Below are 278,289 nucleotides of genomic sequence, written 5' to 3'. Positions count from 1 at the left end.
ACTCCTGGCTGCCCTGATCCTCCAAATAACAACTTGTTCTGGAGCAGGGGGAAACAAGGCAATCACAGAGGTCTCAGGTGCCCTGATACAGCAGCAGAACCCTGTCACCATCACAGGAGGGATGGAGGGACATCAGTGACACACAGTGCTCTGAGGCAGAGGAAGGCTTGGAATTGGAGCAGGCTTCCACCTCTGCTCCTCAGTGGCCTTAAAGCCAAGGTAACAAACTGCTGTAGAACTGTTTTCTGGAACTGACACAAGGGGACTAGAGAAGAATGGAGCTGCTGCTCATTCAGGACTCCTAGGTTTATGGAGAATGAGATTAATTTACTGCTGACATAAGAGAACTGCAATTGAAAGTGTCTTCTGAATGCCTTTGGTAATTCCAAACATGTGTAAGACCTGGCATTTCTTCAAAAGCCCTGAAAGTGATGCCTTTTAGGACAGATGGAAAGGGACTCTTGACAAGGACACTTGATGATAGTGGGGGATGGCTTTAAACTGAAGGAGGGTAGATTTAGATGAGATATTGGGGAGAAATTCCTCCCTGTGAGGGTGCTGAGGCCCTGGCACAGAGCAGCTGTGGCTGCCCCATCCCTGGAAGTGTCCACGGCCAGGTTGGATGGGGCTTGGAGCAACCATGGACAGTGGAAGGTGCCCCTGCCCATGGTAGGGGTTGGAAGAAAATGATCCTAAAGGTTCCTTCCAGCCCAAACCACTCTGGGATTCCATGATAATTAAAGCAATATTGGGGGCTGCCAGCCCTAATTAGAGATTACACCAAGAGGCTACACAGTAGAGCAGAGGGGGAAATCTGTTCATGTCACTTTAGGGAGAGAAGAAAACAAGTGCAGGATTTAACTCAGAACTTGCTGAGTTCTGAGTGAGATCTCAGGTGATCAAACCTAACCCACAACTGCAGGAGGAGGGGTGAGGGACAGAAGGGCCAGGTGACACCACAGCTCAACTCACACTGCTGAAACAAAAGCTGCCAAAGCACCCAAATCAGCCTCATCTGCTTTGTTTCTGCTGTATCCAAGAGCTGACAGGACCATCAGACTCAGATAATTTACTTTCACTTGTAAAAGCTGCATTAGAATCTGCATGATGAGTCAAGACTGTAGCTCAGCGTGGAGAATGGAGCTGATGTCCTGCTCAGCTTTTTGTGTAAGGTGACAATAACTGAAAAACCTGTGTGGAAGGATCTCTACAGACCAACTTTGTTCAACACTAACTGCTCGCTCAGCTCTCTGCATTTCCCAGGAGTTCCTCTGGTGTCCTCAGCTTTTGGAACAAGTGCTACTCACTGAGTGCTGAATTCTCTTCCCACTGTTTAAGAAAAGAAGTCTACCAGTTTTAATTATATAGATTATATATATATATATATATATATATATATATATGCACGATAACCAACGGCTTCCCTAAAGATGAAGCATCTTCATTTCTTCTTAAAGCCCTACTTCTAAATATAATGATGGAAAACATTTATGGCTAAGAAAAAATAAAGCTACTTCATCTAAAAGGAGATCAACTAGAGGGACTGCTATGAAGCAGTTTGATTGGGAGAATTACATCATTGCTAATTCAAGAATCTGAAATTCACTTTAGAATCTGAGGACAGAAAAGCAAGATCCTTATATTTAAAAAAGCAAATCAGATCAATCTGGTTTCACCTTTAGCCAAATGCCACATGGCTGACACCCACAATTTCACTCCTGCTCAGTGGGTCTGACTAAGGAGTGAAGGTTAAATTTTGCCTGGAGGAAAACAGATCAATCTCTAGAGAGATGGATCATAATCAGTTTCCATCAGCCAGCATGGGACTCATCCTCTAATCACTGCTGTAATTAGTTTGGTGGGGCTTTTTTTGGGGGGGTGTGGGAGGTGGCAACAACACATCTGAAACCCCACAGGTTACTCAGTCACTCCTGCTGCCGAGGGGATGCCAAGAAATGCCAGAAAGCCTGGAATGCCAAAAAGCCCATTCCAACTCCTACACCTGCAACCAGGCTGCACTTCATCGGGCCTGGGTGATTATTTTCCCTTCAGCTGCAATACAGACAGGAAATGTTGACACTGACAGAGAAGAGATGGTTTACATAACAGTCCTGCTTTCTCCCGGTTTCCTTTCACCCCTTCCATGACACTGCTGCTCCCCTCTCTAATCCCTTGTTCAAACATGTAATTAAGCAGCAGCCACACCCTTGCCAGCTCTTCCTTAGCAAGCTACACCTCCGGAGAGCAATTACAACCACTGGGGAATTTACTTGCAGGGTTTGGAACTGCTGTGTGTGTGTTTTCACTTTCCTCAGTCTGTTTTCCTGAGGAATTCTGTGCTCTGGAGAAGTCAGTGTCTCTGTGCCTACAAATGTTCTGATGTGGCATCTCCAGCCTGATATAAATCATTGGGCCTGACATTCAATCCTGAATCCCTTGGTCAGTAAAACCATCAAGGACTGCTTCAGTACCACCCTGCTTTGGGAAGTGAAAAGGAATCAGCAAAACCTAAGGAACACTGAATGTAGCCCAAAGCAGAACAAAATATGGAATTGCCACTGAACAGCAGTTTAATACATAGAGAAAACACTCCAGCAGAACACCTGGCACAGGGCTGAAACTAAGAAAATCGAGAATTTTCCAGCTTCTGATCTGGCCAGGAAACATCATCCATTGATTTTAGACAGCAGAAGGGAATCCTGGCAGGACAATATCTTACTAGAAAAATGGATGTTCTTTGGTGTTAAAGAAGATCAGATGATCAAGGCTTTCCTGTATGCCCAATTTTACAGCAGAACCCAGGCATTGGCCTCAAATTACCAGATAAAATATTTAGTCCTTATCCTCACAGTGATAACTCTTCTGCAATAATTGTCTTTACTTCAACAATCCATTCTGCACTTCCTCAGTGCTCTTTGAGTTTTCCTTCTTGTCCTTGCAGATTTCAAACACCAAATATACTTCCCAGGGAATCAGAAATTCATAGGTTTTGGAGGGTTTCCCTAAACTCTTTGAGACATGAAGAAGAACGGTGAAGCTGCCAAGTTTTGCTGTGCACCATTGGTGTCTGAATGATGGGGACACTCCAATCTGACAATTAAAGTGGGTGGGATGGAGTAGGAAGTTATTCTGTTGTGTTTCTGACAAACTGTTCTGGAGGAAAAAAATGTCTTGCTTTACACCAAAAGAAAAATAAAACCAATCCAAACCTGCTCATGTCTAAGTCAGTGAAATGGATTTCTGAATGAAATGAAAGTCTGAAATGGATTTCTGCTTCAAGTACGAAGAAGAATGTACTTGGCTTTTTCTTTTGAAGCATGGCTTAGGCACACATTGCTTTTAAATAGAATATTGCCAGCAGTTCCTGCACAAACCCCACCAGACCCACTGTGCAAAGTGGTGCCTGTGTGAAGGCTCCTTCTGCCTGGAAAAGGCAAGCCTGTACTGAGCACACTGACTCACGGATTGCCTCTTTTTTTATCATCTCTATTTCCATAATCCAGCACACACAGGGGGCCCTGTCAGGCATTTAGCAAGATCTTGCCCCCAGGGCTGTGATCCAAGCTGATGGGTGCAGGAGTGACTCACGGGGCTGGAAAGCTCTGGGTAACCTCAGCCCAGGTGATGCCTTCAGCCTGGGATGAACACAGATGCTCGTGGCACCTCTGTGCAAAACACATCTGCTGTTGTTACTGATCAGATGTGTCCTCTGGGGATTTTGTTCCGTTTCCCTTTTTCCTCTTGAATCATTGGATTTGGGCACATTCCAGTTCTACTGCACGGAGTCCAAGTCTGAGAACAAGTTAAGCTGTGGCAGGAAGGAAGGAGTGTGCACAACCCCAATTCCCTGGTGACAGGTCTATTAAGCAATAAATAATGAGCCTTTTATTACAGGTTCTAATTAGAACAGGGCTTGTCTGATTTAGGAGCTCAACTGAGCACTCATTCCAAAATTCAGTTTGATCTGTTGCAGTGACATTCAAGCTCTATTTGTTTTCTTTTTGGATTGATGATGCACAGGAAGAAAAGGGAAAGGAAAAGTATTCGTGTCACCAGCTGCAAAGGATTGCTTTGGTTCTAGGCTCCTTACAGAGACTGGAACCCAAATTTCTAAAAACATGTGCATTCCAAGCCTTTAGACACCGTGAGTTGACATTTTAGTGGGGTGGAACATGCTGGACACAGGCAGGAGCTGCTCAACAAGGAAATAACAAGAGAGCGTGCTCAATTTGCTAGATAATGTGCACTATATCAAACCTATAAATGTAAAACCCAAGTTTTTATTTTGTTTTCTCACACAAGGTCCAGAATTCTTTTCAGAAAGTCATGGAAAACATTTTCTTATTAAGGTAGTAGAAAGCCAAGCAGACAGATTTTGCACAAATTTTTTAAAAGCCTTTACGTCACTGACAACAATTATAAGAAATTTTTAGCCACAAATATTGTTTAGCAAACAGTAAAACTGGAGGCTTTGTTAAAAATATTCTGAATCAGAACAGCTGTAATGAGCTAAAATGAAGAAGTGAAGGTGACCAGAATGCAAAATATTGTGGAAAGTCCCTTGTCCTCCACTAACGTCTCAAGACTATAAATCAGAATAGACAAGGAGAGCAAAAAAGAGGTTTTGGAATCATATCCATAAATTTAGATGATTAGTAGCACAGGAAAATCAGTATCTAATGGGAAAGTGCTGTTCTAAACTGGGACTGTTTACTGGGGAATGATGGAAGCCCAATCCCCTCGTTCTAGGAAGTCAAGAGTTCTTGAAGTTCCCTTTCAAAGTGCGCTCCCAAAGCAGATCCCTGAAGCCAAAGACAACAAACTTGGCCAGGGTTATGGTCAGGCTGAAGCAAACAACTCCTCAGCTGTGTGCCTGCAGGAGCTGTGAGCCCAGCCAGAGCAGTCAGGCACCAGCACCATGCCCAGAGCCCAGCAGCAGCTCCTGCAGCGTTATCTGCCTGCTGCAGGGCAGGGTTGCCACACACAGCTCTGCCACAGAACTGCAGAAACCCTTCTTGCCACCAGGCCTGGAGCTGATGCAGAAAAGCCATGTCTAACTCCCAGCATCTTCGTGCTCCACCCTGGCCACATCAGCACAGTGACCTGCACAGAATGCAGCTCATTATGCATTGAAGGGACTGATACAATTAGTGACTAATTGCTGACGTGGGAAAGAGAAAAAAACCAAACATTTGGGTTACTTGCTCTTGACATCTTTCTGTTGGAGTTTTCATGCTTCATCCATGCTGCTGCAGTAGAGAGAGCTCAGAGCCAGGAGAGTGGTGGCAGTAAAGCTTCTGGGAGAAGTTAAAGGTTTTCTGCTGTGCCCTGAGTGCACTCAGTTACTCTGATTGCAATTTGTACAGCCAGCACAGGGAGGAGAGTGGAACTGAAAATTCAGGCTACACATTCCAGGAGTAGCAGATTCTGTAGAAGCTCAGCGCTGCTGACAAATCCCCATTTTCACACAATCATGGAATGGTTTGAGTTGAAGGGACCTTAAGGCCCATCCCACCCCACCCCACCCCTGCCCTGGGCAGGGACACCTTCCACTAGCCCAGGCTGATCCAAGCCCTGTCCAACCTGGCCTTGGACACTCCCAGGAATCCAGGGACAGCCAGAGCTTCTCTGGGAATTCCATTCCAGCCCCTCACCACCCTCACAGGGAAGAGTAGCTTCCTAACATCTGATCTAACCTACTCTCTGCCACTTTAGGATCATCCAATTCCGTTACATCAAGAGATTTTTCTTTCTGAAAATGCAAGATGGAGTCCCCAGCACCTCAAATATAACCAACCCAAAAATTTTCTTGAAAATTGCACTTGAAATACAAATTTCTTCTATTCCACCAATGTAATTAAGACATTACAGGTCCTGATTGTCTGATTTGCTTAAAAATAGCAAGACATTTATTTGGAGAATTTAAGATACAGATTGTCTTATCTAGAAAGGATTTGGGATAAATTGAAAAAAAATATTATTTATCTAATCTTCCCTAAACTCAGATCACCTTCAGCTTTATCAAACTGCTTAGACATTGTCTGATGTGAGTGAACAGATGATTCATTTGGTGATTAATAACTTCTAATACAGCTGTCATCAACAAGGCTTAAACACCAACTTCGGAACATCAAAGCCAGGTGAGGGCAAACAGGGAGAATCAAATTAATAAATGGGATTTTTGTAAACTGGATCTGCTCTGGCTCCTTCAGCACTGGGCTGAATGATGGTGTTGATTGTAATAGTTTATTCTTAATGCTCTTAACAACCCAGCATTCATCAGACAAGTATACAGCACTTATCTTCCCATCCATCAACCAGCCCCGCGTTTGTGTTAACCAGTTGTAACAGGATCTTGTGTTTGAGCATCAAAGGTGATTCAACAAACATTTCACACTGTCACTTTCTCAGCATTGCCCAGTTTCTGTTTTGGTTTTGCCAATTTTCTCCATCCCATTCTTATTTCTCTTTTATTTTCACAGACTATTTATTTTTTGTGCTCAGGATCCTGTTTATTAATATTATTTCTAAAATGCTCTTCAACAGCAGCAGCTCTCATTCTATTTTTCCTATTTTTTGCAATATCTTTCAGTTACCTGCTTTGCACCTCGTGCCAAAAGCTTCATTTGTTTCTTAAACTGTCACCCAGGAGATGCTGTGACTCTCCCCAGGAGGTGACCATGCACAGGGTTTGTGTTCCATCAATCTGAGCCTTCAAACCAGGTTTTATTCCTTCCCAAAGGATCTTCCCTGTCAATACCCTAAAGTGAAATGGCAGCTGGAGGCAGGAGCACCCCTGCCAGTTTTAGTGTTTCTGATGAAGTGGTGGCTGGGGGAACAAAGACATTTTACCCTGCAGAGCTCCTGCAGAACAGGCTGCAACAGCACCAGTGCTCCTGCCAGGCTGCTTCCCTCTCCCCTGACACAGCCTCTGTCACTCAGAGCTTCCCCTCAGGTGTGCATTAAATGCTCTGTTTTTCAGCCAAGCATCAGTTAGAGCTGGAGGTAAGCCCACCCCTCCAGAGGATTCAGAGCAACCCATGGAAACAATCAATTTCTTGGCCATTTGCCCTGGATGTGTGAGAGCTCTGCAGTCCCCTCCACTGGAGAACTGCTAAAGAGAGCTCTCTGCAAGGCTGGACCTTTGCAGACACCTGGGAAATGTGAAGGAGTTCCTAGACAGGAACTGAACAATGTTTTATCTACTCAATTATTTATTTGAGGCAGAACTGAAAAATGAGCAAAACCACATGCACTTATGGCATTTATTTTGTGTTTCACATTTCCCTGGCAGTCTCTGTGTAGGTACCACATCTCAAGCATCATTGTAAAGCCCTAAAACACCCTTTCAAAAAAAAAAGTACATTTTTGAAAAGGCTTTTTTGTTGGTTTATTGAGGGGTTTTGTTTGTTTGTTTGTTTATTGATTAAATAAATCAGCCACATAAAAAATGTTTCTGGACTGACTCCAGTTGCTTTCCTGGCTTTTTTCCAGTGATGTTCAAATCAGAGGTTGTTCAAACTAGGAAACAGTAGTTTTGCCATTTACTCATACAAAAACTTGGGAGCTCTGGTATTTTTTTTTAGTACACATTGCTAACAGGGTTCAAGAGTACCCTCTCCTCTGTCATGTGCCTCTGGCTGTGCATAAACATTGCTTTGACCAATAGGGGCAAAATTAGATACTTCCCAGAATGATTTGTTGCATTCTCACGACAGTTGCGATCCCAGACTGGATTAGATCCAGTGGGAAAATGTTTAGACAAAGTCCTGCAGCAAAGAACACTCCTGAGAGATGTGCCTGTGGTCTGCCTAGGACAGAAGGCAAGGTTACAGCCAGGCCTGGAGAAATGGGCCACAGGAAGGTGTCTTGGAATGCTCTGTCTGGTTTTAGGGAGCAAAAAAATGGGAGCATCCAGCAAATGTGCAGCCACGTTCATGTTCTTCCCTGGGGTAGGCTCGGGCACAGGCTGCCCAGAGAGGCTGTGGCTGTCCCTGTGTAGTGGTTTTGGTTTGTTAATTTGAGATTTTGTTAATTTTGAGATTTTTTTGGCTAATGTTTTAACGAGTGTGCCAGGTTTGGTGTTGGTTAATTATTAATGTATTTATTTTTTGTTGTGAGATAGGATTAGGAGAAAGGTAAAGTAGGTTTAAAACTTTAAAAGGGTATAAAGAAAATTTTATTAATAGTAATTAAAAGAAAGAGTAAGAAGAATTGGAATAAAAAAGAAGATCTCACCTCCAGAGATCCCTGGGAATGTCCAAGGCCAGGTTGGAGCAACCTGGGATAGTGGAAGGTGTTGGGGTTGGAACTGGATGAGCTTTAAGGTCCCTCCCAACCCAAACCACTTTGGAATTCTAAGATATGCAATACCAACCATTTGGTTCAGCTCACATTACTCAAACATCACAAAATGGAAACCAGAAAGAAGAAGGAGAAACATGGGAAGATCAGAAAAGGAAGGTACCATCAACCCTCTCTTCAAACACTCTCTCCTGACCCACCAGATTTTAGGTTTCAAGAGCTTTAGGAAATATTTAGCTAAAGACTACTCCTAATTTAGTGATCCAGCAGGACAGATAAGCACATCAGGACTGAGAGCTGGAAAGTGCAAATGCAGCACGAAATTGGAAGCAGGAATGAGATCTTAGCACCTCCACTGTGCTGCACCAGCCAGAGATTAACCAGCCTCTGAGGCCTTAAAAACTTAAGCCCCTACTCATTTCTCCTCATCAAGCACTTTAGAGCAACATTTCCTAACAGTTGCTTGGGGGTTTTGTCTCCTTCCTACTGGTTTCCCCTTTCTTCTTCTGTGAGAGCTGTTTGGACTCGTTCAGTTTGCAGATTCCACTCAAGGCTGGGCTTCTCATTCAAAACATTTCTACTCTCAAAGGCATTTTTGCCTTTCCTTCACTTTGAATGAAGACTCTGCAACCTGCACAGCCTTGCCTTTTTAGCCCCTTCAAATGAGTTTTATTAAGTGTTGTTCCTCACTGCTCCAGCAGATTGCTTTGAGTGCTTTCTGCACACATCCACACAACACTGAAATAGTGAATTCTGCCTGGAAATCTGACACACATATTGTTAGAAGTTCATTAAACCTGCATTCCTGCAGTGATATTGTGACAGCATGCTTAGGAATACATTTCCTGACTCAGGTGACACCATTACTCAGCTTTTCCTGCCCTCTTTGATTGCTGGAATATTACCTAAAGCTGTTTAGAAGATAGAAGATGTGTGAAATTGAAATCATCTGGAGACAGCTTCTTGTCTGCCACTGCTGACAGGTAACATTACAAGAACTAATTCACTGTTGTTGTTAAATTCCTGTTACTTTGATTCACATCTTTGCTGTGAAGGCACCGAAAATTCTCTGTCTAGCAGAGTTTAATCAACAGCAAAAATTAAACAGAATATGTAGGAATGACTTGGTAGTGCTTCAATTGTCCTCCATTTTCTGTTTATTCTTCGTGTTTCAGTTGCCTTCCTCTCTAAGCCAGAGGTCAAAGTGAAATTTCTTTGATTGATTTTCCCAGTGTGATGGAAGCAGCAGAAGGTGGTGGTGCTCCTCCATGACAGCTCTGACACTGCAGACAGGGGCTCAGGCTCCAGCTGAGGGGTGGTTTGGAGCAGTAACAGAGGAAAGCTGAGCCCACTGCTCTCACCCTGGGAATTGTGGTGCCTGTGGGACAGTCTGGTCTCCAAAAGAGAGGGAAAACTTCAAGGCTGTTGGTTCATTTTATCAGCATAGGAAAAGAAAATAAAAAGAAAATAGGAGAAAAACAGAGATAAGAAATACAGGACCCATGAGCCAACAGCAGCAAACCCAAAACCTTCTTAACTTTGTCAAAGCCAGCTGCTTTTAGCACCTAAGCAGGATTTTGGTATTACTGTAAAAGTACCTGTGCTTCTGTTTAGCCTCTTCCTTTATAAATGTAAGACACTGAGGGAGCTGGGAATGAGCAAGGAACCAAATAAACATTTCAGCCTCCTGTATTGACACCCAAACTGTCAGCCCTGCAAGGAGCCTGAGGACACACCAGTGTTACCAGGACTCTGGGAAAGACAAAAGCACTTCAGTACTGGTGGAGGGTTCAGCAGCTCACTCCCATCCTCATTCTGCAGAAGGACACAGCAATGGACAATTCACACAGAGCTGCTGTGGCAGGAGGCAAAGAGCTACAGAAAGGAATCAACTCAGAGCCATGGACAGGCCTCCCCTCTCCATCCTCCCTGCCATGGCTGGAATCAACAGAATTTATTGTTGTAACCATCCCTCATCATGGCCTGCACACATCCTGTACCATCACCAGCATATTCCATAGGCTTTGCACTCCTCTCTCCCTTGCCCAAACTTTTAACCATCTTTTAATTTATAAATAACATTTAAGTTCATATTTCAAATGCATGCAGGCTTTTGGCCTCTATAAAATCTCCAAGAAATCACCTTTACTTCCCACAATGTGGATCCAGAGCATCTAAAGTCTGTTTGCTTGTTATATTAATAGAATTCAGAAAATTGCTCTACAACATTCCTATAAAAGAGAATCAGCCAAACTTAGACTTGGCATCTGCACAAGTCTCAGTTATTTTTTGGAATACTTTGACAACACTCTTATGTTATTGTCTCTGGGTTCATTTTTCTGTTCATGTATTCCCCAAAGAAGGAAAGAATGGTATTCCTGTTCTCTGAATAAGGACACATCTTGCTTGTCAGAGAGATTTAATTATTTATTTTCCCTTCTCCTTCTTGACTTGTTGGATCTTCAGGATCTGGAGGTTTCAGGTCCTTCAAAATCTTGCTCTTCAGAGAAAGTCATCCTAACTGCCTCAAATAAAGAAACAAGAACAGTGTTTCACCTGCAGAGCTGGCACCTCAATTATTGTCCTTTCAGCTGCTTACTGCAGGGAGAGCCTTTGGAGAGCACAGAAAACCTGTTAGGTTCCTAAATCTGATTTAGTATCACAGAAAACCTCAGCTACTCAGTGCTGGCAGGAGCACTGTGGCAAAGCCCCAGCTCCACAGGTTCCACTTGGCCTCACCTGGGTGCACTTAGGGACAAATTAAAGGTGTAGGAGGAACGAGGTGACTCCTCCAAAGCTGCTTCTGAGGGAACCCTGCAGTCAGTTGAGAACATTTTCATTTTCTTTCTTCCATTTGATCTCCTCAGAAACATATTTTTCATATTATTCCTCACATTTTACTTCCATCTGGTTTCAGCTTTTGATTAGAAACTTGGAAGCTCAGCCTTAACAGCTCAGTGCAGAGACCTGAGCTGCTTCCAGCCATATTCCTCCTTGGAGGATCTTAACTCAGCCTTATGGTTCCTTTTACTGAGGCTGTAGCCTCAGTAAATAGTTTGCAACTCTTGGAAAGAGCAAAAACTCTTGCAAACAGAGGAGGGGTTTGTTATCCTGGAAGAAACAAAACCTGCAAGACAGATGAGACTGATTGAAAAATATTTGCTATGCAAAGTGGTGTTTATGGGGAAGCTGCAAATTGCCAGGTTTATCAGGCAGGACTCAATACACATTTAAATGTTGGTCAACATCTCACCAGGAATACAGAACCAAGAGTACTCTGATTCTGAGCTCAGCCCAGAATTCACTGCAGCCACCAAAAACGGATGCTGAAGTTACTGCTCAGAAAAAGAAAAAAAAAATTAAATGTTCAATAATAAGAATTGTATTGATGGGGTCATAAAATTGTAGAACCACAGAATGGTTTGGGTTGGGAACTTAAAGCTCATCCAGTTTCATCCCTGCCATGGCAGGGACACCTTTCACTGTCCCAGGCTGCTCCAAGCCCTGTCCAGCCTGGCCTTGGACACTTCCAGGGATGCAGGGACAGCCCCAGCTGCTCTGGGCACCCTGTGCCAGGGCCTGCCCACCCTCCCAGGGAACAATTCCTGCCCAACATCTGATCTAAACCCACTCTGGCTGTGTCCTTCCCTCTGCAGGATCAGGAGAAGCTGGCAGTCATCAGGGCAGGAAAAGTTGGTGGATGGTCACATTTTACACTAAAAAAATATTTTTTTTACCTTAAAAGCATTAAAACATCCTGAGCCAGAACAAATCTGTGTCTCCCCAAGTGTGTGCAACAGAGCACGACTGTGACACACAACTGGCAGGCACAGAAACACCCAAAAGATGTGGGTGGGAAGAAAAAAGATTTGGGAATGGTGACCCTCCCACACCACCTCAATTCCAGCAGAAGTGCTTAATTCTCAAGGACCTGTGAAAGTCACAGAAGAAAGCCAGATATAAGCCAAGATCAGAGTCACCAGAAATCCTGATTTCCAGCAGCTTTTGAACAGCACCAGCAATTTTGCAAGGCAGCCTCAATCACCACAAGCGTCCATGGGAAGTTACCTACCTGGCCTGCAAGTGCAGGGGAGGGCTGGAAAAAAGACATTCAGCTACTGACTGTAAGAACCAAGGAAATGGGTTTAGACTTCCCCCCTTTCTGAGCAATCAAACAGCACAGCCAAAGACAGAAAGCAGGATTCCAATCACAAGGCTATGAAGGAGCAAGTTTCCAGATTCATGCAGCTTTTGTCACTTGGATTTTTTTTCCCTACATTCTGATACCATCTCATCTGGGCTGTGCTTTTATATTATTCTTTGTATTTTTGTTTATTTCTTTATTTATTTATTGACTTATGCTACATTATTCTTTGTGCTTTTATACTATTCCTTTAGATTATTCTTTCAGCTACTGACTGTAAGAATCAAGGAAATGGGTTTAGACTTCTCCCATTTCTGAGCAATCAAAGAGCACAGCCACAGAAAGACAGAAAGCAGGATTCCAATCACAAGGCTATGAAGGAGCAAGTTTCCAGATTCATCCAGCTTTTGTCACTTGGATTTTTTCCCCTACATTCTAAGCTTTTTTCCTACATTCTGATACCATCTCATCTGGGCTGTGCTTTCATATTATTCTTTGCAGTATTTGCAGAGTTCACAGTGAAGACTTGAGACATATGTAGGACATATGCAGGAGACCTCGTGGAATGATCTCATGTTTACAGCTCCAAGAGGGATCAGAGAGCTGAAAGTTGGTCTGGGTTGTCCCCTAGTGGTCCCCACCTTTCCTGGGGAGCAGAACCCCACAGGGGCTGTGAGTGCTGATTGTCGTGGTCACCCCCAAACTGGGACCTGTCCACATTAACCAGGGGCTGCCCCCTTCCCTGCAGCATTTTCTGCTCAGTTCACAGCAAATCCCAGATTCCTCACTGCAGACCTTACCTGGCCATTTGCTCCCAGTGCTGCCCCTGTGCTGATGTTTATTTCTACACTAATCTCTGATCTTCTATGCTGTGATTAAGTTATAGCTGCTCCTCCAGAGGTTTTCCCCAATCTGTCATTTGTAATTTGAGTTCTGTCCTCCCCCATTCTGGCAGCATTTTACAGCTTTGTTGTCATTCATAAATTCCTGACAGAGCTCCCCTTACATTATCCAGGTTATGTAAAAGAAAATATTGGCCAACACAACATCAGCCAACTTCACCTGATAGGCACTAAGAAGCACAGGGAACTGGTGCAGGTTATATTACCAAAAATATCCAAGGAAAAGGACTGACTTCCAGAAAATTCTCAGAGATCTTGACTCCCATCCATCTTGTTTTCTTCAGCCACACAGCTCAGAGAAACAATTCCATATCTAAAATCTGAAGTGCTGCTTTTTCAGTAACAGGTCAAAATTCTGAGTCCAGATCTGCTGCCAAATCTGCCCATGCACTATTTTTAAAATTTACCTCTTGTCCAAATCAAGTCATATGGCATCACAATATTTCTTCCTGCATGTTTCTCCATGTTCAGAGCACTGTTTTGTAATTTAATTGCAAAGCTGACAGTTCCAGACATCCTAAATCTCTACACAGTCATCTCTCCATGTTTGACCTCAGCAACTGGAAAGTCTCTCCCATGCTTTTACCAAGAGCTTTGAACCCAGGGGAGAAGGTTTTGCTCTCATTCCTTCCTTTGTGCCTAAATCATCTCCAGCTCCATGTGCATCCCAGCAGTTTGGGTCAGACTCACAACTCACACTTATTGTCCATTGTTCTCTTATTCTTGCTCTCTTCTCTTTTCCTTTCCTCATTCTGAGTCCTCCCTGATGCAATTTCAGCTGTTTTGCTAAGAAAGCTCCTGTCAGGCCACACATGCATCAGCACAGGAAGCCCAGAAGAAATTGGGGTGTTAAGTGGCTTAAGTGCAATTAACTGAAGGATTGTCATGGAAACAATTTAATTTAAGCTAAAGAACAATGTCATTAACCTCAGAATTTCAATAAACTTTAATTTCTGTCCTCTATTCCACCCAAAAACATTTGGGAAGGTGGGAGTTCACCAAAAACTTCAAGTCATGGTATTTGTGCAAAAAAAAACCCAAAACCAACATAAAATTAATTTTAAAACCCAACAACAACAAAATATATTTCCAAAACCTCCACTCAGCAGAAGGAAGGTAATTTCTTCTTATTCCAGGCATAGAAAGCTCCTCTTAAGGAGGTAAAATTTATTTGATTTTAAAGGATATGCTCCTTTTAGACAGAAAAGTTCCCTGTACACAGCACTGTTACCATTCAGGAGGTTACTGCAGAATCACTCCTTTTATTACCCATGTGCTCTAAATTCTGATTATAGCTAAACTGCAAAAAATCCCCTTCAAGATACTTCAAAGAGGAGCTTTACAAAAGTGATAAAAATTGGAGGATTTGGGTGCTCAGTGTTTCTAGTGGTGTGTTCTAATGCCATAAATATCCAGGATATCCATGGAAAGCCTGGAAAGATTAGATCAATATGTCAGTAGTAAAAACCAGATCTGTGTCTCCATCCACTCCATCCCACTCAGCTTTTGCATTAATCTCATTAACAGGTTCCAAGCATAACCCAGTAGTGCTCCAAAAAAGCAAAGGCAGCATCTGCCAGGAGACATCCTCCCCCTCTCCTCATGGAAACAGGGATGGAGGTGCTCCTGCCTCACTCCGTGCCTCCTTGCTCCTGGAGCCACATCAGAAGAGCACACCTGGCATTTGAATGGAATGCAGAGAGGTCTGAGGTGGCTCCTGGATCCTGTGAGGGCTTGTCCAGCTCTCCCAAGGCTTTTCCCTCTGCACACAGCTTGTCCTTGCTGCAAGGACGTGCTGCACGTGTCAGCCTGTCAACAAACATGTCCTACCTCACTGCTGGGAGCAGGAAAACCCCCACTGTGCCTGGATACTCTGAGGAAACACGTACTGAAAGGCAGAAGGGGTAGGATAGCAGTTTAACTGGAGTTTTTTGAAGAGTTGCTGCAGGTGGGGTCTCACAAGGGCACAGGAAGGGGAAAGACAAAAGGCAAACACAGACAAAAAGGTCACAAAAGTGGCCAGCAATTCCCTGTGGCTGGGGGAGAGTGATCCACAAACAAATGGGTGTTCCACAGTACATACAAAGAGTCCATGTCCTTCATTAGAAACCTGACTTACCAGAAAGTCTGTAAATTGCCCAGAAATTTAATTGCTTTGTTTCAGTGATGACAGAGTGAAGCTGCTGAGAGCTGGAGTTTGGTTGTACCTGTCAGGGCAAAAGGAGAATTATTTGAAACTCAGCCACTCCAGTGCCTCCTGCTTCAGAGGCAGCCAGTTCTCGAGCTGAGTTTGCTTTACAGACACATCGTGGTCATCTGCAGGAAATGAATTGTCACTGGGGCTGTGCAGCAGCACCTGAGCCCACTGGGCTCTGCACAGGCAGGGAAGGGGCCCAGGAGCTGCTCTGGGCTCCAGGACCTTGAAACGTGGGCCCAGCACAAAAGGTAGGGAGGCCTCAATCCCTGAGAGATCAGAGAATCATGGAATCATTCAGCTGGAAAAGCCTTTTAGGATTATCAAGCCCAGCCATTCCTCCAGCACTGCTGTGTCCAGCAGTAACCCCTGTCCCCAGGTGCCACATCCACGTGACTTTGGAACCCTTCCAGGGATGGTGATCCCACCACAGCCCTGGGCAGCTGTGCCAGTGTCTGATCACTCTTTCAGTGAAAACAATTTCCCCAATATCCAATTTAAACCTCCCCAGCCCAGCCTGAGGCCGTTCCCTCTCCTCCTGTCCCTGTTCCCTGGGAGCAGAGCCTGACCCCCCCAGCTGCCCCCTCCTGCCTGGGACTTGTGCAGAGCCAGAAATTCCCCCTGAGCCTCCTTTGCTCCAGCTAAACACACTCAGACTTCTGTGGGTGTTGTCCACATTGGGAACCAGATCAACATACTAATTTTTTTTAACCAAACTTCTGAAGGTGGGTTATAAGAAGTGGGGTCTTCACTACCTTCCTAGCCTTCCGTGTTTATTAGGGATACTTTACAGAAAGGCTGTCAAGTGCTGTTGGTTCCATTCCCACAAAATCATTTTAGGGCATCACCCTCCAAATGGGGACAGGACAGGAGCAAGATTATTACAGTGGGAGCAAAGAGCAGCTCAGCTCTCCAGACATCTGCTCTGTTTGAGAGTACATTTTCTGTAAAACTCCCAAAGTATCCCACATTTCTGTGGCTGATCCATGTACAAAGACAATACACTATTGCAATCAACCAGCAATTTTTACATTATTTCCTCCTAATTGCTTACAGTACCTACAAGCAAAATTTAGACCTGGAAATTCACACCTATTCCCCCCATTAGGCTGTTGGGGGAAATCACTGATTGTTCTACCAACCTAACATTGATAAATCCTGATAATTCCCATGTTCAATTCAGTCCACTGTTGCTCCTGCATAAGCATCCTACTACTCTGACCTTTATCTACTCAAGAAGAAGCAGCTCAAGTGCCCTCTAGTGTGGTTTCAGAACATCCAGTCCATGCTTTTGGTATTTAATGAGAGGGTTTGTCTTTGGTTTGAAGCACTTCTGCAGATAGAAGATAGAATTAATAGAATTTAATAATAGAATTTCATTACTTAAGCCACTGTGAAAACAGGTTGACTGCAAAATTGATGGTGATTATGATATTTTAAAATAAAATTCCTGAATTGTAGTTAATGGCTACTTTCACTTTATCCCCAAAATAGCAAAATTACTCAACATGTCTGATATTTTCATGACCATGATATCTGCTTGTGGAGTGTTGCTGTTATTGGATGGTTTTTCTCGATATAGAAGAGTTTAGAGCATCACTGTTCTACAGAAAAAAAAAAAAAAAAATAAAATGGTACTTCTGTTTACTTTTCCAGTTTCTTATAAGCCCAGACTTTTAATACATATTTATCAAAGTCGATTTTATTTTTCTACCTCCTGCATTTTTAGTGGCTCCAACAAACATTTCCTGAACTGCTCAAGCTGATCCTTACTGCTCCATTTGAATTACTTTCCTAGCTGATTCAACCCGAAGAAATTTGGCCCTTTTAAAGCTATTCACAGTCTGAATAATGAACGTGCTGAGATCATCTCAGAGCACATGTTTCTGGAAGCTTTCCTGGCTGGGCTGCACAGGCTTTGAAATAAGCTTCCTGTTTTAGCTGATTCTGATTTAGCTCCAGTCGTGTGCGCGCCATGTGAGCGAACAGACTCAGGCACCAAATGGGTTTGTTTTTTCCAGACTGAAGGTGGAAATGGGAAGAGTACAGGCTGGGGACTGATATTGTCTCAGACATCTTGTATAGTAGTGAAATTCTCAGAGCTGACTTGAAAGAAATGCCGGAGAAATAAATGTATGTTCTGGTAGCACCAAAGGCCTGTCCACTTTATGGGCAGCTAAAGGAAACAGCTTGGGAATGCAAGGGTAGGAACAGGAGGAGCACTTTCCCAGTTTGGCCTGCTGGCATTCAGTGATGTTTGTTTTAAGAAGACCAGAAGAAGAAAATTTAGAGTGAGAATAATGGAAATAAGGGCAGACTGAGCTGTGGGATGATTTCAAGGGAAGAGTCCTGTCCCTTGGCTGGTGGTTACACAGATTGGAGCACTGGAAATGGGTTTCTCCAGTTCTCCTCGGCACTTCACAGCCAGGCACAAAAACTCCAATACCTTTCCCCTAATTTTCCCTAAACACTTAATCCTACTCCACTCTTAGCAGCCTTTTCTATTACTTCTTAGACCTGGGAAAATGTAGAAGTCTATTTAAAACACTGGCAAGTTTCCAAGCAGCAGCAGCAGCTGTGCTCAGATCAGCTCTCCCTGATGGAAATTTTCTCTTCTTGTACCCAAACAGCATCACACCACGATCACATCAATATATTTCCTTCAAGTGTTCCAGCCAGAAGCAGAAAAGCAGCACTCATGTGAATGGGACAGAAAATGAGATTCTATCATGATTGAAATAGGGATCCATGTGAAATAGGAGTTGTGTCCTGGTACTGCCATGATTTTCCTTTCCACACCTGCAAATATTTTTCCACACTGCAAATATTTTAACAGTCCTGATGAGTGTTTCTTACAGGGGTTAATAGGAATTGAGGAAGGGGAGGAGGTTTATAAAACTCAGTGAAGTTTTCTGTATTTAACATGTAATATATAGTGATTTTAGACATGGGTTCATTTGACTTAGCATAAAAATAGACATTTTGGTCTTAGTGGCAAGTTCTTGAGATAAACATCAGTCACTATTAGCATCTGATTTCAGTCTAAAGTCAAAAGTCCTTGACTTTTCTACCCAGATCCACGAACAGTTAAACACCTTTATGAGTTGCCAAATATGTCTGAATTAGTCCGAGTACATTTGCTCTGGAAGGACATTTTGTACCTCTCTAACATGCAGTTACAGATGCAAAGGCTTTGTATAAATAGCACAAGAATAGCTTTGGATACATCATTTTTAAAAGAACTCTCCTCAGTTCCCCTGCTTTCTAGCAAATTTCCATGGAAAATGGAAAACTCAGCAGCATTTCTGTTTATTTGAGAAGAAACCATTTTGGATCTTTCCCTTCTGGTTTGTCCTTGCAAAGGAGTAACTTGGGATAGAATTCAGAAAAGCTCTTTGGACTCCTCAGTCATTGACTGGGATTCTGTCCTCAGCAGCTCATCCTGCAGGGATAATTTTACATTTAATCAGTGCTGAGGTTTGGACCCCAAAGTTCCCCCAACACTGATGTGCGTGTGAAGGAGCTGAATTAAAACCATTGAATTCAAGGTGCAGCTCAGCAAAGGAATTGACTCCTGGAGTGAGGAGGAAGAGCAGGAGAAAGGCACTGCTGCTGCCAGTTTAACTCGAGTGGAGTGCTTGCCTGCAGGACAGACTAAATAAGCAGAGAAATCTTCCCAAAAAATTAACAAAATCATTTCTTGTAAACACGTTGGACTGATGATTTCTTTGAACAGAAACCAAAACTTCCCTCAGATAATTGAATGCTGTGTCCAAATATTCTTCTGATACAACACAGGCAGAGTTTTTCTGTGCCAAGAGAAAATCACATTTCATAGTAAGGCTAGAGCAGGCTGCATGGTGGTGCCCCAGATATAACAATAACCAAATGTTAATAATGACCAAGCTCTTAGACTCCATAGTGTTAGTTGTCTGTTTGTTTTAAAAGCTGCCTTTCTTGATGGAAATCCATCAATTTTCAGAGAAATAGGAAAATAAATGGGCTTTCTAGGCTTTTTCAGTTCTCTTATTTTCTTTTGTTTAACCAACAAACAAATTTACCTCCTTAAAGGCCATAAACGTGTTCAGATTTCCCTTTGCCTTGGGTTTCAGGGAGTGAAACCGAGCACCTGCTACAGCTCATACATCATCTGCTGTCCTTATACTGAAACTTGAAAAAATGCCTAAACCTCCACCAATTCCCAGCTCAAAGCAGTTTTGTGGAAGCAGACACTTCTCTTTAAGGATTGCTGCTGTCTGCCGGGCAGCCCCTCCACCACCACAAGGAGATGCAAACCCGGCAAGTGCCACTCAGCCCCGGCTGCCAGTGAAATCTTCATCTCCTGCCAGCTGGAGGCAGCTCTGAACTGCAGCCAGGCTCTGCTGGAGGGAGCACACCCAGCAATGCCTCCCTCCCTCCCCGGAGCTGACCCGGCTCCCAGACCTCACTGGTGGAACTGGTATTTCTCATGGTGCTGCAAATCAGGCCAGTCCCCGATGGCAGTCGGGTGAAAGCAGAGAGGACGTGGCACGTTTCACCACTCGCTTCTCTGATTTCACATTCCAGCCGTGATGCATTTTTGAAGTACCACAGAAATGTGCAGTTTAAAACCTGTCTAGTAAACTTCCTTGATCCTGAGGCATAAGCTTTGAATTTGAGTAACTTTCTTTCTTTCCATTGCCCTTTGGAGCAGTTTCCTTTTCCTATTTGGCTCAAACAATTTTCAACTCAAGACAGCAGCAACAGCTTGTCCCCTCCTGTGATGCAGATTGTGAGTCAGGGCCTTTGGGACCTCCTGCTGACTGCATGAAATTCCACGTGCCCCCAGGGGATTGCCCCAGGGGTATTCCTGGAATGGCTGGCAATGTTTGGAGCTCTGTACAGCACCCTGGGTTCTGCTGTTGCTACTTTCCAGGCTAAGGGCAGAGCTGCACACCCTCCTCTAGCTCCTAGAATCATTAAGGTTGGAAAAGATGATGGAATGCAGCTCAGAGATTAGCAGAGGTTTTTAATAGGCTTTCTGTAATAAACAGTCCCAGAGCACTATGAAATAAGTCACTCTTAGACCCTTTTATATGTATTAGATTTTAATTCCCTAAAGAGAACAACAGATTATATGGGAGCAAACCACAGGGCTGAGCTAGGACCAGACTCAAGAACTTATAGTTCTGGGATCACTCCAGTGGCCCAATCTTTGCAGAAAATCTCCACTCCACACTGGCTGTGCTGCATGTCCCCTGGTCCTGTGGAAACCTCCTGGGTCTAGAGACAATGAACACACCAAAGTTCTGGGAAAACAGCCTTTTCTCTGTCACTGGGCATTGAGAGCAGGCAGTGTCTCAGGTATTTGGTCTGTAAGAATGAGGATAAAAGTGTCTGTCCTTCTCCCAGGGAAGGCTGTAAATACAGGAGAAATATCCACATGCAGGCAGGGACCTCCTTCTCCTGGGAACTGCTCCCACTGTAATCCACAGCAGAGACTCTCTGGCCCAGGCAAAATGAATGAATCCCTGTCCAGCTGTCCCAGACCCCCTGTGACTCACCATGGAATCAGTTCCATACCTCATTTTCCATGCTGACCCAAACAGGCAGATTAACTCAAAAAAACCTCAGCCATCACACGTAACAGAATTCCTTCTAATTAAACTTGAGCAACACTCCTGATAACCTGTTTTTCCTTAGTGTTTTTCACAGTTTAACAGATCATGTTATTATCTTCCAGGCCAGGTTTCCTGGGAAACAAAGCATCTTCTTACTTTTCTAATCCTTCCAGGGAAATGATGCCAAATTAAAACATTTCATGAGCATTCATTACATTTTGTCAGAGATGGTTCATGGATAAATCAACAACAACTGCCCAGAATGTGCTACTGATTAATGGGGAGCAGAAACAACTAAGCTTGCTTTTTTAAAGTCTACTTCATGTTCAGAGGCAACATTAACCAGGGACAAAAGTTCCTCTCTGGCAGTTCTGTGTTTTCAAGGAAACTCCACTGCTGAGAATGGGATATTATTGCTATGGCAAAAATGTGTGAAAGGGGCTCTTCCCATGCCCACCAACTCCAGCTCTTACCACATCACAGAATCCCAGAATGGTTTGGGCAGGAAAGGACCTTAATGCCCCTCTTGTTCAACCCCATGCCACAGGCAGGGACACCTTCCACTGTCCCAGGCTGCTCCAAGCCCTGTCCTACTTGGCCTTGGACACTTTCAGGGATGGAGCAGCCACAGCTTCTCTGAGCAACCTGAGCCACGGCCTCCCCACCCTCACAAGGAACAGTTCCTTCCCTATATCCCATCTAACCCTGCCCTCTGGCCGTGGGAAGCCATTCCCCCTTGTCCTGTCCCTCCAGGAGCTTGTCTCTGTCCATCCTTCTTGTCCAGCCCTTCACCTCCTGGAAGGCCACAAAATGGTCACCCCAAAGCTTCTCTTCCCCAGGCTGAACAATCCCAAATCTCAGCCTTTCCTCCCAGCAGAGCTGTTCCAGCCCTCTGATCATCCTGGAGCCTCCTCTGGATGGCCTCCAGCAGCTTCAGGTCCTTCCTGTGCTGGGCCCCAGGGCTGGAGGCAGCTCTGCAGGTGGGGTCTCACCTGAGCAGGGTAGAGATGCTGAACTGTGATATGGAAGCTCCTCTCCCTTGGCAAGGGAAGATTTAGTGGGAATGTTCCTTTGGAACACCCACACCTAGAGGCTGTGCAGGCTGTGTCTGTTGCAAGAGCCTCCACACCAGGTCATCCTGTGTTCCTGCCCACCAAATCACACACACAGTGATCATCTGGGTAAGTGTCAGGCACCACTCACCTGCACCTTGCAGAGGGATCAGCAGGAAGAGTTGCTGAATCCAAGTAGGATTGTGCAGCTCACATCTACCTGAGTAGAGAGAAACCAGGCCCAAGAGCAGAAGAAATCTGCAGAGATTGAGTAATTGGATGAACCTCTCTCATTTTTTTAGTGAAGAGCTGGGAGGGGACTCAAAACACCAAGCTGGGACTGGGAAAGGCTTGTTGGAGCACAACTGAAAAGGAAATTTGGTGTTCTTCTGTCTTCCTTCCCACTTTGGCCTTTAAGGGGTGATGCTAGAAATAATATCCAGATCATGCTTGCTGTAGAAATGACAGGATTCTGGGATTGTACACCTTTGCAATGCATTTTCTGAGAAGCAGCTTTCAGAGGCAGGCCGGGATTTGAAGCACAGCATATTCTGAACACTCCTGAAAAAAGAAACCAAGGCCAGTGCATTTGCCAGGGCATCCAAGCAGTTCTCAGCAGCCCCTTGTGAACTTTGCAGGCTGACCCAGCATGCAAGTGTTTGATGAAATGCAAGTAAATATATCAAAAAAAATTTAAAATCATGGATGGAAACAAAGGCACAGACAATTTGCCCAGACACTTGGAGAAATACACTCCCTTCTGACCTCCTTTGTATTCCAGGGAGCAATTCCTGAGCTGCATTCAGAGACAGAGACAGAGTTGCCAGGCCCAGAATTCCGGCAGTTACTCGGTGGAAATGGAAACAGCACCACAGATGCCAAAGGTATGATGCAAGTTTCATTGTCCCTGGGAGAATGGGAGTCCAGTATGGGTTTGGGGCTGTTTGCTTGGAATTTACAATCAGTTGTAGTTCCACGTAAATGAAATATTTAAGTCAGGGAATAAGATTATTTTTAGTAAGGAAGCTCCTTCTCACTCCCTGGCTGATGTTTCTCTGAAGGGCTATTTTGGACCCTGAACAGGGAATTTGAGCTTATCATGCATAGAAGCAGCTGAGAAACAGGAAGCACATAGGACAAGGGGGAATGGCTTCCCACTGCCAGAGGGCAGGGTTAGGTGGCATATTGGGAATAAATCCTTCCCTATGAGGGTGGTGGGGCTGTGGCACAGGTGCCCAGAGCAGCTGTGGCTGTCCCTGGATCCCTGGAAGTGTCCAAGGCCAAGCTGGACAGGGCTTGGAGCAACCTGAGATAGTGGAAGGTGTCCCTGCCCATGGCAGAGGGTGACACTGAATGAGCTTTACGGTCGCTTCCAACCCAAACCATTCTATCATTTTGTTCTTTAATTCTGTGAAATCTGAACAATCCTCTGCAGAGCTACGAAACACTCATAGGAGTTTTGTTGTTCATAAAGCATAAAACTGGAATTGTAAACCACTTAGGAAACAGTCAAGCGCTGGAAAGGAAAAAGAATATTGTGCTCTCCTGATATCTGAAAGGTTGATAGGTTACCAGAGAACCATTTGGAAGACTTGAAAACAGAGGAAGGGTAGGTCAGATCTGGAAGGGAAATGGTAACATTCAACCCCTCCCTTTACCCAAATACATTTTAAAATATTTTCATTCTCAAGTCAGGATGATATTTATGGGAATAATAACTCAGGCTTTCTTTTAGTAATTGAAATTGAACGGCACTTGCTCTAGCAAGGACAGTTTCTTATCCATCTGTCACTACAAGTACAAGTAATTCCATGTTCTTAGCAGCATCTGAACACCTAGTGCTACAGTTGGATAACACTTGGCTGAAAAGTTTCCTAGCATGGTCTGCAATCAGAAAATAACCAAAACCAAATAGTCTTTGCTCCAGGATCTGCATAATTTAAATCTAACTGCAAAGAAATTGCCAGACTTGAAGCCTGTTACAAATATCCACAAGCTTGTTTCATCTAAGAACCTTAGGGGGAAAGGACACTTTGATAACAGAAGGGTCTTTAATATAAAAAGCAATAAAATCCATGGATTTTGAAGCTGGATATGTTCCAGATGGAAATGTTAGTCCTGTCCAGCAACAGGACTAACTACAGCAGCTCATGGAATAACACTGAATTGTCTAACAAGCAAATGCCACCTTCACAACCTGTTAATCCTACTGATAAAAATTCAATGCCTCTCTTCTTCTCTTGACGATATTGATTTGTTCCAAATAGGCTGCCAAATGAGAACACTGACCACCTTGGTGCTTCTCCCCAGGGATCCCCCATGAGCCGGGAGCCTCGCAGTCAGAGCTGCTGCTGTACCGAGCGGCGGAGCGCGGTGTGAGGGACGCGCCGGGCACGGCCGGACCGCCAGGGGGCGCTGCCGCCCGCGGCCCGGCCCGGCCGGGAGGGCCCGAGCGGGGCCCGCGGAGCCGTCATGGAGCCGAGGAACGGCCTGGGACCCGCGGGGATCATCAACGCCTGCCCGGCACAGACAGCCCCAATCCCACCCTGTGCATACCTGGGAGCGTTGTCCGAACGCTCCTGGAGCTCTGGCAGCCTCAGGGCCGTGCCCATTCCCTGGGGTGCTTGGGCAGTGCCAGCACCCTCTGGGGGAAGAACCTTTCCCTGATCTCCAGCCTGACCTGCCCTCACACAGCCCCAGCCCTTCCTTGGGTCCTGTCCTTGTCACAGAAGTCGGAGCTGTCCCTCTGCTGTCCCTCGGGAGGAGCTGCAGCCCCCGATGAGCCCTGATCTCAGGCTCGTTCATGCTGAACAAACCAAGTGCCCTCAGCCGCTCCTCGTGTGGCCCCACAAGAACCTTTGCCACCCTCGTGTCCCTCCTTTGGACAGCTCCAGCAACTTCATGTCCTTCTCATGTTGGGACACCCAAAACTGACCCCAGCACTGGAGGCGAGGCTGCCCCATCCCAGAGCAGAGCAGGGCAATCCTTCCCTTACCCAGGCTGGATGCGTGCCGGGTGCCCCCAGGACACCCGGGATGTCCCTCCTGGCTCAGGACACACTGACTCAGATCCAGCCTGCCATCGCCAGGACCCCTGGTGCCCTCAGGACAGGGATGTCCCTCCTGGCTCAGGGCACACTGACTCAGATCCAGCCTGCCATCGCCAGGACCCCACCTTTCCATGCCACTGCTTCCCACAGCCTCACTCCCCTGTCTGCCCATACATCCAGGGTTACCAGATCCTGCAAGTCTTCAGGTGCAGCATTCAGCAGTTGCCCTTGTTAAACTGCACATGGTTGGTGATTGCCCAGCCCTCTGCCTCCGAGGGATTCAACAACTCTTCCCAGTTTTGTGTTAGCAAAATTTCTCAGGATCCCTTTGAGTCCTGATCCAAGTCATTTATGAAAACTCTGCAGCTCACTGGCCCTAAAACCAAGCCCAGCAGAGCCCCACCGGTGACTTTTTGCCAACCCTCTGCCCCTGGGCACCCAAACCTACCTGAACATCCCCGGGCACCCAAACCTGTGTGACCCCTGGGCACCCAAACCTGTGTGACCCCCGGGCAGTGCCAGAGGAAGCTGTGAGATGCCTCCAGGAGATGCCAAGAACCACGTGCTGAAAAGCAGCACCTTGGGATTAGTTCACTGCAAGAATTATGTGGGAAGGAGACCTACTACTTACGAAGGCTGAATGCTCCATTCCTACACTTTTAGAGAAAATCAGCATGAAAATTACTAGAGAAATAGAGAAGCCTAATAAAAGACTTCTAAAAAAACTATTTATTTTTGTTGCCATCACAGTCGAAGGCAAAACCACTCTCTTGTTTTTCCTCTGCTTCAAATGTATCAGAGGATAATGAAAACTTTTTCTACTGTTTGATGCATCTCATTGTCTTGAAGTTATTTTGATTATTCAAATGCATTCATGCTTTTGTTATTTTAGAAAGAATACATTGGACCTGGTAGGTCAACACCATCTAGCAGTGCATCACAGAAGCAAAAAAAAAGGGAAGTTGTGGGGTTTTACTCTGAGTTATAAGGTAAAGTCAATGTTTCTTTAAAAAAAACCCAAACAACTAAACCAATAAACTGTATTGCATTGCAATTCATTGCAAATGGAATAAGATATTCTTAATTAAACTGTGTCATTGCAATTCAAATAAACTGTTTGGGATTATTTTTCCAAAATATGGCCAGGCTTTAACGCAACTGAAAGCGAAGAGGAAAATGAGTGAAAAAGGAAACCACCTCCAACATCCTTTGGTATTATTGCGTCATTAGAGGAGTGTAATTTGAAATAAGAACACCAAACATCTTTTCCCACACATTTTTGCATGGTTTCCATACACACCTCAAGGAAAATTTATTCAAAACCTGAAAATAATCTGAATAGATAGAACTCTACAGTTATGACTAGAGCACAAACTAAAAAAAAAAAAAAAAAAAAAAAAAAGGAAATAAGTGGTTTATTCTTTAAATAAGGAGAGGAAATGTTTATTGTAGAAACCCCTTTTACAGAGACACAACCTTACCTCGTGCTCCCCTGTCTCAAAGCCCCACAGGCAACTTTGGACTCAGAGCTCCTGGAGACCTCGAAGGGGCAGCTGAAAAAAATCATAAGATGAGAAAGCTTTAAGATCTTGACAGCAGAGTCAGCATTTTGGGTCAAATTAGAGAACAAATAAATGATTGGAAAATGAACTTGAGGGACTCTTAGCTATGGCTGTGAACCAAGACAAGTTTAACGACATCACATTCTTGATCCTGCCTGTAATTTTGCGGGCAGCATCTGCAAGATCTGAGCGTCTTTTGGAGACACACGGGACGCCCAGAGGAATTTCACCGAGCGCACGGGGCCAGGGGGTGCCCGGCCCCGCCTGTGCCCCGCCCGGGCAGCTGCGGCCGCGGGAACCCCCGGGCACGGCGCCGGGCACAAAGTCCGCCCCGGGGCGGGCCCAGGTCGGCGGATCCGCCCGGGCAGCGCCGGCCCCGCCCGGCCCCGCACCTGCCCCCGGGGCCGCCCCGCCGGAGTCGGGCCGAGCCGCCGCGGGAGCTGCTGCCGGAGCGCCCGCCATGGGCGTGGGCTATGGGGGGATGCGCTGCGTCAAGATCCTGCTCTTCATCTTCAACCTGACCTTCTGGGTGAGCGCCGCGCCGGGCGGAGCGGGGCCGGGCGGGGCCGGGCACCTGCTGCGGGTGCGGGGGTGCCGGAGGGTGGCACGGGCGCGGCTCCCTCCGGGCAGCCCTGCGGGATCGGCTGCCCGAGCTGAGGCTGCGGGAGCGCCCGGGCAGCGCTCCCGGCTTCTGCTCGCTCCTAGGGAGATGCAGCTCTGCCTGGGAAAGCACCGGCTCGGTGTAAGATGGCATTACTGAGCAGAGACAGCATCTGTCTAAACTGATCATTTAAAGTAGCGATCATTTCCCCGGCAACCACGCGGCTGCAGGAGGAGACTGGGAGAGGTTCCCCCAGTACAGTGCAGTGAGCAGAACATTTCGCAGCATCACGGTGCTTTTTACTAATGTCATTTCAAATAGGGAGAAAACAGCTGCTACGAGATCATCCTAAGACAAAGTCCTCGCATCACCCCAAGAGATTTAGGGAATGCTGTGTCCATTCTCCCCTCATTGCACCTTTTCAATAGTCTCACAGTTCCACGCAGCTGAATTCACGCTTTCTCTTCCCTCTCTTTCCCTCATGCACTGTTCTCCCTTCAGCTTTCCAGAAAACAATCAGCAATGTTATCTTCTTAAATGTCTTTTTCTTTCCTTCTGATTCACTGGGGTCTTTTTAAAAGAAGCCACAAAGTCATCCTGTTCAGCCTCTCTGGAGCAAGCAGTTTTGGGCTTTTGTCTCCATTATGCTTGAAGCACAGTTGAACCAAAGGCTGTTCCCTCGTGGTGACAGCGCAGCGTGCTCCGGGGACACAGTGCTGCTGTGCTCGAGCTGGAGCGGCAGTGTGATGCTGCCCAGCTGCAGCTGCAAGGCAGCAGAAGGACAAAGCTTTGTGTTATTTGTTTCTCGAAAGTGACAAGTACTGTGTTTTGTTATCTGCCTTTTCGCTGAGATGGAAGGAACCATCTCCTCAGCTGGCTGGGACATTCATCCCGAACTGCCAGGGGCACTCCACAGCCTGGAGGCTGCCAGCAGGGAGGTCCCCATGCTGTGACAGGGTGGCAGGGGACCCTCATCCTCTGCTAGGACACATCTGTGAGGAAAGCTGTGATCCTGAGCTCTCCAGCTGTACAATTGCCTGCTCTCTTGGCTTGTGGAGCTGTGCCAATGGATCAAGTGCCAGGGAATGCAGGACAGGTTAGGGGAGCACTGTGCCAGGCTGGCGCCCACATGGGAAGCAGCAGGTGTTTGTGAGCCTTGTCCAGGTTGTGCAGGTGCCACAGGCTGAGGCTCTGGGCCTGGACAGCAGCAGGACACTGTGCCTGCTCCTGAGGGGTGCTGGAGCTGCCTGCAGGACACACAGCTCTGCTCCTGAGGGCTGCTGGAGCTCTCTGCCAGGTCACACAGCACTGCCTGGCAGGCTGATGATCTGTCTGGCATGTGGTGAGGCTGAAACTTCTGACTGTAGATCTTTCCCCTCAAACAACATGCTGTGACACTCCTTTGTGACCTGGTATTGTTCACATTAAAGGGAATTTTTCCTTGCACTTGACAGCCTCTATCACTGGTTTGTAATTTCTGTGATCCAAGATATCTACCCGGTAACAATCCTTGTACCTCCTAGTTTTGGTGGGAGTCCCCTGCCCCATTCCATTTCTCATGACAATTCAGGCCCAGTTTTGATAATTAAATAACTGACAAGGTTTGAGAGTCTCTAGCAAGTTCAGAAGCACCACTACACTGAGGAGCTGAAAGAAAGAACTACATTGCACTGTAACAGGAATTTGTTGTTATCAGACCCTGGCAAGTGTTGCATGAATTTTCTGACAGTGCAATTCTGAGCTGTGGGATTTCAAGAAAGCACAAGGTGCCAAGACACTGCTGTGATGCTCTGCAGCCGTTTGTCACTGCAGCCCTGACTGCTCTGTTTGTGTTGCAGCTGGCAGGACTGGCTGTCATTGCCTTTGGGCTGTGGCTGCGGTTTGGTGGGCCCATGGCAGAGTTTGCTACAGACAAAAAGTCCCCGGAACTTTTCTTCATGGGTAAGTGACAGTGCTGGGAGGGCAGCAGCCTCCAGCCTTGGTTGCATCCTGGGGCAGGTGACACACCTTGGTCAACAATTTCTGGGCTGACCTACACAAAACTGGACATTCTGGTGCTGTGTGCCATGTGTGTGATGGCTTTTGACCTTTCTCTGCTTGACAGCCACTTCCTTAGACCTAACTAATCTCTTCTTCTGGATTTGATCCAGTCCCCTCATATCCTAAGTGAATTGTGCTAATACTCTCAGAATAGAAGGTGAGACAGGTCAGAGACTTGTGGGGCTCACCAATATATCCCTCCAGAGTTTTGTGTGCAGCTGCCAGCCAATAAAATAAGTGTCCTTTCAGAATGTTCCCAGAACCAGGACAGCAGCAAAATTCTGCTCAGCAGTTCTCCCTGTGGAGGCCTCAGTGGGACCAAAGTGCCAAAGCAAATCCTTCCCCAGCTGAAAAGTGATACTACCTGGTGTTCAGTCATCTCAGGAGCTGTTTGTCCAACCTGGGCAGGAATCAGCTAGTTCCTGTGCCCACAGAACTGGGATTAGTCACATCTAATTTTAGCATTTAAAATAACTTTTTTTCTCCCTGGGATTTCCAGGTGGGTTTTTGGGACCTGTGCTTCATATTTAGAGATACCCTTCAATAGCAGCTGTCTGGGACTGCCAGCAACTGCAGCTCTCTGTCCCTGGCAACTGTAACATACCTTTACATCAGAAAAATTGGATTTTTTTTCTCTTTAATACTTAATCACCCCTAGAGACAGACCCAATAAAATCCCATTGGTGCAAACATTTTTGCCATCTACAAGTGCCAAGTGTGGGTGAATACCCAGTCCTGCCCTGGCCATCAAGCCACTCTGGCAATGTGGAAAAACTGGGAGGTGACCAGAGGTGTCCTCCAGCAGTTACCTGTCACTCCAGGATTGTGCAGTTTCCTTAAATACCCCAATGCTCTCAGTGGAGGCTTTGACTCAGACCCACCACAGCCCCAGGCCCAGGTTTCTTTAACATCTGCAGCCAGGCTAGAGGCACAGAACTGCAGCCATGGGAATAGATGGGGAGAATGTTATGTCCAGCAATGCTTCCCTGGGATTTTGTGAGGCTCAATAAAACCATTCAGATGAAAACATTGTTTGAGACCTGAGGGTTACTGTAAAACACGCTGCAGCACCTCCATTGACACAGAGAGCCAGGAAGTATATTTACCTTTTCTCTTACATCTGAGCTGCTGTGACAGCAGCATGTTAGATCACCAGCTTCATTTCCAGCTCCACTTTATACCTGCTGAATTCCCTGTGCTGTAGATTGGAATGCTTCCCTCCCTGATCCACTTGTGTTTGTCCCAGGAGAGAAAACAAGACAAAAGGATGTTCTGGCCTTCAAAATCAAGTGCTGCTGGAAGGCAGAAAGTGCTACATCCTGTGCTGTGAATAAGCACCACAACTCCTGTACAGCCTGGAACACACGGTGTAAACAAGATATTCTTTGGTGCCTGTGTATTTAAATCTCCAAAAGATGTAGTCTGCTTCTGCCCTGAATAGAAATTACAAAAGTTGTTCAAAGTTGTTAATTTTGGGAAGTCCTGAGGAATGTTCTTGTAAAAGTTTCATCAGACACCATGACATTCAGCTTTTGGGCTGCCACACGTATTTATAGAGCTGTCTGTTGAAATATGTAACTGTGAGAGGAAGTGCTGAGGAACAGGGCACAGAGATTTCAGAATTCTTTTAAATTTGCACTTTTGACTTAATTATAAAGCAAAGTTTTGCCCTTTTTTTGTAATAGGCACTGAACAGAGCATTCCTGTGAAAGAAAACCAAAGAGTTTTCTGCTGCCCTTCCTCCCTCATTACAAACCCTGCTAAATGCTGTGACTCCTGAGCATCTGATGGCAGAGCTCAGGCTGTGCTGAGGCTGTCAGCAGTCTGGGGCCAAGGCCGTGATAACAGGACAGGGAGAAGTTCAGTTACAGTGGGTTTGCAGCAGACAAAGCTGCATTTGAAGGTCATGCTGAAGAGCTTTCCCTCTCGAGGAGATTTCAGCTCGAAGTCCCCACTGGCAGTTGTGTATTGGGCCTTTCTCAGAGTCTCTGGGACTGTTGTTTATTTGGCTCTGTGTGTTTGCTCTCTAACATGCTTTCTGGGTGGCAGCCAGGGTTTTGCATAGGAATTCTTAATATGGAACACTGTGCAGCACACCAGGAGCAGCTGCCCTGAGGGCTGAAAGAGAAAGCAGATCAGCAGTATGACTTAAAATACCAGCATATAGCTATACATCAAAAAACAATTTCTTTATCTTGGTTCCACTGATGGCTTTTGTGGCTCCCAAGGCCCTGGGATCACATCAGCTTTGTGTCAGTGCTTGGAACAACAGTGCAGGTGCATTTGGAGTTTGCTTTGTAGGCTGAAACACTCCAGAATCGCCATCTCCCAAAAAACAGTTAATTTTCTTTCTTCTAAAGGGCAGCACATTCTGCTCTTTCTGTACCTGGATTGAGCTGCCAGCCGAATTTAACCAGCTTCTCTCTTCTGCTTCCTTGTGATTGTTTTTTTCCTGGATCTGAAATGTTGGGTTAGTGTAAAATAATTGATAATTCTATCCTTGCATTTTCCATTAGGCCAGAGTGAGTCTCCTTAAATAGCCCTGTTCTTTACCAGCAGCCCAGCTGTCTTTTCTGCCCCTGGAATAGTTCGGGCCATGACTTGGCAACCAGGCCTGTTCATCTTTTCCAGCCACTGAGATGTTTTTGTTGGTTGGAGAACAGCTTACAGTGCTGTGGGCAAGCACATATGTGTTCCTAGCTTTCTGTTGCTTGTGGTTTTGTGTTTGGTGATCCATATTCCCCACTGCAGTTTGCAGTGAAAAACCTACAACAGAAAAGGTTGGAATTGGAACACTTTGACCCACGCAGCCTCCAACCATTTTACCAGACACATCTTACACTGGAGCAGGCTCCTAAAATTGGACATCCTCTCCCTGCAGCTCCCCAGCTTCTGGAGTTCCTCTACAATGGGATATATTTTTATGTTACTCCATCTCACAGTACAGTTTTTGTGCCTGTGCTTCAAGTGATGAAGCAAAACTGTGGCTTCCCTGTTCAGCTGCAGTTCAGCTCTGGTAGAGTTCATAGATCCCTCTCTTAGCTGCTCTTGAGAGAGAAAAAATGAAAGAAAAAAGGATAATTTCATCAAAGGACAATAGCTGGCAGATACCTTTTTATCTTTTTGTCTGTGACCCTGCACAGATCAAATGGAGAAAAGATCTGTGGAATTAAGGGAATTCCCTTGGATTGCTCATCCTTATGGAGACTCCTGTACCAAGACTGGGAAAGTTTTTACTGGGCAGGAAGGTCTGCAAGAGTCAGAAGCAAATAAGATGCTTGTGGGAACCCAGGGTGTCAGCACTGCTGTCTCACAATTAGTTGGTCCTTTCTAATTCCTTGTAGTACTGCTGGTCTTAATTTTGAGAATAACTGAAGCGCAGTAGTACAGACCAAGTGCTGCTGAGTGCAAGTAGAGCACTTGTGAAGCAAAAACTGACGTGGGGAATTTTTAAGGATCAGTTCCAGATCCCCATTCTTCCATCTCTGCTTTTGGTGGACAAAGGGCAACAAACAGGACAAACTCTGTATTCCTCAGAAATGAAGTGCAGAGGGTCTCATCCCTGCCAACACCAATAAAAGTCAAGTGTGTGTACTCAACAAACCCCCTCAGGAATGGTAACAAAACCTGATGAATGCAAACAAATCAGTCTGGGTGGCTCTTTCTCAGCCTTGAAATGTTGCTTCTCCTGCACAGCCAGAGCTCACAACCCTCCTTTGCTCTGATCTGTTCTCTTGTTTCCGTCCCATGATCCAGTCTGTGGTCCAGGCATCCTTCAGGGCCAAAACAGCTGTGGACAAAAGTTTTAGGGTGATAGTGGCTTTTTCTTGGGGTCAGTGAGAGCAGGAGTGATGCTGCTGGCTTTGAGAGGTACGTGGATGGAGCGTGCCTTAGGATATGAAGTCATGTCTGGAGCTGAAGGATATTAGTAGCTTTTCTCCATAGCAGTGGATGCCCATACAAACAGGAGTTGGCTGGAGTTCCATCCATGTGAACTGCAGTTCTCTGCTCCTGTGCCTCACTTTGTTCAAGATCTATTCATGTATTTTGGAGTCAAGCACTATACCCTTAGTCAACAGGATTTTCTCTGCTAAATCCACCACCTCTCAAACTCTACCAGCCTTTAAAATGAGAGCTGTTGGCAAAGCAGCCCTGTAGAGCAATCACAATGATCCTGCCATCATGTATTGGGGAGGCTTTTAGTCTGTACTTAAGACTTAAGCAATGAAATTGTCTTTCTTCCTATCATCTGTGTGCAGCTCTCTTTTTCTGTTGCTCAGGAAGAAAAGGTTTAGAAAAGGCTGATAGTGGCCTTGAGTGGAAAACGGAAGCTGCTCACTGGAAATTCACTTTAAAAATATGACACCACCACTACCACCCCCTGAGAAAACCTTACTAAAAATGAAATTTGTTCCAAAGTCTTCGGAATCTGTTGTGGATCACAAAAGCTTGCAGGAGTTCCTAAGAGTTAGCATTCCCCCTGACAGAATAAAGGCAATTCTGACCAAACAAGCTAATTTAGCCTAATGTGACAATCTGTCCATCTGCCTCAGGGTGACTGCTGTATATTTGCAAGCTGCTGAGGTTCAGGAGGCTTTTATTTTTTTAATCACTTAAGCATGATAATGCACTTTATGCCCATTAAATTGTCCTCCTGAGTGGCTTCTCCCAGCCAGTCCCACCCCACAGCAGCAGCAGAGCCCACAGTTACCCCATTTCCTTCTCCTCCCTCGAGGCAGCTGGAAGCCACCCTGGTTCCTGCTCACTGGTGGCACTGCTGTGACTGCTGAGCCTTGCCAGCACCGAGTGCCCGGGGTGCCCTGAGCCCCCTGGGGCAGCACCCAGGCCCCAGGAGTCCCTCTTCTGGTCAGGCTGCCCAGCCCAGAGCTCACACAGCAACACTGGGAGCTCTCTGGAAAGAGCCACCTGCAGGAGGTGACTGGGGATAAACCTGCCACTGGTGCTGTGGGAAGGAAAAGGGCATCAAGGTGCTTCCCATCCCTGGATGTCCCCAGGACGTGGCTGGTTACATTAATGTATAACCTCAGAGGGTGCTGAGGCCCTGGCACAGGATGCCCAGAGCAGCTGGGGCTGCCCCTGGATCCCTGGAAGTGCCCAAGGCCAGGCTGGACAGGGCTTGGAGCAGCCTGGGACAGTGGAAGGTGTTCATGGCAGGGGGCTCCCTCATCTTTAGGGACCCTTCCAACCCAAACCATTCCATGACTCCATGATTGCTCTCATTGGAGCAGCACCCCACACTCCAGGGTTGCTCAGGCTCCTTTTTCACTCAGTCTCTTTAAGAGAGCTCTGCATGCTCTGAAGCAGTTCCTACATAACAAGCAAACCAGTACAACCCATTACAACTCCTGTAAGGGAAATGTCCTGTGCTGTGTTTCTTTCTGACAGAGCTATAAATACATTTGGATTGTCCACTTTGAAGCCATTAAGAGGAAAGTCTGCTGAAAAAAAAAAAACAAACAAAAAAAACCAGCAACCAAAAAGCCCTCAGGCTCCTTTTTGGGGCTTGTCAGTTCAAAAACATCTTCAGGAGGGTTTGGATTGAGCTGGCTCATGCACACACAGGATTATCCAGAGTGTCCTAATCTAGAGAGGATTGCAGAGAATCACGAGAGGATTTCAGAATACCAAATGAGTATTACAAAGGCAGAAGAAATACAGTATCAACAAAGTGATGCAAGTGGTAACAGATAATGTGAGCAGTACAAACACTGACAGACTTTAAATTAGCTGCAACCACTCATGAACATGATCTTAGACTCACTGTCAGTTGCTCTTGACAACAAAGTGCTTTGCTTACTGCAGCCAAACAGGCATGTAAATGTCAGGAAATATGAAGAAAAGAAATGAGAATCCAGCTGAAAAATCTTAATGTCATTGTGTACATTTGCAGTGCACTCCTGAATGCTCTGTGGCTCTAGTCAAAAAGGATGCAGTGAAAGTAGAAAAAGTACCGAGACATTCGACCATGTGCTTCTGACCACAGAGTGCACTCTGACAGCTCCCATGTGAGGAAGTTTTCCCACACTATTCACATCATTAGATTGTAGAATCCATTGCCACGGGGCTCTGTGAAGTGCAGCCAGGTCAGGACAGCTCCAGCTGGCACAGGTGTGCTGGTGACACCTGAGTTCAGAGCAGTCTGTGGCGGTGGCAGACCCTGACAGAGCCTTTGGGAACAGCTTTGGGAACACACTGCCTCCAGTGAATCTGGCCATAATTATTTAGGGTTCATATGAGCAAGATATGTAACAAAGGCTGGTGTTCTGTGGGAAAGGGAGGAACTGGACTGGGATGTTACATTACACTGAGGCTGATTTTAAACTGAAATTCAGGATTTGTGCATCGGCAGTAGCCTCCAAACTGGCTGGTGCCTCTAATGGTCCAGGCTGATTAACCACAAAATCTCTGCTAAATTCACACCAGACACTTAATCAGATAAATCCATTATGCTTAAATTAAGGGTATGTTCCACTTCTCTAGAAATTCCTGTCACTTTAGAGGCCTCTGCAGCTTTTCTCCAGTTCTGTAAATGTATTTTATAAATAAATATACAATGGAAATTTCTAGTAACAAGCCTGTTTCAGGAGCTGAGTTTGGTGCCACACACACAACTGTCCCTGTCTGGCCTTTTTTTTTTTTCCAACTCCTACGTGTGTCTCTCATATTTTCCAGGAGTGTGTCTGTGCTAGAAGTTCCTTGGTGCTCTCCTAAGGGCTGGAGAGCCTCAGTCCTTCCGTGGAGGAGGACTTCTGCCTCTGGGGCTGCAAGGAACACACAACCCCAGGAAAATCCTTCAAGCCCTGTCTGGGTCCTGGGCTCTGCTGTTGCTGCTGCTGGGTCCCTCACCCCCAGAACAGAGCTGCTTGTTCTCTCTGTGGAGTAGGAACAGTTGGGGATTTGTTCAGTGTTATTTACTCAGCCCAAAAGAGAGGAAAAAAAAGGAGAATTATTTCAAATGGAAAGTGCCCATAGCAGCCAGGTAAACAAGAAACCCATGTGAAATAAAGCCAGACAGACACAGGGTGTGTTTGTCTGCTCCTGCTCCTTGGCAGGGATTTGTGCCTCAAACCTTCAGTAAGACAGGGAAAAACAAACAAACAAACAAACAGACAAAAGTAGCTGTGGAAGAGTCTGAAATTACATCTCTTCCAGCCCAGGCTGATCCTTCCCTCACTCTTGATATACTTAAAGATATGTTGCAGCCAGTAGCTATAAAATTCTATCATTCTCTTCTCTCTGGTCTAAAGAGTGGAATTCTGTGCCATTGCTAATCACAGAGGGTTTGTACACTCAGAAAGAACACACAGAATCCCTTGATCCTTTTGAAGGTGCTTTTTCAGACTTGGGGATCTCCTGTCTCCAAGTGCAGCCCCAGAAGGGATGTGTCCTTGTCTCCAGAGGAGACACTGTCTTGGGGAAGAGCTGTGTGCCACGAGCACTGAGGCTGATCCAGAGATCTGCTGAGTTGTGGATTTGCCATTCTTCACTGCTGGGAGCCACAGGATGCTCTGAGACTGCCAGACAACATTTTAATTCCCCTTGTAATTGCAAAGCAGAGTCTGCTAGAAAATGGGAATCCCTCCTGTTGGAATTTTCACAGGGAATACCCCCATGTGACAATTTCCTTTCAGGAAAGAATGATTTTCCCCATGGGATGAATCAAAAAAATCAAATATACAGAAAAGCTGCTGCTTTATGGCTTTCCAAATTTGTCTTTGCAGAATAAAACAATGGCAGAAGAAGGGGGTTCCCCTCTTACACTCACTACATTACAGCCAGAAGGGAAATCAATTTGTTATCAGGTGTTCTCTCACTTGACTCACTGCTAAAAGAAGAAGTCTTCATTTCTCTTCACATCTATAAAAAAACTGGGGGGGGGGGGGGGGGTCGGGGAGGGAGAGGGTCAGTACAGCAAAACAAACCACACCTCAAAACCTCAATATTTCCTCACCAAAAAATATATATTAAAAAAAGAGAATAGGCTCTGTTCAAAAATCCCCAGTCCTGTGACACATTGTTTTTCATCCTCTTGTGGTTATAAAGAAGCCCCTATTTCCTCCAGAACCCCCTCAGCAATCAGTGCACTCCCTGTGTCTGCCGAAACCAAGCAGTTTTCTGTCAGATTTGCACATGGATTTTTAATCTTTGGAATGTGCCTCTTCATCCCTTTGCATTCAGGGGCTAAGAGTGACCTGTTTGTGGGCCCCAAATGCAGGTGGAATAAATATTCCAAGTGTGGGCAATCACAGATGGCAGAGCTCTGTCTCTGGGGCCAGCTTGGTCCTCCTGGATGCCACAGCAGCATTCCTGCTCTCTGCATTCCCTGCTCTCAGTTTAGGTGCCAGCCCTCTCTCCTCTCCATGAGCACACCCAGACCAAAGAGCAGAATTGCAGGAAATGAACAGAGGCAACAAGAGGTGAGAGGAAAGAATTCAAAAGGCCACAAACCTTTGCTGCTTTTCCACTTTGTACATTTTTCCTTCTGCTGCACAACAAGCTGCAGCTGGACAGTCTTCTCATCATTTTCCACTCACCTAAACAAGCTCTCTACCCTGACCTGATTCACACACTTCTTTTCGCCATGTTGAGCTTTGTGGTGAATTTTTTGTGTCAGTTTGTAGCTCTCAAACCTGTTCCATTCTCTGGCTATAAACTGACTTTTTTTTGTTTCCCTGCTGTGCTGTAGATGCCAAGTTAGAGGCTGTGCCAAGGCTTTGTACTTTACAATGGAAGTGCTGATGAATAGAAGCTGATTAAGGCTTTCCATCCTGCTTTTTAGGAAGGAATGGGTTTTAGTGAAGCTGAGGTACTGACACTGGATGCTATTGCAAGGAAAGGTGATATTAACCACCAAAGGTCTGGATTTGCACTGCTGGCCCTGACAGCTTTCAGTGCTTGATGGCTTTAGGTAAGGCTGGGATTCCAAGGGCTGTGTGCCAGACATTGCCACCTATTGCTTTTTTTTCTCTCTGGAGAGTCTCACTTTAAATTTATGTCTGTTCTTATCAAGAATTTGAGGTGAACATGCCTACATTGCTGTGTACAGCCCTCTAGGAAAAGAAATACCAGATCCTTCTTACATACTTACACCATCCAGGATATTTCTGCATCTGCAGCTTTGATATTGTTACAAACCAGTTTAAACACAGAAGAGCAAAGAAAATTTGGTCAGTGAATTAAACTGATCAAACCAAGAAATGTTCAAAATCTACCCAAAAATAATGTTAAAACCAAATGAGGTTAGACGTTGGTGCCAAAAAATGGATATATTTTATTTAATAGTAAAAGAGGCAAAGAGAAAGAAAGAGAAAAAAAAGAAATAGAAAAAGAAAAGGGGGGGGGGTGGCATGGACAGGGAGAGAGTGACAGGGGTCAGGTGGGGCCTCAGTCAGGATGTGGTGGTCTTCTCTGCAGCTTTTGTAATACAATTTTGCTACAAGAGGCAAAAGTCCTTCCTGAAGATGTTTAAGCCATAAATTATAACATTTCAGTCTCTGGCAGACATCCTTCCTGGAAGTCATCTTCCACTGAGCATCCCTGGATGTAGGTGCTGGGAAACCTCTCAGTGCAAGCTGAGAAGTAACTTGGCCCCTTTAACTTTTTTCAAGCTACTCTTCATGTGTCTCATGGAATATTCAGAATTGGAAGGGATCCACAGAGATCAACCAAGGCCAACTCCTGGCCTCAGGACAACCCCAAAATCACAAGTTTCATTCCTGTGTGAAAGATTACATGTGTGTGTATATATAGTAGAAAAGTAAAAATATCATTATTTTTGTGGAATTTTTAAGTGTCAACATTATTTTCCACCTAGAAATAGCTGGGTATCACCAAGTGGCAGTCCCAGGCTGAGAAAGGACAAAGTGGGATGAACTCTCCTGAGCAGAAGATGGAAGAAGGTGGATTTGAACTCCTGGCTGGCTCAGCTTGGGGCTCAGCTTTGTTTAGTGAGTGGTGTGAGTTCTTCCTGTAACACGCCTTAAAAGGGAAGTTCTCACTGAGGTAGTGGTTTAGCTCTGAGTCATTCGAGTGAAATGCTCAGGCTGTTTCTCTGACAAATGCAAATCCAAATTCCTGACAGTGGTCTCACCCCTAGACTCACTAAGCTTTGTCTTTCCTAGCTGCAAATAAGAAAAAGAAATGGGAAGACTCCTTTCCTGTGTCCTTACTCAAATTTATCTTTGCTAAGTGGCCCGATAAGTACAGGGAGGGAGTAGGGAGTGACACACTGAATACGTCCAGGAAACATCTTTGTAATTACACTGTGTTTGTTACCATGGAGATCCCAGGAAATGGCAGTGGTGGTGTATGGCTGGTGAGCACCAGGTTCTGCACCTGAGCGAGGGTTTTTTGTCTTTTCCAATTCATCTTCCACCAGGGCTGGCTGACCTTTCTCCCCTGAGCCATAAATATCTTTGTACAGCAGTAAAAAACAGTGCTGTGCATCTGTGTACAAGTACCAGCCTGAAGAATGCTCAGTTCCAGGAAGTCACAGGTGGCTGAGTATTAAAAATCCAGAAAACATGGAATAAGAACTGCCAACACAGGCAGCAAGCAGCATCCCCCAGCACCGTGTATGTTACAATTAGTAGGGCAAAGCCAAATTACTTGTTTTATTGCTATTTATCAGAATGTATCTCTCAGCAGGAACTGGGGCAGAAGGAGGCAGGGAGGGGAGGACAAGGATCACAATAACTGGGATAGACACAGAGACTGAAGGCTGATGTGGCAGTGAATGGGCAGCAGGCAGGAGTTGGCCTTCCCCGAGCAGGCTGCACCAGTGAGGCAGAGCAGCTGGATGGAAGCTCTGCACTCAAACATTGACTGGTTTTACTCTTTCCTAGCAATTGCAAACTGTCATCTGTAGGATTTCCTAGATTTCCTAGTTTTACTCTTTCCTAGCAATTGCAAACTGTCATCTGTAGGATTTCCTAGTCCAGGTTACACAAGGCCTGCTAACAGCAAATGCCAGCAGCTGTGCTAACCCTGGGTCGGATTTTATAATAATGTTTACACTGGTAACTGAGCACACTAAATGCTCTCAGTGGAAGCTTGGGTAGTCCCGGCTGGGAGCAAGGCTCACTGTGCCCTCTAGTGCACTCTGCCTGCAGCTCCACTGTCCCTCACCAGAAGGACACGAGGAGAAGGAAGATGAAGCTCTTTTCCCCAGCAGTGGCTCAGCACGGCAGATTTCTGTACGTCCTGCACAGGCCAAGGACTAGAATTACACCAACGGTACCAGAGCCAAGGCACAGCCCTGTGGTTGTGGTCTGGTGGGAGCTGACCCCCACAGGAACCAGCGTTGCCTAAGCACAGACCAAAAAATGTACATTCAAAAGTGAGGAAAGAAAAACTCTGTACCTCGATTTCCTTTTGTCCTAGATAAAGCCCATACAAAAAAATAAAACTAAAACCAAAACACCTGTTGAATAAGAGTATTTCTAGTGTTAGGTAACAGCTGGGGTCTGTATGGGGCTATGCTGCCATCTCCCATGTTCCTTTCAGTTCCCCCCCTGCAGAGCACACCGCACATTTCCAGCCCCAGGTTTCCCAAGAATAAACCCTCTAGCACAGCTGGGCTTTTTTTGCCTTACATTGCTTATTGCAGAGGTGTAAGGGGATTCTAGATGGTATAGGGTTTGTTCTTTCTGCACTTAACTGTCCCTGGGACAGCAGACTAGGAAGGTGAAAGTCACAGATTCTTATCACAGAATATTCTCAGTTGGAAGGGATGGACCAACAAGGATCATCAGGTCCAACTCCTAAGTGAATGGCCCATCTAGGAATCAAACCTGCAAAGTTGGTGTTTTTAGCACCATGCTCTAACCAACTGAGCTAATCTCAGATTGTCTTATTTAATTCTCCAAGAGTTCTGAAGAAAGTATTGCTCTCCTCCTGTGGTCAGAGAACCTTTTCTGTGTAACCAGTTTTGTGAGAGCCAGAGACCTTGTTATACCTGTAAATGGCTGGGGCTGGTGAAACAGGTAGCAGGCTTTGGGGACAGACACCCTCTGAAGTTGTTGCCTGGCTCTGACTTCCACAGGACTCTATGTACTGGTGGGAGCAGGGGCCATCATGTCAGCAGTTGGATTTTTCGGGTGCTGTGGAGCAGCGCGGGAGTCCCAGTGCTTAATTGGAACAGTGAGTAAAAGCTTTCCAGGGCCTGGGCTCTGCAGGGAAACCATCCAAAGCATTCAGTGCTTGGTGTCATTAATGGAAAGATCTTTACAGTCCAACACCTGGAAGATCTTATGTCCTTTTAACTGGCTAATCCAGTTTCTCTGGACTCAGCAGCCACCATGCTATTGCAGAGCCGCCCTTGCTTGTCCCTTGTGATGTATTCCCTGGAGATATTCTGATTTTCCTGAAGCTGCCTCTGAGCCACCTCTTTGCCATTTCCCCTTGGTTTGAATGTGACAAGGAATCTGCCTTGGCAGCCCTGTGCAGAGCCCCCTCAGGAGCTTTGGTTCAGGGTGGGCTGTTGAGGCCTGGGGAGGATGAGGGACTGACTGGCAGCCCCCATGAACAAGCTACACTCATGTGAGATTCTCTCCTTCCTCTGCAGTTCTTTGCTTGCCTGTTGGTGATATTTGCAGGTGAGGTCACTGCTGGAGTATTTGCCTTCATAGGCAAGAAAGTGGTAAGTAGCAAACAGCCTCTGATGTAATGATGGGGTAGTTATGGATTCCAGTGCCCACTGGCCTGGCTCTTCCATAGGAAAACTTTCCAGGAGACTTTTCCCTGCAAGACTCTGACATTCTTATCTGGAGGCAATGACAGCTTGTGTTATCACAAGTTTGGAACAGGATGAAGTTTTGCCTCCTCTGTTCAAGAGAAGGTGGAGGTGTGGTTCAGCCTTGAAGGAACATCAAGGGGAGCTGTATGAAAAGAGGGTATTGCCTGTGAGAAGGGCAAATAAATTTAGGCACTGAACTTGCCCAATTCAGAGTGTTTAAACAGAGCCATGAACACTCTGACCCTCTGAATGCCACCAGGCCACAAACCCTCCTGGCTTTTGAGTCACCATACCTGTTTACCAGGCACAACTTTTTGCCCTGGAGGTTGAGGACACAAGGTGAAAGTCTTGGATGGGGGTAAGACTGATTTGAAACTCACTTAGAAAATCTGATTGCTGCAGGCAATACAGGAGGCCCAGAAAATCTATGAAGATGCTTATGAGGACTACCTGAAAAACCCAGTGGGGAAGGTCAACAGTACCATCTATCGCTACCACGTGGCTGTGAGTACTCCTCCACCTCAGCACCTCCCTCCACTGTCACACTGCCCATTAGAATCCAGAATTCCTCCCTCTGAGGTATGGCAAAATAGAACTAAATGTACTTCAAATCCAGTCAGAGGCTCACAACCCTGAGAGTTTCCTGAGGGCTCTGTCAGAATTCTGATTTTTGGATCTCTACATTTGATAGTGCACTTAGCCAGGCTTTGAAATTTCTGGTGTCTCTGGTCTTTGTGTGGAGAAGAAATTACAGTTATGGCCCTTCTGGATATTGAAATCCACAGATAAGCACTTGCAAATGCAGAGAGAGAGAGAAATGTCTGCATCCCTCTCCATCTGTCAGAGAAAACATGACCTGTGTCCCAGGACCTACAGCGTGGCTGAACCTAGTCAGTCAAAGACCAAAAGCACGTGTGTGGCACAGTTCAGGCCACCCAAAAAGTGAATGTCTGAATCAGAGTTACAACCTGTGACTTCTTTAATCCTGTTTGTGTCCATCCTGGATCTACACTGCCTCCCATGGAGAGCGAGCCCAAGCTTTGCTGCTCCTTACAGCAATTCCCACGTTCTTTAGAACAAACATTTCACAACCTCAGACCCTTTTGTCCTTCTCCCATAGCTCTTATTTCTGACCCAAAGAGGAATTCCAAGCATTTTGTGGGAGATAGGCAAACAGGAAAAACAAACCCTCTGAAACTCTGATTTATTACTGTCTCCAAACCCAGCACGATGTTGTGTCAAAAAAAAAAATTCCAGCATTCTCTGCTGTACTTTTTGTGCATTGCCCATAATTCTGTATGTGATGTTTGAACTTTCTGCATTCTCCCTTTAACTCCTGTTTTCTTGTAAGCCAGGGATCTGCTTTTCCCAAATCCACTTGTTTGCTTTCTTATGAAATACTGTAATAAAAATCCCTTCTGGTCATTGTTGTTAATACAAATGTGACTGTTTGCTGTGGCCTCAGACAATTGAAACTAATTTTTGAGAATTTTGTCCCACGCAGTTGGAACTCTACCAGAAGCAGCAGTTTAAATATAGAGGATAAGGTATTATTTGATCTGTACAGATTCTTTTTTTAAATTATTTATTGTCTCACTTTCAGTATGAAAGTATGTCCCTAAACCATGACAAAATAACAACTGATTTTCATTATGGAACAGCCTGTGGTTTCCCCTCTTTGATCCTCCATCTCTCTCTCATTCAGCTCCAGTGCTGTGGTAAAGGTAATGTGGAACAACAAACAGGATTACCCTGTCCAGAGAACATCCAGCTGCCAAAGGCAAGTGTCCTCTGTCCTGCTTGTTCTAATCACTTCTTCATGGCAGTTCTTTAGTAAAATTGGAGAAATTGGAGACATCCTGTAAGTAAAAGAAAGAAAGTTCTTTTAACCTTGAAATTCCAGCATGAAATTCCTTATAGAATGGAGAAGAGTGGAGGTAGAATTAAGCTGGAGGTCATATTGCCCTCAGTCATGACACCTGTTTGTGGCATCCCATGGTAGCTGAGACAATATTGCACCATCTGAAAGGAAAAGGGAGAAGGAGGGTACAGAACCGGACCCCAAATTCCCCATGGAGGCTCGATTTTGGCAAGTGCCCACCTTAGTCATACATGGAGCCTCCTGACTAGAAACTTCAATGTGTTAAGATATTTCTGTAATTTCTGTCTTTTCTGGAATCTGCTTGTGAGTTCAATGGCAAAATGAAGCACCAAACGTCCTGATTTAGCATGGCCTGTTATATAAAGGAGTTTAAATTTAGGGAGAAAACTGACTGTAAGAAAATTACTTGCATGTGTCAGCCTCTCCAGGCAAGAGGTACAGATGCCTCACCAGGAAAGGGAAGATTCTGGGAAAATTATCCAGCAAAACCCAAGGTTTAGATGCAGGAATTAGGACAGTGACTGCACTAATATTTTTGTATTTATCTGTCGCTCAGTGAGAACAGCTGATAGAATTGATTGAAATATAGATTTCTAGGCATAAAAAAATATTTTAATTTTGTTTTTAACAGAACTGCCTGGCTGAAATTCAGAATGTAATTGATACTCAGCTGCGCTTAGTTGGAATTGTTGGAATTGCAATTGCTAGCATCACAGTGAGTAAATCCATTTCTCCAATCTCTCCTTGAGCCCAGTACCCTGTCCCTTACTCAAAGCTTTGTGGAAGGTGTTTTGCAGCAACTGGTGAGATTCCTCAATTCTTCTTGCTTCCAGTGTGTCTTCTCCCTGGGAATTGCCCCCATCAGTGCAAGCAGAGCTGTGTGACTGTGCTTTTCAAGTTCATTTTGTGTCCTTAGACAGGGTCCAAAGTAACGGAAATCTTCTTTAGTTGTAAGAGTGGGAGAGCAGAGCGCACGTGAACCAAACTAAAAAGCAAAAGGCTGTAGCAGCATTTACTGTATTCCAAAACAACTGCAGTCTGATGCTTTCAATCCTTTAGGATACCTTCCCTAATTTTCATGAGGAATAGAGAATACCCACTAGAGCTGTGACCAATAGATGTCATCCTGTCCCAAGGACACAGCAGGACTGGTAGGATGGGGCTCACCAGGCTTTAGCACAAAGCTTTTCCAGCCCATCTGTGCCATGACTTCCTTCAGACTCAGGCACCAGCAGCATGAGGAGCCACAGTATTAGTAAAGGAACACTCCCTTAGCTGCTGGGAAGAGCAGGACGTTCACAGATTTATGTGGACACTGAAAAGCAGCTGAAGGGTTTCTGCAGGTAACAGAAACCATGGTGTGCATATTGAACGATGCTGGAGTTTGTATGAAACAGGAAGGGACTCAAAAATACAGTGGGGGTGGGACAGAGATCAGTAACATCAAGGACACACCAGAGCTGGGATCATCTCCCCTTGGATCCCCACCTCAGACACAGCGAAGATCCTGAAGTGACCACAACCTCTTCAGCAGCAGAAATGCACCTGCACCTTTTTCTGTGCTTGTTTCTGCCACTCGTTGGGCTGTGAGAGCTCAGCTGTGCCCATCCTTAGGGACATGTGTGGGCAGGGGACATGAACCCAGTGCTTTAATTGCCCATCTCACACCCTTAGCAGTGCTCAGGAGGCAGCTGCTTGGGAGAACTGACCTGTGGCAAGAAAGCAGAGCCTCTGGCAACACCCACTGTTCTCTGCTTTCATCACTCCCTCTGCTGACCAAGTTCCCTGACACGAGTGGGGGTTTAGATTTAATGCATAGTCTTGCTCTTGAGCACAGGAACTATTCAGAGCTCAGCACCAGCTCCAGGGGCTCTGCAATCACCTTCTGCTCTTACTCTAACGTGTGTCCTATTCCATGTAGGAGCATTCTGAAACTCAGAACACTCCAGTGCAACACCAGGATACCACCAATAGTCACAGTTATTATGTGACTTAAATTGATGTTAGTAACATTAATATTTGGGGCAGTTGTGCTTGGCTGGACATTAGAACAAAGAACAGTGAAACCAGTGTGAGCTGATAAAATCAGTGAAACCTCCTCCGTGTTTATTGTCTGATGTTTTGAGGTTTGTAGAGGGAAGCAGTCACTACTCTGCCACAGGGACCTTCAGATTGTCTGATATGCAAGTTGTTTTATAACTCTTTTGTAAGTGGATCCCTAAATCACATCCCTTCTCTTCTAGATCTTTGGCATGATATTCAGCATGGTTCTGTGCTGTACGATCCGTAACATGAGAGAAATGATCTAAAACTGTCACTGCACAACTATGTCCCAGGAGTTCCAGACTAAGCTTACAAGAAGTGCTCTTCTACCCAATTTAATAATTGTAATGCATTTTAATCAGTGTTTTAACATACTGAGAGGGAAATATCTCATTAGGTGATCAGGTGAATTGTATTAGTTACAGTAAAACTGAAGTGAACAAAAAAAGGGGTTTAAAATGTCCTTTTTAATGAAAAAAGAGGAAAGGTGCATCTAAGACTAATTTGATTTTCAATGTTTGTATCTGTGCAATTAAGAATTTACACATGTATAGACTTTGTGTAAGCATATGCATGTGTCTCCTTCCAAACACCTCTGGACGTGAGCAGGTCTCTGGATGTGCAGTACCTGTCCAGGTAAATATCTGCAGATGGAACACGTTGTGTGTGCACATCCCCCAGGGACACAGTGCTCAGAGCCCTCTCACACCAAGCCCCTGTTTGCCAAGAATTAGCAGAGGGACCAATGCCATTGTAAAAAGTAAGACCTATGATCCGTTTTGTGACTTTATTTTTCAAAGCCCAAACAGAGCAGAACTAATAAAATTGTACTTTATTTAAAAAAAAACAATTAATGCCTAAGGGTCTGCTGCAGCAAACTTGAAGAGTAGACCCACTGACTTCACTGTCATGCAGAGACTGGGTATTTATTTTTTGTAGGACTGGACCCTTCATGCATACACAAAAAGCTCTGGGGGAGAAAACATCCAAGGAGATCCAGGCTAAAGGAAGAGGGGGAAAGAGGTGGGAAGCTGGCAAGACCAGGCAGTCATTTGGGACCAACTGCAGTGCAAAGTGTGCTTAAGCTTCCCAAGCTAGGCTGAGATACACCAAAAAACCCAACTGTGAGTTCAAGGGGCCACAGAAATCCACATTCAGCAGCCTCTTCATCCCAAAAGCCTCACTGTGGCTACAAACTGGTGCAGGAGTGGAGCCTAGGTCCAGAAAAGCTGCCCCTTTGTCAGATCTGTGGAGAATCTAACTGGCCTGTGGAAGCCAAACAAAGAGCAAAAGTGATCAGAAAAAGACACACAGCACTTTAATATCCTCAGTTTCTGCTTCTGTGACTATCACAGCTTCCACGGGGCTCTTACCTCAACCTCTCGCCCCTTCCTGGGGGCAGAAGGCAGGAAAGAAAGATGGGACATTTCTACAGAGCCATGAAGTAAGTTTTCTTACTGGCACCTTTAGATTGCTTGTCAGGTATAAAAATTACACTGTGTGCTTGAAATACCTCAGGGCTTGCGTTTACATTGGTTTTTTTCTATATTTTAATTTTTCTATTTGTCATATTTATTCATAAGAGAATGTTCCTTTTGAACCAGCCTAGAAGGGAGAAAGATTGTCCCCAGAAAAAGAAGTTACATCAAAGGCTCAGGATCTCTTAATTTTTGGCTTACTCAAGATAATTCACAGTTTCAGAGAACAACTTTTTGCTAACTCTACCCCCATAGCAGATCTGGTGATCACCAGTTCAGATTCCTGATGCACTTGTTCCATTCATGCTGGGGAGAAGTTCAATTAAACTACACATTCCAATAGACCATTGTCTACGAGGCCTTGGAATTTACAAGTCATGGGCTCCTTGTTCCACTGAAACACAGTGGAACAAAATGAGATTTCAGGAAATATGTGTGGGATATACCACCCTTTATCTGTTATTTATTTTTTATCTCTTATTCCCCAAAGAAACTCAAACTCCCATCAGTTTTCTGTCACTTCAGGACTTGGGGAAGTGCTGCTGCTCCAAGTCTCTGGTTTAGTTGACACATCTTGCTGTCTCTTACGTGGATTTCTCTTTTCCAATCATCCAACCACGAGCTGTGGCACTGCACTAAGAGCTGGGCACGGCAGGCACTGCTGACTGAACCATGTCTAGGCTGAGCTTTAGGCTGGCAGGGATACATGAAATCACACACCAGGAAAGAGTGAGGCTTGTGTCACTCTGTCACAGCTGATTAGCAATGGATGTTAATTAAAAACAGGGCCTGGGACCTCATTCTGCAAGAACCAGCACAGGAAACAGGGCCCTGATCTGCTGCTTGTTCCCAAGACAGGCTCAGCTGGGAGAACAGCAGTGGCAGCAAATCCATGAGGGTCTCAAACTGAACCTTAGAAATCAGATTAACACAGCAGCCAGCAAAGCAATTTCCTGGCTCCCAGGTGTAGCTGAGACTGTCCCTACAATGGCTGTGCTCTGAAGAGACGATGGGGTAGTGCCCAGCTGGGGTGTGTTGTCCCAAGGTAGTACTGGCAGAAAGAAGAAACTCTTGTCGAGTGTCATTTTTGCCACTCAGGATAAGCCAGCTTTCCAGGAAAATCAGAAAAATAGCACCAGAGCCAGTGGTTCAGGTTCCAAGACTGTTGTCCTACAGGGATAGAAACTGACTGCAAATAAAGCCATTTCCTGGTGTTACATTCCCCCTCATAATGACAGTGTTCTATTCATTTTAAACACATCTACACATTCTTCCAATTGGTAGCACCAGAATGTAATGACAAGACCAGAGTTTGTCTTTTTATTTATCATCTCTTGAGTAAGTTGGAAGATGCCCACTCCTGCTGGGAGATGCACTGAATGCCAAGGCAGCTTGCAGAACCTGCTGTTGCTTCCCCAGCCCTCCACTCCCCCAGAAGTACAAAACCACCCCAGTGCCTTAGGAAAACAGGAAAAAGTGGCAGAAAAAAAACCCTTCTATAAATTCAGACTCGAGCCACCAAACTTTCTGCTGAAGTGTTTTGGGTTTGTGATTTGTTTCTTCCTCTAAAGAAAGCATTAATTTTCTGAGCATTCCTGCATAAGCTCTAGGGTTGCAGTTATTTAGGTTTAGGGGATACTTGCACTGCATACCAGGCACAGGACAATACCTGTTACTGGTTTGATTCTCTAAGTTATTGGTATAAATTAAGCTGGAAATCAACATGTTATTCATATACTAGTGCCTTTAACAGAATCCAGGGATAAAGGTCTTTTGTAGTTTCCTGCTGTTGTGAGGTGCTTAATATAACTGCAGTTTTCTCTGCATCTTAGTAACTGAAGGTATTTTTTCAGAGTTACTGCCACATAAGGCAGCAAAAATACCCATTTATCCTGTCCCAGAGGAAAGTGACAAAGGATCAGATCCCTCCAGGTGTCAAAATTTTGAAATCACATCACACACATTTTCTTGTTGTCCTGTCAGTTTGTTCTACAGCATAAAGATGTAAGTTGTCCTTACTGTATCTCTAAACATCCTAATTCACATTTCCCTTGTCTAATTTTTCTAAGTTACTGATTTTGGTGGGAGCTTCCTTTGTCACAGGGAAACCTCAGCCAGTTTTGGTACCTCTCAGAAATCACACAGCAGCTGATGAAGCTCAGCCCTGTGACATCCCTACAATGAAGAGTAGTATTTTACTTGTCTTGATACTGATAGTTTTATAACAAAACACGTTTCATGTGTCTTGAAAAAGAAACTGAGTTGTCTTAAGCCCTCAAATGCTGTACTGTACAGCCTTTGCAGGCTATGGATTAACAGCATCGGATGCTGTTCATAGAAAATGTACATAAATAAAGCCTTTCAATCTTTTTCATCTCTATTGGTGCTCCAGCCACAAGGTTCTCCAAAACACTAACCACTTCCAGGATAATGTGTATGGCACAGCATAAATTCTGATTTTGGAAGGAACTGGCATTTTAGTTCATGCTGCCAGGTCTGTGGCAGAATTACCTCTTGCTTTGAAAGAAAACAAATGTAACTCTGTGGCTGAAATTAGCTTTCACTTCCCTATGATGTGTTCCGAAGTGGTGTTTTATCGGCTATGTGTCTTGAATTTGAAACAACTTCCTAATAAAAATAACCTGGAATAAACGACTCCCGGAGAGAACTCGATCCGCGCAGCCAGAGCCCCCTCAGGCCCTGAGGGCACCCCGGGGCTGCCTCCGCCTCACCTGCAGCATCCAGGACACCGGCTGGGCTCCAGGTGACGGAGCAGCCCTCGGCCAGCGAGGCAGGCAGGGCCCCGGACTGGGGACCGGGATTGGGATTGGGATCGGGATCAGGATCAGGATCAGGACCGGGATCAGGATCGGGATCAGGATCAGGATCGGGACCGGGACCGGCCGGGCTCCAAACCCGGCGGGATTCCCCTCAGGGACCCGCGTGCCGGACAGGCCCCGCCCACTGTGGGCGGGAGAGCGGGCGGTGCTCGCTCCCCATTGGCTGCTCGCGCCGCGGGCGGGGCGGTGCCACAATCCCAGAATGGTTTGGGCGGGAAGGGACCTTAAAGCTCTTCCCACTGGGCCAGGTTGCTCCAAGCCCTGTCCAGCCTGGCCCTGGACACTTCCAGGGATCTAGGGGCAGCCACACCATCACAGGGAACAATTTCTTCCTAATATTCAATCTAACCCTTCTGTCTGTGTGAAGCTATCCCCTTTGTAGTCTCCCTTCTGGTACTGGAAGACCACAATAAGGTCACCCCGAAATTTCTCTCCTCCAGGCTGGACAATTCCAATTTCCCAGCATTTCCTCCCAGCAGAGCTGCTCCATCCCTCTGATCATCCTTGTACGTCTTCTGGACTGGCTCCTGCTCCTTCCTGTGCTGAGCGCCCTGGTCTGGAGGCGGCTCTGCAGGTGGGGTCTCACCTGAGCGGGGCAGAGGGGCAGAATCCCCCCCTCCAACGCTGCCCACGCCGCTTTACAGGCGGGGGAGCAGCGGCGGCTCGGGCGGGCGCGGGCCGGTACAGGCGGGGCCGCCCCTCAGAGCCCTCTCACAGCGCCCCCTGGGGGCCGGGGCTGTCGCCGCGGCCCCCGGGCGGGCGGAGAGCGGCCCGCTCCTTGCGCCGGGGGAACCGGGGGTAGCGCGGGCTCCTTCTCCTGCTTCTCCTGCTTCTCCTGCTTCTCCTGCTTCTCCTGCTTCTCCTGCTTCTCCTGCTCCGTGCTCCACATGTGAATGCGCCCGGGTTTGTGCCTCTCCGAGCAGCTGCCGCGGGCGCGGAGCGCCGGGAGCAGCCGCGGCTCCAGCCCCGGCCCCCCCAGCCGGTTCTGTGCTCTCCCCACCCGGGCTGAGGGACGGACACGAGGCAAGGATGTTTGGATTGCCTTCAAATCCATCCCTGAGTTATGTGGAAACCGTCTTGGGATAAACGGAAGGTAACAAACACGTGTCTGGAAGGATTCATCAGCTGAGCAGGGATTTATCTCTAGGCCTGAGGGTCTTGAACGTGCCTAACACAGTCCTCGGAGGGCATGGAAGCGTAGGGTTAAAGAGATGTGTTAGCACAACGCAAACATCTCCGTTTGAGTTTTTCTAAAGTGTAAAAGAAGGCACGATAGTTATTTTCTCTCAATGATTTTCCATAGGCATTAACCATAAGAGTAGACTTGGCTTTTGTTTGTACTGAAGACAAATCTGCCAGGCCATAAAGGACATTACAATAACTTAGCCAGTGCTGCTGATGCTGTAAATAGGCCAAGCACCCTCTTTTTGTTTTGCTAAGTACAAGTGCTGCTCAATAGTAAACGGGATTATACTTTCCTGTGCTAAATAACATTTTTAACAGTCCAGACACCTTGAGGAAGCTCTGGCTTATCTTAAAGCTTAACACTTTGTTTCTTTGGCATTTACCAGATACCATAAGGGCTGCTTTATTCAACTAATACCTATTTCCCAAGTCTTTTCTACCACTCCTGTGCTCTTCACCAACTAGAGAGCAGCAGTTCATGTTACAGCTCTTCCTTGGAGAGCTTGGGAGACCACAGCTTGTCTGTGTGATACACAGAAGGGGCTGGGAATACCTCATTCTCACCACAGAAAGTGTTTGTAATTTAATTGTAACTAATGTCTCCTGCTCTGAAGAGTTTTAGAAATAGTCTTGTACAAAATTAGCTATAACTGGGTTGTTTAAACCATAGGTGTAAGGGATCTGTTTTACAGAAGTAGGACTGCTCCTGCAGATGCTCTGGATTTTCTGTAAATTTCAAACTTGTTTTTGGAGTATCTAAATTTTCAAACCTTGCCTGTGAAGGTATTTTTTTATCACCAAATAATGCACATATAATTGGAGTTCATACCTTGTGTAGAATCTGTGACACATATTCAAATTGCCGTGGGTTGGTTGAGGTTGGAAGGGACCTCTGGAGCTCATCCAGTCCAAACCCCTGCTCCAGGGGGGCACCAGCAGTTTCCCTTGGGCTTTCTCACAGATTTTGCTGCAGATTTAATAAAATAAAGGTGTCTGGAACAGAGAATCAGATTCTAGAAGCAGTCATGAAAACTGCAATCCTGAAAGCAGGGTTTTTCTGAGAATGTTAAATTTCATATTTGTATCCTGTGAATTCTGGTTCCTTTATTTACTGTTTCAAGCAATATGTGAATGGAATGTCTGTGATTTCTTGGGAGCTACAATCTCAGTGGAACCAGTTGTTAGTTTACATTAATTACATGCATTACTTTTCTTTATTCCTGGCTCTGCACTCTCACCTGTGCATGTGCAGCAAACAGCTCAGCTCTCCTTCCACTCCCAGGGGGGTTGCTCACCTGTGGGGAAAAATGGGATTTTTTGAGTTTTGCTTTCCATTTGACTGCAGCACACTCCCCTTGTGGAGAGCAGAGCAGCCAGCTTTGGAGCTGCAGTGATTCCTCAGTGCTCACAGAGACAGGGGTAGTTCCAACTGTGTTTCTGCAGGGAAGGGGGGGTTATACCATTCATGTAGAGACATTAATGTAGAGAAGCATTCCCAATAAACACAAATCTGGACAGCAGCAGGGAGGACACAGATCTACAGTGTCTAAACTAATAATACATAGATTGAAAAATACTGCTGCTAATTTGAGGGCTGTAAGTATGTGTCAAAGTCTATTTTAAAAGTTTAATACCAAGAGTGTGTATGGCCTCTTTTTTAACTCTGAAATATATCAAGTGAAATAGGTGAACTCTGAAATAAATCAATATCAAATTCTGAAATATGTCAATAAACAAATCTCTGAGTGTCTCTTCAGAAAATACCTGGGATTTGTGAGCAAAGGCTGATACATCCACGCAGTCCTGTCTCCTCCTTCTCCAAAGTAAATTCATGTGTGTTCTCAATACAAACACACAGCCTTTATCATTCTTTTCTGCCTGTCTCAGAACACCCAATTAATTGAAGCAACTAACGATACACCTTCAGAATAAATCTTTGTGCACAGCAGTTTGCAAACCGAATGTGAAACAGTTTTATTTCTGTCGAGGTGTGAGCAGAGCAGTACATTTCACCCCCATCCCACTGAAAGCTTTACAGGTTACAGAGCTTCTGTGGCTTAGTGCAGTAGTTTGTCCTGACCCTCTCACGGACACAGTCACTGTAGTCAGTGTTGCACTTGCCACACTTGCAGCTCACAGCCACGGGGTAGGAGTAGTAGGGGATGGTGTGGTGAGGGCAGCCCGGGATCAGCGCTGTCCGGTACAGCATCTCTTTGTACGTGCACACGTTCTGGGACAGAGCGCTCTTGAGGAGCAGCTTCTTGCCATTGCTGTCCTACAAAGAGAAGAGAAATGTGTTGTTTCACTGAGGCACACGTGTCAGAAACGTCCTGTGAGGTGCAGAGACCAAAACTCATCCCTGAGCCCAGCTCTGGTACTACTGGGTTCAGAGCTCTAATTGTGACTGGGGGTCCCTCCCCACGCAGGCACATTCCCCTTGTTTTTATGGTTTAATTAATCCACATGGCTCAGAGTGTTTCCTGTGCTTTGTGATCTCCTCTGGCTCCCTGCTGCCCAAGCTGGAACTCAGAATGCTGTGTTGAACAGTGAAGTTGTGTGGAGTGGTGTGGCTGCTGCAGAGCTGTCCCCACAGCCAGCTGGGATAGCAGCAGTGGGAGCAGAAGTTACCTAAGTTATTTACATTAATGAAGAGTGACCCAATATAATCTGCCCCTCACCTGTTCCATCCTGCCCTCACAAACTGCCCACAGAGGCTCTGCAGTGGCAACAGCAGCCAGGTCTCTGTTGTGCCACTGGTGTTATCAACTCCACAGTCCCAGGGCATTTCTCATCCCCACCTTTGCAAACAGCCAACTCGAAAACGTGGTGACAGTGCAGTTTTTCTGCCTGTGATAAACTCTTTTACCATTTGCTCATTTGCACACTATTTTGTGGGAGAACAGAGCCTTGGTTTGCAGTGGTGGCTGCTCCAGAAACATCTCGTACCCGAGTCATGCAGAATCCAGCACAGATGGTGGTGTTGATGGCCAGGCAATAGGCACATTCCCGCTTCTCCACGTGGATTGTGTACTCAGAAGGAGCACAGAGTGATGCTGCTTGTCCAAAAATCAGGCCAAGGAGGAGAGACATCACAAAGAAGGGACTCATGCTGAATGGGGAAGAACAAACAAACAGAGCAAAGCACAGGTAAAATGGGATGTGCCTTCCAGCCATGTCCTTGCATGCAACAGGAGCAGCCAGGACAGACACAGACCTGGAGTAATCTTAACATTTCTAGCTACAGCCTGACAATTTCTTTCCAATCTCAGTCCTTATTGAAATAATACTGACCACTAAACAGAGAACAAGGGCAAAGAGGCCATTAACAAAGTAGAATAAATTCACTTTCCCCCCACTAAAAAGTATTACATGGAATTTCTCACTAGTAAGTGATAAAATCCTGACGCAGAACAAATAAGAGGAGCTGAAAGACTTGAAAGTGTGACATGTAAGAGAACATGAGCTCTAGAATTAAGCAGAGATAATAAAATAATCTCACTGCTTTAAAACAATTTTCTAAAGAAAGCATCTTATAAAATGTTAAAGAGACAAAAAGACAAGGCTGTGCATATCAGGCATAAAACTGGATTTTTCAATTTCCAGTGACTTAGAGGCGTGATGAGATGGGAATACAGCCAAGAACTAAATAATAGATTCAAGCAAATTACAATAAAGAACATCAGCAAAGAGTTCAACTCAATGAATTCTGCTTTATCTGTCTGTTATGCTGACCTCATTTCTCAGACCTGCGGGGTGGATCCTGAGAACAAAGCCTTGATTAGCTCCCAAGACAATTTCAGGGACTACTCTAGAGCCTCTAAATGATAAACTTTAAATGACAGTGTCTACCAACATCTGGACATCACCCTCTAGTTTCTTCCAGCTGCCAATTTCCCATAGCAAAGCCATCCATTACACAGGCTGGTTTACCCTGTAGCTGCAACACCAGTCTGGAAAGACCAACCTCTTGTCAGCAGAATTCTTCCCTATTACAGGAACCTGATTCTGCCTTGAGCTGGGAGAGGCAGTGACCCAGCACAAGCTCGGAGTGTGCTTTATACTCTCCAGGCTAATTCCAGGCTGATCTTACTGTTTATATAATTGCATGTGAACTGCTGCTTTCTTATCACCAAGTCATCTATTGAAAATTCATACTGAACCACAAAGCAAATGTGATAGGAACAAACGTGTCCATAATATCCTAACCTGGAAACTGGAGCTGGAAATCTAATTATATTAACAGTCATTCTCTCCCCAGGCTTTTAAACTAACTGGTGCTTTTTAAAAGTTGTTATTATTGATTAATTTAATTGCCCCATAGGACAGCAACACCATGGCAGGAGGGCTGGCATGGATATGGAGCCCTCCAGAATCACAGCTGATGAGTTTGACACCTGTGTTTTGCTAAGGTTTAACAAGGTCTGGTTCACTCTGCTTGCTCCTTAGCAGGCACAGCTGGGACATGCTGGCTCAGGGTGCCCAGGGGACCTGTGGCTGTCCCAGCCTTGGAAATGCTCCAGAATGGAGCAGCCTGGGATAGTGAAGGTGTCCCTGCCCATGGCAGGGGGTGGGATGGGATGAGCTTTAAGGTTCCTTCCACCCCAAACCATTCTGGGGTTCTCTAAGTCTGTGCAGTGCCCAGGAAGCAACAAATCTGAAACCAAACTCACTGCTCTGCAGGCTGCTCAGGCACAGCCTTACTTACCTGCTCAAGCAAAACACAGAAACTGGCTGGCCTGGGACCTGCTCAGCAAATACTGAAGCAACAAGCAATTCACTAAATACTGATTGACAGGGAAAAAACTTATAAAACCACTCCTCACAGCACAGTAAGAAACAAAATATTGCATCAATACCAATGAAACAATGTTCCCAGATGGGGGAAAATACATTTGGGGGAGCAGGAGGGAGAAGAGGCCGACAAAGCCACGATTCTGTGTCAGCCCCTCCCTGAGCTCCCTGCCTGCAGCTCTGGAACACGTGCCCTTCCAGACCATCACCTACCTCCCATTTGGAATCTGATCTGATGGATGTCTTATGCAGGTCAACCACATTCCTGATTTACATAACCATAAAAAGCATGGAAAACATGAGTGTGAGGTGGTAAAGATGGTTACTTTGAGCTGTTGGAGGAGTCATCCAGCTCATCCCAATTGGTGTTCAGCTAATTCCTGCACAACAGTCTGCTTTTCCTGTGGTTTCAGACTGCTGCACACAGGTCTGTGTCCTGGGCTAATTTTTCAAGCATTTTTTGGATAACATAATAGAGGTTTTGTTCAATTAAGACTAGCCAAATGCTTTCTGTTTTCATGGGGTCTTTAATTCTGGGTTAATTTCTACCATATAATTTTTCTGGAATAAATATAATTTAATTCTGTTTAAACCTCTTTCTGGCTTAGGGACATCAGCAGAGTATTAATTGTACTCTTTGTAACATCTGTCCACCTCTCTTAGCAACAGGAGAGTAACACTCACTTTGCTACTACTCCAGTTTGTTATTAACTCTTTATTTTTCTGATATATTTGGAATACAGACACTCAGGTTCTCTCAGTATACACCACCCAGCCCCACACAGATAATGTAGATGTGTATAGACACACTGTACACACACACACTCTACATACACATGGGTGGGCTTGGTCATTTGAAGCTTTAACCACAGAAAAGAATGTTTGTTCTTGGGAAATACAGAGATTATTTCAAAGGACACAACCTGAAAAAAAATCATAAAACTAAAACCTGGAGAGGACAAATGAATGCTCAAAGTAAGAATTAAAAACCAGTATTCTTAAAGCAAAAATATCACATGTGGCCCTTGCATGCACAGCTGATTCTTTCCTCTAAAGATTCACAGCTTTAGGCAGTTGGAGCTGCATTTGTGCACCCTGGAGACCAGCACAGCCAGGTTTAAAGTGTCTCAACATTCCCTATAAGAACATAGGCAGAGAACAGGTCAGAGTGTGAGGACATGTACTCTTTGCTGCCTCAAAGTGCCAATTTCTCTGAGCTGAGAAAACTGGGTGTAAGGGGGCGGGCAGAGAGAAATTAGGGTGAAAAAAAAAAAAGGTTTAAGAATTTGCCTTAACAAGATTTAGGGACATCAGTAGCAAATTGTAACAAGCCTTGAAAGTCATAATAAAGATGAAAAAGAGAGTGCAACATTAAAAACTATAGCAACAAAATTAGAGGAAAACCAACAACAATATCTGTTAGAGGTGAGAAAATGCAGAAAACTTGCCCAGGAAGCTGAAGAGTAGGAAATAAACTTTTGGAGGCCAGAGGCCAATAATAAAGCCAGGGAACATTATAAGATGAAGACAAGCTGTTGATGCAGAGTAAGTGCAAAGTACTTGTGCTTTTGAAAACATAGTGACTGAACAATCACACACATATCTGCAACAAAAAGTATTAAATAAATCATATAAGGAATAAATACTTTAAAATCGACATGATTAGCTAGCTAATGCTCATTACAGGAAGTCTAGAATACTGAGGAAATTTCAAAACATTAAAAGAAAGTGCTAATATAATGGCAATATTTAAGGAAAAAGTGTTGACCCAGGTAACTCTCCACCAGGCAGGTAAAATAACAGAAAATTGATACAGGATTTGAGCAATAAAGAATTAACAGATGAAAACATAATTACTGATGTTACATAAAATAGGTCATGCCACACAAACCCAATTTCACTGTTTGCAGTGATTACACCTTTGGTTGTTAAGGCAATTGCACAGATGCAATGTCTCTGGTTCCATGTGTGCAGAGCCCCCCTGTCAGGAAGGTTCAGAGCTGTCATCCCAGTGTGGGGACACTGAATGCTGACACTTACCAGCCACTGGAGCAGTTGGTTTTATTTCAGTGGTGCCTTTATTCACTGCAGTGTTTTACCCAGCCTCTGAACACTCTGCAGTGCACTGACCAGGTAGTAAGAATGAAAATTCATTTATCTGGAAGGGCAATAAATGACTGTGAGTGGGGCTTGGGACCAGTGTGAGTGCTGCTTATCAGCCCAGCCCCACGCTGATATGGTCACAGAAGCTCCTGGCTGCTGCCTTTCCCTTGCTGGCACCGTTATCCTGCCCATCAAAAAGGTGGTATTCACATATCTTCAGTCATTTACACAAACTGTCAAGCTGGTAAAAAACCTCCTGGATTGTCCTTATGGCTGTGACCATGGAGCTCATTCACTACTGACCTCTCTGATGGGAGTGAGATCCCACAAGCTACAGGGAGCAGCAAGACAAAAGACTGGCAGGACAACAAAGTCCAGTGTCACAATTTGTGAGTGCCTGAGGCTTCTTCCATACAGTTTCCTAAAATCCATCATCCCCAGTCTGGTGCTCATGGATCTGTTCCTTTGGTTGCCCTCCTGCTGACCTGCAGAGACTCAGTGACAGAAATTTTTAATGTGCTCTTATAGCCCAGCTTTGCAGCCCTGTTCTGGAACAGCCAGTTACACTGTTAATTATTTATCTTTAACCTTTCTGTTAACCAAACCAATCCATTCCCTGACATCAGTGATTTTACTCTTTCATTAAGTGAATGATGGTGTGCTGATGTTCTATAGGAAGTGCTTCAAGTGATATCTCTAAATATAATTTAGTAATTATAAAAGCCTTGGGTTCATTCCCCAGGAGTCTCTGTAATGGGCTACAGAAATTCAGTGCATACCAGAAGCTCATATGTAACTGTAATTTAATAGGATTCTCTGTCACTGACCAGTGCCAAAAACAAAAGGAGGAACAATGAGAAGTTATCAGACATTATTCCTACTCACTCTGCCCCTGGTAGTGGTACAACACAAAGAAAACTTTGTGATCTCATGAGCAGGTTACTTACAGAGCAGGGCCACTCTTATTTCCATGAAATATGCAGCTGCAAATAGTAAAGTAAAAACATGTCCACACTTGCAAACAACCAATAATTGGAAGCTCTGGTGCTGAAAAACAGACAAAACCAATCAGATTCTGAAAGATGAGTCTGCTGGTAGAGGAATTACTTCCAACTCCATTCAGTTGCAGCCCTCCACTGATAAAAGGAAATAAGATCCTGATATGCTGCCATAGAAACAAGTGGTTTTGCCAGGTTTTGAATTTAAACAGCCTGTGGCTGCTGAATTTTCAAAGCTAATCTGCCTATTGCCAGTCTCTGTAACAGCCCAAAACACAGCTCTCATCTCTCAAATTTATAGATTCACAGCCTGCTCTTCTCTTCTCTTCCTTTCCTAGGATTAGCTGCAGCATTTCCTATCAAGCCCAGAGTAAAACAGCAAATCTCTTTGTTGCATCTCATCTGTCAGCAATCTCCATTTATGGTCTGAAAATACTTCATAATCCTGTTTGCTGTTTGGCTCAGACCATAGAGCCCTTTGGATTTGGTTTCATTTCTTTGGAAAGTGCTAGATATTTCTGTTAGTCTGAGATACACAATCACTGTGCTGAGGGCAAAGCTAAACAAAAAAAGCAAACAACAAATTAGCACCAAAGACAATCCAGAGCCTCCTGCAGTATTGTCAAGGATGAACAGTACCAACCCAGCATCACAATAATGCTAAAGGTAAAACCCTGCCCCAGGTGTGACAGAATAGAAGAGGTAAATGCTCCGTATTTTGTCTTTTCTGAACTGGATATTCAATTCAAATTTATATTTAAGAAAAATAGGATGTTTACAAAAAATGCTACTAAAATGCAATATTACATATATTTATAGATTTTAACAAAGATCAAATGTACTTGCATTATATTATATAAATATTTTTAATAAAAATTGCTTAAATTATTGAAAATCAGGTTCTGAAAAGTAAATTTCCTCAGTGGAACCTGACTGTAAGTGTGCAAAACTCAAGTAATGTTTTTTCCTCTTGTAATCTTCAGAAGTTCTCCTTTAAGTGATTCAGCTGCAAACAGGAAACAGAGAATTATTATTCCCCTTTGCTTTCTTATTTAGCCTTGAAATATCCACTGAATAATACTTGAGGAACAGTTTGTGAACAAATTGAGAGGCCCTAAGAATTTTGATAAGCAGAGTTGATGCATAGCTGCCTTCTTCATCTGCTTCAGAGCAAAGTTTTACTTCCTGTGAAATCATATCTGAACTATGAAGTGATTTTGGTCAACATTTTTTTAAAAAAAACTAACAGTGAAACTGTATTTGACATCTACAGCTACTAAACTGTTAGATTGCTCATGAATATTAAAACTCGACAATATTAAAAATGTTAAAGAATGTGCAAGGTAAAATTTTAGTTTTACCTGAATCAGTGATTTTGCCACAGTACAGGGACTGAATGGCAAATTAAAATCATCACCTGGGCATTTGTTAAAACTCTGCACAAACTTAAGAGTTAGTTTCCTATGGGTAGATTTGCAAAGGATTATAAAATCTAGAAGAAAAAAAAAATACAGCTGATGTGAAAATACGATTTTTAATTAATAAATCAACTGCCTGCAATTTTTGAAATTACCAATATTGGTAATGGCTTTGGAACTCACTTGCTTCATACTTCACAGTGGCTTTTCAAACCACTGGTGTTTTGTAGTTTGCTTTATAGGCTGTGGCCAGAGTGGAATGTTTTGATGAGGAGAATTCATCAGCTGCTGCCTATCTGTGCACAGGTGCATGATAAAGGATTCACAAAGCAAAATTATTTCTTTAAAAGTCCAGTAGTTGATATTTATTTTTTTCTTTATTCCCATGGGTCGTTTTAAACACCACATCTGATTATGTTTTAGTATGAAAATGCCATTTTACAAGGTTTTCAAGTCACAAAAAATAGGATAAATAGTGTAACTCATCTCCTGTCAGAGTATCACATTTGAATCTAAACATATTCTGTAAGGAGCCTCAACAGGAAACAATAATTTGTTTAATTCACATAACTCAGTGTGGTGACAGAATGTTTTCACTGCACATTTGGTCTGGTGTAAGCAGGACTTCAAAGCCAGTGCAAGTATCCAAGTGGGGCACTGCTCACTGCTGGATCACCCACATCAAATGTGGATTTATCATCAGTGATGTGCAGTTACAACACAGAGCAGATGATTGGGAAGACGATTTCCTTCAGTCTTGATAGAGAATAATGGCAGAAATCTTTGAAATTAAGTCAAAGATGTTCCTTCCAGCACCAGTCTTGGAAGTCTGCAGAGAAATGACTTCAACAAATATCACACACACAGAACCATGGAATGGGTTGGGCTGGAAGGGACCTCGAAGCTCATCCAGTGCCACCCCTGTCATGGACAGGGACCCCTTCCATCATCCCAGCTTGCTCCAAGTCCAGTCCAACCTGGCCTTGAACGCTTCCTGGGATGGAGCAGGATGTGTGTGCTCGGGTCAGGACTCTGCCCGGCGGCTCCCAGCAGTGTCCCCGTGTCCCTGTCGGTGTCCCCCACCTGCTGTAGCCAGGCAGGGCTGGCCGGTGGCACCACTGACCTGACACAGCCCCACGGCCTGAGGGCTTCTGGGCTTTGGGCACGGGCCCTGCCCGGTGCTCAGGGACAGCCACACGAGCCGTGTGAACGGGCTTTTCTTGGTGGGCCCGGAGAAAAGCGGTGACACCAACACTTGATACTGGCACCGACATTGCCACCGGTACCAATATCAACACCAGCACCAACACTGACGCTGACACCAGCAGCGACAAACAGCACCAGCCCTGGCACCAACATCAACACCAGCACTGACACCAGCACTCAGCATGGCACCCAAACCCATACTGACACCAGCACTGACACCAGCACTCAGCATGGCACCCAAACCCATACTGACACCAGCACTGACACCAGCACTCAGCATGGCACCCAAACCCATACTGGCACCAGCACTGACACCAGCACTCAGCATGGCACCCAAACCGATAGTGACACCAGCACTGACACCAGCACTCAGCCTGGCACCCAAACCCATACTGACACCAGCACTGACACCAGCACTCAGCATGGCACCCAAACCGATACCGGCACCAGCACCGACACTGGTACCTATACCCACACTTGTACCGACACTGGCACCGACATCAGCACCAGCATTGACACTGGCACTGAGCACCGCACCCAAGCTGATACCGGCACCATCACCGGCACTGGTACCAACACTTCTACCGACAGCGACATCGCCACCATCACCGACACCGGCAGCGACACCGACACCGGCAGCGGCACCGGCACAGACACCGGCGCCTCAGGCGGCCGCTGAGGGAGGGCGAAAAGGGCGGGAAACGACGGCGCGCACCCGAGGCGGGAAGGGGCGCGCGGGCCGGCGGCGTTGGCGCCGCCTAGTGGAGGTCCCAGAGGTCGCGCAGCGGCGCGGCCAGGCGCGGGTCCCGCGCGCGCAGCGCCCCCGCGTGGGCGTGGCGGAGCGAGCGCAGCTCCGTGAGGCGCCCCAGCAGCCGCGCGAAGCGCTGCGGGTCCCGCGGGTGCTGCAGCTTCGAGTGCTTGTACAGGATCCCCAGCAGCGGCTCCTGCAGCTCCTCCACATGGCGTTTGTCCCTCAGCAGCGGGCGGTCTGCGGGAGAGCGGCGGCACGGAGAGAGCGGTGAGCGGGATGCTCCGGGCGCCGCCGCCCCTCAGGGTCCGGTCGGCGCCGCCGCCCCTGAGGGGACGAATGGGAACCCCCCCGGAGCAAGTGACAGCTCGTTGTTGTCACCTTCCCAGCTTACCCGAAAAGAACACTGTTGTTGCTACGAGCAGAGCGTATTCGGTCTCGGTCACTTTGAGTTGCCCCATGGTTCTGTAGAAGTAGAATAGGGCGGTGATGAACTCCTCAGTTATGCCTTGAAAATGGAAAAAACCCAACATTTTTTGGTTAAAAAAACCAAGCCAAACCAAAACCAAAACAAAACAAAAAACCCAACAAAGGTGCAGAATGATGAGGTTGCTATTTCAGTGCAGAAACAGTTGCAGATCATTCATTGCCTGAAGGGTGCAAGGTGTCCCTCCCTGGATCCATCTGGATCGCTGTGTCCGGCTCTGGGCTCCTCAGGACAAGGACCATGGAGCTCCTGGAGCAGATCCAGCCGACGCTGTGGAGCTCGTGAGGGGACTGGGACATCTCTCTTACGAGGAAATGGTGAATGGTTGGACTCCGTGATCTTAGAGGTCTTTTCCAAGCTAAGTGGTTCCATGATTCTGTGAAAGGCTGAGGCAGCTGGGGCTGTTCAGCCTCGAGAGGAGCCCCAGCTGAGAGGGGCCCTCAGCCCTGGGTGTCCCTGTCTGCAGGGAGAGCAGGGACCAGCAATGGCACCAGAGGAACAGGCAGGAACTGATGCTCAGGAAGTTCCACCTGAACATGAAGAAAAACTTCTTTCCTGGGAGGGAGCAGATTGCCCAGAAAGGGTGTGGAGTCTCCCTAACTGGAGATATTCCAGACCCATCTGGAGATGAGCTGGTGCCATGTGCTCTGGGATGACCCTGCTGGAGCAGGAAGGTGGCACCAGGTGACCCACTGTGATCCAACCTCACCCATTCCGTGATTCTCTGATTCTGTAAATCTTTTAAGGCTTGGGGCTGTTCTATTGCATGAAATAGTTAACTAACTTTGTGAAAATGATGTTAATTGCTAAAATAATAACAAAGGTTGTATGGCAGTGTATAATTTTTTTGAATGTGTATATTACTCAAGGGATATAAGCAAGCCTCCCCCTCTTCCTGCCATGAGGATGTAATGCCAGTGTGCAATACCAGAGGAGGTAATGCCAGAGCAGCTGAAGGAAGAGGGAGAGGAGAAGGAAAGGGAGAGGAAGAAGAGAGGCATGGAGATGGAACAGTGGCCCTAAGGACAGTGTAGCTCAGTGCAAGAAAAGTAGGGCCAGTAAAGCAAAAAATTCACAATGTTTAGATTCTGAGACCTCCATTACCTGTGGTAGTAGTAGAAGTTGGCCTCTCTTTATTATGACACATTTCCATGGAATAAATATTGTTTTTATCAAGGTTCTGAACATGACAACATGTCCCATGATCAGAAAGTCTTACATGACCTGGAACAAGGCAGATGACAATTCCCAGTCAAGCTTAAAGCGATCTTAAATATTTGTCTGTATCATTGCTGCAAATGTGTGAATTTTTCCCAGACCCATGAAGGTATAAAATCCTTTTTGGCATCTTGATCCAAGTTCTTTGGTTGCTTTTTTATTGGTCAGGGTCTCTTGTGTTAAATTTGACACAATGTATAATATGTAATTAATACAGTGGTATCATCCCCTCACCCCACAAGGATGCAAGTCAAGTATTTCAGACCTACTTTCACTGGTTGATGGCTGGCACTCACTCATTCTTTGGTTGTAAATTTGGGCTGATCTCAAGAACATTGCCTCCACTGTGGACCCTTTCAGCAGAGCAATCTGGTCCTCACTGGCTAAACTCTCAAACCCTGCAGAGAAAGGTGCATGTTCAGGAGCAGGGAAGGCTGGGGCTGCCTTTAAGCCCTCAACATGATGTGAAAAAAAATCATTTTTTAAAAACAAATATCTTTACTGGAAAGGAGGAACCATAGTTAAATGATGCATGTGCCAAAGACTTGGGATCTTTCTTGCTAATCTGCAGGTTAGATTATTAAAAAGGGGGAAAAAAATAGGAGGGGGAAGTTTTCAGTGTTAAAAGATTCACAGGAATATACAAGTAAAAAATTTGGGAGTAAGCAAGGGGTTATCAAAACATTCTTCCTAATACATGATAAATATAGGCCTAACACCTGATAAATTTGCTGCATTGTTTAGTGACTGTGGATGCTCCATTAATTGTTACATTATTTTCTTTTTAGAAATTGTGTTCATCTTTTGACAAGCTCATTGTCTGCACTTGTAATTCAAGATCAAAGGAACTTTGGTGATTTTTTTTCTTAAACCTGATCAAAGCAGGATATGGAACACAAGCAAACAGACAGCTCACCCCTTCCCTCAGCTCTGCCCCACAGAGATGCTAAATTACATCAAATACCTGCTTTAGATATGGTGAGTGACCTTTGTCAGTGGGTTTTACAAAGAGAAGTTATCACCCTCCCTGTCAAACGGTACTTGGTCAACTTTACACTGAAATGGAGTGAATTTAATTGCATGTTCCCTTGTTCTTTAGAAAGGAAAACATGAATAAGAACACCTGGTTAGTCCCTTCTGTTCTGCCTTTTCCTTTGAAAGAACATCTGTTTTTTCCTTTGGTGATTATGATAAATTGTAAACTCAACTGGATTTCAAAGAATGTGGTGAGATAGTAATTCCCTCAAGGTGATATTTTGAGGTCCATGTGCTTCCAGAAAGTGTCTCTACTGTCTCCATGTCAGAAATAGAGAAGAAATCTAATCATAGCAAAGTTTTGAAGTGAAAGTTTCTAGGTTGTCCTCATGACACATTAGAAGTACAAATAATCAGTTTAAAGCCTTTTCTTAAAGCCTGCATTTTTCTCTGGTTCATGTCATCAGCTGGATTTGGTTCCTCTAATGTTCCCCAAAGGAAGGAACTCACCTGGGAGTCTTTTTGTGAAATCCACCAACACCTGGACATGGACAACAGCTGTCTCAGACAGGTGGAGGAAACTTTCTTCAGGACTTGCAGTTTCCTGTAGCTGCAAAAAGAGCGTTTGCACATTGGATGTAGCCAAGAGACATGACAGCAGTGACTCAGCAATGCAGGCTGGGGCTGCTGGATACCTACAAACTTCTTGGCTTCCTCAAGAGGAATTGTGTATTTTTGGTGTGCTGCTACAATGTGGTCAAGAAGCTGATGTTCTCCTGGAGTAAGTTCCATCTTCTCTGGGATCTGCTAAAAAAATAAGCCAATTGAGTCACAACACCTTGAAGTAAGAATAAGTGATAAAAAGAGATATTTTAAATAGAAAAATATCCCACTTTTCCAGATCTTGTTGTAGATGATACTTGCTTACTATTCAGTCCCTCATCTTCCAGCTTTATGTTGCAAAGGAAACTGCTCTTCTGCTTGAAATTCTTCCTGAGTCGCTTTGACTTGCACTGGACTTCAGTCAGCAAACCTGTGAGGTGTGAAGTGGCCATCAGCACTTGCATTTGCAATTAATTACAGTCTGAGGTCATCACTTTTATTAGAGATAACTCCAGTCTTGCATCCCAGAAGCTGTCACCTATAATGAACCATGTTTCCTAGAGAATGTGGCTGTGAGTTACTTATCAGGTGAGCTGATGTTCAGTAGCCACCAAAGGCCTGAGGGTCTGCAGGCATCTTTGTCCTTGTGGCTCTGTGACACACAGGCATCAGAATTTTTTATCAAAGCGCATCATGCCATTTTTATTTAATTTTTTTCTCTCAAACCCCAAAGGTCATCTGATCTGCTCACTGCTGTCCTGATAAGACTGGGGATATTTAGCTTATATTGCTAGTACTTCCTTTTTTTTTCCTTGTGCTGTCTTTGAACAACAGTTCTGTTAAGGTGAGGGGTTACTTCCCAAGCATTGTTGGCTTCTGCATACCAAGATGTTAAAGGTGCCACCATCCCCAAAGTTAATTTTCACAGAATCACAAGGTTGGAAGAGACCTTCAAGATCATTGAGTCCAACCCATTCCCCAACACCTCAGCTAAACCCTGGCACTCAGTGCCACATCCAGTCTGTTTTAAACACCCCCAGGGATGGTGACCCCACCACCTCCCCGGGCAGAACATTCCAGAACTTTATCACCCTTTGCATGAAAAACTTTTTCCTACTATCCAACCTGTATTTCCCTTGGTTCAGCTTGAGGCTGTGCTCTGGTTCTGTCAGTGCTGCCTGGAGAAAGAGCCCAACTCCACCTGAGCACAGCCACCTTTCAGGAAGTTGTAAAGAGTGATGAGGTCACCCCTGAGTCTCCTTTTCTCCAGGCTAAACAACCCCAGCTTATTCTACATTTTCCTACACAAAGCTTAGACCAGTATCATGGGGAAGAGATTGACTTTGGAGAAGGTTTTATCTGCAGTGATAAGCCAAGAATCCAGCAGGAAGGAGCACTCACACTCTGCCAGCATTCCCACAGCTCTGCACTTCTTGAGGCGGCACTCCTGGCACTTCCTCCTCATGTACATGTCCATCTCGCAGTGCCCCCCGCTCTTGCAGCGGTACACCGCCTTCTTGGTGATGCTGCGCCGGAAGAAGCCTGGCAACGAGCAGCAGCTTGTGAAAAACACCTTTACTTTCTTGGGAAAACGTAAAAAGTTTAATAAAGGACAATAGGAGACAAGGACCATAGGCCCAGTGCATCTTGGCACTCAGTTAAGACGACACTGTTACTTTTGGGGATACCTCTTAAATACCTTTTCCATTACATCAGCCTGTGGCATATTTATAGACTCTTATGTATATCTATAAACTAGTTTCCATTTTTCAGGGACTATTTTACATGGCTTCTCTTTGGGCCTTTTTGGTTTTTGGCTGTGGTTTTGGCTGTGGTTTTGGCTCCTTCTCTTTATCACAAGTTTGGGCCTTGGTCCACACTCTCTTCAGATGGTGAGTGCTGATATCTGTAGCAGATGCCTTTATCTTATGTTGGCTGGATGTTATCTTATTCAAGTAGGCATTTTAACACAAGTATACTTATATTAGCTATTTCACTACTATGTCAAAGTTAAATTAACAACAGAAATAAAAACTATATCTTTATAGCAAAGTTACTTTAACATCACACATATAAAATCCATTTAATGGATTTAATTTTAATAAAATCCATTTAATAAAATCCATTTAATATTTGTGAAAAGCCAATATTGTAATATGCATCTATAACAAGGGGATGGCTAGACCAATCGAAGGAGCTTTATCTCACAAGGATTTAAAAGTGTCCTCCAGATTTGAATGGTTGGGTTTTTTAAATGGAAACGTTACCTTGATTTTAAATCTGCTTTTTAAAAATATAGTTGTGTGGTTCTTTCTGACTAATATTAATTGACATTTTCCATACAAAGAATCATAGAATATGCTGATTTGGAAAGGACTCACGAAGATCACAAAGTCCATCCCCTGACCCTGCACAGACACCCCAAATCCCAGCCTGTGCATCACTGACAGCAGTGTTCAAATGCTCCTGGAGCTCTGGCAGCCTCGGGGCTGTGCCCATTCCCTGGGCAGCCTGGGCAGTGCTCAGCACCCTTGGGGGAAGAACTTTTCCCTTATATCCACCCCTGACACAGCTCCAGCCCTTCCCTCAAGTCCTGTGCCTGCTCACAGGGAGCAGAGATCAGAGCTGCCCCTCATGACTCAGCTCCCATACCAACAAGTTAAAATGTGATTAGCAAGTAATTACTACTTGCTTTTATTCACTTATAATAATAAGTGAAATTAATAACACTGAAACAAATCTCTAAGAAATGTTCATGAGAAAACCAGCACCTCCTTACACTGACACTATTCCAGTCATCAATGCAAACATGAGATGCTTAAAGTGCTCGTATTAAATACAGACTGAGAAAATATTTCTTCAAAGAGTGCTATAAAACTGTGCATTTGGAGTGAGGTTGTTGGATGGGGGGTTCATTAGATAAATTAACAGCCACTGTGGTAACACCAGCTCCAATCTGTGCGGGAGGTTGCACCGAGGCGCCGCGCCCCCGCTCACCTTTGCAGCCCTCGCAGGTCAGCGCGTTGTAGTGGTACCCCGAGGCCTTGTCCCCGCACACCACGCACAGCTCCTCCTGCCCCTTCAGCCTCACCGAGTGGTTTAACCGGGGCCTCCTGAGCCCCTGGTACCCGCCGTCCTCCCCGTGGGGAGCCAGGAAGGGGCCCTTGCTGAGCTCGCAGCTGCTGCCCACGCAGGGCCCGTCGGCGTACGGCGGCTCCAGGCTGTAGGAGCCGTACGGGGCCGGGGCGGGCTGCGGCGGCAGCGCTGGCACGGGCACGGCCGAGTACTGGCAGTACGGGGCAGCCTGGAAATCCGCGTCCTGCAGCTGGTAGTTGATGTGCTCCGGTAAAACATCTGTTCCAGGGGAAATGGAAAGTGCGCTGAAAACCTGGAGAATGTCTCAACATCAGCTGCTCCAAAGTTTAAAAATGTTTTGTAGATTTAGTAGCATGAATATTAGAGGAACATGTTTTCAGAGGGGCAATCTGACACATTCTATTTAAATTTAAACCTGTAATGTTCTTAAGTGAAATCTGAAATGTAGCAAAAATGGCTCAGTAACAGTTTGGGCAATATCATGTGGATTAGTGTTAGTAGATAATTGAATATCACTTGCCAAATGATGGCACAGTTACCTTCAGATCTTACACTTAAAGGTTGTTTTTATTAGTTGTCCACATTACAGTCAAATATGTTCAACAAGTGAATTTCTTAATGAATAAAGTGTTTGTTACTGATACATATCTCAGGCATCATTTTGAAAATGTTGCACAAGGGTCTGATAAAAATTGTGTAGAAATCAGAGAGTACTAAAAATTACTGTGACGGGATCTTAAAGTTGAACTTCAGAGGAGTAAAAGGCAGAGACTTGTTTTATTTAGTATTTTCCCACACATGTGTCTTTACAGTTATGAGATTTTAGTTTAGTAAAATGTAGGTACAGAATTACAAAGAGAGTTTCTTCCTGCCTTTCTGTCTGTTGAGTTTCAATTTTATCCAGCCTCCCTTCCATACCCACAGCTATACCAAAGAAAGCCTGTGCAACATGCATCATGTTTCATTCTTCCTTTGGGATTATTAAAATCTCTATAAAAACAAATTGGAAAGATTTTTTAAAACAGATTTTTTTTCCTTTTAGTGGGTTTTGGGTCCTGCCTTTAGTCTTGCAGAATCAAATTAGTTATTGCAATGATAGTTACATAAGATATAGAACAGGCATTATCTATTGGTAATGTATCTGGAATACTGTAATGAAACCTGTGTCTTCTCCATGCAGGTCAAAGGGAGACAGCATTGGGGATGTTTATATGGAATGTTGAGTCAGAATAATCCCATTGTGCTCCGAAATCTGTATGAGCACACAGTAATAGATTTCCATACACTTTCAGTACAAGCTTGGTGAGAGCTTTCAAGTGCATTAAAGATAGATAAATTAAAATGAAGGATAAAAAAAAAAAAGAAATTCTCCCAGGAGTTCATTTTGCTTTCCATCTCATTTTTGTGTTTCCAGAGTACAAAAGTTGCTTTACTCACCGTAGTACTGGATGGGCTCGGGAAGGCCGAACCCGTCAGGGACGGTGACAAACGTGTTGGCCATGCTCTGCTCCCAGCTGCACTGCTTCATCCACTCTGCTCTGAGACCAGCCTTTCAACAGCAACCTGGGAAAGGGGAAAGGAAGAGAAACATCCCATGGGAAAGAATTGCTAGGTAGGTTAGACACAGAGCCAGAAAATTACAGAATATGGCAGAGTTTTCAGATCATAAGAAAATCAGATGTCTGTGTGAAGTCACATAACACCCTCAACGAGACTACAAAATGTTTGAGTGTCCTGATATTACAAACTTGTAAAATTCTTTCCTAAGTTCCAAGTTATAGTTAGAAACGTTTTGCTCTGAGTTTTACACAAAACCATGTGGGGGAATTGGACTGGTAAATTGTCTAATTCAGAGAAAGTTAAAAGGAGCTTCACTGGATAGAATAAACTTGCTTTGGGCATGAATTGGAGCATTTGCTCTGGTGTATGTGTGGGGCTGTCCTGTTTGTGCACAAAGATGGGCTTCTAATGAGTTTATTTAATTCATGTTTTATCAGAGGTGAAGTAAGGGAAATAGTATGGAAAGGCCAGCATGGAATATCTGTTCTTCATCATGTAAGTACTCATTTATGCAGTAAAACTAAATTTTGCCTTGCTTAAGCACTGCCTTAACTACACTTTCTGTGTTCCTTTAACAGTGTAAAGTTTTCAGAGAAGACCAAAATATTGATTTCCTATGGGATGTGCTGCCTCTAAAGACCTTTCCACTGCCCCTTGGTCATTGAAGGAGCCTGGGCTCCTGGCTGGATTCACTGACATTCCTAAAAGTGCACTGAGAGCTCACAGTGACATGGTGAGAAGAGCTGCTGTGCTTGGAGTTCAAAACTTACCTCATTTTTCAGTAATTTGACTTATAAATTCAAATTGAGAGAAGTTCTGAAAATGTGTGCTCTAAAAACTATTAAAAGAGTTTTAAGGGGAAAAGAAAAAAGTCTGTAAGGACAGTGGCATGAGCTGGGTTTGAGTTTACACACCTACAGCAAACCTCTGGTGTTGCTTAGAATTGAGAGCTAACAGAGCAGCCATTAGAGGAGGAAGGAGGAATATTTTCCTTGCCCCCTTGTCCCTCTGCATGGGTGGGATGTGGCCACAGGTTAAACTTTTGCTGAGCCTCATGCCCACTGAGCAAGGGTTGTAAGAGACAACTTGCCCATGAACCACTCACAAGCTTTCCCTGAGCAGACAGGAAGGATAGAAAAGATGAAAAAGGCATGGGAGGATTTGGAAAATACAGCAAATCCAACTCCTTTAACAGGACTCTCTGCAGAATTTACAGCAAGTTGGGTTTAAAGGCCTTCCCTGAAGGAAGGGGTTTGTGCTACACCTGCACCTTGCTGGGGCTGAGACAATGAATGAATCAGCCCAGGGAATCTGAAGTCCTGACTGGTGAAACACCCATCCCTTCCCCCAGCCTGCACAGAGCCTGGCTGACCACTTTCGCTTCGTGTTGTCAGCAGAAGGTGAAAGGATGCAGTGAGGCTGGAATGCTGGGGGTTTGTTATCTCTGCTAGTAAATATTTGTTTGAGAGCAAAATAAGTCACTGAATCATGAGGTCTTATCAGTTAGATCAATTTGGCCTGGGCAAAGTCTACATTTTTCCCCAAAAATGCATGTTTGCTGAAGAAATGTTTTTCTGAATTCCAGTGGTTTCTTTAAATAAAAGTCCTAATTGAATAGTAGATTAAAAAAATTACACGGAGCCAGTCTAATAAAAGCAGTATATTGGGGGTATGAAGTACCAAATCTAAGGTGGTCGATGGCTTAAACATTCTAAAACTTGGAAGCAGATTTTCCTTAGGCAGAGTTTCCTCAGCTTAGGTACTGTATGAGAAAGGATTTGGCCCTTCTTACTGATTTTTATGGCTAATAACAGTAACCAGTTGCACCTAAAAGATTTCCAGCTTAGACTGAGAATTTGTAAACTGAAATCTTAAATTAAGAGAATTAAGAGGATGTTAGAACAGTGGGAATAGTAAATGCAATGGTTGTCTGAGGAATGCTCTACTGACTTAGAATGAGACATGGGTAAACATTAAGTGTTTCATTTTCTGACATTTCAGAATTTAGGGTTTACAAGCTTGTTCTTCTGATCAAACAAAGCATTGGGATTTTAAAGCAAAAAAAGAAAAAAAAAAAGAGAAAAAAAAACCAACAAGAAGAAGAGAATAAGATATGGAAGGAAGGAACTTCATTTCCTAGGCAAGTTTTGATTATTTATGAGTGACTGTGAGAGTTGTCTTTTCCAACCTTTGTCTCGCCCCTGGTGAGTGAGGCAGCAGCAGGGAGGCCTCCTCCAAACTGCAGCAGTCCCTGGGATTCCATGATCCATGTGCTGCTCTCCCCAAGGCTCTGTGGCCTTCCCAGACCCTCACACCTCATGGGACACTTCCCCAGCCCACACAGACACATTGATCTTATCCAGGCAAGGGAATTCTGCACGTGCCCAGCATGGTGAAGCTCCTGACACAAGGTACCAGACATGCCCAGGTGAGATGTCCAAAACAGTAACTGGAACACAGCTGAAGTAAGGATGGAGCAACAGGTTTGGATGCTTGGGGCAGTTGAAGCCATGCCATTCCCAAAACAAAATGTTTTGTGCCCCTTTTTCTCTCTTCTGTGTATCCCAATATAACCACATGTTTGTGCATGAGCGCTTTAAAAGGAAGCAGAAATCTTAATATGTTCCCAGAGAGGATGCATAAAGGTCTTTAGGCTAAAAAGTGGGAACAAAAGATGAATTTTTTAATCATTTCTTTTGTAGCATCCCAAACAGCAACACACTGGGAGCCTTGAGCCCTGAGTCACACAGACTGAGCTGACAGGAAATGTCACCTGTGTAAAGCACACGCTGCTCCTGCTTCTCCTTCTGCTGCTGGGCATTTTCACTTGTGAAGTGCTGAGCAGGTGAGGGGAATGGTGCTTTCTGGAAGAGGTGACCTACACTCAAGGTGTCTTAAGCATGTTTGAAAATGCTGTGCTTTTACAGGCTTGGTTTTGTCAGTGCTCATTTTCTGAACTATAAACCTTCAGTATAAACCACAGCGTGTTGATTCAAGGGCTTGGTTCCCCATCTCATGCAGAAATTTAGTTCTTAGCTCCAACTGAAAGACTTGACAATTTAACAAAAATGGGATCCACTAAAGAAAAAAAAAAAAAAAGCCATTGATTGATAAAAGTAAAGTAGAACCATAAATAGAATGTACATGTCCAGACTAGAATCTGAACTGTACATCTATTTATTTCTATTTATGGTGAAAGATGTGGGGTTTATCATTTTAATTGCTATAAAACCCCATATCATAAAGCAACATATCATCAACTTATCAAATTTATTGGGATACAAAATATCCTTCACGGAGCAGGGCTACAGGGAGCCCTTTCAGAGGTTGGTACTGACAGTGCTTTAGCTGCTATCGTAAATATTTTGACAGTTGAGTCATGGGGAAATTTCTTGTTTACAGGGAATTTTAGGAACTCAAGCTGAAGGTCTTCACCAGCTATTTAGCACACCTTGGGGCACGTTAGTGGTCACGTAGTGGAACTCAGAGCACGTTTCAGGCTCAGGTTTAATCACTGTACTTTGCTTGCAGCTGGAAGGCAAAGCTTATATTTTTTTAATTTGTGAAAATTAAACCAAAAACTGAAAAAAAAAGCAACTTAGCATAATCAGTGCCAAAGAGGTGTGATGCCAGCTAATTTATTCAATTTCACTCAAGCAATTCAGTAATCACTGCTTAATTACAGCATGATTTTGCAGGGGAAATTGTGGGATCACTTGATTGATCCTGTATGCAGCTTACACACATTATTAAAGATTTTTCTGTTCCTCCTGGTTTTAATGTGCCAAGAAGCTCCCCAAAGCTGCTCTTTGAAGAAATTCCACTTTTCTTCTTATTAAATGTGTTCCTTCCTGGTTATTATATTCTATATAACCATAATAGGAACTTATTATTAAACTCTTTCATTCATTCATATATATATATATATATAGATATAGATATAGATATAGATATACACATATACACACTTATTATATTCCATATAATAACCATAATAGGAACTGGCTTACTTCACCAATGGACTGCATTGCAATTATCTTGAAATTTTCCTTTGGAATTGTTATTCCATGAATAATTATTTCAAAAGCACAATTTTTATACAGTCTAAAATAAGAGGTTAGAGGTTGTTTGAAACTCACGTTTTTCTGGGTACTTTTGGGAATGGAAACAGATAATTGAATTTAAAAGTTGTTTTTCTTCACTCTGCGTGTCAAATGAAGTATTGTTGGAACAAACCCTTGGCAGTAGAATACCAGATTTAAAAGTGCATGCTTGCTGTTTTCATTTAGTCAGATGCTTAAAAAGAAAGAAAAAAAGAGGCAAAAAAGAAAAAAAGCACAGTGCCTGGACTGTTTTCACATGGCAAACTGATGTATGGCTTGAGCAGCAATTTCTACCTCAGAGCATGCAGAGAAGGGAGTGAAATACTCACGGTGCTTGCAGGGAGCTCCTCTCCCGGCGGGGCTGCAGCGCCGGTCCCAGCTCTGCTGCAGCTGGAGCCCAGCAGGCCTTTCCCTTTCCCTATTTATCAGTTTGTGTGCACAGCCCGGGCTCCAGACACTCGGCAGAGCCACGCCACGGCTCCGAGACACCAACTTCCCACACAGCTCCTCTGGGGTCGGAGCAAGGGCAGCTGCGAGCCCACATAAATCACATCACAGCTGGGTCATCAGGGACAGAGGCCATGGGGACCCTCACGTCACTGCTTCCCAGAGTCCTGCCTGACCAGCACTCACATTCTGCTTTCCTGCTAGAATTCGAAATTCTCCCATTTTGGTTGCTCCTAAGTGCCTGCCCAGCACTCAGATTCTGCTTTCTTGCTAGAATTCAAAATTCTCCCTTTTTGGTTGCTTCACGTTGACATCTCAGAGTGGTGATGGAAAATGTTCAATTCCCAAGCAGGGAAAATATTGCAGTAGTATTATTTGGAGATTTTTACATGACATAATGATTTAATTTGGAAAGGCTGGATCAGGCCAGGACCTCCAGACACCAAACACCTTGTCCTCTGTGTTCTGATCCAGATACTCCTCTGGCTCACTCTCAGTTCATTGGCAACCTCAGTGAACTTAAGGTCACATTGCCATTAACTCAGCAAAATTTCATTCTTAACCCCCTCAGTATTTCCTTTATTAGTAATTCCTAACAAATTAATATTGCAATTTGGTGTTTTCATTGTTTCCTAGGCAGATGTGACCTTTTGGATAGGGAATTTTCTTGTTAGGTATCATGCTGTTCCAGTGCTCCCAGCAGGTTGCTCCTCACTCCAGGAGGAGCTCACCTGCCTTCTGTGTAAGATCAGTTCTCCATTCACCTCAGGAAAAGCTGCTTCTGTTGAATACTGCATGGAATTAGATGGGAAAAGGAAAATACAATTTCCTGTGGGGTAACTTCCAGCAAAGTCACTTAAAATACTCTTTTGGGACAGCAGCTTTTCATGGATAAACCATCACCCTTCAAGGGAGGAACATATTTCTGTTCCAGGGGCTCCAGAGAAGATCTACCTTAGGCTGCTTATTTCCATGTACCATTTACGACTCTGTCTGTGGAGAGGAATGGCTTTCAAGAACAAACAGCATTGACTAATAAATGTTATTTGAGCATATTATGGGGCTTTTTAAGTTTTCAGATGTCCTGCATTGATCACGTGTGGTGATGGGAAGCTGCAACACAGTGATAATGCAGCAGAGATTAAGATAATGATGTTCTAAGCTTAATTATGCTCAGCACTTGTCTTTCTGGTAAAAGCAGCCTCATACAGAAACTTGTCAAGTTGTCAAAAAAGCTTCAATAGTAAAACTGAAGGCTTTACAATTGATATAACAAATATTTTTTCACAGAAGTATCTCTTTCACAATATCCCATTGACTTTTTCATCCAGCCTTTCTCATGAAAGTTGGAAAAGCAAGCAGAGGTTTGTGAAATATTGTGGTTAGCTTTTAAATGCTACTGACTTTTATTTTTAGCATTTCTTTCTGATAGAAGGCACCTTACTGATAAGCTGTTCAAATTAGCTGTAGGATGGATATTTAGAGCCTGTTGACTCCAGGGGACTTAAGCCTGAAGCCCAGCTTTTTAAAAGACATCAAATCCCCATTCCACTCAGTTTATAAACCCTGCTGGATCCAGGGTAAATTCAGTTTCTAAAATCAGTACATAAATAAGTTTATAAAATATCTATATAAAAGTTGTAGTAGAAGTGAATTGCTGTAACTAAGTATTAGCCCAAGGTTTATTAACTCCCACACTGTAGTAATGAAGCTATTTTGCATAATCATTAAGTGATTCAGACCAGGTGACTGGCTAAATACATATATTTATGTAAATACAGATATTTACATTATTTTAATAAACCACTGCTCCTATTCAAAGCTTAGCATGACAAAAATGGGAGACTTGAGGGCACACTTGAGTCACCTAAAATACTGCTGCAAAGAAGAAGAAAATAAACTCCTTTCCATGCTTGTAAATAATCAAACCCCAGAAAGGTTATTTAGGAGTAAGGGAGATTTAAATTACAAACTAGAGAAAGCAATTACTGTGGTAAAAATAGCACTGGAGCAAGTTCCTTGTACAATCTTCTCCACTGGCTGTTTTGAAGATCAGTTTGGGCAACCAGATTGAACTCAAGAAATGTTTTCTCTGAGTTGCTTTGGTTTGTAAAGAGGACTTTTTGGAAAGGGCCTTGGAAAGCTCTCTTCCAGCTCTGTTTTCTGTTATTTTTCTGTACATACATCAATTCTGTAAAACACTGCTGAAGTCTCTGGTCAGTAACATGCCCAGAGCCACTTCAGTGGCAAAGCAAATAATACCAGACTCCAAGCTTGCTTTACTAGCAGTAAGTAAACAAAATGTCACTCATAGACACAGCCTGAAAATGGGAGCTGAAGGACTTCCTGCCATGAGCCAGCATCCAGGAGTGGCACTGAAGTGGGGAATAAGGGACACACATGTTTTCCATAGAAAACGAGCAGATCTGGTGCCAGCAGCCTGACCTGGACACTGCTGCAGCACTTGTGCAGCCTCACTGCCAGCACTGCAAACTGGGAGCTCTGGGCAGCCAAAGCACTGTGGATTGGGCAGCTGGGTCTGATGGGTGAGGGAGCTGAGGGTGAAGGAAGAGCTTCCCTGGGTCCATACCTGCTGAGAGAGTCTGTTTTCAAGGTCAGCACAATTCTTTGTTCATCTGGACTGGAGGTTCTGGATGCCTGTGACTCATTTGGTAACTGAACAGTTAAAGGAAATCACATCCACTCCAGCTGGATCTTCTCTGCATAAATGACCCGTTTGGCTTGATCTGCTATTGGATTGTTTACGTAACTTCAGTAATTAACCACTATCAGCCTCATTAATGAAACATAAACCACCTCTCCTGCTCATTTATAAAGCATTTGTCAAACAAAACTCAAACAAAGGGCAGAATCTCAGCAAAGTAACAGCCCTCCAAGAGCTACTGAGCCCTGCCTGCAAGGCACAGCAGCCACTTTGTTGTTGTTTTTCAGTAGAACTGAAGCAGAAGTGATGGCATTGTCTATTGCTCTTGGCTAACTTCTCCCCAAGCCATCTGAGATCTGTCACATGAGGGCAAGGATGCCTGGACAACTATTTTGGCCATTTCAGTACAAAATACTGATGTTCCAGCTCATTACTGTAAATCATTAAATGATGAAAGCAAGAGTCAAATACTAAATGATTAAAGCCCTCAGAAAACAAATTGCTAATTACAGTAATTGTTGTTCTATGTGAGTTAAAGGTTATATTAAAACAATAATTATTTTATTACAGGATTAGATCTTTCCTGTTTGTAAACTGTTCTGAGCAATATTACAGAAAGTTGAATATTAACAATGCAGATCATGTATCAAAATGATCCAACCTAATCTTTACCTATTTTTGTGTCAGAGAAATAAAATGGTTCAGAGCCATAAAATACACTGGGGGACACATCCATGCCAAAAGTTTTGTCATCTGAGACCTTGGATTTCCTTTCCAATTTCTTGAGGAACTAATGAAAAAAACACAAGTTTTCTGTTCCCCCTCTCCTATTATTTATAGATCTTCCAAAGGTTCAGGAATGCTGACACTGTTGGGATTGCTCTTCATGGGTGTGGATGAACCTCTCAGTCCTGGGTGAGAAGCAGCACAAAGCCTTGTGAGTACTGATTTTGCCTGTTGGTGTTACCTTGCACAGTGAACAGCTCCCATTTAGCACTGCAGAGAAGAGTTCTTTGGTGTGAGATAATAGAAATACTCTTTGTTTTGCATCAAATGCATCAGACAAATCCTCACAATCAAATTGGATGAGAAGATGGAAGTTCTTGTTAAATTCTGAAATGCTTTCGTGGGATTAAATGATGAAATAGCAGACCAGAGAGGAAGAACAATTTTGGTCTTTTTGAGACTGATTTTTTCTTAATCATGAAGTCGTTGGATAGTTTCACCTTCCATTTTCTTACAGGCTTGTAAGGCCAATCTTGAAGAACTAAACATTGTGTCAAATTTTAGTCCAAGAGCCAGACTGCCTTAAACTCACCTGAAAATCTCAGGACGGCCCACAAAATGTTACTGTTTCTCCTGTTTATTCTCTTAAACTTAATCTGCAGTGCCTGAAGGCAGAGTAAGTACAATAAGCCCATCCATTAAATCTCCACAAAGTTCCTGGGTACCCTGACACCTCCCCCTTTCAGTACCCTCTGCCAAATCTCCTCTCCCTTGGCTGGTAGACCAAATTTGTTAATAAAATGCTCCAGCAAGGCCCAAGGTGGAAGAAAGCAAAGCCATCAATTAAGTTTGAGTACAATCCCAAGAGTTGGTAGTTCATAGAGAATACTCATAACTACAGGCACTGCAGGACTTTGTAGGTACAGCAAAGGGAAGCCAAAACCTCATTTCCATAAAGCAGATCTTGACACTGTGTTAAGCATTACAAAATAATTATTGTGGAATGCCTTGCTCAGCATTTTATCAGCAGAGGTCTTGCTGCTGAGACTGAATGAACTGGATGTGTCCATTTATCAATGATAATGTTTTTCCTTTTTTCCAGCCTGGATTCCATCTTGAGGACATTTGTTTTAACAGTAGAAAGAATATTAGACCCATAAGTGTGAGTGCTGTGGTGCAGTGGGTGACTCCTCAAGATTTATCAAAGCAAGATAATTAGGATGAACAATAAGACTGAGTTCCTTGGTAATAACTTTTGTCACAGAACAACTCTGCATTATGCCACGTTAATTCACCTTGAAGTATGGGCTGGGAAGTGCAAGAGGAGGATTCCTTTGGGCTCCTGGCCTGTGAGTCTCTGTGCTAAACTTTTGTTGAGGCAATACCAGTGAAATTGTGACAGTAGCTGAGAGCTGTCTTAACACTACCACTTCATTTGAAAAGCAAGTATTCAGAAACCGTTGGAGTGTGTGGTGTGAGATGGGGCTGGTTTGCTTTTCAAACAGCTGTAGCTGCTGAAGTAGTTGGGGTTTGGAGGAAGGACTTGTACTGGAAATGAGAATTGTCACATTAATTTTTAAAAATCTTGTGCCCAGCTGCATCACCATGGGAGACTTGTGCTTTCAGACACTTAGCCACAATGTTTCTACCTGTGTTGACTGCACTTACCATTAATATAATTTTACTGAAAATCCAAAAGGTAACCTAGAAATTTACCCTTTCTTCTTTTCTCTGCTTCCCATATCTAGATGTCACTCCATCTATCACAGACGTTGCCATTTGATACCAGTCTGTTCACAGATTCCCAGAATGGTTTGGGTGTGAAGGGACCTTAAATCCCATCTTGTTCCAGCCCCTGCCATAGCCAGGGACCTTCCACTATCCCAGGTTGCTCCAAGCCCCATCCAACCTGGCCTTGGACTCTTCCAGGGATCCAGGGGCAGCCACAGCTGCTCTGGGCACCCTGTGCCAGGGCCTGTCCACCCTCCCAGGGAAGAATTCCTTCCCAATATCCCATCTATCCCTGCCCTCTGGCAGTGGGCAGCCACTGACCCTTGTCCTGTCCCTGCAGTTCCTGATGAGGGGTCCCTCTCCAGCTTCCCTGTAGCCCCTTCAAACCCTGGGAGGGGCTGTGAGGTCTCCACACAACCTTCTCTTCTCTAGACTGAACAGCCCCACCATTCTCAGGCTGTATCCATAGGGGAGGTGCTCCTGTGCCCTGAGCAATTTTGTTCATTTTTGTCCATTTAGATTCCTTTTCTTTGTGATTTTCTTACTGTTAGCAAGAGCCTGCTCAGATGTTCACAGAACTCTTATGTATTTATCCCACCACAGAAATACTATTTCTGATTTTCCAAAGATGGCCTGGAAGCAGTTTGGGCTCTACAGCAGCATTGTTGTTCTGAGTGTCCCAGTACTCTGCTATCCAGCCTTCACTTCTGCTACAACAACCCCATGTTCTGTTTGACAAAATACAGCCATGTGGTTAAGAGTTATTAAAAGCATTAAAACATTAACCTCTTGTAACCCCATTTTTCACTTTGTACACACACATAAGTGTTTAATCGAATTGAAGTTAAACACTAAAAAGTTTGAGAGGCCAAATTTATACATTCTATTTAGTTTACACAGAATTGCTGTGATAAGCCAAAGGAATTACAAGGCACCCCTACTCAGAAATGCTCATCTGTTGATTTGTTTAAGCTCTGTTGCTACACACTCAAAGTTTTGGTGACAAGCATTCCCAGCATTTAAACCAAGGAGCTTTGTCCTGCTGGGATCCTCTCTGTATCCTGGCGCCACAGGAACTCACTCTGCTGTCCCTTGGAGCTGGACAAATGATTCTGTGTCCAGATCTGCTGGAGAGGGGCTGAACATGGGCTCAGGGCAGTGTGGCAGTGGTGTCAGAGACTCTCATCTCCCTCATCCTGGAATTTTATTCCTAGAAGCCAGAATGCCCCAAGGAAATGAACAGATCCTGAAATGACAGTCTGGTACAGCAGTGCTGCTCTCACCTACCCCTGCTTGTCCCTGTGGGCAGGGAAGGCCAGGATGACACCTCTGACACCAGGGGGAAGTGAGTGTTAAATCAGAATTATAAATACAAGAGCAGAACAGGCAGCTCAGACACATCCTGGTGCAGCTCCTGTGGGGATGAAATGATCCTACACACTGCCCAGACCATGGGTTCCTTCAGCTGATTTCCTATGGATGTGAACTGGAATTGCCAGTGCCCCATCTCTAAATGGCTCACTGAGTGCCTGAATTCAGTGGAACCTCTGGGACTGCAAGTTTGGTTTCACAGAAGTCCCTGTGTTGGATAAAGTGAAAAAGGGAAAGATGGCTCTGGCACACAGAGCTCGTTCCATGGAGCTGTGTCAGGCCTGCTCTGTGGAAATGAGTGCTCTGGGAGAGGCTTTGGAGGCAGGCACAGAGCTGGGAATGGGAGCAGAGGGAGGCAGCAGCAGGTGCTGAGCTGCACACAAGGGTCATGTGAGGATGTGGGAGTGGGACAGGGGAAACCAGCGCTGGCCATGGCTTAGGGATGATGTGCCCATTTTGGGACTGCACCCAACTGTCCCAACCTTTATCCAACTTGTTCCATAGCCAGGATGGTCCACAGAGCAACATTTGTCAGTTTCCCAAGTGTTCATGACTTGCCTATTAGGAAAGAGAAACTCTGATAAACTGTCCTTTCCAGTATTCTCTAATAAGATGAAAAACAGGGAAGGACCAGAAGGTGAAATATGCTATAACCATGGTCTGGGCTTTTATTTCCACACTAGCGGAAGGATTACATTTCCCAAATTTGCAGAATAGCTCTCATACTTTACTAATTAATCTGATTCTGATGAAATATTCCAACTGCAGCTGCTTGCCCTGTTCTCTTTTGCATTGTGTGCATGTTTTGAGATTGTTGCTTTTATAAAATTATCTCATTCAGCACTTCTGTACCAGGCTTAATTATCTCTGGGATCATACAGAACCTTCATCTGATAAAGCATCCTGGAGTTTTCTCATGTGTCTGTGTGAATAAGGATTTAAATTCAAAAGATGATTCAAATCAAAGGCAGACCTGCTATTATTGTTGAAAACATTGTTAATGAAGTCGGTGCCATTGAACAAAACTTTGTGACACGAAGCCTCAAGGACAGCCCGGATCACCAACAGTAGCTTCAGTTAGCAAATAAGAATCAAAGCAGCGAGTCAGCATTGCACAGCTTGTTATTTTGAGTGGCGGATGTTTACTGTTGGAAGGGACAAACAGCGGGATCAGATAAGATGGGAGCCCCGCAGATCCCAGCCGGGATTGATCGCGCTGGGAGGGAGCAGCCGCGGAGATAAGCGGGACCCGGGGTCAGGGCTGCCGGCCCTCCGCAAACAGCCCGTGCCGAGCAGCGGCCTCCCGGAGCCGGCCTTGTCCCGGGCTCCCCCGACCGCGCCGGGGACGGGCCGGGGCCCTCGGGGCACGGGGGCTCGGACACGCGGGACGGCGGCGTGGGAGGGGGGCACATCCAACTGGGGCAGGCGGCTTTGGGACGCCGTGTGCCGGGGGAGCGCGGTGTTCCCTCGCCTCAAAACGCCCCCAAACACCCCAAAATCAGCCAAAGCTCCAGGGCTGCGAGCACGCCCCGGGAACGGCGGCGTCAGTCCCGGCCCCGCCCCCGGCGCTTGGCCCCGCCCCAGACCCACGAACTGGCTTGGTGGCCCTGCCCCCCTCGCTCTGGCCCCGCCCCCCGGCCCGGCCGTGGCGCTCTGGCGCCGCCAGGCGAGCCCGTGGCAGATCGGCGGGCTCGCGCCGGCTCGCGCCTGCGCACTGGCAGCGCCGTTGCCGCGGGCGGAAGCGGCGTCCCGGCCCCGCGGGTTCGCGTCCGCCCGCGCCCGGCGGCGGGGCCGGTGCGGGACGAGAACGGCTGAGGGGCGAGAGCGGCGGCGGGGCCGCGAGGGACATGGGCCCGCCGCGGGGGTGAGCAGCGCCGCCCGCCATGAGCTGCACCATCGATAAGATCCTGACGGACGCGCGGACGCTGCTGGAGCGGCTGAAGGAGCACGACACGGCGGCCGAGTCGCTCATCGACCAGTCGGCCGTGCTGCACCGGCGCGTGGCCGCCATGCGGGAGGCGGGCGCGGGCTGCGCCGACCAGGTGAGCGCGGCCGGGGCGACCCCCGCGTCTCGGCAGGGCCCGGGCGGGGCGGCCGGACCGACCCCCGCATCTCGGTAGGCCCGAGGCGGCCGGACCGACCCCCGTGTCTCCTCGGCAGGGCCCGGGCCCCGCGGCGGAGCGACCCGACCCGTCCCGGCTGGGGCCGCACGTGGTGCTGGCACAGGAGAACACGCAGATCCGCGACCTGCAGCAGGAGAACCGGGGTGAGCGGGGCCGGGGGCGGATCCTGGCGGGTGATGTGCAGAGGGGCCCCGGGGGATGTTGGGCGGTAAGCGGGGCTGTCCCGGCGGGAGGGTCTTGTGGAGGAGAGCAGAGTCGCTGGATGCCCCGGTGGGTGGCACGTCAGGGAGTCTCCTCGGCCGAGGGGATCCGGGCAGCCCCACCGCAGTTCCAGGGAGCGGCGGGGCAGCGCCGGTCCCGCCCGTAGCCGGTACCCGGTGAGCGCCTCGGGGCTCCTGCTGTGGCTGCCGGTCGTGGCCCTGATGTGCTGTGCTCTGCAGAGCTGTGGGTCTCACTGGAGGAGCACCAGGACGCGCTGGAGCTCATCATGAGCAAGTACAGGAAGCAGATGTTACAGCTGCTGGAAGGGAGAAAACGTGAAGAGGCAGAACCAGTCTTGAAAGTCCATCAGGCTAATTCTGGGGTAAGGTGGGATGGGACAGGAGAGTGCTCAAGACCCCTGTCCCCTGCTTGCTGTCACGCAATCTTTGTTTCCATTCCTACAATGCCTGTGCTCCAAAATACATTTTCTCTTAATCTTGACTCTCTTTGCTGTTATTTTCCTCTCTGTTCCTTTCAGAGCACACAGGTTGTAGCCGCTGTCCCAGAGGACACTGAAAGGCACAACCCCTTCACAGCCCAGGTGGAGGCTTTTTCCTTCAACCAGGTGGTGAATTCCCTGGCTTAAGCTTAATGTGCCTGATCCTCTGTAGTAAAATCAATATGTCCAAGTTGTTATAATTCCTGTTCAGTAGCTGTAACAAAGGGGAAAAAACCTCCTAAACTCTGTGAGCTGTATATGTTTAGTTCTTAAGAGATTTCACTCCCTAGTGTTTTTGAATCCAGGTACTCTGTGTAGTGGCCTGAAGTGTCCCTTTGTACACACTGGGCTCAGTGACTTCAGAACTCTGAGATGTGGCTGCTGCTAACTGCTGCCTGTTTCATTTTTAGGTATTCAGTAACAATAGAATAACATTAAATTTCCTTTTAAAACTTAGGCATTTTTTTAAATGCATTTTTATCTGATTAGAGAACAGGAGGTTGGTTTAACCCAGTGACATCTCATATCTTGTAGTTTTTTCATTGCAGCTGGAGCTAGCCCAACTCTTCTCATGCGTTTCTGTGCACTGATATGTGGCAATTCACTGGTTCTCTTTTCTGAGTTGCTTAACTCCTCTGAAGGTGTTTGGTTTCCAGTGCCTCCTCCCTGAGCACACAAATTGCAGTTTATCAAGGTTTTACATTTGTACAAAACTTGACAATGCAAAGCTGAAAGGGCAGGAACCCTTGAAGGGATGTCCCTTGACTGTCTCAATGTCTAGGCAAAGTCTTCTGTACTTTAGGTGAAGTCCTTGAATTTTTCCTCCTCACCATTTGGAGAACAGTAACAAATTGCTAATGTCTTTACAAGAACTATGTTCTTAGTAGAACTGTCTTCCCGTTTAGAAAAATAATCACTTAGAAAAGTAACAATTTTCTTCCCAGAATTCTCTTGTGTTCTCCAGCTGTCTCTGTTAGAGCTTCTTCTGGAAGCTCTGATTTGTTTACATACTTTCTGAATAATGGAGTTCAAAACTGAATTCTCTGCTCTGTGATAAATTTATCTTCCAGAGGCAGTAGAAAAACTATGGGCACTTAAAGAAACTCCACCCTGTCACCTGTCATGTTAAGTGATGTATTGCTCTTCAAGCAGGAACTGTTGCTTCATACTGGAATTTGTCAGTGTTTATTCCATGTGTATTTCTAAGCTTCAGAAAAATGCATTTTCCAGAGGATTATGGCTGTATCTAGGCAGATTCTGTAAAATCTGCCTCAGGAGGCTCTGGTCTTACTTGCTTTAGTTTTGTTGCTGGATGTCCTTCTGAGCTAATGTTGTTTACTCCACACTTGAAATCATCTTCGCTTTTATTTTTGGTGTCTTAATAAAGTCAGTCAGAAAGCTAAATAAAATTTGCTGCTTACTAATCATGTTCACATGAACCTGAATCTGCTGTCTTAGACCTTGGCACACTTGAAATTATTTCCCTTTATATCAGTGTGCCTTATCTTGCTGGCTGCTGTGTCTGTCTTCACTGTTTTCACTGATAAAAGACTGCTGATAAAGGACAGTAAAGTACAAGTTCTTATCCTTAAGGATACAAGGCAGAAAGGCTTGCAGGTGCTTGGGAGGAAATTATTAAAATTCGAAACAGAAAGAGAATCCAAAATCAGGAGAATGGAAGTAAGTGATTTAGAAGGGATAAATGATGACTGTTGCTTTTGCCTGAACTTATTGAATGTATTAATTTTATGTCTTTCAGGAAATTGAAAGTCAAATAGACAGAATATGTGAGATGGGAGAGGTGATGAGAAAAGCTGTTCAAGTGGATGATGAGCAGTTCTTTAAAGTTCAGGAGAAACTGGCTCAGTTGGAGGTAAGAACAGAGCCAGTTGCTGAAGATAAATTGAGCTTTGGGAGTCTCCAGACTTTCTGTGTATTTTCTATGTTTGTGTCAAGGACTTAAAACACTAAAAATTTGGGGGTGGGGTCAGGAAATGCAGAACATTATTGTTTATTTTCAAGTTCTTAATGCTCATATTTTTTTATGTATCTATATATAAATAAACAAAGCCAGAAGAAGAGAAGCTTTAAATTATGTGGTTCCAGTGTGCCAGCACTGAACTAATGCTGGCATTACAAACTGTAATGTACAAACTTTATGTATCTCTAAAGGAGTGGGACTGTTTAAATATTAGCATCTTTTAACTACAAATTAGCACCTTTCTGTGATAGTCCTTTAGCTGTGAATTAGCTAATTTCTGTTTCAGCATAAATGTTGATTTTGCAGCTTGAAAACAAAGAGCTGCGTGAGCTGCTGTTGATCAGCAAGGAGTCCTTCGAGGTGGGGAGAGAAGATCTGCCAGACTGTGAAGCCTAGGTCACACCAACCTCATCTCCAAGCCTTCAGGGACTGTTATGAAACTACCTGACAAGGATTTGTTGTTTCAGGTGTTTCCTTGTATATTTGTTTTATCTATAAAGTGTGTGGGCTGTTTTCTCTGCATTTTTCTGAAGTGTTGATGGCAAAAACTTGCACCCTGCTCTGTCTTAGTGCCTGCAGCACTCAGATGCTTAACACTGAAGTATTCGATGTGTCCTCCCTTGTGATGGCTCATTTCCTCTCCCTTTGTTATTTTTTATGAGCTTTAGTTGATAATTCCAGCTGTGCAGATGGCTCTTAAATCCACCTTGTCTGTAGCTAGAGAATGGAATGCAGGTTGTGATTATTGTGCTTGATAGAAGGAACAGGAGATGATTGAGAAACCACAGTGTGAGAGGCAGGGATGTGATGCTCTGGCTTCACAGGGCAGCTGGGCTCTGCAGGGTGAGTGGCCCTCAGTGTCTGGCTGGCCTGACTTTGTCACCTGGCCACTGCTGAGAGCAGCTGAGAGAACAGCAGATGCCAGCAGAGCACTTGAAGGAGTCACTCCTATTCAGAGCAGACTTTCCCTTGTTTTAGGGGTGAAGATTGGAGTTAATGACCCTTCCTGACACACTTTTTTGAAGGATTACTCTTTTTTGATTGATAGACCTGTCCCAGCCTTCCCAGTGCTCCCAGTTATCAGCCAGCCCTGCTCTGTTGGTGTGCTCAGAGCCTGCCAGATCAAAGCCTGCAGATCAAAGCTCTTTGGCCTCCCACAAATTTGGGTTCAGGCAGAGGGAGCTCAGGTCTGCCTCAAAACCAAACCAAACCACCCCACACCACACCACCCCACCGTCATACACAGAATTTTAATGTCACATCCCAGGTGAGTCTGGTGTTCCATAGTTACTGCAGGTCCTATATTGAGGGGAATTAGAGGTGCAGTGTTGGGGGAGTTTCTCAGTACTGTGGTATTTTTAATGACATTTTTATATAAAAGATTTCTGTCCTGCCTGTGATTGAAGAATAATCTTCCAAGAATGCTAAACATCATCATGTTCACTATTAGCTGAAATTTTTAATGGCCCTTTTTCCCAAGTGAGACTTTTGATAGACGCAGAAGGTGACTCGTTTCTGTGCTTACTGAGAGACAGTGAACACTGTGACATTGTGAACATTTGGAATACCCAGCAAGACTGGTAGATAGAAGGGATTTCTGTACAGGAGTGCTCTTGTATACAGTCCTTTTCTATTAGAAATTGTTCAGGAGGGAATAAAAATCCCAATGGGAAATACTTTCTCAAGTGTTTTGTTAGTCCTGGGGGAATTCCATGTATTCTGCGTATTCCCAAGCCTTTTGCACCTGAGTGAAATACTACAATGACCAAAATGTTTTTAAATTAACATCATCTGGAATGCCTGTGATGCATTTTTATCTTCCCTCTCTCAGTGTCCAGTAACATCCCTCCAATTGGGTCCTAGCTGTGCAGCCAGAAAAAAACAAACTAAATAGCAGTTGTTTTGATTGAGTTTATTGTTACTACTGTTATAGTAGCAGGCAAAAATAGGCAAGGAAAGTTCAAATATGTTCACAGAACAAAGGGACCCACAAGGATGGACTCCAACCCCTGCCCTGCACAGACACCCCAAAATCCCACCCTGGGCATCCCTGGGATAGCATCCAAACTCTCCTGGAGCTCTGGCAGCCTCTGGGCTGTGCCCATTCCCTGGGGAGCCTGGGCAGTGCCAGCACCCTCTGAGGGAATAACCTTTCCCTGATCCCCAACCTAAACACCCCTGCTATAGCTCCATGTTCCATTTGCTCCTGTCCCATTCGGGATCTGTAGCTGGAATCTGTGACTGTAAATGGCTGCTTGTACACGGTTCCTGAGGGCTGATGGGCATTTTCAGAACTTGCTCCACTTGTGTTGGAAACTGGACTGGAGCTTCAGGACTGGAAATGCTCTGCCTTGTCCTCAAAGCATCTCCCCCTGATCCTCTGGTCCTTCAGGGAGTGCAAGGCTCGTGTCCCTCCCTGGAGCTCTGCCTGCCCAGCACGGAGGTGTCCCCCTAAAGGGGCTCCTGAGGGCCTGGGGTGTGCCCGCTGCCCTGGCCCACGCCAAGCTCTCCCTCCCTCACTCGGGGTTCTCTGTGTACTCCTCAGCCGGGGCTCTGTCCCCCCTCAGCTGGGGTTTTCTCTCTTCCCTCAGCCAGGGCTCTGCCTCTTGATCTCTCCCCTCAGCCGGGATTTTCTTTCTGTGTCTCCCCCCTCAGCCGGGGTTTCGTGTCTCCCCTCAGACGGGACTCTGTGCCATAGCCGAGGCTCTCGTTCACCCCATGGGGTTCCTCTCCCCTCCCTGAGGTTTCCCTCTCCCTCTGCCGGGGTTTTCCGTCTCCCCTCAGCCGTTTCTCCCTCCCCGGGCCGCAAGGGGGCGCTGCCACCCTCACCGCCCCCCCATCCCCTCTGGCGCGTGCCCGCGAGCGCCACCCGCCGGGCTCCGGGTACGCACGCGCGGCCCCGCCCCTTCCCCCCCCGTCCGCGGGCGGCTCTCGCGAGAGCGCCGTGATTTCTCTCCTACGTGCCGTGCCGTGCTGCTCATGGCGGCGCTGGAGCGGGGGCGCTGAGCTGTTGGGGTGAGTGCGGGCCGGGCGCCGCCGTCACCCCCGTCCGCCCCGGCGGGCTCCGGGCGCCACGGGACCTGCGCCCGCAGATCTCCGCCCGTACCGGGGCAGCGCGTCGGGAGCCCCGCCGGGGTTGCGCGCGGGGTGGGGGGGGGTGGTTGGGGGGTGCGGCCTACTAGGCCGGCTGTGCGGGGATGGAGCGGCGGCAGCGGGGCGCGGGGTGCTCGCTGCGCTCTGCGGGGCTCCGGGAACGGCGGCGCCGAGGCCGCGCTGGGACCGGCCGGGCCGAGATCCGCCGGGGCTCGCGGGCCGCGCCGGGAGGGGGCGGCGCCGCGGGGGCTCCGGGCCCCGGCGGGCGGCGGGGCCGTGCGGGCGGAGGGGCGGCGGCGGCTCCCGGCGTGCCGCGCGCGGCCCCGCCCGGCGCAGCGCGGCCGCGGCCCTTTGTGTGCGGGGAGCGGCCGCCATCGCCCCCCTTTGTGTGCGGGGCGAGCGTTCCCCCCGGCCCGTCCTGCCCGAACGGCCCTGGCGCTGTCACCGGCCGGAGCCGCCCGCCCCCGCGCACGGCGGCCCCGCTGGCGGCGGCCCCGGCGCCGCCCCTCGGCGCGGCCGCCCCTCGCTCCGCCGCCTCCATCTTGGTGCAGCGCAGCGAGCGGGGCCGCGGCAGGGACCGGGCCTGGGCGGCTCCGTCGGTCCGGGGCCGGTTCTCTGCTGTCCGCACCGATACCCAGCGCGGGGCTTGTCTCCGCACCGCAGAACCCTTAAAAAATCCGGATTTTTTTTTTTAACGACTTTTTGGGGATTTTCTCCAAACATTCTTTACAAATGTCCTTGGTAGTTCTTTAATTATTTTCCTTTCTATATATGTACTTTTTCCTGACATGAAAAGGACTTCATTGCTGTGGTGGTGGCTCGTCTCAAAGCTGTCACGTACTGGCTGGGGTGCCCGAGAGCTCAGTGCTGCTTTCCAGTATCCATCTGAAAAGAGATGGAGGAGCCTGATCTCCACGGATCTGTGTTTTATGTGCACACTGAGAAGACGAAGTCTTATCTTTATCAAATTGTAGCTCGCTCACGTCATAGAGGGCTGTTTCTGGAAGCACGTGCTCTGATCCACAGAATGCACGTCCTTGCAGTTGCCTCTTTTTGTGAAGAAAATGGGAAGCAGAACAATGCTGTCATCGGGCAGGTTCCATGTGGGGCTCCATGTAGGTGATTTCTGGCATGTGACCCGCTGTCATTCAGCAGGATCTGCACAGGAGAGGCCTCAAGAGCAGGGCCCAGCTCTTCCCTGTCTTTGCATTAAACCTTTCAGCTGTAAATACACAAATGCAGAAGGCACTGAGGCTTGGGGGCTGGGCAGCTGCTCAGGGTGTTTACCATTTGGAGGAGTATTTATAGTAGCTGAATTGAAAACTAAAGAATTTGAGGCAGATGAGCACAGTCAGATTTCTTTTTGCTTGAGTTATGCTTGCCTGATGAGCTTTTTTTTGAAGAACTTAATGTCGTAAACCCGTAAAGCCTTTACTCCACAACTGATAAAATCAGCTTTAGTCTTATTTGATCAGATGAGGTGTTTTGATTATTACATGAAAAAGTGATATATTTTATGGCCATAAAATGATAAATGCAATATGAAAAGAATTACATCTCTAGGAGAACTCTAATAATATCAGTCTAATTAAATGAGAGAGAAGTATGTGAGAAGATTCCAAATGTGTCTGAGCAGTTCTGGGATGCATTGTGCTCATTTGAGAGCTGAAATGCTGCCCCAAAATAACTTCCTCCACTGTCCTGGAAGATTGTGGTAACAGTTGCCCTAGTGTAATGCTGAGGTGAGGGAAAAGCAGTGATACTGTTATCTTTGCAATAGCTTTGTGTCTTCTAATTATAATATTTTATAATGGACTCTTTCAGTGCAAGCCTTTCACACCAGATTTGATCAGCCCTCACCCAGTTTATTTAATCTATTTTGTGTGTGTTTGATGGTCTGACAGGAAAACTCACTTCAGCTGGAAATTCTCAGTGGTGATTGAAGGACCTGCTTCAGCTGGGGAAAATCACTGAAATACAAACTTCAGTAAAACTGGAGATGAGTTTGTACCTTTGGGGTTCTTGCAATAGCTGCCTTCACTCAGCATTTTCACTGGGCTGAGGGTGGGACTTTGAAGTGTCTTTGCATTCAGGTTTCAGTCACTTAAAATTATTCTTTCAAATCACCAGAGGGAATTCAAAGCTCAGTATAAGTTGTGGAATTCACTTTCCTGCTACACTGGAGAAATAGGCTTTGTCCATATTTTTTCTCCTTTGGTGTGGGACTTGTGGAATGATTTGGGAAGAGTTGTGCTCTGGTGCTTCATGCCTTTAGATGACTGCAGAACTGCCAGTGTATCTCTGAGGTCAGAGCTCTGTTGCTTCTCACCCACTTTTGTCCACAAAAATATCCTCCCTTTTTTCTTTATCCCTCCCTATCTGCTGAGTAAGCAACAAATCCAAAACTTGATTTTTTCTCAAGGAAGGCTTCTATTTCTGTAAGGTTATGTTTTGTGTGGTCGGTGGCAGTTTGCTGAACCTGCTTATCTCATGAAAAGACAAAGTGACACTGGCAGACTTTAGGAGGGGATTTATTGCTAACTAGTAACTGGTGCAGAAAGGCCTCTCCTGGTGTTAGCTACACAAATACACCACATGGAATCAACATTTTACAAAAACTGTTTTAGAAGTCCAGAGAATGGCTCTGTGTTATTGTACGTGCAGTGTCTGTACACGTAATTGAGAAGTTTGTTAATTTTTATACAATTCTAAATGTGCTTCAGGTATCACTAGTCCATAACTTAACTCTGGAACAGAAGTAATCAGGAAATTTTAATTCCCATGTATATGTATACATCCTATTGCTCCTCTGAGGATCTGTGTGAGCACTTATATAAATTATGCTATAATTTAATAGGCACTCACATAAAGTTATTGATGGGAGGACTAAGGTTTGCTGATGGATCAAATACTAATGATCAAAATGAGGTTGACATTTAATGGTACACACTGGGACCTTCCCTGAGATGCCCAAGTGTGTCTGAAAAGTTCAAAATTAGAAGTACCACCTCACTGGCTTGGAGTCAACCAATCTTTTGGAAAACAAAACTGGAAGTGGGAATGCCAAATGTGTCTGTAAAGCAGCTTTTATTAATGTGGATTAAACCTTCTGTATTAAGGTAAAGGAAATGCCCCTGTCATTATTAAGACCTAGAACTGATGTGCAAGGGGGTTTTTTAGTAGATGGTCTTTAAGGCCCCATGCAAGCCAATCCATTCTGTGATTTGATGAGAATTTCCTTCCAAGTGATACTTAGTGTGTGTGTCTTTCTCCTTTTTCCAGTATGAAGTGGAACAGAACAGAATTTACCACCTGAAACTGCTGCTTCAAGTTCAGATCAGGAAAAGAATCTAAGTATACCACATTGTAACAACTCAAGACCAAAGAAGAGGCAACTTACACTGAAGAAGATACAAGGCTTGATCTGAAACAAGAAGTTTGTGCCTACTCAACAGCTTCAAAAGAGCACGTCCCGACGCTGCTATAGTAGTCTTTGTTTTCTCCAGTGCTGTAGTGAAACTGCCCAGGGCAGCAGCACTTGTATTCTCTAGAGCTTGATAGATTATCTTCTTTTGCTATCTTTTTCTTTCTCTTTTTGTCTCTCTTCCTTTTGTTCCCTTTTTTAAGATAATAGCAGTCTTCATCCTTAGAAACTTGTGCTGAAACAGAAGAATCGACAAATACTACTGAAAGTGCAATATTTGAATATCACTGCGAGGTTGGTGCACGTGGTGGAGAAAGAGTTATATCTGTGTTTTTGAGCTTGGTTCTTGCTAAGTTTTTAACAGAAGAGGGTGGGGTTGGTTAGGGTTTTTTTAGTAGTTCTTGATAATAAATTCATTTAATAGTGAAGCCTTGGCACAGGGTGCCCAGAGAAGCTGTGGCTGCCCCATCCTGGGAGCTGCCCAAGGCCAGGCTGGACAGGGCTTGGGGCAGCGTGGGATGGTGGAAGGTGTCCCTGCCCATGCCAGGGAGTGGAACAGCATGATATTTAAGGCACCTTCCCACCCAAACCATTCAGTGGTTCCATGACTCTTTGCTGTTATGTTCATTTATTTTGGTGAATTCATAGTAGCTGCATGTGGTTCTATTTAGCAATACTTGTAACCCTTGAGAGCTGATTACTCCTGTTTCTCTCTTCTAGTTACAGTAGGTTTGTGGTTCCAATCCCTTTTCTCAAATAACTTCTCTTTAGTATTTTAATCTTACAGCACAGGTGGTTTTTTTCTTTCTCTAAATATTTCTTTTGATGGGGTTAATAGTTCATATTTCTGTTATAAGATGTAAGAATTTTGACAGTTATCTGGAAAAGCTGATACTTTGTAGTATCTTTGTACAGGAAGTTTCAGTGCCACCTGAGGAATGTCTGTTTGAACTGAAGTTGTCAGGCTTTAGAGGACTGATGAGGAGTTCTTTGTGCTGTGCTGCTACTGCTCCTTTAAACTCAGACAGTTGAAATGATGTCATGCAGTGGTAGTCTGAGCAGGAGGTGAAGCACTGTGGCTTTCTAACCCTAAAGGAGCTATTCTGAGCTAAATTTTAAGCTAGATTTTTGTCATTTTCTCTCTCTGATGTAACTTTAGTTCATATTTGAGGCAGGGTGTCTGCTTGTTGCTTCCCTTGTATCAGAGGTGAGGTGGCCATTTGGTGACTCACAGAAGCCTTTGGCAGGCTCATTCCAGCTTCCAGAACGGGTTAATGCTCTGGCCTGTAATTCTGCTGGGAGAAGGTATAATAACATATCATTTTCTCTTCTCCCAGTCACCCTACTTGCAGGACCAGTTTATTTTTGAAAAGTATTTCAGGCTCTAGGATAGCCTAAAACACTTAAGCTGTTGTGTTCACACAAGGACATTTTCTGATGTGGAGTGTCCTGGGGTTGCCTTCCTCAAAAGATGAGGATTGTTATCTTGGCATGATGCTGACAGGAACTAGTCAGTAACTCTTAGCAGCTTTATCAAGTGCATTTTGTTAGATACTCTGAGAAAACGTGTCCTTTAAACATAATCCAGTGTGTAAAAAAGTTGTGACTGCTGTGACTTTTGTCATTTGAGCAGCTTAGGCTGAACAGGAGGGGAAAGAGATCTTTGCTGAGGCAACAGTTACCCCAGGAAGGTGTGGAACCTCTGTCCTTGGAGGTCCCCAGGACTCAGCTGGACAAAGCCATGGCTGCCTTTGTTGGCAAGAGGCCTTTGAGGAGGGATGGGCTGGAGCTCTCTGTGTGTCTCTAACAGGGTCGTGTTTCTGATTCATTATTTTCTGGCATGGCAGTATTTCATGACTTGAACATGTTAAGAATATTGATTTATGCCACTTACTGCAGGTTGGTCAGGTAAGAACAAGAGGGCAGCATTGATTGGCATTAAGAGATTGCTACTAGTTTTTAAGGGAAAGAAAAGTGAAATGCAGAGCAAGGAAATAAGCAGTGCATGTTACAGAAATGATATCACAGCAGATTTAGCAGTTCAGTGAATTCTTAGAGAGCCTTGGGTGGTAACAGTGTACCATGGAAGTGCTGACCAGTGCTGTGGGATGGAGACCATTACACAGTGTGCTGGGATCTTTTGCCCCCTCAAATCACTCCCCCACCTTCTGTTACTTCTGTTTTTCTTCATCTACATCTACCCCACGTGGGTCTGAAGCAGAAGGGGGAAGAAGACCTCCTCCTCATGGAGGTCAAAATACTGTCAATCTTTACTTTGTGTGCTTGTTTCCAATTTATTTTTTAATGTTAGTCTCCAAGACCAAAGATTTCTGCCCAAGAACTTCACAGCAGGTGTTTTTTGGTGCTCTTTGATCACCTTTAAACTGATTTCCAAACAGCAGAATGAGAATGCTGTGCCTTCTAGTACATTGAGTAACTCACTGGCTGTGTGAGTGAGAAACATGACCCTTTTGCAAGTTGCTCAGGTGTCTTTTATCTCCACTAAACACATTGCTGAGTAATTTTTAATCTCTCTGCTTGTTGCAGCAAGAAAGCAGACAACTGATATGATCTCCCTCTGTTTCCAAATTAAAACCTCTAGAAACTAACAAATAGTCCTCTATATTTTAAGATGTTTGGAGGGAAGAGGGTTGCTTCAGTTGTCTCTTGAGTTGCTGTGTTCAGTAAGGTGTAATACATTTCATCTGATTTAAGTGCTAACCTGTAAGTCCAAGTGCTCTTCTTTAAAAAGGAGACATCAAAAAAGCCAATGAGTTGGTAAAAGGATTGGGAAAGTTTCAAGGGTGAATCTGTGACTTGAAAAGAAAAAAATGCCCCATAGAATAAAATGTTTTAATAGATGTCAGTTAATTTAGGAGTTCATTACACCTTTAGTGCTATTTTCACATTTTCTGTGTCTTTCTAGCACTTGAGCTTCTATGCCACAGGAATGTTAAATTCTGGTTATTAATTCCATAACTGTGCAAAACTGTTTAATTACTTAATAGCATTTTTTAGTATGAAAGACTGAACACATGAACTAGGGAGAAACTATGCAGGGATTTGAACCTAATTGTGTTGATTCAGAACTGTTGCATTTTCCTAATCACCTGTTTTAATTTGGAAGAGCAGATACTTCAGATATTTTCTGGCTCTGGCACGAAACAGTGAATGTGGGAGTACTTTGAGGTGTAATACTTGAAAAATGCCAGAAGTCTGTTTTGTTCTAAGCAAGCTTTGTTTTGGTGTTACAGTTCTGGCTTGTTTTATAAATATGTTGCCTGTATAAATTTTAAGGATTAGTGTGTTTAAAAAGCTCAACTCTCTTGGTGGTTTTAAAACACATTTTAGGAACATTCTTAAAACAGATTTTAGGAAGGTGTCAGTAACTACACAAGCTCTTACTGGGTTGTGGGGATGTGTCTGGGTTTGGAAAGACAGGTGTTTGCTAAGGAAGGCAGGAGCCTCCCCTAAAATGGAACATGTGAACCCCCTCCCTCTCAACTGTTATAAATTTTAGATTAAGGGGCTCTCAGGCAAAAAAATATGGGAGCAGGAATAACAGTTCTTTAGCAGGGAAGAAAATAAAAAGATAAAAAACAATGCAGTGAACCAAACCAACCCTGCCAGAGCCAGAACACACCTGACACCCTGTGGGTCAGGGTGCTGGCAGCAGTCCCACTGGAATTGTGGCTCAGCCCTCCTGCAGTGCCAGGGGTGGTTCTGCTGGAGCAGGGATCCTGGAGAAAGGTGCAGTCTGCCTCTGGAGATCCAGGGGCAGAGGCAGCTGCTGCTCCTCTGGGAAATCCAGTGCAGAAGCCGTGCTGGTGTTCCAGAATCTCCAGATTCTATCCGGGTGGGAATGCTTAGCTCCTCCCCCTGGGCTCACATCTCCCAGTGGGATGCTGTAGCTCTTATCAGCCATGCAGTGACATTCAATGGCCTACTATGAGCAGATAATTATTATTATAATATTAGCAGATAATTATTATTATTATTATCTAATACTATTATCCCTCCCAGAGGGAGGAGTGGGTGTGGAAGAGATAAGGAAAGCTGCCCACTGAACAGAAGACAGCTGCCATACAGATGGCAAATAGATACAATTTGCTTGACAATCCAGGGCAGGATGTGAAGGAAGGAAGCTGATGCTCAGTATTGTTGTTTGCTTTGTGTGGCCCAGATGAGCTTTGATCCAAACCTGCTCCACAACAATGGACACAACGGGTACCCCAACGGTACTTCGGCAGCGCTGCGCGAGACCGGCGTCATCGAGAAGCTGCTGACCTCGTACGGCTTCATCCAGTGCTCGGAGCGGCAGGCCCGGCTCTTCTTCCACTGCTCCCAGTACAACGGCAACCTGCAGGAGCTCAAAGTAGGAGGTACCTGAGCTTTGGCAGAAAATACCCTCTGCTGCTTCTGGGGTCTGGTGGTTTGGGTTTCATTACAGTTTTTCCTAATTTTGAGATTTCCTCATTAATGCGCTGGTGAGTGTGGTGAGCTTGTGTTGGTTAATTATTTCTTGCTGAGAGATAGGATTAGGTGAAAGGTGAAGTAGGTTTATAATTTTAAAAGAGTATAAAGATTTTATTAAAAGTAACTAAAAGAAAAAAAGTCATAAGAATCAAAACAAACTCTTTAGAACACTTCTCCTCCCCCTACAACCTTTTCTTTTTCACTGATAATGTAAAGAAAACACCTGTGAATAATCCACTGCTCCTGGTGGGAGCCCTTTCCAGCACTGTGCAGCTTGTGGTACAAACTTGTGCAGTGTTAGGTCAAACTTGTCTAGCTGAGATGGAGGCAAGTACTCAGGCTGTGGGAGAATTTACCTCTTGTGCTCCCTATTTCTTTGGTTAGAGTTAGTTTGAGGATGGCCAGGTGTTTTTTGGTTTGGTGATTTCAGTTTTTCCTATTTTTGAGATTTCTTCATTAATGCGATGATGAGTGTGGTGAGCTTGTGTTGATCAATTATTAAGATAATTATTTTTTGCTAAGAGATAAGATTAGGTGAAAGGTAAGGTAGGTTTAAAATATTAAAAGGGTATAAAGAATAATTAAAAGAAAGAAATGTAGTAAGAATCAAAACAAACTCTTTAGAACACTTCTCCTCCCCCCACAACCTTTTCTTTTTCACTGATAATGTAAAGAAAACACCTGTGAATAGTCCACTGCTCCTGGTGGGAGCCCTTTCCAGCACTGTGCAGCTTGTGGTACAAACTTGTGCAGTGTTAGGTCAAACTTGTCTAGCTGAGATGGAGGCAAGTACTCAGGCTGTGGGAGAATTTACCTCTTGTGCTCCCTATTTCTTTGGTTAGAGTTAGTTTGAGGATGGCCAGGTGTTTTTTTGGTTTGTTGATTTCAGTTTTTCCTAATTTTGAGATTTCTTCATTAATGCGATGATGAGTGTGGTGAGCTTGTGTTGATTAATTAAGATAATTATTTTTTGCTAAGAGATAAGATTAGGTGAAAGGTAAAGTAGGTTTAAAGTATTAAAAGGGTATAAAGAATAATTAAAAGAAAAAAATGTAGTAAGAATCAAAACAAACTCTTTAGAACACTTCTCCTCCCCCCACAACCTTTTCTTTTTCACTGATAATGTAAGGAAACTGCCTGTAATAATTCACTGCTCCTGGTGGGAGCCCTTCCCAGCGCTTTGTGCAGCTTGTGGTACAAACTTGTGGAGAAGGAAAAGGTGCAGTGGTAGGTCAAACTTGTCTAGCTGAGGTGGAGGCAAGTACTCAGACTGTAGGAGGGTTTACCTCTTGTGCTCCCTATTTGTTTGGTTAGTTTGAGGATGGCCTGGTGGTTTTCAGCATGAGGAGGCTGCAACTTCATGCTGATAATCACCATGAGAGTGATGTTTCTAAACTGTTTTGTGGCCCTTTTTGTGTTGTCTGAACTTCAGTGTGGAGTCTGCTGTACAGTGAGCAAGTCAGGGGGAGGGAATTGCTGTGGAGTTACACTGGAATTGTTCATTGGCAACAGGAGATAATAAGCAGAATAACCAGAAATGTTTTGCAAATTGTGTGTAACAAAAGGACCTGAGTTCTACTTGACTGTGTTTGGCTGCAGCAGTGAATTAAACTCAGCCATTTAATGATTTTTGTAGAAAACCCCAATCCCAGCCAGAGCTCTGACAGATTGCAATGTTTGCTTGCCTTGCAGACGATGTTGAGTTTGAAGTGTCTTCTGACCGCCGAACTGGAAAACCCATTGCTATTAAATTGGTGAAGATAAAGCCAGAAATATTACCTGAAGAACGAATAAATGGACAAGTTAGTGCCCGTTTTCTATCCCTGCATCCTTGCCATCCTTTTCTCCAGTACAGAAATCGGGGTTAATTGAGCATGGATATTAATTTCCTTCAGTATAGTTACACTGAAATATATTTCAGTGTGCTGTAGTAAAAATTCAGAGCTTCAGTTTGAGCTCTTTCTTGACTCCAAACACTTCTTAGAGCCAAGAGGGGTTCTGTGAGATTGAAAACTTGCAGTGTGGCATTCCCTGCTGAGTGTGTAGTAGAGATTCATTTTGTGTACAATGCCACTCCTGAAATGACTAGCAATGGATTTTTTTTTTTTTTTTGACTGGTAGGTTGTGTGTGCTGTTCCTCACAATTTAGAGAGTAAATCTCCAGCTGCCCCGGGTCAAAGTCCAACAGGGAGTGTTTGCTACGAACGTAATGGGGTAAAGCTTGCGTATTTTACTTGAACTCTTCACTGGTCCATCACTGTGGTCTATGACAAAAAAAAGCAATTTAATGTAGATAATTGACACTGCACTGAACTGTGCAGTTTTTGGCCAAAAAAAAAAAAAAGCATGCTTTGGTAATTACTACAAAAAATAATGGTTTTTAGACAGTTTGCTTGCTTGTATTTGTGGAGAACTTCCTAGAGTCAAGTAGCTGTTCTCTTTTAAACTTGATGAAGTTCATGTATCCTTCTCTTGAACTTCTAGCATTTAGAAATTGGCCTTTAAAGATGGTCATGTACAAAACCTTTCAGCTTAAGCTGCTTGTTACATACTCACCAAAACAGCACGTCAGAAAAAGAATGTTTTGCATGCCATGTTTATTATTGTTGATTTTCTCACTAAATTAAGCAGATATTGTTATTACAATTGTGTTCGTCTTTCTTTGAAACAACTGTTCTGCAAACAGAGTAACTTTAGTTAATGTTAATTTACAGGAAGTATTTTACCTGACTTACACCCCAGAGGATGTTGAAGGAAATGTACAGCTGGAAACAGGAGACAAAATAAACTTTATAATTGATACAAATAAACAGTAAGTTGGTGTTGCTTTTCTGGCTTCATATTTTGCTTTAGCAGTCAGGCAGAATTTATACCTATTCCAAGAGCTATTACATGAAATGCAATCTTAGTTATTGTTTCAGTTTTGAGTTTACAGATTATTTTTTATTTTTTTCTCTAGTACTGGTGCTGTAAGTGCTCGTAACATTATGCTATTAAAAAAGAAACAAGCCCGCTGTCAAGGAGTAGTCTGTGCCATGAAAGTAAGTGATTTTAAGTTTCATTTGAAAATGAAATGCCATTTTGAAGAGTGCTGTTCAAAGTAATTTTTAAGTTGTTTAGAGCTGTTAACAGCTTGTGCTGCGGGTGTAAATTGTGTGAAATGGTTTAAACAGCTCATCTTTGCTACTGATACTCCTCTTAACAAAGAAAGTTCCATTTATTTCTGTTTATATATTTCTTGTGGCAGTCAGCTGTGCACACCTGTAAGTGCTGTGCTGGGATTCAGAGATTGTTTTGTGTTTACCAGAACCTGTCAGATGATGTATTGGTATGTTCCAATAATGGACAATTAAACACTCTTTTTTCTGTTGACAGGAAGCCTTTGGATTTATTGAGAGAGGTGATGTCGTGAAGGAGATATTCTTTCATTATAGTGAATTTAAAGGTGACCTAGAAACCTTACAGCCTGGTGATGATGTGGAGTTTACAATCAAAGACAGAAATGTAAGACGAAATCCAGTAAAACGGAAGCAAAGGTCCTAGGGAATAACTGCACAGCTCTCTGCTTTCCCCAGCTCTAAAAAGGGGGGAGGAGGTTCATTGAGGTTCATTGGGAAATGTCTGTTACTTTCTCTCTTTTCTTTGGGTGTTTGACTGATTTTGTGCTCTTAGGGTAAAGAAGTTGCAACAGATGTTAGACTGCTGCCTCAAGGAACTGTCATTTTTGAAGATATCAGCATTGAACATTTTGAAGGAACTGTAACCAAAGTAATTCCAAAAGTACCCAGCAAAAACCAGGTAAATTTGAGTAACTAAATAAATCTGTGTAATGCTGGTTTAATTGTATTGAATTCCAGTCAATAACTGGAAGCAGTTGTTCCCATTTCCCAGTACTTCTTTGCTGAATAAGCATCATGTCAGAATTAAGATTTTTTCTTAATTTCAAATCCAAAGAAGAAGAGTTAGGGTAGTGGTACATCATGGAGTGTGTGTTTATTGTTTCAAATACTTGCTATAAATTTTTGTGGAGTTAGACATATCCTTGAAGCAAAAGGCTAGGGAAAAAGGAAAAAATATTTGCTGGGATAAGCCAGATCTGTGGATTCTTGTGAGCATTAACAGTTAATGAGGCTTTTGGGCTGCAATGTTTGACTTGGAGGAGTGTTCATGAGCAATTCACTAAGGTTTTAGGTGAGTCTCTGTTAGTGTGGGAAGGTTTGGGATGTTTTGAAGACTTAATAAGAAGGAGCCTGCTTTTTAGAAGTGTTATGGTTATAAACTTCATTCTTGAAATAGAGAAAATTCCTTCAGCAGGACATGGCTGAGCCTTAAAAAACCTTCAAGCCAACCAAGAGCTCCAAAAGCCACCTTGCACTGGGCAAGTTCCAGATGAGGAGTGGTGGAGATGGAGCAGAGCCTGGGTCCAGCAGGACTTGGCAGGACCCCCTGTGCTGTTGGCAGCTGTGCTGAGCCCTGCAGGTGAACTCAGCTTTCCCTTGGCTTTCTGTCCCCAGAGTGACCCGTTACCTGGCCGCATCAAAGTGGACTTTGTGATTCCTAAGGAGCTTCCCTTTGGGGACAAGGACACAAAATCCAAGGTGACCTTGCTGGAGAGCGACCACGTTCGGTTCAACATTTCCACGGACAGGCGCGACAAACTGGAGCGAGCCACCAACATCGAGGTTCTCCCCAACACTTTCCAGTTTACTAATGAAACCAGAGAAATGGCAAGTATTCATCTCTGAACATCTCCCATTCTTGAGGGGAAGTGAAAGTAAAACATGAGTTGGGGGCTGTGTTCCACAATAGATACAAAAGTCACTCTTGTCTTCCATTGCCTGCTCTGAAATCCAGCTCTAGGAGCAGCAGTGCAAGCTAATTCCTAATTCAGAATTAATGCTCTGCATCTTTGTCTTAAAAGAACAGAGTCTTAACTACTTTTTAACATTTAAGTGAAATTATATTGGGAAATTAGACCTTAACTGGCCCTCTTGGATGGGATTGCTGACTGGTTGTAGCAGACAGAAGTGATGTAGTCTTGAACTGACAGTTTAAAATTCACATACTTGAGTGTTAAGAGGAACCTACTCATCTTCCTTTGGGAAACTGGAGACCCTGGGACTGCCCTGGGTCAGGTAGTGAAAAGTGTAAATAGTTGGAGGAGGGATTCTGAGCAGCTTTTGTATTTCAAGTTTTTTGGCCAGTCTCTGTCTGAGGGTCAGGGGATGAGGGATGGTAAAGAGCAGAGTTCTCTCAGTACAAGAAACTCTTTGTGGTTTACAGGGACTATGATGGATGTGCTAATGAGCATTACAGAATATCTTTCATTCCTGTAACTTGGAATGTTGGTTCTGTTCCAGCTAGACTGTAACTTTGCTTTCCTTTGCAGTTTGGAGTTCAGTTACAGTGTTGTCGCATCAGTGTGTTGTGAATTATTGTCCCTTAGCTTTAAGAAAACCCTGAGTTTTGATTTCATCCTTTGAGATTTTGGGTGTCTATCCTATAGACTTCTTGTATTTCTGCTCTGGCTACATACACCTGCTTGAGTTGAGCTGTCTTGTGGGTGATGGGTGCTGGCAGCTTCTAGGAAGGTTGCTTGGTTTGCTGGAGTTTGTGAAAGCTGCTTAAGAGAAGAATGTTTCTGAAGGTGAAAGGTACCTTTGCATTGTCCTTCAGAGCCTCTGAGCTTGTCCTGACTCTTGCTAAACTCTGTATTAAATGGGTGAAGGCAATATGTTAATGAATTCTACCTTAATTCTGGCAGCATCTGGTACTAGGGTTTGGGTTTTTGTTAGTATATTCTGTTTATCACCCAGCATTCCATTCCTAGTGGTTATCAGGAAGGCCACTAAACTCCTGTGTCACATGGGAGTGTGTTCCCAAAACACACCCACGGGAATGGGAGACCAGACATTAAACAATGTCTTGTTTAACAGCTTCTTTATAATTTCTTCATTTGGGACTAGAAATCTGATGGTTTTTCTCTTAAACGTTCCTCTGAACACTGATTTTATTTCCTGTTTTTATAGATGGTTGTACTTTTAGTGTCTGTTTCTATGTTTAATATTCTCCTGTAGATGACAGAGTGTTTGCAGAGCTGCCCCATTGTGTTCCTTGTACTGGCAGGTTCTTTAGCTTCAGTCCTTGAATTAGTATTCTCCACTTCACTCTTATCTCAAGCTGACTTTCAGGAATGAGGTGGGAAGAACTTTCAGGTTGACCAGGGCTGTGAGCACCTGGATTTACAAGGAAGGACATTGCTTCAACCCAGTGTTTTCCCAGGATTCAGACCTTTCTGCCAAATCCTGACACATGGAGCAGCTGGACAGGTGTCACATAGCAGGGATTAAACTGCAGTTGTTGGTTTGGCTGTTGCAGGGTGTGATTGCAGCAATGAGGGATGGCTTTGGCTTCATTAAGTGTGTGGACAGGGATGCTCGGATGTTCTTCCACTTCAGTGAGATCATGGATGGAAATCAGCTCCATATTTCCGATGAAGTAGAGTTCACCGTCGTTCCTGTAAGTGGGATTTAAACTCCCATAAAATCTCAGCAGTTAAGGAAATTATGCACAGTCTGTCTATAACCTGGTGGATTTCTTTTCCAGGATATGCTGTCTGCCCAAAGGAACCATGCCATAAGGATTAAAAAGCTCCCCAAGGGCACAGTTTCCTTCCACACCCAGTCAGAGCATCGCTTTGTGGGCACTATAGACAAAGAAGCCACTCCAGCCAAAGCCACTAGCCCAAATAAAGGCAAAGAGAAGGTAATGCTGCTCTTTTTCATTCCTGCCCTTGCAGGGTGAGGCTGCTTCTTTAAAATCTCTAGTTCAGCTGGGATTGAAGCACTGTTCATTCTGTATAGATGTGAATTACAGCTGATGAGAGCTCAGTGAAAATTAACTGCTCTGAACAAGATAATAAAAGTATTGTTAATAATCATCAACAATCATATTGTTGTTGAGGATAATTTCCAGGAAATTGATTGGGAGTTTCTTTCTGCCGCTCAGTACACAAGATTCTAGATAGAATTATTTAAGTTTCCTGGGAAGCATCTCTTACTGTTTTGTTCTGCTGTTCTAAACAAGGCCAGGATACTTAAAAGTTCCAATAAATGCTTCCTGGAACTGGTGGCAATACTTCATTGCCCTTTAAAATACTGTCTGGCATCATTTAAAGCACCTTGTGGTTTTGAGCAGTTATTGTAAAACCACTGAGACTCCAATGATCAGTGCTTGAACTGTGTGTAGGTAACTGTTCCTAAAGAGACATTGCTGAATTCTGACCTCTTGTTTTCAGGAAGCTGAGGATGGAATAATTGTGTATGATGACTGTGGAGTAAAACTGACCATTCCTTACCAGGCCAAGGATGTGGAAGGATCTACTAATCCCCAGATTGGAGATAAGGTGAGAGAATTAAGGGTACTATTGGGAAATTCTGTTCTGGGCATTGTGGGTGTGAGCTTCTCTTTGCCTTTACTTGGAACAAAGGCAGGACAAGGCATCTGTGTGGTATCACCTGGAATGTTGTGTTTAAATGACTTAATCTTCTGTAAGTAAAAAATACCCTCCACCTGGTGATATATAAATGGGGAAATAGTGTCTTACTGTGTAAATGATGCTTTTTAAACAAAGAATTTTTATCACTGAGTGGACACTGCTTGTCAAGAAGAAATTAATTAGCATAGAGAATAAGATTGATATTGAAGAGGGAGAATATTCCCTCATGAGCATATTAGCCTGAGGGACAATGGAAAGGGAAAAAGCTTGGAGATCAGGAAGAGCAACAAAACCCTCAGGAGCCATTCTAGTTACTGGTTATTGTCTCTAAAAACTGAAACAAGGAGGGAAGTGAGGCACATCCCACTGTGGTTCACTGGTGAGCAGTGAAGGGGAGAGGAGGTGATCCCTATGGACAGAAAGGTTCTCATGTGTAAGGGGTGAAAAGCTGAGTGCTGGGGGCTGGCTTGTCTTGCAGGGATCCCATGTGTGATGCTGCTCCCTGGGATGTAGGAAATGTCAATGACAGATGGGGGTAGGGGAAAGCAGTGACTAGGAAATGACTTTCCTGTAGAGACTGGTGCTGCTGCAGAGCTGCACAGCTTCAAAATTTGGGGTTTTTTTTTGTCATCATGGTTTTCTTTGTATTTTTCTGTCTGATATTGAATGTTTGGTTTTCTTTGCCTCTTTCTGTCTGGTGTTGATGGCCATGTCTCCACCAGGTTGAGTTCTGTGTGTGTGAGGTGAAGAGAACCGGGCTGCAGACGGCTGTTTCTGTCAGGATGCTGGGACGCAACTACAGCTCCAAGAGGCTCTTGGGATACGTGGCAGCCCTGAAAGATAACTTTGGGTTTATTGAAACAGCCAATCATGATAAGGAGATCTTCTTCCACTACAGGTGAAGGACAGTTTTATTATTTGATTATGTGTCTGTTTGGGGGGAGTGGGAGGGTCTGGGGTTTTGTTGGATTGAGTGATGAACCCATTTGCACTTTACACACACACAGAATATATCTATATTTATATATAAGCTGAGATATCTACAATTTGATTATCATCTCTGCTGGACTGGTTCAGGCTTTACTGTTAGTCAGCAGTCCTGGTGGTCTGTGCCTCTAATTCCCAGGCCAAGAAGTCCAGTTGTGTTATGTATTGGAAATGCTTCACTTTCCTGAATGGAGGTTCCTTGTGAACTGATGAGGGATTTAAATAATTTCTGATAACTGATGTGGATGTTGGGTGAGCATCACTCCTGTCATGTAAATAAAGGAAAATTGTTTATCATTCTGTTCCTGTAGTGAATATTGTGGTGATATCGATAGCCTGGAACTTGGAGACACTGTGGAATACAGCTTGTCAAAAGGCAAAGGAAACAAAGTTAGTGCAGAGAAAGTAAACAAAACACATGCAGGTAAGGCTGTACCTGGTGTTTTCTGTCTGCAGGGCTCTTGGCACATGCTGGGGGGTAACGTTTGTTAATGATCCATTTACAATTGGAGCTGAGAGCAAGAAGATGTTCAGTGTGGGGTGGTCTTTGGTTCCCTGAAAGCTGCTGCCTGTGTTTGCAGAGAACAGACAAGCACAGGCCAACAGTTATTCTGTGGATCTTTAGTGTCCTCAGTCCTCCTCACTTGAGGGTTATAAGGAGAGGCTGAATGGCAGAACTGGCCATTTCTGCACCTGCACTAATTGTGCTGTACCTTACAGGGGGAAAGATGGCAGGAGCAGGGCACATGGGGGAGGGTATTGTGGACTTGGGGGTGGGGGGGAATGCATACTTTAAGATTATTGGATGATTAACATGAGTAGGGAATGTGGAAGAGAAAGGAAGGAAAAACTTTGATTTGCTTTTCAAGCTTCCTGACCTTAAGTTTCTTGAGAAAAATTTTTCTACTTCCATGTATGGTATGTCAGTGTGATTTTGATTCGTTGTCATCTAGTGCAAAATGTTGACTCCTGGTCAATCTGAATCACTTATTTAAATCAATTTTAAAATAAACTATGATTAAAACATCCCCTTCCTCTATTCCCTGTCTCTTTTCAGTGAATGGTATCACTGAAGAAGCTGATCCAACTGTTTACTCTGGTAAAGTAATTCGTCCCTTGAGGAGTGTAGATCCCACACAGACAGAGTACCAGGGCATGATTGAAGTCATGGAGGATGGTAAGATTGGTTCCTTTTAATTAAGTGTTCTTTACACGAGGGCACAAGTTGAATGCACTGTAAAAAGAGTTGTTGAGGATTTTATTCACACTACAAACTGTATCCACACAGCTAAGCTGATTTGTAATATTGGAAATCTGACATCAGGTGGCAAAGGCCTTGAGTTTTGTCTCCTGCTTCTCCCCCTAGGTGAGATGAAAGGAGAGGTCTATCCCTTTGGAATTGTTGGCATGGCAAACAAAGGTGACTGTCTGCAGAAGGGGGAGACAGTAAAGTTCCAGCTGTGTGTGCTGGGTCAGAACGGGCAGACGATGGCTGTGAACATCACCCCCTTCCGCAGGGCCACCGTGGAGTGCGTCAAGGACCAGGTGAGTGACTCTGGCACCAGGGCATGGGGATGGGAAATCACTGCTCCAGCTGGCACAGAGCAGCTCAGAACCACTTCAGCACTGGAACTCAGGCAGCTGTGCCCAAACAGATTGCTCAGAACTCCAGCTCTAGGGAACTGGTGTGGTAACCCAGGTCATGGCAGACCCTGGTGTGACTTGAGTAAAGGTGGGCTCGGAGCCTGGTTCAGTGCTGAAACATCAGAACTGCTGGGCAGCAGATAATTCTGAAGATTTGGCTTTGAGATGTCCTAGAGATTGCTCTAACTGGCTTCTGCTGCACAGAGCATTTAAAAAGTGTTCAGAAAAACAAACAAAACATGCACGTACTTTGCTTCTGGAAGAAGCTTCTTGACAGCATTAAGCTGTCAGTGATTACAGCTCATCCGAAATGCAAAGGCTGATCTTTGCCCTCGTTGCATCTTGACATGATTAAAAAGTTAAATGCTGCAAATGCTGTCTTTACAGATACCGTGCAGCACTAATCTCCAGTCATTTATGGAGAGGCTGGATGAGTATTCCTGGCTTATACATGAGTAGAATGGAAAACAGAAGCAAATGGCTTCTTATCCCAGTGACAGGCCAAAAATTGAGTGATTGCTGCTGTGTAACTTCAGGGTGGAGTCTCAGAGCTTGAGGCACTGCTCTTCTCTGTTTAATACAGAGGACTACCAGGTTAATAGTGCCAGGACTTGGGGGCAGTTTTCAGAACTTGTTCTATAGACTTCAGGATTTAAATGTGACTTTACAGTGCCAGGAAGAGTGCCTGGATTTCCAGAAGTGTTGTTTCCAGACAGAATGTTCTGATCACTGCAGAAATTGCATTTCCACTTCTATTAGGCAGCACAGTTTTGAAGTTTTATTTAAAAGTAGTTAAACTACAGTGATAAATAAGTTACTGCATTTGTCTGGATGCAGAGCAAATCAATAACCTTGTGATGTATTGCTTTTCAGTTTGGTTTCATTAACTATGAAGTTGGTGACAGCAAAAAGCTCTTCTTCCATGTTAAAGAAGTCCAGGATGGTGTGGAGCTCCAGGCTGGGGATGAAGTGGAGTTCTCCGTAATCCTGAACCAGCGCACAGGAAAATGCAGTGCCTGCAACGTGTGGCGTGTCTGGTGAGGCTCTGGGATGGAAGGGAGTGACCCTGGCACAGTGTCTGCATCCCAGCAGAGCCCTGCAGCCTGGGTCTGCCTGAGCTGGATGTTCCTGCAGCAGGAGCTCTGGGTTCCAGCTGCCTCCGGGGAGAGCTGCACCTGAGAGCTCCCAGTTCTTCCAGGGGATCCAGTGCAGGCAGCAGCAGCACTCCCAGCTCTTTCTAATTACAGATGGCTTGTTCCCTTTTTAACCTATTCTTAAACTCCCCCTGTAGCAGGAATTTGGATACCAGCTTGCAAGTGTAAGTTAATGATAAGGAAACTGATGGCTTTCCTGTGTGGATGCTGGCCTCTGGCCAGCACACTCCACAGTGCTGCCATCTCTTTCTTGAAGAGCAGCTTTAATTTTTAAATAGCTCATTTTTTAGAGAACCTTCTTTTTGGCATGGCATTTTTTACAAGTGATGGGTTTGGGGTTTTTTTAACTACATACACACTTGAAGAAGACTGCATGATTTGTATTTTGTTTAAGCTTGAGATAACTCTTCAGTAGTAACAAAAAGCTAATGTTTTTGTCTCAAAATTAGGTGTTCTCATCATCTTCAGAGATGTTAATGATCAGCCATGACATGCTGGCAACTTGCAAGCCTTTATTATTGCAGTTTAATCACAGAATGGATTGAGTTGGGTTGGAAGGGAACCTAAAAAACCATCTCATTCCACCCCTGCAATGGGCAGGGACACCTGCCCCTATCCCAGGTTGCTCCAAGCTCCATCCAGCCTGGCCTTGGAGATTTCCAGGGATGAGGCAGCCACAGCTTTTCTGGGCAATAGAAATGTAGTAAACACTGGTTAGGTGTGCATGAGAGTAAATACAAGACCTCTGCTCCCTAGAGAGCACCCTCTAGAGATCACTGAGTCCTGCTAGTGCAGAGTCCTGTGTGGACAGCAAGGTTTGGGGCAGGGCCAGGCCATCAGCTGAGTCTGCTGTCACACAGCATCGATCCTGTACAATAAACGACTGTGCTCAAGGCCTGGCAAACCTGGGGTGCCTTGCCCAGCCCGGGGTGACCCTGCCCTGTGTGTGCTCTCTTGCAGCGAAGGCGCCAAGGCCGTGGCAGCTCCGCGTCCCGACAGACTCGTGAACCGCCTAAAGAGCATCAACCTGGACGATGCCAACGCCCCGCGGCTCACGGTGCTGCGCCAGCCCCGGGGCCCCGACAACTCAAAGGTACTCACACAGGGCAGGGCCCTGCAGGGCCTCCTGCCCAGGGGAGCACACCCTGCTGCCTCTGTCGGGGGCCTGAGCTCTGTCTGCTGCTGTTCTGTACAGAGCTGTGCTGTGGGAGGGTGCCCTGCGCCCTGTGTCACTGCTGTGCCCTGTGTCAGTGCTGTGTGCTGTGCCCTGTGTCACTGCTGTGCCCTGTGCCCTGTGTCAGTGCCCTGTGTCAGTGAGCTGTGAGCTGTGTCAGTGCTGTGAGCTGTGTCTGTGCCCTGTGTCAGTGCTGTGCCCTGTGTCAGTGCTGTGCCCTGTGCCCTGTGTCAGTGCTGTGCCCTGTGTTGTGCCCTGTGCCAGTGCTGTGCCCTGTGCTTTCAGAAGAGCACATGGGAGAGAAGCAACCCACTGCTGCCTGAGTTGGAGCCTTTCTGTCATGGTTTGTCTTGGCTGTTATAGTTTGCTCTTCATTTATAAACCTCAGCAGTAGCAAGTGAAGTCCATTTACCTTTACATGGCTTTCACACAACGTTCTGCCGCTTCTTGATGAGCAGGAGGAAAGTGTTTGGAATCACTGTTGTGTTTGGACTACAAAGAACCCCCCAGAGAACCTGTTTTGTTACTGTCTCTGTTTCTGAAGACAAACATGACTAATTAGAAGGGAGCTGCTTGGGTGGAACAGACCAGGCTCTGCCTCAAAGCCCAGTGGCAGTGCCAGGTTCATGGCTGGATTTGATGATTTTTAAAGACCTTTTCCTAAAGGAATGTGCTTCCTGTTGATGGAGTGACAAAACTATCCTTTGTCTCCTTAAAAAGGGTAAAAGCCCAGAAGGTTCTTTCTACAATTAGCAAAAAAGACACCTCATAGGGCCTGGGGAACTTCACCTCAAACTTAAGGATAGCCAATTGGACAGGAGCCAAATTGCCTAAGCAAAAAAAGAAGAGCACAAAGAAATTAATCGCTTTTGTGAGGTATTTTACCAGGAGCAAGAACTTCTTGTACCAGGCTTGGTTTTTCTCTGTAAAGAGTTTTGTTATTTTGCCTTTTAATAAAACTTTTCTGTTTCCAACACTGCCACAGAAGCCATCCTGCTGACTTTATGCCTTCTAAGGTAGCTGAGCTATCTCAGGTGTGAAGTAGATCTCCAAGAGATCTTAAGACCTGGCTTGAGGAGACCCTTCTATCATTTTCCAGCCTAAATGACTTCATGATTACGTGATGCTGGAGCTAAAAGTGTGTTTTGTTTTCCTTGCAGGGATTTGGTGCAGAGAGAAAGATCCGCCAGGCTGGTGTTATAGACTGATCCCAACCCCACGGCGACGTTGGGCCGTGCGGTGGGGCTGCCGAAGGGTACTGAATATCTCCCTGTTCACCCCTTCCTCCAAATTCTCAGAAGCTATTCCACCAGTTTTAACACCTTCTCATGTTATGTTTAAAATTAAATTTACGAAACCATTTTAAATTTCTGCACAGTTGCATTCTGGAGAACTTTAAGGTGGCGCCTTATAGTATCACATTTTAGAAGCTTGTTTTGAATGGTGCATTTAACGCAACTGGTAACTGCAATCTCCATTGCCTCTGTGAGTAAACATAGACAGCTCTGCTCGGGCAGACCTTGTGGAATTCTGCACTACAGTTATTATGCTTTCTCCTTGTTTTTGGCCAAGGTTTATTATGCCTTAGTGCTCAGTTGCATTATCTTCCTTCCCAAGTGGAAGGGAAGACTCACTTCAGCTCACTCTGCTCAAATTCTGAGGAACATGTGAGGGTGGAATAAGTTCTGTTTCTGTCAGATCTCCACAAACATTCAGATACCTTGAGTTGATGGCCAAATGTTACAGTGTTTTCCTAGTTCATTTAACTTGACTTCTTCAGCCAGTCCTTAGAGCTCAGTGCAAGTCTCTCCCAGGGTCGGTGGATTTTGTAGTGTTCTGGAACAGACAGTGCAGAATTTCATAAGGCTGAGGTGTGCCATCAGTGTGGTAATTTAAATATATTTAAAACAATGCACAAATCTGCTGCTGCTTAGAACACTGCAGCTTCTAAACCCAGTTTCTTATACTGATTTAAATTTAAAAAGAAAGAAGTTGTGCCTGAAGTGGATACATTTTTTTGTTCTTTTTGCAGCCGGCACCCAGTGTACTGTAAGAGAATAAATACTTAGGCTTTCCATAGCTGTATTGAGACTTTCATCAAGGTGACTAGTTGATGTCTGTGTGCTTTTTTTTTTTGTTTGTTTTTGTTTGTTTTATTTTGGTTTTGGTTTTTTTGTTTTGGTTTTTTTTTTTTTTTTGGGTTTTTTTTCCCTTCCCCTGCCCCCCTCCCTCCATTTCCCCAGTCACACTTTACCAAGCAAGAAAACTGAATGATTGGTCTAAGTATTACTTTAACCAAAAAGATCAGGAGTTACTTTTTGGAATAGAGGGCAGTACTGTTGTTTGGTTTGGGTTTGTTTTGTTTTTGTTTTTTTTTTAATTTTATTTTTATTTTGGTTAATTTTTTTTTTTTCATGTTACCTCTATTCTCAATTTAGGGTTTTCTTCTCTGGGAGATGCATTATCTTTGTAAAACAAAACATTGCTTTCTCCAATTTTTTTTCTGTTAATGGCAAAGAATGGAAATAGAATAAAGTTTTACTGATTTTGAAAAAAGCCTTGCTTTGCTCAGCCTCTTCTTTCCTCAGCGGGGGCTGTGTTAGACCTGTGTTGTCCCCATCACAGGCTCCTTCCTGGGGTGTCCAGTTCTCACGCCACCCTGAGGGATTTCTGTGTTCTATTCCAGTTTGCACAAAGCAGGGAGTTCCCCTGAAAGGCCCCATCACCAACCCTACACTGTTTATACAATAATAACAACAGCAGCATTCATTGGCTACAAATTACATCACTTCTAATTGGTGTCCAACCCCATTTTTGTGCTCTCCCTGTGCTCATCCGTGCCCAGCTCGGGTCGGTTCCCTGGCGGGGGCTGTTGGCAGCAGGGTCGGTGCTGTGATCCCCCTGCTGCAATTCCCTTCCCAGGGGCTGAGCCAGACCCTTCCTCGGCATCAAAAATCGCCCCGAGTGCAGGGTGCTCCCGCTGCAGACCCTCACCCAGAACCGCCCAGCCCCAGCTGTTCATCAGCTTCCTAAAACGCACAAAGCTTGACTTCGATCCCTTCTCAAATCCCGAGAGCTCCATGTCATTCCCAGTTTAAGAACCACAGGGGCTGGGTTCGGTGGCGTTCCCCCTCGAAAGCCCCGGGATCCGGGCCCGGTGCTCTTTCCCGTTCGGGGCCGCGGGCCCGGGGCTGTTCCCCCTTGAAAGCTCCGCGATGCGGGGCCGGTGCCGTTCCCCGTTTAAAGCCCCGCGCTTCGGGCTCCGTGCCGCTGCCGGTTCGGAGCCGCGGTGCCGGTGCCGCCGTGTCCCTCCCGTGTCCCTCCCGTGTCCCTCCCGTGTCCCGCCCGTGTCCCGCCGTGTCCCGCCCGTGTCGCGCCCGTGTCGCGTGTGCGGAAGCGGCGCGGGCGGTGACGCGCGGGCGGGAGGCGGAAGCGGCGCGGGGCGATCGCGGGGCGGCGGCGGCGGCGGGGCCGGGCCGGGCCCGGCGAAGCCGCGGGGCCATGACCGAGTACAAGCTGGTGGTGGTGGGCGCCGGCGGCGTGGGCAAGAGCGCGCTGACCATCCAGCTCATCCAGAACCACTTCGTGGACGAGTACGACCCCACCATCGAGGTGCGCGGGGCCGCGGGAGCCGGTGCGGGCTCGGGGCCGCGGGACGGGAGCGCGGGGGAGGCTCCGCCGGGCCGGGAGCGGATCCGCCGCCAGCTCCGCGCAGCCCGGCCCGGCCCGGAGCTCTGGGAGCGGTTCCTCCCCCGTTCCCCTCGGGCTTCCTAAAGCAGCCACAGGCAACCAAAAAGGCCGGCACGGGGCTGGGCAGGGCGGAGGTTCTGCTCGCAGGGAGGGTGTTCGTGATCGTCTTTTATTTTCGTCTCCTGTGGAGGAATTTCTTTAAAGCGACAGGAGTTCTGGGTTTTGTAACAAAGGACGAGAGGGCTTAGAGCCTCGTTTAAAATGGGGTCGTTTGGGCATGGTTTACAATGTGATTGTTTCGGTAATTTTTAAAATACTGTGGGTTTAGGTGTGATGGTTTTTCATCAGGGATGGATGAGAATCACATGGGTTGGAAGGGACCTTAAAGCTCATCCAGTTTCAACCCTGACACCTTCCCCTGTCCCAGGCTGCTCCGAGCCCTGTCCAACCTTGGGCACTTCCAGGGCTCCAGGGGCAGCCACAGCTTCTGCAGAAGAGCTGGCAAAGCTCCTCCTGCGTTTTGATGATGATATTTACGTCTCCCCCGTGTCCCGGGGGTGGCGGGAGCAGCGCAGGGCTCACGGTGCCCGTGTGTTGCAGGACTCGTACCGCAAGCAGGTGGTGATCGATGGCGAGACGTGCCTGCTGGACATCCTGGACACGGCGGGGCAGGAGGAGTACAGCGCCATGAGGGACCAGTACATGAGGACAGGGGAGGGCTTCCTCTGCGTCTTCGCCATCAACAACAGCAAATCCTTCGCCGACATCAACCTCTACAGGTACAGCTGGGCTGCCCCAGGGGCAGGGAGCGCGGGGACAGGGGGACAGGGCAGGGACCCTGGCTGAGTGAAGCACTGGAGTGCCTCAGGGAAGGCTCAGGAATGGACAAATGTTGAATCTCCCACTTCTTTCAGGAAGGTTTGTCACTGTTCAGTGCCAGTGCATGGAATCACAAACAGGGGTGGGTTGGAATAGACTTCAGATCTCATCCAGTTCCACCCCTGCCATGGCAGGGACACCTTCCACTAGTCCAGGGTGCTCCAAGCCCCATCCAGCCTGGCCCTGGACACCTCCAGGGATCCAGGGGCAGCCCCAGCTGCTCTGGGCACCCTGGGCCAGGCCTCAGCACCACCTTTAGTCAGTTAAGATTGGGGTGATTTTTATTCAGTTTTATTTATTTTTTATTAATCAATGCATATAAATATCTCCAAGGGGTGCCAAGAGAACAGTCTGAGACTCTTTTCCATGATGCCCAGGGACAGGACAAGGAGCAGTGGCCATAAAGTAAACCACAAGAAGTTCCACCTCAACATGAGGGAAAGCTTCTTTCTATGAGGGTGGCAGAGCCCTGGAGCGGCTGCCAGGGAGTTGTGGAGTCTCCCTGTCTGGACAAATCCAAACCCTCCAGGATTTGATCACCTGTTCCAGGTGATCTTGCCTTGGCAGAGGGGTCGGGCTGGGTGATCTCCAGAGGGCCCTTCCAAGCCCAGCTGTTCTGGGATTCTGGGAATCAGATGCCATTTGCAGCTAGAGAATATCATCTGTAAGGAAACGGGTGAGAAATCCAGAGTGAGTTATCCTTGGACAGAAAATGAAGTGTACAAAGTGCTTGGCCATCCTGCTGACCCCTGAGGCACCTTTAATGTGTTTTTGTTCCACAAGGTTGTTTGAATACTGAACTAAACCAGTTTTTCTATTTGGAAAATACTTCCTAATGTTGTTTTTTGAATAATTTGTCTTCCTAAAGAGAACAGATCAAGAGAGTGAAGGACTCAGATGACGTGCCCATGGTGCTGGTGGGGAACAAGTGTGATCTGCCCACGAGGACAGTGGACACAAAACAGGCCCAAGAATTGGCCAAAAGCTACGGAATCCCCTTCATAGAGACCTCTGCAAAAACGAGACAGGTGAGGGCTCCCCCAGGGCCTGACTTCTTCCTGGGAAATGCACCAAGGACATTTTCCCATCTGCTTTTGCCTTATTTACAGGAGAAGCATTTTTTCAATCCCTTTACAGTTTTTTGCTTTTATTTCCCCGCTCACTCTCAGTTTGAAAGAGTTCTGGGCTGGGTCAGTACAGGAATCACTTCAGACTCGCCCTGACTTCCTTTCAAGTGGGTCATGTTGATAAATAACAGAGAATAAAAAAATTTCTACTCCCCCGAAGTTACTAAATAAAACTTAAAGACTAACTAGGAAAAAAAATACTCAAAATAACAAACATAACTGATACCAGTAAATATAAAGAGACCTGCAGTGGTTTTATGGAAAATTATGTAACTAGAAAAAATAATACATGCCCCAAAAAATGTTAAAATTCACCTTTACTATCAAAACATTCAAATGCAACCACCAAAAACCCTTTTTAATAAACCTCCAAAACCATAAAAAGGCCTCCCAATAAGAAACAAATACCTGCAAAATAATTCCTAAAAAATAATACTTATGTCTTTAATAAAAACCACATTTTAACCATAATAAATAAAAAACCTTTTTATTATAAAGTCTCACAAAGCACACAGAAGAAAAAGAAACCCAGCTACTTTCTACTGCTTCAAATGATGTTAAAATTTTGATTCCAGCCAATTTCAGCACGGTGCAGTGCTGGCAGGAGGAGCAGCAGAGTTTCAGCTGCTCTCCCTGGGGAGTGTCAGAGGCTCAGCTCACTCACCCCAGACCTGCTGGGTTCTCTTGGCTCGTTAATGAAAGCCAATTAGCAGATTATGATGGCAGACAGAATTCCCCAGACTGGACTTATGGGCTTCTCCAAAGCCTCCAGCCAGCCCTGGAGCAGGGGAACAGAGCAGGGAAGGTGCAATTATTGAGCAGCAGCCAGAAAATTCTGAAGAGCTGAATTCTAAGAATTCTAAAATTAGGAGTGTCTGGCTTCCTGCATGGAACCTCCCTGAGATCCAGTTTTCCATGTTTATTTTAGTGGCTGTTACCCCAGGAGGGGTCAGGCTGGGACACCCAAATGGGATTCCTCCTCTCGGGAACCATGGGATCAGTTGGGGGCTGCTCTTCCTGCAGAATTGTGTCTTTCAAATCCATTCAGGGGTTCTGGCATGGTCAGATCAGTGATTTCAAAAGCTTGAGGGAAGAAAATCCCTGACCTTGTGTTTGCATTCAGGGTGTGGAAGATGCTTTTTACACCCTGGTGAGGGAGATCCGGCAGTACCGGATGAAGAAGCTCAACAGCAGCGAGGATGGGAACCAGGGCTGCATGGGACTGTCCTGCCTTGTCATGTGAGAAGGTGAGCTGGAGCCCCACTGTGCCCTGCCTCCTCTGCCTCCCAGCAGCTGCTAAATGTCCCATAAAAGGGTTTTCCCCTTTTAGAGAACGTATTTGTGGGAATGCTCCTCACTCGGGGTCACCAAGTGGGGTGCTGTACACAGGGGTCCCAGGACGAGGGAAGAGATGAGGATCCTGACTCCATGGTTCAGAAGGCTGATTTATTATTTTATGATATTTATTATATTCAAAGAAAATGATATATTAAAACTATACTAAAAGAATAGAAGAAAGGATTTCATCAGAGGGCTAGGAAGGAATAGAAAGGGATGGAATGATAATAAAATCCTGTGACTGACCAGAGAGTCCCAGACAGCTGGGCTGGGATTGGCCATTAATTAAAAACAACCACATGAGATTAATCCCAGATGCACCTGCTGCATTCCACAGCAGCAGAGAATCATTGTTTCCATTTTGTTTCTGAGGCCTCTCAGCTTCTCAGGAGAAAAAATTCTGGCAAAAGGATTTTCCATAAAATATATCCGTGACACATACTGATTCCCAGAGAATTGGATTCTGCAATGGATCCTACAATGGATCCTGCAATTGGATCCTACAATGTTTTAATGCTCAAAAAAGAAAAATTCCCCTCTAAGTTGGTGGCAGAGCTTAAACAAAGGAATTTTCATTCACATCACCCTTTTGGCTGATGGGTGGATGGAACAAGATGATCTTTAAGGTTGCTTCCAACCCAAAACATTCCATGATTTCCACCAACTCCAATGTGTGATTTGCTGTGTCATTCCTTTCTGGCTCCTTCTTTTGGGAAACCATTAGGACTGTTTGGAGCAGGTGCAATTTCTGAAGAAACCCCTTGAAGAGGGGTGTGCCCAGCTGAGTGTTTGACTCCTGCACAGCTCCCTGTGAGCTGTGTTCCTCTGGAACATGCTGATTCCAGGATTACCCAAATAAAATGGTGCAAGTTATGGAATCTGAGTCCCCAGCTAAAGGAAATTCCTTTCAACCATTCCCTGAGAGATGTGAAAACAGCCAGACCAGCTCAGCACTGGCACTGCTGCACTGCACATCCACCCCAGAGCTAATTAGTGCTAATTGGAGGTGCCTTTCTGTTCCAGATGCCAAGAAAACGTGGTTCAGGTGCAGCTGCTGGACAAGCCTCGATCTGTGCTGCCTCTCCTGCTGATCCCTGCAGTGTTTGGGTGCCAGTGACAGACTCTGGGCACCAGAGTTCATTAATTAGCACAAGGTCCTTCTCTGTGCTCCATCTGAAGAGAACATCTGTGGCATCTACCTCCCTGCTCAGCTCACGGGGCAGCAGCACCTCAGCATGTGCTGGGATTCTTCTCTCACTGTGTCACCTGGCTTGGTTCCAGAAGAAATCCAGTCACAACAGTGAACTATAGAGACTAAATGCTGTGAAAAAGATGACACTTTACCTCTAGAGTAAAAGCTAGAAGTGCTGTGTGTCCCCTGGGTGCTGGAATCCGTGCAGTGCTGTCAGAGGAGTGGCACGGTTGGTGTCACACGGGGTTGTGCCACCAGGACTGCCCCTGTCCCCTCTCAGCTGGGTGTCTGCTCTCTGTGCACCTGTACAGCAAAAGTGCAACATCTCCAGTGCCAGGAGTGCCACCTCCCTGATCCTCCATTTCTGTAATAAAAAGGAAAACCTTTCCTAACCAAGTGCCTGTTTGCTACGAAGATTGGAAGTTGTCCCTTGGGTTGAGGAAAAGCCCAAGGACTGGAATTTCTTGGGAGCTCATTGTGTCAAGCAGGCAAGTGTGCTGTGGGTGATCTGGGCCTGACAGGATCCTCCAGCAGGAATTTGGAAGGTCCAGCAGGCACTTGAGAGACTCTTGGACAAGGGAGGGGACACACTGCATCTGTGTTTTACTTTCTTTGTGGGTGGAACAGTTTATATTCTGTATTGTTTTCCTGCAGCATTCAGATCTCTTCTAAGTTGGACCAAACCTGTCAACTGTTCATTTTTAACATGAACTGCCAACATTTCTGGACAGCTTCTCACTCATTAATCTGGTAACTGGAGGTTGCTTTGGACAGCTGCTATTCAGCTCTCTCTGTAACTTGCAAATTGTTTTATTCTGAATTATTTTCTTACCACAGACTGTAAAAAGTCTCTTCAAAATGTCTCTAGACTGTAAAATTGGAGTTTCCTTGCCAGGGAAGGAGTGTGGGGGGTGAGGCTGACTCTGTCAGGGGTGCAGGAAGTGGCTGCTCCATCCCTGGAAGTGCCCAAGGCCAGCCTGGAGCACCTGGGCCACTGAAGGTGTCCCTGCCATGGCAGGGGTGGATGGGATGAGCTTTAAGGTCCTTCCCAACCCAAACCATCCTGGGGTTCTGTGATGGAGGGGAGGGGGCTGAGAGCTGCCACAGGACCTGAGCCAGCTTCTGCTTGCAGCATCCTTGCACAATGAGGAAGGGAATGAGTTCAGGGATGGCTCCACGGGAGCTCTGGGGCAGACTGGTGGAGTCCAGGGCTGCTCTGAGCGAGGGAGTTGTGAGCTGAGAGCCCTCCTGTGAGCTGAGCCAGCCCTTCCCCTGGTTCCCTGGTGCCCAGGAGTGCTCACTGCTCTGTCCTGGTGCTGCTGGGCTGGCTTCTGCCCTGCTCAGCTCAGCTGAGTTCAGCTCTGAGGAGGAGGAGGAGGAGGAAGGAGCCCTCAGCCAACAGAGGGAGCATTTGGTCAGTGCCAGGCCAGCAGAGCAGGGCAGTGGCAGGAGGCTCAGTTTCAGGTTCTTGGTGTCAGTCACACATCTTAATTTGGAGTGTTCAATTTCAAATGGGCAGTGGAAAGCAGCAGACAGAGAGGGAAGAATTTTTTCCTTTTACTGTTGCTTCCCTCACTACTTACAGTCTTCATTCTCTTCTTGGAATGAAGAGGATCAATCTGCATCACATTTGCTTTATCTGTGATAATCTTTAGAAATACTTTTTTCAATTTATTTTAACTTTGACTGATGTGACTGATAGGAACTAAATCCACAAAAAATTTAACATAAAATATTATTTTCCAGCAACGTACACACAATGGTGGGCAGAATTGTGGGGGCCATTGGCTCGAGTTCAGTTTGTTTGATGTTGCCCAGAGAAGCTGGGGCTGCCCCATCCCTGGAAGGGTCCAAGGCCAGGATGGAGCAGCCTGGGACAGTGGAAGGTGTCCCTGCCCGTGGGATGAGCTTTAAGGCCCCTTCCAGCCCAGAGCATTCCATGAGTGCAGGTCAAACCTGGCAGAGCTGCCACCCTGCAGAGCCAGGGCTGAGAAAGCTTTGTCAGGAGGATTTTCTGTCTAAGCCTTCCCTGAGGGTCTGCTCCTGAAGAGCCGTGGGGCACAAGGGCAGCCAGTTCAAAACAGCCCTGGGAGATGGGGAAAAGCTTTTGGGATACACACAGGACCAGCAGAAGGGGCAGTGTGGAGTCTGTGAGGACACTGAACGGTGACATTCTGCAACCCAGGTCCATGGGTGGGGTTTGATTTCTTGGGAAATGCAGGAATTGTTTCCCTGGCCAGAGCTCAGCTGCCTGTGGCCGTGGGAAGCCTCTGGCATTTGATGTTTGAAGGGTCTGTGGTCAGCCTGGGGAGTTATTTGGATGGAGGTTCATCACAGCAGTGCTCCACAGTAAAATGTACCAGCTGGAGCTCCAAAGCTGGGAATTCTCAGCAGTGTGTGGGAACTGACTGGAAAATGTATCTGCTGCTCTTTGCTGTTCCCTTTCTCTTGGGTTCTGGAAAACCTGAAAAGGGAAAAAGCCCTGGTGAGGACAGGTCTGTATTTGTGTCACCTTTGGAACCTTTGGAATGGTTTTTAGGATTTTTTTCAGTTTTTAGGGTGCTGCAGAGCTGACCTGCACAGGTGATACTTCCAAGTCCATAAATGTAGTTCCAAATCCAGCAAAAAATACAAAAGCAGGGTGTTGTACTGGTCAGGAGTGAACTGAGTGGTTGTGATTTGTTTCCAGCTGCCTCACAGAGAACCCTGGGCTTGGTGGCAGCCAAGAACTGGAAGGACAAAACCCTGTGAACTTTGGGGAGAGTTATTTAGAAGATAAGCACAGAAGGTTTTGCACAAGACAGGTCCCTGGAAAAATTGGTTTAGTAGGTTTGGTCCAAATATTGTTATTTAGAACAGCACAGCTCTGCACTAGTGCCAAGCTGATTTCACTGCCCTGACTGGGCAGAACAGACATGAAGAACTTTTGATGTAAAATATTGAAAATATTGAAATATTAAAAAAGGGTAAAGCTCTTGTTCAGAACCTCCAAGTGCCAATGACTGGAACAAATGTTTCTGTTGCTGTGGCTGAGCTCAGCTCAGTGGAGCCAGGGGAATCCTGGGGGTGTTTCTCTGTGTCCTCACTCCGTGTTCTTGCTCAAACCACTGCTCAGCTTCTGTCCCTGCCTTGCTGGGACTTTGGATTTTAACCAGGATCTTTAAGCTGCCATCATTTTTAGTACAGCTCAGCCTTAGAATTGGATTTCAAGTGGCCTCAGGCCTGTGGGGGATCACATTCTGACCTGCCTGTGCTCCTCACAAACTCCAAACCCTGAGTGTGTGCCTGTGGCAACCCTCAGGATGGTCAGGAAATGTTGGGATCTGGACTTTTAACCCAAGGGCTAATTTGTTGTTACTTTGTTTAATTCTTTGCTTTCAATAATGCATCTCTTTTGGTTTGGATTGAAGTAAATTATTTTGCTTCTTAAATAACTTTTTTAAAGAATAAACTTTGAATTCTTTGGTTGTTTTCTTTGGGTTCTGGGTGCAGGATCCATGAGTTACAGGAGGTTTTTCACAGATCCCTCTGTCTGTGGGTGGGATTTGCTCCATTCTGTGCTGGGGCAGGGGCAGCTCTGTCACAGATGTGCCCTGGAGCATCAATGAGCAGTGAGAGTGACCTTGAGACTGCCACAGCCTTGGTCCAGTCCTGTTTTAATCTTGCTGCTGCTGAATCTCTGTTTGCAGTGGGGTCTCTCATGCTGATTTACATTAAAAAGTGTGAGTCAGTTCTTTACTTGATACTCCAATGGCAAAACCAGCTGTTAAATTACTGCTGTGCCCAAACCATGCTCTGTTAGCCTTTACATTGCTTGATTCAGTCTTCTAAAATATTTCCCTGTTGCCTTCCCTCCTGCAAGAAGGCAAATTTTGTCAGAGCACACAGTGAATGTGCTTCAAGGGTATTTCTCCTCAGACCTCGTGTCAGGCAACTGAAACCTGGTGTCCAACCTGGGGTTTATGCCAGGAATTTAAAAACAGATCCCCAGGAGCAGGGACACACAGTTCCTGCCACTGCAGGTCCAGCCTGTGGCCAGAACATTCCCACCCTGAGCTGGGGTGCCTGCTGAAAACCCCAGGGTTCCTTGGCTTCTGCAGAGGTTTCCCTGCAGGGGGTTTGTTCCCTGGCCCAAAACCAGAGGAGCTGGTTTTGGTTGTGCCCTGGAACAGACTGCAGCAGCCCAGGGTCTGTGCAGGGGATGACTGAGAGCAAGGTGGGGTCACCTGTGGCATTCACATTCTCTGGAAAATCCCTTCACCCAGGATTTTGCTGCTGGGAAGCTGAGAAGCCTCAGAGAAAAGGAAAACAATTCTTATCTCATTTGCTTCTCCTGTGTTTTGCTGCTTTGGAATGAGTTTGGGGATTGTTTCCCCACAGGTGATTGTGTCATTGCATTCTGCTGGGAGTTGTTTTCACCCTTTGGCCAAGCAGGACCAAGCTGTGTCAGGGCTCTGGAAAGAGTCAGGAGTTTTCATTATTCTCTTTTTAGCTTTCTGTCTGTATCCTTTCTGTATTGTTTAGTACAGTTTAGTTTAGTATTCTTTAATATGATATAGTATCAAAAGTAATAAATCAGCCTGCTGAGAGCATGGAGTCAGATCCATCATTCCTGCCATGGGGCACCCCACAAATGCAACAGCCACCAAAGGGGTGTTGGGGACAGCCCAAGGTGACACAGAGACTCATCAGAAGGCATGAAAAGCACTTTATTATTAGAAATCCACAGTTCTCACAGAAACTATGTTGGACCTAGGACCTGATTGGCCTTTAGGAATCTTCTCTCACCTGTTGGTCAAGAAGGGACAACTCCTTCTTGTAAACATCTTTGACAAACAGAGATTGCCTGCCAGGTGCAGAGATTGAGATAATAATTGGTTTAATTCTTTCTCTGAGCTTTCTCACAGCTTCCCAGGAGAATCCTGGGAGAGCTCTGTCTCTCTCTGTTCAGGGGATGTGTGATTACCCCAGGCTGAGGAGAGGAGAATCTGCTGAGGGTTTCCCCAGTGCCTGATCCAAGCCCCAGCATGGCCAGGATGCCCTGGTGAGATCCCCCTTATCCCTTCCTCTTCAGGCTCCTCCTCTTCAGGAATTTAAACATTTCCTAGCAAAGCTTGCCCCTGGCCTCTGTGGGTGCAAGCTGGAGGAAGATCCTGCTCAGTAACCCAAATTTCTGGTCCAAGCATTCTCCCTTGGCTGGACCTGGGTGGAACCAGGGCAGCTCAGAGGTAAAAGTGGGGGCGTTTAGAGGCACTCCAAAGCCTCTGGGTGGGAATCCCTCACTTTCCAACTGAAAAGAGTGGGAAGAGAGGCTGTTTGTGTCAGCCCTTGAGCTTGCACAGGCCCTGGATCTAACTTTAGCACAGCATGCTCAGGCTTTACTCAGATTTCCACCATGAGCCCACCCAAGCTCACCCTGTGATTAAAAAAGCTGAGGGATCAAAAGACCAAGATTCTCTTGAGGAAGATGACCTCTGTGTCCTAAAGGTCATTTTTGGTTTCAGATGTGAATCCTGAGAACCCAAGGAGGGTTAAGGGCTGATTTAGTCCTTGTGGGAGAGCAAACAAGAGGAGACAGATTTTATGGGCCTTGAATGACCCAGTTAAACAATAATGTGGTGTGGGGACTCTCATACTTGGGGATGGGTCAGAGCAAGAAGAATTCAGAACCTGAACATTTTATCAGCATGAGGGGGAGACCAAAGCTGACCCACCATCCCAGCTTTACCCTGGTGCTGCCCCCCTGCAGCTGGAGGGAGGGAAATTTATATTTTCAGGGAATAACAGGGAAGGGGGAGTAAAATTCCCTAAATTCTGGAGAATTTCTCAATTGTCACCCAGCTTGTTTTGAAGTTGTGCCCATCAAATAATGGGAACATCTCTTCCAGAGAGTTTCTCGATGTTGTGGAAATGATCTCAGCTGGAGAAGCTGCTCCAGGTCTCACCTCACTGGATTCCTGTGCTCCTAAGGACAAAATCCACGGCTTCTCATTTCCAGCTCTGTATTTTATTTTATTTTATTTTATTTTATTTTATTTTATTTTATTTGTGCAGGTGACTCTCTCACCTATTCCAGCTTTCTTCTTGGACAAGAGCTTTCCATGGCTGCTCCTGCAAAACGTGGCACAGGAATCCCTTGGATGCACATAGAATTCCAAACAATTCCAGGTTCTGCTCCCTTCAATGCTCTGACCAAAGCCACCCTCTAAACCAGAGCCCAAATGCTTTGTCCTATTCCAGGGCAGCTTTTCAATGCCATCAAGAATAGAAGCACAAACAGGGAAAGATTCTTCTTCACCTCAAAACTCTTTTATCCTCCTGCCCTGTTCAGTTTCACCACTTCCCACCAGGAATCTCAGTAAGGAGCTCAGAGTTGTCCTGGCAGCAGGCAGGACACAGCAAATTCTGGCCTCTCTTCACACAGGAGGTGATTTCCAGTTGCAGGTGAGATCTGAAGAAGGTCTGAGGACACCCTGAAGGAGGTACAGCCCTCAAAGCCAACCTGCTGGAAACAACCTGCTTCAGAGGGAGGCAGGAGGTGCCTCCCAAGCCGAGAGCTGCTGTGCCAGACCCAGGCTGAGGCAGGAGCTCCCTGACCCACCCTGGGCTGACTGAGAGCTGCTCTCTGTCAGCTACACCTCAGCTGTGGCTCACCACATCCAGAACTGATTATCAAATCAACATTATGGCACAAAGCTTGGAAAAGGCAGTTCCTGACAAGCTCAGGAGCAAACTGTGGCTCCTTGCACCTTCCTTTTATTTGTTGGCTTCAGCTGTGAAGAAGTGAGGACATCTGGGCAGCCCTGGGGGTAAAATCCAGGCTTTCAAACACATCCCTCCCTCAGGAAAAACCTCAACAGCTCAGGTGAGAGCACATGGTTTGTACCTATCCACAGCCCCTGTTCTGATTGGAATTTCCTTTAAACCTTTGGTTCAGCACAGAAGGTATCAGCTTTTAGTCTCTCTTAAAAGACTGAATTCCACAGATCACATTAGAAAGGTGCAGCTGCCCTGGAAATCAGAAATCTGGCCAGACACCAGGTGACACTTCACAAAATGAAAAATACAAACCTGACTTAAAGAAAATGATTAATTAAATTTGATCAATTAAATGGAATAAAATTTAATTAAATTTGAGCCCTGCTTTCAGCTGTTTCAGTGCAAGTGCTTGTGGCTGCACTTTAAATAGTCCCACAGTTGATCTCCACTCTCCTTTTAGAGTGGGAGAGTCTGATTACAGGGAAGGGAAAGCAGTAAAATTAGTGTTGAGCTGCCAGGCAGTCACTTGGCCCCTTGTGCTCGGGGACTCTGGGGTGTTACTGAGGCTCTGCAAACGCTGCTGAGATGTCTCGGGTGAGAATTCCAGGTAGGTCTGAAAGCCAAGTGTGAGCCAAGGGGCCACAGGGCAGGTTCCAGGCCCACAGCCTCAGAGATTTGGATGTGTGGTGTCCAGGGGACCTCCCTGGGGCCTTTGGGCCTTTTTCTTCCCGCTTGGAGATGTTTTTGGATAGCGCAGTAAAGAAGCTGTGTAATTGTTGAAACCTTCCTCTGCTTGTACTGAAGGAAAATATTGTCTCTCCTGGGTGTGATGTGTCCTGTAGTGACATCAGTGAATCCCTGTGGAAGGGCTCAGAGGGATTTCAGGAATCTCTGGTCCCCCTGGTGAAGCTCAGCTGTGGGGAGCTGCAGCCCCAAGGGGATGGCAGCAGGAGCAGGGCCAGCCAGGCTCTGCAGGGTGTGCAGAGGGACATGTGGCAGGTGACTGCAGAGCCCTGGGTGATAACAGCCCCAAAGAGCCCTGACAGGAGCATGTTTGGAATTGCAGGGCTGTGGTGTCAGAGACACTGTCCCAGCACATGAAGCTGGTGTTAAAACCTGGCCCTGCACAATCAAGGGGAGGTTGTGAACCTTCCTGAGTGTAATTTCCATCCACCAAAGAGATGAAAGGTCAAACTAAACATTTCTGGGATGCTTTGTAGGCAGATGAATGCGTGCAGTCAGGACTCTGGAGTGTGTGTTCCACAGGCTGGGCTTTGGGCAGTCAGCAGCTGTGATGCCAGAGCTGCAGCCTGAGCTGCTGGGTCAGAGGGAAGGGCAGGGGCTGGGCCTCAGAGTGCTGCTGCCCCCATGTCTGAGCAGCAGAGAGGCTCTGTGGGACTGCAGTGTCCCAGCTGTCTGACCCTGCTGGGGAACAAGGGGAGCTGTGAGCACAGGGGGATGGAACTCGGCATCCCTGAAATGACCACCCATGCTGAGGGCCACAGAGAGGGCACTCACGGGCAAAAAATAGCAAAGCCTGGTGCTCTGAGTCCCTGGAATATCTGCTTGACTGGTCAGCAGAAGGCTGTGCTGCCCTCCCTGTGTCCCTCTGCAGCCCTGCAGGTGCAGGGAGAGCCCTTCCAGGCCAGCTCGGCCTCAGCACAGGACTGCTGCCTGCCAGCAGTGGAGTGAGAGCATCTGGGTTCCAGAGGATGCTCCACCTGGGCACTGCAGGGAAAGCAGGGACTGTGCCAGGCAGAAGCTGTGCCAGAGCCACGCTGGGCTGGATGGGAGGGAGGGACCTGCAGGGGGTTTGGTTCCAGGCTGAGGCACCACCGAGGCTCTGCCGTGGGACAGGCAGTGCACAACGTCCCTCTGTGCTCCTCAAAGTGACAACTTCTGCTCTGCCTTTTCCTTCCAGTGCCTGAAGAGGCTACAAGAAGGCTGGAGGGACTTCTCGCAAGGGCAGGGAATGACAGGACAAGGGAGAATGGTTTTAATCTAAAGAAGGGTGGGCTTAGGTGGGATATTGGGAAGGAATTCCTCCCTGGCAGGGTGGGCAGGCCCTGGCACAGGGTGCCCAGAGCAGCTGTGGCTGCCCCTGGATCCCTGGAAATGTCCAAGGCCAGGTTGAACAGGGCTTGGAGCAACCTGGGATAGTGAAGATGTCCCTGCACATCAGGTGAGCTTTGAGGTCTCTTCCAACCCAAACCATTCTAGGATTTAATGATTCTTTTCCAAGTGTAAGGATTTGGCTAAACTTGTACTTTGCTAATCCCTTTTTAAAGACTGATGAGGTGACAAGGCTAAAAAGGCTCAGATTTTGAGGGGTTGATCACAACAGCTTTTATTTTGTCTCTGTTTTATCTCAAACAGCAGAACAAAAACGTGAGTATTGCTGGGTTTCTCTATGCTCTGCTGTGTTACTGCCTAGACATGATCACTGGAACCATGCAGCAGATCATGAAGATCATGAAGGTCATGCAGATCATGAAGATCATGATCATGGTGATCCTTCAGCAGCTGGGAAATGCTATTTCCTGGCAGTGCCAGCTCTGCCCATCGGTGTTACACAGAATGGTCCCACTTTTGGTCCTTTGATACAGCACCAAAAGATGCAATTTGTTAAATATCATTCTGGCACCCTGAGTGCTGTTGAGAACCCTCTGTCTGTTCTGCTTTGGTCCTCACCTGTGACCATGTCCTGTGTGACACTCGATGGTGAGGTCCATCCTTGGGCACTGATCTTTACCTTGCTTCATGTCCAGCTGCCAAAACCCGCTGTCAGAGCCCCTGTGCTGCCATGCAAACATCTGCTTCTGGGAGCTGCTGCCAGCAGAACCCTGGGGTTCTTGTTTTATGGTGTTCTGTTGGCAGAGGAAGGCCTTTTAACCTTCCTTCTCCTCCTCCATAAAGCTCCAGCCAGCCCTGTGGCAATGCTGGCCCTGGCACCTTTGCAGCACAATGCTCATGGTGGGCTGGGAGTGCCCAGCTGGGAATGCCCTGGGATGGTGGAGCTGAGTGCTTGGGCTGCCAGCTCTGCCCCCATCCATGCCTCTGTCTCCCCCTGACTGCTGCACCAAGTGGATTTTGGGCTCCCTGGAGCTCTAAGGGCTCTGCCAACTTTCCCCTCTTCCTCCCAGTGCATGCTCCCAAAACTGCCCTTCCCAAGGACCTGCTTCTCTCTGGGCCTTTTGGCAGCATTCTTGGACTGTGTTTACTTTTCCTGCTGTGCTGGGGGTATCAAGGATGCCTCCAGCCCACCAGGTGTGGCCCAGCCTTGCTGCAAATTTGGGAGGTGGCTCAGAGTCTTCTCTAGAGTGTGGGGGCCACGAGGGAAGGGCAGCTGAGCACGGAGCTGCCTGCAGTGGGCACCTGCCTGTCCCAGTGGCTGGGAATCCCCTCCCTGTGGGACTCTGAACTCCTCTTTGCAGAGCTGGACGAGTCCCTGCGCTCCTTCGCCGAGAAGGTCTTTGCCTCCGAGGTGAGGGATGAGGAGGTCAGGGGGGAAATCTCTCACTTTGATGTGGAAGATATCTGCCCCATCTCCCGGAAGGAAATGACAGTGCACATGATGCTCCAGGAGGCCAGCTCCACCGTGGAAATGCGGTGAGTTCCCAGGAGAGAGCAAGGAGAGGAGCACAGCCTGCACCTCCTGCCCACTGCAAACAGGGGGATGTAAATCAGGCCCTTGGGCACAGCTCACCACACCTGTGTAATAAATCCTTGATAATCCCAGGGCATGTGTCAGGTACTCCAGGATTTCCTCTCCAACTGCTTCCAGTGCTGGACAGAAAGACACCCTTGGCCCTTTCCCTGGGTGCCAGCACAGCCATGGCCACGGAGCTGTCGGGGAGGGAGACTTGGGAACTCTGGAAAGCTGCAACTTCCAAAGCCTGAGGCTACTTTGTGTGCTGTGGCCTGTGCTTCAGGCAGCCCCTGTTTGAGGTGCTCAGAAATCACCAGTGAGCTGCATCATGGTGTGCACAGCTGAAACACAGCTGGGGGAAGTGCCCCTGGCCCTGCAGCTGTGTGTGACCATGGAACGGGGCTGTTTGCCTGAGCCTTTCCTCGCAGCAGGAAGAAGCTGATCCGCATGAAGACGACAGTGCTGCCACCACCCGTGGCCCCGGGGGCTGTCCCCAGCCTGCCTGTCACCGAGGAGGCCAGCTCCACCTGCCCCCAGTACCAGACTGTGCCCGACTTCCAGCGGGTGCAGATCACTGGGGATTACGCCTCTGGGGTAGGTACTGCCATGGCTGCTCCCTTTGCACACTGGCCACCCCTCTGCTCCCTGCCTGTCCCTCAGCTGTGCCCAGTGCCCACTTTCAGGGTCAATTACAGGAGTCTGTACCTGCTGCAGTGGGGAGGGTGTCTCCCACTGTGCCTCACAAGCATCTGGGAGTGCCCTGCTGCATCCCTGGGGATCCAGAGCAGAGCTGAATTCCTTAGCAGGAGCTGTGGGGTGCTGCATATTCCCAGGGAGGGCCCAGAAGAACAGGCTGTGCTCACTCTGTCACATCCTCTCTGCTTGCACACAGCTCTGTCTGAGGTCTGTGCACATCCAGGGATCCCAGAACAGCTGAGGGAAGTCACCAAGCCCCTGGTACAGGCAGGGTCACCCAGAACCATTTGACCAGGACTGTTATCACATCCCGTGCTAATCCTGCCTCCCTCTCCTCCTCACCCTCCTATTACATTTGTGCTGCTTCTAAGAACCTGCTGGAAGGTTGCTCAGCCTGGAGCTGCCCAGCAGAGGGGATCTGGAAATCCCTCCCTGTACTGAGCACATTCCCCCTGCCATGACTGTCCTAGCTGGGAGTGCTGGTTTCCTGATCTACTCCACTCCAGTCTCTTCTGACTGCCCAAACCACTTGTTTGTGCAGTAAATCAAAAATCATTGACACACAGGGTTAGTGCATCTTGTTGTTCCTGCTTCAGTTTCAGCCTGGGCTCCAAAAATAGCTTTAATGTTTTGCCCAGGTCTGGCTTCCATTTCAGGGTCCATTACTGATTGCAGCGAGGAATGTAAGAGGGGGTGACATCAGAATTCCCTGGTTCTGCAGCCAGGAGCTTCCCTTTGCCATGAGTCTCTGCCTATCATCCCTTCCTTGCCCTGCTCAGGCAGAGCAGTGGGACATTGATATGATATGATTTGATACATGATATGATGAGATAGATGAGATATATGATTATATGATAGGACAAGAAAGCTGGAGAGGGACTTTTTACAATACCATGAAGTGACAGGACAAGGGGGAATGGCTCCCCACTGCCTGAGGGCGGGGACAGATGGGTTATTGGGAAGGAACTGTTCCCTGTGAGGATGGGGAGGCCCTGGCACAGGCTGCCAAGAGCAGCTGTGGCTGCTCCATTCCTGGAAGTGTCCAAGGCCATGTTGGATGGGGCTGGGAGCACCCTGGTATAGTGGAATGTGTCCCTGCCCACAGCAGGGGCTAGAGCAAGATGAGATTTAGGATCCCTTCCAGCCCAAACCATTTTTTGACATTTATCTTGCCGTGACCAAAATCTCCCTCCGCCTGGGAGGGGTGCACCAGGGTGTGTTTCTTGGACACACCTGTGTTCCTTCAGCATCACCTCTCCTGCAGGTGACAGTGGAAGACTTTGAGGTGGTGTGCAGGGGCCTGTACCGGGCGCTGTGCATCCGGGAGAAGAACATGCAGCAGTCGCTGCAGAGGTTCCCCAAGACGCCCTCGCAGTACCTGCGTTCCATCGAGGGCGAGCCCTGGAAACCCAGTGACCTTGGCCCAGGTACATCCAGGCTCTCCAGGGGGTGCCTTCAGCACAGGGCAGGGCTCAGACACTTGCCCAGGCCCTCTCCTTGGTGTCACAGTGGTGGGGTGTCCTGGCTGGCTGTGTGGGGTGGGGGGGAGCAAGGTAGACCTGGGAGGTTTGGGCTGGCAGCCTGATGGAATTCTCCTTTTGCTGCAGTGTTTACCCCACCAGTGAAGGAAGGACAGGACCCCCTCGACAGCGGGAACCTCCCTGAGGACCTGGGATACCACGTGCAGATGAAGGATGGGATAGTTTATGTCTACGCAGACAAGGCAGCGGCTGAGAGAAACGAGCCAAAGGACCTGCCCTACCCCAGCCTCGAGCACTTCATTGATGACATGAACTTCCTCTTGGTCCTGATTGCACAGGGGCCTGTGTAAGTGCACGACCCACCAGGTCCTGCCTTGGTGGGCAGAGGGAGGCGAGGGCAGCCCCCTCCCCTTCCTGGGAAGAGGGAGGAACCTGCGGGTGACACACCTGGCTGCACGAGTGTCCTCAGTACTTGTCAGCCCTCTTGGCTTGGGTCTTAAGCAAAGCAGCGCTCAGGGGCTGGAGGCAGGACCTGCAGGTTGTCTCCCAGCTGGGCAGCCTTCCTTCAGAGCACTGTGATAGAGCCAGGGGAGGCATCTCAGCAGAGCAGGGCTGGCCAGCATGAGCTCCTCCAGCCCAGGTGGAATCTGTGTCCCTGAGCTGAGGGGTGAGGAGCCCAGTGACTGTTCTGCCCTTTGCTCTCACCAGGAAGACCTACGCTCACCGGCGCCTCAAGTTCCTCTCGTCCAAGTTCCAAGTGCATGAAATGCTCAATGAGATGGAGGAGATGAAGGAGCTGAAGAACAACCCCCACCGTGACTTCTACAACTGCAGGAAGGTAAAAGGCAAGGCTTAGAGCTCCAGGGACCCTGGAGAGGAGCAGTCATGGAGCCTGCCCCTCCCTGGGAGCTGGATGTTAGAGTCCACGTGTGTAGCAGCAGCATTGCTCCTGTGAAGGGGATGTGCTGCCTTTGATGCTCTTGGCAAAGCTGTGCCCTCTGGCTGTGTTCACCTGCTGGGCTGAGCCCTGCTCACACACAACATACCCACCTGAGGGGTTTGTTCACACCCCGGGATGATACCTGAGCAGCCCAGCCTGAAGCTGTCCCTCTGTTTTCCCAGGTGGACACGCACATCCACGCTGCAGCCTGCATGAACCAGAAGCACCTTCTGCGTTTCATCAAGAAATCTTACTGCGTGGATGCCGACCGCGTGGTCTACAACGCCAAGGGCAAACAGCTCACCCTGAAACAGCTTTTCCAGCAGCTCAAACTGCACCCCTACGACCTGACAGTGGATTCCTTGGATGTCCATGCTGTAAGTGATAGGACATTTAATATAAGATCACTCACGGGTCACTCTTCCCCCCATGGCTTTTGCCTTCCCTGTGCACCCCCACTTGCTGCGTGCATTAATATTTGTGTCAGGGTGCAGCAGCTCCTGGTGATGCCGTTTTGGGTGGTTTGGCTCAGTCCCTGCTCCCTGCCAAGCTGTGAGGGCAGTGTTTGAGCCTGAGCTCCCTGCTGCAGGGCCGGCAGACATTCCAGCGCTTTGACAAGTTCAATGACAAGTACAACCCCGTGGGGGCCAGCGAGCTGAGGGACCTCTACCTGAAGACAGAGAACGCCATCAACGGCGAGTACTTTGCTACCATCATCAAGGTATGGAGAGAGGGCAGGAGAACAGAGTGAAGCTGTGCTGCTGCTCTGGCTTCCCTTGCCATGGTGTGCTCTGGTTTGCAGGAGGTTGGCTCTGACCTGGAGGATGCCAAGTACCAGCACACAGAGCCCCGGCTCTCGATCTACGGGCGGTCGCCTGAGGAGTGGGCCAAGCTGGCCAGGTGGTTCAACACCCACCGGGTCTATTCCCCCAACATGAAGTGGATGATCCAAGTGCCCAGGATTTAGTATGTGCTTGAGGCTGAGGGGGCACTGTGCCTTATAGATCCCTCATCCCTGAAAGGGTTGTGGGGACAGTGGGCTGTGTTGTCCCTCTGGTAGCAACTAATCCCTGTCTCTGTCCACAGTGATGTGTTCAGGTCTAAGAATTTCCTCCCCCACTTTGGGAAAATGCTGGAATACATCTTTGTTCCTGTGTTTGAGGCAACAATCAATCCCCAAGCCCACAAGGAGCTCAGTGTCTTTCTACGCCACGTGAGTGTCACCTGGTGATGTTGTCAGGTGTGGGGAGAAGTCACATTCCTGTTTGTGCACAAGAAATAGGTGCTGGCTCTGACATGGGAAATGGCATCCGTGGGCCAGGGGGCTCTGCCTCATTCCGGGGAAGGGGGGGTGGCCAGAAGGGCAGGAGGGGTCAGACTGCGCGGGCTGGCGGCTGTGGGGCTGGGAATTGCTGTGCACCCACCTCCTGGGGACATGTGAGCTGTGCACCCAGCTCCTGGGGACGTGTGAGCTGTGCACCCAGCTCCCGGGGACGTGTGAGCTGTGCACCCAGCTCCTGGGGACGTGTGAGGTGTGCACCCATCTCCTGGGGACGTGTGAGGTGTGCACCCATCTCCTGGGGACGTGTGAGGTGTGCACCCAGCTCCTGGGGACGTGTGAGCTGTGCACCCACCTCCTGGGGACGTGTGAGCTGTGCACCCACCTCCTGGGGACGTGTGAGCTGTGCACCCACCTCCTGGGGACGTGTGAGCTGTGCACCCACCTCCTGGGGACGTGTGAGCTGTGCACCCAGCTCCTGGGGACGTGTGAGCTGTGCACCCACCTCCTGGGGCCGTGTGAGCTGTGCACCCATCTCCTGGGGACGTGTGAGCTGTGCACCCATCTCCTGGGGACGTGTGAGCTTTACTCCTGGTCCTGGACAGTGCTTGGGGGGTTGTGAGGAGCGAGGTCTGCAGCCTTGCCCGAGCCTGCCCCTGGGGGGCACAGGGGCAGAGCCAGGCTCTGGTGAGCTGTGGTGGGGCAGAGTGAGCCCACCTGGGGGAGTGACAAGGTGGGGAGTGTGAGATGCACCTTTTTGCTCCCTTGCCAAGCAGATCACGGGCTTTGACAGCGTGGATGATGAATCCAAGCACAGTGGACACATGTTCAGCACTAAAAGCCCAAAGCCAGAGGAGTGGACTTCCCAGAAGAACCCATCCTACACCTACTACATCTACTACATGTATGCCAACATCCTGGTGCTGAACAACCTGCGCAGGTGAGGCCTGGGACCTGCCAAGGGGCTGCCTCGTGCCTTGCCTCAGTTCTTTGATTGCTGGTGTGGAAGAAGTGGGGTTCTCCTCGCTCTGTATTTGGAGCATTACGTCCCAGAGCAATCCAGACCCCCTTGGGTAGGAGGGGTGATGGACTGGGGAGAGAGCTCAGGGATTGCAGAGATGCATCTATTGCACACACAGAGGAGAAAAGAGAAGGAGTAATGTGCTCCTAGGTCAAGCTGGATTCCTGGGGACTCATGGCAGGGGCAGAGCTGGGCCTGAAGTTGGGTTCAGCCACCCAACCCTGCTCTTTGCCTGCTCTGAGTGCTCCTTCCCTGTGCCCAGGCAGCGTGGCATGAACACATTCCTGTTCCGCCCGCACTGCGGCGAGGCCGGGGCCCTCACACACCTGCTGGCAGCCTTCATGACAGCTGATAACATCTCCCACGGGCTCAACCTCAAGAAGGTACGTGGAGCAGGCTGCCAGGAGCAGCCCAGGCACGGCAGAGCGGGAGAAGTGCTCACAGCTGCCTCAGGTAGCTGGCAGTTACCTGTGCCTCTGCTTTGCACTGACACAGCCTGGCTTCAGGCAGATGTTAAATGGTTCTCTGGGCTTCTCCAGGCATGTCTGGGGATGTGGCTGAGCAGTGTATTAGATTTTGGGGGTTTGGCCTCACAGACCCATCAGAGAATATGTTTGCTATCACTGGAGCCATCTGAGTTTGATATCAGACAGCTCCTTGGCCTCTTGTGCTCCTTAGCCTGAAGCACTGATTGCTGGCTGGCCCACCTCTCTCCTTGCACACAATTCTCTGGCTGGGACCAGCCTGATCTGAGGAATGACCCTGGAGAGGTGGAAGGTGCAGAACTTTATCCCTAACGTGGTACCTCTGCTCCTCTCTGCAGAGCCCAGTGCTGCAGTACCTGTACTTCCTTGCCAGAATTCCCATTGCCATGTCCCCACTGAGCAACAACAGCCTCTTCCTGGAGTACGCCAAGAATCCCTTGCTTGACTTCCACCAGAAAGGGCTCATGGTGTCCCTTTCTACAGACGACCCCATGCAGTTTCACTACACCAAGGTACAGAGTGAGCTGAGCACTGGGGCTGGGACTGTGGGGCTGGCACTGTGTGGGCCTCAGTTTTTTTGGAAGCCAGTGGCACTTGCAGAAGGTCCAGCACATGCTGGGCCATCTCCCCCTCCACCAGCAGATGTCCAGGTAGGATATTAGGAAAAATTTCTTCACTGAAACCGGGCTCAGGCATCTGAACAGGCTGCCCAGGGCAGTGGTGCCTGGAAGTTTTCAAAAAATGAGAACACGTGGCTCTTTGTGATATGGTTTAGTGGGCATGGGGGTGCTGGCTGAAGGCTGGACTTGATCCTGGAGAACTTTTCCAGCCCTAAAGATTCAGTGAGCTGTGGGACAGCCCCTGCAGAGCTCAGGCTGTGCTGGCAGAGGCTGCTGACCCCTAACCCTGCACTGCAGGAGCCTCTCATGGAGGAGTACGCCATCGCTGCCCAGGTGTTCAAGCTCAGCACCTGTGACATGTGTGAGATTGCCAGGAACAGCATCCTGCAGTGCGGCCTGTCCCACGAGGTGGGTGTCCTGTCCCCTGAGGGGTGTCCTGTCCCCTGAGGGGTGTGTCCTGTAGCGTGTCCTGTCCCATGAGGGGTGTCCTGCCCCCTGAGGGATGTGTCCTGCAGTGTGTCCTGTCCCATGAGGGGTGTCCTGTCCCCTGAGGGGTGTGTCCTGCAGCGTGTCCTGTCCCCTGAGGGGTGTGTCCTGCAGCGTGTCCTGTCCCCTGAGGGGTGTGTCCTGCAGTGTGTCCTGTCCCACAAGCTGCGTGTTCTGCAGTGTCTCATATCCCATGAGGTCTGTCCTGTCCCATGGAGGGGTGTGTCCTGCAGCATGTCCTGTCCCATGAGGTGTGTCCTCTGCCACATCGTGGGTGTCCTGTGCCACGCAGGGGGTCCTGCAGTGTCTCCTGTCCCACGAGGTGTGTGTCCTTCTGGGGTGGTCCTGCCCACGGCCTGAGAACGGCACCAGCTCCGCTCGTGGGCTCAGGGCTTCCCTCGGGCGCTGCCAGCGGGGCTCCTGAGGTCGGTACCGCTGTCTTTGCCTCTGGCAGGAGAAAGTGAAGTTCCTGGGTGAAAAATACCAGGAAGACGGGCCCGATGGCAATGACATTCGGAAGACGAACGTGGCCCAGATCCGCGTGGCCTACCGCTACGAGACCTGGTGCTACGAGCTCAACCTCATCGCCGAGGGGCTGAAGAACGAATAGGCGGGGGCCGGACCGCGGGGCCGGGGCCGTGCCGGACTGTGAGGGAGGCCGGGGCAGCGCAGTAAAACCCCGTCTGTGAAGCGGCTCCGAGCGACAGAGTGAAAGGGGACGGGACTGTGGCCTGAGTGACAGCCACGCCAGCCAATGGGCGATGGCTCTGTGCGCCTAGGGGTAGGGTGAGGGTGGGATCTCGATGTGAGTGACAGCCACAACAGCCAATGGGCTGCGGCTCCGTAAGAGCCAGGAGTGTCCTGCGGGAGCGGGCCGGGGCCGCGGAGAGATGGGACGGGGCGCGGTGTGGGCGGGGCCCCTTTCTGAGTGACGGCCGCTTTAACCAACGGCAAACGGCTCCGGGCGCTCCGGGGCGGGGAGAAGGCGGGATCACCGCTTGAATGATGGCTACAGCAGCCAATGGGGGGTGGTTCCGTGCGCGCCCGGAGCGTCCTGCGGGAGCGGGGCCGGGAGCGGGCCGAGGCCGCGGTGAGATGGGGCAGGGGGCTGCGGAACCGGTTGGGGGCTACGCCGGGAGGGTGAGCGGGTGGCCCGGGGGTTTGGGGCTTCCCGCAGTCGCGGCCGGGCTCGGCGCTGCGGGCCCCGAGGAGTCCCCGTGTCCCGGCTGCGGACAGGCGGGCAGCGGCCGGTGCAGCATCTTGCCCGTGTCTGACGGGCCGGAGGAAGCAGGTGCTGCTCCCGCTGCCCGGAGGAGACCCAGCTCGCCAGGGGAGCCGGGGTTGGGGTGGGTTCGTCTCCCCCACTCGTGCAGATGCCTGCGGGGAGGGTGCCGGAGGAACCCAGCCGGGGGTGTCCGGTGCTGGGCACAGGCGGGAGGGCCCCGCTGGCCGTCGGGGAACGCTTCTCCCGTGAGGGCGATGGAGCGCGGGCTGCCCGGGGCTGCTGCTGCGGGTGTCTGCCCGCGGGGATGGCCAGAAGCCATCGTGCTGTCGGTGCCCCTGGGTGAGCAGAGCAGGTCACGCCTGCAGAGGGTCTCTCCCACCGCCCCGTTCTGTGGCTCTGTGCAGAGCTGTACGCGCTGCTGGGCTGTGCTGGGTTAGGGCTCGCTGCGTGTTTGTGCTTTGTTGCACTGAGGTACCTGGGGCTGGATGGGCACAGAGCTCCCTGGGCACGCTGGACCAGTCTCCCCTTGCCTTCCCCGGCTTGCTGCGTGCACACAGCCTTCTGTTCCAGTGACATGGCCTGGCTGGGAGGGTACCTGGCTGTGACAGAGCCCAGGCTCTGCTGGAGCAATTCCTCCTCGGAGCTGGGAGTGATGGAAGGAAAGTAGAAGAGAAGTTGCAGGAAAACCAGCCCCTGGAAATGTGTATTTGAGCATTGGTGGCTGGAGGATCTGACCTGGATGTGACCTTGAGTCCTAGTGCTGTCCATTGCTACTTGGCAAAGTTTTTATCTCAGTCTTCTCAGTTGTAATAATCTAACATGGATATGACTCAGTGACAGCTCTGGAACACATTATCTGAATGGTGTCTGAGAGGTTTTCTGGTGCTGCCTTGGTCTGCACCCTTTGAACCTCCTGGGGCAGCTGCCTTGGTGCTGCTGAGACATTCCCAAAGGAATGAGTGGTTGGTTGTGGCCCCACACAGCCTGTCTAGGATAGCCCATGTAAAGGCACACAGGCTTTGTGACTTTCCTTTGGAACCTCACCTCTGATGGTGGCACTGGGGAAGTGCTCCAGGATAAGTTGTGATTGATTTTTAACTCCATGCCCAGCTTGTGCCTCATTTCTGGTGTGCAGCTGCAGCATTCCTGGGGCTGGCAGCCAGCCTGGGGTGTAGGGGCTGAGTCAACTGCTGTTGTCAGTATTGCTACCCTGGGCATTCAGATCCTGTGAGTCAGGTCAAAACCCCACGACTTTAAAAATAGTACGTTGTGGGTTTTGTCCATGGGCACCCTGGTGTAGCAGCCTTCAGGGCTTAGATGCTGGAAGTGCTCTGGTTTGGGATATTTTTATAACTTGCTTTCAGGAAGTTGAATTTCATTACTTCAGAAAAGAACAGTCAGTAGAAAAGTCATAGGACCCATGAGGGTCAGACTTAACCTCCTTTTGCTGTGTAATTGGGATTAGCAGCACATTTTCTGTGTCCAGGGGCTGTGGCCATGGATCTAATGAGGCAGAACTGCTCCTCAGTAGGAGATGCAGCAGCATGGAAGGAGTTAATACCTCGTGGTTAGAGTAGCTTTTTATCGAGATGGAAATGACTAAGCACTCTGCATTCCTGGAGAGTTACTTATTTTGATATAAAGTCTTCTTGTTTGGTACTGCCCATGTCTTTGAGGCATCAGCATGGCAGAGCTGTTCCGAGGAGCATCAGGGTTCTTCTGGAGAGGAACAGGATGGGAGTAACTGAGAGCTCTGGAAGGGGTCCCTTCCCTCCAGGAACGAGCTGCCAGCTTCCCTAGGCTGCACAAGACCAGAAACTGCTTTTTCTTTGGCTGCTAACACAGGAGGCTTGGTGACAAGGGCTTGGGGTGGTTTAGGACAGCACAGCTTTCACAAAAGGACTGAGATTGCCTCAGAGCTGCACGGGCTGGTTCAGGCAGTGTTTGTGTTCCCAGGAGCAGGACAAGGTAAGGTGCTGTGTCAGTGCCTCTGCTCTCTCTGTGCCTCTGCTGCAGGGTGCTTGGGTGCTGGGGGTTTCCAGCAGCACAGGAAGGGGGGGCTGACCTCAGCACTAGGCAGGGGTTTATTTTGGAACAGCAGAACTGGCAGCTTTCTCTCCTTGGGAATGTGGTTTCAGGAAATGGAATTGTCTTGAGGCTTTGCATGGAAAATGTGTAGTGTGCTCTCTGGATTTCAGGGCTGGAAAAAGAGTCGGTGCTACCTGTCATGTGCTGGGAACGTGCCTTATTCTTCTGCTTTGGGAGCTTCCAAACAGTGTGGATCAGAGAGGCAGTCTTTTGGCAGAAATGGGTGGTGTTTTGTCTAGAAATTATGTCATTTTCCCCCAAACTGCTGCTTCCAGTGAAATAATTCAGTATTCTTAACTACACTGATCTCCTCTAAGTCCTGATGCAGTAAGGATGATAAATTTGGCTTCTCTGGAAATACTGGGAAGCACACTGGGGCCACTGAAGGAGTTTGGAAGGGGAGGTCAGGATGGAAGCAGTCACAAGTCTGGTTATTCTGTGTCAGGAATGATTTGTACAGTGCTTGATACAAGTGCTGGCTGCTGACCCAGGTGGTCTCTGCCAGCTCTGTGTCCTTGAACTGTGTTTTAGCCTGTCCTGGACTACTTTTAAGAGTTACTTAACTTGGATCACACCACCCCAGTGTGCTCTTTCTTCACCAAAGATCAGTCTCTACCCTTGCCTGGGCTCACGTGATGAGCTGAGATCAAATGCCTGGTTCTTGATAGCAAGCCTGGGCAGGTGAAAAGCTGCATTCCTCTCTTCCTTGGATGGATATTTTGGAAGAGACAGTCCAGGGGAGCAGCACTGAGCAGGGAGAACTTTAGGCTTGTGCTCAGCTGTCTGTGGATCCCATTCCTGCATGTCCAAGGCCGGGTTGGACAGAGCTTGGAGCATCCTGGGACAGTGGAATGTGTCACTGCCCTGGCAGGGGGTGGAAGGAGATGAGTTTTGAGGTTCTTTCCAGTCCTGCCCAACCCATTCTGGGGTTCTGGAGTTCCATGTGCTGGCCAAGGCTGAGCTTCTCCTCCACGTTTCTCAGCTCCTGGTTGTGCCTTACCATGGGAGCAGGGATCTGGGCAGTGGGAGAGGGCAGGAGCATCAGGCCCTGACTTCAGCCATGGCTCGAGATGAGGAAGCAGAAATGGATCTGGCTGGCTGTCTGGCTTTCTGTCTGGCTGTGTGTCTGGCTGAGGAAGCTGCAGCACAGGCAGTTTTTGTTGCAGTCATGGCAGCAAGGATGTGGGGTGGGCTGGCAGCCAGCAGAGCTGCCCAGCTTGGGCACAGCAAGGGTGGACCCACCTGGAAAGCTGTGCAGGGCTACTCACCCTCCTCTGAGCAGTCATTTGTCCCCATGGATGGTGGAGGGTGTCAGGGAAAGGTTCTTCCCCAGAGGGTGCTGGGCACTGCCCAGGCTCCCCAGGGAATGGGCACAGCCCGAGGCTGCCAGAGCTGCAGGAGTGTCCTGTGCAGGGCCAGGAGGAGTTGGACAGGATGATCCTTGTGGTTCCCTTCCAAGTGTGTTCCATGATTCTCTGCCAGGCTGCTCCCAGAGGAGCTCACAGCCAGAGCATTTAGGAGAAAGCAGCCAGTGCTGTTGGAGTCAGAGCTGCTGTGGGTATGGGCTGGACTGGGTCAGTGCTGGGATGAACCCTTGTTCCACACCATGAGATCCTTCAGGTTCTGCTCCCTGTGCCACCCCTGCATCCAGCAATGCTGGGTCTGAAGGTTTGACAGCCCCTGGAGGATCCTGGTGTGAAGCTGGGCTGCTGGGGAGGCAGCTTGAGCCCTGTCCCCAGGCAGAGCCTGTCCTTTGCCAGCTGGGTCCTGAGAGTGTCCTGGAGCTGCAGCAGTTGAGTGGCACAGCAGAGGGAAAGCTGCTTTCCTGTCTGCTAATCAGGGCTGTGCAGACACACAGCGAGGAAGGATGGCTCTGCTCTGGCTCAGGATGTTTTGGCAGCAGTGCCTATTTATAGGAGAGGGCAGGGGCCCCTGACTGCAGTGGGAAGAGGGTCTGCAGTGGCTACGGAAGCACTGGCTGGAATGCTGATGAGGGACAGAGGGCTGATGATGGAGCAAATATCCCCAGCTTGGGGCTTACCCAGAGTGTCCAAGTTTATCCTGTTCACTGCTGAGTGGGAGAGTTACCAGCAGCTGTCTGGGACAATGGGCTGAGCCATTGCAGCCTGCAGGAACCCACGCTGTGGAGACAGGGAGCTGCTTCCCACAGCAACTGTGCTGCTTTGGCAGAGGGGGAGAGTGCAGCAGAGGCAAGGCTTGGTGCCATGTGTGCCCAAACCATGCCTGAACTGCCTGGCAGCCCTGGGATGTCCTTGACCAGTGAGCTTTCTCACTAGTGCTAGCAAGGAGATCTGCCAAGGCCACTTCTTTGCTTTTAATTGCACTGCAGATGCCTCTGCCAAGCAGATCAGCAGCTCCAGGATAACCCCAAGCCCTGGAATTTGAGGTGTGGTCCCAGCAGTGGGCAGGGTGTGGGTCTGCTGTGGTGGGGCCTCTCCACACCCAGCCTGGAGAGTGGGACTTGACCCTTTGCCAGGCAGGTTTAAGCTCCTGTGTCTCCCAGCGTGGTTTGCTGCCCATCCCTGGCTCTGCCCACTCTGCCAGGCTGTGGTGACTCAGTGCTGGCCGGGTGTGGTGGCAGTGGCTGTGGAGGACACGTGCCCAGGGTGGCAGTGGCAGCTGGAGCCTGAGCACAGGCTTGGTGTGACTGTGGCCCCTGGTCCCACCTGGAGCATGTCTGGCTGCTTTCTGCAGGGATCCTCTGCTTTTGTGCATGTGTGGGATTCTGCTGTTTCCCTGCTTTTGCAGGGAGGTTCTTGGTGCCAGGGGAATGTTACCAGAGGCAGTGTGGCCCCTGGCCTGAGCTGAGCACTTGTCTCCTACTGCAAAGGGAGGTTGTTTGTAGGTGAGACTGGGGGTAGCACGGTCGGGACGGATGGAGATGAGAGATCTCTGAAGCCAGGTCGTGGAACTTGCGGTTTATTGCAAAGGGCGTGGGTACAGGGCCCTGCTGGGAGCTGCCAGCTGCAGCTCGGAGCAGGCCCGAGAGAAGAGAAAGCATGAGAGGGTAATAACGTAAAAAGGCAAGAGCTAAGAGCATAGAAAAGTAAGTAAGAGCAAGAGTAAAAGCAAGAGAACAAGAGCAAAAGCAAGAGCATCAGAGAGCGAAGTTCCCGTTACAATACAATAAATCATCTTCTGTGTTGAATATTGTGATTCTCACTAACCAATCTAGTACAGCATACAAATCCTATAGCATTTACATACAGCCTATAAGAATCACTACATTACCATATTGTGCTACATTTTAAACCCAAAAAACTACTTTTCAGACCCCTTCTGCCAAGCTGGCAGGGTCTGCTCTGACCCTTGGACCTGCCTGCTTGCAGAGGGTATTGTTTCATCCAAAGGGGATTACCTTCAGCCAGCCACACCATTGTTTTCCTGTTGTTCAGTAACTAAGGGATGTCAAAGCTTGCTTTCATTTCAATCTCGCTTATAGTTTCTATATTCTCAAAATCTTTTGCCAGGCAATCATATTTGTAAGGCTTTCTTGTTTCATCTTCCCCAACAGTTGTTAAATACAGCTGGAGGGCTGGAACTTCTGAAATGGGATAATTGCCCAGAGAAAGGGAGGAACGGGGCTTGTTAGAGCCTCTGAGCTGCTGTCTTCTGTCCAGGATGAGTTTTCACCTGTGCTGGCATATTTGGGAATATTGGGGATGCCTGTGAGCTACAGATAGAGCCAAAGGGCTCCAAGGCTGAGGATTCCACCCATGAGATGCCTGTACTGAGGCCAGACCTGCAGGTGCTGGTTCTGTACAGCCACCCCAGTTCTCCCTGGTGGTTTCCCCTGCATTCCTTGCTGGATTTTCTGGAGGATGTGTGCTGTATCCTCTGGATTACACATGTGGGAAGTCTCAAAGAGCACAGCTCCTGTTTGTGCAGGCTCTGCTTGGCTGGGAGAAGCCAAAGTGTTTCTTTAGCATTCCTTCTCTGCTGATCTAAACATGGGGTGATTTTTCACATGAAGATGAAAACTCACCTGTTTTTTTTGCCTTTTAAACTCCCCTGGCTGCAAGCCACAGGCTGGGCACCACTGCCCTCCAGTCTCTTGGATGGCAAATTTAGGTCAGGTGTTGGCAAACAGAGCACAAGGCAGGTTTTCACTTGTGTTGTGGAGCAAGAGAGCACTTCTGGGAGGAGGATGCACTCTTCCCCAGCCACCACAGCTCTTATCATCCTGTGTGAAGCAGCAGCTCCTCTCTGGAGAGGCAGATGTGGTTCCTTTTTCCTAGAGCTGTCCTGGTGCCTCGTGTCCTGCTGTGTCTCTGCTGAGTGGGGAGCTCAGGTGCCTCAGGGATTTGTCTCTGCTGCCTGAGCATCAGGAGGAGCTGCACTCCTGCAGGAGGGCTGGCTGAGATCCACGCTGCTGTGTTCCTCTGCCATTAAATAATTTCCTTGAGTTTGCCTGCCTGGGATCCCTCAGGGTGTTCTGTGCCTGCTGTGTTTGTTTTTGAAGCTGGTGAAGCCTCAGCCCCCTTTCCATGTGTGCACAAACAGCCCCTGTGGGGAGTGAGCTCTGGAAGCCTGTCCTGAGCACGTGGTGGATGTGATTTGGGGAGGAATGTTCTGCAGCCACTGCCAGGAGCTGCTGGGACTCTGGGGAGGGGAGCATGGCTGGGATGCTGTCACCCAAGGGGACAAAGGTGATACAGAGACTCCATCTTCAGAAGGCATGAAAAGCACTTTATTATTAGAAATCCACAGTTCTCACAGAAACAGTGTTGGACCTAGGACCTGATTGGCCTTTGGAATCTTCTCTCACCTGTTGGTCAAGAAGGGACAACTCCTTCTTGTAAACATCTTTGACAAACAGAGATTGCCTGCCAGGTGCAGAGATTGAGATAATAATTGGTTTAATTCTTTCTCTGAGCTTTCTCACAGCTTCCCAGGAGAATCCTGGGAGAGCTCTGTCTCTCTCTGTTCAGAGGATGTTTTCACCATTTTTCCCATTTTTGTGATTTTTCTCTCCAGGAAGTGACATCTACACAGTGAAGATGGAGGAGCTGGGTTTAGGCTGGGTTTGGGATCAATTTTGGGTCATTTCTAATCCAATTTTCCTCATTTTTTCACCATTTTTAACCCAATTTTCACCATTTTCCCAATTTTTTCCCCATTTTTGTGATTTTTTTTCCCTAGGAAGTGACATCTACTCAGCGAAGGTGGTGGATGAGCTGGGTTTGGGGTCCATTTTCTCCATTTCTAACCCCATTTTCTCCATTTTTAGACCATTTCTTCACTCATTTTCTCCATTCTTTCCCCGTTTCTTCCCAAATTTTCACGATTTTTTCTCAAATTTTGTGATTACCACAGAGTGCAGCTGATGGCTCTTGTTTTTGCCTGCAGGTGGGAGCTGCCAGCCCGGACTCCGTGACACCGCCGGGCACTTGGTGCCAGCTTTGATGTGTGCAGGGCACGGCAGGACGTGGCCAGGGCTGGGCATGGGCTGTGTGTGAGCCCTGTGGCCCTGCCATGCACCCCGTGGGGGTTGGGGACAGCAGCTTCTCCCGCGGGGCCGTGCAGAGCCAGACCCTGTCCCGCAGCCACTGCCGCAACATCAAGCAGAAGATCTCGCAGTGGGAGGGCAGGACACGGGGCTGCCCCAGCAAGGACAGGCCCCAGCCCAAGGACTTTGGAGTAAAGTATGAGCCCAGCTGCAATGCACTACCCAAAGTGAAGGCAGAACGCACAGAGAATGGCAGAAGGGCTGGCTCCAAAGATCCAAAGAGCCTGGGGTTGGATTTCAGGGAAGGTGCACGGAGCTGCTGGCAGACTGGGGGCTGTGGTGGCCCAGCCAAGGAGAAAGGAGAAGCGCAATCAGGCTTCCTGACCCCGGAGGTGACACTGCCCCCAGGGAACTTCTATACCTCACAAGCTCTGTGGAGGAGAGCAGATCCCCCCCTGCCTGGCAGAACCTCTCCTGTTGCCTTGGACCTCCAGAGGAAGCGAGGCAGCTCTGGCTCCACGGAAAGAGAACTGCAAATCAAAGGAGTGGACGCTCTCTGCAGGGCAGAGAGGAGCTTGAGAAACATTTACTCTGAGGTTGAGGGGCAAGAGGAGGAGGCAGCTCCTGATCCACCACCCAAACCCCGCAGGACTTTCCGCTACCTGGCAGAGAAGGGTGCTGGTGGTCGTAGAGCTGCCAGTGCCACCAGGGAAGGTCCCCTGCAAAAGCAGTGTGGAAGGGACTTGGTGTCATCCTCCAACAACCCTGAGAAGAAAATAGCCAGCAGGAGGATCAGAGGGAGAGCCCAGAGGTACATAATCCATCTCTCATGTCTGAAACATTTCCTTAAATCACTTTCTAGATGGGTTTAAGCAGCTTGCTTGGCATGATGGCCTTGTGGAGTGCAGCTGGTGGTGATGCCTCTTTTCATGGGGAAAGGATGTTCCTGGGTGAGAGTATCCTGCTTTTGCTGCTGACAGTCTTGCAAGGCAGGCTCCAGGTTCCAAACAGAAGTCAGCCCATGCCTTAGAACAGAGTAGAGAGACAATATGCTGGCCCCAGGGAGAGACCTGCCTGCTCCCTGCCTGCTGCTTGTCCTCAGCTGCAGTTTGGGGATGGCAGAGTAGCTTTCTCTTGGGCCACTGTGGCTGCTGAGTGTTTGGCTTTTCTGGGAGTGAAAGATTCTCTTGTTGCTTAAGGCTGGAGGCTGTGGGTACTTCTCTTGCAGTAGGTTTGGCTGGTTTTCCCTCTTTCCCATACCCTTCTGAGGTGGCTTGATGCAGATCCTGCTCAGAGATGAGTGCCTGTGCTAGGCTGGTGTGCACAGTACCAGCAGAGATGTGGCTTGAGGTTCTGAAACCTTCCACTGTGGCAAAGTGTGCAGCAACAACCCAGATTTGATGATGATGATGGGCTAAAACCCTGCCAGCTCTTCTGTGACCTCAGTGCCCTAATTGCAAAATAGTGGCCAAGTGGATGGAAATTCCAGCCCACAAATGCATGAACACCTTGAGCACCAGTAGGAGAGGCCAGTAGGAAGCAGTGCCCTGGTTCTGAGCTGCTGCAAGTCTGTAAAACATGGTTTGGCTTCTTGCCTCTGACAGGATGGGGCTGGCCATGCCTGCTTGGAGTGTGCTTGGCCATGGAGCTTCCAGCTCCCTTTCTTGCTTAATAAATATCCCAGAGTAAGTGAGCAGGACTCACCTGGTGTGCTGGCTTTCACTGGGATAATTTTCTTCTTGTCATCTTGTGTGCTGCTGTGTTTGGGGGTTGTGATGAAAATATTGGTAACACAGCAGTGTGAGAGCTGTGCTCCCCCAGAGCTGGGAGGGAACACAGCAGGGATGGCTGATCCCAAGGATGTTCCAGACCCTGTGATGTTCTGCTCAGCAGTAAAAACTGGGGAGGAAGCAGAAAGGGGGGAAATTTGGGGTTTGTGTTCCCAAGTCACCATTACACATGATGGAGCCCCTGGACATGGCCAAACACCGAGGGAAATAGGGAATTAATCCCTTGTTTTGCTTTTCCTTGCTTGTGCAGCTTTTGCTTTACCTTCCAGACTGTCTTTATCTCGACCCATGCACGTGTTTTCTCTCTTTACCCTCTGATTCCCTCCCCCATCCCACGGGCTGGGAGCAAGGGGCTGAGCTGCTGCCTGGGTTAGACCTCAACCCTTGGAAATGCGAGCCCAGAGTGGAGCATCCGTGTGCTGGATGGTCCCAAGGAGGGCCACACTGTGTGTGGACTGCAGACAGCAACTCCAGCAGGTACCTTTAGAAGAAGTCACCCTGGTTTTCCTCTAGGAAATCTTTTGAGTTTGAGGACATCCAGGGCTTCCGCAAGCGCTCGGCGGGCGGCGGCTCCCACAGACCCCGGGAGGAGACAAATGGCACTGCAGGATCCAGGCTGCTCTGCACTCAGTCTGAAGACAACATCTACGAGGACATTATCTGTATGTGCCTGGGCTTCTTGGGGTGTCCTCACTGTGGTTAAGGGTGGCAGTTGTGCTGGGGAGGGAGGAGTGAAGGTGAGGATGCATCGAGGCCCTTTCCGGCTCTGGGATTTTTAAGGTCTTCCCCATCTGGGGTTCTTTGTTGGTGTTGGTGACATCTGCACGTGAACAGCCTGATTTCAGGTGTCATGGGAGGTCACTGGAGTTGGCCTGTGCTAAATTGGTTTCTTTATTAGCCCTTGGAATGCTTTGCTTGAGTGTTGCACAGAGATCAGTGTGAACACTGCCAAAATGAGCTGCTTTGCAGTAGAGCTGCTTGCTCTGCAGGGGAAGAAGTGTTTTGTTCTGCTGAGTCCATGTACAGTTTGCCAAGTTGATGGCAATGGGTTAGAAGGATGTGATGGGAACCTCACCCAACTTTAAACAGTCTCTCAGACCCTGTTATTGGCATGCTCTTCCACTTATATCCCTGGCTGAAATTACAGGGCTTTATCTCCTTTCATAAATCCCCATCCAATGCTTTTTCCAGGTCCTACAAAAGAACATCCCTATGAAGATATCAGAGCACTGCCCTTGCCCCTGTGGAAGGTCCCATCTGTCTGGAAGCTTCCCCCTCCCCGGAGCATCAGCAGGGCACCCAAGGTAGGGTGGGGGGATTAAAGGGTCAGGTGTTTGCAGAACCATTCCCACAAGGGCCCTCATTTGTGCTCAGCCTCACATTCCACACTGCAGTTCATTGGTTTGCTTTATTGTTTTATTGCTTATATTAATGTAAATAATGAACAGCCATGGCAGCTGATTAAGCTGCTAAGAAGCAAAAGAGTAGGAACAAGAGAGATTTGGTGAGAGGCTTGAGTGGGAAGGTGGGATGGGGACTTGGTAGAGCAGATTTACCAGCTGTAATCTGACTCCTCTGCCTGTGACCTTGGACCAAAGCTGGATCTCATGTTTAACTATCTCTTCTGCTTCTATTTTCCAGCCTCCCCCAAAACCTCCCTTCCTCAGCCGTAAGTCACTGGAGCTGAAGCCCTCCCAGACAAATTTCCTGGGGAAGGTGGGGAAGGAGACCTCCCTGCCTGTCACTCTGTCTGAGTGGAAGCTGTTCCAAGCAGTGGAGGCTGCCAGCAGGAGAAAGAACCTGCCCTGGGTGAGATTCAAATGTAAAACTTTACTTCTTGCCTGATGTTTCAAGCTCTTGCTGCTTTGCAAGTGCTTTGTGAGTGGCCACAGAGCTGTGGGCCAGGCAGGTGATTGCTGCTTGGCACTGCTGCTCCAGCCAGTCCCTCTCCAAGTGGCAGGGCTGGTGTTTGGGGGTCTGAGTGCCAGTTCTAGCTGGGACAGTGGTGGTTTTGTTGGTCAAGAATCACAGTGGTGTTTTTGTGGGCAGACAAAGTGCTCAGTGTTGGCCTGGAGGTCAGGGCTGTGTGTGAGCACAAGCCCTTCCTCGTGCTTTGTCACCTAAGCCTTGTTCCCAGTGTTTCCATGGAGTGTTGGTGCTGGGTTTGTGCTCTTGGAGAGCTCCAGGGGCAGCTCTGCAATGCTGTGTGCACGTGTCCCTGCTCCCAGTGACTTCCCAGGCTGATCCTGGTGTTCCACTGCAGGCCCTGAGCTGTGGGATAGTTGTGGGGCCCTTGGTTACTTGGAATGTTGGCTGGGAGTTCTGGACTGGCACCAGGAACAGCTGTTTCACAGTTTAAGGGTGCAGAGGAACTCTCAGGGATAAGAGCATTTCACAAAGCCTTCATCCAGCTGTCCCTTTTGGCCTCTCCCTCCTGCCTGGCTGCAAAGACAATTGTGCTGCTGAGGCCAGAGGGGTGAGGAAGGCTTTTAATCCACATTTAAACTGTTCAGTCTGGTGCCTTGGGAAGGCTTCTAGATCCTCCTGTTGGTTACCAGCTCACATCCCTCTGTGACAAAAGGCACCACGTGCTGTGGAAGGGCAGCTGCAGCTGCCACTGTGGTGGCACTTGGTGCATGGGACTGAAATTCCAGTTGTGGTAGTGAGAAAGACTTATTTTTGCTGTGCTAAAATAATTTCACTCCAGCAGATCTTTATTTCATCTGAAAATCACGTGTATTTGCTCAGATTGCACAAGACTGTGAGGTAGAGTTGGACAGCTGCAAAGGATTTTTCAAACCTTTAAAGTGCTTTGGAGTATCAAGTAACTTCTGTCTGTGTTTTTAAACAAATTTTAGGTCTGGAAAATCAGGAAGGAGATGGAAGATTATAAAAAATGCTGTGATGGAGAGTATCTCTCATTTGGAGAGGGAAAATAAAATGTTCTCCAAAAGCAAACCTATTCCAAAAATCTGGTAACAATTTACGTGCAGGAAGAGCACTTTACTCTCTTTGCTCATGAGGAATTGAGCCAAGATTGCTTGAGAGGTTGAGGAAAGGACTGGGGTCTAAAAAGACAAAACCTTTTGCCTGAGAAACGCATGGCTGCCTTAAACACACCCAGGGTGGTGACTCAGCTGCACAAAAATCAGGACAGAAATGAAGATCTCCTAGGTAAGGCTGGGTAAAAAGGGAAAGAAGGCAGGTTTGGCAGGAGGAGCACTGCTCTCTGCAGTGGGCTGTTTGTTCCCTGCAGCCTCCTCGTGCTGGGAGGGCTGGCTGAGAAAGAAAATGGGGAGAAATCCATTGGAAAAGGAGAGCCTCAGCCTGGATTGCTGATCTGGGGATTAAACACTTGAGCTGAACAAACAGGTTCTCTCTAATATATTTCTTTTTATGCTGGATTTGTGATGACAAATGGCTGGGCCCCACCCTCCTGTGTTGAGTTTAATGAATTCTTGAGGCAGGAATGAACTTGACCTGCTCCCTGCGTTTAGGGTAAATCCCTCTTGCCATGAAGCCGCCTTTGATGTGGGGAGTCAGGAGCCCTTGGGGCAGTGGCAGGTGAGGGGAAAGCACAGAGCAGGCTGTGACAGGGACACAGAAAGTGTCAGGACTTTGGCTGTAAGGCTGTTGTGACCAATGGAAGGAGGATTAGCAGCACCAATGCAGTGTCAAAGTGCTGACCCTTCTTTCATGTCTGTGCTTAGTCTGCACTGGGATAGGCTTTTACCCAGCTTTTTTCTTCCACTGGACCAGGTGTGTGGTCCTGCAGCACAGAGCCAATGTTCTGTCCCACTGTCTGTCTTCATTTGTGCAAAATCACAGAGTGGTTTGGGTGGAAAGGCCCTTAAACTGCTCCTCATTCCACCCCCTGCCATGGCCATGGACACCTTCCACTAGAGCAGGGTGCTCTGAGTGCATCATCCTCTCATTCCAGCAAACACCTGGGGCAGGGCCTGTGCCTGGAGCAGCCTCCCTTGTGCTTTAGGAGACTTGAGCTGACATCAACCACAGCAGCAAACCCAAAACCCAACCCCCAAGCTACAGTGAGAGAGCTCTGCTTTTTCTGGGCTTGGAAGGAGTTGGGGTGCTGGGGAGCATGTTCTGAGTGCTCTGTGCTGCAGGGTTTGAGATGTTCTTGCAAGTGCCTTTGCATAGAAAATGGAGATCTGATGCCAGACAGTTTGTCACTTCTATTTGGGAAGGCAAGTGTGACAGTTTGCAGAGTGCTTGCAGTCTGGTGCCAGCTTTGAGCTGTGCTGACAGGGATCTCTCTCTTGCAGCAGAAATCTGTGCTCATTCTTTATGCAGTGAGCTGGGCTAGAAGGAACCTCTGAGCCAGGGTTCCTGCAGGGTTTGGGCAGCTTTCCCCAGGTCCTGGGTGGTGGCTGCTGGGCTGCTCTCCTGTTGGCACCTGGAGCCTTCTCTGGACCCCCACATTAACCTCTGCTTCTGCTTTGGATTTCAGCTGGTACTAAAAATACAGGAGATCTTTGATTCCAAGCGTGGAAAGCGGAAGGTGAAGCTGCTCAGTCCTGCTGGGAGAGAAGCAACTCCAGTGAAAGGTACTGGGGTCTCCAGCACCACTGTCTGTGCTCTAAACACCTGGAGTGGCACAATTCCTCTGCCCCTGGCCTGGCACCACCACCTCATGCTGACTCAGCAGTGCAACCCCCACACTTGTGGCTGGAATTGAGCTTTCAGCTCAAGGAACACTGCCTAACCCCAATTTAACACTGTCACAAGGAGGGGATTCTGAGCCTGGGTTAAAAGTGCTTTTTCAAAAAAAGCAGATTAAAGCAGAAATTCCTCAGAAGACCACTTGGCATGAGAGCTACCAGTGACTCCTGCACTCATTATGTGTGCCTTGTTCTGCCTGTGTAGGGTCTTTATTTATAGTTATTCTGTTCAGCAGCTCTGTTAAGTTTTATAGCAGCCTCAGCCAGCTGGTTTGTGTTCTCTGCCCATGTTCAGCTGACCTGCAGGTCACTCACTGGCACCTCTGGCTTGATATCAGCTCTGCTTTCTGCAGTCTGCTGTTGTAACACATTTTCCAGCTGCCCTTGGCTGATGCTTTGGGCAGGATTGGTGGGCAGCCCTGAGGGATGTTGATCTGATGAGTCTCAGGTTGTCTCTCTTTCCCAACTTTGGGTGTTGCCCATCTTCCTTCTGCATGGCTAATAAGTGAAAACTGTGTGTGTGTTTCAGGTGAAACCAGCGGGAATGAAAGCGATACGGAAAATCAGCCCAAAAGTGAGTGAATCACAGGGCTGGTCCTGTCCCACAGCACTGCACCCTTGGCTGGGGCCCTGCTGGGATGAGCTGACGTGTGGGGATCTGCTGAGACAGGGCCAGGGAGCCTCTCAGAGGCCACATGGCCAAGTCTGGGAGCTGCTGCTGTGACAAACCAGCCTCTGTTTCTGCCCTTTCCCCTGAGCTCTTGAGGTTTAATGCCATTAATGTGTCAGTCAGCAGAAGCAGAGTCATTTCTGGGCTGGCAGGAGGTTATTCCTGATCACCTTTGCTGCTGCTGCTTGAGGTTATTTCCCTCCTGATTCCTTCCTTTGGTTCTGTTTTATGTAATGCTGTGAAATGCCTTTTCCTCTGGGGAGAATTCACCCCTGGGTATTTGTCTGGTTCCAATGTCCCGAGCTGGATCATAGACCCAAAGTCCAGACCTGAAACACCTACTTGGTTTTGGGTGCTTTTAGCTTCCATGTGAAGGCAGATTAAACAAAAAGATCTGGCACAGATGCCCGGAGCAGCTGTGGCTGCCCCTGGATCCCTGGAAATGTCCAAGGCCAGGCTGGATGGGGCTTGGAGCAGCCTGGGACAGTGGGAGCTGTCCCTGCCCGTGGCAGAGGGTGGCACTGGATGAGCTTTGAGATTTCTTCAATCCAAACCATTCAAGGATTCTATGAATTCTATGATTCTATTCTATGATTTTATTTTAGGTGTTTCATTTACTTGGAGGGAAACATTCAAAAGGCTTTAATTTGGAATGAAAAGTGAAATTCCCATTTCTTTATGTTAATGAGACTAGTGGAGAGTGAAGAACCTCAGCAGAAATATTGAGATTTCTTCAGAAAGATTGAGTCACTGCCTGATGGAAGAGTTGTTTGAGAGTGTCTAGAATGTGTCACAGTGCCTGGGCCACAGGAATTCCTGACGTCAGAGGGCTGTGCCTGTGCTTGTGAGCCTGTGCTGCCTGTCAGGACAGCCCAGCCTGGGGGTGCCTCTGCCTCTCCTGAGTGCCCCTGGTGTTTGGAGTGGCTCCCTGAGTCCTGGCAGCTCCTGACCTGGATGGAGCAGCTGGCCTTCACTGCCTGGTATCCCATTGTACGCTCTGAGATGTGTAAGAACATCAGGGCAGCAGGAGAAATTTCAGTGTCTGTCAGGGGGGATTTGCAGAGCTGCAGATTTGCAGGATTCTGGATTTGCAGGCCAATGCTCCCTGTCTGAATCACAGAATCCTGGAATTGTTAAGGTTGGGAAAGACCTCTAAGGTCATCAAGTCCAGTCATCAACCCAGCAGCACCACCATGCTCACCACTAAACCACATCCTCAAGTGCCACATCCACACATTTTTTAAACACCTCCAGGGATGGTGATTCCACCACTGCCCTGGGCAGCTTGCTCCAATGATAACAACCATTCCAGTGAAGAAATTGTCCCTAATATCCAAACTAAACCTCCTCCAGTGGAATCTGAGGTTATTTCCTCTCCTCCTGTCATTGTTCCCTGGGGGAAGATCAGCTCTGTGCACGAGGAGCTGACACAGGTTTTATATCCCATGGGGAGCATTTGGATGTTGGGCAAATCCCTTTCCCCCCTCTGATGGCAATGCTGAGTCCTTTCTGTGCCCTGTAGGTGTGTGGCAGTGCCAGCCCAGGCTGCTTTGGGGTTTTTTGCTCTCCCCAGGTCACCACAGGTGCCTGAGGCGCTCGGCCTCCAGGAGGAACCCACACTACCAGACCTTGGAGAGGGATCTCATCGAGCTCCAGGAGCAGCAGCTCTTCGAGCTCTTCGTGGTGGTGTCCCTGCACAAGAAGGCATCTGAGGTCACCTACACACCACACATCATCCAGCAGTTCCCCAGCAAGGTAGGAGCTGTGTGGGAACCTGCCCAGGGAGCTGCTCAGCTCTGTTCCCCTCCTGAGCTGCACTGGTCAGGACCTGGGTTTGGGATGTGAGGCACCTTGCTCTGTTACACACCTAATGTGTGGTGTCAGGAGGTTGTTGAATATGTGTCTTGAAAATGAATTTATTGTCTTTTTTGAACTGCTTTTTTCCTACTTAATTCAAAGTTCATGAAGCCATGGGGTGTTTGATACCAGCTGAAGGAGAGGAAGGAGTGCAGAGCTCTGTCCCAAAGCTGGCAGGAACCTCATCCTGGCAGTCTGTCCTTTACAAACAAGGAGTGAGGCACTGATGCTGCACAGGAATCCCAGGGCCTTTATGCTTATTTGTACTGTTTTGAAAAAGAATAATAAAAAAATGGCCAAGCTGTTTGTAGAAGCCCCCAAAACCAGGAGAGCTGTGGGAGTTGAAGCTAAACCAAGCCCTTTGAAATAAGCTGTTCAGCCCAAATGGGTGACAACACCAGTGTGTGACTGAATTATAGCTCAGTGAACTAAGCTGGGAAGCTGAGATGGAGCCTTGGTGTTTCTGTGGTACCAGATGGAGATGAATATTCAGTTGTCAGTGTCTGGGCTCATACCTGCTGCCTTCCACTGAAAACAGAACAGAGCCAGCAATTCTGGCTGTGCCTTCAGAAAGCCAGGGATGATTGAGGAATCTGCATGTCATCCACCCAGAGGAGATGTCAGATCCACTCAGGGAGGTTGTGTGGGACCCCAGCAGGTCCCACTGTGTCCCAGTTCCTGCTGCCTGAAGGATTTGTGTGCAAATAACTCCAGTGTCTTAAGTGTGTAAATGCCTTGGGTTCACAAGATGAATTAGGAACTACAGCCAGAAAGAGTGCCCAGTGTTAATTTAGTGGGTAAAACTGAACACACCCAAATAATATCTGCTAAAAGTGCAAACTTTGGGGTGTTGGGAGGAAGAAGGCAGTGCAGCAGATTTGGGATTTCCCTGGTGCAGCTTCTCAGTCTGTCCATTGCCTTTGGGAAGGGCACTGCAGGGTTCCCCTCCTGCTCTTTGCTGGCTTTTATAAAGGCACTGACACAAAAAATTATTTTCTCAGATTTATTTATCTTCTGGGAGATAAATAAATCTGAGAAATTTATCTTCTCTGATAAATAAATAAATCTGATTTATTTATCTTCAAGGGAGAGTGTTTTGGTGAGTGACTTAGATGGGACAGTGGGTCAGACTGGGTGTCTCCCTTCTAATATTAGCTTTGCTTCCAAGTAATCTGCTGTCACCCTCTGCTTTGGGCTGTGTGCCCAAGGACATCTAAGCTTTTGTACAACTGTTACTCTGTGAAAATGCTGTTCTGCTTTCCTAACACCTTGTGCTGTCACAGTTGGGACACTGGAGTAGCCTGGATGTGCTGAGTGCCTAAAATCAACTTCATGCAATAAACTTTCCACTTCTCAGAGGCATTTCCTGCTTAAATGTGTAAAATTTCCTTACATTTCTTATGGAGCCTCTTATCTGAACACCTTTATTTTGCCCTTTCTGGGCAGTTTTGATCATGGAAAGTGTCCTGGAGTCCTTGAGGGTTTTGATTTGAACCCATATGTGGTGTGGCTAAAACATGTGATTCAGGGACAGTTTTTGCATTTCAGTTATGAGTGATCTGCACATCAAACCTGAACACATTTCTGTTCCTATTTGAGTGTTTTCAAATCTCCCAGGGGTAGAACCAAGGCAGGCTGACCCAGCCATCATTTGGGAGCTCATTTCTACATTCATTTTCCAATAAACTTAGCCAAGCTTGTAGATCCTTACTCCATCCTTACCAAGCTGGGCCATTTTACAAAGGTCCAGTCAGCTGGAAAAATGCAAGAGGGAACTGGGAATCTGCTAATGCTCAGAACATGTTCTCCTGTACCTGTGCATTAGCTATGGGATGGATCAGCCTTTGGAAGTGTCAGGAAGATGCTTTGTGTATTTTAAATGCTGCAGCTGTGCACCAACTTCAGTGACTTCAAATGCATCTGTTACCCCTCCAGCCTGAACATCCCTTCAGACCATCAAAGGACACTGAAGAGAGGCTAAAGGTCATTCCCAAATTCTGCTTTCCAGATCCCAAAGACTGGTTCCCTTCATCAGACCTTAAAAGGTAAAGACTTGGTTTTGAACACTTGTGACTGAGACAGGCAATGCTGAAAGCTCTGGGCTGTGCCAGAGGAGCTGCAGCCAGAGCAGGGGAAAGGGGGAAAGGATCCAGGAAATCCCTGTGCTAGGAGGGAGGATGAGGTGTGGAGCTGGGTTAGAGAGCAGCTGCTGCCTTTCCTGTGAAGAGGAAGAATTTGTCCAAGGCCAGCTGCTGGGGCTGGAAGTGCTTCTGCTGCTCCTTGGCTGAATGGGGAAGCAGCTGGGAAGGAGGAGAGCTGGAAAAGCTCAGTGAGAGGAGCTGGGAAGGAGGAGAGCTGGAAAAGCTCAGTGAGAGGAGCTGGGAAGGAGGAGAGCTGGAAAAGCTCAGTGAGAGGAGCTGGGAAGGAGGAGAGCTGGAAAAGCTCAGTGAGAGGAGCTGGGAAAGAGGAGAGATGGAAAAGCTCAGTGAGAGGAGCTGGGAAAGAGGAGAGATGGAAAAGCTCAGTGAGGAGCAGCTGGGAAGGAGGAGAGCTGGAAAAGCTCAGTGAGAGGAGCTGGGAAGGAGGAGAGCTGGAAAAGCTCAGTGAGAGGAGCTGGGAAAGAGGAGAGATGGAAAAGCTCAGTGAGGAGCAGCTGGGAAGGAGGAGAGATGGAAAAGCTCAGTGAGAGGAGCTGGGAAGGAGGAGAGATGGAAAAGCTCACGGGGTGCAAGTTTTTACCCTGAACAGATCCCAAAGTCCTTGTAATCATGCCTTGGCCCTTGTCATCATGACCAGAAGGAGTCTGTGTGCTTTGTCAGTCTGTCCCCTGAGCTGTGTGGGGAATTTAACCCTGACTCTGGGAATTTAACCCTGACTCTGCCTTGTTCCCCAGTGAAACCTTTTCCTTCGTGCTGACGGGGGAGGACGGCAGCCGCTGGTTCGGGTACTGCAGGAAGCTCCTGGTGAGCATCTCTGGGAGGGCTGGGGGTACAGGGAGCACTGTCAGGACATGACTCAGGGCTGCTTTCCCACGTGGGTTGCCCATCCTGTGCTGCTGTGGTGGTGCCAACCCTTGGGATGCAGCGGGAAGGGTCACGATGGTGCCCAGAAATAGCAAAATGGGCTCTGGGCATGAACCAGCTCCTGGAACTGGGTGTTCCTTGAGAACCTTCATAGTCATAAGTGTAGGGGGGGCTGCAGCAGAAGGAGTTCTGCAGATCAGCTGCAGTGTGGGTGCTGGGTTGTTCCTTGCCCCTCTGTTCTCAGCAGAGCTGTTGCTGTTGCCTTTCAGCCAGAAGGGAAAGGGAAGCGCCTGCCCGAGGTGTACTGCATCGTGAGCCGCCTGGGCTGCTTCAACCTCTTCTCCAAGGTGAGCTGGCACAGCCTGTCCCTTGAGCTCTGACAGCCTGCAGGCTCCACAGAGGGACTGGTGCTTCTGTCAGGCTTAGTGATTGCAGCTCATCCCAGGAGAGTGGTGCTTCCTCTCTGTCTTTGCTTTGAGCAGGGAAATAAAACCCCAGTGCTGAGCCTTGTCAGCCAATGCACAAATCCTTCAGCAATTACTGCCAGGAAGGGCCTTCTAATACTTGGTGTTACTGAGGGTACCCCTTCATCCTCTTCTTCTGTGACTTGGAAATGGAAAATCAGTTTGGGATGGGGTTGGATCTCCCCTGGCTTTTTGTAGCACCATGAGGAGGGGAGATAAGGAGGTGAGGACTGGGGAAAGCTGCTGCAGGTAAAGGGCAGTTACTGCAGCAGAGTCCAGGGACAAGCTTTGATGAAAGATGGTTCTGATTTGTTGGAGCACAGAGTTTCTAGAACAGCATTTCAGGGACGTTTCTTGGCGAGGGGGATGGGTGTTCCTCCTCCTAACTTCTCTAAATAATGAGAATTTGATTACAACATACAAGACATTTCCTTCCAGTAGCAGGAGACTGGAGAGTTGTGCTCACAGGAAGCTGTTCCTGTTTGACTGTTCAGACATTTTAGATGAATTTCACAGGGGTCCCAGGCAAGGTGGGAGAGGGCAGTGGGTCTGTGCTGGAGCCTTCTCCATGGAGTGATGGATTCTCCCCTCTGCTCAGCAGCTATTGTATTTGCTGGGAATGCCCTGACAAAGGCAGGAATGATGAATCTGACTCCATGTTCTCAGAAGGCTAATTTATGACTTTACAATACTATATTATATTAAAGAATACAGAAAGGATACAGACAGAAGGCTAGAAAGATAATAATGAAAACTCGTGACTCCTTCCAGAATCTCGACACAGCTTGGCCCTGATTGGCCATAGAGTGAAAACAACTCACAGCAGAATGCAATGACACAATCACCTGTGGGGAAACAATCTCCAAACACATTCCAGACAAGCAAAACACAGGAGAAGCAAATGAGATAAGAATTATTTTCCTTTTCTCTGAGGCTTCTCAGCTTCCCAGGAGGAAAATCCTGGGCGAAGGGATTTTTCCAGAGAATGTGAATGCCACTAGCAGCAGCAGTGACAAGAGGCTCTGTGTGTGTCCCTGCAGATCCTGGATGAGGTGGAGAAGAGGAGGGAGATGTCCCCAGCCCTGGTGCACCCCTTCATGCGCAGCGTGATGGAGGCGCCGTTCCCCGCCCCGGGCCGCACCATCACCGTCAGGAGCTTCCTGCCAGGAGCAGGAGATGAGGTAACACAGGTCAGGCTGAGCTGCCTGCTCTCTCTGGGGTCTCTGGGGCTCAGAGGCTCTTTGCAAACTGCACAGTGGTGCCTGGAAATAGTTAGTGTGAAGAAAACATCCTGGAGTTGGAAGGGAGGCTGTCCCAGAGATGTGTTTGCTGTGGAATCATCTGCCATGGAAATGATTCCCTGCTTCTTAATGAGGAGCTTCTGGGGCACTCTTCTGTGCTGCACTCTTCTGTGCTGCCCCAGCTGTCTGGGCCATGGGATTCTGTGTGGAATCATGGATTCAGAGAAAATCCTGAGTTGGAAGGGGGGACCCACAAGGATCATTGAGTTCAACTCCCGGCACCCCAACAATCCCATCCCTGAGAGCTTTCTCCAAACTCTCCTGGAGCTCTGGCAGCCTCAGGGCCGTGCCCCTTTCCTGGGGAGCCTGGGCATTGCCCAGCACCCTCTGGGGAAAGAACCTTTCCTTGATACCCCACCTAAACTTCCCTGGCATGGCTCCAGCCCTTCCCTGGTCCTGCCCCTCAGGAGGAGCTGCTGAGCTCTGCCTCAGGCTGAGCTCCCTGCTCTGGGCTGCTCCCCAGCTCTCTCTGTGTCTGTGTGCTCCCAGGTGATGGAGCTGTGCCGCCCCTTGGACTCCAGGCTGGAGCACGTGGACTTTGAGTGCCTCTTGCAGTGTCTGAGTGTGTCCCACACCATCCGGGTGTTTGCCTCTCTCCTGCTGGAAAGGAGGGTCATCTTTGTGGCTGACAACTTAAGGTAAGAGCTGAGTCTGAGTAGCTGCTGCTGAGGGAGGCTGTCACTGGATGTTATTGTTTGGACCTGTCCCATGTCCAAGCTTGTCTAGTTTTGCAGTTAGTTCCTTCTGAAAACCTTCTGCACTCCCCACACAGCATGTGCATGCCTAGGATTTGGGTTATGCTGTTTACACAAGAGGAGATAAGGGAATGTTTCCTTTTTGCCTCTTTAGCTTGGCTTGATGGTGGTTTTAGCTCCCCATAAGTGAGTTCAGAAGTGGGTGCTTGGGGCCTCTGCTGATGCACAGGCTGTACACGAGTGACACCTGCCCTGAAGGAGACACTGACCACCCTCCCTGTGCTTCTCCCACCTCTCCAGCACTCTGTCTAAATGTGGGCACGCTGCAGTGGCAACACTTTACCCCTTCACCTGGCAGCACACCTACATCCCTGTCCTGCCAGCTTCCATGATCGACATCGTGTGCTCTCCGACCCCATTCCTCATTGGCATCCTCTCCTGCTCCCTGCCACAGCTCTGGGACCTGCCCCTAGAGGAGGTGAGGATATGTGAGACACAGGCAGTGTCAGTGGGATGAGGCTGACCTCTCTGGAATAATCTCTGGATTCTGTCTGAGTATAAACTCTCAAAGTTCTCTGAGCCGCTTGGTGAATTTGCCAGATAAATGTCAGGATGTTCCAGCACTGTCAAAAATAAATAATATTCACTGTTCTCAGAGACAGGCTGCACCCATGCAAAACTTGTGTTTTGTGTGTGACAGCCCTATTTAGAAAACATCCCACATCTAAAAGACAAATTAAAACCTAGGTTTTTTTTCTCTACAGCAACATACCTGGTTATGAGTCAGTGTGTTTTCTGTCTCCCCAGGTTCTGATTGTTGATCTTTGTGCTGACAAGTTCTTGCAAGAGGTGAGTGAAAAAACAGGACCAGTAACTTGTGGGTTCATGCCAGGAAAAGGCATTGATGAAAAAAAAAATAAAAAGAAATCAGGAGAAGCTGGTGTTCGTATGGAGACTCCAGTGGCTGAAGAAATACCTTGTAATCCTTTTGAACTGCCAGAGAAGGGAACAGGCTTTACAAATCCTTGTTGCAAGGTTGAGGTTGCATGAGGTGGAGAGCTCTGCAAAGCCAAAGATGCTGCTTATGTGAGCTGAGTTTAAAAACTGTTACTTGGTTTCTTATGTGAAGGGGTCCCTAAGATTCTGTGCTGCTTTTTGTCTGTCTCTCCCTGTTCTGTGCAGCACTTTCTCCTCTCTTCTCCAGCTGGGGAGTGTTTGTTGCTTTGGGTTCTTGTTTTTCCCAGGGGTGACAGTCTAGGGAACAAATTATCACAGTTCACTTGGGCTTCTCTGCTGAACTTCTCCAAAAGTGCTTCTGCAACCCCAGACCAGGAGCTATAAGAATGCTGGGGATTTCATTACTAGCTCAGGATATTTGCTTCTCCTTTTCCTTGCCTCACTGTTCTGTTTTGCATTGCAGCCTGCAACTGGAGAAAGGTATTAAAGGAATGGGGGATTTTTAAAACCATGTTATTGAGACCTGTTGTGTTTTCTCAACAGACTTTCATTGGTTTTGTGTGATTTACTGGTGAATTAAGCCTGGGTCTGTGTGGTGGCCATTTGTGTGTGTGACTCTAATCAAATCTTGGGGCATGCTGAGCAAATGTGTTTAATTTCTGTGGCTGCAAGATAAAGATATTATCTCCCTTAAGATATATCACAGAATAACTCCTCTCTAACTGCTTTAGGCATGATATGAATATTTCTAATCTACCCCCTGGTTCTCCTGCTGATGGGAATAACACAGAATCTGTCTGTAGGTATCAGATGAGGATGAGATCCTGCCCCACAAACTGCAGGCTGCACTTGTACAAGTCCTGGAAGAGCGGAGTGAAATCCTGTCACACGAGCAGAGTGACACACAAGGTACTTTCTGTGGAAAAATGTTTTCCCATTAGCAGATCTCCACCACGGAGTTGATAAAATGAGCAAATGGAAATAAATGCTAAGAAGTGACAATTTAACTCTTTCCCTGTGATCTTGCTGAGAACATCTTGTGAATGTGTGAGAAGTGTGGTGTGCTGACAGTTCCTCTTTTCACAATTAGTGTGTGCAGAACTGTAGTTTCCTTTGGGCCAGCAGCATCAGTTCCTTTGTGCTTTGAATTTTTTATTCTATTTTTCTAAGTGGCAGAGACAATGTTTTTCTCAGAGAATGTAGAAAATTTCTGTATTTTAAAGGGTAATCTGGCTGATCATTTTCAAAGTTGAACTGCTTTATACATGATTCATCAGATAAGGAAGTGTGAGAAACTTAAAAAGCTCTGGGTGGCTTGGGAGAATGGCACCAGCAAATTATATAATTCCCTAAAAACAAATTTTGTTTTTCAGAGAGTTTGTCTTCTGTAGTTTGCCTAATTCTTGAAGAGAATTAAACATAGCCTGTTAAAAGCTGACAGCTCATTACACACCAGATGTTTGACAGGGAAAATGAAATTATGGATGTTTTAAATTCTGGAAAAGCTTTGGAACCAAACCTGTCCTAACTGCAGCAGAAAGTTGATATTGGGAGATTGAATATTTGAGCTGAGACTTGTTTGATATCAATCCCCTGCAATCTCCTAGTCTGTGACAGCCAGTACAAAAAGTGACTGAGCTCTCTAAAAAAGCCACTCCTCCTTTAGGAGAGGGTCAAATTATGCTCATTTCTGACCCAGAGATGGGGCAGCTGAGAGGTGTTTTAAACACTTTAATTCCATTTTCAGTGTCATGAGAAGGGTGAGACAGTACAGATGTTAGAATTCACACCAGCACAATCAGAAGTTAACATTTCCTAATTACAATACACTCTAAGTGTTTCTTGGCCTATCAGCTTTTGGAGAGTGTCACCATTGAGTCAGGAAGGGTAATAAGGGCCACAGACTCTAGGTCAGAAGGCTAATAATCACTTTATTAAAAACCCATTCCTTTTTATACTCCAGTTTGCTACAGGTGAACCTGATTGGTCCTTTAATTAAAATACATCACTATTGCCTAATTAAGAAACCACCCTTTTGGTAAACATCTTATGAGGAAAACAACTCATTACAAAACACAACCTGCAGATTGTTTTAATTCTTTCTCTCCAGCTCCCTCAGACCAATTTATGGGAAAGCTTATCTAGTGTTGGAGCCCTGGATGCTGAGAATTTTAAACTTTCTGTTCTGAAAGGCACAGACTCCCCAGAGAGCACTGCATTTGACCTGAGGCTGTGGAGAAGGCTTCCAAAATTGATAAATAGCACTGGGATTGTGGGTGTGGAGTTGGTTAGAAGTGTGTCATGTCACAGAGTGGAAATCTTAGAGTTTGGGGTTTTAGAATATAGAAACAAATATGAAGCAAGATGGAGGTTTTAGGGCAGAGGCAGGTTGTTCTTGTTTACCTTCTTCCTCCTTCTCCATGGGTTTGGGTGGTGTTTTGTAATTGGACAGAAAAGTCCACACTGCGGGTTCTTTGGGATCAGTTATTGGGTTAAAAGGGAAAATAATTTAGGTGTCATTTCTTATTTGGATAATTCAGCCTTAAAAGACCTTGGAACAAGAGACAGTTGGCCATTTTGTGCCTTGCTAGTGAGACTGCAGAACTCAGGCTGTGAGACTGTAACATTGATAGAAACAATAAACACCTGAGTGTGAACATGAGCTATCCTCTCAAGTGCCTTCAATCCAGACCCAGAGAAACTGATAGAGAATGTCTTGGTTTGAAAGACAGGAGTCGGCTAAGGAAGGCAGGAGCCTCCCCTAAAATGGAGAAAATGACCCCCCGCCCCCAACCATTGCTATAAATTTTAAATTAAGGGCTCTCAGGCAAAAAAATATGGGAGCAGGAATAACAGTTCTTTAAGAGGGAAGAAAATAAAAAGATAAAATAAACAATGCAGTAAACTAAAAACAACCCTCAGAGTCAGAACACACCTGACACCCTGTGGGTCAGGGTGCTGGCAGCAGTCCCATTGGAATTCTGGCTCAGCCCTCCTGCAGTGCCAGGGGTGGTTCTGCTGGAGCAGGGATCCTGGAGAAAGGTGCAGTCTGCCTCTGAAGATCCAGGGGCAGAGGCAGCTGCTGTTCTCCTCTGGGAAATCCAGTGCAGAAGCCGTGCTGGTGTTCCAGAATCTCCACATTATATCCGGGTGGGAATGCTTGGCTCCTCCCCCTGGGCTCACATCTCCCAATGGGATGCTGTAGCTCTTATCAGCCATGCAGGGACATTCCATGGCCTGTTATCAGCAGATGTCTCCCTGAGGGAGGAGTGGGTGTGGAAGAGATAAGGAAAGAAGACAACAGAACACAACTGCCATGCAGATTGCAAACAGAATCCATCTTGCCATCTTGCCTTGCAATGTGGGACAGAGAGGAATGACCGAAGTGCCACATGTCCTCCCTGCAGGTGCCACGAGCCTGAACTCCCTGGTCTCGGAGGCTTTTGTGCAGTTCTTCGTGGAGATCGTGGGGCACTACTCGCTGCACATGAGCGTGACGGAGCAGGGCCAGCGCGTGTTCCAGCGCGAGCCCTTCCGCAAGAGCCACGGCTCGCGCACCGTGCGCCACTTCCTGCACTGCTTCATGGAGACCCAGATGTTCGCCGGCTTCATCCAGGACCGCGAGCTCAGCAAGAGCCTGGCCAAAGGTGGTGCCTTGTGAAGCCTTCTTGTGGCTTTTGCTGGGTTCGGGGTGTCCCCAGCAGGCTGCAGGGTCCTGGATGGCACAGTCCTGTCCGGGACAGGCTGTCCAAGCTCCCAAGCAGTTCTCAGCCACAGGCAACCTTAGCAAGCTTAAGTGATACCAGCTCTTTAGTGATTATCAGCTCATTGTCGTTGTAGTGTGTTTTTATAGTTTGTAATACTTTGTAAGAGTTTGGTTTTGTATCCCCGTGTTTTTCCCAAATGGTTTATTCCAGATTGTACCCCCCTCCCTTTACCTGTGTAATCCCTTTCCTTTGCTGAGATCATCCCCAAATCCCCACCCTGGCTCTCAGTCAATCACTCAGCATCCCATCCCTTCTATCTAGAAGTTTCGGTCCAGGACGTCGAGTGATTAGCCAGAGGCCAGGGGTCAACCCCTCCTAAATGTCTGTCCCCCAGTACCCATCCCTCAGGGTCACTTATTGGTCAGTAAATGCTATCTGCTTTTGGTTTCCACCTCCCTTTAAATGTAACCTTGGCACATCTCCTGGGGCTCTCAGCAGGAGCCCCCTGAGGTGTAGGAGCTCCTTCAGGACTCCTAGAATAGAACCTTGGATTAACCCCTGCTTAGAGTTGGCCCTTTTATCTTCTGCCATGGCTCTAGTGTCTCTTCTGCTGCAAAGGTGACTGGCCTAGCTGCCCTCAGCACCCTCAGGGCACAAGAGAGTGTCTCCCCACTGCACATTGTCATTTCAGCTCTCAGCTCGCTGGGTGCCCAGGCAGGCAGACACAGGGAGAGAGAGGAGAAGGCTGTGTGAGGTTCCACAGGAGTGTCTTTATTGATTCTTCTGTGAAGGTTCCCAGTGACAGCTCTTCTGCTGAGCTGGGCAAAACCAGCTCTTTATATAGGGTACAGGGGGATCAGAAATTGTCCAGTAGGAAGGGTCAAAGGAAAGTGACCCATAGGGTTACAGAGAGATTAGCAGGGGTCCAAAGACAGAAGAGAAGAGCTTCTAGCCCAGTCACCATGACCTGGAATTCCTGAATGCCACGGAGGCATTGCAGGACCTGGGCCTGCTACAAAGCCTCACCTAGAACAGAGGCTAGATGTGGTAATCACATATCCTCTGAACAGAGAGAGACAGCTCTCTCCCAGGGCTTTCCTGCTGTTGGGGAAGATGAAACAGGAAAACCTTATAAATATGATTGCCTAGCAAAAGATTTTGAGAATATGGAAGCTATAGGTGAGATTGAAATGAAAGCAGCTTTGAGATGCCTCAGTTACTGAACACCTGGAAAACAATGGTGTGGCTGGCTGAAGGTAATCCCCTTTGGATGGAACAGCACCCTGTGCTTGCAGGCAGCTCCAAGGGGCAGAGCAGACCCTGCTGGCCTGGCAGAAGGGCCCAAAGAGGAGTTTTTAGGGTTTAAAATGGAACACAGTGTGGTGATGTAGTGATTCTTATAGGCTGTATGTAAATGCTGTAGGATTTGTGTCTTGGACTAGATTGGTTAGTGAGAATGTCACATGCCCTGTGCCCTTGTAATTACTCAAAATAATTCAGTTTATGAAGAATTTCTTCATATCTCTCCTTTCTCCTTCATCCTGCAGCTTACACACACTACATATAGGATTTCCTTTTGTGGCCTTGTTAATCATGATGCCACATGCTAAAAGATGGAGTAACTAATTTGGTGAGTGATATTTAATTTTTAATTTTTTTTCTCTTTAGGCCTTTTTGAGGTCCGTGCCTTGGAGTATTTGGAGCGTATTCCAGAGACAGAACGAACTGGAATGAACAAAATCCTTCGCAGCCTTGGTAAAGGAACACCCCTTGCTTTTGTTCATTGTTAAAATTTATTTTATTAATTGTAGCTATTGAATAATTAATTTGTTATGAAGGAGAGAAAGGCTGCTTTGCCTTCTGCAAAGTGTTTCCCTTTGTTTACATTTCCTTTGTGAAGGAAAATGTTCCCTTGTTTACATTTACTGCTTCAGGGGGCACTGAACACTATGTAAGATTTTTCTTTTTAAGCTTTTGTATCTTTAGATAAACTTTGTGAGAGTTGCTGCTCTGAGTGCTTGTTCCTTAGGTTTGGTCCTGGTTGAGGACATGCCCAGGGGACAGAAGTTGTGTCTGCTGGCAGAGGTGGCCATGTGTGGCTTTCCACCTTAAGCTCCTCAGTCTGATGAGTCCTGGAGTGTCTGCAGCTCACAGAATCCCACAATGACTTGGGTGGGAAGGGACCAGTTCTGCCATGGCAGGGACACCTCCCACTGTCCCAGGCTACTCCAAACCCTGTCCAGCCTGGCCCTGGGCACTTCCAGGGATCCAGGGGCGGCCCCAGCTGCTCTGGGTGCCCTGTGCCAGGGCCTGCCCACCCTCGCCTAAAGCTCCTAATGCTGTTTTTTCTCTGCAGGCAGTAAAATGAAATTCCTCCAGAAGAAGTGACCGGGCGCTGCTGCGGGACAGCGGCGGAGGGGGAACCACAGACCCCGACCAGGACAGACTGAGCTGGGCCCCGGGGGGGCCGGGCTGGGCTGGGGGCTCCGGGTGTGCTGCGGGAACAACCGGCACGGGCATCCATAACGGCCCAGGGATCCGTAACAGCCCATGGATCAATAACCAGTTCCATGGATCGATAACAGCCCATGGATCGATAACAGCTCCTGGATCAACGACGAGTTCCATGGACTGATAACAGCCCGTGGATCGATAACGGGTTCCATGGATCAATAACAAGTTCCATAGACTGATAATAGCTCATGGATCGATAACCAGGTCCTCAGACCGATAACCAGTCCCATGGATCAATAACAGCTCATCGATCCGACCCTTCACGTGTCTCAGTTCCTTAAGGGGGCGTGGCCTGGCGGGAGGGGCGGGACCGGGCAGGGAGGGGCGGGGCCAGAGCTCGAGTCGCTCCGGGAGAGGCGGGACCGGGCAGGGAGGGGCAGGGCCAGGGTCGGAATCGCACCGGTAGGGGCGGGGCAGGCCTGGAAGCGCTCCCGGAGCGGCGGAACCGGGGCTGGAGTCAAACCGGGGGGGCGGGGCCTGGGCTGAGGGCGGGCCGGGGAGGGGCGGGGTTTGATCACTGGGGGCGGGGCTTGGGCCGAGCCGGCTGCCGTCCCACGGGGGCGTGACGTGAGTGCGCACGCGCAGTGCGCGCGGCCGCGGCCAAGATGTCGGGCCCGGGGCTGGTGGCCGGGGATGTTGTGGTGGACGCGCTGCCCTATTTCGACCAGGGCTACGAGGCGCCGGGCGTGCGGGAGGCGGTGCGTGCGGGGCCGGGGCGGCGGCGGGGAGGGGCCGGGGCGACGGGCGGGCTGCCCGCCTGCCTGCCTGACGCCCCGTGTGCGTTAGGCCGCGGCGCTGGTGGAGGAGGAGACGCGGCGGTACCGGCCGACCAAGAACTACCTGAGCTACCTGCCCGCGCACGACTACAGCGCCTTCGAGGTGAGCTGAGGCGGCCTGGCAGCTCCAGAGCCCGGCCCGGTGCCTCCCCGTACCCCGACCGGGCTCTCGTGCCCCCATAACCCGCTTGTCCCCACCCCGTAACCTGGCTGGGACAGACCCTGCCTGTCCCCGTCCTTCCCCCGTGCCCACCGCCGTACCCCTCCCCACCCCGCACCCCTCCTGTGTCTCTCCCCCGTTACCGTTTGTGTCCTGTCCCCGTCCTCCCCACCATACCCCGCTTGTGTCGCCCCTGTCCCTCACCGCTGCCTTCTCCACAGACCGAGATCATGCGGAACGAGTTCGAGCGCCTGGCGGCCCGGCAGCCCCTGGAGCTGCTCAGTATGAAGAGGTGAGGGGGGCCGGCAGAGCAGTGCCCGGTGCCCGGGGTGAGCCGTGCCCTGGGCAAGCTGTGCCCCGGGAGAGCCGTGCCCGGTGCCCCGGGGTGAGCCGTGCCCTGGGCAAACTGTACCCCGGGAGAGCCGTGCCCGGTGCCCCGGGTGAGTGGTGCCCCGGGGTGAGCCGTGCCCTGGGCAAGCTGTACCCCGGGAGAGCCGTGCCCGGTGCCCCGGGGTGAGCCGTGCCCTGGGCAAACTGTACCTCGGGTGAGCCGTGCCCTGGGCAAGCTGTACCCCGGGAGAGCCGTGCCCGGTGCCCCGGGTGAGTGGTGCCCCGGGGTGAGCCGTGCCCTTTGCAGGTACGAGCTGCCTGCCCCCTCCTCCGGGCAGAAGAACGACATCACGGCGTGGCAGGAGTGTGTGAACAATTCCATGGCACAGCTGGAGCACCAGGCTGTGCGCATCGAGAACCTGGAGCTCATGTCCCAGCACGGCTGCAACGCCTGGAAGGTGTACAACGAGTAAGGCCTCAGCTGCTCTGCTGGGCACCAAGTTCTGTGTTGAATTTCTGTGTATTTATTGGGTGTAATTCTAGTGGGGGTCTTTAGAACATAGGCTGGGATAGATGAACCCCTTGAAGAGAAAGAAGAGGCTGATCTCAAAGCTGTCTCTGTAGCCAAGAAACAGCATGTGCTTTAATACATCTCTGTCTTGAATGTTGTGGGTTGTTGTTGATAATGGTGGGTGTTAATTAAGGCTAGTGATAGCCTGTGAAGGAGCAACTCAGTAGTGGAAATGAAGATGAGTTACTACAGATCCTGGACTTAGCCTGGAGCTGTAATAAAGCTGCTGCAAAAGCCAAGAAAAGGTTGTAGAGTGTGGCTGCAGGAAGCACTGGGGCTGTTTCAGACAGAGAATGTTAATGTCCACTTTTGAGAAGGGTTGGCTTAGCCTTAGGTAAAAGAGTAGGACAGAGGAATGCCAAAGTGAGAGAGGGCAGGGGGTTCCTGAGCTCAGAGAGAAGGGAAGCAGGTAAAGGATCTGCTGGCTGGGCCAAGGTGCTGCAGGGACTTGTTGAATCCTTAACTCTGAGAAGTTAAATGTCAGAGAAAATGGGGCTGGTTTACCATTTGTGTACTTTTAATGCTTGGCTTGCTTTCTGTCATCAGGCACCTGGTTCATATGATAGAACAAGCCCAGAAAGAGCTTCAGAAATTGAGGTGGGTCATTCTTATTTATATTTTTGTACTGAAATTGGAAGCAAACCTTTCTCTCCCCCCGTGCTGTACAGAGGAAGATGTATGTGCTGGCTGCTGCCAGGGTCACAGGGAAAAAGACCCAGTAAAAACAATAATTAAGAAATGTGACCCTGCCCTCTCTAAGCAGTTACATTCATCATGTCTGTTCTACTCAAAATTCTGTGTTTGGTTTGTTTGAACCTCTGCTCTGGATTTGTAGAATCCTCCCTGAAATGCAGTGATGCTTTCTTTTCACTCCTGATAATTTATTTATAATGTGCAGTTGTCTCTGTAAGGACATCTTCCCTGAAGTTTGGTTTGACCTTTTATTTTGATTTATCTCAGGGTTCTCTGTGAGCCCTGTACTGAGATTTGTCCATCTGGATGTTGTCATTACAGTCCTGGCTACACAGATATTTTCTGGCAGTACTTCTAGGGGTTGAGTGTACTTGGAAATTAGCAACAGGTCCTGCAGATGCCAAAGAAATGAGGAAATACAAATACGTCTTTTTCTCCCCAGGAAAAACATTCAAGACCTGAACTGGCAGAGGAAGAACATGCAGCTCACAGCTGGGGCTAAGCTGAGAGAGATGGAATCCACGTGAGTATTGCCATTTCTCTGTTAACCCTTCCACAGCTTTCTCCATTGCTTGAAATTCACTTGGAATTCTTCTTCCACTTGAAATTCAGTGATCCTTTGGTGCTGCTGTAGGATACTGTTGCTTTGCAGGAAGTGTTTTAAAATATTTGTAGTTTGTTTCCATTTTGTAATTACTGAGGTTGAGTGAATCAGCAGGTGGGAAGAGGGGATATTTATTAGCTGCTTCAAATTTCCTAAATTGTCTTAAACTCTTCTCAATATTGGCAGTTGGTGGATGAGTCAAGTGATTAATTTTTTTGTGGTTTTGGGTTTAACAGGGTTAAAAATTACTCATTGTCACTTTGGTTGTTCCAATGACCATTGATGTCAGCTAAGGATTATCATGTGTTAGGAAGAATACTGCTTTATTTAGTGTTTCTGCTTGCTTTGGAGCAATGGTTGTCTTTGATTTTTTTCCAGAGGACTGTTACATAACACCTAAAGGCTCTTTTTATTTCTTTTCCCTTCCAGGTGGGTCTCTCTTGTCAGTAAAAATTATGAGATTGAACGAACCATTGTGCAGCTGGAAAATGAAATTTCACAAATCAAGCAGCAGCATGGGGAAGCAAACAAGGAGAACATCCAGCAGGACTTTCAGTGAATTAATCCTGACTAATCTTAGTGCTGCATGTGTTAAAAGCTACAACCCAGACACACTTTGGAGATGCTGTGTCTGTAGACACCTCTAGTTGCAGTTGTGTGAGGTGGTAAAAGGATATTTCCAGCCTTTCTTTTCCTTGTTTTAAATTCTGGGAGGAGGTATGGTGGACTCTAAACATGCTGTTTAAATGTATCACAGGCACCATTACATGTACTGTGAATTGTTTCACTTTTTATACACTTAAAGCCGGAGCTCGTGTTGTTGTGTTTTCCCCTACACCTTTAATAAATCCTGTTTTGCTATTTCTCTGGTTTCTGCTTCATGTCCAAAGCCCAGAGGTGTGGAGAGGAGATGGTTGGGCCAGAGGGACCCTGGGAATCCCCTGCAGGGGAAGTGGGGGGAATCTGGAATTTGGGGTGGGGAAGTCTCTGCAGCACTGGGGCTGTGCAGTGCCCACAGAGGAGACTCCGGTGCCACTGTCACTGCAGCAGGCCCCAGCTGGGTAATAATTAGCATTGACTCCATGATTCAAAGAAGGCTGATCAATCTCTTTATTATATCATTATTAAGAAACCCATTGCTTTGATATACAGATAATATACAAATACAGTATACAAATATCATATATTTATGATACAGGTTGACCTAATTGGTCCTCCAGTCCAAACACCACCACCATTGGCTAATTAAGAAACCACCCTTTGGTAAACAAATCTCACATGTTCACGATTCCAGGTGCAGCAAGTGAAGATAAGAATTGTTTCTCATTTCTCTTTTCTCTATCTCCTCACAGCCTTCCTCAGAAAGGCCTGGGAAAGTTGTGTGTTGCTCTCCGTGGCCAGAGAGGTTCTGCCACGTGCCACCTCCTGCCCTGTTCCTCATGCCAGGGCATAATTCCTGATCTTCCTGCTCCCACTGGCCTGTCCCCTGTCCCCATCTCTGACTCCCATCCCAATGCACTGCTCTGTGTCCCAGTGCCCTTTTCCCTATGCTGGTGTGCCATTCCCCATCCTGCTGCTCTGCTCACCATCCCAGTGGGATATTCCCAATCCAGGTCTGCTATTTCCTGTTCCTGGTGCCCTGTTCTCCATCCTGGTCCATTATTCCCCACCCCGGTGCCATATTCCCCTTCCCCATGGCTGTTCCCCATCCAAGTGCTTTGTTTCCTATCCCAATGGGTTTTTCCCTGTCCCGGTGCCCCATTCCCCCACCCCGGTGCATTATTCCCGGTGGGTTATTCCCCTTCCCGGGACGTTATTCCCCATCCCAATGGGAATTCCCCATGCCGATGGATATTCCCCGTCTTAATCCGTTATTCCCCACCCCGATGGGTATTCCCCATCTTCACGCGTTATTCCCCGTCCCCGTGGGGTATTCCCCTCCCCCGTGGGTTATTTCCCAGCCTGTGTGTGTCATTTCCCGTCCGGAAGGGTAATCCCCACCTCGCTGCGGCATTCCCCCTCCCAATGGGACATTCCCCAGCCCAGTGCGTTATTCCCCAGCCCGGTGCGCCGTTCCCGGTGCGTTATTCCCCCTCCCGGTGCGGAATTCCCCCTCCCGATGGGATATTCCCCAGCCCGGTGCGTTATTCCCAGCCCGGTGTGCTAGTCCCGATGCGTTATTCCCTATTGCCGATGCCCGGTTCCCTATTCCCGGTGCGTTATTCCCTATTCCCGGTGATCCGGTCCAGGGGGCGTTTCCGAGGGGGCGCGGCCACGCCCCTGCCGCCACCACCGCCCAATAGGCTCTCACCTCTGGACCTAGAGCCCCGCCTCTCCGTGACGTCACGACCCGCCCTCCCGGCCGCGCCGTTGCCGCGGGAGCGCGCGCGCGTGCGCGGCGCCGGTCCCGCCCGGTCCCGCCCGGTGACGCGGTGACGCGGAGCGTGCGTGGAACGGGGTCGGGTTCAAAGGAGGAAACATGGCGGAAAACAAAGGAGGCGGCGGCGGCGGGGACGCGGCCGCCGAGGCCGCGCCGGGGGGCAGCGGCTGTCTGGAGCCTCCCGCCGGCTCGCCGACCGCCGCCGCGCCGCCCGAGGAGCGCGAGAGCCCCGGGGCGGCGGCGGCGGAGCGCGGCGGCGGCGAGGCCGAGGCCGAGGCGGCGCCGGGGCCCGGTGCGGCGGCGGGGCCCGGCCCCAGCCCGGTGCCGCCGCTGACGCCCGCGGCGCCGGGGCCGTTCTCGCTGCTGGACACGTGCGCGGTGTGCGCGCAGAGCCTGCAGAGCCGGCGGGAGGCCGAGCCCAAGCTGCTGCCCTGCCTGCACTCCTTCTGCCGCCGCTGCCTGCCCGAGCCCGAGCGCCAGCTCACCGTGCCCGTGCCCGGCGGCGCCAACGGCGACGTGCAGCAAGGTGAGCGCGGCGAGCGCGGGCTCCTCCGGCACATCCCGCCGCCCGCCGCCCGCCCGCCCGCAGCGCGGGGCTCCCGGGGCTGCCCCAGGCCCGTCCGGGAGCGCGGGGGCTGCGATCGGCGGCGCTTGGGAGCTCTTGGGGTCGGGGGTGCGGATCGCGGCCGGGGCTCTCCGTCCCGGGAAGGAGGGACGCGGACCTGTTGGAGTTGGCGGGAGGGGTGGAGCAGCTCTGCTCTGGGGGGATCGGGATGTTCTGGAGAAGAGAGGCTCCAGGGGGACCCTAAAGCCCCTTCCGGGGCCTAAAGGGACTCTGCAATAGAAATAAGGACAGAGTTTTTAGCGGCACCTGTTGCGATAGGACTGCGGGTAATGGTTTTAAACTGGAGCAGGATCGGTTTCGATTAAGTGTGAGAAAGAAGTGTTTACCATAAGGGTGTTAAAACATCGGAACAAATTGCTCAGGGAGGTGGTGGAAACATTCAGTGTCAGGCTGGACCAGGATCCGAGCAACCTGCTCGGATCTGAGATGTCCCTGCTCGTGACAGGGGGGTTGGACTAATGACCTTTAAAGGCCCTTTCCAACCCCAAACCTTCTGTCATTCTCTCCTCCTGTGTGTTTTGTGTTGGCTCTCAGCGGTGACACAGCGGGGGTGGGCAGCTGCTGGGTTCTCCAGTTGAGATTCCCTCTTGTTGCAGCATTACCTGCCCAGGTGGGAACGCTGTGTGCACTGCCCCTGCTTTGCTGTGCACTGAGATAAAACCTTGCAGTGCTGTTTGCCAGCTCTGCCTCTACAGAACTTGGACCAGGGAACAGGAGTGCACTGCTCCTTCCACCTGCTCTTAGCAGAACCACAGCTCGGGTTTGATTTTTCTTTTCTCATACAGTGCAGGGATGGAATTGAAAAGGTTCGAGTGCTTTAGATGGGGTGACTCATGGGCTGTGTGTACAGAGCAAAGTAGGGCCCTGGTAAGTGGTTTTGCAGGTCCTAAATGGGCTCTCTGGTCAGGGAGACCTTGTTTGGTGACATCTTTGCACTCAAGCCCTTCCTGTGTTCCCCAATGAAGGAATTAACCTGGCTTGGTAGAGATTTTTTTCATCCAGACTGTTCAGAAGTCCATCTAGGATGTGATCTTAGGAAGTTCATTGGTGTTAAAAAGATGATGTATTAAATACAGTTTGCCAGTGCACTCAGTAAAGCACTCAGATGGTTTTGTGATCTGTGTTTGTAAATTCCAGATTCTACATTTTGTGTACATAGAGTGACAGAGTGATTTGGTTTGGAGGGGACTCCAAAGCCCATCCAGTCCCACCCCTGCCCTGGGCAGGGACACTTTCCACTGTCCCAGGTTGCTCCAAACCCCATCCAGCCTGGCCTTGGACACTTCCAGGGATCCAGGGGCAGCCCCAGCTGCTCTGGGCATCTGTGCCAGGGCCTGCCCACCCTGCCAGTGACATACTCAGAACTTGGGAAGCAGGGTTTATTTTGTTAGCAATTAGCAGGATTATCTGAGTCCTGCTGTGTCTGTGGGAGGCGTCTTCCCCCCAGGTGTGGGAACCACTGGGTACAAACTGGAATATCACTTCTTGTTGTAGACATTTTAAGAATGCTTGCTGGTGTTCTTTGGTGTGGAAAGAGTTCATGTTTGAAGTGTTGCAATAAAAAGTTTTAGGTGATGTGAGCAAGATGCCAGGAGCATCTTTCATGTGAGGAGAGACTGCAGGGCTGGGCCTGGTTAGTCTGGAGAAAGGAAGACTGAGAGGGGATCCCATCAATCTGTAGGAATATTTCCAGGCTGGGTCAGAGGATGGTGTCAGGCTCTTTTCAGAGCAGGCCAAGAAGCAATGGCCATAAATTATAACACAAGGAGTTCCACCTGCATGAGGAAGGAATTCTTGCTGTGGAGGGTGGCAGAGCCCTGGAGCAGCTGCCCAGGGAAGGGGTGGAGTCTCCTTCTCTGGACACATTCCAAACCCACCTGGACACATTCCTGAGTCACCTGCTCTGGGTGATCTGCAGAGGTGCCTTCCAACAGAGGTGCTGTTGTGGGATTGTGGGAGTGTCCTGTAGGGCTGTGGATCCAGCTGTGGATCCAGCTGTGGTGCCACCTCAGCCTGCAGGAGCACAGGAACTGGCAGCTACATCCTGATGGCTCTGGGTATTTAGTTTTAATCTCTGTTTCTTTAGGAAAGTAGGAAATGCTCTCTTGGGCCAAAATTTGCCTGGAGACAAATATTTCCAATTTCTAAAGGGAAATCTCCTTGAGGACATAGAAGGAGAAATTTGTTTCTTTTGTATTTGATACTTTTCCAGTTGGGATTAAAAATACACCCTGCAATATGGCAGGATTGGCTCATCCCCAGCTGGGGATGGGCCATGGACCAGCAAGAAGCATTTTTGTGGGCAGCTCTCTGCACCTTGAGGGTGGAATCAGTTGAGTGGCACAGGAGATGGTTACCAGTAAATCAGACAGAAAATGGACATTCTGAGCCTCCTGAGAGGCACCACAGTGCTTAGTCACCCAGGTTCCTTCCCTCTTCTGGCAGTCACAAAGGGTGAAGTGTTACTTCCACTTCTGCTGATTCTCAAGTCTCCTTCATGACGAGCAGGTGCTTTTTGGTGAAGGAAGAATTAAAGAGAAGTGGCACCTGTAGCTGTACCTGAGGCAGGTTGCACTTTGCTGCAGGCTCTCACTGGATTGTGTCCCTGCTGTCTTTCTGCATCTCTTCACATAAACCAGAGAAGTACAGGTGATATTTTCATGGTTACTTTCTTAATTAGTTTGAGAGTTTGCTCAGTGAGAGCTGTCAGGACTTAAAAAGTAGATCTGTGTATTTATTGGGTAAAAACTGTGGAAAGGGAGTGTGAGGTCGGTGCCCCAGAGCAATTCTCTCAATGACAGCGCCTCCTCTGCCCTCCTGGAGAGGGTGGTGGTGGGTCTGGATCAGCATCCCTGCTCCTGCCAGGCTCCCTCTCCCTTCAGAGCCCCTGCTGAAGGAGGCAGAAGAACCATCTCAGTTCCTAAAACTTAGAGAACACCTGACTAAAGCTTAAAAGAATTATCTGAAGTTGTGGTTTGCTGCATTAAAAACAAGTTCTTGGTGGGTCATACCTGTTTTGCTGGTGAAAAAGGTTTATTTTGCTGTTGATTCCATTTATGTAGGGAAAAAATAGAAGATTCTTGTTTCATATATTTAAAACATGCATTTGTTTAACCTGAAAAATAGCATCTCATATTCAGTTTAATTTCTACATTGGTTATGAGAATGTGCATTTTATTTGGTGGGTGGATGATTTTGTAGTGGTCTGGACTCCTCCTTTCAGGCTGAGTATGTTACAAGGAAATGCCTGCATTTGTGTCACAGTATTCTTAAACCCCCCCTGATTTCTAAGGTAGAGATTTCAGAGTGTAACAGGTTCTGTAAAACAACTTCTCCTGCACCCACTGCTGCCCCTGCTCCTGGAGCTGAGGCTGTTTTGTGGTTTCACTGCCTGGATGAGATATTTCCAATCTCTCTAAAGAAGATTATCTCAGTAGAGAGAGCGTGGGGCTCTCCCAGCTCCTTGGGAATGTCACAGTTCCAATTAGGCTGAAAAACCTCCACAGTTGGTTGTTGTGTGTGTAAACTGAGGAACAACACATTTACTACCAGGGCTGTGATGTGTGGTACCACAAATGGGTTTGATGTGCTGAATTCAGCTCCTGTACCCACTGTTGCTGTGTTCTATTAATCACACCTGAAGTTTTTTGCCTTTTTAATTTGCTGTGAAAGGAGGACATAAAAGGTCTGGTGTGTATGAGGATGTGACATGGCCCTTACTCTGAGTTTGGTGGTAGTTACTGTATTTTCAGTCTAGAAGAATGAAAATTCCTGCAACAAATAAGGCTCTTTAAGCTGTGTAAATGCAGCATCTTAAGTTTTATTAAACTGGGTGTGAGTAGGCATCCCCTGAACTCTCTTGATTCTTTACTTTTCTCCTGTGTTCATAAGTGAGACTCAGGAATATATGCTGAGTCCTGGAAAATGTTCAGTTCACATTCTGGACTTACTAAAAATCTTGCTGTGAAAATTTCAGTCTAAATTAACAGTGCATTGTAAAATATTTCCATCAGACAACATTAAGGCATGTGTTATTTTTATAAGAATTAATATCTGTGGCAGCTGTAATTTTTTTATTATTAAATATAATGTATTGTCAGTTCAGTATGTTATAATTGCAGTATAGTCAAGGATTGTTCAAAAAACAAAAAGCTGAGCTAGGAGTAGACCTTGAAAGCAGGTAATTTTTTAAAATGTATTTTTATTCTGACAGATTTCAATCTGATTGTATCACTCCCTTGATCTGTGAGGGTTTGTTTCAAGGTCTAATCACTGAAATTGGAGCAGGGTTTTGATGTATGGCTGTGCAGAAATGTGCTTGGACCCTTGCAGTGCTAAGAGAAATAAATATGATGCACAATATAATGGAGTAACTGCTATTGGAGTTGTCACCCAATCAGTGGGACCTGGCAGAGATTCATTCCTGAGAGGGCTGATCCCCTGCCAAGCCTGAGCCCAGAAGGGAAGCTGGAGTTGCTGGATTGCACAAGTGCTTGCAAATATTTCCTGAACTGGGAAGTTTTGTGTTCATTGTGGTGCCCTGGGAAGGCAGAGCTAGACCAGAGACCAGGCAGGGCTAAAGAATAAAGCAGGGATTTATTAAAAGGCCTCAATGGATCCACCTTGGGCAGCACCAGAGCCCAGCCAGGGATAAACCAAATTTGAACCAAAATGGTCCCAAAATGGACAACTGGTCATGGGGTCTCTCAGTTTTGTAAGTTCTGCTCCATTTGCACCTTGCAGTTCATTGTCCAGTTACAGCAGTCCCACCCTGCTTGTTTTTCTCTCTCCAGCCCACGGGGTTTGTGCTCTTGGGCTGAGATTTGGATCATTTGTCCTTGGTCCCCAGCTAGAGCAGGAATTGTTTTGTCTCCCTGCTCTGTGAGGAGAGCTCACCCTCCCATAATTTGAAGCTCAGACCCTCACACTAAAGCATCACAGAACCTGAAAAATAGAAAAGCCAAAACCTGTGGCATCAGTTGTGACAGTGTAAACATCTGAGAGGGCTTTAATTGCCTGCAGTCCCTCAGTGCTTGTGTGGGGAGTCAGGGTGGTGCTGCCCCCAGGCCAGGGCTGAGTGTGGAACCAGAGCCTCCAAGGGTGCTGCTTGCTGGGCAGGAACTGGCTTGGGGAGGTTGCTTCTCTGGGGATGATGTGATAGTTTCAGGCTTGTGCTCATTGCTGTCTCCCTTGTATCAGCAGAGTTTGAAGCCATTGCTTGGCACAAAGGGGATTGGAGTGGGCATCAGGTGGGGTGGCAGGGCCAGGTGTGCCCAGCCCCACCCCTGCCCAGAGCTGCTCTGGTGACAGCAGTGACAGGGGCTTCCTCCAGCCTGGTCCAGGTGTGCTGGGAGGAGCAGTGCTGGACCATCCTCCTTGGACCCTGGGGAGCAGAAATCCCTTTCTTCCTGCTGGCACTGTCCTGGGGGAATCAGAACAGCAGAAACTTCCACAGACACTGAAGGATTTGATCTGCAGCCTTGGGAGAAGCTTGGATTGATGTAAAAATACAACACAGAGACATTTAGCAGAAAAATCATACACTTGTATTTCTATAGTTGTAAGTAAGAATATACCTTAAGTAAGTGGGAAAATGTGTTAATAGGAGGGTGAAGGGTTGATAATGTAGGGGTGGGGTTGTGTAGATTAATCTGAGAGTTTAGAAGTTACAATAGAAGCATCTGTGTGCAAATGAGACAGAAGCTTATTGGACAAAAGTATCCACAGTGCAGCAGAAGTGGGTAAAGGGGATGGGTCAGAAAATCAAAATAAACCCTGAAACAACTGTCCATTGGGTTAGAAAGTTCTGTATTGCCTTGTAACAAAGAAACTTGTGACTACTCTTGAGTTATGGCTGAGTGTCTGCTCCTCTAAAATCCCACAGCCTCTGAGACTGATGTTCATCTCAGCAATAAATCATTTTAGCTTGAAAATATCCCCATCCCTTCATTTTAGCAGTGACAGTGATACTGCCTGTCCCTTGCTGTGCACCCTGGGCTCTGCCCCTGCCCCACAGGCAGTGCTCAGGTCTCTGCTCACCCCTGTGTGCTCCAGCCCTGAGCCTTTGGCTCACCAGCGTGGGTTTGCCCCAGTTTGGGAGTCTGTCCTGGGCTGGGAGCCCTGCACTGGCCCAGTGAGGTCCCACCCTGGGAGCCCTGCACTGGCCCAGTGAGGTTCTGTCCTGGGAGCCCTGTACTGGCCCAGTGAGGTCCCACCTTGGGAGCCCTGTACTGGCCCAGTGAGGTCCCACCCTGGGAGCCCTGTACTGGCCCAGTGAGGTCCTGAACTGGGAGCCCTGTACTGGCCCAGTGAGGTTCTGTCCTGGGAGCCCTGTACTGGCCCAGTGAGGTCCCACCCTGGGAGCCCTGCACTGGCCCAGTGAGGTCCCACCCTGGGAGCCCTGCACTGGCCCAGTGAGGTCCCACCCTGGGAGCCCTGTACTGGCCCAGTGAGGTCCTGTACTGGGAGCCCTGCACTGTCCCAGTGAGGTCTCCTGGGGTGCTGAGCAGGAGGAGGTGTCAGTGTCACTGCTGGTAATGAAGGGACTATTTTCACACTGAAATGATTTATTGCTGAGATGAACATCAGTCTCAGAGGCTGTGGGATTTCAGAGGAGCAGGCACTCAGCCACAGCTCAAGACTAATCACAAGATTTTTTTTGTTACAAGGCAATATAGAACTTTCTAATCCAATGGACAGTTGTTACAGGGTTTATTTTGATTTTCTAACCTATCACCTTTACTTCTACTGCTCTGCAGATGCTTTTATCTAATGGGCTTTTTACTCACAGGCCCACCTGTGTTTCTGTTATAACTTCTAAACTCTCAGATTAATCTACACAACCCCACCCCTACATTACAAACCCTTCACCCTCTTATCTCACTTAGTTAAGGTATTTTCTTACTTACAGCTATAGAAATACAAGTGTGTGATTTCTCTGTTTAATATCTGTGTATTGTATTTTTACATCAATCCAAGCCTCTCCCAAGGCTGCAGATCAAATCCCTCAGTGTCTGTGGAAGTTTCTGCTGTTCTGATTCCCACAAGGAGGGATGGCTGTCCTTGTCCTGCTGGTGCAGCCTGGGACACATTGCTGTCTTTTGAAGGATCTGCTCTTGGCTCCTGTTCAACTTGTCCATAACACACTTCAAACATTTTACTTTAGGGTATTGAGGTCAAACTTATTTACCCTCTTTGGTTTTTTTATAGTTTCAGTACTCCAAATGTTATGAAGCATCTAAAAAATTGATAAAGAGTTTTGTGCTGCACATCAGAGCTGATGTTAAAGGAGTTGTATCTTCTGAAAATAGGAATTCTAGTCTGTAAGTAGAGGTCTTTAGGAACACAAGTGTTTGGGGTGAATGTTTGAATAAACTTTGAATTTATTAATTTGAACTGCTGGAAAGACTCCCTGCAATGTCCCAGAGATGGAGAGGATCCATTGGGTGCTGCTGAGGTGCAGAGGGATTTTTGGATCTTGTACATCTTGTCCATGATCTGCCCTCCCTTGTTCATCCAGGTCATCTTTCAGATCAATAACTCTCTTAATTGTTCCATTATTGCTTTTTGTTCTCTTGAAATCTCTTTTCTCTTTGAAATCTTTGTGAGATTTTCAGTGTGGTGTGTTTATTTTAAATTGATTGAAGTCAGCTTGGACTTGAAGCCAGCAAATGAATGTGGAGCCCTCAGTGTGGTGCTTCTTATAAAAATTCCTTATTTTGCTTTGGCTGCTGTGCTGGGTTTAGGCAGTAGAAGAATTTCCTTGGCTCCTTGTGTGTGTTCTCCTTTCCTTTCACCCCACCTCCCCCTTCTCTCCCAGGGCTGGAGGCTTCTGTAGTGTTTGTAAACAAAAACTGAAAAACCAGATCAAGAGGATGGCTGTGGGTGGGTTTGGTGGGGGAACAGGTTAATTCTTACTGGCTCAGGCAGCCTGTTGTTGTAGAGCTGGCCTCAAACATCTGAGGGGATTCCAGAAGGAAATGCCCAGAAGGGTGGGTAGGGAGCAAAGAAGATGCAGAAAATTCCAGGTTTTTTCTGGTGCTGAATCAGTGGGTGTGAGTTGAACAGACACTGATTCCTGAATATCAAGCTGGAGTGGGACAGTAGGCAAAGAGTTGACTCTGAGTGTCTCTGTTTTGATCCTACAAGACTGGAAATTCAGAGAAATCAACCATCCTTGAAATTTGGCAGTATTTTAGTATTGTTGGTATTGATCTGTCAGCCTGGAGGAAGCAGTTCTAAGCAGGTTTTTAAGACTTGTCTTATTGAAACTAATTCAAGATGAAACTGTTGAAAAAATTGCCAGTTTTGAGATGCATTCAGAGGAACACAGTTACCCTTGGGAAGATTAAAGTTTAAATATATAAAAGATATTCACAGAGTTCTGAGTTACAATTAAGAAAAATAAACTGTGTTGCAGTTTTAGGTGTGAGTTGGGAGTGGCAGATTAAAAGCAGCTTCCATTTGAAATGTGAAGGGTTTTGCAGTGTTCCCCAGTGATTTGCTGCTGGATTCTCAGGCAGGGTTTTTAGCAGCCTTTCTGTTTCTAGGAAAACAGAATCAACTTTTCTCCTGAGTTTCCTTCAGTGTGGTGCTTTCTGACATGCTTTGATGTCTGGGGTCTGGCTCAGGGTGCTTTATCTCCACCATAAGCAGTTAAAAGGATTACAGAGATGCTGCTCTCATTAGTGTTCTTAAAGTCTTGGACAAATCAGGAGATCTAATTTGCAGTGGAAGGAGATGTGCCTGCAGTTGTGTAACTGGCAGTGAAATCTGTGTGCTGGCATCTCCCTGCTGGGGCAGAGCCTTCTCTTGGGCTGTTGTGGGCAGAGCCTTCTCCTGGGCAGAACCTTCTCCTGGGCAGAACCTTCTCCTGGGCTGTTCTGGGCAGAGCCTTCACCTGGGCAGAGCCTTCACCTGGGCTGTTCTGGGCAGAGCCTTCTCCTGGGCAGAACCTTCTCCTGGGCAGAACCTTCTCCTGGGCAGAGCCTTCACCTGGGCTGTTCTGGGCAGAGCCTTCACCTGGGCTGTTCTGGGCAGAGCCTTCACCTGGGCAGAGCCTTCACCTGGGCTGTTCTGGGCAGAGCCTTCACCTGGGCAGAACCTTCTCCTGGGCAGAACCTTCTCCTGGGCAGAACCTTCTCCTGGGCAGAACCTTCTCCTGGGCAGAACCTTCTCCTGGGCAGAACCTTCTCCTGGGCTGTTCTGGGCAGAGCCTTCTCCTGGGCAGAACCTTCTCCTGGGCTGTTCTGGGCAGAGCCTTCTCCTGGGCAGAGCCTTCTCCTGGGCTGTTCTGGGCAGAACCTTCTCCTGGGCTGTTCTGGGCAGAACCTTCACCTGGGCTGTTCTGGGCTCCCTTGGTGGGAAGGGCAGGTCCTGGAGCCTCCAGGAAGGTTTTTGTCGTGTCCTTGGTTTCATTGCTCCTGCCTTGCAGTGACCTGGGCTCTCAGTGGGGCAGGAGCTGCCCTTCCCAGGACAGGGAGCATTCCTGGGATGTGCCAGAATTCCCATTTTCAGCAGTGTGGGCTCTGCTCCAGCTCCAGCAAGGTGCTGGGAGAGCAGCTCCTGGGGCAGGCTCCTGGAGCTCCTACACATCCATCCCTGGGCACATTCCTGGGTTTCTGTCAGTGCTTTGTGCTGCTCCTCAGCTTCTGAAAGGCTCAGGAGGCTCCCTGGGAGTCTCCTCTTTCCTCCCTGAGTCACAGGTCCTGGCAGGGAAGAATGGCTCAGGTGAGGAGATGAAACCCATCTCCCTTAGAGCAGGCTTGGCAGTGCCAGGCAGGCTTTTCCTGCCTGCCCCATTGGAGACTGGCAATCCAAATTTCCAGATTGGAAAAAAAAAAAAAAACCAACCAAAAACTGGATAGGAAACTATTCCTGCTTCTCCCTTTAGGGTGAAGGGAAAAGCCAGAGTCCATTTGGGCTGAGTGCTGTGTGTGGCAGCAGATGGGGGACAGGGAATGGGTGTGATTGGAAAGATTTCTGCTGTTCTGCACAGGTGTTGGACCAAAAGCAGAACCTGCTCTGAACTGCAGCATTAGTTGGGAATAGGACATAAGGGAAGGGGAAATGTGGTGCAGAGAGTTGTGGAAGAGGGATAATGAGTAGTTTTGGTTGTTAGTGTTATTAATGATTATTAATGTTATTTTTGGTTGGAGCTCATGGTTGTTACAGGTCCTGTGATAGAAACAAGTGGAAAAATGAGCAGTATTGGTCCTCTGAAGTACAACTAAAGAGGCTTGGAAGCCCACTCCTGCTATCTGCAGCTCCTGTAAAATAGTTCATCATTTCCTGTGGCCTTTTAGGTCCAAAGGATGATTCTCCCTGAGTTTCTTATGCAGTACTGGTATTCACAGCAGTGGTGAAGTTTGTAGGGTGCTGAATTGTTCTTTCTTGGGGACCTGAAGCAGAACTGTGTTGCTGCAGTTAATGCTGAGGGCAGGGTTTGGTGACAGTGCTCTGCAAGGCACAAAGGAACTGCTGCACAAGGGTTTCAGCCCCTGTGCAGGGTTTCACGTGGTGTGGTCAGAACTTCCTGAAAGAAACTTCCCTTTGCTCAGTTCTTTGCTTCAGTGCTGCTCTTGACCTCTGCAGCAACAATTTCCAGCTCAAAAATCATATGAAGCCACCTCTGAGGACATTGGAAATCTGGAGGGTAATAATTAGGCTCGAGGGAGATCATAAACCAGTGTGACCTTCAGAATTTGTGTGAATGTGTCTTATTTTAATTCATCTGTGATTTGAAAAATAAAATTGATCTTTAAACAGTAGTGTTTGCTATGTGCTAATGCTTTTGGAAAGCAGAGTTACAGTGGGAATGTTTGTACCAAGACTGATGTGTTTGATTTGTTTGATGCAGAAAAACAACATAGTAAGTTCTGCTGGAGTATAAATAGGATGATACTTCTGTATTTACTTTTATTTTTTTTATATAAGATTTTTTAAAAATGGAAACTGACAGTGAAAACTTGTTTTTCACAGAGGTTGTATAAACATTTGAATCTTAGTTTGTCCTAAAATACATTCTCACTAAACTTTTTGCAATAAACTTTGTTAGCTCACAAATAATCTCAAGTTTTGACAGCTAAGAATCTATTTTCTGTGTAAATGCTATTTCAGTGGGATTTTCTCTAATTTTCCCTCCTGCCTTACAAAATTGGCCACATCTGTATCTTTTCAGTGCATGCAGTTTCTGGTACAAAAGGTGCTGCAGTAATTTGGTTTTTATTAGATTAAAAGACCAGGATATGAGATGTTTAGTGGCTCATATATTATTGGAAAGGTGCAGTTGGAAATGAAGGGTGTTGAGATGTGAAAAAGGAGTGGAATGTGCTAAATGAGAATGGCAAAGCCTTGAATTTGAATTTTGATCTCTTGAGGTTTGTGCAGAACACTGGGGGCGCTTTGTGTGCAGGTTTTATTTCAATGTGGAGGTGCAGAAATTGGGTGTTGGGTTACCCCTGGCCAGAATCCAACCTGTGGGCTCTCACTTGGGTCAAAAGTCTTGATTTTATTCAAGATATCATTGGTTTGGCTACTTTAAAACCAACCCAAAAGTTGCCTTACAGGAAGGGGTTTTCATCTGTAGAATTTGACTTTTCTGATGTCCAGAGATTACAGATCTTGAGCTTCTTCTGTTTTGTTGTTTTCCTGAAATATTTTGTTTGTTTGACCCGAGGCAGCACTAAAAATCAAGTTTAGGTTTGGTTTGGTTTGGATGGAGTAGTTTTAATGGTAAATATCTGCATTTTTGTTCTGTAAGTGTATACACATCAGCTGCTGGATGGCTTTCAGCTGGTGTTCCCTACAGAATTTTGTCTCTCAGTTGTCAGAAAACCTCAAAGTTCTGCATATGGAGAAGGTTTCCCTGTGTGTGAAAGCTCTTGGATGTGTAGCTGCTGCAGTACTGGTTATTTTTCATATCCTGCTTTTGAGATGTGTGTGGTTTGGTGAGAGAGGGAATTTTTACTTGGATTATTGCTGCTCTGCAGTGAATCTCCTGTGTTCTGAACCCATCATTAATTTTAGCACTTGAAAAAATTAATGCTACTCCACTACTAATGTAATTAATCTCCCTGAAATAAGTCCTGCTGTCCTAATTGAATATCCACAAAGGAGCTGAGCATCATTTAATTACACTTCTCAAAGTTGTTTTAGTGTGCAGAAATACCCAATGGCTTGGAAAGCTCCTTGAAGATGATATTCTCAATAAATTGTATAGAAATTTGATTTCAGATCTAATGACACTTCTGTGAAGTGTCACTACCTAAGTTATAAATAGGTTTTCAAACCTTTGTGGGGGCTGTTCACAGACATCTTTAAATGTCAGTTTGGTTCATGTGGTAACCCCTTTGCAGCTCTGCTGAGGATTTAAAACTCATTTAGTGATTACAAAGGATAACAAAGCAGGATGCTGGTGTTTTATTGCTTCAGCTGCCTCCCTGACCTCATGGAAATAGATCATATGAGAAATCTTCCTGGGCTACCTGGGAGAACCCTGAGGCACACTTTGTGTCTCAGTGCCACTCCTGTGGCATTTTCAGGAGCATCCCTGAAGTTCTTCATCACTGAAGAACAAAAATTTCAGCTATCTGGGCACTTAATGCTTGTCTTGAGGCAGGCTGGAGCACAGACTGTTCTAAAAAATAATCTAAGAAAACCAAGTGTCTTGGGGTTTGTTATCTAAAATCAACAGGGAAAAAATGAAATGTTTGTTTAGGGACAACAAATTGCTTTGCTGAAAAGATGGGATTTTTTGGGGAAGAGATAAGTTGGAAAACTGGGTTTGATGTAGAAATTAGGGAAATCAGGGAAATCCCCAACGAGGTGGGGCATCCTTTTCTGTAGAGATCTGTGGGGTTTTTGGGATTACTTGAGGGAGTGTATTTTGAGATGAAACCTGTTCCACACCTGTACTGGCTGGTTTTTAATGACAATGCCAGCCTGGAATCCTTTACCCAGGTGAGAGGAGCAGTGTGCTCTGTGTTTGGGGCTCTGGGCAGGTGAGAGGAGCAGTGTGCTCTGTGTTTGGGGCTCTGGGCAGGTTCAGAGCAGTGTGCTCTGTGTTTGGGGCTCTGGGCAGGTTCAGAGGAGCAGTGTGCTCTGTGTTTGGGGCTCTGGGCAGGTGAGAGGAGCAGTGTGCTCTGTGTTTGGGGCTCTGGGCAGGTGAGAGGAGCAGTGTGCTCTGTGTTTGGGGCTCTGGGCAGGTTCAGAGGAGCAGTGTGCTCTGTGTTTGGGGCTTTGGGCAGGTTCAGAGGAGCAGTGTGCTCTGTGTTTGGGGCTCTGGGCAGGTTCAGAGCAGTGTGCTCTGTGTTTGGGGCTCTGGGCAGGTGAGAGGAGCAGTGTGCTCTGTGTTTGGGGCTCTGGGCAGGTGAGAGGAGGAGTGTGCTCTGTGTTTGGGGCTCTGGGCAGGTTCAGAGCAGTGTGCTCTGTGTTTGGGGCTTTGGGCAGGTGAGAGGAGCAGTGTGCTCTGTGTTTGGGGCTCTGGGCAGGTTCAGAGCAGTGTGCTCTGTGTTTGGGGCTCTGGGCAGGTTCAGAGCAGTGTGCTCTGTGTTTGGGGCTCTGGGCAGGTGAGAGGAGCAGTGTGCTCTGTGTTTGGGGCTTTGGGCAGGTGAGAGGAGCAGTGTGCTCTGTGTTTGGGGCTTTGGGCAGGTGAGAGGAGCAGTGTGCTCTGTGTTTGGGGCTCTGGGCAGGTGAGAGGAGCAGTGTGCTCTGTGTTTGGGGCTTTGGGCAGGTGAGAGGAGCAGTGTGCTCTGTGTTTGGGGCTTTGGGCAGGTGAGAGGAGCAGTGTGCTCTGTGTTTGGGGCTCTGGGCAGGTTCAGAGGAGCAGTGTGCTCTGTGTTTGGGGCTTTGGGCAGGTTCAGAGGAGCAGTGTGCTCTGTGTTTGGGGCTCTGGGCAGGTTCAGAGCAGTGTGCTCTGTGTTTGGGGCTCTGGGCAGGTGAGAGGAGCAGTGTGCTCTGTGTTTGGGGCTCTGGGCAGGTGAGAGGAGGAGTGTGCTCTGTGTTTGGGGCTCTGGGCAGGTTCAGAGCAGTGTGCTCTGTGTTTGGGGCTTTGGGCAGGTGAGAGGAGCAGTGTGCTCTGTGTTTGGGGCTCTGGGCAGGTTCAGAGCAGTGTGCTCTGTGTTTGGGGCTCTGGGCAGGTTCAGAGCAGTGTGCTCTGTGTTTGGGGCTCTGGGCAGGTGAGAGGAGCAGTGTGCTCTGTGTTTGGGGCTTTGGGCAGGTGAGAGGAGCAGTGTGCTCTGTGTTTGGGGCTTTGGGCAGGTGAGAGGAGCAGTGTGCTCTGTGTTTGGGGCTCTGGGCAGGTGAGAGGAGCAGTGTGCTCTGTGTTTGGGGCTCTGGGCAGGTTCAGAGGAGCACTGTGCTCTGTGTTTGGGGCTTTGGGCAGGTTCAGAGCAGTGTGCTCTGTGTTTGGGGCTCTGGGCAGGTGAGAGGAGCAGTGTGCTCTGTGTTTGGGGCTCTGGGCAGGTTCAGAGGAGCAGTGTGCTCTGTGTTTGGGGCTCTGGGCAGGTGAGGGGAGCAGTGTGCTCTGTGTTTGGGGCTCTGGGCAGGTGAGGGGAGCAGTGTGCTCTGTGTTTGGGGCTCTGGGCAGGTTCAGAGGAGCAGTGTGCTCTGTGTTTGGGGCTCTGGGCAGGTGAGAGGAGCAGTGTGCTCTGTGTTTGGGGCTTTGGGCAGGTGAGAGGAGCAGTGTGCTCTGTGTTTGGGGCTCTGGGCAGGTTCAGAGGAGCAGTGTGCTCTGTGTTTGGGGCTCTGGGCAGGTGAGAGGAGCAGTGTGCTCTGTGTTTGGGGCTTTGGGCAGGTTCAGAGGAGCAGTGTGCTCTGTGTTTGGGGCTTTGGGCAGGTTCAGAGCAGTGTGCTCTGTGTTTGGGGCTCTGGGCAGGTGAGGGGAGCAGTGTGCTCTGTGTTTGGGGCTTTGGGCAGGTGAGAGGAGCAGTGTGCTCTGTGTTTGGGGCTCTGGGCAGGTGAGGGGAGCAGTGTGCTCTGTGTCTGGGGCTCTGGGCAGGTTCAGAGCAGTGTGCTCTGTGTTTGGGGCTCTGGGCAGGTTCAGAGCAGTGTGCTCTGTGTTTGGGGCTCTGGGCAGGTTCAGAGGAGCAGTGTGCTCTGTGTTTGGGGCTTTGGGCAGGTTCAGAGGAGCAGTGTGCTCTGTGTTTGGGGCTTTGGGCAGGTTCAGAGCAGTGTGCTCTGTGTTTGGGGCTTTGGGCAGGTTCAGAGCAGTGTGCTCTGTGTTTGGGGCTTTGGGCAGGTTCAGAGCAGTGTGCTCTGTGTTTGGGGCTCTGGGCAGGTGAGAGGAGCAGTGTGCTCTGTGTCTGGGGCTTTGGGCAGGTGAGAGGAGCAGTGTGCTCTGTGTTTGGGGCTCTGGGCAGGTTCAGAGGAGCAGTGTGCTCTGTGTTTGGGGCTTTGGGCAGGTTCAGAGCAGTGTGCTCTGTGTTTGGGGCTTTGGGCAGGTTCAGAGCAGTGTGCTCTGTGTTTGGGGCTTTGGGCAGGTTCAGAGCAGTGTGCTCTGTGTTTGGGGCTTTGGGCAGGTGAGAGGAGCAGTGTGCTCTGTGTTTGGGGCTCTGGGCAGGTTCAGAGCAGTGTGCTCTGTGTTTGGGGCTCTGGGCAGGTGAGAGGAGCAGTGTGCTCTGTGTTTGGGGCTTTGGGCAGGTTTCTCTGTGAGTTTTGCTGCCCTGAGAGCCTGTGGGATATTGCAATGCTGCAAGTGTGCTGTCAAAGGGGAGAGAAAATGATGCATCTGATTCCATGGATATCAGAAGGACAATTAATTATTCTATACATCTAAAACTGAATCTGCCAAGCACTCAGCCCTGCACAGAGTCTTGTGTCTGTCAGTGACAGTCCCAGCACACACACACACACTTGGCCCTGATGGGAAACACATCCCCATCACTGTGGGTGAACAATCTCCACATTGCATTCTGCTTTGGCACAAACACAGCAAAGGAGAATTGTGCTTTCTTTCTCTGATCTTCAGAGAATGTGAAACCCAGAAATATTCTTGGGAAGAATTGTGCCTTGCTTTTCTCTGTGGAGAGAAATGTGGGGCTGCAGTGGGGTGCTGTGTTTGGCTGCCCTGAGAGCCCGTGGTGTGCTGGGTTTTGCTGGGTTTTGCTGGGTTTTGCTGGGTTTTGCTGGGTTGTGCTGGGTTTTGCTGGGTTTTGCTGGGTTTTGCTGGGTTTTGCTGGGTTTTGCTGGGTTGTGCTGGGTTGTGCTGGGTTGTGCTGGGTTGTGCTGGGTTGTGCTGGGTTGTGCTGGGTTGTGCTGGGTTGTGCTGGGTTGTGCTGGGTTGTGCTGGGTTGTGCTGTGTTGTGCTGTGTTGTGCTGTGTTTTGCTGGTTTTTGCTGTGTTTTGCTGGGATGTGCTGCCCTGAGAGCCCGTGTTGTCCTGTATTTTGCTGGGTTGTGCTGTATTTTGCTGTGTTGTGCTGTGTTTTGCTGTGTTGTACTGTATTTTGCTGGTTTTTGCTGGTTTTTGCTGGTTTTTGCTGGTTTTTGCTGTGTTTTGCCGGGATGTGCTGCCCTGAGAGCCCGGCTTGTGCTCTGTGTTTTGCTGGTTTTTGCTGTATTTTGCTGTATTTTGCTGTATTTTGCTGTATTTTGCTGTGTTTTGCTGTGTTTTGCCGGGATGTGCTGCCCTGAGAGCCCGTGTTGTGCTCTGTGTTTTGCTGGTTTTTGCTGTATTTTGCTGTATTTTGCTGTATTTTGCTGTATTTTGCTGGTTTTTGCTGTGTTTTGCCGGGATGTGCTGCCCTGAGAGCCGTGTTGTGCTCTGTGTTGCAGTGGGGGTGATCCGCTGCCCCATCTGCCGCCAGGAGTGCCGGCAGATCGACCTGGTGGACAATTACTTTGTGAAGGACACCTCGGAGAGCCCCAGCAGCTCCGACGAGAAGTCAGAGCAGGTAGGGACTGTCCTGCCCCAGCCTCTGCTCTCTGGGGCTGCCTGTTCTCCTTAGGTGCCTTTTCCCCACCCTTCCTCTGCTCTCCGGGGCTGTCAGTGCTCCCCAGGACAGTTCTGGGACCTTTTCCCCACCCTCCTCTGCCTCTTCCCCACCCTCACCCACTTTTTCCCCACCCTCCTCTGCCTTTTCCCCACCCTCCTCTGCCTTTTCTCTAACCCTTTCTGCTCTCTGGTCCTGTCAGTGCCCCCCAGGACAATGCTGATGCCTTTTCCCATCCCCTTTCTGCTCTCTGGGGCTGTCAGTGCTCCCCAGGACAGTTCTGGGACCTTTTCCCCACCCTCCTCTGCCTCTTCCCCACCCTCACCCACTTTTTCCCCACCCTCCTCTGCCTTTTCCCATCCCCTTTCTGCTCTCTGGTCCTGTCAGTGCTCCCCAGGACAATTCTGGTATCTTTTCCCCACCCTCCTCTGTCTGTTCCTCACCCTTCTCTTCCTTTTCCTCACCCCTGCTCTGCTCTCTGGGGCTGTCAGAGCCCCCCAGGATGATTCTGGTGCTTTTTCCCCAACCCTGCTCTGATTTCTGGGGCTGCCAGTTCTCCTTAGGACGATGCTGGTGCCTTTTCCCCACCCCTCCTCTGCATTTCCCCAGCCCTTTCTGCTCTCTGGTCCTGTCAGTGTTCCCCAGGACGATGCTGGTGCCTTTTCCTCACCCCTCCTCTGATTTCTGGTCCTGTCAGTTCTCCCCAGAACAATTCTGGTTCCTTTTTCCCTCCCCTTTTTGCTCTCTGGGTTTGTCAGCTCTCCCCAGAACATTTCTGGTGCCTTTTCTTCCACCCTCCTCTGCTCCCTGGGTCTGTCAGCTCTCCCCAAAACAATTCTGGTGCCTTTTTCCCCACCCCTCCTCTGATTTCTGGGTCTGTCAGTTCTCCCCAAAACAATTCTGGTGCCTTTTTCCCCACCCCTCCTCTGATTTCTGGGTCTGTCAGCTCTCCCCAAAACAATTCTGGTGCCTTTTTCCCCCAACCCTTTCTGCTCCCTGGGTCTGTCAGCTCTCCCTAGAGCAATTCTGGTGCCTTTTTCCCTACCCCTCCTCTGCTCCCTGGTCCTGTCAGCTCTCCCCAGACCAATTCTGGTTCCTTTTCCCCATCCCTTTCTGCTCTCTGGGGCTGCCCAGGATAATTCTGGTTTCTGTCCCCCCAGGTGTGCACCAGCTGTGAGGACAATGCCAGTGCTGTGGGGTTCTGTGTGGAGTGTGGGGAGTGGCTGTGCAAGACCTGCATCGAGGCTCACCAGCGAGTAAAGTTCACCAAGGACCACATGATCAGGAAAAAAGAGGATGTGTCCTCAGGTGAGGGCTGGGTGTCACTTTGTCCTGCCTGCTCCAAGAGCCTTTTCTCTTTGTATGTTAAAAGAGAGGGGCAGGATGGTGGAGGGAACAGCCAGCTCTCTGTGTTCTCCCCCCAGGATTTGGGAAAAGTGCACTTAAAAGTTCCCAGTGCAAAATTAGTAGCTGTAAAAATAGAGGAAGAATTAATTTATAGCAGTGTTACTGTGTGCAATTTATGTCCAATGCATTTGGAAGGATTTAGATCCATTCTTAATAATCTCTGTTTAGTGCAAGTAACTAAATGAAGGGGGTGGAATCTGGAGATAATCTTACCCATTGTCCAAGGAACTGAAATCACCCATTTTGTTGTATTTGGTTATAATTCTCCCTGTAGAAATGTGTATATAAGTTTATATAAAGTTATAACTATATATTTTATATAGTTACCTTCAATATATGCTGTCACTTTGTATTATTACTGAGTAAATGTAGAGTTTGAATCTATTTTAGGTTTAATCTCTCAGTGAGCAAAATTTAATTGGTGAAGTGTGTGTAGGGTTTGTTCAGGTGTGCAGCTTTATTAGAAGTAAATTCTTGAGCTGTTGTTTGATCATTTATCATTTGTAGCCTGTTGAGGTAATGTGGAAAATCATCTCAGAACAGGTCCAGGCTATCTGGATTTTATCATTTATGGCCTGGTGAGGTAATGTGGAAAATGTTCTCCTAACAGGCCCAGGGTATCTGGATTTTAGATTAGAAAATTCTGTTTGTAGGTGGGTTAAAAGTTCTGATTTAAAGACTTGTAGGTTCTCCACAACCTGGATGTGTCTGAAAATGATCACTTTGAGGAAGAGAGATGTCAACACTTTGCTCTCTTCATTTAAATTCATTTAAAATTAATTAAGATCTCCATAATTGTCTTGTTGTATCCTTTCAAATGAACAAACACTACTTTTCTTTCTAAAAATTGTTTAAAAGTTAAAAAGTTTGCTGTTGAGCTTAGTTCTTTTAACAGGGATTTAATTTCATTTGCTCTGTCAAATAAACCTCATTTTGGAGAGGCTTCTCTTGATGTCCTAATGAATATTTTTAATAAGAAATATTTTCCATTTAAGATTCAATGTATTAAGCCTCATGGATGAGAAACCCTTAAATTCAAATTATAGGGCCCAAGAAAGAGTTACTGATGTTTTTACAAGGAATGCTAAATTGTGACTCTCAGTGTGAGATTCCAGCTCAGCTTTCCCTCTGATACCTGCTGGGAAGGGGCTGAAAAGTGACTGCTCCAAAACCAGAAAGTTTATAAAGTTTATAAAATAAACTATTATTAAACTAACAAAGTTAGTTAACTAACTAGTTAGTTAAATATTTTTTATGTTTAAATTAAATTTTTAAAATATTTAAAATAAAAAATTATAATTTAAAATATAAAAATATTTTATATTTTAAGTATAAAATATTTTTAAAAGTTTGTAAAATAAAGTTTATAAAATAAACTTTCTATTAGAAATTTTATTGTGATTGTGGGGAAGGGCTGGTCATTGTTTTTTTTTTCTTCTTAGACTCAAAGATGTGCCCTGGAGACTTTAAATTTCTCTGTGAGTGGCAGCTGTGGGTTCATCAGCTCTTTCTTTACAATAACTTGCATGATATAACCAGCTTCAGAAACATTTTAGAGTGAGGGAAATTAATTTAAACCCTACCTGCTGTACCTTCCAAAGGCTGCTTTCCTCTTTGCTAAGCTCAAAATATCTTCAGAACACTGTACAGAATTTTTAAAGTAAACTCAGAGCTATTTTTTGCCATTATTTGTTATTTATTTATTTATTTGGGGGTTTAAGTAACTTTTAACACAGGCAACATTTGCTTTGCAGCTCCCACTCCAGTTGTGTTTGACTAAATGAGGTGTTTGAAGGGCTAAGCTGGAAAACCCATGGGGTAAAAAGGGTTTAAAAAAAGCCATAAAAAAAGGTTTGAAAGGTTTGAGCCATCCTTCAGTGTGTCAGAGGTGAAATGATGTGGAATTAAATCTTTGCAAACACGTGCTGGTGTTTGTGTGCAGCCTCACAGGGCCTTTGGGTGCTCATGAGCAAAGATGAACAAATGAATAAAGCACAAGGAGTGAATGAAGTGAGAGCAGCTCTGAACCACTGGCACTGTAAATCCCAGAGTCAGGGTTGGGAAGGAGCTCTGAGATATCAGATGCACCCCTGAGCTGATGTGCTCACAGTGACCCACCCTGAGGACACATCTGGAGGTGCCTTTGCAGTTCTTGGTGGTTGCTGGAAGGTCCTTAGGTTGTTTTGCTCTTCAGATTGTCTCAATTTTATTTTAAAATGCACAAATGGTTTCTTTTTAAAAACAGAGGCCGTGGGAGCATCTGGTCAACGTCCTGTTTTCTGCCCTGTCCACAAACAAGAGCAGTTAAAACTTTTCTGTGAGACCTGTGACAGGCTGACATGCAGAGACTGTCAGTTACTGGAGCACAAAGAACACAGGTACAAATATACAAATATACAAATATTCCCAGATGTGTCTGAACTCCTGTGCTGGGCTGTCTCCGGGGATGAAGTGGCTTTGATGGGAGCTGCTTGTGTTGGAAATGCTGCTGCTTTTACTCCTGGTTGGACTGAAGCCATCCCTTGCAGAGAATTGTGGTCTTTTCTGGGTTCCCTGATGAAGGGAGGAGTGATGAATCTGTGTTCTTAGAAGGCTGATTTATTATTTTATGATCTATAATATATTAAAGAATGCTGTACTAAACTATGCTAAAGAATACAGAAAGCTAAAAGACAATAATGAAAAACTTGTGACTCCTTCTAGAGTCTGACACAGCTGATGGTGATTGGTCATAAAGTTAAAACACTTCACATGAAACCAATCAAACACTCTCCAAACACATTCCAAAGCAGCAAAACACAAGAGAAGTAAATGAAATAATTATTGTTTTCATTTTTCTCTGAGGTTTTTCAGCTTCCCAGGAGAAGAATCCTGGGCAAAGAGATTTTTCTAAAAATATGATGGTGACAGAACCTGTGTGGAGTGATGGAAACTTGGTCAGTTGGTTGAGCTTTGTCAAGGCCCCTAAGATGAGGTTTGAACCAAGATGGGCTGAGGAGGTTTGGAGTGATTCAGGTGTTCATTTGCCTGGCAGTTCCCAGTGCAATCTCTGTGGTCAGGACTTGATTGGAAATTGCTGCAGCCCTGAACACCTGGTGCTGTAAAAGAAGCAAAATGGTAGAGTGAGTCATGGCTGAGGTAATTCAATTTCTGAAAGGGCATTTTTGGTTGTGCAACAGTCTTTAGGGGAATTTTGTAAAGGAAAGTCTAAATTTTGCCTCTTACATTAATATATCCTTCTGGTGCAGAGGGGAAGAAGGGTTTGGGTTTAGTTGGTTCAAAGTTGCCTCATTCCAGGTAGAAGGAAATGCTGGGTTTGCCTCTGCTAGAAAAGGAGTTGGAGCCCCTTTGAGACACATTCCAGCTTCCTGCTCTTTAGCAGCTCTGGCATGTGGCTGTTTGAATGTCTGAACAACATTTTGCAGTGGTATAACAGAGAATCTGGGGATAATACATATTTATCAACCACTGCAGCACTGCTTTTCCTGAACGCTTCTCTCTGAGGGTGTAACACTGAATTTAGTGTTCTGGTTTTCTTTCTTTTTTTTTTTTAGAAAAACTATTCTGTTTCTCTCAGAATAGTGATTATTCTCAGACTGCTACAGCAGCCCATGGCAAACTTTCACTTTTGAAATGATTATTATTAAAATATTAACACCCTCAAATCTTCCTGCTCTGTTCTTTCATAGGCAGAAATATCCTGGATGACTCCCTTGTCTCAAAGGGTGCTCTCCTGGGATATATTCACTACCTTGGTCTAGGTGGTTTCTTTGCATCTGTTCTGTGCATGTTGCTGATGGATTAACAGATGGATCTTGTGCTGCTTACCTGTGCTCCTCCAGAAGGAGAATTTGTTGGTATTAATGTGCTTTATTTTTGCAGAATATTCTTTCCATATGGTTCTGAGTGCAGGTGGGAATTAGAGATGATTAAGGCACTGCTCTGTCTGCCTGAAGTACAGCTGGGATTTTGTGGAGAGTCATGCCAAGAGAAAAAGAATTGATTTGAGTCCCCTGTTCTCTTCTTACCTGAAATCCCAATAGTTTACCCCAAAGGAGGGTGAATCACCATTTCAGGGCCAGTGCTCAGAGTCTCAGTTTTAGAATTCCAGAGTGGTTTGGGGTTGGAAGGGACCTTAAAGATCATCCAGTTCCACCCCTGGCAGGGCAGGGATTGCTGGGGATTCTGGTGAGAGCTGACAATTCTCTGGGCAGCCTGATGCTGTGAGATCCCTCTAATCTGGGTCGTTTCCAGTCCACACAACTGGGAAACTGGAGGTGCAATACTGGAAAAAAGAAAAGGAGCTACAGCAACATTTTAGCAGTACAAGCTGCATGTAGATTTTTCACTTCTCCTTCAAGTGGAAATACAATTTTGAACTTTATGAAAATAATTTCAGAAAATCAGCAGCTCCCAAACATTTCAGTTCTTTGGGCTTTAGGAATGCTACTTTTCTTTTTTTGTATTGTAGTATCCAAAATCTCATGCTGCTGTCTGTCTGCAAGAACTTTAGACTGTTCTTAGAAAAAGCAAAATTCCAACCCTGAGACTGAAGAATTTGAACTCTTGGAGTTCAGATTTGTCTGTTGCTGGTACAAGCTGAATTAACAGGAGTTGTTTTTGTTGTGATGCTGATTGTCTGAGTCCCTGTTATCATGGCTGTGAGTCATTTAAATAACAACTGTCTTGCTGTGGGTTGGCTGACAATCCAGACAGTCTTCTCCTTTGGCTTGTAATGTTCTACATTGTGACAGAAGACAACACTAATTTCTTCTTCATTCTCTTTGGAAGTTGGTGTCAATTGTTTCTAATGCACCTTATAGAATGCTTCATTAATTGCAGCAATTTTCTGCCAATTTGAATATTGGGAAAACATTGCCAAGGTGTTCTGGGACATTAAGTTTTCCCTGTTGTTAACAAATTACATTTCCGAAGCATGATGTTTATTTCTTGCCAAGACAAGTCTTAGCAAGTTAGGAATCCTGGATTTTGAGCAGTTGATCAGAAATCCGTGGAGCTGCTTTAATTTTAATTCCCCTTGGCCATTTTCAGCAGGGGCATTGTGTTTCTGTGGCATTCTTAATTCCAGTATTTTAGGAAAAGGCACCTAATCCTGTTCTTTTCCCTCAGTGCTGGTACTTACCCTCTTTTCAGATGAAGCAGTGGAAAGTACCTGTGATAGCAGCTGTTCAGTTGAGGAGCTTGGAAGGGAATATTCTTCACTTGGAAGCAGCAGAGGTGGAAAAAACTTGAAGTTTTTTTAATAGGGAAATTTTCTTCAGGTTAAACTAATGCAATCAAACATGAGCAATATCAGGGGAATTTGGGATAGTTTAGGGGGCTGGTTTTGGTATCCTTTAATTGTGTTTAAGCTTTTGGTGCATTTTCTTCATCAAACTCTGAGGATCCTGGGAAAGGAGGCACTGACCCTGTGGGGTTGGAATTGGTCATTTCCCACAGAGGCTCAGTCTCCTGGCCAGTACCAAAGGACTTTTTTCAACATTTTGCACACTGACCAGAGTATTCAGAGGCTGATTTTTCTCAGTGTTCTCTTTTCCTCTATGTTTGTTTTTTTTCTCAGTCATATTTTTTCAAAATGTCATGGCTTTGCAGCCCCCTGTCCCTTGGTGATCAGTGTCTTCTCTTGCCTGTTGAAAAGGTACCAGTTCCTGGAAGAAGCTTTTCAGAACCAGAAGGGTGCAATTGAGAACCTCTTGGCCAAACTCCTGGAGAAGAAGAATTATGTAAATTTTGCAGCTGCCCAAGTTCAAAATAGGTGAGTTCCCCCAAAGGATCAGCTGTGACATTGCCTTTTTAGTGAGTCACAGCAAGATGGATGCTGGGAATAGAATAACTCACTGCAGTTAATGCTGTCTCTTAATTGCTTTTCATAATGTTTATTTGCCCCTGCAAGACTCTGCATCTCTTGGAAGTTCTTGCAAGAATCAAATGTTAAAGATTATGGGTTTGTGACAGCTTTGAATAGAACCAAAGGTGTGGCACATTCGTTACATTTTGGGGATGGGGGAGAAAAAAATGAATAAAAAAGGCAAGAAAACCCATCCTGTAATTTATTTAAGTTAGCTCTAGGTGACAGAACAGTTGAAATATTAAAATATTTGTATGTTTCATATGAAGGCCTCTGATAACTATTTAAATATTAAAATATTTTTTAATATTCAGCTGTAACAGTTGAAATATTAAAATATTTTTATGTTTCATAGTAAGGCCTCTGATAACTGTGTAACAAAAACTTAGTGTGAATTTGAATAGGAAATTGTGGTTGGTTGTGGGGTTTTGATTGGGGTTTTTTTAGGTAGCTTCACTTAAGATTTCCAGGGTTAGCTGAAATTCAAGTCACATTCAACAGCAGATGAGAGGCAGAGGGAGCACGTGGTCCCTGCTGGCTCTGCTCCCCCTGGGCTGCTGCTGCAGCTCAGGGAGTTCCACCCTGACTCTCTGTGGTTTGCTGAGCCTTCTGCAGCTTTGAGGTCATTTGCAAAATGACACATCAGCTGGGGGTGGAAAGTACAGGGCAGGAGGAGGATGTGCACCAAGATAGAAAGAGAAGCTCTGATGCAAATTTTTAACTCCTTGTGGTGCCATCTAGATTTAAAAATAAAAAGCAGTGTAAGGAAGGAAGAACATAGAGCATGACAGAGGCAAAGGTGTGAAGAGGGAAGCAATGAAAATTGGGATTTTTATGTGCTGATTTTCCATGGAAGGTCCCAAAACACAGCCCCACTGTGAAGCAAGGAGATGTTACACACTTGAAGAGGCAGAAATTCAACTGGGAGCTCAAAAATGTCACCAAACATTCTCTGGTAGGAATTCCAGGCCAGGAATGGGTGATGCAATTCACACATTGTAATGGTGGGGTTTGGGTTTTTTGCCCAAGAGTTTCTGGCTTCAGTGAATTCAGTGAATTTCTGCAGCTGGGATTGTGTCAAGATCTCAGTTTTCTGCTGAGCCAAGTGGCTGGTGCAGGTGAGACAACTCATTCCACTGCTCTGCTGGTGTGTGGGACACAAAGTCCATCATCCTGAACACTTCAGGGAATGGGAAAAATGAAGGTAATTTTACAATTTTGTTGTCAGATGGTACAAAATCCCCATCATCTGTGGTGGTGGAGCATGAGCTCTGCTGGAATAATTGTTGGGTGCCAGAGCCAAGGGTGGATGCCATGGACTTAATGAAGGGTTGGTTGGGTTTTTGGAGTAGGAGACCAGGTTGTGCTGTCATAAAAACCATGTGTGCCCCAGGTGCCCTCAAGGGACTCCAGCAGTGTTCAGCAGCAGTGAGTGCTGCTCCTGTGCCTGAGTGATGTCACATCCTTGATCTGGCAGCAAAAAAACTCTTCAAAAAAGGACAACTGAAGTCTTCACATTGGCTCCTGGCAAAGAATCCTGCTGCAATGTGGTCTTGTTAGATTGAGGCTGTGTAGGATCAAATAAATCCAGATTTTCCATGAGTTTAAGAAATTCTGTATTTCAAATTCTGTGGACAAAACTCAAGATGAGTTGCTTGAATCTGAAGAAACTGAAAATGCACTAAAACAGGAAAAATGGCAGTGATGAAGAGGTATAAAAATCTGACAGTCAGCAGTAGTAAACACAGATAATCTAAACTAATATCAGGCACATCATTAGTGAAATGTCTTTATTGTGTATTAATTACAGGTCTGTAATAACTTTTTTGTCGCAAGGGAGGAATTAATTTGAAATTTGGGGTTGATTTCTGGTTAATAGAAATTATCTTAAAAGTTGAAAGCATCAGCTGTAAATTTTTCATAGTGAGACAATTTGGATCTAAATTTCTAAATGTCCATACAGACACATGTGGCTGTGGCTGGTGATTTCTCTGTATCAAGTGTGTAAACTACAAGGACTTTTATATTATTTAAAGTGAAACAAGTTGTGAATTTGTATTTGGAGTGAAGTGTAAAGTGACTGACAATCCATTGCTCTTTTTTTTGTTGTTGTTGTTCTTTAGGATAAAAGAAGTAAATGAAACCAACAAACGAGTAGAACAGGAGATCAAAGTGGCTATATTCACCCTCATCAATGAAATCAATAAAAAGGGAAAATCTCTCCTCCAGCACCTTGAGGTACACTTGAAATAAAAAGCAGTGGTGGTGTTGAGTTTCCAGTCCCCTGCTGGGGGGAAACCTTTGAAAATGGTTTGTTTGGTGTGGCTGCAGGTGGTGCAGCACTGAAACTGCCTCTGAGGGATGTGCTGGAGTTAAATCTCTCATTTCTCCTCTCATCAGAGCTCCTTCAGTTTTGTGTCTGTGCCTCGTATTCACAACTGGGCTCCTCGTACAGGAGTGGCTGAAAATCTCCTTTTCATGTTCTGTTTGCCATATTTCTGTATTTTAACATAATGCTAAGGTGTGGATGATTTAATAATTCCCTCAAATAGCTTTTTATTGTTCATGTGAAAACAGTCAGAGCAGTATTTGTACATGAAGGTGTAATGCTGCTATTTAAAATTGTATTATGCAGCTTTGGAGACCATGAGTTCAAGCATCCTTTCCAGATGGCATGTTCTGAATAATTACATTCTGACTTCTATTAAAATCCGTGAAAATTTAACTTATTATTTCCTGTTTTGTCTGAATAGAAGAAGTCCCTTGTAAGAAGTTGGCTCGGTGCATGTGGCCAGCCTGAAATGAAAGATTTAAGATCAGATGAATCACAATAGATTTTTCCTGGTTAAGGAACAATTACTTGGCAAGGAAATCGAATGTTCCTGGAAGAATAGAGTAACTTGATCATTAGTAAAAGAAATAATGCAAAATTGCATGAACTTTGGCTTTTCTTATTTACCTTGCATTCATTAAAATTTCCTTGGGACATTTCCCTTTTGATCCAAAACCTGTCAGCAGTTTGCATTTTCTTCCTACAGCTGAAAGCCCCGTTGTAATAAATCACTTTACAATTTACAATTCCTTTGTTTAATAAAGCCTCTGTTTCTTTGCAGAACGTGACAAAGGAGAGGCAGATGAAGTTGATCCAGCAGCAGAATGACATCACTGGGCTGTCACGACAAGTGAAGCACGTGATGAACTTCACCAACTGGGCCATTGCCAGTGGCAGCAGCACTGCCCTGCTCTACAGCAAACGCCTGGTGAGGCCTCCTGGGGCTGCCAGGGACTCCTGGGGGCAGCAAGCCCCTGAGCAGCTGTGGGGGTACCAGCTCTGGGTTTCTCTGGGTCTGGACTGAAGGCACTTGAGATGATAGTTCATGTTCAGACTCAGGTGTTCATTATTTCTGATCAGTAAAACACTCTCACTGCTGTGAGTTCTGCAGCTTTTCATTGGCAGGCACAAAATGGCCAACAGTCTCTTGGTACAAGGGCTTTTAAAACTAAACCATCCAATTAAGAGCTGACACCTGGATTATTTTCCCTTTTACCCCAATAACTGATCCCACAGAGCCCCAGTGGGGACTTTTCTGCCCAATTACAAAATGCCACCCAAACCCATGGAGAAGGAGGAAGAAGGAGCCCAGGATGACACCCTGTGCCCTCCAGCCTGCTTCCATCCACAACACACTAAAAACCCCAAACCCTCAATTTCTCACCCAGTGACGCACCCACATTGCTCTGTAATCTATTTCACACTTTTGTGGGTTCCAGTCTCTCTTGAAGTCTGGGAAACTTTCTCCATGAGTGAGGGTCAAAGTCAGAGCTCCCCTGGGGTCAGGGCACCCCAGAGCAGACAGAGAAACATCCCCTGGGTGCCCTGGGTTTGCACAATCAGGGAATAATTAGCATTGACTCCATGATTACAGAAGGCTGATCCATCCCTTTATTGGACTGTATTATACTGTACTTCTTAAGCAGCTCATCCCCTTGCAGACAGTCCAGTGCAGCTTTGACTCAATTGGTCAATCAATCCAAACACCATCCAGTGTCCAATTAAGAAATTTGGTAAACAAATCTCCATCACACATAGCACATGTGCACAACAGCAGGGGCAGCAAGTGGAGATAAGAATTGTTTCTCATTGTTTTCTCTGAGCTTTCTCACAGCTTCCCTGGAAAATCCTGGGAGAGTTCTGTCTCTCTCTGTTAGAGGATTTGTGATTGCCACAGGGGTCATCCAGTGCAGCCCCTGCCCTGCACAGACACCCCAAAAATCCCACCCTGGACATCCCTGGAGTGTTGTACAAACACTCCTGGAGCTCTGGCAGCTCTGGGGCAGTGCCCAGCACCCTCTGGGGGAGGAACCTTTCCCTGAGATCCAACCTGAACTCCCCTGGCCCAGCTCCAGCCCTTCCCTCAGGTCCTGTCCCTGCTCACAGAGATCAGAGCTGTCCCTTGGAGGAAGAAGCTGCAGCCCCAGTGAGGCTCCCAGAACACAACGTTGTGAAGCAGAGAAATGTTACACACTTGAAGAGACAGTCACATAGGTAATAATTAAGCTGAGAGCTCAAGAAATGTCACAAAACATTCTCTGGTAGGAGTTCCAGGCCAGGAATTCCTCAGGCTCCTCTTCTCCAGCAGAACAAAGTGCCCTCAGCCCCTCCTTGTGTGACTGCACAGACCTGGCTGTGTAATTCTGTCCCAGTCCATGTGTGCAGAGAGGGCAGAAGTTCCAGTATACCCAGAGGGAGGTAAGACACAAAGTCAAGGGTTGGTAACCAAAGTATAATTCACTTTTCTTGACAAGAATACACCCAGTTCTGCACCTGCAAGCCCAGGGGTGTGCTCACCACTGCTGCTGTAGACCATCACTCTGCCACCAGCTTTCCCAGTCTGGGAACATGTCCTGAGCCACAAACATGGAGGAGCAGGGGAATCAAATATCTCCAGAGTGAGATTGGGACACAAATGAGGTCAAATGTTGGTAATCCAAAGGAGACACCCAGTTCTGCCATGTGGCTCCATCATGGCACCCTATCTTCAACTTCAGATCTTCCAGCAGAGCCAAGCAATAGTGCAACAATTCACTCTTTACCAGCAGGCTTTAGGGAGTGTTAGTGTGGAAGGAATGGGCTCAGCTCTCTGAAGGCTCTCTGTTCCACTGGAGTCATTGCAGTAACGTTGTGGTGTAGGAGTGCTGCTCTGCAGTCCTCAGAGTGAAGAATTGTACAATGGGGGATTTTCCTGACAAATGGAGAATTCCCCAGGCTGCTGCTGCCAGTCCTTCTTGGTGCTCCATGGCCTAAGCACACCCTGGTTTCTCATTCTGTTTCTCTGTCAGCAGCAGGGTGTTTCTGTTTTCTCTCAGATCACGTTCCAGCTGAGGCACATCCTGAAGGCGCGCTGCGACCCCGTCCCTGCGGCCAACGGCGCCATCCGCTTCCACTGTGACCCCACCTTCTGGGCCAAGAACGTGGTCAATCTGGGTGAGAAACCCCTGGTGTTCAATTCCTGATACTGGGGAAACCTCTTGAATTGGGGGTGTTCCTCCAGCTGGAGTGAGTGCAGTTCTCTTAATGCAGGAGACAAAAACTCTCATAACCCATCCAGCCCTGATTATCCTCCTTACCTGCTCTGTTCTTTCTGTTAGCAAGACTTTCTCTCAATGGATATTTTTTCCAGGAGACAATGGATATTGTACTGGGACTGGTTCTAGGAATGGCCCTAATCACAGAATCACAGAGTGCTTTGGGTTGAAAAGGACCTTAAAAGTCATCTCATTGCCCCCCCTGCCATGGCAGGGACACCTTCCACTGCCCCAGGCTGCTCCAGGCCCTGTCCAGCCTGGCCTTGGGCACTGCCAGGGGTCCAGGGGCAGCCCCAGCTGCTCTGGATTGAACACTGGACCTGTGCCTTTTCCAGTATATTAGATATAATCACTTAGAGTTTGCAAAGTACAGGTTTGGGATGAGGGAAGAGGGCAGAGCACAGTGAGACAGAGATACCTGTTAGCACCTGCTTGTGAGCTTCTCTCTTGGATAAAAATTTCATGAAAAATCTGATCAAAATACCAGTTTTTGTGTGTTATTTGTTATTTGTGTGTCACTCCTTGCTCTGAGTCCACCATCCAGGTTGGGGTGTTCCTGTCTTCAGTCCAAGAGTATTTATTCTCTAGGGCAGAAAGGCAACTGCCAACCTTAATAAGAAGGGACGTGCAGATTCTGCTGAGTACACATTCACAAGTTCACAAATTGATTAAAAAATCAACATTTTGCCTTTCCATATAAAAATAGGACAGGAGTTATCTGGAGAGGCAGCATGGTCCATGACACTGGAGCCAGACAGGACTTGCTTGTAGCAGGGTTTGGTGTTGTGTTTGTAGAACCTGTTTGAAGTCACTCAGTGGTGGCACACTCAAATATCTCTTCTTTAGACATAGAAACTTTATGCTCAACTTGTTTTTTGTCTGGTTTATTTCTCATCTTGTCCATTTCTGGTGAAAGCAGAGAAGTCATTTCTGTCTGTTGTGGCTTTTAGGCTGTGCAGTTCCAGTTCTTTAACTCTTCCCTCACAGATCATATTTTTAATTTTGCACTTGGTTTTTGTAGTCTGAGTTCTCTTTTTGCTTTTATCGTGTGTGGTATTGAAGACACAAAGAGCTTAAATTTTAAGTTTTCAAGCTTAAATTGCTCTGAGAAAACTGCATTAAAAACATTCCACATATGTCAGCCTTTGGAGGATGGTGAGATCTAACTGTTGATTGCCTCTTTGGGTTTTTATAGGTAACCTGGTCATTGAAAATAAACCAACCCCTAGTTACACTCCCAACGTAGTGGTTGGGCAAACTCCTCCAGGAACAAACCACGTCAACAAAGCTCCAGGACAAATCAACCTGGCCCAGCTTCGGCTGCAGCACATGCAGCAGCAGGTGTATGCCCAGAAACACCAGCAGCTGCAGCAGATGAGGATGGCCCAGCCATCCTCTGCCTCTGTGCCCAGGCAGAGCAGCCCCCAAGTCCTGCAGCAGCAGGTGAGTCCTTTATGTCTTCTTATTTCACCTTCTTTCACTTCATTTCACCATAACACTGAGATTTAAAATTGCCCTGTCAGATCTAAACTTACAAAGCAATTTATAAACTAAAATCTTTGGAGATTTGAGATACTTTAATGTGATGGCTCTTGGCTTTGCTTGATGTTATGTTACTACTGCTGTGGAAGGAGATGGGCTTCTTTTCTCCATGTTCAAAGCACAAATTTTAAAAAACCCAAACCCTTGCAGCCTCCCAGGTTGATCAGCATGCAGACCATGCAGAGGGGTAACATGAACTGTGGGGCTTTCCAAGCACATCAGATGAGAATGGCTCAGAATGCTGCTCGGATCCCAGGAATCCCACGCCACAATGGACCTCAGTACTCCATGATGCAACCTCACCTTCAAAGACAAGTATATCCTGTGTACATGCTTCTTTGGGCCATTGTGCCAGCCTTTCATTCCAGTAGATGGTACCTCCAGCTGTACATGTGTTTTTCTGTCCCCCTGTAGCTCACAGTTACACACATTTATATGCTTCTTTTCCATGTTGCATTACTGTGCTGGGACAGTTTTGCTGAACGTAAGGAAATTCAAACCTTAGGGGTGGAAATGAAATGAAATGTTTGTGTTGCAGTTTAGTTCTGGGAAGTAAAACATTTCCTTTTGCTCTTTTCAGTGGCATTCAGCTGAAAAGAACATTCAGAGGTTTATTAGAGAATAGTGAGTAGTGAAGTTCAAAGAGATGTAGTTGAGGGGTTTTGATTAAATCAGCTGCTGAAATGATTTTAAATTCACACCTGAAGCACTGATGCAGAACTCTGCATGCCATTAAGAATCAGAATCCTTGACAATGAATGTTAATGTGACTGAAATACCAAAAGTGACTTTATATTACTTGAAACAGTTTAAAAAAAAAAAAATAGACACGTAAACTCTAAAGCTATCTTTGGAGGAAGTAATTGCTTTAAGAAAACACCATACTTGGTGTTTTCTCCCATATACTTGGTGGGAGAAGTGCTGTCTGTTTAAAATCAAGGCCCATCAAGTATTTTTTCCTTTCCAAGAGAGGAAGAGTTGCTCTGCCCTCAGTGCTGTGCTCGCTGTGCTCGGGGTCAGGTTTCTCTCAGGGCAGTGGGAGCCGCGGTGTCCCCGTGCCCAGGGCTGTGTCCCCATGCACAGCACAATGTCCCCATGCCCAGCACAATGTCCCCCGTGCCCAGGGCGGTGTCCCCCGTGCCCAGGGCGGTGTCCCCGTGCCCAGGGCGGTGTCCCTGTGCCCAGCACAATGTCCCCGTGCCCAGCACAATGTCCCCGTGCCCAGCACAATGTCCCCTTGCCCAGGGCAGTGTCCCCATGCCCAGGGCAGTGTCCCCGTGCCCAGCACAATGTCCCCGTGCCCAGCACAATGTCCCCTTGCCCAGGGCAGTGTCCCCATGCCCAGGGCAGTGTCCCCGTGCCCAGCATAATGTCCCCGTGCCCAGGGCGGTGTCCCCGTGCCCAGCACAATGTCCCTGTGCCCAGGGTGGTGTCCCCGTGCCCAGCACAATGTCCCCTTGCCCAGCACAATGTCCCCTTGCCCAGGGTGGTGTCCCCGTGCCCAGCACAATGTCCCCTTGCCCAGCACAATGTCCCCGTGCCCAGGGCGGTGTCCCCGTGCCCAGGGCAGTGTCCCCGTGCCCAGCACAATGTCCCCGTGCCCAGCACAATGTCCCCTTGCCCAGGGCGGTGTCCCCATGCCCAGCACAATGTCCCCTTGCCCAGCACGGTGTCTGTGTCTCCCCAGCACTCCAACCCCGGCCACGCCGGGCCCTTCCCGGTGGTCTCGGTGCACAACACCACCATCAACCCCACCAGCCCCACCACGGCCAGCATGGCCAGCGCCAACCGCGGCCCCACCAGCCCGTCCGTGTCGGCCATCGAGCTCATCCCGTCCGTCACCAACCCGGAGAACCTGCCCTCCCTGCCAGACATCCCCCCCATCCAGGTCAGTGCTGCTCCTCCTTCGCTGCTTTTGTGCTTAGGTGCCAGGACTTGGTCGTGGAATGGTGTAAAGTTGTACAATTCAAACTCATTTCACCTCTAAAATATTGCAAAAAGTTCTCCATCACCAGCCTGGAGAACCTGTCCTCCCTGCCAGACATCCCCCCCATCCAGGTCAGTGCTGCTCTGGTTCTGTAGTTGGGTACCAGGACTTGGCTGTGGAATGGTGTAATTTGCATTTCAAGTTGTAGAATTTAAACTCATTTCACCTCTAAAATAGTGTAAAAAGTTGTTCTCCATCACCAACCTGGAGAACCTGCCCTCCCTGCCAGACATCCCCCCCATCCAGGGCAGTGCTGCTCCTCCTTCTCTGGTTCTGTAGTTGGGTACCAGGATTTGGCCATGGAATGTGTAATTAGCATTTAAAGTTGGCCAATTCAAACTCATTTCACCTCTAAAATATTGCAAGAAGTTCTCCATCACCAACCTGGAGAACCTGCTCTCCCTGCCGGACATCCCCCCCATCCAGGTCAGTGCTGCTCTGGTTCTGTAGTTGGGTACCAGGACTTGGCTGTGGAATGGTGTAATTAGCATTTCAAGTTGGCCAATAGTAGTTGGCCATGGAATGGTGTAATTTGCATTTAAAGTTGTAGAATTGAAAGTCATTTCACCTCTAAAATATTGCAAAAAGTTGTTCTGTCACCAACCCAGAGAACCTGCCCCCCGTCCAGGGCAGTGCTGCTCCCCTCTCTCTGTTTTGTAGTTGGGTACCAGGACATGGCCATGGAATGGTGTAATTCGCATTTAAAATTGTAGAATTAAAATCTTCAGCCTTTCTCTTAGGCATGCAGCTGGTTTATCCATGTAGGGCTGACCTGCTCCACCTGGTAACCTTTAGATTAATCAATATTTAATGTGTCCTGTAGTCCTGCTCCTCTCAGCTGCTCTGCTTTTGTAGTTAGGTACCAGGACTTGGCTGTGGATTGGTGTTATTTGCATTTACAATTCAAACTCATTTCACCTCCAAAATATTGCAAAAAGTCGTTCAAGCCCTGGGAGTAAAAAGGGAATTTTACTCCATGGCATCCACAGAGTTGTGGCTGTGTGGAGAGGATGAATCAAACTCTGGTTTGAATCAAAGAACTCTGGTTAAGCTGGTGGTTGAAACCCAGATGTCATGGACCAAATGTCTCCTTTGGGCTTGTTAAGGATTGGAACCCAGCCCTGGGGTCTCACCCTGTGGGATGTTTGGGTTTCCCTTCCTGACCTTGCCCCAGAAGGTTTCCACCTATGAGGAAGTAGAAGTCAATGCCAAGAAATATTTTATGTCTATAGCACAAACCTTAGAAGGACCTGCTCCACCTGGGAACCTTTAGATTAATCAATATTTGGTGTGTCCTGTAGTAAAATTAAGACTTTAATTAATGCCAAGTACTGTGTTCACTTCCTTTCCTCCACAAGACCATCTTGTGGGAAGATAGAATAATTAATGGAGATGTATTTTGAGTGCCCTGAAGGGTGATTTATTCTGGGTTAAAGTGCCTGGAGTTTCTCCTGGATGTTCCTAGAAGGAGGCACAGAGGGGACATGTCCCATGTCCCCCAGAGAGGGGACACAAGCTGAGGTGGATTCTGAAGCTCATTTGGAGAGGTGAAAAGCACAGTGTAATGTACACATGGAGGCAAGGAAAGTAAAAGTCATGTGTTTTCTGCAGGAGTGTCTGGGAGGGGAGGAGAGTGATGGCTTCATCCTGAGAACAGGACCTTTGCCTTGAAATGCTCCTGTGAAACCCAGGAGATTTGGTCACCCTACAGGAAACAAAATAAATTTCATCCAAGATGGTCTGCTGGAATGCCAGCTGCAACTTTGCAACTCTTAAATGTTCAGGGCTGGATTCAGTGTTCTCAGGAGGCTGCAGGTCATTTTAAATGTGAGAATGGTGGGGAAGGAGGAATCCCATCCCAGTGTGAGCAGCCTGAGTGCTGAGGCTTTAGGACAAAGCATCACCATGCAACTTCCAGGTGCACTGAAAAAGCAGAATTCTGCTGAGATACTCTTCTTTTTATACCTGTTCATGTAATGATGGGGTTTAGTTGGGTTTGGTGGGTAGGAGGTGTTAGTCCTTCAAGCTGCTGGCACAGTCATTAAACCCCACTTGGAATGCAGAGCGTTCCAAACACATTATTGCATTTTACACATTGAAGTAGTTACAGCAACAGAGTCCCTGCTTCCTTGGGTTTAACAAGTACTAAAATCTGTTGGGAAAGTGAGTGGGAGATTTCCCATCATGTTAAGGAAAGACAAGATTATGGCCTGCCTTAATATCTTAATTATGGAGTAGCTTGTGCAGCCTCAGGACTCTGGTGTTTCATGGCTAACACAGCACCATGGGTGTGACTGACACACTGAGCAGCTGGGAACCAGGAAGTTTGCAGTGACCCTGTGTAAGTGCAGCCCAGGATCATACTGGAAAAAAACTTCAAATTTAGGAGCTTTTGAAAAGCATTACTTGTTTGAAAGCCTGATTTCTGCATGAAACTGATAAAAATATTTGCTGATGTCCTGAATCCTTGAAGGGAGAGGGAACAATTCCAGTAAAGATAGTGATCACAGTGTAAAGGTGGGAATGAGACCTCTCTGATTCAGGTTTTTGTTTTTCCTCCTTAGCTGGAAGATGCTGGTTCCAGTAGTTTAGATAATCTGCTAAGTAGATACATCACAGGCAGCCACCTCCCCCCACAGCCTACCAGCACCATGAATCCCTCCCCAGGACCTTCAGCTCTGTCTCCAGGGTCATCAGGTAAATCTGATGGGTTTTTCTAGAGATTCCAGAATGTGATGGGTATTTCTGGTGTTTAAGTTGAAAATAATTGCTTAGCATTTCCTGCTAGAAGGGAAGCAATGTTCTATTTAAAATTTGTTTTGCTCAGAAATAGATTCTTCTGGAAATTTAAATTTTCCCCTCCTTTAGAGATGTCTTTATAGTAACAAACTGCCAGCACACATGGATGCAGTATTCCAGATATATATGTATATTTATATATATCTATAGACACTGTCAGGGTCATTCTGAGTATAACTCATTAATGGTGGAGCTTTTCTATGCACGTGAACAAATTAAGTCACCAGCACCTAATACTGAGGTAGTTAAACATTGAAAATGTCCATTTTTATAAGTAAGAAGATTATTTCAGTCAATAGGAAGAAATCCTTCCCTGTGAGGGTGGGCAGGCCCTGGCACAGGGTGCCCAGAGCAGCCCCTGGATCCCTGGCAGTGTCCAAAGCCAGGCTGGGCAGGACTTGGAGCCACCTGGGACAGTGGAAGGTGTCCCTGCCATGGCAGGGGTGGCACTGGATGGGCTTTAAGGTCCCTTCCAACCCAAACCACTCTGGGATTTGATGTTTCTCTTGGTTTTCTCTACAGGACTTGTAAGGTCCTGTCAATGAATGGGTGCAGAATGGGGCTTCCTGTGTTTCTCCAAACCTGCATGCAAACCATGCAGAGGCTGCTTTTTTGACTTTATTGGTGGCTCTCAGGGCATAAATTTGAGGATGTAGTGGTCTGAAGGCTTTAGCACTGTTTGGATTAGGTGAATAATTATTGGGACTCTTAAGAGCTGTGTGTTGTCACTTTTTAATTTAATGTGATGTGCTGGATTTCTTGTGATCACAAGACTGAGAGAACAGCTGGCTTAGGTGACTTGGAAAATTGGGAAATTCCTGCAGCATTTCTGGGGCTGCTCAGCACTACTCAGTGAATGTAAACTTGTGCCAGATCAGCTTCTGTGCTGCTTCTTTGCAGGTTTATCCAACTCCCACACTCCTGTGAGGCCTCCCAGCACCTCCAGCACAGGCAGCAGAGGAAGGTGAGTGTCACATTAACCATGTCAGGCTAAAAGAATCAGACATGAATAATTCCAAAAAAGAGTTGGCAATTGGCAAACTGTGCTTTGTCATGACTGTGACTGAGGAATGGAAGAATGCTTACATGAAGTTTCACATTTTTAATTTTTTTGCCTGCTGTATGATTCTCCTGTGTCTTGTAAACTGGAGCTGTTATAAATGTGCTGACACCCTTTGCCTTTCTTTAGGGAAACAGTCACCTGAATCTCTTTGCCCTGTTGATTTATCCTGTTATTTATCTCATGCTGTGCTGGTGTCTCTGCAGCTGTGGCTCCTCAGGCAGGACTGCTGACAAAACTGGCATTGGCTTCAAGGCCGACCAAGTGAAAGTAAAGCAGGAGCCAGGCACAGAGGAAGAGATCTGCAGCTTCTCAGGAACAGTAAAGCAGGAAAAAACAGAGGATGGCAGAAGGAGTGCTTGCATGGTAAAGTTAGTTTATGCTCAGTGTTTTCTTGGCAGCATGTTTAAGAATTTAAAAAGGGGAAAAAAACCAAAAAAGCATTTTTACTCTGAGGCTTTATTCTAAGAGGTATTTTCTCCTTGGTAATGCTCTGCCAGGCACAGAGTGGACTGTAATATAAATTTCATCTTTAATGATTGAAATGAAGTGTAATAGAGTGTATTTGCTGCTTTTAATCCCTAATTATTAAAAGCTGTGAGTCACCCATTGATAGTGGACATTCCCACACAGGTAATTGCATTCAGGAACCCTCCAGTCAGTCAGAAGGTCTTAGACCAAAGTATAAATCAAATAATTAGCAAATTAATATTTTTCAGTGTTTCCCAGCTATGCTTGATTGAACAGGATTGTGTACAGGGAGCAGGTGGAGTTGAGGAGTTTTCCTAATGACAATCAAGTTGTCATTAACAGCTTTTAATGACTTAGTGTGTTTGGCTTGTTGTAGCATTTCTCATGTTATATATCAGAAGAAATGAGAGTGTTCTACAAAGAAAGGACATGTGAAAAAGCAGTTTTCGATACTGTGTGCAACTCAGCCCTTCCTCATGATTTCCCATGGTTTTTGTGATATGAGCATGGTATCTTTGAATGGTGGGAGGATTTTGAAGAAAGATCCTGCCGTGAAATCAACTCTGATTTTCCACGTGCTGCTTTCATTCCAGCTCAGCAGCCCCGAGAGCAGCTTGACACCACCACTATCCACTAACCTGCACCTGGAGAGTGAACTGGAGGCTTTTGGGAGCCTGGAAAACCACGTGAAGACAGAGCCAGCAGATCTGAGTGAGAGCTGCAAGCAGTCTGGGCACAGCCTGGTGAACGGGAAGTCGCCCGTGCGCAGCCTCATGCACCGCTCGGCCCGCGTGGCAGGAGAGGGCAGCAACAAGGATGACGACCCCAACGAGGACTGGTGTGCTGTGTGCCAGAATGGGGGGGACCTGCTGTGCTGTGAGAAGTGCCCCAAGGTGTTCCACCTCACCTGCCACGTCCCCACGCTCCTCAGCTTCCCCAGGTACCCCCAGCAGCAGCAGCAGCAGCGGGGTGGGTGAGGTTGGGCACGGAGCCCAAAGTGGTGTTTCCTCCAAAATCAGCTTGTTCTGGGTGGTTTCTCATACTACAAAAATATCATATTCTTATACTACAAAAATATATTTCCAAGGCCTTGCCTGAGTTATTTATGTGTAGCTGATCAGTGTTTGTCTGGTCGCAGAATCCTGTTTGTTTATCTGTTTGTGTAAAGTCTCACAATGCGATTCTGTTGTGTAGAGTTCATTTAAGGCAAGGTGAGAAAGGTGTACTATAAAGTTAATACTTTATATAAAGTATTAAAGCATCATATGAGGGCAGGAAAAATGGCCTTGACTGGCAGAATTATTGTGAGCATTGAGGGTCAATCCTTAGCTTTGGGTATCCAGGTCTTTACTGCAGTAGAATGTGAATCTTTAAGAGTGAGTAAAAACTATTTGTAGTCATCACTGGTGAGAATTTATCCCTGGATGTCTGGAATAATTGTGGTTTTCTCTTTAGTGGAGAGTGGATATGTACCTTCTGCAGAGACCTGAGCAAACCTGAAGTGGAATATGATTGTGACAATTCCCAGCACAGCAAGAAGGGCAAGACAGCACAAGGCCTGAGTCCTGTGGACCAAAGGGTGGGTGTCAAACCTGCAGGAATCTGCTTCCCAGGAAAATGCTTTCTCACATCAGCTGCCCCCACTGACTGGAGATGCTTTTGCTTTGCCTGAAGCAAATTAAATGTAGTTATGGCTTTGTAAAACAAGCCAAATGAGATTTTTCCTGCTGTGGCCACATCTCCAGGTGTTGGTGACCATGGGAGTGCCCCAGTGCCTTGGGACTGTGATCACTGAGGAGCTAAAATTCAGCATGAACACAAATTCTGTATTTAAATGCATCATTTAACGTGCACTTAATTAAAAGTCCTTTGCATTTAGCATTGGTGTCACCTTGATAAAATATTTCTGGGAGCTTGGTGTGTTGAAGTGCATTCTGTGAGAGGTGCTGGGAGTATTCAGGTGCATTCTTTGGGAATTTTAATGATCCTGACAATCAGAATTATTTTTAGCTTTATCAATCAGCCTCTGTGTCCTGTTAGGAGTATTATCAAATCAAATTCCTCTAAAGGAATCACAAGCAAAGCAAGGAAAAACATTTCAACAGGGAATTTATAGAAACACTCTGGCTCTGCTTTCAGATTGTTCAGTTTTGTCTTGTGGGGAGAAGAAAAGTCTGCAGCTCAGTCCTTTCCTGTTACAGTGGCTGTGATTGGACAAAAGCACTAAAAGTGGTTGTAGTTGGTATTTTATTTTTTAATCTGCAGTATATTAGCATGGCTCTCCATGATTGACTTCAGCCCTCGGCTTTTGGTAGGAGGGAGAAAACAAAGAGGAAATTTGTGAGCAGTAAATGGGGTTTTGCCTCTCAACTCTGCCCTCCTAAGAACTTTACCTTTTTGAATTAAGTTCAGGGGCTTGCATTTAAATTTTCTAGTACTATGCTGTTAAATTAGAAGCCTATTTAAAGTATGGATGTGTGAATTTCTGGGCTAGGGATAAATTAAATATTAATCTGACCCTGTTGGTTTCTTTCTAAGAAATGTGAACGCCTCCTGCTTTACCTGTACTGCCACGAGCTGAGCATTGAGTTCCAGGAGCCAGTCCCAGCCTCGGTGAGTGTCCTGAAAAACACCTGGGGATTGCTGTGTGGTGGGACAGCCCTGAGAGTCTGGAGCTGAATTTGGGAAGGAGCTGACTGCTTTCACCAGGATCAGTCTGAAAGTTCTGGCAGTCATCCAGCATTTCCTGGGGCTGAGAGGGAGAGCATCTGATTCTGGAGCTGCTCCAGGCAGATGCTTCACTCCCAGTCTCAAAACCAGATATTGAAAAATACTTCCAATTAGCAGTTATTGAATTGGAACAAGAAGTCTCAGGCCACCCATGAAACTCAGAATGCTTTAGGAGGGCTTTTTGTTGCTTTTTGGACAAACTTGTGAATGAGAGGAGGGAATAAACTGCTTTGACTCTGGTGTTTTCAGCTGTAAAAGAAGTAACTGTAATAAAAAGCTTTGCTGTTCTTTGAGAGACACTGAAGGTTAGAAAGAATCCCAGAGTGGTTTGGGTTGCAAAGGACCTTAAAGCCCACCCAGTCCCACCCCTACCAGGGCAGGGACACCTCCCACTGTCCCAGGGTGCTCCAAGCCCTGCCCAGCCTGGCCTTGGGCACTGCCAGGGATCCAGGGGCAGCCCCAGCTGCTCTGGGCACCTGTGCCAGGGCCTGCCCACCCTGCCAGGGAAGGATTCCTCCTCAATATCAACTCTAAATCTACCCCTCTTCAATTTAAAACCATTCTGCCTTGTCCTGTCACTCCATACTCTTGTAAGGAACTTTTTAAAGTTCAGTTTGAAGAAAGGAAATTGTTCTGCTCTGCTGAACGTGCCTGAAATGAGATGAGATAAGGGATTGATAGCTTCAGTGTGGAAATTCAGCTGTGGGCTCTGTAGCCATTCAGTGCTAAATCATTGTTGGTTTTTTACAGATACCAAACTACTATAAAATCATAAAGAAACCCATGGATTTATCCACGGTGAAGAAGAAACTGCAGAAGAAACATTCCCAACACTACCAGACCCCCGAGGACTTCGTGGCCGACGTCCGGCTGATCTTCAAGAACTGTGAAAGGTTTAATGAAGTATGTTAACTTCCAATCTCAGCACCATCTGTCCTTTCCATGAAGATTTATTTCAACCTGGTTGTGCAGCTTCTCCCATGAAAAGCTCTGCTTCCAGCTGTAACTTCTGCTTTTGGAGCAGATGCTGAATCAGACACTTAAAAAACAAACCAAACTCGAGGCAATTGCAGAATAACTTCTTGTTTTTAGTTAAATTGGGAGAGCAGAGGGAACTATTAAATGCATCCAGTGGTCTCTGTGAATGAGGAGCAGGGTGACCTGGTTACTGTGCATCAGATTGATGGTAGAAGTGCTTGGGAAGTGCCATAAAGACAACAAAGAGTCCTTTAAAGTGTCTCAAGCTGCCCTGGTAATTGTTTTACACTCGTGGAACGTGGTAGAATACATTGAGAAACTTCCTCTACTGAGGAGAAATCTGCCTTTCTGAAGTTATTCTGGTTTAGTACATCACACAAATGAATTCAACAAAGCTTTGTGGCCATTATAGCTCTTACTAACCTTCCTGCTTGAACTCCTTGGTAGCTGGGCTCTCACAAAAATCATTTTCAGTGAATAACTTGGGTATGGGGTCATATTTTTTACTAATTTTGCAATGATCCCAGCTGATAATGAAATATTCCTTATACCTGAAATGTGACTTGGGGGGATAAATGACCTGAATGTTACTGCTAGTGGAGCAATGGAAAAAATAATCTGAATATCCAAAAAAAAGGTGATATTGTGCTGAAACTGAGTAGGAGCTAAGGGGGTTCCTAGTCTTTGAGATGCTTTAAAGCAAGAATGACAAAAGGCACCACAGGGAATGGCTTTCTTCTGACCTTAAAATGCAGAAAGCAGCCAAAATTTCTTATTTCTCTGCAAAATATAACCTGGACTTGCAATGTTTGGGCTGCATGTCTGGCCCTGTGCAGAAGGAAACTGAAGGAACTGCACAAAGCTGCAATTAAAACCTCCCTAGGAAAAATCAGGGTCAATGATGTGATGCTGGAACTGCTCACAAGCATTTGGGATTTTGACAGCCCTGACTCCTTTATGTCCCTGCATTAGGGGAGGTTCATGAGGTAATTTAATTATGTGAACTTCTCAATCAGGGGAATTAATGAAGCATCCACTCTAGAGGAAAACATGCTGCAGCTCTTGGAGACCAGAGTACAACAAGGCAGGAAGGACTGAGAGATGTGGTGATTTTTTTCTCACTTTTTTTAAAAAGGAAAAAAAAAATGTGTTTCAGCTTGCCTGGCTCATGGCAAAAGTTGAGTCACTCTGACCTCTCACAGCAGCATCATGTCGAGTGCCTCTAAGCCAAATGCTTTTCCAAAGCAGAAATCCAAGTGGGGTAATCCCCAGGAAATCTCCTGGAGCTCCTCCCTCCCAAGGAGAATTTCCCACAATCGTGTCCAGCCAACTCCAGTTGATTGTGAGGAAAGCAGTCCTGAGTAGGAAATGGCTGGGAGCCACTTGTACAAAAGTTGTGTGTTCTGTTGAAGGTTTATTTACCACCTAAGACTGTTTTAAACCTGCTGCCTAAGTTTGGGAACTAAAGCTAACAAACCATAACAAACTGTGTTGTTGTTATGGCTGACTTTAGTCATCCAACCCTGTGCAATCTCGTAACTTTAGAAAGGATTATAATTTCATTTTTTTTGACTCTGGTATCCTTTTTAGATGATGAAAGTTGTTCAAGTTTATGCAGAAACACAAGAGATTAATTTGAAGGTAAGCGTTTCAGACCATGCACACTTGGTGAAGGGATGTGCATTTCCAACAGGTGAATATTCCTGTCTTCTTTCATCCACAGGCTGATTCAGAAGTAGCACAGGCAGGGAAGGCAGTTGCATTGTACTTTGAAGATAAACTTACAGAGATCTACTCAGACAGGACCTTCCAGCCTTTGCCTGAATTTGAGCAGGAAGAGGATGATGGTGAAATAACTGAGGACTCCGATGAAGATTTTATACAACCACGTAGAAAACGCCTAAAATCAGATGAGAGACCAGTGCATATAAAGTAATCTAATGATATGGACCTAAAATTTATTGTAAAAACTGTTATTTAAGTGTTCCTGGAATATTATCATGCCTACAGTGGCCATCTTGCAGAAGCTGATAGCTTTTTAAACAGTATTAGATAACAAAAAACACTTGTACAGAAAAACATTCGCATCAAAAGGGGAAAAAACCTGTATTGTAAATTTTGGGTGGTTTGTATTTTTTTTTCCTTGATTACTTGCTATATTCTTTCTTTTCCTGATGGAGGGGACACACTCATGCTGGTCTCACAGACAGAGGTGGAGGAATGTTGAAGAGAAGCAGATTTGATAGGAGGTGTTCCATGTGCAGATGAGACTGCAGTGACACGACCTGCAGGACTGGACCCACCCAGTGACTGTGTCTTGCATTACACTGCAGTGTAAACTGTGAGCAGAGCTCCTGAAATCCCCTCTGTGTCCACTCAAGTGTGTGTTGGTCGTTGCTTTGATCATCTCATTGAAGCAGGACTGTGAATAACTGATCTTCTGTGTCCATCCACCTGTTGACATTTTGCTTTCTTTACCCCATTTCATGTATAGCAAAAGGAAGAAGAAAAGAAAAATCATTAAACTGTTCTGAATGGGCGAGTGCAGGAATGGGAGGCAGATGAAAGGCTAAGCTGGTGGCTCCAACCCCTTTCAGTAGGACAAGGTGTATTTATTAAACTCCTGTACCCAGAACATTTTAATGGCATCCATGGCAGAAGTCTCAGCGTTGTCATCTGTCCCTGACCCCCTGACGAGGCAGAATGTTCTCTCCAGTGTTCATTCTCTACTTTTCTGTACTTAAAATGTAGGCTGAAGGGGTAATAACTGGTTGGGGTGTTTTTCCAGTCTTCCTAAATATCAGTTTCTAATAGACCACTCGGCAAACAATAACCTATTAACTACCAAATGTGTAAAATTTCCTGTATTCACTTTGTCTTATTTGTAAATAATGAATTGAGATTTCTTGCAGGTCAGCAACATTTGCTGAACTGTTTTTAAGCTAATATGTATTCTTATTGATTGTTCCTATCAAGAAAAGATTTGTAATATATGCTATTTCTAACATTGCATTCATTTTGAGGTTCTGTCTTATTTTTCTTAGAGTACTTCTCAGAACTTTCTTCAGAAGCAGCTTGTGAGGGAAATGTGCAGGAAGATTGGAATCAGTCTGAGTTTGGCTTGCCTGTCCATCCATTGAACAAAGCACTTGCACAGGGTTTGGCCTCGAGTGGTTTTTGGTCAAGGAGTGAGAACAGAACAATTTCCCAGTTCCCTCAGTACCCCCTGGGGCACCTCTGCAGTGCCTTCCCTTGCACTGCCTCCATCCCAGCATTCCTGGTTAGAAATCATGGAATCACAAGGAGTTACAGCTCCAGGAGTTGTTTTCTTTACTGACACAAGTCAGCACTAGAAATAAATACAATTTCTGGCCTTCATATTGATCTTGTTAAAGGAAGTTGAAGAATTCATGGAAGCAATGAGCTCGAGGTGGCAGACTCTGAGTTTGCCATCCTTTGTGTGGGTCCAGCAGTTCTGCAGGAGATCCCTGGGGCTTTGGTGTGCTCAGCACAACAATTCCTGTGACATTGTCCACGCTTTACCATCATGGTAAAGAGAGAGATTTTAGCACAATATCAAATTGAGAAATGCTCTCAGCAGTTTTTATGCAAATCACTGCAGATTTGGTTTCTTTTATAAGAACCAGGTCTGTGTACCTTGGGATTCTCCCTCTTGCAATAAATGAGGGGACTGAAGATGTTTTTAACTTCCAGCTCACTTCTTCACTCAAATGTTACACTTCAAACTCAAACTGGTTGTTTTTTTAAATTTCTTAGACATGAACAGTGCTGTTTTAAGTTTATTTTTTACCAGTTTGTATGTGAAAGGAAAAGGAATTCCACTTCAACATGTTAAATTGACAAAGAGCAACAACTTTGCCTGTGGAAAAGCTGATGTGTGAATAGGACACTGGTAGTGACAAGGGATCATTTCATGGCTCTGTGTATTGCCTATTTATGCATTTCTAGTTTCTCAGCTTCATTTTGCAAAAGGAATATTATTAAAATTATCATGAAAATAAGATTCTGTGAACTCTCTTCACTCGGGCCTCCTGTTTTTGTGGCACTTTGGTACCTTCAGGCCTCGCCTTTTGAGCTCTTCCCTGGGCAGCAGCTGGGGATTGGATCCTGCAGAGACCCTGGGGATGAGCCAGAGCATGGGCTGGGCATGGGGGATCCCCAGTAGAGCTCAGAGGGTTCCAGCAGAGCTCAGGGGGATCCCCAGTTCAGGGGAATACCACCATAAGACAGGGGGATCCCAGGAGTTCAGGGGATCCCCAGATGGAGTCAGGGGAATCCCACGTGGAGCTCAGGGGATCCCAGCAGAGCTCAGGGGGATCCCAGGTGGAGCACAGTGGGAAGGACTCACCCCAAACCCTCCAGAGAAGGTTGTGCCCCCTGGCTGCTGCAGGACCAGAACCCTCTGCTCCCCAGCCAGACCCCAGAGCAGTTCCCAGTGTTTTGGGACAGCCTTTCCTTTGAGGTGGCCTCTCCAACACTTCACTGCAGGTGGAGAACTTGGCCAGCTCATGCTCAGCATCTTCTGCACACCAGGAGTGCAGCTGAGCTGGACCTGTGACCCTCCAGAACTGCTCCTCCCATCCATCCCCAGTGCTCAGTAGGATTATGTGGAATTTTGAATGTGTGCAAGAAATCTCAAGTGTTTCTTTTATACAAGGAAACAAAACATTCTCTTCTTCCCCTTCATTTTTGAACTCCCAAAGCAGCAATTCAGTGATTGTTCTGAAAGCAGCAAAGTTGTATTTGAAATTATTTGGAAGGGTAGATAAACTCTGCTAATCCCTTCCCTGACCCTGTGGGCTGGGTGTTCATCACAGAAATGGGAAGGGTTTGCTCAGTGGAAACGATTTTGGTGTAACTCATTACTGGGTTTGTGTTAATGAGCCACATTAATTCACTGGGCATCTTCTCCATGCCAGCTGCTGGTGTGTAATGTGTCAGTGGCTTTGCCTGGGGAATCAGAGCACACTTCACATCAGGAAATCTGTAAAACTGGGGTGGCAGGAGGAATCTGGCACTTGGTGCAACTCTGCTCTTATTTCAAATACTCCCAAAATTTTTTGTCTTCAGTTTGGCTGAGAATTTTGGTTGTTCCTGAAGTTATCCAAAGAAGGAAAAGGCAATTTGAAATGAGTGCAAAGTGCCCAGTGTGAGCAGCTGTCCTGCCATGGATCCCTGGTGATGAGAGGAATTCAACAGCTAAATGGGCCCAGGGCTGTTCTTTAGCCGTGCCCTGCAATGAAGAGCACAATCAGGCAGAGCTATTATTCCAAAGAAGGGGATTTCCCCAACTTCTGCAAACAGAAATGCTCAGCTGTGTGTGGAGAGGCTGTTCCTCAGTGGGGAATGTCACTGTGACACTTCACTGTGACACTCTTCATGCTGGATCAAACATTTCAAGCGACTGGAAAAGTCCCTAAAATGAGCCCAAATTTCTGGTTTATCACCTGGTTTTGGCTGACCTGGAAAAGTTCAGGTTATTGCAACAGTATTTTAAATCTGTTTCTGTGGTGTACTGGGAATTGGCTTTTCCCAGTTGGCTTTTCCCTGGTTTTCTCACTCTCTTCCTCAGAAAAAAGCAATAAAACTGCTTTGTCATTTGCCTGTCAGCATGCCAGGAATCCTTTCCTTAGGATAACGATTTTATAGGGAAGTTTGTATGCAAATTACAAAGCCTAGCTTTTAAAAACAAAGTCTGCAGCAGTTCCTGACAATATAGAGTGTGGCATTTTATTTTAAAAAGTTGGGGAAAGTTCCATATTTTTTTAAGAAGTAGCTGTTTGAGCAAATAATGGAGGTACTTTTTTAAAATAAAAATGTAAATGCCACAGTTTACACAGAGGCACATATGGATTGTATCTTTGGGTATGGTGATTTAGTTTGTCTTCTCAAAGTGTGTGTGCAGTAACTCTTCCACCTACTTCCACTTGGCTTATGGGGATCCTTTTTTCTGTGCTTTCTGATGCATCAGGATTGAGACAGCTTTCCAAAATTGCAGTTAATTTGGGAATCTTTGTTGTAAGTGGACTGTGAGATGTATGAAATGCAGTTTGGGCCTTTTCTTTAAGGTGAAATCACAGCTGGAGGCTGCTGGCTTTAAAATTTATGGGATTTCTACGAAGAGAGGTACTGGAATATTTTGTAAGCTGGACTTTGGCAGGATTCAGGCTGGAGTGAGCTCCCCTGGCACACCTGTGCTCACCTGCACTGGGGGAATTTTAGGCTCAGAACACCAGGACACATGTAAATAATCCTATAGAGATTTGTGCAGTGCAAAGCTTGTTTTACATGTAAACATCCTCCTGGAAGGGTTAAATCATGGCATTCTTTGATTCTTCAATTATTTCCTGCTTCCAGTACTGGAGCTGGCTCATTTTGCACATAATAAACTTGCCTCATCTTTTAATATGATTCTTCAAAAAAAAAAAAAAAAAACAACCAAGTGCTGTTTCTGTGATATTGTATTATCTGAATCATCCTATTTAACTTTTTTTTTTAAGAGTTATTGTTTCAAATTGTTCTGTTCCTGTGTTTTTTTGATGGTGTGTAATTAAAATCAAATTTTTCTTTCCCTGGTTATTTAATACTTTAGCTGCCTGTAAATATTTCTTGTTAAGTGCTCTGGAATGTGCTGTAGAAGTTGTATTAGCTCAGTTTAAAGCATTGTTTGGAACCCATTTTGGTTGGTTATTTCTATTAAATTAGAAAAATCATTCTTTCAATTTGAGTTTCTTTCTTGCACATCATCAGATACAGATCCACACCTGGCACAAGACTTTCCTGACAACACCTGCAGTGTGAAATTGGGTGAAATTTGGGCTGCAGGAGCCCAGGTGAGCCCAGCTGAGGCTGCAAAAAATGATTTGTCACATTTATCTACACCTGGGCATGGGACACAAGGGTTGGGAAGTCTCTGGACCTTTTGCATGCAGTGAAAAACTGCACACCTGGAATTCTGCTGTGTTCCCTCACCTGGAGCTGCTGGATGTGCCTTGAGCTGCTCCCACCACTGTAAAATCCCAATTTTTGTGGGGATGTTGCTGCTGGGGCAGTGTCCTGACTTCCTGCTCAGAACCAGAGGTAGAACTGAGCTTGGCAGGTCTTGGGCTGGGCTCAGCTCAGCTCAGCAGCTGGAGCAGGGACTGCTCTGCCAGGAGCCAGGAATGATTGCAGCTCCAGGAGGAGGAAGGGGAGTGAGTTTGCACCTGTGAAAAACAGGAGAAAGAATTTTGTAAGGTTTAATAATGGATAAAATAAGAGACAAAAATCCAGTGTCAGATTATGTTTTTTTCTGACCCACAGATAGGGCACTGAGAGGTGTTTTAAAACCTTTTATTCTATTTTTAGTCTTCTAAACCATCAAAGAAGTTTTTTTTTTCCATTCAAGAGAGAGGGGGAAATGTGGGAAATGGATTTGTAGAAAATTCTCCAAACCTGACAGGAGGCTCACACAGTGTGCATCTGAATGCAAACACTGAGATAAGAAATGCTGACTGAGAAATGCCATGGAATGAGACAGAGTTTGCTGAGAGAGAAATGGAGCTGGAAACAAGGTTCAAAAATTATTCTACAAATCCATTCCCAACAGCCAAAGAACACACAGGTACATGCAGGCAGTGTTATCTTTATAACATCACATGCAGATTCGTGTTTCATGCATTATTCAAATATTCTTGTGAATTTTATGATGTTTGGGGAACTCCTTTGTTTGACTTCACACTGCATGATGTCCTGGGTGTCAGGTCAATGTATTTTATTTCTTCTTGTGTCTCCATCCTGCTGTTTCACATCCTCTGATAAGGATTTAGTGTGTCCTCCTTAAATTTACCATGGTGTTCTCTAATTGTCCTCCAGTGCTCTGCTTTGTGTCACAGTTATCACTTGGACAGTGGGTGGCCTTACACTGGTTTTAGTTTCACAAAAGCCTTTCGTTTTAAATCTTATCTTTTGCTAAGTCTATAATACAATACACTCATCACACTCTTATTTCCATAAGCAATACATAGATATTATATTCATTACACTACATTTCTATGAGCAACACATTGCATACTTAAGCTGATAACAATATAATTATAATATAATATAATATAATATAATATATAATATATATAGTGTATATATAGTATATATAGTAAATTATATTATATTATATTATATATATAAATTATATTAAATATATAGTAAATTATATTATATTATATTATATATTATATATACAGTGTATATATATAGTATATATATAGTAAATTATATTATATTATATATTATATAAAAATTATATTAAATATATAGTAAATTATATTATATTATATATTATATATAGTGTATATATAGTATACATATAGTAAATTATATTATATTATATTATATTATATTATATTATATTATATTATATTATATTATATTATATTAATTATATTATATATTACATTACATTATATTATTATATTACATTATATTACATTATCTTAAAAGAGTTATAATTGGTACTATTTCTAAATATTTATAGTCACTAACAACATGCAAAATCTAATACATAAGTGTGAAAGCCAATATTATCTGGTCATTTTTCCCACACCTCAGCTAAATTCCCCTGGAATAATTTTTCTCAGGCAGTGAGGGAGAGCTCTGGTACCCGGAGTGCCTCCCAGCCTGGAGGTGTGTCTGAACTTCCAAAACCCAGCTGAAGGCTCTGATCCAGGCAGGTGCCTTCAGGCTCATCACCAACTCTGATTTTTCTCTCACTCTGTGTTTATTCTTGGAGTGCCTGAGGTGGCTGAGTGTCACAGAGGCTCCTTGATGAGAGCTGTGTTCTAGGAAAAGGTTCAGTGAGCTTCTGTTCTTGCTGAAACAAAGCACACCTGCGTTCTCTGCTGCACCTGCAGGGCTCTGCTCCCTGCCCAGGGGAACAGCCCTGCTGGAATGCGTCAAAGAAAAACCTTCTGAGGCCCTCAGAGAGAGAAAGGAATGAATTGGAACCTTTAGAGAAACTGAAATATATCAAGCCACACAGAGATGAAGTAAGAGTGTAAGTTTTAGTTGTAAGTAAGTAGAAATATATCTTAGGTGCCTTAAGAGACTGTGGTAGCCAGTAACAGCCCTAAAGCTCACTAATGTTACCTTTCACAAAATCAACTTAGCTCCAGACATAACAACAACATAGCAGAACATTGCTTGCATTTCCAGACAGAACAGATAGAACTATTTGCATGAACAGATAGAACCATTTGAATGAACAAATGGAACTATTTGCATGAACAGATAGAACCATTTGTGTAGAATCTACACAGATAGAACTATTTGTGTAAGAACTGACACTGCTTTCTCACAATGGAAGTAAGCTCAGATTGGTGTAGGAACAATGTTGTAGAATCATGTTTTTAGCTGAATGGATCATTCATTAATAAAATCCCCCTGAATTGGGGTGCAAAAAAAAAAAAAGAAAAAAAAAGGTGGCAGTAGCTTCTGCTCAGAACATCAGGACTCTAGGGCAGAAAACTTAGATTTTTTTAGCCCAGACTTTAATAATCTGAACTCCTCACCTTTGAGGCTGATGTACTCTTGCAATAAACAACTTTACACCAACCAACAACTGCTCCAGTCTCTTTGCAGATCCAGGACCCAGGCAAAGCTGGGTGGTTTGCACCTGAACCGCTGCACTTTCAGCCCAAACCCTGGCAGCACAGCTGGTGCTGGTTCTGTGTGGGCACAAGGGGTGGGAGTGCCCTGCTCAGCCTCCCTGGAGCTGCCAGAGCAGCAGTGAGGAGGCTGATGTGTTGTGAAAGCTGAGCTAAAACAGAGACCACACAGAGCTAAAGAATAAAGCAGGGACTTATTAAAAGGATCTCGTCAATGGATCCATCTGGGGCAGCACCAGAGCCCAGCCAGGGCTGCACCCAAGATGAACCAAAATGGTCACAAAATGAACCCAGGATGAACCCAAATAGTCCCAAAATGCACGACCAGTCACCAGGTCTCTCACTTTTATAAGTTCTGCTCCATTTGCATCTTGGAGTTCATTGTCCCATTCCAGCTTTAGCCCATGAAGTCCCATCCTTTTTGTTTTTCTCTCTTCAGCCCACGTTGTTTATGCTCTTGGGCCTGAGATTTGGATCATTTGTCCTTGGTCCCCAGCTAGAGCAGGAATTGTTTTGTCTCCCTGCTCTGTGCAGAGAGCTCACCATCCCCTGATTTGAAGCCCAGACCCTCACACTAAAGCAGCACAGAATCTGAAAAATATAGAAGCTAAACCTGAGGCATCAAGGTCCCAGGAGGGGGTTTGTTTCTCTTTGCCAGGTGTGGTCTGGCTGTGTCCAGAGCATTCCCAGCTCCACCAGCCCATCTGCTGCAGCCCTGCCAGCCCATCTGCTCCAGCTCTTCGGGTGGCTGCAGTTGGCCTTTGTGGCTGGGCTGGCATCTGGCATTTGCAGCTCCTCTGTTTGACTCCGCTCAGGCTTGCTTGGATTTTCGTTCTCTAATGCCCTGGGTTTAATTCTCCTGGCTTTAATTAATTCTCCTGGCTTGCTCCAGTGACACTGAGCTGTTCACCCCATCACACAGTTGCCAATTTTCATTTCATCCCAGGGTGAAAAATCCCATCCCAAAATCCTACCCAGGATTAGAAACGGCTGCTAGACTGTTCAACCCCTTGCTGCTACTGTAGAATTCACATCTGTTACAGAATCCCACTATGGTTTGGGTTGGAAAAAGCTTTAAACTCATCCAGTTCCACCCCTGCCATGGCAAGGACACCTTCCACCTGTCCCATCTTGCTTCAAGCCCCGTTCAGCCTGGCCGTGGACACTTCCAGGGTGTGGATATCTCTGTAGACACAGATGATTTTGGAGTTACTGCTGTCTGAGGGTTGAGATGATGAGTCTGGATCTCCTCCAGAGCACTGGCCTTCCTTCCCTTGATTAATCTCCCTCCCCATGTGAGCTCTGGGTCACTCCAGTGCCTGAACAGACTGAGAGGGGCTGAACTGCTCTCCTGACTGTTCCTGTGTCCTTTGCTCAGTGTTGGTGGAGCAGATGGAGCAGAACAAAGCACTTAAGGCTGAGCAAACAGCTCTAGGCCAAATTACCTTCCACTGCTTCCCATGGGCTGCAGCACAGAGCTGGCTGATCTCCACCTGGGTTAATGGTTAGGAACCTGGATAATGTTTGCTAAATTAGCAGGGTTTAAAAACCTGGGATATAAATTCCTGCTCCTCTCATTGACACATCAGATGAGCACGTTTAGCACAGAACCTCACTGAGCAGATGGCACAAGGCTGGGTCACAGTGGCTGGGGGTGCTGGGGGACCCCTCACCAAGGAGCAGGCAGAGTGTGCTGGGCTGTATCTGCTGCTTCATCCTGGCACTGATGTTCATCTTCCATCCCTGGGAATGTCCAAGGCCAGGCTAGAGAGGGCTTGGGATAGAGGAAGGGATAGTGGAAGGTGTCCCTGCCCATGGCAGGGGGTGGAATGGGATGAGCTTTAAGGTTCCTTAAAAACCAAACTATTTTGGGATTCTGTGATCTGCTGACTGATCCTTTTTGCACCCTCAGCACTGCCCAGGAGCAGAACTTGCTGCTGTTTGTGCAGCTCAGCCCCTGCCCTGCCTCAGACACAACCTCTGGGGCTGGGCAGGATGAACCACCCCAAGTAAACCTGTCTGGCAGCTGCCTGGCTCAGAGTATCTTTAATTTTTATCTTGCATATCAGAGACAAAACCAAAAGACTTTGTGGTGGAAGAATTGCTCTGAAGTGTTTGGAAATGACATATTTTGAAGATTTACACCACTGTGGGAATATGGGGCCGGGATACACCTTTGGGCTGTGCTGTGGGCCATGGGATCTGCATTGCAGTGTGCATCTGTTTCAGATCACCTTCCTGTCAGGAAAGAGAGAGCTCTGAAAGTGCCTGGAACCCTCACTCATTTGGAATTTTCTTTTGGAGCTGTGTTTGGTGCAGTTCTACCACTGCCACCAGGCACAGCAACATGGTCTGTGCCCTGGATCTGACAGGGGTTTGCTGCTGACGGCAGAATGAGGTGCAAAATTCCAAACTGAGTCGTTTCCTCTCTGAGTTTGTGTCTCCAGGCAATCCCAAATTAAAGTTCTTCATCCTCTCTATTTGCCCTAAATGTTTCCAGAGGAAGGAGATGTTGCAACCAGCAGGGCCCAGGCTCAGGGTGAATTCTGCTTCTCAACCAGAGATCTGGAGACAGATTTGGAGCCAGCCTGGGGTTTGGTCAGCTCAGGAGCTCAGGGAAGGTGCTGCTACTTCAGGGATGGGGTGGATAACCATGAAGGCAGGGACCACGGTGTGTAATTCATGCACTATCCTGCCAAGCATCCCCAAATTAACTGCTCATTCCTTAAAATCCGCTGCCGGGATGGCGGCAGCAGATGGTGCTGTGAGCACAGCGCTCTGCAGGTCGGGCTCGGGGGAGCAGGAGCCGTTCTGGGGCAGAAACTCTCAGCTGGGGAGGGCCCTGCTGAGGGCACCTGTGGGGTGACCCCAGAGATCCCCCAGAGTGGCTCAGGGAATGGCTGGGAAGGAGTTTTGGAAAGAGAGATTCTCAGAGTGAAGGGCTTGGCCCTGCTCCATCTGTCCCCCCCACAGGGCTCTGAGGGAACCTGTGGGGTGACCCCAGAGATCCCCCAGTGCGGCCCAGGGAATGGCTGGGAAGGAGCTTTGGAAAGGGAGATTCCCTTGGAGTGAAGAGCTCGGCCCTGCTCCATCTGTCCCCCCCTCCCAGGGCTCTGAGGGAACCTGTGGGGTGATCCCAGAGATCCCCCAGTGCTGCCCAGGGAATGGCCAGGAAGGAGCTTTGGAAAGAGAGATTCTCGGAGTGAAGGGCTTGGCTCTGCTCCATCTGCCCCCCTCACAAGGCCCTGCTGAGCTGGTGTCCCCCAGAGATCCCCCAGTGTGGCCCAGAGAATGGCTGGGAAGGAGTTTTGGAAAGGGAGATTTGCTCGGAGTGAAGAGCTCAGCCCTGCTGACGGTACCTGTGGGGTGACCCCAGAGATTCCCCAATATGGCCCAGGGAATGGCAGAGAAGGAAAGGGAGCTTTGGAAAGAGAGATTCTCAGAGTGAAGAGCTCGGCCTTACTTGATCTGCCCCCCTCACAGGGCCCTGCTGAGCTGCCGACCCCCAGAGATCCCCCAGTGGGGCCTAGGAAGTGGCCGGGAAAGAGCTTTGGATAAGGAGATTCCCTTGGAGTGAAGGGCTCAGCCCTGCTCCATCTGCCCCCCTCCCAGGGCTCTGAGGGAACCTGTGGGGTGACCCCAGAGATCCCCCAGAGTGGCTCAGGGAATGGCTGGGAAGGAGCTTTGGAAAGGGAGATTCCCTCGGAGTGAAGAGCTCGGCCTGGCTCCATCTGTCTCCCCCTCACAGGGCCCTGCTGAGCTGATGCCCCCCAGAGATCCCCCAGTGCTGCCCAGGGAATGGCCAGGAAGGAGCTTTGGAAAGGGAGATTCCCTCAGAGTGAAGAGCTTGGCCCTGCTCCATCTGTCCTCCTCACAGGGCTCTGAGGGCACCTGTGGGGTGACCCCCCAGAGATCTCCCAGTGCGGCCCAGGGAATGGCCGGGAAGGAGCTTTGGAAAAGGAGATTCACTTGGAGTGAAGGGCTCAGCCCTGCTCCATCTGTCCCCCCCACAGGGCTCTGAGGGAACCTGTGGGGTGATCCCAGAGATCCCCCAGTGTGGCCCAGGGAATGGCCGGGAAGGAGCTTTGGAAAGAGAGATTCTCAGAGTGAAGGGCTTGGCTCTGCTCCATCTGCCCCCCTCACAGGGCCCTGCTGAGCTGGTGTCCCCCAGAGATCCCCCAATACTGCCCAGGGAATGGCCAGGAAGGAGTTTTGCAAAGGGAGATTCCCTCGGAGTGAAGGGCTCGGCCCTGCTCCATTTGCCCCCCTCACAGGGCCCTGCTGAGGGCTCCTTTGGGGTGACCCCAGCAATCCCCCCAGTGTGGCCCATGGAATGGCTGGGAACGGAGACATTTTGACTCTTCCTTCCTCACTCACTGGCAGAGCTGATGGGGCTGTGGGTTCCTGTGTGTGGTCTGGGTCTCCTGATGAAGTTGCAGCTTGTTCCTGGCTTTTCCAGCCTTGTGCCATGCTCTCCTGCCCTCTGGAAAACCTGATTAATCAGAGTGTATAGTCAGCATTCAATCCTCTGCTGTGCTGTCTGGGAGTCTTCTTTTCCAGTTAGATGTCCAGAAAAACCTCAGTCTGCTCTTTGTTAACTCCTCCACTTCCCAGTTCCCTTTCCCAGCAGGGGATCTGGTGCTGCTGGTTCAGGGGGTGACTGTGGACATGTCAAACCAGTTTAATCTCCTGCCCAATTATAATCAGCCTAATTCTCCTGCAGATACAGACCCAGGGTCCTTCTAGTGGCTGAGCAGAACATCAGTGTGCCAGGCCACCTTATTTGCTGCTGGCTGTTGAAAACTAAATTCTGTGGAAAATAATTCAGTTATGCTGGTGGGTCTGGAGACTCTGTCCTGCCCTGTGGTTCCAAGGATCTCTCTCCTTCTTGCCTTTCCTGGGTGATGGGCACAGCAAGTGGCTTCACAGGAAGGATTTCTGGCTGCAGAATCATGGCTGAAATGTGATTTATTGGCTCCATATTTGTAAGATGGCAGAGCTTCATCCAAATCAAGACCTGTATCCTCAGTTCCCTGTTGAGTTACTTGTTCCTTTTGATTCAACAATGTTCTTTCCTGTTTGCTCCTGAGTTCTCAGAGCCACAGAATCACAGAGTGGTTTGGGTTGAAGGGACCTCAGAGTCCATCCCATTGCAGCCCTGCCCTGGTGCTGGGCTCTGAGGCAGTGCTGGGAGGATGTCTGACTGTCAGACAGCAGATGAACTCAGCAAACACCTCTCTGCCAAAGCTAACAGCAGGGTGCCCTTGTCTCTTGTCATTTGGAGCCTTGGGAAATAATGTTATCAGTAAGTAAAGACACTTAAACAAAAAAAAATTTCCCAGTGAACTCTTTTGGCCTTGGAATCTGCTGCTGGCAGGAGCAGCCAACACCCCACAGAGAGTCCCCCTGCACCATCCCCTTGCCCACCATCCCAGCCTTTCTCCAGGGTGAGCCCCCCTAGGCTGGACCCTTTGTGTTTGGGAAGGCAGCCTGTAAATCTTCTTCTGGGAGTGCCCCAGGCCAGGCTGGACAGGGCTTGGAGCAGCCTGGGGTGGAGGAAGGTGTCCCTGCCATGGCAGGGGGGGACTGGGTGAGCTTTAAGGGCCCTTCCCTCCCAAACCATCCCACTGCTGTGGGCTCTCCTGCTCTGCCCATGGCACGGACAGCCTTATTGCAGAGGTGCCCCTCTTTTGGGGGGATGGAGCTCTGGGAAAGCAGATGCAGCAGGAACCAAAGCTGGGAAAGGCCCACGTGCTGCATGGCTCAGCTGAACCTGGTTATTTCTCCACGAGGGTCCTTGGGGACATGATTGCCAGCACATCTGTCATTTAGGATTCTGTCTGTTGTCACCTGTGGAAAGAGATTATTAAGTAGTGAAGTGATTGACAAGGGCTTTCTCTTTTTTCTTTTTATTAATAGGAGTATTGCAAATGCTGCTCTGGGCTCCCAGGGGAGCTCCCTGCAGAGGAGGCTCTGAGGGTGAGCTGGATGTGTAAACAGCTCCTCCACACACATCCACATGACTCTAACCAGGAAAAAACACTGGGACTGCTGGCTGTGGGTCTGTGAAAGAGGTTTGGGATGGCTAGGTGGGATGAGCTGGGAATAGCTGTGACCCACACCTCACTCCCAAGGGCTGGAAGGTGCCTGGGAGAGCAGGAGAGACAGGGGTAAGGAGACTTGGTCAAAGACTTGGCTCCTTGAAAGTGTTGGTGGGAAGCAGCAGCCCAAGAAAAGCAGCTCCTGCACATTCATGCTCCTCTCTGGAGGCTGCTGGAGCAGGTTAATCAAGGAGCTCTCAGGTTTCTTTTCACATGTTAATATTCTCCTGAAATAAAAACATTACAGCGTTTTCTCTCCGAGGCACAATTGTGCACCATAGGTTTTGTTTTCCCTGTTATAAAATACTGCTATTTTTATTACTAGTATTTCCACTGGGAGAGATAAAAATAACCAGAATACAGCAAATACTTTGTTAGCACACTGGGGAAAAAAACCCCCAGCTTATAACTCCTTATTTCTCATTACAGACAGCAACTTAGAGTGGTTCTTCCAGAGGGTTGAGATTAAGGATATCCTGCTTTGCTTTTTGGTTTCCATGAAAACACTCATGGTTTAAAGCCTGGGTTAATTCCAAGGAATGTGGGGCTTGGGACCTCCTGCCCTCCCTGCCAGGTGTTACTGGAAGGTGGCTGCAGATGGATGTGTTCAATCTCTGACTGTGCAGACACATGGAATTTATCCAGGCCCTTTTATCCAATGCCCTCTTCTTTCCTGCTGGAAATGGTGCTGAGATAAAGCCATATGCTGTGTGGACTGGGGACGTTTCAAACCTAAAGATCCCTCACTTCATGGCTGCTGGAGCTGGGGATCAATGGCCAAAGCCTTGTGCTGCTCTGGAAGCCCTGGATGCCACCTGGAGCCTGCAGGGATTAAATGTCAAAGGGCTCCTCCTGCTTCCCTGAGCTGCAGTGGCTGAGCAGGATGTGAGAGCAAAGGCTTCCCAGGGATCTTTAGCACTTTATAACCAAGGACAAATTTTAATCTCTCTTCTTGGTTCTGACACCAGCACTTTATTGGCCTTCAAAGAAGGTGCAGTCTTTTAAAAATAAATTATGCAGCGATACTGATAGAGGTGTCCATGGCACAGAAGGCTGAAATGAGACCCTAAAAGCAGCAGTTTTTCATCTGCTCTCAGAGAAAGGATGTGTTAATATTGATCATTAACATTTAGGCAAAGGCCAGCTCGAGCCTTTTGACAGCCCTGGACCAGCAGCAGCCACTCTGACCTGGGAAGGTAGGATTAACTGTTTGAGTCAGGGAGAGGAACTGAAATGGGTCTAATCCCAGCCTAATGCTCATTCCAGGGATTTGCTGCCATAATCTTCCTGAAATTTATGTCCTAAATCAGCCCAGCTTGCCAGGCTGACAGAGGCTGCTGACAGGGTGGCATCAGGCTGCCAAGTCATGGAACCCTGGAGCACCCTGAGCTGGAAGGATCCACCAGGACCATCCAGCCCAGCTCCTGGACCTGCACAGACAGCCCAAAATCCCACCCTGGGCATCCCTGGCAGTGCTCTCCAAACTCTCCTGGAGCTCTGGCAGCCTCGGGGCTGTGCCCATTCCCTGGGGAGCCTGGGCAGTGCCAGCACCCTCTGCGGGAAGAACCTTTCCCAAAACCCAACTTAAATCTGCTCTGGCACAGCTCCAGCCCTTCCCTGGGTCCCCTGCTACCTCAGCCAGGCCAGGCTCTCACTTCATCCATTTTATTGAGGCTGTTAAAGGCAGCTGTGGAAGGTCAGTGCTCCCTGAGCTCTCTGGACAATGGCCTTGAGCACAGCTCATCCTCTGCCTCCTGAGCCCAGCTCAGCTGATACCATCAGCCATCTGATGCTGCTGGAGCAGAAATGGCTTTTTAGAGCTTCCAGCCCTGCCAAGTCAGGCTCTGACTCTTAACCTTGAGGATATGCAAAGATTCCAGGTCAATAAAATGTATTTCAGAAGTCTCACCACCAGGAAAGAGCTTTTGGTGGTAGTCCTGCCTCTGGAACTCTTCCTGCTTGGATGCACACAGCTCCAAATCCCCCTGGCCCTGGCTCCAGCTTTGTGTGCAACACAGCATATTCCAAGATGCCTCTTGGAATCAGAGCTTTTCAGGACACAGAGCCACATTTCCTTGCCCTGAATCCAATGAAGCCAGCCCTGCACAGAATGCCTCGCTGGCACTGCAGGACAGGAGCTGGCAGCAGGGACTGCCACCCCCTGCCACTGTGGCCTTTGGGCTGAGCAGTTTCCTCCCAGGCTGTGCCCAGGAGGGAAATGTGTTATTCATCTTTAAACTCCTCATCTCAGAGAGTGCTCAAGCTGCAGTCCAGGGATTTTCATTTTCGGCTGCAAATTCAGCATGATCCATCCTTCCTTCCTTCCTTCCTTCCTTCCTTCCTTCCTTCCTTCCTTCCTTCCTTCCTTCCTTCCTTCCTTCCTTCCTTCCTTCCTTCCTTCCTTCCTTCCTTCCTTCCTTCCTTCCTTCCTTCCTTCCTTCCTTCCTTCCTTCCTTCCTTCCTTCCTTCCTTCCTTTCGCCACTTCCTTCCTTCCGCCACTTCCTTCCGCCACTTCCTTCCTTCCTCCCTCTTTCCCTCCCTTTCTCCCTTCCTTCCGGGATACTCAAGGAGTGGAGTGTCTATAATCAAATAACTCCTCCCAACCCCCAAATTTCCACAGGGAATGAACAGCCAGGAGAGACTCAGAACACACAAGGAGGGAACCTTTATATTTCCTTTTTATTTCTGCTGTTGCGCTGTGCAGCAGATTTGATACTTAGCACAAAGTAATTGTTTTTTAAACTAATTGTATTGGACTTCAACTAAATCTCCCTCGCTGTCTCCATAGGAAAAGGTGCTCTCCTCCTCCGTGCAGGCAGGAATGAGGGGAAGATTTTGGGTTTATCTCTGTTCACACACCTTCACCACCTTGGAGAAGTGTGTGGAGGGGCACAGCAATCCCAAATGTTGTGTTTATCCACAGATGACTCGGCGCCGTTGCCAAAGGATCCAGATCCACGTCATTTTTCCTGGCAAGAAGCTCTGGATCCTTTGTGAGCTGTTTCCAATTATTATATTAACTGGGAAAGTAAACAATGCCATGCTATTAGATAGAGCTGGCACAAATAAATGCTGCTGCTCCCTCTCCAGACTTGGTTATTATTAAGAAATAAAAATAACGGCTTCAAATAGATCCTAATGTGGATTAGATGAACAGCATGTTCTGTCTCAGCTGGACAAATATATCTGGGATTCCAACTTAGTGGCACATTCATGGAATCATGGAATGGTTTGGGTTGGAAGGGATCTCAGAGCTCATCCCCTTCCAGCCCCTGCCATGGGCAGGGACACCTCCCCCTAGCCCAGGTTGCTCCAGCCCTGAAATAAATCCCCTCCAGGGCATACGTCTGGAGCACACCACCCTCATTAATCCAATTGCAGCGTGCTGTGAAACCTCCCAGTTCCTCAAATGGTTGTGCAATGCTGTCTGGTGCTTGGCTTCTGCTTTATTGCAGGGAAAATGATGCTCTTTCGTGCCTCTCAGATTTTAGGAGTTTTCCCACACCCTGCCTTGCTCACTGAGCAGCCTCAAGCTGCCACAAGCTGCAGTTTTCCTTCTCTCCTTGCAGTTTTCATTCAGTTTGTGCTCCTGTCCTCAGGGGTTGTTTCAGAGGTAATTCAAGAGCTGCTGTGTTGCAGCTCTTGTTGCTGTTGTTGTAACTCATTTCTTTGTCGAGTCTGTTGAGCCACTTTCTCCCAAAGTTTACTCCACTCCCAGCCCTTCTGGGCCAGCTGTTGCTGTGTTGAGCTGTTGGCTCTGCCTCTCCAAGGGTGACACCAGGCCACTGGACAGGAGCAGGGGTGAGATAAATGCTGCCCTGTGAGGGAGAGGCATCCACGCTTCCCTACATGCCAAGGGCAGGCAGCTGCAGGGAAAGCTCTGCCAGACACAGGAAACACAAAATGCCAGGGGGGATGTGGATGAGACACCACCACTGAGCCCCTGCAGACGATCAGCTCTGCCAGCTCCCTGGGATTTGGGGAATTGTCTCCCCTTCTCATGCTGGGAGGTGGAAACACAGCTGGAAAGCAGTTTGGTCTCAGTCTGAGGCAGCTGGAAAAAGGAATTTCTGGCCAGCCCAGAAGCTGCCCCGAGGGGTGAAGGGAGCTGCAGGGTCTGGGGGTGGGATCTGACTTCTCCAGGGCTGCTCCATGGGGCAAAGTGGGATCTTCTCAGCAGGACATGAGAGGGAAAATCTGTGCCCCAACTGCTGGGTGTGTGTGGGGGTGTGGGAGAGGAGAATTGGGAACCAGAGCTCCTGCTTGGGAAAAGCAGCATTTGGATTTTCAGCAGCCACCAGGCTCTTTCCCAGCCTTCTGTGCTGGACAATAAATAGTGTGTGTGACATAAATTCAAAGGTGTAAAAAAGGTCTGGTTTTTGTTCTGAAGGAGTATTTGTTGAGAGTATGGATGTAGGATCTTCTGTTATTGGTATTGAGCAAGTCTGGAATCCTCTGATATGTAAATCAAGGTGAATATTTGACCCAAGGTGACTTTAAATTTAAAAGTAAAAGTTCTTGCTATTACCCTTGTAATAAAATTACCCTTTTCGTCCCCAAATAATTGAATTTTATTATTGATTTCTGTGTTGCAAGCTCTCAATTGGGCATTAACCTTTTTCAAAGAGTTTAGCTGTGGTGTTTTTTTGTCTCTTGAAATCCCTTCAAGATAAATTCAAATTTCAAATGCAAGACTTGACTGATATATTCCAGGAACTCCTCTCTTGGTGCCAGTTTTGGTGGCTCTGGCAGAAGCTGTTGCTGTGCTGGAGACATGACATGATGCCTGGGGCTCATTGCTTCCCCCTGGGTACAAATCCTTTGGTTTTGGGACTCTGGGACACAAATGCCCCAGGGCAGGCAGTGAAAGGAGGAGCAGAGAAGAGGAGCTGTTCCCTCCCCAACCAAGCAGATGTTGTATGGACCCAAATCTCAGGTTTGAGGCATCATTTGAGCCTCTAGTTTCTTAAAAAACGAAATGGGTGAGTGGCTTTAGGGAGTTTGTCATCTAAATGTAAAGCAAACTCTACCTGAGCTTCATCTCTGGGAAGTTTCTGGTTTAGCTCTGAGTGTCTGAATGTCTCCCCAGAAAACACAGACCTTTGGGGCTGCTGGTGCTGGCTGCAGGTGACAGGTGACAAACACCTTCAGGAGGAGTTCTCAGGGTGCACTTCTGCCTCAGCCTGTCCACAGCAGCAGCTCATGGAGCACTGGCCATGCTGGTGACTAATTAAAAGTCTCTCTTTGTGACCAGTTACTGGGTTAATAAAAGGTTTCACTCACATTGTCCTGGCAACAGAAGTTTTTGGGAGAAGCAGAGCTTGGCTTGTGCCCCACAGCTGCCACGTGGGGACAGCAGAGATGTGCTGGTGAGGTGTCCAAAAAACCTTGGTCTGGCCAAGGAGGGACCAGGGTGGCCAAAAGGGCCCTGATGCAGCTTTCCAGGGGTGTTGGAAACTCTGTGCTCCTCAAGTGCCACCCAGACCCTTTGTGTCACACCAGCCCAAGAGCTGGAGGAGTTGTCCAGCCTGGGAATGGGGTGTGGAGCAAATTCTGTGCCCAGGGCAGCCTGTGCTGTCCTGGGTGCTGGTGCCACCCCTGGGACACTATGCTGTGACAGCTCCCAGTGCTTCAGCAGGTCATTAACAAAAACACAAACACCATCTGAGCATGCCCTGCTGTGCTGTGGGGCTGAGGGACCTGTGCAGCCTCAGCCCTGGCTCTCCACAATGCTCATTAGGTTTGTACAAGCTGCAAGAAGTCATCCTGCTGTACATAATTTTAATTGCCTGCTCCACAATTGCCTGTCAAATATATGCTCTGTCATGTGGCATGACCTGCCTGCTAAATTGCAACAGGAATAAAAAAATACTGCAGAAAGTAAAAGGAAAAAAATCTAATTATGAACTAGAATGGTGTTCTCAATCTCTATTGCCACCTGCAGCCTGGTGTGTTAGGACAGCACAAACAAATCAATAAAACCTGCAGCTTTTCTTCTGCTGCCTTTGGCAGTTGTGAGTAGTTTGTGCAATGTTTGTGGGAGCACTCTGGTACCTCCTCTCTGGTGATGTGCTGTCCTCAGCCAGGAGGTTCCACCACTCATTTTTATTTGCAAAATCCAGGGTTGGGACGCCAAACTCCGCACCTGGAGAGAGGGCAGCAGAGAAAGGGTTAAAAGGAATTATCTGGGCTGCAGCTTTAATGCGTCTCGTGTGGAGGGCACGAAACTGAGTTTGGTAGGAGGTTCTTTGTCTGGAGCAGCCTTGGCAGTAAACAGAGCTGTGATCTCAGAGGCGATGAGGCACCGGGAGCGCCGGGGGCTGCGGGCTCCGGCTCCGAGCAGCGGCCCTGGGGCAGCTCGGCGTGTCCCAGCAGGTGCTGCCAGGGCAGAGGATGGAACTGGAGTGAAGCTGCTCCCGTGCTGAGCCCCGAGCCCAGCCTCTCCTCCTGCTGAGAGTTTCCTAGAGAGCAGAGGGAGCGGAGGATGCGGACGGGGCGATGAGCGGTCCCAGGGAGGATGGCCGCTGTCGCAGGGCCATCAGCATCCTCACCGAGCTGTGCCAGAAGAAAAGCCTGCCCAGCTTGGACCTGGACACCTGCAGGGAGTTTCTCCTGCTGCCTTCTGACCAGAGCCTGATTATCTCCGAGCCAGGTACGGCCCCTGCTCCTGTCTGCTGGAGGGTGCTCGTGGAAGGCAGGAGGGACATCCATCCCCTACATGGGAGGAAAATGTTTGGGAACCCCGTGCTGGACCCAGGGGTTGATCCTGGCACCCCTCTGGGAGGGTTCCTTCCCTTTCCACATGTTCCATGGTGAAGTTTTGGGTCAAGTCCTGCCTCACCTGTTGATGTGGAATGGGATGGCTGCACGGGGGACAGCTGGGATAAAGTTCTGAGATAAAGTTCTTGTGAAAGTTCCTTTCCCAAAAACACAGACTCCTGTCCTGTATGAAACAAGCCCAAACCAACAAAAAGCAGTAAAGAGCCTACTGAAGCCACTGGGGTGGCAGGAACTGATTGGTGTTTGAGAAATGGAGGGAATCCCATGGATTGCATGGATTTCTGTTGGTCAGTAAGGAATCTTGGTGTGCTTTCATGTGTGTGTTCTGCCTTCCCTGAGAATCGCCTGAGTTGTTCCTGGTCAGGTTGTAGAGCCAGGGAGGGACTCTGGTGTGCCAGGGATGAGTCAGGAGCAGGAATTCTGCTCTAGGAGCAAAGAGGCAGCTCTGTGTTGCAAAGTGGGGAATTTTCCCTACACCTGCCCTCACAGCTGCTCGCCCCAGAGATTTCCTGCTGTCATTTCAGAAGACATTGGCAGGGGCAGTTGGAACTCAGGTTCATGTGCTGAGGAGCAAAACTCCAAATCTCTTTGCTTTTAGAAGTATTGGTAACCTGCTCAAAGTTGTTTGTTTGTGTAGTTCAACATTTTCATAGAGGGCTTCTTCTGAGGTTCCTGTAGGCAATGATCTGTAAATCCAAAGGATTTGACAGAGTTTTTTACACCATGAGTTTTCACAAACTCTCCTCCTCTGCTGAGCACACTGTGCAGCACAGCTGCTCATCAATCCCTGCCCAAGGCTTTCTGTGTCACCTTCCCTCCCTTTCTCCTGCCCCTCTCTGCCAGGATCTCGTGCTGGGGTGCAGCAGGCACCCCCAGGTCACAGGGCACCAGGATTCTGCCAGCCCTTGGTTTGCAGTGGTGCTTCCAGCACAGCTTTGCTGATAGCTCCAGGCAAACACCCTCCTTCCACATCCCACTTTGCCTGTAACTTAATTCTCCTCTTTAAATGAGTTAGTTTTATACCTGCCTGTTCTGGAGGCCTCTTACCATGGCTGGTTGTGTCCTTACACATCACATCCCGTGCAGCTATTGCAAACAGAGCAAACAGCTTGCAAACTTATTGCATCAATTTGGAATTCTTTACCTTGCACTAAAATTAACATTTTCCTGACTCTGCAGCAGAAATACTCCACACTGCTCTTGTTCTGTCCACCCTGGTGTGACAGATCTGCATTTGTTTGTGCAGCCTATCCAGGACCTCGTGTTCATGTCGGGATCACATCATCATCATCATCTGCCTTTAGCAGGGGGAATGTCTGTGTGCTCTGAGCTGTGCTCAGCCCCAGTGCCCCGGGCGAGCTGTGCTGGGCTGGCTGCACGAGCAGCCAGGGCTGCTGTCTCTGCTCTGCACGACTGGGCCCATTTTCATGTCTAGACAGCACAGAGGACACAGTTTGGGCCTGACATGTACCAATATTTCTCAGTTCCTGGCTGTAAAGCTGCTCCAGCAAGGGGGAAAAAAATCTGTTTGCATCAAGTGTTTACTAACACAGTCACAGTCACCAAGCCTTCCCCATCAGTGTCTGGATGTTTATCTAATTATCTGCGTTGATGCTTTGTCCATTTTATCCTGAAGTCTCACGTGGAGCAGATTTGCTCTGGGCTGGCTGCAGTCCCATGTTCAGACCTGGCAAACCTGTCCTCACAAAGGCAGGCAGGGGAAGGTGGGGCTGTGTGCAGGTGAGCAGATGGCCCCAGGCAGGAGCTGTGTCAGGAGCAGGGCAGAGGAGCCCTGGCTCCTGCTGGAGTTTACCCGTGCAGGCAGCACAGCCCCAGCAGCCAAATGCCAAATTTGCTGGAGTCAAACTGGCCTTATTTGTCATCTTCATGTGGAGTCTCCGGCTTCTTGGGCAGTTTGTTGCCTCCTGGATAAATCTATTAACTGCTGGCTGGATCAGCTTGGCTTGTGGAGTGTCCTGCTGGAGTTGAGGATGAAGGAAGCACTGACAAAGCTGGAGCCAGGCTGCTCCTGCACAGCTCAGCACAGGGGCACTTTGGTCTTTTCTGCTGTTTCATGCGTGGATGGGGAGCAGTATCCTCAGGGAATGTGTGGAGCCAGGTATCATCAGCCTTCCTGAACTGCATCCAAGAGTGGAAAAAACCTGTGAATACAAAAATAACATTACTGTATCGTTTATGTAAGAGTAAGTTTTTGTGTGGTGATTTAATTTTTTTTTAAACCATTGTGGACTGAGTGGCTGAAAGGGCTGCTGTGGATGGAGTGGATGCACCTCTACTCCCTGGTTATGTAAGAGCTGAATCTCCTCCTCACAGCCAACAAGAGCAGCCGAGCTGCAGCATTTCTCTGTGCACACCCAACAGAGGAGGATTGCAGGCTGCTGCCTCGCCCGCAGCCAAACCTGTCAGAAAAATGAGGAGTTGGGCTGGGGAAGGTTTTGGTGCTGCTGTCAGGGGGGCTGTGAGGGGGAGCTCTCCCCACAGTTGGGCCCGTGGCAGTGCCAGGAATAGAGCTGAGCTCCTGGCTGGCCCGAGGTGGAGCGAGCTGCAGCATCCCTTTGTTGTGCCTGTCTCCAGTCCTCCCCCGGAGCTGCCTCCATCTGATCGCTCTCTTCCCTGCCAGGCCTCAGCTGCCGGGCAGGGATGCTGGCAGTGTCACCCGGGCTGTGGGGACAGCATTTACCACAGGTGATGGCCCTTAAGAGGATGGGATCATCCTTTCTGTGCCCTGGAGGGGCAGTGAGAGCTCTTGGGTGTAGCTTAGAGGGTTTGTGGTGCAGCTGTACTGAAGGACAAAGTCCTTGGCTGTGGAGCAGGGATGTGTCCCCTCTTCCTCTGCCCCCTGCCCATGGGAATGGAGCTGCAGCAGGTTCTTTGGGACACAGGGTGCTGTGCAGGCCCAGGAACAGGGCTTCAGTGGTCCTGCTGGGTCCCTCCCAGCTCAGGGGGTTCTGTGGTTCCCCACAGCCTGCTCTGAGCCCCCCTGAGCTGGGTCCTGCTCGCCCTGGTTCACAGAGCCTGGCTGGGACAGAGGCTGCCAGCCCAGCCCAGGAGATCCTGTGGGGGAAAGGGGGAGCTTGACTCCTGAAATGATTCTGCAGGGCTGAAGAGAGTTACTAAAGAGAGTAGATTTTGGTGGGGTATTGGAAGGAATTCTTCCCTCTAGGCAGGCCCTGGCTCTGCCTAGAGCAGCTGTGGCTGCCCCTGGATCCCTGGAAGTGTCTAAGGCCAGGCTGGACAGGGCTTGGAGCAACCTGGAATAGTGGAAGGTGTCCCTGACATGGCAGGGGTGGCACTGGATGATCTTCAAGCTCCTTGCCACCCAAACCTGGGATTCCATGATTCTGTGACTGGAACCAGCATCTGGTGATGTTGATTTAAAGGACGGTGCCTGGGTACAGGAAGGAATTTATTCTGGGATCAAAGCACATCCAGGAGAAAACCTCTGGGTTTGATTTCTATCTTCAGCCCTCCTGTGCTGAGGCTTTCTTTAAACAACCTAAGTTTTTTGGTTTTTTTTTTTTTTTTTTGCCTGAGTGATCCATTTGTACAAAGCTTTGCTGCCCAGTGGAACCAGGGCAGGAGGCAGAGGCTGATGTGCAGAGGGGCTGCAGGTTGTGCCCAGCAGACCCTGCTCATCTCAGCCTGCTGAGACCCCTCCTCAAACCCTCCCTCGTGCACTGATCCACCCCAGCAAAATGCTCCTGTGCTTTCCTGCTGCAGGAGGAGAATGCTGGAGTGAGAGGAGGGAACAGGACAGCTGGGGAAGGCACAGAGTCAGAGAGACCTCCTGATAATCCCAGCACACGGTGTCAACCTGTGTTCCAACCCCCAGTAATTCAGAGCACATTTACTGCTTTGCCCCTTGTGTGAACTGCTCTTTGGGAAGGTCCTGGTGCAGGCAGTACAGCTTGTACAGCGCTGAACGCCCTCCTGGCACTTGGCAAAGACTATTAAAATGTTAAACCAAGCACAGAAGTGTTCTTGCTGCAGGCAGGAAAAAGGGGGGAATTTCTGGGCAATAAAGGATTTTTCATTGCAAGAATGTTGGTGCAGAAAGATCATTTTTTTATCGAGAAATTGGTTCTGGAATATTTTCTGAGAAAAAAAACCACCTATCCCCTGATAGATTAGCTTGACTAATGGGAGAACTGATGACACCCTCATTCATGGTTATGGGTTGCCTTCAGCCACTATCTGTGAAATATGGGCATGTCTTGAATTTACTCACTAGGCACAATAACACACTTTTCTGAATTGCCATTCAAGTGTATTTTAAGTCAATACAACAGTAAACATGCTCCAAGCCACCCAGGCAAAGCTAATATTAATCACTGAAGCTTGAGTTTCCAGAGGCCCAGCATGTGAGGAGCAGCTCCTTGGGGCAAATATCTTTTTGATCACAGAGTAATGCACTTGCAAAATGGATCTTGCCTTTCTTCCCAGCAAAGAGCCAGCCAGAGCTACGTGCAGCTGATTTGCTCTTTAGCCCAACTAAACCAGGCTGGGATCCTGGAGGTATCAGATTCAAACCTTGCTGCCAGAGGAAGGTTTGTAAAACTGTGTTGAAATAAGGTTGAAACCGGCCGAGTAAATCGAGGAAAAAACGGATTAAATCGCCTGTCTCCAGACATGTGTCTCTGCTCGTGCATTGTGTGCGGATCCGTGGCTCTCCAGCTGCCTCTGGCTATGCTCTGTGATGGTCCTGGCAAATAAAAAGCCCCTCTGGAGCTGAGTGGAGTGTGCGTGTTCTGTGAGCCCCTCTCTGCATAGGCGCAGCTTTGCAGCCGCCTAATTGCCGCTGCTCGCTTCATTCCCGAGGCAGAGCAGGGAGGCTGCTGGTGTTTGTGGATGCGTGCGGACCCGGAGCCTGCTCCGATGCAGCTGCAGCAGCCTCATGCATAGTCAGGGCTCAGCATCCCCAACTCCATAGAAACAGCAGCGGGATCGCTGCCGCCGCTAATTGATGCTCGAGCAGGGACCGCGCTGAGGAGCTGCCGCCGCTCTGGTGAGTCCACGTTTCTCAAGTTACTTTAATCATTCTTTGCTTTTTCTTTTCATAATATGAAGCATGTTTTCATAATTTCAATGAAAATAATTTCAGCAAACCGCCTTTGCTGTTGAAACATTTTCCCCTGCTCTCAGGATTCTCCCGGCGTTGCACTGAGAGGCAGCGTGAGCATTGAGCTGGTTCAAACCAGGGCACAGCCCGATCTTCCCCGCGGTTTTTTGGGATGACTCCGGGAAGGTGTTTGGTGTTTCTGGGTTTGCAGGTGTTTGTTGCTTGGCATCCTGGCTGTGCCTGGAGTTGCTGCACTCGCCGTGTGCTCCTGGTGGCCGGATCCTCTCCCATGTGTGTGTTCATTGTGCAGGGATAAACCAGACCCAGAACGGGGCTCGTGTCTGATCCAATTGTTTGATTTAACTATAGCCTCAGCAACCCTTGTTTTTCATAACTGTTTCTTCTCACTGCTCACATTTCCAGCTACAATCAAATATTCTTTCTCAGGACCCCAGGTTTCCATCTCATCTTGGTTAGGCAGCTTTTTCTACCTTTAATATTTGCTGTTTCTCTTTCAAAGATGACAATCTACATTTCCCCTTCCCATCTGCGTGCTGGAAAATCGGGGATCTTGTCTGGGAGTGTTTCCATCCAGCGGACTCCCTGACAGAGCAATCGCCCTGGCAGTTGTTGGGGAGAGATGCAATTAAGTCCCTCTGCCATGTATTGTCTATAATTATATTTGTACCTTGCAAAATGGCATCCTGGAGGGTCAGGGAGGAGATTTTTGGAGTAATTGGCTATTAAATGTACATTTTCCCTGCCTGGAGGAAAAAAGAAAGTTCTCCTGCGGGGAGCCCTGCGCGCGGCGGAGCCGCAGCTGCTGACTGAGGGTGTCTCTCTGTTTAGTTCAGTTTGTTGTGCTGTAGCAGGTTCATGTTTGACAACATCACAGCAAACTGTGCAGTGAAGCCTGAAGGCAGCGTGCCAGGAGCTCCCTTCACACCAGCCCTCTCCAAACCATCCTTGAGGCACACGGCCCTGGACCGTTTGGAATAATGATTGCCCAGGAATTCTAGCCCCTGGCCCTGTAATAATCTAATTTTCTGTGCGTTTGTAGCTGCTGCAAAGAAATGAATACAGTTGTGTGGCACAGTGTGAGGTGCCACCTCCTCAGTTTCTCTCTCCAGATGCAGCACTTCATCTCCTGGATGCTGGTGAGCGTTTACTTGGAGTTGTTTGATCCCAGCTCTGAATCTGAGCTCTGGTCAAGATGTTCCTGCTGAAAGAATTGTGAGCTGCAGGGGATGGAGTGGTTGGAGCTGTTGGAAAAGGGCATCTCAGAATCCATTTAATCAATGAGTAGGATCAGGCAGCCCAGCCTGCTCACTGCAGCACACTGGGGGTGTTCAAGATCCCTGTCTTTGCTCCAAGCTAATGGAAGCAGCAGCAGCAGCTGCTGATGGCAGGACCAGAGCCATGGGGAGGAAGTTCCCTCCTCTCTTAGGGCAGCTTGAACAAAGAAATGCTCTGTTCCAAACCTCTGCATTTCAGTGCAGGGTCCCTGTACCCTTTGGGGGCTGCAGGCAGGCGAGTCCTTCCTGGCTGCTCTACCTGAGCCCAGCTCTGGGTGTGCCAGTGCTGCTCTGCCCGCTCTGTGCTGCTTGAGAGGCACACAAGAAGAGGGACTGCTGTGGGTTTGTGGCTGGTTTGGGTCTAGCTGGCTCCAGTTGGCAGCTCCAGGGCATCACCCAGCCTTTGCAGCACCTGGAGCCAGGGCAGTTCTGGAAGAATCCTGCACCTCCAGTTTTGGGTGTCCCATGGGGCAGGTCCAGGCAATAAATGCATCCAGAATGTCTCAGGAGCTCAAGGAGCCCCTGGTGCTGGAAGGGCTCCATATCCTGGACAGAGGGCACTCAGGAAAGCTCTGGGAAGCTTTCAGGGCTGCCTTGTCCCATGCTCGGGGTCTTCTGTCCACCCTGGCCAAGGATTTTGGGGTCCCCAGACTGTGTCCTCTTGTGGAGCCTGGATCTCAGGGTGGGAGACTTCCAACACTGGGATGGGGACAGACCCCAGTTCTGCTCCCTGGCAAGCTTTACCCTAGATCTTTTCAGGGCAGCCTGGTTTTAGTGGGGTTTTGAGCCAAAATGGGGTCTGAGAGGGAGACACAGGGAACCCTTTCCCCAAAATTGGATCCCACTGTAGGAATGAGGGGCAGTGAGGTGGCAGTTCCAGGGTGGAGAGTCTGGGCACAGAGGCACTGCTGAGCCTGGTGTCTCACAGCAGACACAGCTTTAATCAAGTTTTTAAAAGGAAATTTCAAGTTCCAGGGTTTTTTGGTTGCTCAAGGGAGAGAGAATGAAAAGCTTTCACTTGTTCCGTTTTGCATCCTGAAACGCAGTTGGATTTCTGCATCCCAGAAGTGTCTGGATTTCTGTGCTTTCCTCTCTGCCTGGCTCTGCTCAGCTCCAGCTCTGGATCAGAGGCTTCCCCTGTGTTGAGCAGCCTCATCCAGGCTCCCCTGGCACACAGGGCTCAGCCTGTGCAGGGTCACAGCCCGGGGGATGAGGATGCTCAGCAGGGATTTAACCCCAGCCCTGGCCACTGCGTGTGTTCAGCACCACTGGGTTGTTTACAGATGTTGCTACAGCATATTGTGAGAAAATGTCATGGGATTAGCACACAGCCTTGTGCCATAATTGCATTCACTGTGGCTTATAATAGTTCATTAGCTTGTCATCAGTTAGGCAGAAAGCAATGACAACTCTTCCTATCACATTTATAATGCTCTAGAGAGCAGCTGATTAAGTCACAAAGTGACATAAATCACCAGGGAATGTTTCCTTCGGCTTGGAAAAGTTTTTTTTTTCTCTTTTTTTGTCACTTTTGATAACAGAAATGCTGCATTTCTGACAGGACAAAGTTCCCCTTTGGGTTGCACACGCCAGCAGAACTTTCAGTGACAGATCTGCAGCCTGGAGGGAAAGCCCAAATCGGTCAATATTGGCTGAAAACCAACATTTTTTGTCTTCAGGAGCCTGTGATGGGTCTCCTCCAGCCCAGCCCCTTCACTGGGGGTCAGTTCTTGTCCCTGATGTCTCTCAGCACTGTGTGAAGCCCACAGTCACCAGTGGGGTTTGTGGGTGGGGGTGGGAGAGGGGAGTTTTGTCTCCAAGTCCATCAGGGGAGATGAAGCTGAGGATGGGCTGAGGGCTGTCCATGGGCAGAGTCAGGGTCCAGGAGGGACCCTGGCAGGTTGGATACTCAGGTTTGGAGTTGCAGCCCTGCAGAGATGCAGCTTCTGTGGGGTTTCAGAGCTCTGTCCTGGCTGCCATGCTGGAAGCTCCTCCTGCCCGGAGAGCCACGCAGTGCTCATCAGCTATTCAGGATTTTTGCCTTCTTTTTGGGCAATTAACTCTTTCTCCATTCTGTTTCAATGGGAAAAGCACAAGCTCCAGGCCACCAAACTCTCATCTCACCTCACATCTCTTTCTTTGGTGCATTCTGCACTTCCACTTGGTTGGACTCGATGATCTTAAAGGCATTTTCCAGCCTTAATGATTCTGTGATTTTTAAGTGTTGATTTATTTTTCCTTTCTTTTTGTTACATATTCACATAGGGACATGAAGTGCCTCAGAGTCGACTCTGCATTTGAAAATCACCTTTGATGTGTCCCTCTGAATTATTCTGTTCAGATTTCCCTCTGGTTTTTAAACTCCCCTGGGGCCTGGAGCAGCTCCCACTCCCACGTCTGAGAGCATTTGCTGTCTGTTCCCTGGTGAAGGAAGGACCAAACCATGAACTGAAGAGCACCAGGTGACAAAGGGTGTGACAGTGTCTTTATTCTGTTTAATGCTCTCCTTTAATCAGCTCATGAGGTGTGACAGTCCCCACCCAGGGCCGGGGTGCAGAGGGGATGGGGACAGCACTGCCATCACCCACATCTCTGTGCTGCCTCCTCTGGGCCAAGACACACATGAAAAACACCTTCAGCCTCCTGTGAAAATGTAAAAAGTTTAATAAAGGACAATGGGAGATGAGGACCATGGAGGAAAGGTTATTAGGGCTGGCACTCAGCCAAGAGCACCCTGTTATCTGTGGGGACACCCCTTAAATACTTCTCCCCCACACCAGCCTGTTGCATATTCACAGACCCTTGTACACACACAGTGAACTTCTCCCCAAACTAATTTACATGCTCCAAGAATTGTTTAGCACATCTCTGCTTTGGTTCTGCCTTTTCAGAGCATGTGTATTTTTTAGTTGTGGTTTTAGTCCATTCTTATCACCTCCAGTTTTTGGGCCTTGGTCTTCACTGCCTTCAGACATTGAGTGCTGATAGTTGGCAGATCTGTACAGGTGTCCTCATCCTGTGTTCCTTGGGTGTTATCCCATCCAAGCAGGCATTTTAACACAAGCACACCTATATCAGCCATTTCACTGAGCTTAGTTAACAACAGAAATAAAAACGACATCTTTATAACAAAGTTACTTTAACTTCACACATATAAAATCCATTTGAATATTTGCAAAAAGCCAATATTATAATATGTAGCTATAGCACACAGCAGGAGCTTCAACTGCAGCCCTGAATACGTAGACAAGGATAAAAACAACTCTCTTTGCTGCTTGCAGGCAGGGCACAATGCAGGTGACAGCTCAGGGGTGTCCCAGGAGCTCATCCTCTCCCAGCCTGAGGTGCCTCAGGCTCCAGGCTGACATGGGAAAGCCTCGAGTGCTGGAATAGAACTTTATTCCATGTGCAGATTTATAGTTTAAGCATTTTCTCCTTTAATTAGAACTTGGAGTTTGTAAAATTGGGGAATTTGCAAGTATTTGCACTAACGAGCTGAGAGCTGCTATCCAGGACAGAAAATTGTCAGAGAAATCTCTGCTCTCTGTGACCACTGACAGCACCCAAGGAAGGGCTGGAGCTGTGCCAGGGAGTTTAGGTTGGAAATCAGGGAAAGGTTCTTCCCCCAGAGGGTGCTGGCACTGCCCAGGCTCCCCAGGGAATGGGCACAGCCTCGAGGCTGCCAGAGCTCCAGGAGAGTTTGGAGAGCACTGCCAGGGATGCCCAGGGTGGGATTTGGGGCTGTCTGTGCAGGGCAGGGGTTGGACTGGATGATCCTTGTGGGTCCCTTCCAACTCAGGATATTCTAAATTATGCAGCAGCTAAAGGAAAACACTTTGGATGAAGCTGTCTCCTGTTCCAGCTCATTTCCCAGCTGCAGAACCACATCCACACAAGAAACACAGCCAGTGGTGAGGAAAGCCCTGGCCTTGCTCAATGAAGCAAGTTCTGCCTGGCTGGGAGGGATGAGGCTGCTGTTTGCTCCTGGCCATGGATCAGCCTCTGGAAACACTGGATCCCTGCGAGGTCTCCATATGAAGGGTTGTCTCCATCCTCAACATGCAATAATGAGATGGTTTGAGTTTTATAGTCTTATATAATTACTCTCAAAATAGCTTCTGATTCATCCTCCCCTTTGAAGCTTATAGTTTGCATTCTGATAAGCTCTTGCATGGCAGGAACCCTGTGGTAGCAGCAAATTAATTTTTAAGAAGTTTTTTGCTGTCTAACTGAAACTTTGGCACAGCCACTTGGAGCATTCCTGTCCTGACCTTCCCAGGATCCATTTCATGGCTGAGTGTGTGCAGGAGATGAGGAGGCTCTGTCAGGGTTCCTGTGGAGCCTGTGCTGGCAGGAGGAAGCTGGTGGGAGCTGATAGTGCAGGACTCAGTGTCCAAGGACTGGGGAAGCACAGCAACAGGAAAAATCTCATTTTAGCTTCCAGGGAGACTCTGGATGGGGCTTGGAGCAACCTGGAAGGTGGAAGGTGTTCCTGCCCATGGCAGGAGGTGGAAGGAGATGAGTTTTAAAGTCCCTTCATACCCAAACCATTCCATGATTCCACAATTCTCTGAATGTCTCCTCTCAGAACATCCCCCTCCTGAGCATTCCCAGCCCTCTGCCTTGAGAGGGGCTTTTGCCACTGATCTCTGTGTGATGAGCTGAGTGTGAAAGTGCTCAGCAAACTGTGAGAACTTGTTCTCAATCCCATTCCCTGTGCTGTCTTCTGTGGAATTACTTGTGGTTGGTGTGGAATAACAAAACAAGGCTTGGCCATGTCCAGAGCAGCTGGGACTGGCTGCCTTTATCTGGAGAAACCTGGCCTGTGGGGCTGGGAGTGTGCTGGGAGGAGGGGGTCTGTCAGGGTCTCCCTGGATGTTTCACTGTGCAGCCCTGGCCAAATGAGAGGAACCATCAGTGGTTTTTTGCTTTCACTACCAAGAGAATAAAACAACCTGGTTTGTGAGCAGGGACAGGACCTGAGGGAAGGGCTGGAGCTGTGCCAGGGCAGGTGTAGGTTGGAAATCAGGGGAAGATTCTTCCCCCAGAGGGTGCTGAGCACTGCCCAGGCTCCCCAGGGAATGGGCACAGCCTCGAGGCTGCCAGAGCTCCAGGAGAGTTTGGAGAGCACTGTCAGGGATGCCCAGGGTGGGATTTGGGGTGTCTGTGCAGGGCAGGGGTTGGACTGGATGATCCTTGTAGTTCCCTTCCAGCTCAGGATATTCTGTGATTCTGTGCTTTGTTCTGGATGGGTCACGGTGCCAAGCACTGCTCTGATTTCACTTCCCTCTCCCCCAGACTCTGGGTGCAGCTCTGCCCTCGGCTGAGCCCTGTGCCCGGAGGGAGCCTGAGCAGCAGCCAGACCCTGCCTGCCCTGAGCATGGTACAGCAGCTCTGCCTGCTCTGAGCAGGGTATGGCAGCTCTGCCTGCCCTGAGCAGGGTATGGCAGCTCTGCTCTGCCTGCTCTGAGCAGGGTATGGCAGCTCTGCCTGCTCTGAGCAGGGTACAGCAGCTCTGCCTGCCCTGAGCAGGGTATGGCAGCTCTGCTCTGAGCAGGGTATGGCAGCTCTGCCTGCTCTGAGCAGGGTATGGCAGCTCTGCCTGCCCTGAGCAGGGTATGGCAGCTCTGCCTGCTCTGAGCAGGGTATGGCAGCTCTGCCTGCTCTGAGCAGGGTACGGCAGCTCTGGCTGCCCTGAGCAGGGTATGGCAGCTCTGGCTGCCCTGAGCAGGGTATGGCAGCTCTGCCTGCCCTGAGCAGGGTATGGCAGCTCTGCCTGCTCTGAGCAGGGTACAGCAGCTCTGCCTGCTCTGAGCAGGGTACAGCAGCTCTGGCTGCCCTGAGCAGGGTATGGCAGCTCTGCCTGCTCTGAGGGTGTCCACAGCTGCCACCTGCTCCTGCTGCTGCCACCACTCCCTGCACACAGAAGCTGTGAGGGCCTAAAAAGCCGTGTTTGTGACCCTGGGACCAGCAGTGATCCACAGGCTCAGTGTGCTGCTGCAGGGGGGCTCTGCAGCCCTTCCCACCTCTCACAGCATGAGAGAACATCTGAGGGGCAGCAGGAGCTCTGCCCCACCCAGAATTGTGTCCTGGCCTGGCCCTTTAACATCTGCTGAGAAGCTGATGGAATATCTCCCCCTCTCCAGGACCCAGCTCTGCTGTTGGAGCAGCAGCTCCTGCTGCCAGGCTGCCTGTGAAGAGCCAATTGACGGCAGCCAGACTTTGAAGTGACAGCTCCTAATGACTCGTCTAGCTCAGGAATATTTTGGGCATATTCCTGTGGCTCCTGCCTGCCTGCCTGGAGAACACCACCAGCAAATCAAGAACTTGATGAAGCTTCAAATGGTGGCCAAATGGCAGTGAGGGGGCCTGAAATGTGACAACAAAGCCATCAGTAGGGGACTGGCACACTGGACACCACCCCAGTAAAGAGGGACAGTCAGAGAGTGGGCTCACAGTGCTTCCCTGCCACTGCCATGCCCTGAGCTCCCCCTGTGAGCTCTGGGAACACAGAGCCTGCTGCTGCAGGAACTGGGGCTCTGGGGGTGACAGGGACAGTCTGATCTGTACCATTTGCTCTGCTGCCATTCCCGAGGCCATGGCAGGCTTGGAGGGGGATGAGGAGCTGGCTGAGGACTGCTGCACTGCAGCTCACCTCTCCCCCAGTGCAGCATCCCAGGATTTATCAGCCAGCCAGCTGCCTTTCCAGAATCCCTGTTGCAAAGGGCTCTCCTTGCTGCTGCCCTCCCTGCTGCCCCTCCGTGCTGTGTCCCCAAAGGGGACATTCCCTCTTGTCCCCGTGCTGCTGAATGCTGCTGTGGGGTTCTGATATTTGATTTCTGCTCCATCCAGTCCCCATTCCTTCCTCCAAAGCAGAGCAGCTTTGCTAAATAAACATCTCTGTGGCTGGAGTTTAATGGAACCTTTCCTCCTCCTCTGCAGCTGCTGCCCTGTGCTCCCCCCTGCCCTCACCTCTGAGACCCACCACAGTCCCCCTGCCCAATTTCCAGCCCTCAGCTAATCAGGCTTACATTTCTGATGCTCCTCAATCGAGAGAAAATGAGCTCAGCAGTTGGCGGGAGCCTCACTTGGTGTGTTGTAGCCCCAGAGCTGCTGCTCTCCTCCAGCAGCACCTCTTGTACCAATCCATCACTTGAGTGCGTGCTCCCTGCAAAGCCCTGCAGAAGCAGAACAATATATCCTCACAAGCACTCCTGCAAGAGAAAAACCTAGCAGAAAATGGACAGAGAAGCCTGCAAGTATCTGCTGGGCTGGTGTGAGTGGTGCTTGCTGTGTGGCACTGGGGAGGCAGTCCCCCAGCCAGCATGAGTGAGGTGATCACCATCACCCTGCTCTGGGCTCTGCCACCTCCTGGAGCTGCCCTTGCAGGGGCATTGGCTGTGGGAGGATGTTCCATGCCCCAGGCTGCAGCTCAGAACAGCCAGGAGCTGCTTTTACAGCTGAAGGGATCCCAAGCTCTCCCTGATGCCCAAATTTTCCATGAACCACCAGAGAGCTTAGGAGGAAGAACCTCTGACAAGGAAGGTGTCCCTGGGCTCTTGGCAGGGTCAGGCTGGTGGCTGTGTCTGGCAGAAGGTGGCAGAGGGTCAGGTCAGTGTCACCACTGCCTTGGTGAGGGGCTCCAGGGCCTGAGGAAATGCCTGTGCCCTCACAGGTGACAAGAGAGGAAGGGGACAGCCAGGTCCTGGGGGCTGGTGGCAGCACCCTGGTCCCACGCTGCACCTCACTGAGAATTTCCAGCCTCTCCAACTTCCACTCGTGCCATTCCAACTTTGTTCAAATGCAACAGGTAGCTGGAATGACTAATGGCTGCTGGAGTGCTGAGAGAGCCATCAAACATGTTGTGTTTTCTCTGTGGGGAGTGGGTGGAAGGAAAGCTAAATTACATCTTGGGATATTAAATATAACTCTGCACATTAAACTCAGAGTTATCCATGAATCTCTTTAATGACAGCACAAGCTACTTCACAGCAGTAAAAGTCAATGTTGCCACAATTAGACCACTATTGTCTTGCAGTTAATAGACTGCTCTAATCATGACTTTGTCATATTATTAATCGCTTTTGGGTTGGACTTTTGCTAATTATCCCCTTTGGTAACTCAGTTTAGGCATTAGGAAGTCAGCAGGGACATCAAGCTGAAAGGCAGTTGGACCATATCTCTTCATTAGCTCCCATCCAGGATGAAACAAAAAGAGGGTTGAGCTGAGGAGCTGCTCTATGAACCACGGATACCATGGTGGGAAGGGCTGGACTAACCAAGGAGTGTTTGCCCCTTCCTCAGTTTTCTTTTTGCTTCCCAGTTTTAAACTGTAAACCATTGACTCTTTGGCCTGCCCTGGGCCATTTGTCTTTGATTTAAAGGCAATAAGAAGCAGTGACCTTGGAAATGTTGCAGGTTTGAGCTTTTTGGTGTGGTTCAGTAGCGAGGGGTTTGGGTGTTACAAAACCAGTAAAAACACAAACCAAGAAGTCAAGTCAAAGGAGAAATGGGATCAGTTTTGGGTGATGTTGAGGGAATCCAGTCTTGTTTGTGCTCTTGGTGTCCCCATTGCTGTCAGCTTCAGGACTTTTCTGTGGTGTTTTGGCAACTAGTGGGATGTGAAATAGGTATATAATAAGTACACAAGCTCGATGGCTTATCCTGAACATATCAGCTCAAGCAGGTAGATCACAGAATCACAGAATCATGGAACGTTGAGGGGCTGGAATGAACCTTAGAGATCACCTGGTCCCAAATCCCTGCCATGGGTAGGGACACCTCCCACTAGACCAGCTTGCTCAAAGTCTTGGCCAGGCTTTGAGCTCTTCCAGGGGTGGATCCTGTCAGTGTCCATGTCCTCCCTTCCCTGCTCCTCGTTGCTCAGGAGGGAGCTCTGTCACTGCTGCCCTGCAGCCAAAAGCATTTTCCAGCCGAAGGTTCCTCGGGGAAGCAGCGCTTGCTCCCAGAGGGAGCCAGGCTGGAAAACAGCCATGATAATTTGTGTTTGCAACCTCCTTCTTTTAAGCTTTATCTTTTCAATTACAAGCTGTAATAAGACCAATTTTCCAGTTTCTCCCATGTCTCCCATGGGAACTGGGTGAGGATGAGGGAGCAGCACTGAGTTCCACAGGACTGGGGTGAGGAACGTCTGGAGCTGCTCTGCACTTGTACCACAGCACTTACCTGATAACAAAGTGGCAAATTACTGTGAATTTTTAAGAGGGAAACAGAACAAAAACATCATTCTTGTCGTGTTTTTCCCCGGGTGGGACATTGCTCAGAATGATGATGTGAGTCTCCCTTGTGAGCAGTTGGGATCTGAGCTGTTCCTGCATTAGACAGAGCCCTTCCTCCCTGCTGGATGCAGGCACATCCCTCTTTTGCCTCTTTTCCCTCTTTTCCCTCTTTTCCCTCTTTCTTTTCCCTCTTTTCCCTCTCTTCCCCAAATCTTGGATCCAAACCTTGAAAAAGAGGGCGTAATATCAACCCAGGAGCTTGTTCTTCTCCTGGTGTCCTTTGGGGGAACTGGCCTTACCTCCACTCAGGCCAGGAAAACCAAAGCAGCCTCTGGCCCCAGGGCACTTTCTGTTAGGTGAGGAATTATCTTGTTTTTACAGTTTCTTGTGAGTTAAAGGACATTTAAAGCGTAGCATTTTCAATACCAGGTATTTTTCAGAAAGTAACAGGTATTTTCAAATCCATAAGAGAAAGCTCATTAAATCAATGAAGGTCAACTCTGTCCAATTGATATTTAAGTTTAATAAGTCACAAAAAAGTCTTGAAGAATTCAGTGTCATTTTCAAAAAACCCAATATTCTAAGCAGGCAGATGCTTTAAAAATGTCTGTAAAATCCTGATCCCTTCCACTGGTGCTCTGTGTCAGCTGTCAGAGGAAGGAGTAGGAGGTCATGCATAAAAGTATCTGTGAATCCTGTCAGATACATTATGAATTCCAGCCCTGCAAGGAGTGACAGGACCAGGATCTTTCTCAAGCTGGCAACAGGTTTTCTGAAAGGATAATTGATTATTTCTGATGGTTCCCATTAATGAGCCTGGTGTGCTGGCAGAGACATGCAGCCTATGAAACTCCTTGGAATGGGTGGAAATATCTTTAAAAAATCGTCCCTGTCACGCAGCAATTCCCAGCAGTGAGAGATTCTGCACTGCAATGATTTCCTTTACACCAACACAGAGGTATTTGCAAAAAGTCCAGGTTCTTGAGTTTTCTTATGAATGTTTGACACTGAGTTTCCTGGGCACAATTCCAAGATTTAACTCAAAGGATAGTGAAGTGGAACCTCTGTGCTCTCAGCTTTGGTGAGAATACATTTAGGCAAATCTCTGAGGAAGCTCTGCTGCTGGTACAACCTTATTTATTATTGACTAAGATGGGACCTGTTTATTCCCCCCAGCAGTGATCTGTGTTTCCACCTCAGAGCTACAACAGAAAATAAATGACCTGTACAGGAGGCTGGGAAGGGAAAGAGAAGTTGCAAAAACCTCTGGATGATGTTTATCCTTCCCATCCCATCCCTTCCAGCCTTTCCCTTCGAGTCAAAAACCCACAGGCAGCCAGGGAGTTTTGCCTGGAGCTCCTGCTGGATTTGCTAGGCTCAGTAATTTTGTGGGAAAACAAAATCCTCCAGGATATCAGGAACAACAGATGGCTCCCAGGCACTGTGCAGGGTTGGCTTCTTGGGGTGTGGAAGTCACATTTTGTGTCTGGTGCTGCCTGGAGATTTCACTTATCCCAAATTTGCAGAGGCTGCTGCACTCCCTGAGAGACCTGAGCAAAATTTGATGGTACAAATGTGCTCCTGAGCACTTTGCTGTCATGGTTCACCAGTGGTGGGTGGGAGGTTTGTTGTTTTGTTGTGATTGTGGGGGTTTTTTCCCATAATTTTTACATTCAGCTATTTATTCAAGATTAAAAACCCAGTCTTGCCCCATATTTCACAGATTTTTCTCACCCTTAACATCAAGGCAAGGTCAGATGGGAGTCTGGGCCACCTGGTCTGGTGGAAGGTGTCTCTGCCCATGAATGAATGAGATGATTTCCAAGGTTCCTTCCACCCCAAACCATCCTGTGATTCTATGATTAAATGTCTTATTACAGCTTTACAAACGAAACTGCATGATCAAAGGGAGCAGGAGGTGTTTTATGGCTCCTGTTTAAGGTAAAGCACTTCAGCATTCACACTTACAGCAGCTGTGATACAGCTCAGAGAGGAGTTCCCCAGTTCAGAAATGCTCAGGGCACCCACCCCATTCCTTGGGGCTCAGGTGGGGAATTCAAACTCACCCAAAGCATTTATGGTCCAGGGATGGACATAAATAGGATGGGTAAGAGGTAGTGCTTGTTCCATATGAACTTTTGCAGGTTTTGGTGGGTTTTTTATTTGTCTTTCTGTCCTGACTTGCACTTGGGTAGTTTAAGGAGCACTACAAATAACACAGCCATCAAGGAATTGTCCATGAGCTTAAAGCAATCCATGATGGAATTCTCCTCAGTCCTGGTGCTTCAGACTGGCCTCCAGAACAAATCCTGCCTCCACCATCAGGGACTGGTATTCCTTGGACTCCTGAGCTCTCAAAGTTTTGGTCTGGATGAGGATCTGGGAATGAATACACTGTAGGAAAGGAAGCAAAAATAGCCAATGTTTTCTCTTTGTGCAGTGCTGTGAATCATTTCACAGCCTAGATGGTGTGTATGTATATATATATATTTATATACATACACACATATATATATATCTTCATTTTCCATTTTTCCTGATTCGTCAGCCACACGTATGGAAGCTCTTTCCAGAAAAAGACTGAAATTCAGCACACATGAGGTAAAAGTGTCTCAGAGCACCAGAGCACACACGCAGCTCCTGTGCTGCTCAGAGTGAGGGAGGCTGTGCAGCACTTGCTGTACAAACTCCTGCTATGTTTGGTTTCTCTGCATCAGCAGCTTGTGATTATTTTTTCCTTGGTGTTGGTATTTATTTTGTATTCCCTATGGGCACATCTGGACAAGATGTGGGTGCTGATAGTACAATAACAATCCACTTCCAGGACCCTGGTAGGTGGATTTTTTCATTCCTGTGCCTGAGCAGCTGTGACACGAAGCAAAAAGGCACAGAGCACGGAGCTTGTTTCTATCAGGGAATTGTACAGATCCTGATTTCAGACTCAGCAGTTGCTGATGCTGCAGAACAAACCAAGGATGGTATTTTATAGCCAGTTTAAGCATCAGGGTGTAAAACTTCACATATGGAGACACCCATTTTCTCCCCAGGTATGTCCTGAGCCTGTCAGGGTGCTCACTTGGCCTTGGCTCTGAGCTAAGAGCTCTCCATTAGCTGTGATTTAAGTCAGTTTGGACCATTTCTTCCTTTTACTTACGATCTTCTCACCATCTGTCTCTTCTTCTCTTCTTTCCCATCCCTCCCTGTCGCTGTCCTTGTCTCCCTCAGAGCTCTCCGTCAGCCTCCTTGCAGTGATAGTCATTGTGTGTGGCCTGGCCCTGGTGGCAGTGTTTGTGTTTCTCTTTTGGAAGCTGTGCTGGGTTCCCTGGAGGAACAAGGCCCTTTCCTCCCACCTGGCCGTGCTGAGGAGCGAGGCAGGCCACAAGGACAGCATGGCAGACAAGCTCAAGGACACGGGGGCCATCAGCTTCCTGGAGGCAGCCGTGAAGATCAGCCACACCTCTCCAGACATCCCTGCCGAGGTCCAGATGTCCATGAAGGATCACATCATGAGGCGCACACGGATCCAGAGGCAAACCACAGAGCCAGCCTCTTCCACCAGGTGAGGGATGGGGTGGGATCCATGGGATGGAGTGGGATGGGATCCATGGGATCCATGGGATGGAGTGGGATGGGATCCACGGGATCCATGGGATTCATGGGGATGGGATGGGATGGGATCCATGAGATGGGTTCCATGGGATGGGATGGGATGGGACCCATGAGATGGGATCCATGAGATGGGTTCCATGAGATGGGATGGGATGGGACCCATGAGATGGGATCCATGAGATGGGTTCCATGAGATGGGATGGGACCCATGAGATGGGATCCATGAGATGGGTTCCATGGGATGGGATCCATGGGATGGGATGGGATCCATGAGATGGGATCCATGAGATGGATTCCATGAGATGGGATGGGATGGGATCCATGTAATGGGATCCATGGGATGGAATGGGATGGGATGGGATGGGATGGGATCCATGAGATGGATTCCATGAGATGGGATGGGATGGGATCCATGAAATGGGATCCATGGGATGGGATGGGATGGGATGGGATCCATGGGATGGGTTCCATGGGATGGGATCCATGGGATGAGATGGGATCCATGAGATGGGATCCATGGGATGGGATGGGATGGGACCTATGAGATGTGTTCCATGAGTTGGGATGGGTTCTGCAGATGGGAGCTGCAGCTCCTCCTGAGGGGCAGCTCTGATCTCTGTGACAGTGACAGGATCCAGGGAATGGCTGGAGATGGGTCAGGGGTGTTTAGGGTGGATATCAGGGAAAGGTTTTACCCCCAGAAGGTGCTGGCACTGCCCAGGCTCCCCAGAGAATGGGCACAGCCCTGAGGCTGCCAGAGCTCCAGGAGTGTTTGGAGAGCACTGCCAGGGATGCCCAGGGGGGTTTGTTGGGGTGTCTGTGCAGGGATAAGAGCTGGACTTGATGATCCTTGTGGGTCCCCTCCAGTTCAGGATATTCCATGATTCTGCTGGGTGGGGCTGAGGTGCTCAGCAGGGACACTGCTCTGTGAGCAGCTGGAGAGGTGGGAGGATTGCTGAGGTTCAGAGACCATCAGGGAGACTAAAGGGAGCACCTACACAGCAGATTACTGTCCAAAGCTTGGCCATTAACCAATGAATGAGACTGTGGCTCTTTTAAAAAATCAGGGATTCAAGCCCTGTTACTGCAACTTGACCTCATTGTGTCAAGTCACCCGCACGCTTTGGCCACTTTAATTTTATTCCAACATGAGAGGCAGGCTGAAGTATCAATGATGTACCCTGTCAGACAGAATTAGACCTTTTGGCTCTCTCTCTCTGTTGTGGCTCCTGGCAGAAACAATTAGATCAGCACAATTGATGGATCGCTCGCTGCACAAGCCCTGAACCAGCTGTGCTCAGTGCTTGTGCTCAGATGGGGACAGAGACATCAACATCATCCTCAGGAAGTCAGGGAAGGGCTGTGTGAACCTCCCTCTCAGCTTGGACACTGCAGAGAGATTTGAATTAGATGTTAGAAAGGGGCTCCTTACTCAGAGTGGGGTGAGGCCCTGACACAGGGTGCCCAGAGAAGCTGCCCCATCCCTGGAAGTGTCCAAGGCCAAATTGGAGCAACCTGGGATAGTGGAAGGTGCCCCTGCCCATGGCAGGGGGTGGAATGAGGTGAGCTTTAAGGCTCTTTTCCAACACAAACCATTCTGTGAAATGCAGCATCTCTCCTTGACACAGAAGGAGGTGAAACAGGGACAGGAAAGAGGGATCACAGGGTCCTGGCTGTGCCCCAGCACTTCTATTTGCCTCGCTGGCCGTGCCTGGGATGTGCACAGGAGTGTGGCAGGGAAATCAGGCACTGCTCAGAAAATTGGCTGCACTTTTGCAGGATTAGTGAGGCACTGATGGCAGCCCCCTGTTTGAAGGAGTTGAGCTCGATCAGCACGGTGCCACCTGCATTTGTGAGCCACACTCTTTTATTTATCCACACTGCTTTTTGGGCAACTGATTCCTTCTCTGCAGGCACACTCTCCTTCTGCTTTTATTACACCTTTCCAACAGAGGAGGAAAAAACCCTCAGCCAGCCTGAATTAGGACAAACAAAGTGGGACTTAGCTGTACGTGGGCAGGTTTCAAACACACTTTCTCCTTGGCAGGTTCCTCTGATTCACAGCACAGCCTAACCCTGTCCAAAATACCTCTGAAGAGCCTGTCAAGGTCTACAAGCACCACGTATCACTGAATGCTCTGGGTGTAGAGTTTTTAGTTTGGTTAAATAACTCTATAAACTGCTCTTGTAAACACCAGATAATCTGAAATAATGCCCTCAGTCCACAGAAAGCTTTTATGCTTTGTTCAGATAAAGCTTTGCTTACATACAGCTTGTGCTGGAGGAGAGCTCAAGGCAAGAGACTCTTCCTGACGAGGCTGTGCCTCCCTCCCTGTCAACAATTATCTATCAGTGTCTGATGAGCCTGTTGGAAAAGTCTGGAAGCAGCAATACCCAGCAAATCCAGGCTGGACAAGGCTTGAATCTGATCTAGAGGAAGGTGTCCCTGCCTGTGCCAGGGGATGCAATGAGATGAGCTTTAAAGCACTCTGAACCCAAACCATTCTGTGGCTCTATGAAGAAAGCCTCACCTTCTGAACTGGTTATGGTTCTCTCTCCAAAAGAAAAAAACAAAAAAAAGGGGTTTTCTTGTCTGGGAGAGCTTAGTGCCAGTATCTTGGGAGTGTAAGGACTGAGGTGGGGAAAGTCTCCATGTGGTGCTGTCTGTGGTTTGGGTAAGAAGTTGTTGGGGCCCATCTGTTCAGGTGTGGGCTGTGACTCGTGCCACAGGTGAGAAAACACAGCTTGTGGCAAATGCTCTGGAATTTAGGAAATGTGCTGGATTGGTTCCTTGAAGGTTTTTGGAGGTGTTCCCTCCATAACACACCCGGTTTCAGTGCAGAGCTCAGGAGCACCTATGGAGCTCGATCTGTGCTGATTTCTGAGTCCAGGGGTGAAAAAGGACATGAAAGCCACGTCCTTAGAAACCCACAGAGCTGTTGGTGTCTCTCTGCAGGCACATCTCCTTCAAGAGGCACCTGCCCCGGCAGATGCACGTGTCCAGCATGGACTACGGGCTGGAGGTGCCAGCCGTGGCCGAGCAGCCCACCAGCATCGGCCGCATCAAGCCCGAGCTCTACAAACAAAAGACCGTGGACACCGAGGACCCCAAGAAAGAGGCAGAGAAAACCTGTGGGAAAATCAACTTCACTCTCAAGTACGACTACGAGAACGAGACGCTGACTGTCCGAATTCTCAGGGCTTTTGACTTGCCAGCCAAAGACTTCTGTGGCAGCTCGGATCCCTATGTGAAGATCTACCTCCTGCCCGACCGCAAGCGCAAGTTCCAGACGCGCGTGCACAGGAAGACTCTGAACCCCACCTTCGACGAGTCCTTCCACTTCCCCGTGCCCCACGAGGAGCTGGCGAGCAGGAAGCTCCACCTGAGCGTCTTTGACTTTGACAGGTTCTCCAGGCACGACATGATTGGAGAAGTTATCTTGGAGAACCTGTTCGAGGACTCGGACCTCTCGCGGGAGACTTCCATCTGGAGGGACATTCAGTACGCCACGACGGTGAGTGTCTGCTGGGCAGGGTGGGGGGTCTCCACGGGGGTAAATCAATCCTTCATGGCTCCCAGCTGAGGGCTCCTCACCTCCTGTTAGCCCCAGGGACCTGCAGCCATGGCCCAGCTCTCTGCCATGGGATGCCTTGGAGTGGCTACCAAGGACAGAGGCTAGCCAGATTAAAAAGAATAAAGTGGGTATTTATTAAAGGCCCTCAACAATACACCTTGGGCAGTCAAAAGCCTGGCAGAGACTACACCCAAGATGAACAATGGTCACGAGTTTCTCAGACAGATAAAAGCTTGGTCTGTTTGCACATCAGGGGTTAATTGTCCAATTATAGCTTCAGGTAATGAAGTAATATTCCCCTGGTTTGCTTCTGCCCCCCACTCACTTTTCTTTATACTTTTTATACTTGGTAACCCAAGGCAGAGGGTGACCTTGGTTCTCAGGCTTGGAAGGATTGTTTTGCCTGAGAAAAATGTGGAGAGAGCTTACTAACACTCCATATGGAGTTCAGAGTTCTCCACTAGTGCAGTACAGGATCTGAGAATAGAAAAGCTAAAAACTTAAGGCACCAGGTGATCACAGTCAGGAAGAGCTCTGCAGGGCCAGTACCAGCCCCTTGGTGCTGAGAGGTGCTGCATGTGCTGCTGGAAATTCTTCCAGAGCTGGATTTGGATCCTTTAATAGTTCTGTTGAATTCCTTCTGGAAGAGAAACCAAGCCTCAGAGAGGAAAAGTCCCAGCCCTTTCCATGTCACACGGAGCTGGCAGGAGAAGCCAAGTGCTCACATTGATCACTGAGTGCAGAGCAGTGACATTAACCTCTCCATAATAGCTGTCTGCTCCTCCACCGCCCTCCCAGGAGGATCTGGCTGGTCCTCAGGGCGAGTGAATGATTGAACTGCTCTGCAGCTGGACACTAAATCAGCCATTGTCATTGTCATGTGACATTGTTATTCCTGAGACTGAAAGATGAGACATCCCCACCCCTGTGGCTGGAAGCGTGGGCCCTGTCACATCTTTCCTGGTGACTGGCAGAATGCCACATCTTGCAAAAATCTGTCCTGCAGCTTCCCTCATAGCTCATCTCATACCTTTGCTCCCCTGCTTTCTGTGCCGAGGAGGGAAGTGTCAAACACAAATATTTACTGTGGCCAGCAGTGCCACAAGACATTTGCTTTGTAACTCTGGTGCTTTTTCCCTCAGCACTGTGTCCCCGCCAGCTGAACCTCTTGGTGACTTCCACCAGTGCCCATTCTCCTGCTGCAGGGTGTCCAGAACCTTCTGACAGCTCTGTGAAGCCCAGCAGGTGTGCACAGCCCCGTGTCCTGTGCTGCTGTGCCCAGTGGGGTCCCAGGGCACTCAGGGGACACACAGCACATCACCCGCCCTGGAAGGTGGCTCAGGGGCTGGAGCTGTCCTGGGAGGGCACGGAGAGCTTTGCCCTGCCAGCCTGAGGACACAGGGTGGAGGTGGTGCCTGCCAGGCGCCCTGGGGCAGTGCTGGGAGCTGCTGCTGTGCTGCCTTTTGAGCATCTTGCCTGGGAGAGCTGTGGGAAGGAGGCACAGGATCAGCCATGAGGAAAGCAACAGTTTGAGTTAGCAGGGTGCTCACAGCTCTTGGCTTCCAACCTGCAAACAGCCATGGCTGTTGTGACTGATGGGTGGTAATGAAAGCAGAAATGCTGGCAGAGAGGTAAGCAGGCACCAGGCACATCCTTCACCCCGAGAGGGGCTGCTGGAAAGGGAGCAAAGTGCTCCTGATGTGCTGATGCCTCCTGGAGGAACCTGCCTGGTGGTTCTGCAAGCAATAGTGGATGCTTTCCTGGCTAAATAATCTCATGTAATGGGGGAAAACCCCACCAAAGCAGGTGGAGATACACCAGCAGAAGGGCTGTTGAGGGGAGAGCCCCCAGAGAAGGTGTGAGGGGAGCAGAGCCAGCCCCATGCCCAGGGTGTGTTGAGCAGGAGCCCGGCAGAGCTGCCACAGACACGTCCAGCACTACATTTGGCTCCATCCCCTCATCCTCTTTGTGCCATTCTTAAGGAATGTGCTGCTCCTGAACATCTCAGCCAGCTGTAGCACACCCAAGGACATTTCTGTTTAATCCAAATTGAGAAGGGTAAATACAGTTTGCACAAAACCCCAAGAAAGCTCTGGGTGCCTAATAATGCATGAGATCAGTGGTGTGGGTAGGAGGGTAGGAATACACTTAAGAACTGATCTGCACAAGTAGCCAGCACTCAGCTACTTAATTAATGACTGTACAGCTTGTGAATCAGGGAAACATCTTTGGTTTCAAGTCTATTGATTCAGAGCTTCCATTATTTCCTAAAAGGTACTGATATGAATTTTGGAAATGTCCCAATGTCTATAATCTGCAAGAAAATAATGTACCCACAGGACACGCTTTGCTCTCTTGTATTTATGGTTGCAAAGAAAAATCTCTTGACCTGATACAATGAGGTCAAAGAATAAATTATGTTCATTTTATACCCTGAATGGGTCCTCTCAGTGCAAGGAGAGGAATAGAAGATGAGATAGTGTCCAGAGGGTGCTCTCACCATCTCACACAGGGCTGCTCTCTTCTGACATCTTGTCCAAGGTCTCCTGCCCTCGTCCCTCCCACACCAACTAAGAACAAAGAATGCTTGAAAGAACAGACCCAATCAAAATTTTATATAATATTCATTAGTATTCTGCACATCTAAGTGGAATAAAGATTTAATCTTTGCCTTACCTGAGAATGAGCAGGAAATAATTTGGCAAAAACCTCATCCATCAACAAGATCTATTCCCCTAACACTTAGCAAAGCTTTAAGTGCATTTACTTGTCTTTCTAGTTCCATCACTCTACTCCTAACAGCCACAATTTCTCTTCAGCAGATCATTATATCACACTGAAAGGAATCAAACACACTGTTTCCCAAAATAAACTGGTTGTTTGCTCTACAGATGTGGGATCTGTATGTAGAAAAATAAGATTTTTTTTTTTAAATCCATTTTTAGAAGGTGTTTGGAAATCTTTCTGCTGACTTCGGATGGTGATGCTTTCTAGTTTAAATCAGACATTTGGTTTGTTTATTTTTCCCTGACTTCCCATGGGCAAGGCAATGATGGAAAGGGCTTTTAGGAGGTGTAGTTGATGAAGCTGCAGGTACAAGAAGTGCTAAGAGCCATGGATAAAAGTTATTTGATGGGGCACTAAAAGAGTAATTTGTGTTGGCTTCTGTGTAATCCTAAAGTACCAGACATTTCTGAGTGCCATCTGCTGGTTAATTCCCCATTTATACTCACAAACACCCAGCCCCACGCTGTGCCTGCTCCTCGAGGGCACCTCAAAGGGCTTGGTGGTCCAAACGTGCACATGTCACAAACTAAAAGCTCAACAGACCCTTCTTGGCTGACTTCTGGCTAAAGTTTTACCCCCCTAGTTGGTAACTGCCCAAAAACTCATGCTCACTTTCGGAGAAAACCACTGTGTTACTGAAAGACATTTTCATTTTATGCAGGAATGTTGGGCACTGTCAGTCACAAACCTTCATTACTGAATTCATCCCCGCCCACGGCAGGCGGTTGAAACTAGAATAATTTCAAGGTCTCTTCCAACCCAAACCAGTCTGTGATGTTATGAACTGATGGCACTGGCTGTCACAGAAAGTTTCTGAGGAGATTTCTGCAGTGCACAACTGGAGAACGTGGCACCACTGCATGTCAGGAGCTCGTCTTGCTGTCACCTCACCGTGCTTGTCACATTCCTGGAGGAACCAGGCACTAGAGACATGCACAGTACATTCAAACAAGACTTGATACTAATTTGATTTCCTCTCTGCATTGATTTGTGCGAGATATCCCATCTCACTGTGAGCAGTGGAGCAGGAGTGCTGTGCATGAGCTGTGCATAGCTGGGAGGGTGCAATAGGAATCACAGACTCCACTGAGGCAGAGGAAGATTGTCCTTAACTAAGATGTGGAGGTGTAACCTATTTTTCCCATTCTCTGTATTCATTTTTAGCCAAATCGTGTTGGGGTGCACTTGAATCAAGTAAAATACCCTTTGCTACAAATGGCAGAGCAGAGGAAATGCTGGGGTGGAGGAGGAGGCTGGTTCTGCACATTTCCAATAAAATCTGTTCTCTGCTTTATTGAAGGAAAGCGTGGACCTGGGCGAGATCATGTTTTCCCTTTGTTATTTGCCAACTGCAGGTCGCCTCACCTTAACAGTCATTAAATGCAGGAATCTCAAAGCTATGGACATCACTGGTTACTCAGGTGGGTGTTTGGTGGCTGAGGAGGATCCCCTTGCAGCCACATCTCCTCCTCTTCCCTCACTGTACCCTCAGTAGATGGTGGGTGAATACCTGAGAAAACTTTGTCTGTGTTTCAAGTGCAAACAAAATTTTTCAAGTAGACAATTTGTCACTTTTTTTCCCATCCCACTGGAGGGTTTGTAGGGCTAGAGCTCTGATCCATCTCTTGGCTTGGACACTTAGATCCCTTGTAAGCCTTTACAGCCAGAATCAACTCCTTCACCCCAAGGTCAGGAAAGGATCATGGCCCACCTGGATAAATCCCACTGGAATGTGATCCCCAGTAGTCAAACCTGAGGATCACAGCCACCTAAAGACTGTTTGCATTTGCAGTTTCAAAGAGCTGACTTGCAAATTTAGCATGCACAAATTCTGGTTTTCATCATAAAATCCAATTTCTTTTCCAGACACCAACTTCAGAGTATGTGAATTTCATTGTACAAAAAGCAGTAACAAAAGAGACCTTTGCAAAAAATGTTTCTGCTCAGCTGGAGCTTAATGCCATATGAAATGTCTGAGAATTGAGACTTGAGGTGAAGCCAGCTCAGCCTTTCTGCAAAAATAATAATGCTGTGCAGGTTCTCTGGTGCCTGAAGTTCAGGTCACCACCCACACCAGCATGAGAAATGGAGGATTTTACTGGTCTGCAAATAAACTTTTTTCTAAAAGTCCATTTGAAGAGCACCTCTGGCTCATGGGAACTCACAGCCCATCCTCTGATAAAGCTGTTTCTATATTGCAAAAGTAACAAAACACGTTTTCATCAACGAAAGGTCTTCTGTCTCTTCCTCCCTAGATCCATATGTCAAAGTGTCTTTGCTCTGTGACGGGCGAAGACTGAAAAAGAAGAAAACCACCATAAAGAAAAACACACTTAATCCCACCTACAATGAAGCAATAATCTTTGACATTCCCCCCGAGAACATGGATCAAGTCAGCCTCCTTATCTCTGTCATGGATTATGATCGGTAGGTGGGAGGCTCTGGAGAGCTGGAGGGGAGAGCATCCATTGGGTGCAGATTTTCCAGCTCAAATGCAATTTTCCACAGTGTTTTCCACACTGTTTTCCTCATGGCAGAGCTCAGTGGTATTCACCTGTCTCTGGTGATATATTGCTACAGTGACATTGATATTTATGGTTATGGAAAAATAACGAGTTTGGCAAGGCTGGTCCCTGCTTTATGGCATTTCCTTGAGCAAGTGCCACATTCCCCTTGGTTATTTATTGTCCTGCAACCCATTTTAGAAAGCAAATAATGTCAGCCCGAGCAGCTCTGGGTGTATGAATTATATATTGATGAAGCTGGGGTTGTTCTTGCTGTAGAGCACTGCTCACACCTCTGTGTCTGGACTGACCTGCAGAAATAATTTAAAAGCTGCTGTAATTACCTGTGGTGGTGGCAGGGCTGGGGCAGACACCACAGCCCAGGCTCACCAGCAGCAGGGTCCAGGCTTTGCCTGGCCAGGAGTGGGCAGCCAGCGGGATGGATGGATGGATGGATGGATGGATGGATGGATGGATGGATGGATGGATGGATGGATGGAGGGATGGATGATGGATGGATGGATGGAGGGATGGAGGGATGGAGGGATGGATGATGGATGGAGGGATGGAGGGAGGATGGATGGATGGATGGATGGATGGATGGATGGATGGATGGATGGATGGATGGAGGGATGGATGGATGGATGGATGGATGGATGGATGGATGGATGGATGGATGGATGGATGGATGGATAGATGGATGGATGGATGGAGGAATTGATGGATGGAGGGAGGATGGAGGGATGGATGGATGGTGATGGTGCTCCTTCTCTGCTGTTCCAGGGTGGGCCACAACGAGATCATCGGGGTGTGCCGCGTGGGGGTCAACGCCGAGGGGCTGGGCAGAGACCACTGGAACGAGATGCTGGCCTACCCCCGCAAGCCCATCGCCCACTGGCACCCACTGGTGGAGGTGAAGAAATCCTTCAAAGAGGTGTGTGGGGTGTCCTTCCCTTCCAGTGCCTGTGCTGGGTGGGACTGGGCTGGCTCCAGGCTTTCAGAGAGCTCCTGCTCTCGCCTGGGATTTTCTGAGCAGAGCTGAGGGAATTTTCTCACCAGAAATGAACTCTAGAAAACAAGCACTTCTGTATTGCCTCGAAATAGCTCCTTGAGCTCGCAAGCAGGACTGAGAAGAACTGTATTTACAGATGTGACTGTTACATTTTGGGTTTTTCTTTTCTTTTTCTTTCTTTTTTTTTACTTTTCCTTTTTAAATTAGAAATTGAGAGCAGTAAGGAAAGAGAATGCTGCTCTGATTGCAGAACAAATTGTCCAGGGATATTGCCTATTTCAAGTTTCAATTTTTTATCCTAAAAGATTTTTCTGTTGACTCATCTCCGAGCCTTTGAGGGAGAATAAATAGAACAAATGTAATTGCTCTAAGCTTCTCCAGAGAAAGAGATTGACTTGATGCAGCCCCAGATGAAAAAACAGGGCTGAAATGCCTGGGTACCATTTCGACCATCTCTGGCATTTTCTTCCCCTTTGCACTCCAATTTCTCACGCTTCTGTGGAGCTCTTTGGCTTTGCCTGATTTAGGTCATAATTTCTGGAGGACAGAGATGTGGAAAAGGGCACACATGCCTTTGACACTTCAAGTATGAGAACAAAGCACCAGCATTTGAGGCCAGTGATACGATAATAAAGGCAATAAAGCCTCCCACTGTATCTGGGGCTGAGGAGGTATTTTCCCTCAAAGCCACAGAATAAGTGCTTAACAAAAATCATCTCATTTTGCCCTTGAAGCTGAGTGCTGAGCTGCACTGAAAGGCAGACACTGGGCTTGCTGAGCCTCCACAGTAGTGAGAATTAGTGTATAAACACTGTGTTTCTTTGAAATCTGCTCTTTCCTCCAACAAGAAGGGGTGGGGAGGCCCTGGCACAGGGTGCCCAGAGAAGCTGTGGCTGCCCCGTCCCTGGGAGTGCCCAGGGCCAGGATGGACAGGGCTTGGGGCAGCCTGGGACAGTGGAAAATGCCCCTGCCTATGGCAGGGGTTTGGAACTGGATGATCTTTAAGTTCCTTCCCAACCCAAACCATTGCATGATTCAGAAGTCAGTTTGTGCTCAGTGCCCTCTGTCCCAGCCCAGGTTGCTTACACACAAAGGAAAAGCTGGCAGTTGATATTTTAGCTTAAGACACAGTGGAGGTGGATATATCAGACAATGGACACCTGAAAATTCACCCTCCCTCGTTTGAGGTGATCTGTGAGCTCACCTTGAATCAGCACAGGGATCAGCTGTGCAGGGCTGGGGTGAGTCAGAGCAGAATTAAACCCTTGTGCACTTTGTGTGCAGTGCCATCTCTGCCTTTGGCTGCTGAGCAGCACCAGGACTTCATTCCCCTTCCCCTGCTGGACCCACATCTGGGCAGGCTCTGTGTGTCACCTCACACTGCCACGGGGAGCTGGGGACCAGCAGCCACAAGGTTTCAGCAGAAATGGAATTGATCTCTTATTTGATCTCTTGGCACCTGCAGCACCTCACAGTGTGACACCAGCTGCCATGGCTGACCCAGGGACAGGAGCTCCTTCTCCAGGTTGCAATTTTTATGGCTTTACTGCACTATTTCTCAGATGCAGATGGGGTTTTGAAAGAAAAACTCCTGTAAAGTGTTTGAAAAGCACTAAGAAAAAAGTTTAAAAAGGCATTATTGTTATGATGAAACACAGAGAAACCAAGGAAGACATGGAAGATGACTCACTTTCTAAAATATACTTTGAAAACCATGGCTGAGCCCCCAAGACTCTGGAAAAAAAACTGAGTGAATCATTTCACCCCTCAATGCACAGGTCAGGAGCTCTGCTTAAAAGGAAAGAAAAAGCCCTCTGATCATCTGTTCTGGTACTTCTGCCACAAACTGGTGCAGAGAGCCAGCAAGCAAATGGTCCCTGTGTTTATTTGCCCTTTTAGGTTTTAGCACTGCTGTCTGCAAATCCCCAGCGCAGCCTAAAAGAGAAACCAAACAGAAAAGGCACAGACTCCTGGGGAGAAATTAATGGGAAATGGTATTTGTTGGTTACAAGACATTGCATCACCTTTTCCATGTTGTGTTTGGGTGTCTTGGAAAAGAAATTTGGGGTTTTGGTCCTGTACTCCCAGCTCTGGGTCTCTGTGCAGCTGCTCCACCCTTCCAGGCTCTGTGGGCTGCTGGCTGTCTGTCCATCTGTCCTGAGCATGCTGGGGGAGAACTGCTGGCCCTTCATGCCTTCCTCACCTTTGTGGGGGTGACCTCAGGCTGTGCTGGCATCCTGAACCATCATTCCCATCTTCCTCTTTGTCTTTTTCATCTTCTTCTTCTTCCTCTTTGTCTCCTTCCTCTCCAAGCGCGTTTGTGCCGGCAGCAGCAAATGGAGTGTTTGCTTCCCAGCTGATCCTGGTGATGGTCTCTGTGCTCTGACCATCAGTAACAGCCTCTGGCTCCATCCAAATCCTCCCTGATTGAGTGCTTGGCCTCAAACCAAGGCGAGGGAGCTGGGATTGAATTGTCCCTTTGATGTCTCAGTGGAGGGATGGCTGTGTGTGGGGACACAGAGCTCCTCCAGGCACTGCCATCTCCTCTTGCTCTGGTTGGGGTCCCACCCCCCTCCCCACCCCTCAGGGGGTAGAAAAGTGTGGGGATATGAAATTTCTTTGCTAACCAGCACCCTGTCTGGTGTGCCTTGGGAAATCTTTGGCCAGGAGAAGGAGGTCCCACCGTATTTTGAGTGCAGCTCAGAGTCACAATTTCTGGTGAATTTCCCAGGAAAATGTCACCAGAGCTGTGCTGCTTCAAGGGGACAGCCCAGCCCTGACCCCCTTACCCTGCCACAGCAGGGATGGATGGATGGATGGATGGATGGATGGATGGATGGATGGATGGATGGATGGAGGGATGGATGGAGGGATGGATGGATGGATGGTGGTGTCCGTGGTGTTGGACCAACAGCCTCCTCCAGTGCTGAGCCATCAGTCTTTGTTCACCACAAGGACCTGGGCAGCTCCAACCTGTCCCAGCAGCCACAGTGCTGGGCTAACATGGCCCAACCCCTCATTTCTGGGCCACTGGGGCCACTATCCCAAAAAAATACTTCATTTCCTCTCAAACCACGACACCTCCACAAGCTGGTGCCACTCCCTCTTTGCTTTCACTGCTGGAAAAGTCTCCAGTGAAAAGGGAAACACTTCGGATGCACATCATGTCTTTGGTTGCTCCATATTTATCAACAGTGAATAACAAACCATAATGACTGCACTTCTCTAATGACCATCATCATTAAAGAGGGAACATGGAGAACATGTGCAAATGAATCATTAATTACAGGCTTTTAAGCGCTATCCTCCTCACACAGATGTTCAGAAGGCGAGTTTCTGAGCAGAAAGGGAGAATCCCTCTTTGTGGGGTTGTTCTGACAATCAATTCCTCCCCTCAGCACAAGCTGTTCCCAGTGCTCAGCCCCGAGGCCCCGCTGGCAGCTGCTCCCTCCCCGGGTCCTCCAGCCACCCCACCCGTGCTCCTCCTGCATTCCTCCACCCATCAGCCAGGTTCAGGGGTGTGTGCACAAAGGGAAATAGAAGTTACAGCTCGTTCTTCCAGGAGTTGAAGGGAGCTTCTGACAGTGGGGATTTTCCCTGTGATCTGTGAAAGACAAACCCTGCAATCGCGGGGTGGCGTCATCGGCGCGATGCAAAACGGGTCTTTGATGCTGCCAAGTGCCTCAGACATTCCACATTTATTTGTTTAAAACATTGCTCCAGAGAAAAACTGGTAACTCTCCTGAGAGCCAGGTCATGGCCACAACCAAGAATAATCATTTGTCTTTAAAGAAAAGCCCTTCCAGCCTTCTGGGCCTGTTTGATTTTGATTGAACTGGTCCTGGTTTTTGATGGTTGGCTACACAGTGCATGGCTCACCTTCTCTAATTAAATGAAGGAAAAGTATCTTCAGGTTCCTCTCTGGTTATCTGGACCTGTCCTTGGAAGAGTTTTCATCACATTTTTGGGGTAGCAACGCTGTCATTATCATGCAGACAGCACGAGGCAAAGAGAATGGGGAAGGCTCTGCCAAAAACCCATTTCTGTTGTAATTTCTGCAATCTGTTCCCTGGCAGTTCTCATGAGGAGGTTGTACCTGTATTATCAATTCCTCAGGGATTTTAGACAATTTTTTTGACATGAGAAACACAGAGGAAAGTGTTTCCTTACCTTAAGGCAGCTGTTTGGCAGGGCGAGCTTCTCATCTTCATTCATTAATTTCTGCTCAGCCCTGATGAAATCGAGGCAGTTCAATGCAAACCTGTGCAGTGAGTTACTTTACACTGACTGGTCTCTTTGGGGAAGGAAATTGGCCAAATTGGCCACATTTTTGACCACTCCAAACCCATGGAGCATCTGCAAGGAGCTGCTCGCCCTGCTCAGCCTCCCTGTGAGCACCAGGCTGTTGTTCTCTTGTTTTCATTCAAGATGGTTTTGCCAAGGCAAGGGTGAGGTCTGGTTCTCCAAGGGAGTTTTCACCCAGAGAAATGAAATTCATCCATGCTTAAACACTAATATCAGCCAGCAAAGAGTTTCTGCTGGTGTGGGAGGGGAGGGAATTGATCCAGGCAGTGGAAATCCTGCCTCCTGCTGTCTCTGGAAGATGTCTATCATTTGTCACTGGAATTTAATAAAACAAGATGATGAGATGGGCAAGTGCTCAAAAGCTTCAGGAACAACGGGTTTGAATTATGATAATAGCCCCCAAGGCAGATGACAAATAATTTATGATCCCCTAAGTATGGCAAAAAAAAAAAGTTTGCTCCATCCACCAAGTCTCTGATCTGATTTTCCCTTTGAGAAATGTCTCTGGTGCTGTGGACAGAGCTGCTGTGGAGTAAAAATTACCAGACTGGAAAGACTCAAGTACTTCTGAGCTTAGACAGTATTTTTAAACCAAAAAGACAACAGCAATAAAGCAGGGAAAAGCTGAGAGCACTTTGTCTTCACAGCACACACAAACACTGTTTATTTTCCTTTTCTTTTGGTGAGGAATCCTCACAATTGAGAATTGATTTACAAAGCAATAAAGTAAATTGTTCAGCAATTCCTCCTGAGTGGTTAAACACGGGCATTGCATAAATTGGAACTTGTAGAGCAGAAGAGAGCAGAGCAGGGATGGGATGGGATGGGATGGGATGGGATGGGATGGGATGGGATGGGATGGGATGGGATCCATGGGATAGGATGGGATGGGATGGGATGGGATGGGATGGGATGGGATGGGATGGGATGGGATGGGATGGGATGGGATGGGATGGGATGGGATGGGATGGGATGGGATGGGATGGGATGGGATCCATGGGATCCATGGGATCCATGGGATCCACGGGATAGGATGGGAATCCTGAGGAAGAGGAGATGGACAACACAATGCAGGGTTGGGAATAACCTCAGACAACCTCTCCTGTTTGGTTAACTGGATTTCTCCTCTGTCCCCAGTGGCACGGCCGGGCAGCGAGCTTCGACAGCCAGGGCTCCTGCCCCTCCCCCAAACCACCCCCCACACCGTGATCTGGAGCAGGGACAGCAAAATGGGACTAAACCAAGTAATTTTTGCACTTGGCCTTCAGTCTCAGTGGTTGCTGAGGGGAGGTGGCAGCAGCGGGACTTTCCGGGCTAGTTGTTCCTGCGTAAGTAAAGGTAGAAACCCGTTTTGTGGTCAAATATGTTTTTGTCTAATATGTCTCCCAAGGTGATGTTATTTTTGTGGCTTTTGCTGTACGGATCTGTTTCCAGAGGGAGAAGGTGGACTGAGACGTGTGCTGGGAGTTTGGTCTGTAAAATAATGTGTAAAATAGTTTTTAGTGTGTGAAGGCTGGCAAGGGGCCAGGAGGCGTCTGCAGAGGGCAGAGGTGGCCAGGACAGGGGACAGGGGAGGGTGGCCACTGGAAAGCTGTGGCAGAAGATGGGAGAGACTCTTCCAAGCCACCAGCAGCTCCATCCTCGTGGTCAGCCCCAGCCCTGCAGAGTGTCCCTGGGTCTCCTGTTCATGTAGAGGTGTCCATGAGCTCTTAGAAGTTTGTGCAGTGTGTACCCCATAATTCCTTTTATCATATATTAAAAAATGCTGTTGATTCCTCAGGAGGGGAACCCTGGGGTTTTTTTCCCTGTATCTGAAATCTCCCCAGAGCTATTTGCATGAACAGTTTCTTCAGCCCCCTTTGTAGCTGCTGCTCATCCCCCAGGACATCCCCATGTTATCTGGAGTGGAGGGAATGGCGTGGCCACAGGTGGGATTCAGGAAAAAAAGGGGGAGGATGTTACAGAAATGGGTGACAGCCCTGCATGATCACTGGGTCTCCATTTCTTATCTCATCCAAGTAATGAAGGGTGACCCAAGGGGCAAAGGGAAATACAGAAACATGACTGATGCTAAATAAACTTCCAAACTTTTCTCTATAGACTGTCAGCACTTTCTTAAAGAATAAAGTTTCTCAGCCCAAGCCCTGAAGGAAGGTCAAGTTCTGGGAAAAAAAAAAAAAAAAGAAGCTTTGCTGGTATGAATTTAGAATATCCCAAGCACTGGCTTTACAGCTGAATCAGCTGATCTTTATCAGCCAGCTGTGGATTTTGGACACTTTCTCATCCTGGATTTTTCTCTGAGTTAAGAAGCGTGTTAGTGCTGTTTATTCCACCCTAATTAAATTAGGCAAAAGCAAATATTTTGGTTTGGAGGTAGAATTTGTGAGCGAGGCAGCCTCAGGTTAGCAGGACTGTGTTCATCAGCCACAATCCTCAGGTCAGCTTCAGTTCCCATTTTCCCAAATGTCACCACGTCACCCCTGGCTGCACAGCAGGGCTGGCACAGAGGGCTGTGTGCATTGCTCCTGGGTGAGATGAATCCTTTGTTCAGTGAAGGGTAAATACATCATTCCTCATCACACCTTGTGTCTTAATTCTCTTTACGTGCCACACGCTGTAGGAGCAGAAACTCAATAAAATTATTTGATTTGTAAGTGCTGCCCTGTCTGGTGGAATATTTCCTCCTGTGGGAGCAGGAATTGTGGGTTGTGGTTTTGGATGGGTGCAGTGACCACAGAGGGTGCCATAAAATGTGACAATGGCAGAGCCTGGCACGGTGTGGGGCTGGGCAGGGGCACACGGTGGCATTTGGAGCAGACCTTGGCTCTGCAGCTCCTGCCTGGGCTGGGACAGCCACCCCATCCCAGGGACAGCCCCTGCAGCAGCAAAAAGTGTATTCCAAGCACACTGCCACAAAAAAAGTGTTAAAACTGCATTGGTTTCCCAGCACAGAGAGTTCTGAGAGCTTCTGCTGGGGAGCAAGGGGAGGACAACCTCCCTGAGACCATCATCCTTTCTGTGTTTAATTAGGGGGATGAGTTTCTGGCCATTAAAACTGATTGACTGGGTGGGTCAAACACTGGCCAGGAGCACCTGGACCTTTGCCTGAGCTGGAGGAGCCCCAGGGGAGCAGGGCAGTGAGCTGGCTGTGCCTCTGGCAGGTTGGCAAACCGAAGGACAAGACGTCCCCAGAAGAAGCCACAGCAGTCCCAGCTGGTGGCACTTGACAATCATTAATTGCAGCAACCCACTCAAATCCTTTTCTTCTCTAATCCAGGCTTTTTGGGTTTTGGCTTTCTCTGTATAATCCCCATCTTTTATCCATTCTCCTTGTTATCGAGGATTTAGTCAAAACATACGTGGGGTTTGACACACAGCTGCTATTTTTAATCCTTGCTTCACACAGATAATCAATTTCCACTCAATACTGGCTGTCACTTGCATTGCTGGAAAACTGGATCTCACGTTAGTGAATAACACCCACGCCTGCTTGGCTCAGCCCCCCCTTCATTTATATTTTAAATGCTGAGATTTTGCCACATCCCTCAGCCAGGGGATAACCAGCCCATTGTGTGTGTGTGTGTCTCAGGGGGTTGGTGACACTCATGGGGAGCTCCACACACCAGAGCAAACACTTCCCTTCCATCCAGGGGGGAATTAGAGCCCTGGGAAGGAGCTGAGCCCAGCACAAGTGCCTTGCCAAGATTTGTTGAGTTGTTTTCTTGCTCCTCACTTGCTGCTCTTGACCCTGTAATAGCAACTCATCGAGACATTTCAATTATTTCCAAGTAAAATAAGGAGGGTCACCCCAGGGCCACGTCCCACAGGAGGCTTGGCCATGCTGGGGCTCCTCTGAGAGTCCCTGCAAAGGGGAGGATGCTGCTGCAAGCAGCCACAAATGAATACTCTGTTTTATTGAGTAGTGCAAGCAAAATAAACACGTGGAGCGTTCCCAGACCTTCCTTTCATTTTTTTCCTCCTTTCTCGTCAGTTTTAGTCTCACAGTCTCCATTTTCATCAAGGACTGGCTGCAGGGAGGGGAGGGGACCCTGCAGGGAGGGTGGCCTGGGTTGGTTTCATGTGGGGACTCAGGGACAAGGGAAATCCCACGGGTCCAACTCCCTGCAAGGGCTCAGAGGGCTGGGAACTGTTCCAGCCTTGCTCCTTCCCACCAGCTGGACAACAAAATAAGTTTTATCCGAGAAAAAAAAGGTGGGAAACATCCAGTGGGCAGTGAGTTCCACACATGGAATTCCAGAGTGCTTTGGGTTGGAGGGGACATTAAAATCCATCTCATTCCACCCCTGCCATGGCAGGGACACTTCCACTTTCCCAGGGTGACCCAAGCCCTGTCCAGCCTGGCCTTGGGCACTGCCAGGGCTCCAGGGGCAGCCACAGCTGGGCCAGGGCCTCCCCACCCTCCCAGGGAGGAATTCCTTCCCAATATCCAGCCACAGTGATGTTCTCCACTACTGGCTTCCCACTGATCCCAGCATTGTGGGATGAGGTTTCTTTCATACATCAGCAACACATTTGCTTGGCAAAGGGGAGAATCTTGTCACAACAATTTATATTTAGTCTCCAAATGTGGCCTTTAATTGCTAATTACAGAGTGCTACTCACAGGTTGGCAAATCACACACACCAAAAAGAAAAAGCCAGGGAGGAAGAAAACAACTGGGGGTTTAAGAAATAAACAAACGTGGTCTTTAATTATCTTAGGGGGAAAAAATAGCAGCTGAGAAATAACTGTAACTCCAATATTGATGTTGAAGGAGGATGTGTCACAGCTGCCACAGCGAGGCTGTCCCCAGGGCTGGGAATCACTAATGCTGCAGGAACCTTTTGGGAACAAGAGTGGCAGAGCCCACCTGGATGGCAGGAGCTGCAGACAGGGCCTGGCAGCTGGGGCTTCTGGGACTCGGGGTCACAAAGCCAGCTTTGGGATGCTGGGAGCAGCAGGGAGGGCAGGGCAGGGACACTTGGGACATTCCTGGATCTCACTGCTCCCAAGGGTGACCCAGGGGGGACAGACAGGGCTTTGTGGGCACCTCCCTGGGCCCAGCTCTCTGGCAGGAGCAGCTTTGAGTGCTTTGATTTCTATTTTATTTTATTTTATTTCTTCACAAACCTTTTATTTACACATAACTCTTAATTAGCCTGTGGAGAGCATTCAGTCAATGGGCTCAGTCCCAAACTCATCCCAGTCCTCCTTCAGTCTTTAGTTCAAGCAGTGTCAGTCCAGATAATTTCATCTTTGCCTGCAAGATAATAAATTAGACAGAAAATTACATATAGCTCATTGGAGAAAATTACAGCCCTGATCCTCGAGATCCTGATCTCAGTCCTCTGTTTGTTCTTCACTTTTACTACTTCTGTTATTTGCCCTCCTAATTGTGTCTCTAATTAGGCAACCCCAGACTTCTCAATCTCATTTTGCCAGAGGTTTTCTCCCCCAGGGGCCTCACTGTTCTCCCTGCCATTAAGATTATCCATCAGTACAGCTGTGCACTTATTTAAATGCCAGGTCAGGGTCTCATCTCTGCTTCGAGTTCTTCACTCAAGGATGTTCTCCCTGGGCCTGCAAAGCCTGGCTGCCATTTCCAGGGAGTCTCAGCTCCTGCCTGAGCAGGCCCAGGGGCACAGGGGGTGGGATGCTCCTCCCTGCACTGGATACCCCAGGAGAGCTGGGGGGTCTCTGCACGGAGCAGGAGATGCCTGCTGGATCAGGACAAGGAGGAATGGTTTTAAACTAAAGGAGGGGGGTTTAGTTTGGATATTAGGAAGGAATTCCACCCTGGGAGGGTGGCAGGCCCTGGCACAGGTGCCCAGAGAAGCTGTGGCTGCCCCTGGATCCCTGGAAGTGCCCAGGGCCAGGCTGGGCAGGGCTTGGAGCAGCCTGGGACAGTGGGAGGTGTCAGGGTTGAGACTGGGTGAGCTTTAAGGTCCCTTCCAACCCAAACCATCCTGTGACTTTGTGATTCATTTGGCAACAAGCAGTGATGCAGTTTGCTCCTTTGCTGGGGTGAGCATCACTCCAAAATCCACTTTGACAAGAAGCCAGAGCTGCAGGTGAGCCTGGGAGAAGTGGAATTTGTCTCCTCTTTGCAGATGCACAGGCTTGGATATTCTGGATTTCTGACCAAGAGCCAGAGGCATCCCAGGAGCCCTGCCTGGCTCTCAGACCCTGCAGCCAGCTTTCATCAGCAGTGCTACCTAAATGTACAAGAAATGTCTTTTTTTTCCCTGGACTTTTCCCAAAGATAATTTGTAATTATATTTTACAGCTTTACATATATATATATATACTTAAGACAGTGTGTTAGTCATGCAAATATAATTACATATTTTACGTTCCCGTGTCATTTTTAATTAAAAACATTTGAAGCACGTCCATTTAAAAAACCCAGTGTAGGCTTCTATTAGAAATGCAGTTGGTTAAAGCTAATGAAGTACCTGGATGGGCCAGGACAAACAGAGCCTGCTCCGTTGCCGTGGGAACAGCCGAGAGCACCGCGGCGCCCGAACTAAAATGTGACTGGGGACAGAACCAGCCCCAGCCCAGCCCCAGCAGCCTCTTCCTGGCTGAAAATGTGACTGGGGACAGAACCAGCCCCAGCCCAGCCCCAGCAGCTTCTTCCTGGCTGAAAATGTGACTGGGGACAGAACTCCCGGGCTCTGAGTTGTTGAAATGGCTCCCGAGGTATTAAAAAGTCTTTTTTCCCAGCCCTGTGCTCAAAGAAGAAGTTGGGATTCCTCGGCTCTGGTTCTCAAGGTTGTTTATTTTCTCTTATCTATAAAGTTCTTCTCTGCCCTGCTGAGATCTGTCCAGCAGGTCGGGTTGTGGCACAGTCCCTGCCCTTGGGGTGGTGTTGGCTTTTTATACTAAGAACTACGTGTGCTTTATTTACAATAATTTTCCAGTACCTATCACCTATGTTAGACAGTCTGTCTCTGCTCTAAACCAATCCAGAAGTGTCACCATCCCAGCAGAAGATGGAGGACAAGAAGGAGAAAGACAGAACTCACTCAAATTCCTCCATTTTGTCTCCTGAACCCCCATTCTAAAAACCCCAAAATTCTACATTTCCACCCTGTGACAAATTCACTGTCATTCTGTTCAGACTCTTGGGGCCTGTAAAACTTCCCACAAAGTTGGTAATACTTTCCATGGGTTAAAATCCAAGGTCAGGTGTCTTTGACTCTCTGCCAAGGTCTCTGAGGCCCCTGCCAGGGTCTTGAGTTCTCCAGGGCAGCCAGAGGAATGTCCTGGGATCCGACACAGAACCAGCCCCAATCCCAATTCCAGCAGCCTTTTTCTGGCTGAAAATGTGCCAGATGTGGCACATCTGTGCCAGATCCCATCTCCCAGGGCAGGAGGAGCTGTTGGGAGTGGTGGAATGGCCATCCCAGTGCTGGAGCCCCACGGGAATGCAACAGCAATATTGGAGTTACATTTTTTTCTCAGCTGCTATTTTTCCCCTAAGAGAATTAAAGACCACATTTGTAGCTGCATTTCTCTTCACAGAGAAAAGCAAGGCACAACTTCCCAAGAATATTTCTGGGATTCACATTCTCCGAACCTCAGAGAAAGAAAAAACAGTTCTTATCTCATTTACTGCTCCTGTGTTTTGGAACAAGTGGAATGCATTGTGGAAGATTGTTCACCTGAAGGAATTGGTGATTGGATTCTGGTTTTGATTCCCTGACCAGTTGAGTCCAGGTGTGTGTGGGGACTGTTGGCTGACAGTCACGAGATTCTGGGCTGTGGAGGGCAGTTGGGTGCTTGTGCAGATTCAGTTTAGATGTAATACAATAGAGTGTAATACAGTATAAAAAGTCATTAATTAGCCTTCTGATATCCATGGAGTCCTCCTCGTCATTCCTCCCAGACATCGGGCAAAAATATCACCCATACACGTTTGTTTCTTTCTTAAACTCTTTTAAACCCCCAGTTGTTTTCTTCCTCCCTGGCTTTTTCTTTTTGGTGTGTGTGATTTGCCAACCTGTGAGTAGCACTCTGTAATTAGCAATTAAAGGCCACATTTGGAGACTAAATATAAATTGTTGTGACAAGATTCTCCCCTTTGCCAAGCAAATGTGTTGCTGATGTATGAAAGAAACCTCATCCCACAATGCTGGGATCAGTGGGAAGCCAGTAGTGGAGAACATCACTGTGGCTGGATATTGGGAAGGAATTCCTCCCTGGGAGGGTGGGGAGGCCCTGGCCCAGCTGGGGCTGCCCCAGGATCCCTGGCAGTGCCCAAGGCCAGGCTGGACAGGGCTTGGGTCACCCTGGGGGAATTTGGGCAGGGAACCACCCCAGAGCCAGGGGAGGATGGGAGCTCGACCCAGCCATCCAATTCACACATGCAAATTCTTTTTCTGGCTCGTTAATTGCTTCCGAAGTGGAAGATTTCTCCTAATCTCCCATTAGCAGCTGCACATCCCTCTCCATTTCAAATTGCCGTGCTTGAGGCTTTGTGGCTGCCGGCAGGGACCGAGTGGAGGAGCGGTAATTTTTTAATTAAGCCGCTTTGCCGGCGCTCCTCTCGGATGTCTGAGAGAAACGAGGAAGGATTTGCTGCTGATTTCCTGAGGACCCCCCTGCCCACCCCTCTGGG

The 278,289-nt window shown here is 47.6% G+C and overlaps 11 protein-coding genes across 21 annotated transcripts; 9 read left to right on the top strand and 2 right to left on the bottom strand.

Annotated features, from left to right (window-relative positions):
• The first annotated feature begins 27,183 nt into the window (after positions 1-27,183).
• On the top strand, positions 27,184-50,263 carry TSPAN2 (tetraspanin 2). Of its 2 annotated transcripts, none has more exons than XM_059867465.1 (8): positions 27,184-27,336; positions 29,247-29,349; positions 41,513-41,610; positions 42,035-42,109; positions 42,608-42,709; positions 43,911-43,985; positions 44,719-44,802; positions 46,331-50,263. In XM_059867465.1, the coding sequence occupies exons 1-8, from the start codon at positions 27,268-27,270 to the stop codon at positions 46,394-46,396; spliced, it is 672 nt and encodes a 223-aa protein (XP_059723448.1). In that variant the 5' UTR covers positions 27,184-27,267; the 3' UTR covers positions 46,397-50,263. The 2 variants fall into 2 exon arrangements, with proteins under 2 accessions (XP_059723448.1, XP_059723449.1); XM_059867466.1 differs by lacking the exon at positions 46,331-50,263 and adding an exon at positions 44,921-46,185.
• Positions 50,264-53,665: 3,402 nt separating this feature from the next.
• Positions 53,666-54,899, bottom strand: TSHB (thyroid stimulating hormone subunit beta). The gene is made up of 2 exons (XM_059867909.1): positions 54,580-54,899; positions 53,666-53,908 (listed from the first exon to the last, which is right to left on the bottom strand). The coding sequence occupies exons 1-2, from the start codon at positions 54,805-54,807 to the stop codon at positions 53,666-53,668; spliced, it is 471 nt and encodes a 156-aa protein (XP_059723892.1). The 5' UTR covers positions 54,808-54,899.
• A 7,413-nt stretch (positions 54,900-62,312) lies between these two features.
• On the bottom strand, positions 62,313-75,555 carry LOC132338421 (bile acid receptor-like). Its single transcript, XM_059867894.1, has 11 exons — positions 75,269-75,555; positions 70,714-70,839; positions 69,178-69,534; positions 67,582-67,722; positions 66,471-66,610; positions 66,277-66,381; positions 66,088-66,187; positions 64,872-65,000; positions 64,489-64,608; positions 63,292-63,405; positions 62,313-63,137 (listed from the first exon to the last, which is right to left on the bottom strand). Exons 2-11 carry the CDS (start codon positions 70,802-70,804, stop codon positions 62,908-62,910), a joined length of 1,527 nt encoding a protein of 508 aa, XP_059723877.1. The 5' UTR covers positions 70,805-70,839; positions 75,269-75,555; the 3' UTR covers positions 62,313-62,907.
• Positions 75,556-83,623: 8,068 nt separating this feature from the next.
• SIKE1 (suppressor of IKBKE 1) lies at positions 83,624-88,359 on the top strand. Its single transcript, XM_059867567.1, has 5 exons — positions 83,624-83,921; positions 84,040-84,145; positions 84,443-84,585; positions 86,462-86,575; positions 86,990-88,359. Exons 1-5 carry the CDS (start codon positions 83,763-83,765, stop codon positions 87,077-87,079), a joined length of 612 nt encoding a protein of 203 aa, XP_059723550.1. The 5' UTR covers positions 83,624-83,762; the 3' UTR covers positions 87,080-88,359.
• A 1,229-nt stretch (positions 88,360-89,588) lies between these two features.
• On the top strand, positions 89,589-112,689 carry CSDE1 (cold shock domain containing E1). 2 transcript variants are annotated; one of them, XM_059868078.1, is made up of 20 exons: positions 89,589-89,698; positions 93,059-93,494; positions 97,384-97,582; positions 99,369-99,478; positions 99,798-99,890; positions 100,391-100,488; positions 100,636-100,717; positions 101,052-101,180; positions 101,349-101,474; positions 102,191-102,403; positions 104,055-104,195; positions 104,283-104,441; positions 104,974-105,081; positions 105,897-106,072; positions 106,473-106,585; positions 107,219-107,338; positions 107,528-107,706; positions 108,679-108,842; positions 109,920-110,052; positions 111,294-112,689. In XM_059868078.1, exons 3-20 carry the CDS (start codon positions 97,384-97,386, stop codon positions 111,339-111,341), a joined length of 2,391 nt encoding a protein of 796 aa, XP_059724061.1. In that variant the 5' UTR covers positions 89,589-89,698; positions 93,059-93,494; the 3' UTR covers positions 111,342-112,689. The 2 variants fall into 2 exon arrangements, with proteins under 2 accessions (XP_059724061.1, XP_059724062.1); XM_059868079.1 differs by lacking the exons at positions 89,589-89,698; positions 99,798-99,890.
• Positions 112,690-113,577: 888 nt separating this feature from the next.
• Positions 113,578-125,496, top strand: NRAS (NRAS proto-oncogene, GTPase). 2 transcript variants are annotated; one of them, XM_059867504.1, is made up of 5 exons: positions 113,578-113,745; positions 114,424-114,602; positions 115,571-115,730; positions 116,953-117,076; positions 124,414-125,496. In XM_059867504.1, the coding sequence occupies exons 1-4, from the start codon at positions 113,635-113,637 to the stop codon at positions 117,070-117,072; spliced, it is 570 nt and encodes a 189-aa protein (XP_059723487.1). In that variant the 5' UTR covers positions 113,578-113,634; the 3' UTR covers positions 117,073-117,076; positions 124,414-125,496. The 2 variants fall into 2 exon arrangements, with proteins under 2 accessions (XP_059723487.1, XP_059723486.1); XM_059867503.1 differs by lacking the exon at positions 124,414-125,496 and adding an exon at positions 118,191-119,222.
• Positions 125,497-128,558: 3,062 nt separating this feature from the next.
• On the top strand, positions 128,559-136,470 carry AMPD1 (adenosine monophosphate deaminase 1). Its single transcript, XM_059867502.1, has 14 exons — positions 128,559-128,727; positions 129,196-129,361; positions 130,728-130,890; positions 131,071-131,290; positions 131,653-131,782; positions 132,067-132,261; positions 132,474-132,605; positions 132,687-132,850; positions 132,971-133,097; positions 133,940-134,103; positions 134,447-134,567; positions 135,008-135,181; positions 135,587-135,697; positions 136,230-136,470. Exons 1-14 carry the CDS (start codon positions 128,678-128,680, stop codon positions 136,383-136,385), a joined length of 2,073 nt encoding a protein of 690 aa, XP_059723485.1. The 5' UTR covers positions 128,559-128,677; the 3' UTR covers positions 136,386-136,470.
• Positions 136,471-136,788: 318 nt separating this feature from the next.
• DENND2C (DENN domain containing 2C) lies at positions 136,789-166,474 on the top strand. 6 transcript variants are annotated; one of them, XM_059867544.1, is made up of 19 exons: positions 136,790-136,865; positions 144,459-145,369; positions 146,862-147,010; positions 147,540-147,652; positions 147,990-148,157; positions 150,820-150,916; positions 151,560-151,604; positions 153,274-153,455; positions 155,493-155,602; positions 156,451-156,520; positions 156,850-156,927; positions 158,085-158,225; positions 158,835-158,983; positions 159,341-159,518; positions 159,848-159,889; positions 160,801-160,906; positions 163,405-163,644; positions 165,373-165,459; positions 166,061-166,474. In XM_059867544.1, exons 2-19 carry the CDS (start codon positions 144,585-144,587, stop codon positions 166,090-166,092), a joined length of 2,772 nt encoding a protein of 923 aa, XP_059723527.1. In that variant the 5' UTR covers positions 136,790-136,865; positions 144,459-144,584; the 3' UTR covers positions 166,093-166,474. The 6 variants fall into 6 exon arrangements, with proteins under 6 accessions (XP_059723528.1, XP_059723527.1, XP_059723526.1 ...); XM_059867543.1 differs by having other exon boundaries at positions 158,085-158,234; XM_059867542.1 differs by having other exon boundaries at positions 153,223-153,455.
• Positions 166,475-166,770: 296 nt separating this feature from the next.
• BCAS2 (BCAS2 pre-mRNA processing factor) lies at positions 166,771-170,213 on the top strand. Its single transcript, XM_059867709.1, has 7 exons — positions 166,771-166,916; positions 167,005-167,097; positions 167,376-167,446; positions 167,792-167,953; positions 168,602-168,652; positions 169,191-169,271; positions 169,782-170,213. The coding sequence occupies exons 1-7, from the start codon at positions 166,824-166,826 to the stop codon at positions 169,909-169,911; spliced, it is 681 nt and encodes a 226-aa protein (XP_059723692.1). The 5' UTR covers positions 166,771-166,823; the 3' UTR covers positions 169,912-170,213.
• A 1,603-nt stretch (positions 170,214-171,816) lies between these two features.
• On the top strand, positions 171,817-220,459 carry TRIM33 (tripartite motif containing 33). Of its 3 annotated transcripts, XM_059868070.1 has the most exons (20): positions 171,817-172,258; positions 189,130-189,248; positions 190,448-190,595; positions 192,940-193,072; positions 196,354-196,470; positions 198,687-198,801; positions 199,677-199,823; positions 201,931-202,048; positions 203,345-203,592; positions 203,842-204,006; positions 205,379-205,579; positions 208,243-208,375; positions 209,378-209,441; positions 209,744-209,903; positions 210,602-210,948; positions 211,464-211,587; positions 212,547-212,621; positions 213,489-213,641; positions 215,307-215,357; positions 215,440-220,459. In XM_059868070.1, exons 1-20 carry the CDS (start codon positions 171,832-171,834, stop codon positions 215,650-215,652), a joined length of 3,258 nt encoding a protein of 1,085 aa, XP_059724053.1. In that variant the 5' UTR covers positions 171,817-171,831; the 3' UTR covers positions 215,653-220,459. The 3 variants fall into 3 exon arrangements, with proteins under 3 accessions (XP_059724053.1, XP_059724054.1, XP_059724056.1); XM_059868071.1 differs by lacking the exons at positions 171,817-172,258; positions 189,130-189,248 and adding an exon at positions 189,489-189,545; XM_059868073.1 differs by lacking the exons at positions 171,817-172,258; positions 189,130-189,248; positions 215,307-215,357 and adding an exon at positions 189,489-189,545.
• Positions 220,460-235,783: 15,324 nt separating this feature from the next.
• SYT6 (synaptotagmin 6) lies at positions 235,784-272,314 on the top strand. The gene is made up of 7 exons (XM_059867878.1): positions 235,784-236,132; positions 255,100-255,433; positions 258,440-258,998; positions 263,146-263,266; positions 264,101-264,272; positions 265,133-265,283; positions 270,804-272,314. Exons 1-7 carry the CDS (start codon positions 235,979-235,981, stop codon positions 270,873-270,875), a joined length of 1,563 nt encoding a protein of 520 aa, XP_059723861.1. The 5' UTR covers positions 235,784-235,978; the 3' UTR covers positions 270,876-272,314.
• The last annotated feature ends 5,975 nt before the right edge of the window (positions 272,315-278,289 follow it).

Source organism: Haemorhous mexicanus, chromosome 25 (genome assembly GCF_027477595.1).
Source record: "Haemorhous mexicanus isolate bHaeMex1 chromosome 25, bHaeMex1.pri, whole genome shotgun sequence".
In the NCBI taxonomy this organism is placed as follows: domain Eukaryota; kingdom Metazoa; phylum Chordata; class Aves; order Passeriformes; family Fringillidae; genus Haemorhous; species Haemorhous mexicanus.
This window is presented reverse-complemented; position numbering and strand designations above follow the sequence as displayed.

Coding starts and splice junctions, on each gene's coding strand:
- CSDE1 (XM_059868078.1), top strand. CDS start 97,384: ATGAGCTTTGATCCAAACCTGCTCCACAACAATGGACACAACGGGTAC. Junction 101,181..101,348: donor TTACAATCAAAGACAGAAAT/GTAAGACGAAAT, acceptor TTGTGCTCTTAG/GGTAAAGAAGTTGCAACAGA. Junction 108,843..109,919: donor TGCAACGTGTGGCGTGTCTG/GTGAGGCTCTGG, acceptor GCTCTCTTGCAG/CGAAGGCGCCAAGGCCGTGG.
- AMPD1 (XM_059867502.1), top strand. CDS start 128,678: ATGACAGTGCACATGATGCTCCAGGAGGCCAGCTCCACCGTGGAAATG. Junction 132,606..132,686: donor ACTTTGCTACCATCATCAAG/GTATGGAGAGAG, acceptor TCTGGTTTGCAG/GAGGTTGGCTCTGACCTGGA. Junction 135,182..135,586: donor TGCAGTTTCACTACACCAAG/GTACAGAGTGAG, acceptor CCTGCACTGCAG/GAGCCTCTCATGGAGGAGTA.
- DENND2C (XM_059867540.1), top strand. CDS start 144,585: ATGCACCCCGTGGGGGTTGGGGACAGCAGCTTCTCCCGCGGGGCCGTG. Junction 158,235..158,834: donor CAGGAGATGAGGTAACACAG/GTCAGGCTGAGC, acceptor GTGTGCTCCCAG/GTGATGGAGCTGTGCCGCCC. Junction 165,460..166,060: donor CAAAATCCTTCGCAGCCTTG/GTAAAGGAACAC, acceptor TTTTCTCTGCAG/GCAGTAAAATGAAATTCCTC.
- BCAS2 (XM_059867709.1), top strand. CDS start 166,824: ATGTCGGGCCCGGGGCTGGTGGCCGGGGATGTTGTGGTGGACGCGCTG. Junction 167,098..167,375: donor ACGACTACAGCGCCTTCGAG/GTGAGCTGAGGC, acceptor CCTTCTCCACAG/ACCGAGATCATGCGGAACGA. Junction 168,653..169,190: donor AAAGAGCTTCAGAAATTGAG/GTGGGTCATTCT, acceptor TTTTCTCCCCAG/GAAAAACATTCAAGACCTGA.
- SYT6 (XM_059867878.1), top strand. CDS start 235,979: ATGAGCGGTCCCAGGGAGGATGGCCGCTGTCGCAGGGCCATCAGCATC. Junction 255,434..258,439: donor GAGCCAGCCTCTTCCACCAG/GTGAGGGATGGG, acceptor GTCTCTCTGCAG/GCACATCTCCTTCAAGAGGC. Junction 264,273..265,132: donor TCTGTCATGGATTATGATCG/GTAGGTGGGAGG, acceptor CTGCTGTTCCAG/GGTGGGCCACAACGAGATCA.
- LOC132338421 (XM_059867894.1), bottom strand. CDS start 70,804: ATGAAGCAGTGCAGCTGGGAGCAGAGCATGGCCAACACGTTTGTCACC. Junction 67,723..69,177: donor GACCTGCGAGGGCTGCAAAG/GTGAGCGGGGGC, acceptor GCTCGTTGCCAG/GCTTCTTCCGGCGCAGCATC. Junction 66,611..67,581: donor TGTGGGAATGCTGGCAGAGT/GTGAGTGCTCCT, acceptor CACACCTCACAG/GTTTGCTGACTGAAGTCCAG.
- NRAS (XM_059867504.1), top strand. CDS start 113,635: ATGACCGAGTACAAGCTGGTGGTGGTGGGCGCCGGCGGCGTGGGCAAG. Junction 114,603..115,570: donor GCCGACATCAACCTCTACAG/GTACAGCTGGGC, acceptor GTCTTCCTAAAG/AGAACAGATCAAGAGAGTGA. Junction 115,731..116,952: donor CCTCTGCAAAAACGAGACAG/GTGAGGGCTCCC, acceptor GTTTGCATTCAG/GGTGTGGAAGATGCTTTTTA.
- TSPAN2 (XM_059867465.1), top strand. CDS start 27,268: ATGGGCGTGGGCTATGGGGGGATGCGCTGCGTCAAGATCCTGCTCTTC. Junction 29,350..41,512: donor CCCGGAACTTTTCTTCATGG/GTAAGTGACAGT, acceptor TGACTTCCACAG/GACTCTATGTACTGGTGGGA. Junction 44,803..46,330: donor TTGCAATTGCTAGCATCACA/GTGAGTAAATCC, acceptor CTTCTCTTCTAG/ATCTTTGGCATGATATTCAG.
- SIKE1 (XM_059867567.1), top strand. CDS start 83,763: ATGAGCTGCACCATCGATAAGATCCTGACGGACGCGCGGACGCTGCTG. Junction 84,146..84,442: donor CCTGCAGCAGGAGAACCGGG/GTGAGCGGGGCC, acceptor TGTGCTCTGCAG/AGCTGTGGGTCTCACTGGAG. Junction 84,586..86,461: donor TCCATCAGGCTAATTCTGGG/GTAAGGTGGGAT, acceptor TATGTCTTTCAG/GAAATTGAAAGTCAAATAGA.
- TRIM33 (XM_059868070.1), top strand. CDS start 171,832: ATGGCGGAAAACAAAGGAGGCGGCGGCGGCGGGGACGCGGCCGCCGAG. Junction 193,073..196,353: donor CTGGAGCACAAAGAACACAG/GTACAAATATAC, acceptor CCTGTTGAAAAG/GTACCAGTTCCTGGAAGAAG. Junction 215,358..215,439: donor CACAAGAGATTAATTTGAAG/GTAAGCGTTTCA, acceptor TTTCATCCACAG/GCTGATTCAGAAGTAGCACA.
- TSHB (XM_059867909.1), bottom strand. CDS start 54,807: ATGGCTGGAAGGCACATCCCATTTTACCTGTGCTTTGCTCTGTTTGTT. Junction 53,909..54,579: donor CTGGATTCTGCATGACTCGG/GTACGAGATGTT, acceptor TTCTCTTTGTAG/GACAGCAATGGCAAGAAGCT.